This window comes from Pristis pectinata, chromosome 5, assembly GCF_009764475.1.
Source record: "Pristis pectinata isolate sPriPec2 chromosome 5, sPriPec2.1.pri, whole genome shotgun sequence".
NCBI lineage: Eukaryota > Metazoa > Chordata > Chondrichthyes > Rhinopristiformes > Pristidae > Pristis > Pristis pectinata.
In genome coordinates this window covers 85,566,622-85,853,219 of record NC_067409.1, presented here as the reverse complement: position 1 = coordinate 85,853,219, position 286,598 = coordinate 85,566,622, and the positions used below count along the sequence as shown (strand labels likewise).

General features: G+C 39.2%; 1 protein-coding gene across 4 annotated transcripts; it reads left to right on the top strand.

The window, feature by feature from the left end:
• The first annotated feature begins 76,422 nt into the window (after positions 1-76,422).
• On the top strand, positions 76,423-285,401 carry LOC127570639 (genetic suppressor element 1-like). 4 transcript variants are annotated; one of them, XM_052016382.1, is made up of 17 exons: positions 76,423-76,535; positions 182,981-183,211; positions 217,373-217,569; positions 237,108-237,271; positions 245,816-246,025; positions 246,672-246,860; positions 249,758-250,056; positions 251,008-251,251; positions 253,990-254,630; positions 256,136-256,248; positions 258,608-258,875; positions 260,455-260,565; positions 266,633-266,995; positions 269,584-269,796; positions 279,350-279,453; positions 283,501-283,650; positions 283,748-285,401. In XM_052016382.1, the coding sequence occupies exons 1-16, from the start codon at positions 76,457-76,459 to the stop codon at positions 283,618-283,620; spliced, it is 3,546 nt and encodes a 1,181-aa protein (XP_051872342.1). In that variant the 5' UTR covers positions 76,423-76,456; the 3' UTR covers positions 283,621-283,650; positions 283,748-285,401. The 4 variants fall into 4 exon arrangements, with proteins under 4 accessions (XP_051872342.1, XP_051872345.1, XP_051872344.1 ...); XM_052016384.1 differs by lacking the exon at positions 76,423-76,535 and adding exons at positions 141,121-141,324; positions 142,047-142,268 and having other exon boundaries at positions 283,501-285,401; XM_052016383.1 differs by lacking the exon at positions 76,423-76,535 and adding an exon at positions 141,591-142,268 and having other exon boundaries at positions 283,501-285,401.
• The last annotated feature ends 1,197 nt before the right edge of the window (positions 285,402-286,598 follow it).

The following is a 286,598-nucleotide window of genomic DNA, read 5'->3' as shown; positions in this document are numbered from 1 at the left end:
TGAACATAGGATACTGCAATTCAAGATATGGCTTCTGCATACAGTCCTCAACAAGGCAGATGGCAGAAAACTCAGCAGAGACCCATTGGTTTGTAAGGGCACATTTTAGGACAGTAAAGCCACATACTAGATATTAAGGAGGCAGGGACACAAAATGCCCTTGAATACATTTCCAAACAAGGTCACTTAAGAGTCACAGGAAAATTAGCAGGGTAGGACTAGAAATCCTATGTTGATACCTGAGAATTGGTCTTACAGTAACAGTTGTTTTTAGATACAATTTACATGCAGATTAGAACAGTTGAGAATGCAAGTCTTTAGCAAAGAGGTGCTGATTACTTGTCCATTTTACTTTAGATAAATTTAGATAAATAAAAGTTAAGAAGAAAGGCTTTCATTCTTACAGTGCCTTCAGGTATTTCAACATGCTTTTGATCCAATTAAGAACAAAAGAACTTAAGAAATTTGCAGCAGTGTTTTTAAAGTCCTCTGAAGTGACCTTGTCTGTGGAACTACTAAACTTCTCGAAGCCTTATACATTTCTGATCCTACTGCTTGCAACAATATCCTCCCTATTTTTGTGCTTAGCCCAAGTTTCTTTGTTTTGCGTCATATCCTAGCATTTTCATAGAGTCATAGAGTATGGAAACAGGCCCTTCGGCCCAACTTGTTCATGCCGACTGTGTTGCCCAGCGAGCTAGTCCCATCTGGCCACATTTGACCCGTAGTCCTCTAAACCTCTCTTATCCATGTACATATCTAGATGGCTTTTAAATGTTGCTAATGTGCCCACCTCAACCACTGTTTCTGGCAGCTCATTCCAAATATGCACCACCCTTTGAAGAAGCTGCCCCTGATGTCCCTTTTAAATGTCTCGCCTCTGATCTTAAACCCATGCCCTCTTGTTTTTAGCACCCCATCCCTGGGAAAAAGACTATGTGCTTTCACCCTATCTATACCCCTCATGATCTTATATACCTCTATCAGATCACCCCTCAATCTCCTACGTTCCGGGGATATAAATTACAAACAACAAAGGTCCCAGCACCGACCCCTGTGGCACACCACTAGACACAGGCCTCCAGTCTCAAAAACAACCCTCAACCACCACCCTCTGGTTCCTGCCACTGAGCCAATTATGAATCCAATCTGCTACCTTCCCCGGATCCCATGTGATCTGACCTTCCAGACTAGCATGCCATGAGGGCCCTGTCTTTCCAAATTTTGGTAGGTCCTGTCCCTCAGAATCCCCTCCAGCAATTTACCCACCACCGACATCAGAATCTCTGGCCTACAATTTCCTGACTTGTTTTTGCTACCCTTTTTTAAACAATGGTACCACATTAGCCACTCTCCAGTCCTCTGGAATCTCACCTGTGGCCAGAGATGAAGCAAAAGTCTCTGCAAGGGCCTCTGCAATTTCTTCTCTAGCTTCCCACAAGGTCTGATAATGCACCAGGTCAGACCCTGGGAATTTATCCACCTTAATGCACTTTAAGGCCTCCAATACCTCCTCCCTGCTAATTCATATGTGGTCCAACACAATACCACTCATTTCCTCCATTTCCTTAACTTCCATCATTTTCTCCACAGTAAAACCTGAAGGGAAATATTCATTAAAAATCTCACTCATTTCCTTTGGTTCCACACACAGATGCCATGCTGATCTTTAAGGGGACCTATTCTCTCCCTGGCCACCCTTTTAATATACCTATAGAATCTCTTGGGATTTTGCTTCACCTTTCCTGCCAGATCCTTCTCATATCCACTTTTTGCCCTCCTAACTTCTCTCTTAAGTGCACTCCTACACTTCTTGTAGTCATCAAGAGATTCACTAGTTCTCAATTACTTATGCACAGAACCTCAGTATCTCTTGAGGCTGTGGTTGAGAAAATAACTTTGATGATATAATTTGCTCCAGCAACACTTCCACTCATTCCATGTACAGGATATTTGACTGTGATTTCTTGTGTTGCACAATTTCACATAATATCCCTCAAATCCACTGTCTGCCATCACAAATCTCTATCTTGAGAATCCCTGTTACTTTACACTTGATACTGCCCTGCTATCTCTCAAGCAGCAATATCTAAAATTTGTTGACAACATAATGTCTGCTATTCAGTAAGACTAGTAACAACAATTGAGCTACCATCAAAAACCGAAGGTAGTCAACTCTCAACTAACAGCAACAGCTGAAACGATAATGTATCAAAGGCCTTACCAAAAGATACACACAGTTCTTAAAGGCACATCCATATTCATATTCATATAGTCCACATTTTTGAATTGTGGTCATGGTTATTTTCTGAGAAACAGACTTTTAATTTGCACTCAGCAGGCTCTTATGCGGCTTTGCAATAATGACCAGATAATCTGTTTTAATGATAGTGTATGAGGGTGAAATATAGGCAAGGACATTGGGGAGAATTCATTTGCTCTTTTAAATAGTGCTTTTGTACCTTGAACGGTCATCTGATTACACAGATGGGCCCCCATTTATTGTGTAGCCCAAAATTCAGCACCTCCAGTAGTGCCTCAGTAGTGCACAGTTTAGGTCACGTCAGTTGAATGTGACAAGAAGCAACAACCTTCACGTTGTTAACCATTGTTACTACTACCACTATAGAGCTACCACTGTGCCACAGCTTTTATTGTGGTTAATAGTGTTAAATACAATTCCAATTCTTTCCATCAGTGTATTTTTTTACATTTCCTTGATGGTATCTACTATTTCCAATTGAGAATGAAAAACAGTTGACTGTTAATGGGTGCAGGGTGTGGTTCATCACTTGCTGAAATTCTTTTACAAAATTAAAGCCACTACAGTTGTTAAAAATAAACATTGTTTTGTCCTAACTACAGGAACAGAATTCAATAAAGTCTTAGTTGATGTTAGGTTTATATAGGGTTTCAAATTTGAAAATTAGTAGAAGTGCAGTTTGTGGTTATTTGCATTGTACTTACTCCCTCTTCAACAATAACCTTCTCTGTGTCACCTTGGCCATGGTTTTCTGTAAATTTGTGAATGTCACTTTCAATGTTTCGACTTTATCCTTGCTCTCCTTTAATCTAAACAAGAAACAAATTCAGTAATAGAAACATTTGCGTGCACCCATTCCACCCCACCACGCTCACCATGCCCTGTTTACCCCGAAAAAGAAATTTAACCTAAACTGGGGTGCTTCCAAGATAACAGGAGCTTTCTAGAATTAGCTTGTTTTTTCCATGCAGGACATTCAAGACTTTCTTTGTCTATGTGATCTACTATCACCAAATGGTGTATTATGTGAACCTTTGAGGATGTCCCACAGCACTTACTTGTTTTTAAAGGTTACAACATTTTAGATATAAAACTGCACAAACCAAGAAATAAGTGAACACTCACTTTTGACGAAAGCGTTGTTCTGTAGCTAAATCAAAAAGAACATTAATGTTAAATTAATATTAAAAATTGAAACAAAGAAAAAATAAAAGTTACTCAATACAGTAAAAAGTCACCCTTATTTTGAAAGATTTTTAATCTCACATACAAATAGCACATAGTTTCAGTTGGAGGAAAATCACTTGATGCTGATCTCCTTTATGTGTCTCTTAACTACATAGTGGAGTAATTATTTTCTACTCTCAGTATTTAAAACACATTCTGAGTTTTTTCCATTGTTATCTAACTGGAGTGATTAATGCTGTTAACAGCAAGAGCACAAATACATCAATGTGCTAGAATATGTGTTACGTGTAAAAGCATGCATTAAAATGCCAATGCACAGGAGACTCGTCAGTTTGTCTGTGCTTGCTTCGCCTTCAAGAATGTATGATTTGAGGACACCATGCATTGTTTTCTTCTCCATTCAGGTGCATTACCTCTGAGTTCCAAGTGCCTCCTGAAACTAATCAGAGTTGACTGAGATGATGCTTGCACTCCTTGAAGTGGCGGTGAGCACTAAAAGTCATTATGTACCTCAGGGATCACTGTGCAGAAGAATGGCTGATATGATGCCCAAGGACATTGTCTCACTGCTGGAAGGAGTTAATGATCTCACAAAATCAGTAAAAATAACAACAAATACTATCTGCAAACACATGTATTATGACACTCACACAATTCCTACTACTCTATTCAATCATGGCATCTATTTGATACATAGACACTAACACCCTCACAAACAATTCTCCCTCTCTCTCATGCAATAGATGATAGCTCAGAATAGTGACTGCAGCAGCAGACCGGAGGGGCTCCCTTATACCCAGAGGTAAATTGGTTGGAGGATAGAGTACAAGCAAATAATGTCTCAGATGCCACAAAGTCCACAGCCATCATCTGCTGTATGTGGTTTCAACTTACATTGCAATGTCGATGAAGGCAACACAATATCTGCTGCAGTGGATGCTCAGATTGCTATCATTGGCAGGGTGGGGGCAGGGAGGGTGGAGAGGCAAATGTCCTCCTCATACTTAATCCCTCCTCTCATATCTCACCACCCCCTTACTAAGTAACCCTTTCTCCCAGACTGCTTAAGTGGACTCCTCTTTCCTGCTTCTCTCTGTGTCTTTCCCATTTGAGGTAGAAAAGAAAGCTCATTTGGACTAGCCCCTACTGAAGAGACTCAAGATTCAGAGGTTATCCAGCATCTCCCACCCAACTCAGATCCACTTCATACAGTGTGTACCATGGAAGCAGGATTTGTGTTAATCACCAGGAATAAATGGACTGCAGTTAAGCCAAGGGAAAGATTAGCCTATATGCCATATCCCTAGGAAGGAAGATCACATACCAGTTCTAGTGGACTTTGGATGAAACTTCAAAGGGGCAGCTTAAGCATGATAAAGCATACAGAGACATGGTTAAAACAAGATCTGATTTGGTCAATAGAGAATGTGAGATGTAAGAATTGTGGGGACTATCAACTGCAACCTTGCACAGACCTTTTTGAAAAGCTGGGAGCCCAAACTTTGCAGCATGGAACTGGTGGCCAGCTCCACATCAACATATGCATACCTAATCACGGTGAAGCATCTGTTCTATGTGGTTTCAGCTTCTATTGCAACGTAGGTAAGGGCAGCTCAATATATGAGTACTGCAGTGGGAAGCTCACACTGCTGCTAATTCAGTAATTGGTCTATCATTGTCACATGTACCAAGATACAGTGAAATGCTTTTGTTTCCATTCATATGTTTACATCTTTCTCCATTCCATTCATACTTTGTATGAATCCGCTATCCTCACTTGAGATGAAAGAGATAATGTGACGATCACTGCCACTCTGGCCTTGTGACTGACCATAGGACACTGGGAGGATGACTTCATAAAACCACTCTAAACACTTATTCCCTCCACCAAATCTTACACCATCCTGAGTTAGAAATGCCTTGCTATTGTTTCATTACCACTGGAAATCCCTGCCAAATAATATTATGAGATACCTTCACCAGAAATAGTCCAAGAAGGTGAACCCTTGCTACTCCGCATAATTGAATCATCTTGGGAATCACAGTTGATCAGAAAGTAATCTAAATCAGGTGTTTAGTTACTGAAACCCACAAGGCAATGGTGTGGAGCTGGGCACCATTTCAAAATCTTCTGGTTTGCTTCAAGGACCGTGAAGATATCACAAGACAGTACTTGGCTCTATGAGTGTAGCTCCTAAAGCACTCAAAAAATATCACATACTTCCCTCTATAAATGCAGCCCAGGAAACTCTAAAGAAACCATGGGACTTGCCTCTAAGAGTGCAGTCTAGAAAACAGAATGATTTTCTATCTCATTTAGCTTTAAGAAACAGCTATATTTTCAAACCCTCCAAGTACTACAGACCAACACTGACATAATGCTTGCATAGTCTGCTATTTTCCACTTGGACGGCATTAACTTATGAAATTCTCCTTCCCAATTGAAGGGGAAGTCCTGACCTAAACCACCTAGAAAAACAACGACAGCTGTCATCTGGAATGTTGACTGAAGGTCTCAAAACATCTTCACTTTGAAATACACCTTACTTTTCTGTGTGCTCACTCATTCATTATATTACAGTTGCCTATATAGAAGCATAGAATAATCACAGTGCGTTCAACCCATTGAGTCCAAGCTAGAGTACATGCTCCTGTTAAGAACGTTTTTGAAATGAAAAGTTTATGGAGATAGCATTGTCAATGAACATGGAAACAGCAAAGGACTTGGAAGACCAAGAACATACCTTTTTAAAACTAGACTGTTCCTTTATAGGAGGACAAATCAAAGGACTTTTAAAGGTTTATGGGGTGAATTGGAACTTCTATCTGGTGTGCCAGGTGTGCAGGGTCTAGTAATTTAGGGGCCAACAGGTACCTGAGATATAGGAAATTTTCAGAGCCATATTATTTTACTGAACTGTAATTTTGAAGATATTCCACTTACTATTCTTAGCCTCTATCAGCGCAAGCCATGGAGGAAGTTCGAACAATGAAATCTCCATTTCATTTAATTCTGATTTCAATGATTCTCTTGCAGAACTATATAGAAAAGTAAAATGTGCATATCAACAAATATTTGCACTGTAACCTGCAATTGCAAATAAATCCCTTATTTTGATTGACCAATATTTTTCTACATATTACATATTTTCAATTTCATACATTAACAGCTGATCTTACAAATACATGCTCTATCAAACAGCCTCATACATTAAAAAAAATTTGCAAAATTCTGAGTATGACTCTTGTGCTTCTCCTTCTGGTTAGCAAGATTACCCACTGGGAAGATGATTTCATAAAACTTTTTCAATGAGTACCTGATCGCTAGCTGAATTCAATGGCAACCTAAAAGCTATTACTATTTTTGATCTTCAAAGTATTTGCCAGAAGCTTTTGAGAAAACAAAGAAAGTGTTTCCTCACCAAGATATGAGGTAAATAAGTTATGAGCTGGACACCCTCTTGCTGGCAAGGCAGGATTTCTATCCACCATTCTGACCCTGCAAGAACACCAAATCATTTTCTTCACTTAGCATACAGAGTTAGATAGGTTGGGGGGAGGTGAGCTTTGACTAAAACTTGGAGAATAATAGATGCCGTATCAGGGGATGGGAGGAAGGTAGAGTCCAGAGGAGAGCAGGATAAAGTAGATTCGTCTGAGATGGATTCATTCGAGCAGGCCTCAAAAGCAATGCTTCTGTATGGGTGAAACTGCACATAGTGTGGGCCACAAATGCATGAATGAACATTACTGAAATGGCATTCAGGTCTTGTTGCATGCTGTTGGATATTGCTATGTATGTCCAGGCTACTTCATGCGTAATGAGTCTGATACAAATTTAAGTCCCTGATTTCTCCTTACGTTTTATTTTTCAATGAAAATAAAGAGTGTAGGAAATAAAAACATTATGGTACATATTCAGATTTCTAGGGTACTGGATTGCTAATGTTTGAGTGGAGGAAATTGGGGTTTGTTTCAAGGAACACGTTTTTAAAGGCAGATATAATGGAGAGAGGGCTAGATGGAGCTGCAATCAAGCTGATCCAACATATGCAGATGTTGAAGAGGATCCAAATAATGATAAGCAAGGGTGAGATGGCATTTCTGGATATAAACTAGTTAAGATGGAACTAGTTAGCATTTTTAAGATGGAACCACATATGAATCAAGCAAGGAAAATGCAGTTGAGTAGGAGAATGGAGGAAAGGTTTTGGAAATGTGTACCTTGGTTAAGAATGAAGAGGTATAATGCCAAATGTTCACAAAGCATGTATTTTAATTTGGATTTGAGTTATTTCAGTCTTGTGACAAGGATCTTATTTGAGATTCCAAAATGAGAAAGATGAACATGTTTTCAGGAGGTAACAGCAAATTGTTTTAGAAGGGAATGTAAGTAGAAGTTGGAGCAATAGGTTGAACAGGGGCTGAGTTTTTAGGCAACAATTCCAGTTTTCAGTGAGTATTTCCTGTGGCAATGTTTGAAAGTGAACTTTCACATATCATGGATCTAGTTCACTTAGCATATCTTCTGAAGGATAGCTGGAATGATGTGTTAACCTTCAAGTACCTAGTGAATCAAGAGCCATCATTTTAGTAGTTTGAGCTCGGATGATGGAAGTTATAGCTTCGACTCCAACATTCTGATGTTCAGTGGCTTCTCTCTGGGGTGCACTGGAGGCCGTAAGTCCTGCAATTGGACACTGCAGCGTGCTTGGGTTCAAGAGAGTTGATATGAAGTTGTCTATTTACCTACAAACCTGTATGCAAAGTTGGAGCTGCCTGCTCCCCTACCCTTCTCTGAGATACCTCATATACACTTTTAAGCAGGTGAGACAAAATCCCAACAGTATCCAAGTTCAGGCTTGATGGTTTTCATTTCTAGGCAACCTTATTATCACTGTCTACAAACACGAAAATTTCTTACCTAAGTGCTTTTGATGGTCGACGACATGTTTCTAAATAGAAACAAATCTTAGAATTAGTACTGTATTTTATTCCAATTTGAGTATAAGTAAAAGAAAATAAACCATTACAATCCTTGCCTGGTATCCACCCCATTTTTGACCTGCTACTCCATTGCAGAAACTACATGTAGCAACAATTCCCATTGAGGGCCATCATTTCAATAAATCCTGCCATGCAGCAGGTTGCACTTTCATGTTTGCAATCCTTGTGCAACTTTGGAAATAATATGATGTTACTAGTACATTGTGAGTGTAGGGAAATCAGGCTACTTGATGCCATCAGAAGTTGGTACAAGTCTTATTCCCAGAATCATTTTAACACTAGTTTCAATGCAAGATATAATCTCCAGGTTACCCTCCCTACAACAGTAAACTATCAAAATTACATCATTTCTATCTGAAATCTGTGGGCCACAGAATAAAATAATTGGTCCATCAAGCTTCCCTCATATTTAAATTAGCTGCAGTGTCATGAATGGATACTTCCCATCATCTGTGCAGAAATGAAATTTTTCTGGAAGATTAAATTCCAAAGCTAGAAGGTGAAAAATACCCTGCAAATTCCTTCCTTTCACCTGAGATGATCAGATCTGATATAAGATCTGATATAAGATCTGATCCAGCTCAGCTGACAAACCACCACATCAGTAGCAATGTATTTCTAAGAAAAAAAATAACTACCTAATATTCAGTCTATTTTTGCTGTTACGTAGTTTAAATGGAATCAGAATCAGGTTTATTATCCCTGACATATGTCGAGAAATGTGTTGTTTTGCTGCAGCAGTGCAAGACATAAAAATTACTATAGGTTACAAAAATAAATATAGTGCAAAAGAGGAATAATGAGGTAGTGTTCATGGGTTCATGGACTGTTCAGAAATCTGATGGCAGAGGGGAAGAAGCTGTTCCCAAAATGTTGAGTGTGTGTCTTCAGGCTCCTGTACGTCCTCCCCGATGGTAGTAACGCAAAGAGGGCATGTCCCGGATGGTGAGGTTCCTTAATGATGGATGCGGCCTTCTTGAGGGACTGCCTCTTGAAGATATCCTCGATGGCGGGGAGGGTTATGCCCGTGATGGAGCTGGCTGAGTCTACAACCCTCTGCAGCCTCTTTCGATCTTGCGCATAGGAGCCTCTATACCAGGCAATGATGTAACCAGTCAGAATGCTCTCCATCTGTAGAAATTTGCAAGAATCTTTGGTGACCGTACCAAATCTCCTCAAACTCCTAATGAAGTTGATATCCTGCTGTACCCCTGAATCTGTTGACCCTAAATAATTAATAGTAATGCAACTGAGTTCCTAATTTATAGCTGTCTATCAGACATATGACATAAGTAGGAAAAGTGATGAAGTCCTGAAGTGGGAATATAGGGAGTTAGGTAGGAAGCTTAAAAGCAGGACCTCAAGGGTAGTAATCTTTGGATTGCTGCCTATGCCACAGGCCAGCGAGGGTAAGAATAGGTGGATTTGCCAGATGAATGCATGACTGAGAAATTGGGGCAGGGTTTCCAATTTATTTATCATTGGGATCCCTTATGGGAAAGGTATGACCTTACAAAAAGTACCAGTTACACCTGAACTGGAGGGGGACCAATATTCTTACAGGCAGGTTTGCTAGAACTGTTGGGGAGGGTTTAAACTAATTTGGCAGGGGAATGGGAACCCAAGTGATGGGTCAGAGGTTGGTTCGTTTAGTGTACAAGTAGATGCAGAGTGTAGAAAGAGTGAGGAAGGATAGGCAGTTGGATGGGCTAAAGTGTGTCTATTTTAGTATGAGAAGTATCAGGAACAAGGCTGATAAACTTGGAGCATGGGTAAGTACATGGAACTATGACAAGGTGGCCATTACAGAGACTTAGCTTTCACAAGGGCAGGAATGGCTGCAGGATATTCCAGGGTTTAGATGTTTCAAAAGGGACAAGAATGGAGGTAAAAGAGGTGGGGGAGTGGCTTTGCTGATCAGGGACAGTGTCACAGCTGTAGAAAGGGAGGATGTCCTGGAGGAATCGTCCACTAAGTCAGTCTGGGTTGAGTCAGAAACGGGAAGGGAGTGATCACACTATTGGGAGTATTCTACAGAACCCCCAATAGCAGCAGAGATGCTGAGGACCAGATTGGGAGGCAGATTTTAGAGGTGCAAAAATAACAGGGTTGTTGTCATGGGTGATTTCAACTTCCCTAATATTGATTGGCACCTCCTTGGTGTAAAGGGGATAGGTGGGATTGAGTTTGTTAGGTGTGTACAGGAAGGATTCCTGACACAGTATGTGGACAGGCTGACTAGAGGAGAGACTGTACTGAACCTGGTACTAGGCAATGAGCTTGATTAGGTTTCAGATCTCTTGGTGGGAGAGCATTTTGGAGATAGTGACCATAACTCCTTGACCTTCACGATAGCCTTGGAGAAGGATAGGAGCAGATGATATGGGAAAGTATTTAACTGAGGGAGGGGGAGAGAATTATGGTGCTATTAGGCAGGAACTTGGAAGCGTAAATTGGGAATAAATGTTCTTTGGGAAGTGCACAACGGAAACGTGGGGGTTGTTTAAGGAATACTTGCTTGAGGCTCTGGATAGGTTTGTCCCATTGAGGCAGGGTAAGGAATGGTAGAGTGAAGGAACAGTGGTTGACAAGATGTAGAATATCTCTTCAAGAGGAAGAAAGGAGCTTACCTGAGGTTTAGAAAGCATGGATTAGACAGGGCTCTGGGGAGTTGCAAGGTAGCCAGGAGGGAGCTTAAGAATGGACTTGAGAAAGCTAGAAGGGGGCATGAAAAGTCCTTGGCAGGTAGGATCAAGGAAAACCCCAAGGTGTTCTACACTTGTGAAGAATAAGAGGATGGCTAGAGTGAGGGGTAGGACTGATCAGGGATAAGAGGAAATACATGCCTGGAGTCAGAAGAGGTAGGGGAGGTCCTTAATGAATACTTTGCTTCAGTATTCACCAGAGAGACCCTGATGTTTGTGAGGATGGTGTATGACAGGCTGATACACTAGGGCATCTTGACATGAGGAAAGAAGATGTGCTGGAACTTTTGAAAAACATTGGGATAGTTAAGTCATTGGGGCTGGACAAGATATATCCACAGTCATTATGGGAAGCAAGAGAAGAGATTGCTGCACCTTTAGTGACTATCTTTGTGTCCTCACTGGCCACAGGAGTAATGCCAGATAATTGGAGGGTGGCAAATGTTCTTCCTTTGTTTAAGAAAGGGAGTAGGGATAACCCTGGGAATTACAGATCAGTGAGTCTTGCTTCAGTGGTGGACATATTACTGGAGAAGATTCTTAGACAGAATTTATGGGCATTTGGAGAAGCATAGGCTGATTAGGGACAGTCAACATGGCTTTGAGGGGCAGGTTGTGCCTCATGAGCCTGATTGAATTCCTTGATGTGACAAAGCACATTGAAGGTAGTGTAGTGGATGTAGTGTACATGGATTTTAGTAAGGTGTTTGTTAAGGTTCCTTGTGGAAGGCTTATTCAGAAAGTCAGGAGGCGTGGGATCCAGGGAAACTTGGCTGTGGATTCAGCCCCCTACTCTACTCCCCATACACTCACGACTACATGCCCAGATTCTGTTCTAACTCAATCTTTAAGTTTGCAGATAATACCACTATAGTGGGCCTCATCTCAAATAACAATGAGTCAGAGTACAGGAAGGGGAGAGAGCCTAGTGACATGGTGTCATGACAACAACCTTTCCCTCAACTGTCAGCAAAACAAGAGCTGGTTGTTGATTTCAAGAGGAGGGACAGTGAACATACTCCTACTTACATCAAAGGTGTTGAGGTCAAGAGGGTTGAGAGCTTCAAGTTCCTAGGAGTGAACATCACCAATAGAATGGCTGAGAAAGCTCACCAGTGCCTCTGCTTCCTCAGGAGGCTAAAGAAATTTGGCATGTCATCTTTGACCTTCACCAATTTTTATTTGTGCACCATAGAAAGCATCCTATCCAGAGGCATCAGTTTGGTATGGCAACTGCTCTACCTGTGACTGCAAGAAACTTCAGAATCATAGACACAGCTCAGCACATTACAGAAATCAGTCTACACTTCTTGCTGCCTCGGTAAAGCAGCCAGCATAATCAAAGACCCCACCCACCCCAGGCATTCTCTCTTCTTCCCCCTCTTTTCTTCTCCCCCCCCCCCACTTTCTTCTTCCCCCCCCTCCCCCATTGGGCAGAAGATACAAAAGTCTGAAAGCACCAGGCTTAATGACAGTTTCTATCCTGCTGTTGTAAGATTTGAGCGGTTCCCTAGTTTTAGATGTACTCTTGACCCTTGACCTCATTATGACCTTGCACCTTATTGGCCACCAACACTGGATTTTCTCTATAACTGTAACACTTTATTCTGCATTCTGTTATTGTTTTACCTTGCACTACTGCAATGCACTGTTGTAATGAATTGATCTGTATGAATGCTATGCAAGATAAGATTTTCACTGTACAGTACTTTGGTACATGTGACAACAATAAACCAATTAACCATTCCAAGGAAATAATGTGCTCCAAGATCTCTGCAAAGCCTTGCCAATGCACTCAGGCCTTCTGGCAGATCAGGCAATCCTCCAAGCATGCTCATCAGGCCTTTCTCTACAGACAGTCTCATTATAGTCATCTTCTGAACCTCATGTAGCAGAACACATGTGACTCTGTCCCCTGTGGACCTGACACTTAAACCACATTTTCCCCATAGCCTGGCTGCAGCACACTCCAGTCAGATTTAGAATCATTCAATAGATGATCAGAGAAAGCATAAACTAATGGTCAATCAATGTATGTCACACCAATTGATAAAACAGCACAGTGAATGGTGCAGTAGAAGAAAACAGATGGAAGCAGTGACATCTGCCCAGGGCACAATGGGCATTATAACTCACAATTGTACTCTGATAATTCTTGCTCAAAGATTTCCTTGCAAAATATGATTACTATTACCCAAATGGTTCTGATTTTCTAATGCAACGTGTTGGACTGTCTACCTTCTAAGTTTCTGCTATGACCAATTATTATAAAATATACAAATGATGGTTTGGTATTGTACAATATCACTTCCAAAATTAATGTTCCTGAATACTTTTATGTTCCAAAAACCAAGTGTGTACATAAATGACTGTAGAAGATAGTAATGGTGATGCAGGAAAAAATGCAACATTACAAGTGTGGATTACGGTGATAAAGAAGGGCATTTAGCCTCTACTGGCTCTACGTATTTATTGCCAGTTATTGCACTTTATTGGCTATAAAGCACCTGGGATATCCCAAGCATGTGAAAGGCACTGTATGCTTCTCAGTTTATTTTACCCTCACTCTATACATTGGTCCTTACAGACCCTGAAAACAGCCAATAGCATTTGGTATGCCCTCCCCTCAAAAAACACAATTGTTTCAGCCACCAATGCAAATAGACTGAAGCAACATATGAGAACAAACAAGTACAATTAATATACAAATAAAATTAGCTTCCAAGGGAAACAAATTGTACTAAAAAGCCTTAAATCTCTTTTCCTAACTACATCATTTATTGAATCAATATTCAATATCAATATGAAATCAATTCATTTTCAAAATCTGTTCAAAAACTTTACAGTAAATTTCTCAACTATGTACCTGGGTTATTAGCTGTGTGCTCATTATGAATGAAGGTTTTCCATAAAAGCTCAGGAGTCCTCGATTCTCTGGCTTCCATTGTCATAAATTGATAACATTTGGTCATCTTTTGTTGATGAATCCTAAAGTAGTTTTTAAGGTGCATTAGCTATTAAATATTGAAACTTCAATGTACTTGCTACCATATTTTAATAATTATAGAATACTTATCATAGAACAATTTTCTTCAACTACAATGTTTGGGAACAGCAAACAGAATTATTTTTGACATATATAAGCTACAATCATTCAAAATCAATTTAAAACTATATGATTGTATTTCTGAACACAATGTCTCAATGGCATGTACTACCACATGTGAGTTATTTAAAGTTTACCAGTTTCATCTTTATGTCCAAAACAGTATTTTATAAAACATTTCCTTCACCTCAGAAAATTAGACACTTTCATGAGTTGAGTAGGGCTTCAAAGATTTACCTTAATGAAAGTCTGATCATCCAGGATATTGACCAATTGGTTCTCTTTGATCAGAATGCTTTCATAAGTAAGTCAACTACATCTTGAATTAAATTTACTATCACAAGTAACTACCACCACAAGTTTTGGGAGATTAAAAACAGTACTCTGAAGTGGTATTAATTGGCCTCTGCTCTTCAGAAAGATGTAGAAATCTTTAATGCCTTCTATGATTCCTGTATGGAAGTAGGTATTTTTGACAAATTTTACTTTGTGTCTTGAATGAAGCAGCCCTTTCCAACTTTATTAATAATTGTGAATTCAGAAATTGTCTAAACCTCTCAACTCAGGGAGACAAGAATATAAACAAATAAAATGTATCATGATACTAATCTGATAAACAGACATACTGGGCAAATCTTGTCTTCCATCTCAGTCACAGTAACATGCATTTTGCACTAGATTTTGAATAGAAACAAGCATAGGAAAGATGTTCTGGATTACTAAATTACAGTGCAAACAATAAATAATACTGATGTGTAAATGTTAAATGATTCTTTTTAAACTGCAGCTGCTAAAAATTGAAATAAAAACAAAATGCTGGAGATTGTTTGATCGGTAGTCAGGAACTATGCTAGCTGGTGTCACACAAGCACTGCATAGTGCTGATTACTGTCTTAGGATGCATTCAACAATATTTAATAATGACATAATGTGAAAAATAGCCTTTTCTCCAATGCTGTATTGAGTGTGCATGTGCTTTGGTAAGGGCTGCAACATTACCATATAGAATCATAGAGTAATACAGCACAGATGCAGGCCCTTCACCCCATTAAGTCCATGCCAACCAGGTGCCCACCCAGCTAGTCCCAATTCCCTGCATTTGACCCATATCCCTCTAAACCCGACCCATGCATGTACCGATCCAAGTGCTTCTTAAATGATACTATTGTATCCACCTCAACCACTTCCTCTGGCAGCTTGTTCCATATACTCACCACCTTCTGCATGAAAAAGTTGCCCCTCGGGTCCCTTTTAAATCTTTCCCCTCTCACCCTAAATCTATGCCCCCTAGTTTTGGACTCCCCTACCCTGGGGAAAAGACTGTTACTGTCCACCTTATCTATGCCTCTTTTAATTTTAAACATTTCTATTAGGTCACCCCTCATTCTCCTACATTCCAAGAAATATAGACCTAGCCCGGTCAACCTCTCCCTATAACTCAGGCCCCCTAGTCCTGGTAACATCCTCGTAGATCTTTCCTGCACTCTTTCCCGTTTAACCACGTCTTTCCTATAACAGGGTGACCAATACGGTACACAGTACTCCAAGTGCAGCCTCACCAATGATTTATACAACCCCAACATAATGTCCCAACTCCTATACTCAATGTCCCGACTGATGAAGGCCAGTGTGCTAAATGCCTTTTTCACCACCCTGTCTACCTGTGATGCTGCTTTCAACGAATGGTGCACTTGTATTCCTGGGTCCCTCTGGTACATTAAACTCCCTAGTACCCTACCATTCACAGTATAAGTCCTATGCTGGTTTGATTTTCCAAAATGCATCACCTCATACTTATCTGCATTGAAATCCATTTGCCACTGCTCAACCCACTTCCCTAACTGATCAAGATCCCCTGGTAATCTACAATAACCTTCTTCACTATCAACAACACCTAATTTTGTGTCATCTGCAAACTTACTGATCAAGCCTTGTGCATTCACATCCAAATCATTTATATAAATAATGAATAACAAGGGTCTCAACACTGACCCTTGCGGCACACCACTAGTCACCGGCCTCTATTCCGAGAAACAACCATCACCCTCTGCTCTGCTTCCTACCTCCGAGCCAATTTTGAATCCACCTAACTAGCTCTCCCTGGATTCCATGGGACCTAACCTTCCAGACCAGCCTACCACACAGGACCTTGTCAAAGGCCTTGCTAAAGTCCAAACAGACAACATCCACTGCTCTACCCTCATCTACTTTTTTGGTTACCTCTTCAAAGAACTCTAAAAGGTCTGTCAAGCACAACTTTCCACGTTCAAAGCTATGCTGACTCTTCCAAATCAGGCTCTCTATCCAAATGCTGGTAGATCCTGTCCCTCAGAATTCCCTCCTGTAACTTCCCCACTGCTGATGTCAGGCTGACTAGCCTGTAGTTCCCTGGCTTGTCCTTGCTACCCTTCTTAAACAACAGAACGACATTAGCCACCTTCCAGTCTTTGGGAACTTCACCAGAGACTAACGATGAAGCAAATATCTCTGCAAGGGCCTGCGCAATTTCTTCTCTAGCCTCCCACGAAGTCCAAGGATGCACTTGGTCAAGCCCTGGGGATTTATCCACTTTAATGAGCTGTAAGGCTGCAAATACCTCCTCCCTGTTAATATGAACGTTCTCCAAAACATTATCATTTGTTTCCCTTATCTCATTAGCAATCATGATTTTCTCTTCAGTAAACACAGAGGAGAAATATTCATTAAAAAATCCCACCCATCTCTTGCAGCTCGAGACATAGGCAGACCTGCTGATCTCTAAGGGGACCTACTCTCTCCTTAGCCACCCTTTTATTCTTTATATAACTATAGAATCTCCTGGGATTTTCCTTAATCTTACCTGCCAGATCCATCTCATACCCTCTCTTTGCTCTCCTGGTCTCCCCCTTAAGTGTATTCTTAATCTTTTTATAGTCATCAAGGGATTCACTCATCCCTGACTCCTAAACCCAATGTATGCTTCCTTTTTCTTGACCAGAGCCTCAATATCTCTTGTCAGCCAAGGTCCCCTAAACTTGCCAGGTTTGCCCTTCACCCTAACAGGAAAATGCTTGATATCACACTCTTAAAAGCCTCCCACTTGCCATTTGTTCCTTTCCCTTCAAACGGGCTCATCCAATTGACCTCTGCTAAATCTCACCTAATTCCCCCAAAATTAGGCCTGCTCCAGTTTAGGACCCTAACGTGTGGACCTGTCCTATTCTTTTCCATCACTATCTTAAAACTAATAGAACTATGGTCACTAGAGCCAAAGTGAGGTGATGCCTCAAAGGCAGCATCCATCACTCAGGACTCTCACCATCCAGGACATGCCCTCTTTTTGTTACTACCATCAGGGAGGAGTTACAGGAGCCTGAAGACCCACACTCAATGATTTAGGAATAGCTTCTTCCCCTCCATCAGATTTCTGAACAGTTCATGAATCCATGAACGCTACTTTGTGATTCCCTTTTTCTGCACTATTTATTTTGTAATTTATAGCAATGTTATGTCTTTACATTGTACTGCTGTCGGAAAACAACAAATTTCACAACATAAGTCAGTGATAATAAACTTGATTCTGATTCTGAAGTGCTCCCTGACTGCCACTTCAGTTATTCACCCTGCCTCGTTTCCTAAGAGATGGTCCAGTATTGCATCCTCCTGAGTAGGGCCCTCTGTATATTGAGTCAGGAAACCTTCCTGGACACATTTCACAAATTCCACCCCATCCAGGCTCTTAACACTCTGGGTAGTCCAGTCCTACTGGAGAAATTAAAATCTCCCACTAATACAACACTGTTATTCTTACAACTATGGGCAATTTCTCTACACACCTGCTCCTCAAGTTCCCGCTGACTACTGGGGAGTCTATAGTATAACCCCGCTAGAGTGACCCTCCCCTTCTTGTTTCTAAGTTCTACCTATATGACTATATCTATAAGGGTGCAGAATATTCATATGAGAAACCAGAGAGTGAATTTCTGTAATTTTTGAAACCCATATGCTTGTCCTTGTCTAAGGCACATCTTCCATTAAAAGTGACTTTCCTTCTGCACAAGCACCATGTGGGTGTATAAGGGGTAGCATCTGTAACGTGATGTTATTTTACACATGTTTATACTCATAACAAAAATATATACAGATAACAACCAGCCAATCTTGTGCATACCATTGTTTCAATTTTATTGCGCCTTTGGCTGTCCAAGCAGTACTATACCCTTCTCCTCTAACAGCTACTACACAAAAACATGTGCAGTGCAGCAGGCTCTAAACAGACCAGTTGGGTGATTCTAAGCAGCTTTGGGCCTAAATGTACTGCGCCACCCCAGCATAAGCAACAGTAGTGTGGGTTGACTGGCAGTGATAGGAGCATACTGAGAGGGTTCAGTTGATTCATACTCTATTAAGCTACTACCAAACATCTGGTGCAATGCATCAGCAATTCTAGAAATCTATTGGAGAACAAAATATTATAGGATCCTGACATCCTTAAAGCCTCTCTGACATATAGCCAGTATGGCAGCGGTCTAAACACTCTGGATCAACCACCCCAATAATTGCCAGCTTTCTCTCCTCTAGAACTTTGAGCAGACATATAAGGTCTAGTCCCTTTTGGTAAACTTTGGAACTTCCTGGCATCCATTCACCATGAAACCTACAATTTCATTCTGCTTATGGACTTCATACTCCAAAGGCAGAGCACAAAACTGGGATAACTCCCATTTAATTATAGTGGGGATTGCACACAAGCCACAGGCAAATTTAGCAAACTAAAATAACAGAAATAAAAATAAAATAACTACAAATATCACACATATACATTTATCTTCAATGATATATTTTCACAAGCAACACTGTTGAATAGGATGAAAATGTGCAATGTACTAATTTTAGTGATAATTGGTATGCCACTTTATTTAACATTGTCTACCTTCGTAGTTGTGAAAGTCCTAAAGGAAATGGATTCTCTCCTTCTTGTGGTTCTTTCAACAGAAACTGTACATAACTGGTAGGTAATGGTGTCTGATTAAGAGAGATACATATGTCAATCAATTATAATTAAAATAATTTTTTAAGAAAAATATTCAAACCAAAAGAGGTACAAGGAGTACAGTTCATTGTATATCATAGATATATAGAATACATAATATCCTAATTGTGGGTGAGGCTCCTGGAGCATGGAGCAATTGTTTGCAGCATAGAAGTAGAAAAAGTTCATGATATAATCAATTTTTCACTGATTTTACCTAATGTGGGTAATCTATAGATATAAAACTTTGAAACAATATGTATTAAGTATAGGAACCAGTAATTAAACAGCATCAATGCAATATACAATCCAAGAATCAAGAGCTATTGCCCAGCAAATATTAATAAAATAACATTCAAGAAATAGCAGAGGAAAGAAACAAATCATCCAAAATGTTGTTTCAATAGTTTGATAGTGAACTCTGAGTATGGTAGTAAAATTAAGGGTTCTGAAAATCTTCAATTCAGATGGAAGTCTGCTGGAAGAGATGCAATTACAAGTTTAGAGGTCATGGTTGGACTAAGAGGATGGTGCAATCAGAAAGGCAGTGGACCAGGGAGAAGGTGGTTTCCGGTTTTCATAACATTATGGCTGGGGGCAGTGGATTTTCCAAACCAAATTCCCCTTGTAAAATCAGTGCAGATTCTTTTATCTCGTATTTTTATATTTCCTTATGACATAGAAGCAAGGCATTAAACCCATCGTATTTATGTCAGTCTCAGAGCAGTCCTATCAATCCCACTCCCCCGCTTACTGTTTTCAGTCAATTTTCTGCTAAAGCTGAAAATTGTTGTCAGTCAATTTTCTGCCAAAGCTGAAAATTGTTGTCAGTCAATTTTCTGCCAAAGCCGTCTCTGTCCCTTTATTCCCAGAGACTTTATATATGATGGCAACTATCACAAGACATTTGCAGATGTCTTTTGTAAGTCCTAATACACATCTATCACACTAACTAATCAATCCCCTCCATTACTCTATTAAAGAACTCTATCTAGAAGTTACCAAAACAGGATTTCCCTTTTTATCAATCTGTGCCAATCTTTGTTTCTATAAGCAAGCAGTTTGATGCTGACTACTGTCTGAAAATTTTCCTTATCACAGGCATTTTCCTGATAGGCCTAAAATTGGCCTTCTTCCCTTTCTTTAAAGATGTGGATGGATACATGTTTCGCTTGGAAAATATTTTTATTTTTAAAATAATTTTCAGAGCTGCCTTCTTTCCAGCGAGCTGTGATACATTTCCAGCCAGTCCACCTGTGGCCAGATTATGTTCTCTTGCTGCTGTTGTGGAAACCCTAGATGCCGTTTTAGTGGTGAAGCTGCCCACCAATTAAATCTGAATTAGTGCATTTCTCTGCAATCCTGCAAAGTTTTTTTGTTATCTACTTTTTTTTGAACAGCCATGATCTTAAATCAAATGACTGAAAATATCAGGCCAAGATTTGTAACATAATTTTTTTTTAATTGAATTCACAATGTAATCATTAACCTCATCTCTATAGTTCCTTTGCATTTTGAAATCTTGCAACATTTCTCTTCAAATATTTTACTCAGTTGCAGGGATCCCCTTGGCTACTTCTAGCATGACTTTCCTCTAGCATAAGGACACAATTGAGTCTGTATGCCGATGATTGCAAAGCTTTCAGCTCCATCTACAATTCCTTTGATAATAAAGCAATCCTTTCCAGCATTAACTTCTCAAAAACATCCAAGTTTGGAAATGACAAGTAACATCGGCATCACATAATTTCAATCCAATGATCATCTCTAATTGGAGAAAGCCTTTCTTGGTATTTCACTCCATTATAATAGCTAATTCTATCACCATAAATGTTCTAATAATCACTAATCGCACGAGAAAGTAAAGTATTGAAGGGTAGCTTACTTCTCTGTTCCTACAGGCAACTTCATTCCAAGTTACATTTCACTTGGCAACCTTCATGAGTGCTAAACTAGATATGCATTTGAATGTGAGAGGCAACTCATTCCTCAGATCTGAGAACGACATGGGAATTCCAATGCAAAGCATTGCTGAAAGTACATTACTCCAATATTTATTATTTTAGTAAGTACATATTTTTGAATCCACAATTCCAGTAAATTTATAGATCTCTGTAACCAAAATGGAAAAGTTTCTTCTTTTCTACACAAATACTGCAACATTTGTAACCAAAACAAACACATTAATGTTTTTCTCCTTTTCTATATATATATATTCTGCAATATATACAAAAACATAGAACTTAATACTTACAAAACATTTGAGATCCTTGCATTTCATATTGACAACTCCACACAACAGAATATAAATCATTCTCAGCTTTTCAATGACATGTTCTCTTCTTCTGGCATATATGTTCCTTCAAAAAAAAATTCACATGTTTAACATAAAACCAGTTGCTTGGTGCCTCTGGCACACCAATTCAGTTAAGATACAGCAACCTCTAAATAGCCAAATACAGATATATTAATGGAGTCTAAACTGGGAAGAGGCCCAAGCCAATGGAAAAAAATATCAGTGCTCTGCTTAAATGTTACTCATCTTACACAGAATGATTGAGGAAAATCTGGCAAATACTAAGGGACAGGTAGATAAGGCTAAGCAACACAAGTTGGCCATCTGCAAAATATGCACCCATAGTATTTATTGCAACATTTTGCTTTATTTCTTCTTTTTCCTAGATCTAGACATCACTGGCAAGGCCAGTATTTATTGCCCATCCCTAACTGCTTTTGAAAAGATGCTGGCGAACTGCCTTCTTGAACGACTTCAGTCCTTCTGGTGAAAGTACTCCCTCAATGCTGTTGAGTAAGGAGTCCCAGAGCTTAGCCCCATTAACAATGAAGGATGACAATATATTTCCACATCAGGATGATGTAATACTTAGAGGGGAACCTGTAGCTGTTGGTGTTCCCACACACCTGCTGCCTTTGTCCACCTTGGAAGTAGAGGTTGTAGGTTTGAAAGGTGCTATTGGAGTAGCCTAGGTGAGTAACGCCAGTACATTTTGTAAATGGTGCACACTGAATGCTGGTGGTGAGAGGAAATGGATGTTGAGGATGGCTGTCCAGAAAGCTGTTGAGTATCTTGAGTTATTGGCGCTGCACTCATTAAGGCAAATGGAGACTATCTTGTCACACTCCTGGTTTGTGTCTTGTAGGTGATGGAAATGCTCTGGGATGTCAGCAGGTGAGTCACTTCCCACAGATAATCAGCTTCTGACCTGCTCTTGTCCTTATATGGCTAGTCTAACTGAGTTTCTATTCAGTGGTGATTTACAGGATGTTAGTGGTGAGGGATTCAGCAATGGTAATGCCTTTGAATGTCAATGCTAGATGGTGAGGCTCTCTCTACAAAATGAAGTTGCCTCCAACTGGCCCTCCAAACCTTGGTGAAATTAGTCCTGGCAGTTCAAGCCACTGAATTTAAAATGTTATATACTCTTTTCTTGAAACATTATTAAATAAATACTTTGTTGCATCTATCCATGATATTTGTAAAAATGTTTTTATCTGTGTGGTAGACATGACGTGTGAGAGTTGCTGTTAATTCACAAATTATTGCTCAAGCTATTTGAGAAGATGTTATGGCTGCCTTTGTGGCTTGTTAAATAATTTCAGAGGGAGGAATCAATTCCATTGATGTGGATCTGTAATCACATGCAGATAAAACTGGGGAAGGAGAGCATGTTTCCTTTCCTCAAAAATGTGACTGAATCAGAAGGGTTATCAGTAAAGATAATTTACCATGTCTACTGAGTCTAAACTATATATATGACTTCTGACCCACAGCAATGTAATGACTCTTAACTACTACTCTTAACTCTTAACAACATAGCTAACCATTCAATTGTATAAATTAATGTGATTAAACATTGTAATAAAATCAAGCAATGACCCTGGCATTCAAATCAAACAAAAGCATATAAAGTTCCATCATATAAAATCCTTCTCATGAAAATCATGTGGTTATGTTGGAAGAGTTGCCCCACAGGCAAACATTAACCTAACATTGTCGCTCCCACAGAATTGTTTCTCTTCATCAATGTCCCAGAAACCTCTATCATGATCACCAGTTCTGTTCCACCAGCAGGACATACTTGGCGGCTTGTTAGTTTACAATCAGGAGAGAATAGTCTCTGGAGGACTTGGTATTCACTCCAAATTACATGATGTCATCCACTGGCAAGGAAACCACTGGGAATGAAAGTGGCACCTGGGATCAAGTTTAGATTGTTCCTAGGTTAGGTAGTTTGTTTATAACAAATATTGTCTCCTTCAGAAGCATCTGGAAACAGCTGGATAATGAACAAGTAATATTCACATGAGTACCATTTCCAAAAATAGACAGCATAATCACTTCCAGTTAATATTTAATAGTACTGCCATAACCAAATCTCCTATAGTCACAACTTGGGGTATCATCATTGACAGAACCTTAAGTGGACCTACCAGAGATACTGTGGCTACAAGATCAAATTTTGCAACTGGTTTTCTACAGCATTTGTATGTGCAAGTACAAACTTCATTATTTGAGGAGTTGTGAATTGAACTGGTCACTATGCAGTTTTATGGAATACTCTCCACTTGACTATACGAATCTGGCTCCAGTTAAATTTAGGCTTAAGTGCCGATTCGCTTGGTTAACGTGCCACTCTAAGTTTTCACTGCCTTAATCATCAACACATCTCAGTTGAAATATATACTTCAAAAATGAACACTTCAACACGTCTAGGCTATTGCAACAATATCTTACCACCAAGGAGGCAAAGTTTAGAAAGCATCTGAGAACACTACCACCTGCAAACTTGTCTAACTTGGAACAGATTACTGTTCAATCACTACCGCTAGGTAAAATTCTAGGAACTCCTCACCTATCAGTATTGTGTACGTATTTGAACACAAGAATTGTAGTAGTTCAAGAAGGTAGCACACCAGGACCAACCCGGGTAATCAGATGTCGGGCCTTAATGATGGTTTTGCCAGTAATCTTAACATCCCACAAAAGAAAATGTAAAACAACTAACCACTATCCCATGATACCCTTCACTGTTTCTATTCTATAGAATAGTTGGGACATGAAAACTTTTGATTATAGCTTTTTCCATATAACGGTTAGATAAACACATTTTGCAATTCAAGGTGAAGTCAATTTAAGTGCATACTTAATAAATTTAAGTAAGTTTCATTATTGTTCAAAAGCAGAAGTGTTTTTAGTTTACATTATTTTGAAGGTATTTAAATTGGTCATTCAATTATACTCACGATCGAGGACTCAAATTTTTCCTTAGTAAGAGCTAAATTCGACTTTGATCAAAGCACAATGTGTCATTGTGTGTTATAACTCTAACACACCATGTTCATGAATGACCTGGTATCTGACACTCCAAAGAATTGCCAAACTCAGCTTCAGTATACTGAATGGGTTTGCTGGGTCCTTCTCATGAAGCACAAAAGGTTAGGGAAAAAGTTAGAATTAGGCCTCCCCTGCACACTTCTTAGCAGCTGACTCAGTAGGAAAATGAAGACAACCTTGGCATACAATCTTTTGTTGGTGAATGGCTTGAGAGAAACAGAGTAAACTTTAAAAAGACAGATTCCATTCACTATTTTCACATAATTACTGTACCTGTAACTTTCATAATCAAACTATTAATATATGTAGCTAATTTTCTCGTACTTTTTTTGATCTTCATTGTCCAAATCTCTGGGAATACTTTGTAGTAAGGGGCCACATTCCTTATTTCTTTTGACAGCTTTCTCTTGCAATGCAGAAAATGAGACTGACTCATCTAATATTTTCCTTTGTGAATAACGATGTGCTACAAAAGAAATCATAAATTACTTTGGTACAAGATATCATCCTTGCCTTTGTATGTATATTGTAGGCTCAAAGGCCCTTCCAGATATTTGAACAAAAAATACAAGAAATAAGAGCAAGAGTAAGCCAATGAAGTCCCTCGAGTCTACTGCAACTAACAATAAAGGAGTGAAATTCTGACCTGCTGTTTGCACCCTCGCCAATGTTGTCAAACTCCGAACAGGGTGATAGACAGCCCAGCTCAAAGATAAGTCTTATGTCTCACTGGTCTCATTGGTGTAAGCAAGAGGTAGCATGACTGGTTCTCATGTATGCTGATGGTGCTACCTTTGAATCACACCTTAATAATAAAAAATGGCTTTTCAGCTACACGAGCAACCACTGAAACTGCTCTCAGCTGTATCAACTGTGATCATTGTCCCTAGGTCTGGCACTATCCAAGGCAAAGTGGAGTGAAATTGAAACAAGTGGGTGTATTCTTATGTAAACAGGGATGTGAGTAAAGACAATGCACATATATTCCAATGTAAAAGGGAAATGAATAACTTCAATGAAAATAATTTTAAAATCTAAGCACAAGATTCCACATGATAGATGATTAAATGCAAAGATGTTAAAAAGTAGATAGTGATGGTCAAAGATTGTTTCTCGTACTGAAGGCCTATGACTAGTGGTGTGCCACAGGGGTCAGTGCTGCTACCTTTGTTGTCTGTTATTTATATAAGCGATTTGGATGGGAATGTACAAGGCATGGTTAGTAAATTTGCAGATGATACTAAAATAGGTGACATTGTAGACAGTGAAGAAGGTTATCATAAATTACAGGGGGATCTTAGAACCATAGAATCATAGAACCATAAAACAATACAGCACAATACAGGCCCTTCAGCCCACCATGTTGTGCCGACCTTTAAACTACACCTAAGACTTTCTAACCCCTTCCTCCCACATATCCCCCTATTTTAAATTCCTCCATAGGCTTATCTAACAATCTCTTGAACTTGACCAACGTATATGGCTCCACCACTACCCCAGGCAGCGCATTCCATGCACCAACCACTCTGGGTGAAAAACCTTCCTCTGATATCTCCCTTGAACTTCCCACCCATTACTTTAAAGCCATGGCCTCTTGTATTGAGCATTGGTGCCATGGGAAAGAGGCACTGGCTGTCCACTTATCTATTCCTCTTAATATTTTGTATACCTCTATCATGTCTCCTTTCATCCTCCTCTTCTCCAAAAAGTAAAGCCCTAGCTCCCTTAGTCTCTCCTCATAATCCATACTCTCCAATCCAAGCAGCATCCTGGTAAACCTCCTCTGCACCCTTTCCAATGCTTCCACATCCTTCCTATAATGAGGCGACCAGAACTGGACACAGTACTCTAAGTGTGGTCTAACCAGAGTTTTGTAGAGCTGCATCATTACCTCGCGGCTCTTAAACTCGATCCCACGACTTATGAAAGCCAACATCCCATAAGCTTTCTTAACTACCCTATCCACCTGTGAGGCAACTTTCAGTGATCTGTGGATATGAACCCCCAGATCCCTCTGCTCCTCCACATTACCCAGTATCCTGCCATTAACCTTGTACTCCGCCTTGGAGTTTGTCCTTCCAAAGTGTACCACCTCACACTTCTCTAGATTGAACTCCATCTGCCACTTGTCAGCCCAGCTCTGCATCCTATCAATATCCCTCTGCAAGCTTCGACAGTCCTCCACACTATCCACAACATCTCCGACCTTTGTGTCGTCTGCAAACTTGCTAACCCACCCTTCCACCTCCTCATCCAAGTCATTAATAAATATCACGAAAAGTAGAGGTCCCAGAACCGATCCTTGTGGGACACCACTAGTCACAGCCCTCCAATCTGAATGCACTCCCTCCACCACCAACCTCTGCTTTCTACAGGAAAGCCAAATGGGCTGAAGATTGGCAAATCACTTTCAATTCAGGTAAGTCTGAAGTGTTGCATGTTGGGAAGTCAAACCAGGTAGGACTTATACAGCGAATGGTCGGGCCCTGGGGTGTGTTGTGGAACAGAGGGACTGAGGAGTACAAGTACATAGTTCGCTGAAAGCAGGTACAGGGTGGTGAAGAAGCTATTTAGCAAGCTGGCCTTCATCGGTCAGGGCAATGAATATAGGAATTGGGACATTACTTTGCAGTTGTACAAGACGTTGGTGAGACCACATTTGGAGTATTGTGTACAGTGTTGGTCATCCTGTTATAGGAAAGACTTAATTAAACTGGAAAGAGTGCAGAGAAGATTTACAAGGATGCTCTCCCTATAACTCGAGGGCCTGAGTTATAGGGAGAGGTTGGGCAGGACTTTATTCCTTCATTATGTAAGAGATTGAGCGTTGACCTAATAGAGGTGTATAAAATCATGAGGAGTATAGATAGGTTGAACGCACATAGTCTTTTCCCCAGGGAAGGGGATGAAGTAAAGATGCAGATTAGCAATGATCTCACTGAATGAAGGAAGATGACCAAAAGTGGCACGGTGGCGTAGCTGTTAGCGCGACGCTATTACAGCGCCAGCGATCGGGTTTCGATTCCTGTTGCTGTCTGTAAGGAGTTTGTACATTCTCCCGTGTCTGTGTGGGTTTCCTCCGGGTGCTCCGGTTCCCTCCCACATTGCAAAGATGTATGGGTAGGTTAATTTGGGTTTAAAATGGGCGGCGCAGACTCGTTGGGCCGGAAGGGCCTGTTACCACGCTGTAAATAAAATTTAAAAAAAGGAAGCAGAACATCCCTGTCCCTGTGAAATGTTGACATATATAATTAAAGGTTAGAGCTAAATGTCTGAAACAATTATACTGAAGGCTTTCAACATGGTCCCACACAGAAGATTAACATGCAAAATTAAAGACATGAGAATTAGTAACATGGATAGAAAGCTGGTTGACAGACAGAAAACAAAGAGTAGGAATGAATGGGTCCTTTTCCACGTCCTTTTATTAATAATTTGTCTTTTCCTTGTCTTTTTATTAATTCAAGGGATGTGGGCTTCATAGTCTGAGGCAGAATTTAATTGTCCATTCCTAGTTGCCCTTGAAAAGGTGGTGGTGAGCTGCCTTCTTGAACCACTGCAGTTCTTGAGATGTGGATATACTCACAATGCTGTTAGGAAGTGAGATCCCGGATTCTGATCCAGTGACAGAGAAGGAACAGGGATATAGTTCCATGTCAGGATAGTGCATGGCTTGGAGGGCAACTTCCTGGTGGTGGTGTCCCCATGCTTTTGCTACCCTTATCAGCTGGCAGAGGTCATGGGTTTGGAAGGTGCTGTCTCAAGAGTTCTCATGAGTTGCTGCAATATATCCTGTGAATGGCACAAAATGCTGCTACTGTGCATCTGTGGTGGAGTGCCAATCAAGCGGGCTGCTCTGTCTTGTATGATGTTGAGCTTCTTTAGTGTTGTTGGTATCATAGGAATCAGTGTTTGGACCCCAGCTATTCATAATATATATTAATATTGATGAGGGAGTTAAATGTAATATCTTCAAGTTCGCGAACAACATGAAGCTGAGTGGGATTGTGAGCTGTGTGGAGAATGCAGAGGTTTGAGGAAGCAAAAGCATGGCAGATGTTGTATAATATGGAGGTTACACAGTTAATAATTATCCATTATTATCTGAATGGCAAGAGATGGAGAAAGGGGAAAGTTACAAACAGACTGTGGTGTCCTTGTGCACCAGTCAATGAGAGTAATCACACAGGTGCAACAAGTGATTAAGGCAGCAAATGGTATGTTAGTCTTCATAGCAAGAGGGATTGTGTACGGGATGTTGGGATGTCTTACTGCAATTATACAGGACCTTGGCGAGACTACATCTTGATCATTTTGTGCAGTTCTGGTCTCTTTGTCTGTTGTTGCCATGAAGGGAGTGCAGTGAAGGTTCCGAAGACTGATTCCTCGGATGACAGGAGTGACATATGAAGAGAGAGCTCGACAATTGGATCTATACGTGCTATAGTTTAAAAAAATGAAAAAGTCACCTCAGTGAAACTTATAGAATCCTCATGGGATTGGACAGTCTAAGTACTGAAAGAAGTTCTCGATGAGGAAGAAACCAGAACCAGGAGTCTCAGCCTAAGGGTATGGGGTAGGCCACTGAGGACTGAGATGAGAAGAAATTTCTTCATTCTACCAGAAAGGGCACTTGAGCCCAAATCATTAAATAAATTCAAAAAGGAATTAGATAGGAAGTTTTTGAAGAGTTAATCAAGAAGATAGATGAGGCTAGTGCGGTAGACATTGTCTACATGGACTTTAACAAGGCCTTTGATAAGGTACCACCACATGGTAGGCTGGTCCAGAAGGTTAGCTCACGGGTTAGATTGAGGAATGACAGTAGATAGTAATCAGGAGGAGGTGACTGCTGTCCAGCAATGATGCATTGTTAAAAAAAAGTATGTATCTGAGAATTCTGCAATTTCTCACCATTTAAATAAAATGTTATTTTTAATTTTTCCTGACAATTTTACATTTTCCCACATTACACTCCATTTTCCAGGTCTTTGCCCACTCACCTAACCCATTTATATCCCTTTTCAGCCTATAATGCCCCTATCACAACAAATATTCCTACTTACCTTTGTGTCACATAGGCTAACCTACCCCTCTGCCAACCCACACTTAGGGCATTCAGACCTGGAAATCTACCATGTGCAAATTCCACCATAGTACTACTTTCCACACTACAGAGCTGATGACTGCAATTGTCAGATAGTGATGAATAAATTCTACTGCAATTTATTCTTGCTCAGCTGCATGGACCTAGCAATCCTTGGCCATTTGAAAGAAGAAAGCAACAAGGGATAGTTATGGTGAGGGATGGGGCAAGCAAGAAGTGGACATTTAAGTCATATGAACATAATAAAAAAGGAACAGGAATAGGCACAATATAGGCAAGTACAGAAGTCCAGCATGAAAGGTATAAAGATGTACTGATACATCAGACAACTGACTTGATCTATTGCTGGAGGTAAAGCAGTTCAGTGACTCCACAAAGGGCACCCAAAGGTCCTGCCCAGAGTTAAAATAAGAGTGATTTAATCTTCATGTTTCAAGTGAGCTAAAGGATTATTTAATAAATGTATCTCTTCCACATGGGGATAATTATTATTATATTGGAAACAGCTGAATTCTTTTCAAATAGCCATAAAAATTCTTAATACTTTAAACTTCTGACTGAGGTATTACAAAGACCAGGAACTCTTTCAGACCTTCCTTCTTAAGATAGGGAGAAATGGATGGAGGACTTGCATTATTCCTCACACCAGCGAGAAATTAGGGTGGAAATAAAACTGACCAGAATTCTGATTGAATTAGGTTCTTTCCCGAAAAGGCTCTGTACTTTATCTCTATAATTTCACGAATTTCAAACCTACCATGCTGTTCTTGCAAGTTTAGAATTTATATAGAATTCATATTGTATTATCTATTACATTAGAGAAATTTGATAGTTCACCTAGTACTCAGTTTTATGTTGCATAATTTCTAAGCACAATAATATATTACCTGATTTTGGTCTCTTGTCAATTAGTGGCAAGGTTCCACTTTCAAGATACTTTTTAGAATCAGTATACTTCTCATCCTGTATAATGAACATAATCACAACCTATGAGAGCCAAAATGATTCGAGACAATTTTTACCTTTCGTCATTGGATGTAATATATTGGAGTAGATAGTCTGCCCATTATAGCATGAACTGACTTGAACCTTTTCTTTCAGCTGGCAAGTTTGCATCAACTGATATGATATAAAAGTCAAAATAAATAAATAATCCAGAATCCAGGAATGAACAAGTAGGCAGAAATGTATTCAGAATCAAATTGCTAAGCAGAAAACATAATTAGTCCCTTTTCAAGTGTTTTTACTTTTATCAAGATGAGATTTTTCTTCCTTTCATAGGATTCACGAATTGGAGTGGATCTGAAGACATCACTCTTTTTAATATAATTGTTGTTAGTTCATTTGTATACATGCTGTGATTTTATTCCTCACTCATTTTCTTCCATCCCCAAAGTGTCTTTGTGAGGAGGCACTTTTTCTCTCCAGCCATCACCATCTATATGACTTCAGTAAGGCCTTTGGAAACTATTTAGTTTCACCTATTACATACCAGCCTCTGTCCCATCCCTCCCTCATACTGCAGTGTACTCTTTCCTCTTCCCTCTCAGTCCTGATGCAGGATCTCAACTTGCACCTTTTGCCTCCACAAATGCTGCTTGACCCACTGAATTCTTCCAGTGTTCTGTTTTTCATCCCACATGGGAGACTGGTCCAAAATATTAGAGCCCATGGGATCCAAAGCAAGTTGGCAAATTGGATCCTAAAAGCCTTAGAGGATGCCTCTACTAAGTTCACGACTGAATGTGAGAACAGGGTTATGAGGGGCCAAATGGCATCATTCCATGAAGTTAAAATTCTATGACTTTATATTTTTTCAGAGTAAGTCTCCCTTCTCTGTATTCTCTCTGATGGACACATGGGTAAAGGCTAACTTGGAAATGTATCCCAGGACAAGGTGGTAGTTGATTATTCCCCTGGGACTGACTTTTGATTGTCCAGGTTCAGCTTCACTTTTAAAACATGGGCTCTGAACATTATCCAGTGAAAATCATTAATCTACAATCTACAAATAAATTTGATGTAGAGAAACTTTCATTCTGCCATGATTTGTGATAAGCTTCAAAGAGCTTGTTACAAACCAAAACCATTTTTTAAAGTTTTAGCACAAGACCACAGGACTTAATGTTGGTTGTCAAAGCTGGCAGAATGGCAGCACTTAAGAAGATCTTCACGTGATCTTCATGAGCACCACTGAGGTCTTCCCGAGAATATCTTTGTCAACTACACAGCCAAATTCCATTAGAGGTTTGGAAAAAATACTAGGAAAGATCAGCAGTCTGGACAATGAATGATCTACCTCAATATCCGAAATTGCAAAAGATAAATATTGTGGATGCAGGAAATTCAAAATAAGATTAAAAAATGCTTGAAATGCTCATTCTCTTAAACAATTGAACCTAATCCTGAATCTGAAAAACTATGGTGTCTTCAGATAGATGATGGATTGCTGCTTCTTGTGCTCACTTTTAGCTTAATTGGAATGGAGTAGTTAGATGAAGGCAGGATCTTTTATTTCTTTACTTTTCCCATTGTAATCTCCCGTTGTCTTGCGAATGATCTAGAGCTAGATGGCAGTGTAGGATGTGCAGAAGATGCAGAGAGATTTCAGAGAGATATAGAAAGGCTAAGTAAAAGGGTAAGGATGTGGCAGATGGAACATATTGTGGAAATGTCAGAGGCCATCCACTTCAGTTAAAAAAAATACAGAAAGGCAGAGAATTTGGAAACTGAGATACTGAAAGATATTGGTCTTCATAGGGACCTTGGTACACAAATTACCAAAACTTAACATGCGAGTTCAGCAAGTAAATAAGACGACAAATGGTATGTTGGCACTTATTGCAGGAGGATCGGAGTACAAGAGTAGAGATGTCTTGGTCCAATTATATATATCCTTGGCAAGACCACATCTGGTGTATTGTGTAAAGATCTGGTCTCCCTACCTAGGGGAAGGTTATGCTTGTGACAGAATGCAACAAAGGTTCACAGATTGATTTCTGGAATGGTGGGTTTGTCATACGAAGAGAAAGCAAGCAGACTGGGCCACCAAGAAAATTTAAAAGAATGAGAAGTGATCTCATTGAAGCATACAAAATTCTTAAGTGAGGAGATACATATTGATGTTTTCCTGGTTGTGGTCTCTAGAACCAGAGGTCACAGTCTCAGAATAAGGAGTTGGCAATTCAAAACAGAAATAAGAAAAAAAACTTCTTCACCTTGAAGATAGCAAATTTTTGGAATTCTCTACCCAAGAGGCACCTGTGAAGGATCAGCCACTGAGTATACTTAAGACAGAGAGTGATAAATTGTAGATAATAAGGAAATTGACATAAAAGTGGTTAGTGGATGAAAGTGGCACTGACGTAAAAGATCAGCCATAAGCACCATGATCTATGAGTGCTTCTATTTATTATATATCATCATTCCTTTTTGCCATTTCATATCTCCTTTTTTGCACCTTTCCCTTTTGTTCTCACCCTTTTCTCAGCTTTTTCTGCATCTTAAATATTATTTCCTTCCAATTTTTTTACAATTCTGATGAAAGGAATTGAAACATTAACTGCTTCTCTTTCCATATATGCTTCCAGTATTTTCTGTTTTTATTTTGGGTTTATAGAATCAGCATTATATTGCTTATACACTACAGCAATAAGTTCTAACACATTTACTTAAAATAATAATTTTAGTAAATTAATTTCAAACATATAATGAGTAGTTTACCTGCCATCTGCAGAAATAACCGTGCACCTTTATTCCAGATCACACAGTGAATTCTTTGCCAAATACAAAATTCCTAATTTAATAAGTTCAGGTAGACATTCTACTTACTTGAGATAAACAATGACTATTAAAAATTCTTCAAAAGCATATCAACGCTTGCCTTTTATTTTAATACCGTTTCGATTTGTTTTGTTCTTACCAGTTCCTTCAAGCAAAAAGAAAGGGGTTTCCCTGTGTGCATAACATCACTTATCCATTTATTCTCTTCTAAATATTTCTGAATGTGGTAAAATCCATTCTGTAGCTTTGACTGTTCAGCTGATGGGGCTTGACTTTTCTTCACCTACATTACAAACAATTAAAATAGTTAACATTAAATTATTTTCTGGCAAAATTAAACGTGGAATATACTTGTTTGTCTTAATGTATTCCCTCTATTACAACTTCATGTCCTCACCTAATGTTAACTCAAAGACAACCTGCTTCCTGACTTTGCAAATTAAACTCTAACAACAGAACAAAGCGAAGTATGCAACATTAGGTTTGTGAGGAAACAGTTGGCTTCTACCTGGAATAACAGAAGTGAAATCAATAATTCAGTGATTGAAAAAAAAAGACAAAGCACACTAACTGTCAACTTTCCAGGAAGTCCTTTGCTAGTGGTGCATAACCTTTTTGTGGCGGAACGTTTCCAATGTCCAATCTAGAGAAACACTGTGTTATTTTAACTATACATAACCAAAGTTATATGAATAGTCAGAGTTTATTTTCAGTTTGTTCAATTTAAATTATTCACATCTTTACAAATTAAACTGAATTTTAGTTATTACTGAGGACATGTGTTGGACACCACTATTTCATGATACTGGAGTCATGGCCTAATCAGGCCATTCATGTGAAAATCTATTTTCCTAACAAATTATGATTGGCTGAATGCTAGGACCTTGTGGAGTGGCAAGTTCTGGTAGGATGGACAGAAGCAAATCTTGTAAACTGCCAAGTACACACAGACCAGATGGACCCATCCCATGGGCTAGATGTGGCACCATGGTCCCATTCTAATGTTCACATCCATTGAAGTGGAGACACCAGTTCCATCACGGCAATTTAAGAATTTAAATTCAGTTAAGTAAATCTTAAATAAAAAGCTAGTGTCAATAATGGCGGCCGTGAAATTAACAGATTGTTGTAAACAGCACCTAGTTCACCAATGTCCTTCTGGGAAGGAAATCTGTCATCCTTACCTGGGCTGCTCTATATGTGTTCCAAGGCCTACCATAAAGTGGTGACTCCTAACTGCCTTCTGAAATGCCCACACACTTTATTGGCACTTTGGGATAGGCAATAGATGATGGCCTGGCCAATGCTACAGAAAACCTGTAAACAAATAAAAATCTGTCCACACCATCCCAAATATGATTGCCACCTTAGAAAAATCCTCATGGCATTCTTCTTAAACTGTCAAAACTGAATTGTGTCATATGACAGAATAAGGTAGCTGCTGAAGAGTGAAGAAAATAATCAGCTCCATCTTGCAAGTGTCAGCAAAGGTGTAAAACTCATGTGATAAATGTAATTCCAAACTGACCATATTAACTCACAGATTTTCAAACATAAAGGAAATTTTTAACTGCATATTAGATACGATTCCTTTGCTTAGGTAACGTATGGCACAGTACAGGTTTTGAAGTAGCAATGTTTACCCTAGATTTCCATGCTCCTCTTACCTGTTCTACTTTTCCTTGAAAAACCTTTTGTATTGATTTCTCTTCAACCTTTTTTTCCAAGATCTTCTGTAACACCAGCAAGAAGAGAAAATGGTTAGATTTGGATTTTTTTAGTTACATAAATAGAATACATGCTTATTCAGCCGGTACAATCGTCCCATGTATTTTAAGAACATAGGGTTGCATCAGAATTCTACAAACTGTAAATCATCATTCTCAGCAGTCCTATTCAAGGAAGTACTGAGCAGAGGGCAAGTACTACCCCTCAAAGAGGAAGTAAAAAGTTGGAAGGAATTAACCAGATTTGCAATTGCAAACAAGACTAGAAGAGACTTGCAAGCTGTGTGACAATTTGTGCACTTGACTGAGGATATATGTGGCTCATTTGGGCCAAGAAAGAAAAATTAAATGTTTAGAAAGGATTTTCTTTATGCACATGAACATTCTTGTGAAGTAGAAATGCTGGGTGGTCACAAACAAAATCAAACAAAGTTACCTGGATAGGTGTAAGTATGTTCAAAATTCCAGCAGAAGTTCCCAACACATACAGATGTTGGTGAGACCATACCTCAAATAAATACATTGTGAAATTTTTATCTACTCTACATTTGCCTTAGATTTAGTGCATCATGCATTCACTTCATTGATTCCTGAGGTATGAGTAATAGCAGAAATTAAGAACACTGGGCCTAAAATCACTAGAATTAAAATGCTGAGAGATAATCTCATTGAAACAAGATTTTGAGAGGGATTGACATAGTAGATATTCAAAGACTGTTTCCTCTGGCTGGAGTGTCTGGAACTAGTGACAATGGGCTTAGAATAAGGCGTAGTAATTCTATGCCTGATGTTGGGTGTACACATGCGGTTCTGGTAATGGGTTGAAACGTGTCAACAGGCCTTTCATTCTTCAGTTGACCATGAATTCACTCCAAGTCCCCTGTAGCCTTGATGGTTTTCATAAATTATCACACAGCTTCAATCAAATCCAGAAAGTTCTCACATACCATCTGCAAGTGATTTATCATCACTTGGAAAAGGAAGGGTATGGTTTACAAATAAAGCCCTACTTGCTCTTTAAATAGCTAATTTTAATATCAATTATAAGTCTGAGAATAGTAAATATTAGTGGTGACAGTGGCCCTCTACACAAGGAGAAGGGAATTCTCTTCTTTATTGGAGAGAGAGCAGCAGAGCTGAAGCCACACACCCTTGCCTGGACTGCCCTGGCAGTCAAGGTCTCCATAGCGCAATAAGCCCATATTGTGCAATTATGTGTAACTGCACAAAGTTTTTCATGATCTATACAAGCCACTGGGGAGTCTTGCACTATTATATTGCAACAGCCATCTCTGTCTGCAATGTTCCTGTCACCTAATATAAATGCACTGCTGGGGGATATGAGCTATCCCCTATACACCTGGCTCCTGATTCCAGACAGGGCTCCAAAACTATGGGGAATGCACACTTATGATGAGCCAGAAGGTTATGGTACAACTTTATAAAACATTGATTAGGCCACTGCTGACATGGTCGCCCCATTATAGGAAGGATGATTCCACTGGAGGGGATGCAGTGGAGATCTGTTTGTTGCCTGGGATGGAGCGTTCCAGTTATGGGGAGAGATTGGACGAGAAGAGTTTGTTTTCCTTGGAGCAGTGAAGGCTGAGTGGGGACTTGATAGAAGTTTACAAAATTATGAGAGGCATGGATAAGATGCATTGTATGAAACTTATTGCCCACAGCAGTGGCATCTAAAGCTAGAGGGCACAAGTTTAGGGTAAAGAGTAATAGCTTTAGAGAGGATGTGAAGAAGAATTTTCTTTTACCCAGAGGGTGGCTGGGATCTAGAATGCACTGACTGAGCGGGTGATGGAGACTCAACAACATTTACTAATTTAACAATTAACTGTTTGTATGTGTGCTTGAATCATCATGGCATAGAAGGCTACAGTGTGCTGGCATAAATGGGTTTATTATAGAAAGGTAGTTGAGCAACAAACAATCTGCTGGAGGAACAAACAATCTGCTGGAGGAACTCAGCTGATCGAGCAGCATCTGTGGGAGTAAAGAAAAGGACCTGTTTCTGTGCTGTATGAGTCTATGACAGACATGTAGCCATAAAAATATAATAGAGATTACCACTGTAATAATTAAACAAATATTTAGATAGAATTGGTCTGGAAGTATACTCCAACACACTCCAAAGAATGTCTCTCACTTCTTTCTGACTTCCCTTGTCCTGCACAACTTGCCAGGTATGCAAATACCACAACTGAACCTGGTTCACAGTAGGAGAAAGAGGATGAAGAAAAGATAGGAGAGAAGGAAGAAGAGGAGGATGAATTTTGACATCATCCTGACAAAGCAGGCTGCTTGAAAAACACCTAATCCCCCAACCTTAACATTCACTCATCCTAACATCGATGCCCTGTGCCAATAGTGTTATCTGCAATAAATGTGCAATAACTCGTTTCTTCAACGCCATCAAATAAACCTGCAATTTCTATAGCCTGAAAGGACAAATACAACAATCACATGACTACACCACCACCTGCTGGTTCACCTCCAAATCACACAACCACCTTACATGGAAATACATCTGTGCTTCTCTCTTTTCACCGGCCCAAAATCCTACAACTTCCTACCAAAAGCATTGAGGGAGTACCTAACCCACCAGCATTCTATGAGGTCAAGACTACAGCTCCTCATCCCCTGCCCAAGGCAACTGGGGATGATCATTCAATTCTGTTCTGTCACACTTGTCCATATGAATTAAATAAACTCCTTTTTAACACATTTCCCATCTTACTTTCCCTCCACTACTTATCACCTGAGTGTCTGTTCTTAATTCATGAATAATAACCGAAACAAATCAAGTGAAGTTTATCATCATTCCAAACCACATTTATATATCCAATTAAGGCCCAAAACATATCATTTGTGTGCATACCCTTATTGCCAGTCTTCTGCTTGCTTTTGCCTGCCTTCTGCTGCTATACAGTACTCTCCCAGTAGTTCAGTCAAGCAGGTGATAGGGTTCTAACTTGCCATGAATTAGGTTGTTGGTAACTTTATGGAGCAGCCTTGAGGAGCTTAGCTAATATGGCACTGTATTGCCATTATTAGCAGCAGAATGGATTAACAGGCCAACATACAATATCAAAAACACTATCAAAATGGCAATGGTGAGGTCATGAATATGTCACCCAAGTCAAATCATGCCCCACAGCAATCATAGTAATCTGTTGAAGGATGGATTGTTGGTGTACCATATCACCTTCAAAGTCTTTTTGAAAACTGATATCCAGAGCTATCCAGATACCAGTCTGAGCTTGAATGGCATAAGCGTGGGTTATATTGTAATACTTATGTATTGAGTAGTTTCTACATATTCTGCAAGGAACTTAATACTTTGTGCATTGAACATTGCAAGAGAATTTGATAGAATGAAACGGGCATTCATTCCAGGCTCTGTGCAAAGATAGAGCTAGACCGCACCCTGTTCCTTCACATTTCATGCAAGCTGTCAGACAAACATGCCAGTACCCCAAACATCTTGTTCTCCATTCCATCAACCACCGCTTATGGGTTTTCTCATTGAAAGCCTCAGCTGAATTTTCTGAAGCAGTGTTCATGTGTGACCTCCCTATCCAGGGTACTAGCATTTAAGCTATCCTTATAGCTTGGTCTAGTCATGAACTGTTTATGCTCATGGACTCACCAAAGTGGCAGACTACAAAGTGCTCAGTGTTTGATTGATGCTGATTTCTTATGCTTTCTCTTTGCTCAACAGTCAGAGCCTAAACATGTGGGAGTTCTGAGCAATCGTGCAGATAAAAGGCACAAAAAGGAGTAACTGTGACAGCAATTAAGAGGTGCATGTTTAAAATGCCTGAATTTTGTAAATCAGAATTCTGTGATGAGGGTCAAGTGAGAGAACAGATTAGATATGGGCATATCATCATTTTCAATGATATCTGTGCTGCAACTGGCATGATTCTGTTGCAGCAATGCCCACAATGACAAGCACTCTCCTTTTAACCTACTGAGCAAATGGATACAGTCTGCACCTAGCCAGTATTGTGTTGGTGCCAATCATTTACCATAATGCATCAAAGGTTATTAAATTTCTTACAGAACCATATCATTTTCCATGGTGCTTCACTGCCACCATTAATCTAGACTGTAAGTTTTTGTCCAGTATTACTTCATTATTGAACCAATTAGGTTTAATGGATCCCTGCGTTTGGAGAATCTCTCTCCTCTTCACCTCATCTATCGTCATCCTGAACTAGGTCTGAAAATCTATGACTTTCCAAGCCTTTCTCCAGATGATCCCAAGAATGAGTAAATCTCTACAGAACATTCTGTAAACTCTCAATCCTCTACTTGTATTTGCATCTGTGAGCAAAAAAGGGGAAGTCAGTAATAGTTCCAACGGTGGGTGGAAATTTAGCTTTGGGAATCAATGCAGTGGGAGCCCTTACCATTTAATTTTCAACCACCAAAGGAAATGATTTGCTTATTAACTTTTTAAAATAAATAATGAGAAAAATACCTATTGTATTAATATTGTCTCCTGTCTGATAAATGTGTGTCTTTCTTCTAACCCTTTAACATTTATTTGTGGAGGTGCCTTCTGAATATCACTTTATTTCCAACCATGGGGAGAACAGTCAAACTGTTGATTTAATTTTGAGCTTATATGTATATACAAAAGATGTCGGTAAGTCAATGGCTGTCTTCACATCTCAGCAGCATTTGTGAAGGGTTGAGAGGCTGATGGAAGAGGGGATCAAAGATAAAGGGAAGGATAGATATAAGGAGAGGTTAGACAAACTTGGGTTGTTTTCTCTGGTGTGGTGGAGGTTGAGGGGAGACCTGATAGAAGTTTATAAGATTATGAGAGGCATAGATAGACAGCTGGTATCATTTTCCCAGAGTCAAAATGTCTAATGCTAGAGGGCACGCATTTAAGGTGAGAAGGGGTAAATTTAAAAGAGATGTGTGGGTCAAGCTTTTATTTTACACAATGAGTGGTGGGTGCCTGAATGCGCTGCCAGAGGTAGTAGTGGAGGCAAATATGATAGAGGCACTTAAGAGGCTCTTAGAACATAAAACAAAGATAGGTACATGAATGTGCAGATAATGGAAGGATATGGACACTGTGTAGGCAGAAAGGATTAGTTTAATTAGGCATTTAATTACTAGTTTAATTAGTTTGGCACAACATCGTGGGCTGAAGGGCTTGCTCCTGCGCTGTACTGTTCTATGTTATATGTTCTAGATATTAGCCAGCAGCAGCTGAAGATTAAATGTAAGATTAGGAGGGATAAATCACTGGCTAGACAGAACATTTTTCTCTCCCTCTCTCTTTTCTATCAAAATCTCTCATCATTTTCAAAACCACAAGTGAATCACCACTTAATCTTTTCAGTTGTAACCACTCTTTTTTAGCCACTTCTCATAACTGAAGTCTTTCATACATATAGCATCCTGGCAAATCTTCTCTTGACTCTTTCTAAGCCCTTTATACGTCCTTGCTACGGTGCAAAGATTTGTTCACAATCTCTCAGCTAATCTTACATTTCAGTTTTGAGCTGCTGTCAGCTCATACTTGTCCTTCCTAATCTTAACCTTGCATCTGAAATCATTAAAGTTTTTGTTACTGACATTGTCATTGACAAAAGATCATGAGGGAAATGAGGAGAATTTCCTTTCACTTGGTTCACAGGATCGAGATTGCCTCAGCTGAAAAAAAGAGTGGAGGTTACTTCCAGTATTTTAATAAGGAATTAAACAGGTACTTTAGCATGAAGAACTTTTGGGAAAATGGACAAAATGTGAGGGCTGTGGAGCTAAACAAGACTGCATTTTCATAGTGCCAGCACAAACATGTTTGACCAAATGCTATCTTTCTATGTGGTAAGTTCTATGATACGATGATGACAAGAATATTTCCTAGAAAACATTTACCTTTAATTGTTGTTGTTCCTCAGAAGTGATATATGATGCAAACAGATCTTGATGATCTAGAATGACAGTTCCCAAACTGCGGTAGGGTCTGCAAAGCAGAAGAAACAATGGAAAATATTGAATCTTATTGTGCAGTTGAGCCAATTGTTATTTATTATTTTAAAAGGAGCTTCATATTATCATTCAAATAAAGAGAGGTTTTGATATTAATTTGTCTCCTCAATGGCACTCATCACGGCACGGTAGCGTAGTAGTTAGCGCGACGCTATTACAGCGCCAGCGATCGGGGTTCGATTCCCGTCGCTGTCTGTAAGGAGTTTGTACGTTCTCCCGTGTCTGCGTGGGTTTCCTCCGGGTGGTCCGGTTTCCTCCCACATTGCAAAGACGTACGGGTAGGTTAACTTGGGTATAAAATGGGCGGCGCGAACTCGTTGGGCCGGAAGGGCCTGTTACCACGCTGTAAATAAAAATTTTTTTTAAATTTAATTTAAAGGAAGGGCTATAAAAATGTTTTGGGCTGATGTTTTCATCATGAAGTATTCCTCCCAACTTGTGGTGAACTACCTTCTTAAAATGCTGTTGTACTTCTGGAGAAGGTAATCCAACAATGCTGTTGGGCAGGAATTCCAGGATTTAGACCCAGCAATGATGAAGGAACAACAATATATCTTTAAGTTCCCATCCAAGTTGGACGCATCCACAACCAAAGGTTTGGAAGATCTCTTGCAGTAGCCTAGCCAAGTAACAGCAGTGCATTTAAAAGATGGTATACATTGCAGCCACTTTTCCTCACTGAAGGAGAAAATGAATGCTAAGAGTAGTGGATAGGGTGCCAATCAAATAGGCTACTTTATCCTGGGTTTGAGCTTTGAAAGAGCTGCAATGAAGTGTTGGAGTCTTCCAATCACACTCCTACCTCATACCCTTTGAAGGAAAGATGTAGGAGTGTCAGGAGTTGATTCATTCACTACAGAAGACCCAGCTTCTGATATTCTCTTTAAACCATTTATATGGCTGGTCCAGTTAAGTTTCTGGTGATGATATTGGTGATGGTAATACCACTGAATGTCAAGGGTAGGTAGGTGGATCATTTACGATAATTCAACTATTCTGATAATATCATGGTCATCATTAATAGAGTTCCCCATCACTCCACCAGCTTACACATCCAGCACATCATTCTTTGCAACTTCCTCTAGCTACAACATGATCCCACCACCAGCCAGATCTTCCCTTCCTTGCCCCTTTCTGCTTTCCACAAGGATCACTCTCTCTGTGATTCAAATGATCCGTTTATTCCTCCCCACCCATCCCTCCCTCTCTGCAGGCACTTTCCCCTCTAACTGTAGTAGGTGTAATACTTATCCCTACACCTTCTCCCTTACCACCATCCAGGGTCCTAAACAGCCCTTCCAGGTGAGGCAGACATACACATGCATCTCCTCCAGCCTTATTTATTGCATCTGGTGCTCCTGATGTGGCCTCCTCTATATCAGTGAGACAAACTGCAAACTAGGCGGCTGCTTTGTCGAGTACCTGTGCTCCATCTGCTATGGCCTTCTGAAGCTTCCGGTTGCTAGCCATTTGAATTCTCCTCCCCATTCCCACACCCACATATCTGTTCTTGGTCTCCTCCACTGCCAGGGTGAGGCTAAACGCAAACTAGAAGAGCAGCACCTCATATTGTACCTGGGTAATCTCCAACCCGATGGCATGAAAATTGAATTCTTCAATTTCAGGTAAACTGTTCCCCCTCTGTCCCTTTCCTCTCGCCTCCCGACCTACCCAGTTCTCCCCACACTCACCCCATCACCCTGTTTCTTTCCCGTCGTCCATCCACTCCATCCACCCATCACTTACACACTCCTTCCACTGGTTCCCCTTCTCCACTTTTCCCATCTGCCCTCCCCACCTCCCTTACTCCATCTTCCTATCCCATCAGATTCCATCATCTTCAGCCCTTTGTCACCTCCGCCTATCACCTCCTAGCTTCTGTCACTATTTCCACTCTCCTCTTCTCCATCTGCCTATCACCCCTCCTTACCTGGATCCACTTATCACTTGCTAGCTCTTGCTCCACCCCCTCCCTTCACCTTTTTAAACTGGCTATCTCCTCTCTACCTTTCAGCCCAGATGAAGGGTCTGAACCCAAAATGTCGACTGTCCATTTCCCTCCACAGATGCCGCCTAAGCCACTGAGCTCCTGCAGCATCTTGTGTGTTGCTCGGGATTCCTGAATAGTCAAATGGCGGATTATTGGAGTTTTAGTTAAGTAATTTTCTAACAGTAATTTTTATTCTGACATTTTGCTATGTACCAAGTGGTAGGTTGTGAAGATACACTTAACTCAAGTCAAAAAATGTTTTCATAATATGCAAGAAATAAGATTTTCTATCTGAAATATTCCAATATACTTCCCAAAAAGGATGACTAAAAACTAAAATCAGTCACTGAAAGACGATTAGGGACAGCAACTTGGTGACATTAAAGTTAATTGACAGGGCTCTTTAATTATGACAGAAAGGCACAAATAATGTTACTGATAAAGAGCATTATGCATATAGGCATGAAAAAAGCAAGAGCAAATAATATACTTGAGAGGAAGTAAGCAGAAGCAATCCCCACCTTAGAAGCCTTGACAAAATTTTTAATATATTTAAATAATATTCACTGTGATATCTTTGATATTATAATGAATAACATAATCTGTCAAGATTGCCAGAAGATTTATTCCCCAGTGTGTGATCCTAGTACAGTATAAATCAAAAGGCTATGAGTATGCTTATCAGAATGTTCCATTGATATTTTCAAATTTTCTGCACAGAATATGTTAAAGACCATCAGACAATGCTTTATCCTGGAATCACCCATGATACTAGTCCTTAAGTAACCTGTTTTTCTTATACGCTTCTGTTTGGGAACATTAAAATACATTTTTTCTCTCCATTTAGATTAAGAAAGATATCGTTTCATAATTTTGATAGAGGCATTTAAAAAAATCATAGTTACTTTGAAACAGGTGTAAAGAAACCACAGCGCAGAATGTCCTGTTGTCTTTCATATTTCTTCTTCAATGCTATTTCCACAGATGACACTGTATCCTCCAATTCAACAGAGCTCTTAACTTTTAAAAGGAAAAAAAAGTTTATTTCTACTCCTTTGCTTAATGCATCTATTTTTGTTACTTATAACATACGTACAAAAGAAAACAATTTTGTAAATGACTTTTGCTAAATTACGCTCTCATAAAGAAAAATGGGAAACCTCTACTTAGCACTGAGCAGGCAGAGGGGGACTATTAGAAATTTCCAAGTTCAGGTTATTCTCTGGATCATTATTCTCCCCCTTTTGTGCTCCTGGTTCAAGCTAATTTCTGAGCATGGATTGTGTTGGAAATAACACCACTACAGGAACAACTAATGGTCTTGGAACAATCTGTAGCAGCCAGAACAAATATCCATTCTGATAGTTTCCAACAGTGCAATTTACCTCTCAAAAAGTAAAAAAGCAGTCAATTCAAAAGGCAAATATGGCTCAAACTTCTTCTAGTGTCTGTCTACCAGTGTCATAATTTTTTTCCATTTCCGTTGAATGCAAAGCTTGCATGTTGGCCTCAGCAAAGTTCTGACATGTACAGTACATGAGCAGTGAGCAGCACAAAAAATGTTGGGAGCAGCTCAACATTTAATTGTGATATTGGGAGGAATTAGATCTTCTATTTGTCTTAATCTTTATATGAAGCCTTTATAAATACAAACCATCTTTTGCTTTTGTAGTAAAGCATTGCTTTATAAAGTTGAAAAGTTGATGGTCTCTATCTTTCAGAATCTGTTCTTGATTGGTGACTTTCCTAAATAAATCTGCCATTCAGAAGTCAAAATTCTTGTTTTGCAATGTATCTGCAAACATTAAAAATATTATAATGTAGTTTTTTTATTATAAAGCAAACTAAATTTACAAAAGGATAACATTAGTAAGATCAGAAAATCAGTCGGTCTTCTCCCTGTTATCTAAACTTCTGCCACTTTCTGAAATCCCTGAAATTTCATAAAATCTATCAGTTATGTGGCTCCTCATTATTTGGCAGAATTCAATCACCACATATAAAGGCAGATAATCATCTCCTCATTCTACGGTCTATAGAAACTCATTTGAAATCTTTACATTCACTCTTAGCACACAACAGAATTTACATTGTGTGAACTATTCCAGGTCAGAAACATGGCAAAACCTGACTGAAAGAAACACTGCATGTGGAAATCATATTTCCGTTGTAGAAAGTAGCCTAATTGTGCACTCACTCTGCCTAGTTGGATCTCTAAAGGAAATAAATGGAATTGGCCAGAAGTTTTATTGAATCGTTTTGTTGATGCCTGAACTGCATCCAAAAGTTGTCCAAATTCTGTCCAAAGTAGAGATATGATTACTAAAGTCCCCCAATCCAGGCAACATCCCAGTGAATCTCCTCTGCACACTCTCCAACGCAACCAAATCCTTCCTATACTGTGGCAACCAGAACTGCACACAATATTCCAAGGGCGGTCTAACCAGTGTTTTGTAAAGTTGCAACGTAACACACCAACTTTTATATTCCAGCCTATGAAGGCAAACGTGGCATATACCTTATTCACTACCCTAACTACCGGTGTTGCATCTTTAAGGGAACTATGGATTTGAACCCCAAGGTCCCCCTGTTCATCGACATTCCTTAGTGCACTACCATTTACTTCATATGTCCAACCCCTATGTGATATCTGAGTTACCAACCCTTGAGTAAAAGGTAAATGGCAAGAGTTTCAAAAACTAACCACCCAATTCAAAGTTTAAAGATGCAACTAAGTCATTTAGCGACTCAAGAGACTGCACATGTGGTCATCTGGTATAACAGACAAACTGCTGAAGAAACAGCATCTGTGGAGGGAGAGGGATGGTTGACGTTTCAGGTCAAGACCCTGCATCAAGTCATTTAGATCTGAAGGTAATGGTAACTGTAATTCCATTCATGTTCTAAGCTGCCAGATTACCCACTTCCAATTGTCCCCCCTTATGTGCCCATAAGTCACTTGCTAAGTTTTCTTACATTGTAGTAATTGCTGATTAACTTTATGCAGTGGTTCTAGTGATTTGTCAAATTGTTGCTGGGCATCACATAATTAAAGTGAATAGATGGGAAATGACAAGGGACATGCCTTTAATTTCTTAATATTCTTCCCCAGCAGCACACATTTGTAAAAAACAGAATCACTGCAAGTATGAAGTATTTCAATTTCTTTTGACTGTCGTTAGTCTTTTTTGTCACAACCAGGGCTCACCGGAAATAGTTATCAGCAACATTTTCTTACCAATGATTTTTCAATCTTTAATCCCACAAATGTAAAGAGGGTATTTAACATTTACTCACGATTTACAATTAAACTAATATTTACAATTAAACTAACATCCACCAACTATGTAGGGTGAAATGGAATGATTCCATGATAACAGACATCAAAGATCATGAAACTGATTGGTGTCACTAAGAAACAATCCCCCATCTGACCTTTCTCTAAATCATTATTTGTTTGAAAATTGTCATGCCACACTTCAAGAGGAAAATGTTTGCTAAAACTATTCATGGTATTAATTGCAAAAGCAACGTAAAATTTGGTGAGGAAATCCTGTAGGATTTCAGTTAGGTAGGAAGTTGTGAACTTTGGGACATCCATCTCGGCCATGTGTCCAACACACTGCAGGATGACACAACTGGCAAAGCTTCCAGTTGCACCTTACACTTCAGCTAGGACACCAATGGGGGGAGATAGAATTGGGACAGCCTTCTGGCCAATACAATGGAACCAACCACCACTGCAATGCGTAACCTAGAGCCCACAGAGGCAATTGGCACCGGTAAGCATCAACCAACCAACACTGTGGTGCTCTTGCAGTTCTTCTTTCTGGGCAGACAACACCTGGAACAGTAGTTCCTGACATAACAAGTGTTATTTTCTGGACTGGAAGGTGTTTACCCCATCCACTTCCTTTTCGGCTACACTTTCTGTCCAGTCACTCTATATACATACCTGTTAATGGGAAACCCATAATGGAAATAAACAAAAAATTAAAATATTCCACTAGATGCGCGGCCGTTGGCCTCGGCAGGGTGGGCGGTTGGAATCCCGGGCCGTTGGCCTCGGCACGGCGGGCGGTTGGAATCCCGGGCCGCCGTCGTGACGCGGTCGACCGCTGGCCTGGGAGGTGCATCTTTCGGTTGGTGACCAGGTAGGACTTTGAGCGCTACAACCACCATTGTCCCGGTGAAGTGACCGTCACCTCACTAGGGATGACGCGCCCTTAAGGGTTAGGTCGAAGCAGTTGTAGTTTGGCTGCTGACGGCAAGGATAAAATAAAATAAGCACTTGTCCTTTACGGACACCGTTAGCAGTATATTCTGCAGGGTTTGCAACACCTTGTCCATAGGACAAGTCCATAAATCAGCTCTGTGTATAGAAGACCTGGGAACCCAAGGTTTGATCTTTAATTTCTGTGAACTTGTCAAAATTGGTGGTTTTCTACTAATAATTGGGTTTTTAGCACTACCCCTTTAGATAGAAACGTTTAAGAGGCATTTAAAAAGGTACATGAACGGCTGGGGAATTGAGGGATATAGACCATGTGTAGGCAAATGGGATTAGTTTAAATTGGCACCATGCTTCACACAGATAAAGTGGGCTGAAGGGCCTGTTCCTGTGCTGTACTGTTCCATGTCCTGGGTACTTAGTTGTGAGCTTTGGGCCACTCCATCTCGGCCACATGCCCAACACACTGCAGGATGACGCAACTGGCAAAGCTTCCACTTACATCTTACACTTTGATGCAAATTCATCAATAAACTATATGGAGTATAAATTTCCCGTTCCTTGGACCGTGCAGGTGCTAATTTGGTATTAGTTTTTAGATGCAAAGTCTGGATGCATATTTTCAACCTGTTTTTCTCCAACCCCGATTTTACTAAGGTTACTTGCACAAATTCCACTTTTTGCTTCTTGAAAGTGGCTGCACAAGTTAATCAGTTAGTAAAGAAGGTGTATGGCATGCTTTGTTCATCAAGGCATCGAGTTTAAGTGTCAGGACATTATGTTGCAGCTTTATGAAAATCTGGTTAGGCCACATCTGAAGTATTGCATTCACTTCTGGTTGCCCCATTATAGGAAGGATGTGGAAACTTTGGAGAGGGTGCAGAAGAGGTTTACCAGGATGCTACCTGGATTAGAGGGCATATGCTATGAGGAGAAGTTGAAAAAACTTGAGTTGTTTTTTTTCTGGAGCAGCAGAGGCTGAGGGGAGACCTGATAGAAGTCTGTAAGTCTATGACAGACATCGATAGAGTAGACAGCTAGTATCTTTTTCCCCAGGGTCAAAATGTCTCATAATAGAGGGTATGCATTTAAGGCGAGGGGGGTAAGTTCAAAGGAGATGTGCGGGGTACAGATAGTGGTGGTGCCTGGAATGTACTGCCAAGGGTAGTAATGGAGGCAAATATGATACACGTGAATATGCAGAGAATGGAGGGATATGGACCTTGTGTAGGCAGAAGGGACTAGTTTAGTAAGGCATTTAATTAGTAGTTTTAATTAGTTCGGCACATCATCATGGACCGAAGGGCCCATTTCTGTGCTGAACTGTTCTATATTCTGTAAGAATTTTAGCTAATGTCATTGTTGCAAGTTGGATATCCCCTGTGTGGTGAAGGATGGGTCTGGTCACGTTGCCTTGGAACAATCCTTTTAGCTGGACAGTGGCGGACCACCTGTCCTTCATAGAACCTGCTCAGAAAAATACTTTCATTCACAATCAGGCAGTATTTTGCACAAAATATCATTGCAGATGAAGGAAAAGGAGAAGGTGGATCCTGCTTGGTAGGTCCCTGAACACAAAGTGCAGATAAATGGGATTACAGAGAGGAGTACACGATGGTCTGCATGAACATGGTGGGCAAAAGGGCTTGTTTCTGTGCTGTGTCAATCTATGGGGTGGGGTTTAAAGGCTTCCAAAATGTTGGAATTTATGTTAAAACCTCATGAATTACTTTCTCAAGGGATAGACATAAATAACTGATATCGTGGTAACATTTAGTAATTGGAATAACATGATGTGTTCAAAATATTGACTTGTAGGTTCTGTATTATATACACTTTTTTTTGAATAAAGTATATTTTGGCATATAAAAAAACGTTCAACTGAAACAGCATGTCTAGCCTTTAGCATCAGAAAAGCCTCTCCATCTGTGCTAGTTACAGGCATCATTTGCAAATTGGTTGGAGATGGATTTTTTAGGATAGTTGATGTGAAAAAGCGCCATTTCATATGTGAATAACTTATAGTTTCTGAAATATAGATCATAGTTTTGCAGAATTAGGATTTTGTCTTGATCTCCAAATGTAGCCCTGAAATGGGGGCTTTGGAGGCTTTTCATTTTGCTCTGCAATAAAATGGGAACAATGCAGGAATATTCCATAAAGGGGAAGGAGCTAGGGTGAGTAGAGAAAGAACAGCCCTTTCAACAGGAGGCATATTCATAAGGGATTTTCAGGGAACAATTCTGCTACACTAAGGAATGATGCTCAAGGAACCTCTGAAGGCAGTGCAAGAGGTGAATTATATTTTACCTCAATCTGTAATCTTATGCTCTGCACATTGTTCATTTTGCTATTACTGTCAAGGCACTTGGCATAGCTTGGTTCATTGAAGAGTGTCAGGAACATGCCAGGAACAACACCAGGTACATGTACAAATGAGATGCCAGTTTGGCATGGTCTTTGATTTTATAATTATGGCTGAGATGAACAACAAGAAGAGGAGAATCAGATGGGAATTATTCTAAAATGGGGAACTGGATTGTTTATATCGATATCACAACCTACATAATTTTCCTGACTGCCCAACATAAAGGAGCTCCTGAATTTGAATCCTCCCTTTCTTTTCCTCCTCCTCTTCCTCTAGACTTTCTATTGGCAGTCAGAGGCGTAAGGAGCTGAGGAAAAATGGAGGGGGAAGTGATGGATGGGAATGGGGGTACACGGATCCGTAGTGCATCTGACCTCCCACCCCCCTTGACCTCCAGCACTTTTTGTATATTGCTCCAGGTTCCAGCATCTGCAGAATTTCTTGTGACATCCATTCCTGTGGTGTTAAGTATTGATATTGGTTTATTATTGTCACTTGTACCGAGGTACAGTGAAAAACTTGTCTTGCATACCGTTCATACAGATCAATTAATCACACAGTGCATTGAGGTAGTACAGGGTAAAAACAATAACAGAATACAGAGTAAAGTGTCACAGCTACAGGGAAGTGCATTGCAGGTAGACAATAAGGTGCAAGGTCAAACAAGGTAGATTGTGAGGTCAAGAGTCCATCTCATCGTATAAGGGAATCGTTCAATAGTCTTATCACCGTGAGATAGAAGCTGTCCTTGAGCCTGGTGGTATGTGCTCTCAGGCTCCTGTATCTTCTGCCTGATGGGAAAGGAGCGAAGAGAGAATGATCTGGGTGGGTGTGGTCTTTGATTATGCTGGCTGCTTCACCAAGGCAGCGAGAGGCATAGACATAGTCCATGGAGGGGAGGCTGGTTTCCGTAATGCGCTGGGCTGTGGCCACAACACTCTGCGGTTTCTTGCAGTCCTGGGCAGAGCAGTTGCCATACCAAGCCATAATGCTTCCAGATAGGATGCTTTATATGGTGTGTCGATAAAAGTTGGTGAGTGTCAAACGGGACATGCCAAATTTCTTTAGCCTCCTGAGGAAGTAGAGGTGCTGGTGAGCTTTCTTGGCCATGGCGTCTACGTGGTTGGACCAGGACAGGCTATTGGTGATGTTCTCTCCTAAGAACTTGAAGCTCTCAACCCTCTCAACCTCAGCACCATTGATGTAAACAGGTGCATGTACACCGGTCCCTTCCTGAAGTCAATGACCAACTCTTTTGTTTTGCTGACATTGAGGGAAAGGTTGTTGTCACGACACCATGTCACTAAACTATCTCCCTCCTATACTCCAATTCATTATTTGAGACACGGCCTACTACGGTGGTATCATCTGCAAACTTGTAGGTGGAGTTAGAGTAGAATCTGGCCACGCAGTCATGAGTATATAGGGAGTAGAGTAAAGGGCTGAGGACGCGATCTTGTGGGGCACCAGTGTTGAGAATAATCGTGCTGGAGGTGTTGCTGCCTATCCTCACTGATTGCGGTCTGTTGGTCAGAAAGTCAAGGATCCAGTTGCAGAGGGAGGTGTTGAGTCCCAGGTCTCGGAGTTTGGTGATGAGTTTACTTGGAATTATAGTATTGAAGGCGGAGCTGTAGTCAATAAACAATAGTCTAACATAGGTGTCTTTACTGTCCAGATGTTCCAGAGATGAGTGTAGGGCCAGGGAGATGGTGTCCACTGTAGACCTATTTTGGCAGTAGGTGAATTGCAGTGGGTCGACGTTGTCTGGGAGGCTGGAGCCAATGCGTACCATGACCAGCCTCTCGAAGCACTTCATGATTGTGGATGTCAGAGCCACTGGTCGGTAGTCATTAAGGCATGTTACCTTGTTTTTCTTAGGTACTGGGATGATAGTGGTCTTCCTAAAACAGGTGGGAACCTCAGATTGAAGCAGGGAGAGGTTAAATATGTCTGCAAATACGCTTACCAGCTGATTAGCACAAGATCTGAGCACATGGCTAGGGACACCACCCGGGCTAGGTGCCTTCCTCGGGTTCACTCTCCGGAAGACTGATCTTACGGTGACCACGGGTTCAGTTGCATTGGAGGCTGTCAGGCTGGGTGGTGACAATCCACTCCCCTTCTGCTCAAAAGACGTGGAACGCGTTAAGCTCATCAGGAAGGGATGCACTGATGTTAACTATGCTGCCTGACTTCGTTTTGTAGCCCGTTTAGTGTGTAAGCCCTGCCACAACTGACGGCTGGTCTGGGACTCTATTTTGAACTGGTATTGTCTCTTGGCATTCCTGATAGCTTTCCGGAGGTTGTATCTCGATTTCTTGTAAAGGTCAGGGTCACCTGATTTGAATGCAGCTGTTCTCGGCGTCAGTAAGGAGTGGATCTCCCAGTTCATCCATGGTTTCCAGTTTGGGAACACCCTTATTGTCTTCTTTGGTACACAGTCCTCAACACACTTGCTGATAAAGTCTGTGATGGTGGTGACATACTCATCAAGGCTGGCAGCTGAGTCTTGAACATGGACCAGTCCATTGACTCAAAGCATTCGCATAGAAGCTCATCTATTTCCTCAGACCAGCACTGCACGACTCTCTATACTGGATCCTCCCATTTCAGTTTCTGTTTGTATGCAGAGAGGAGGAGCACAGCTTGGCGGTCAGATTTACCAAAGTGAGGGCGAGGGGTGGCTTGGAAGACATCACTGATGGTTGTATAGCAATGGTCAAGGGTGTTAGGGCCCCTGATGGGACAGGAGACGTGCTGGTAGTACCTTGGTAACACACTTTTGAGGTTGGCCAGGTTGAAGTCACCTGCAATAATGAAGAGGGCCTTAGGGTATCCTGTCTCAAGGTTGTTGACCATGGGGTATAGTTCATTGAGTGCAGGCTTCGTGTCCATCTGGGGTGGGATGTAGACTGCCATCAGGAGAGCTGAAGTGAACTCCTGTGGCAGGTAGTATGGTCGACACTTCATTGTTAGATATTCCAGGCTGGGTGAGCAGGAGCTTGCCAGGACCGACATGTCCGAGCACCATGAGTTATTGATCAAGAAGCAGACCCCTTCCACCTCTAACTTTGCCCGAGGATGCCGTACAATCCATTCGGTGGATTGAGAAGCCCTCAGGTTGAGTGGCACAGTCAGGTGAAGCAGGCGTAAGCCACGCTTCGGTGAGACATAGCATACAGCAGTCCTTCTGGTCTTTTTGATAGATCAATCTTGCCCTTAGTTCATCAACTTTGTTCTCAATGGCCTGGATGTTAGCTAGTAGTATGCTGGGGAGGGGGGGTCTTGTATCCATGCTGTTTCAGCCTCACCTGCAGGCCAGCCCTCTTACCAAGCTTCCGACGTAGATGGCTGCAACTTGTCAGTCCTGGAGTGAAGCCACCTGGTAAGTTATTGCTTAAGGACAGTGGCCCCAAACTACTGCAAATACAGCTTTACAATATAGATAGAGATCAGTAGCATGGATCTGTTCAATCAAAAGCTGCTGCAAGGTCACAGATACGCAGAATTGATCTGATGTTGAAGCAGATCAATCATTTACAAGGCACAATGGGAGGACAAAACATCGATGTCCAAGAGGGAATGCTATTTTATGTGTGAATGGCAACTTGATGTATGATTTTCTGATTGTTGGAATAAGTGAAAAACGCATATTGCATGTTGCACACTATTAGGCCCATTTCAGTTAATATTAATGTTGAACAAAGATGATGTCATCAGAGGTGCAAGTGATGCTGAAAGTGTAACATCTGTTCTAGAGTATAGAGCAATATAGCACGGAAACAGGCTATTCGGCCCAACCAGTCCATCGTAACTATAGTGCCCACCCAACTAGTCCCAATTTCCTGTGTTTGGCCCATATCCCTCCAAACCTCACCCATCCATGTACCTCACCAAGTGCTTTTTAAATGATATTATTGTACCTGCCTCAACCACTTCCTCTGGCAGCTCGTTCCTTGTACACACCACCCTCTGCATGAAAAAGTTGCCCCTTAGATCCCTTTTAAATCTTTCTCCTTTCACCCTAAACTATGCCCCCTAGTTTTGGACTCCCCTACCCTGAGGAAAAGACTGTTACCATCCACCTTGTCTATGCCTCTTATAATTTTAAACACTTCTGTAAGGTCGCCCCTCATTCTCCTACGTTCCAAGGAATAAAGACCTAGCCTGGCCAACCTTTCCCTATAACTCAGGCCTTCTAGTCCTGGCAATATTCTCATAAATCTTCTCTGCACTCTTTCCAATTTAACCACATCTTTTCTATAACAAAGTGACCAAAACTGTACACAGCACTCCAAGTGCAGCCTCACCAATGACTTATACACCAGCAATATCATGCCCTAACTCCTATACTCAATGCCCTTAGATTTTAGGAGGTTTTAGACATTCTCCTGGACATGTGTATGCCATGCCTTTGCATTCCATAATATTTGAAAGGGTCTGTAAATAGTCCACTTACAAATCAATGAACCTTATCAAAGCTATGTTTACTGCATTCATTTTTCTGAAATGCCTTCAACTAAATGGGAAAAAAACATGAGTTTATTTGCAATGTTTCCTGAATAAATACAAATCATGGTTTTTTTTTGTTTTTTGGCATTATTTTTAACTTGGATGATATAAAGTCAAACTTCATAATTAATTGAAACTGATTGCAAGGTTAACTATTTCATAATTAATTACAAGAGGCAGATTGGTGATGACAAGTAGGTTTATCCCTCATCTTAGCTTGCTCACCTCCTGCTGCAGATTCAATCAACCAGTCATGTCCTTCAGGACTCAGCCAGCTTGGTTAGTGTGTGAAGCCAGTCTTGTACGTGTTCTGAATCGTGTTTGAAAGTGCCCAGCCCAGTTTACCAATAGGCAAGGCTTTAACCAGAAGTTGTTGAAATTGTGCTAAAACATGTGCAAAATAATTTTTTTTACATATTTTACACCATAAATATATAAATGTTGTATGTGGCTTCTGAGACTACTTGGTTCTTGCTGCTGTTAATAACAGTAAGTGGGCAGTGATGCTTTTGCTGCTGCTCCTATATCTCCAGCCTTTTTGCCATATAAACAGAAGTACCAATAAGGCACTAATACAGACAGATAGGGCTGATTGAGGGTAAATGTGGCAAAAAGAAAGTGAGGTAGCAGCAATTTAGAAGCTGGAAGATCTTTTTGTGATAGAAGGAGCACAAAGGTCCTCAGATTGTATGATCCATTTATCTGCAGGTGTATGTCCCCTCAACCACAATGGCTCAGAGCCCAGTTTCACCTGTTTTGTTTCTGGCAGAGTGGATTAATTTTAAATTGAAATTGCTTTGGTGTCCTAATTGTATTACAGGATCCCGATTTGCTTGTATTTCTGAGCCCTCCCTCTGCCTTTGTAATGTTTCAGGCTGTTATCAGTCCTGAGAAATCTTTGGTTATGCATAAGAAGAGCAATGGGAGATCCAACAGCTACAATGATTAATCTAACTAACTTTGCATCCATTCTTCTTGAATGTAAACATCCCAACTGTTACTATTAATGATTTAACCAATCATGGAAAACATATCAAGTCAAAAAAAAGTCCACATGATATTATGGGAAAATGTAGTTACTGCAACCTTTCTTCTAATTCAGAAAAGGTCCAAGGCTTGTTTGAAGGGTGGAATTTCATGAAGGAATTTCAGGAAAAAATATGTGCATATCCTGAGAGTTAAGAGACCTATGCAGAGAACAATTTTCAGAGACGCATGAGTGAGTATATTGCTAATATTACAGTATTGTTTTTAATGTTTGTTGTGTGATGTCTGTCAGTACAGATATCTGCTCTAACATTCCCCCCCCCCCCCCCCCAGATACCAGAATCAGGCAGTAACTTACCATTACTATTTGAGGAGCCCTGAAGGCTCATCACCACAATGAAGACAGAGCTGTTGTTTGTCCTCCTGGAATTGGCAAAAATAACTTGAAAAATTATGGAAGAACCTCACATGAGATCCATGAATAACCAAGGTAGCTGTTAAAAGAAGTTTCAGTTTTCTTAGGAGCATTTTATTTGGTTGTGTTTGTAGTGGTTGTTCGTGGAATCTTTCTCCTAGCAATTCAGTAAATACAAGTTTTTTTTATTTTGTCAAATTTGATCAATACATTGTTTGAACAACACTAAAATTTCTTTAACGTAGTAATTAATGATATTTTTCTTCTATCAATAACGAAGTGTGTGCACTAATTAAGTTAATTTTCATAATGGATACCTTCATATGTGACAAATACCTTGCCATGCTTTACAAATGTACATAGGACTTTATATATATCAATACACCACTGTTGTCCTACCTATTTATAACTGATTAGAAAATCTCTGGTGCTGTTTGTGTAAAGTAAAGAACTCTGCAAAACCATGGTGAATAAGTTGCAATGTGGTCAGCTGAGACAGATTTTGCATCAAGGAAGATGCTTGTCTAGAAATTAGTATGTTTTTTTGTGCGACTTGAGCTAATATCTATGAAAAACAAAATGGGAGCAAAAATTGGAAACTTAAAGTGAAGTTTGTGAAATTCATTCCATTTTTTTCCTTTGTGTCTGCTATGTCGTACATGGAGGACACCGGACACACACAGAAGTATCTAACCATGTGCAAGCATGTTTAGCATGCATATTCCACATAGCCAGGTATTCTAGCACACACAACATCCAATGATTTGTATACAACTCAATAAGCATTATCCATGCAAGTATACAAAATGCCTTTCTTCTCTAATAACTATCCATTGCAGAAAGAGCAGAAAAGGTTTGAGGGAGTAAATTGGGGCTGGGGGGTAAAATGATCAGAGGAGAAGAGGAAGGAGGTGTTGGTTAGGGGAGGATCTCCTTGTACATGGATAAGGAAATTGAAGGTGAAAGGCCAGGAGGTGGATGTTTAAAAAAAGGGTCCTAGGGGATGTTGTAGAGTAGAGGGCAGAAAACATGATGTGGGGTTGTTCCTGGGGAAATGATATAGCTGGGCTAAGGGTTATGATTGATGGACAGAGGCTTGCAAGATGATCAGAGGAAGTCTTGGCTTGATTACAAGTGGTGAGAGGGAGGTTAATGACATTTGGATTAGGGAGCAAATTGGGGGAGGGAATGATGGTGGGGAGATGATTTGGCAAGAGGAGAGATCTGAAGGGCCATGTACATACTGATAGGGAGGGGTGGAGTGAGGTTGATCACTTCAGATGGATGGTTAAAGAAACCTATTTTGAGGAAGGTTGACACTTTGGACTTCCTGGCAGCAGTCCTGGTAGGGCCATTTTAACTAACTCTGAAGGATGCCTCAATTCACCCGTTAAGATCTACTTTACTCTGAGATCAACACTGCTCATGGATTTCATGTCCCCCTCCCTTTTTATTCTGCCTTCTGCCCTCTTCCCTTCCAGTCCTGATGAAGGGTCTCGACCGGAAACGTCAACTGTTTATTGCCTTCCATAGATGCTGCCTGACCTCCAGCATTTTGTGTGTGTTGCTCCAGATTCAAGCATCTGCAGAATCTCTTGTGTCTCCAGATAGTCATGTGAGTTATTTTAGAAGCATCACTAATAGGATTAGAACTTGGTCTTGGATTTCTAATAGTAGAATTTTTGCTGGAAACTTGATATTGAAATATTCAAATAATCTGTTACGTTCTTTGTAAAACCACTGAGATTCACAGAATTAGATCTGGATTAATTGACTAAAATAACTCAATGTTAGTCTTCTCATTTAAGTTGATATACGTATTGGGCATGTGCAATGAAGTCATAACAACATAAGATACTCAACTGATGTATTTTATGTGATTGTTGTTCTCATGATTATTGCCTGCCTTTATAGCACCTGGAATTCAGTCCCATATTCCAAAGTAATTTGACATTGAGCCATACAAATAAACATAGGAGCAGATGATTAAAAAGCTTGTCAAAGAGAGGGGTTTTAAGGAGCATCTTACAGGAGGAGAAATGAATAGAGAGACAAGGATGTTTAGAATTTGGTAGTGAAAGGCACAGTCACCAATGGTAAAACAATTAAAGTTGTGTATGCATTTGAGGCTAAGTCTGGAAGAGGAGAGAGATCTCGATGCATTGTAGGTCTGGTGATTACAGAGATAGGGAGAGATGAAAACAATTATTAATTGTCCATATTGATCTTCGTGTTTTGTATCTCTCAACATGCAACTCGACTGTGATGCACAACATACAGTATATTGTGGTGGATCTGCTGACACATCACCATCCACCTGCCCTTGGACCACATTCTTTCTTCTAGCATGCTCCTTCCGAAAGACGTAAGTGGCTGGCTGAGCTGAAAAATCTATGCCCTTGTTCACCAGCACACCATAGGTGATGTAGCAGAAGATGCCACTCCTGGCTTGGGGAAGTGTCAACATGGATTTTGGAACTTGACAGAAATTTGGATAAGTCAGTAAGAAGCACTGGTGCCCAGGTGAAAAATCTGTCCCAATGAAACTTATTAGTGCTGCTTTCCTTGATGTTATACTTGATTCTGGCATTCTGTGTAAATCCTATATGCCTTTGTTAATTCAACAGGTTACCACCTGCAAGAATGCATTTTTTTGTTAGTGGCTTTTATATTGTGTGAATGTTTGGTTTATGATTCTTGTGCAAACCCGCAAAATAATATGGACTATTATGAGCGATCCATAACAGAACTTGATGGGCACACGTTTGCAACATTTTAGACTGTGACAGGATCAATGGCAGTGATCATCAGCGACTAGAATTCCTATTAAAAATAATTCAGGGATATAGTCCATTGGAACATTCTGTAATATTGAATGACACTTAAGAGAGGTGACATAGGCGCAGACTCACTGATGGGCTTCATAGCATTCTGGTTTTGGCGATAGTTATTTTAAATTTGGACTAAATGTAAGTGATGCTGAGAGATGATAGTATGTGCAAGATCAAAACAATGATAAACTTTGCTTGTTGAAGTCTGAGTAGGCATCTGGTGGAAAGTTATGTGGTTTTAAAATTTTGTAGAGAAGAAAGAAACCACACAAAACCGTCACAGACTGTTCCATAGTGAATGCAAAATGTCACTTGCTCAGTCTACTTAAATTATTTGTTCATTTTCATTGCATCAGCAGAATTACCAAGCCCTAGACGCCAAAGTAGAATGGATTGCTGTTTTAAAAGATAGTCCAGTCTTCTAAATTTTTAAAGCAGTTCTCTGAGAACAACAAGAATGTAAGTGGCTGTTAGGTTTTAAGAAAAAAAATCAATTGCATTTATGACTTGATATTTTAATTTGTCCATTCTGTTGATCCTGTAAACTTCAATCAACAATTAATCATTACTTTCAACTGCAAACAGAAATGTATTTTAAAATTAATCCTATACAGACATTTTTTCAAAGTGAGGGCTAATTCACTTCTACAAACCACAAATTATTATGAAAATACTGTTTTCACAGTGATAATTTCATGTAAATATTCCTGCCACTTTAAGCATATACCTTTACAAATGGAAATACACTACAGCTTTTAAAAATGTATTCTTAGCTAATTTAAATGATGTTTAAATTTGTTTTACCAAGAATTTGGAGTTCATTCTCTTTTGGTGCCCCAGACAAGATATACTGTGCTAACTTCCTCTCAGATCTCCTGAAAAAACATCTGTAAAAATCAGACAAAAATATTTTAAGCATAATGAAATGGTATTTATCACACAAGTTCCTGAGCTAACACAGGATCTGTGCTGTGTCCATCAGGACTTGACTGGAGAGCTTGCAGCTGTCCACATCATATTTTCACTGATTACTGGGAAACAGGTCAGCACTCAAAGAACAGCCCCCATGGCAGTCACAGTACAAAGACGAAAAAAGCCTCCCTGGAGGTGAGGCAAAATATGGGGGATGGGGGAAATATACTCCACAGTGTAACTGGGCACCCACTACATGATGAGCTGTCAAAAATAACTTGCCATGCTGTGGGCAGTCCCAAGCCACTGCAATGTGCAGACTGATAAAGAAGCCAGTGATTGCAGGTTTTGTGATTTTTGAAAAAGGCTGCGAAATGTGAATTTCTATCCAGTATATTCAATATAATGATCACCATTGAAAAGTAAGGATAGGAGCTGATGCATGTATTGATGGGATTCTTCACTTGCCACCTCATTTCCAAATTCTATGGAAAATGTGCTTCATTTATTTTATGAGTTAACAATGAAATGGAAGCTTTCCCCTAAAGCTCCAATTTGTGCTGACAATAGAGAAAACATGGGCTGGGTGACCAACAATGTCATTAGTTTCATCACTGATTGCAGGAAAATGTTGGCTTAGCTGAAGTGAATCATATCCTGAAATGCCATGGACAATTTTGCCATGGTGTACAGACATACATTGACCAAGTAATATTTGCCAGTATGGTCTAACATGCATGATTTGCACATCAGAAAGCTGTACAAAAATGTCTAATTTCCACATGTTAAGATTATTAGATTCATGAAATTTGTCACTATTTTAAAAACATGTTGCCCAGAAATTTAATCACAATTTTTTCTGTGCTATGTGATTGAAAATCAATGTAACCCAGTGCCCAGCCATTTTAGTGTCCATTTCCAGTCATATGACTCCAATCAAGAAGTTTGATTAAGCGATCCTGTCATAAGTCACCATTCCCATCACAGCACAATTTTCGTATGTAGGTATTATTTCATGTGCTGTGCTCCAGAAAGAGCATTGCAGAGGTCTTGGAACACGTTATCCTGGGGCGACCCATCATGGGGTACATTGCCTGTGGCCAGCCTCCTAAATCAGAAAGAAGAACAGCAGACCAAGCAATGCCCAGGTGATTGTGGCCTCAGTAGCTCCTCATTGACACCATTCCAACACACTCTTAGGGTGCACTGGAATTCTTAAAGATATATCTGAAAACTAGGAAATGAGATAAAATAGTACAAGCTGTACAAAACAATGTGTATTTGGTTGCATTTAACATAAACAGCATTTGACGTTTACTTCATTATTACATTTAAAGGCCTTTTTAGATTGAGATTGCAAAACCGCAGTATACCTCTTTGCATTTCCTGTGTAATGTTTCATACATTAAAATGATACTGAAATGAGGTTCAAAGTGAAGCTCTGTATTTTGGAAATCTTGGCTATGGGACTTTACACTGCGGTAATTCTTACAAATGAGGCTGATCATAGTCTTACAGTAATTGATATGATTTTCCAACGTTTAGTTGTTTTGCTGGTACTGATTGTTTATACCCTTCAATTTGGAAAAATAACTTAGCTTTATCCGTGGGGGAAGCTATGTTAAACCACATTGTATGTGGTTGAACATGTGGGTGTCAAGCCTGATAAAAGTGGTTAGAATACTGGTGCAAAAAGAAGCTGCTTTGTTTTACATTTCATGGTATCTTCAAATAAGTTCCCAGTCCAAGACCATGGTTTGACTGAAATTAGAACGTTTAAAGAACATCTGTACAGTTACTTAGTTAGGAAAGGCTTGCTTAGATAGGAAAGGTTACAAACCTTATGCAGGCATTTGGAATTAGTGAAGAAGGGCATCATTGTCAGCATGGACGAGGTGGGCCAAAAGGGCCTGTTTCTGTGCTGTACAATTCTATGATTCTACAATTCTGGTAACTGCTTTTTGAAAATGCTTTCTGATACATCAGGACACACCACTACAGAATTGATTAATAAGGTTAATGAAGTGCTATAACATTATAGTATTTAAAGTGAAAAACATTTCACATTACAGAACTGTTTATCTGTCTTTTTGACCATATAATGTACTCCAGTTTCAAAACCATACAGTGTAGTAATAATAATTTATTACTGACTATGTAAACGTGGTGCCACATCATTGAGGAAGTTACAAGCACATATTAGAAGGTCTTCCAAATCATCTCCCTGTGATTTAAGCATTCATGAAATGGATATTTTGTTATGGATATAAAGGCATTTCCAACTGTTCAGTAATGTTTATAATAATCGAGCAACAAAGGGGGCATCAATTATTCTTTACTTCCATCTGTTGGGACCATTTTTGGAAAAGATGTAATGCATAGCCAATCTGTAATCTTGAGGATACTGGTTAAACCCTCATTCATAAAGATATGCTTATAGCAGTCTTCTTTGCTCCCAAAAATACAACAGGAAATCACAGGCATTCTATGCACAGTTTTCAGCTGTTATCTAGAAATGCCATTTTGTAAAACTGGTCCCAATTGGCATTATTCATTTTGCTGCTTTTAAGTTACTGATCCTTTTGTTTTGCTAGCATTATCTCAGATCTGTTTGGCAATTGCCTAATAATATTTGGCAGCAATAAATGCATGTAAGAAGGGAACTGAAATTATCGAGGGGGATTTAATCAGTGATTGGATAAATTTAATCTTTGATTGGATTAATTCAACTGGCAAGGGTACCATGGAAGAGGAACTTGCAGAGTGCATCAAGATTTGTTTCTTGGAACAGTATGTTACAGAATCTACTTGGGAACAGGCTATTTTAGATTTGATCATGTAGATTGAGACAAAGTTTATAAGAAATCTTATAGTTAAGGATTTCCCAGAGAGTAATGGTCACAGCATGGTAAAATTCCAGATAGAGTTTGAGGGCAAATATCTTGGGTCTAAGGCCAGTACTCTCAAATAAAGGCAATTATACAGATATGAAGGAAGAGTTGTCTACACCTCTGTTACTATTATGTGGACAATCCTTGTCAATTAGCACTCATACCTGAATGATTCATATTGTCCTCACACACATAGTACTGGTACAAGCTTAACCTCACATCTCACAGTATGAATTTGTTGTCAGCTATTTAATTGTGACAACCACATCAACAAAACGGATCCCATTGCACTCATTTGCACACTTTCTTCTCTCTCACAGACAAGGGCTGTTCTGTCAGAGGCAGCTGTATTCAAGCAGAAGGGGAGGAGCGTGCCTCATTTCAATTAAGGAAATGCCACTGACTGTCATTGGAAGGACCATGGCTGAGTCCACAAACAACAGTGAACTCCTCAAATCTCAGTCCACAATCTTTTATGCCTTTTAAGCTGTAGATAGTGTAAATGAGTACCTCCTTTCTCAACTTGCTGCACCACAAACAAGTCCAGCTACAGAGAACTAATATGAGAACTTGGAGGCAGCAGACTACAGATGGCAGACTGGAAGCAATGGCCAATTCATCCATGAATTTTAACATTCAAATTCTGAGTGCTATAATGTAAGCATGTTCTGCTGTCATTGCCAGCTCATGTAGCTTGTCTAATTTCAGTTGAACTTGCCACATTAAACAGATATTTTACCTTGATGCTCCTAATCTAAGGAAATTATGTAATACAGAACAAGAAGAACCCAAATACAATACAGACTCTTTCCTGTATGGCTATTAACTACAGTGCTCCGAGTGGCATGCAGGGTGTCATGGCATTCTGGTGAACTGTTTTCCAGTGGATTATTAGAATTGCTGAAGCAATGTGACCTATGCAATGTTGCCCTGTTGCAGCAGCTCTATGACTAAGAATGGCAACCTCCTCTCAGGAAGAAAACATTCATGGCCCTCTCCCTGCTAGTTTGCCAGCTAGCCAAGACTACTGCTACCCACAGCAAACTACAGCAGAGATTTCTAGGGGCAGTCCGGTCAGAGGTTTTTCTGATTGATTGAGATTGATGGCAGGTTGAGGGGATGAAGTAAATTGAATGGTGCCTGGTGATGCATTTAGTAGGGTAACACATTTGGAGATCCTATCATAGACCTTGGTAACTTTGTGACATCATTAAACTTTATGTGGCAATCCATGGATGCAGATGCTTCCTTTTTTTCCACTAAGATCTTCAGGACAGCACTCAAAAAAACTTGGCATTGCCTGTCCCCCATGTTGTGCCAGTGTTCATTGTTTTGCAGGCCAAATTCACATGTAGAATGATTACCATTGTCTGCTGCAACCACAATGCAGCTTTTCTTTTATGGGTACAAGCTGCCCCTATAAGTGGTATGATAATTTTAATTGGTTCCAGACATTCGTGATATTGGCTTTCTGTTGAAGCATCCAGTCAATCGACAGCACTGTTAGCACCTGCTAAATGTCAAAATCGTTGCTATGAGCAATGAGCTTTGGATAATCATACATTGCCATTCCCCAATTATCTTTGATATCTATGTAACATATCTCCCAGTCACTCAATAAACCTAGATGCTGTTGTTCACTCACAGGATGGTAGAGTTGCACATCTGATAGTCCATCAGTACTTTGCTGTTGCCAGTCAACCATCCAGCTCTAAATGCTGCTGCTAATGCTGAAATAGTACAGTCTGAAGCAAGGACTTCCAGCCCTGAGTTTCTCTAGGTTAACCTAAAGACCTTCAGCTGTTCTTCCACTGAAACTCGCCAGTCTTCTGTAGCTCATACTGCCATAACCCTGTTTCAGAGCACAAGAGAGGATAAATGCATACAGAAGATTGGGACTAAGTGAAGCACAAGAATGATGAACTTGCATTTATATGCAAAATTGCACATTATTGTATATAAATTCATCAGGAACATTTACTTTTTTTGTGGGATTCACTTTTGCGTGGCGTCCTGCTGAAAATCTAATGGCCATTGACAGAGGAGTGTGAGAACAGTAGGATTGTTGCGAGATGGGTTATGAATTACAGATATTAGTATTGTATTCAGATTTGTTTGTCATGTTCAGTCCAGATGGAAAAAGTTGTTTAATTGCTGTTTCTTTTCTTTTTTTCTTCACGCTCCTCTTCCTCCTCCTCCTGCATCCCACTTGGTTGCATGGTCTGTCAGTACATAAAGATATAAGCAGAGTCATGGATTCATACACCATATCCATACCAACCATGAAATAGCTATGTTTATTAATCCAATTTATCAGCACATGGTTTGTAGCCTACTGTGCCTTGGCAATTGAAGTGCTCACCAAGATGCTTCTTAAATGTTGTGAGAGTACCTGCCTCCATCACCACCTCAGACAGTGCATTCCAGATTGCATACAAAAGATTGCAAACATCCTCTGGGTGTAAAAAGTTCTTCAGATCCCCTCTAACCTTTTACTCCTCACATTAAACGTCCGGTTTTCTCTGGTTTTAGATACCTCTACCATGGGGAAAAGTTTCTTACTATCTTCCCTATCAATGCCTCTTCTAATTTTCGATACTATAATTATGTCCTTGCTCAGCCTCCTCTGTTCCATGGAAAACAAACCCAACCTATCCAGTATCTCCACATAATTGAAAGAGTTCATCCCAGGAAACATCCTGGTGAGCCTTGCCTGCACAGTCTCCACTACAACCATGTCCTTCCTATAGTGTGGCAACCAGAACTGCACACAATATTCCATCTGAGGCCTAACCAATGTTTTATAAAGTTGTACCAAGACTCCCTATTCTTATATACTTTGATCTGGAAAATGAAGGCCAGTATCCCATATGCCTTCTTCAACACCTTACCTACTTGTGCTGTCACCTTTAGGGATCTTTGTTCCTCAATATTCCCTGGGCCCTACCATCCATGGTATATGTCCTGCCTTATTGGACTCTTTAATAAGTGTACCCTGGTTATCATCAAGCCGGCTATTCAATAAGATCATCGCTAATTTGATCTTTTGCCTCAACTGCATTTCTTTGCTCTGTCTCCAAAACCTTTCATTCTCCTGTAATCCAAAAAATTCTTCCAGCCTTGAATATAGTTTATGACTTGGTATCTCACCTCCCTGGAGTAGAGAATTCCAAAGATTCATTACTGTATGACAAAAGAAGTTTCCTCTCATCTCAGGTTGTTTGACCTCTTATGCTGAAACAGTGGTAGATTTCTCCACCAGGGGAAACATTTACACAGCCAATAAATGTTTAGCCTCTTCAAAACTTGTATGCTTCAATGAGATCATTGCTGATTCTTCTGAACTCCAGAGAGAGCTGAGGGAATTCTAAGTCTTTCCTCATAAGACAAGGTCTCCTCATGGCAGGAATCTATTCAGTAAACTTTTGCCGCACCAACTCATAAAGAGACTAAAAGTGTATGCAGTACTGCAGCTGCAGCCACACCAAATTACTGTAAGTTTTAACAAAATTTCCATACTTTTATGCTCCATCCCTCTTCCAATAAAGGGGATCATTCTGTTTGTTTCTGTACCTATGTAATGGAGTTCTTTGTGTGACGTTATTGGTGAGAAGCTGGTGAGAAGCTGAACAAACACCAGAACACCAACAACAGCATGACTATTTATTTCAAGGGCATTTACTGACTGGTTCAGCAACCATTTACAACTAATCTTTATCCAAGATATGCTGTATTTCCTTCAAACCAATGAACTCCAATGCAAAAATCTTTTAAGTGACACATAAGATGTCTTTTAGAAATTCAAATGCACATACATTCATTGGCTTATCCACATCTTGCTTACATCCTCAAAGAACTTCAATAAAGTTATTAAAGTTAAAATGTGTTATGTATTTCTATGTGTCCTGTTACCAGTTCCTTGATGAAAGATTCCAGCATTTTTCCAATGAGTAGGTTAACTGGCCTGCAGTTCCACTTTCTCTCTCCCTCTTCTTGAAAAACAATGTTATATTATTGTTTTCCAATACACAAGAACTTTCTGAAATGTAGGATGGAAGATGACAACTTGCTGAGCTGAGTAATGCAAGACTCCTCCAAAGTAGTCTTAAGAGAATTATTGTTTTAGATCGCCACTGGTCTGACTGTATCACATTTCTTGTGGCAGAATGGCTGTCGTGACATGTATGCTGCACATGTGTGTATGGGCTGTGAACTGGAGTCATGAACTGTGTCATCAGAAGATACCACTTCTCACCTACTCATCATCCTTTGGTTTACCATGGTGGCGAAAGTGCATCCTGCACAGTGGATTGCCACAGAATGAAGGCCGCTGCCATGATATTGGTCACTGACCCGCATTTTATGCTCTCATGGACTGGGCCGACAGAGATGATAATAACTCCCAGTCCAGGCTGAAAGGAGCTGTGCAGTAAAGGCCTGTTGGTACATTCACCTTGTTAACCACAGGCAGTACTTTCGTGTATTGGTCTGAGGCTGGAGTTGTGGCAAAGCCAGTTGGCAGTTACTGGTGAGAATCTGAGAAACAAATGGCTCATACATTGTTCCTCATTGAGGTTCAGGCAGAACGTTTGCTCGCAAGAACACACTGGTCAGATGTGGCCTCATGCTGAGTACATTTCTCCCCCAAATTCCTTCCTCTTTTAGAAGCTTGGTTTGCTCTGCATGATTCTCCAGATCATTTTGTATTCCAGTGGAAAGAATTATGAGTGCACCATTGCGCAGAAACTCTAGCACATGCATTTGGTCCCAAATGGGCCTGTGTCCAGGACTGTGGAGACTGGGGGAGTTCGTTCACTTGAGTCTGGCATTTGGCAGGAAATGTTGGAATTAGAAGTGAGAAGTCAGCATTCTGCATCAGGCTCGGGGAGGTTTGAAATGGGAGGACTGGCATTCTCCATCAGGGATCAGGAGACGAAACAGGGAAAGACCAGCATTCTGGTTGGGAGACGATTGGCATTGTGGTTGCTTGAGTGATCAGGGAGGACCATTAGTTTGCAAAGAGATCAGGGATGGGATGTTTGTCACTTTTAGTGAGAAGGATAGGATTTGAGATGGGCTGGAAAATCAGGATCAATAAGATGTCAGGGTTGGTGTATCGTAGGGAATTCAGATGTGGGGTGTTAAGGGCTGGCTGGAGATTTGGAGTTTGAGATTGGTGCAGTGTAAGATGAGGGTAAAGATGGAGATAAATCCTGTGAAAATCAAAAAAACTGTGGATGCTGGAAATCTAAATTAGAAACATTTAAATTTTTAAACATTTTAAAGTCATTTAAAAATTGTTCAATGAGGCTAAAACAGTTAAATAAGTATATAAAAATTAAAAGAACAAACAATGATAAATGTAATTAAACCTCTTATGCCTCCTCTGCCGTTGGTAAGATCATGGCTGATCTTTAACCTCAACCCCACTTTCCTGCACTAACCCCACATTTCTTTCATTCTCTTCATTTTCCCTTAATAAAAATGCATCAGTTTCTGTCTTGAATATACTCAATGACCAAGGCTCCATAGCCCTCTTGAATAATGAATTTAAAATATTCACTACTTTCTCGGGGAAGAAACTTTTTTTCTCTTCTCAGTTCTGAATGGCCAACCCTTTGTTTGAGACTGTGACCCCCGGTTCCAGGCAGTCCATCCAGGGGAAACATCTACCTTGTCAAGCCCCATAAGAATTTTGTGGGCTTCAGTGAGATAACTCTAATTCTTTTAAAAGCTATAGGCATAGTTTGCTTTATCTCTCGTCATGTGACAAATGCACTGTTCCCAGGAATCAATCTGATAAACTTTCATTGTACATGCTCTTTCACAAGAGTATTCTTCCTTAGGTAGGGAGACCAGGTCACTAATTCAGATATAGTCTCAATAGGGCTATATGTAATTGGAGTAACCTCCATTTTAAATAATCAGTTCCACTAGCAGTAAAAATCAATATCCCATTTGCCTTCCTAGTTGCTTATTGAACCTGCAAGTTGACTTTCAGTGATTTGTCTAAGAACACCCAGATCTTTATTTTTCTACAAAGGTGGATCACCTCACACTTTTCCACATTATATTCCATCTGCCATTTCCTTGCCCATTCACAAAGACTGTCTATATCTTCCTGAAATCTCTCTGTATCTTCCTCATAGCCTACACAGCTATCACATCAAGGTTTCATATATGACACTTGATCCTGTCATCCAAATTATTCATATTGATCACAAACAGCTGATCTCTGCAGCATCCCACTATTCACTGCTCCCAACTCAAAAATGAGTTGTTTGTTCCTAGACTTTATTTTCTGACCTTTAACTTATTATGAACCCATTCCCAGTATAATATCCCCGTTATAATGAGCTGTAATTTTGTTAAATAATCTCTCATGTAACACTTTGTTGAAGGCCAACTGAAAATCCAAATACACCACATCAACTGGTTTGTTCTTATCTATTCTGCGAGTTGCAACCTCAAAAATTTCCTGCAGGTTTATCAAAAGTGATTCCCGTTTTACAAATCAATGTTGACTATGCCCAATTCTATTATTCTATTATTTGTTAACATTTCCTTTATAATCCAGCTTTTTGAGGCCAACTAGTCAATGGAACCCTGTATTTTCTCCTTCCTTTCTTAAATAGTAAGTTAGATTTGCTACTTTTCAATTCATAGAAACCATTCTAGAATCCGTGGAATTTTGTATAATAGCCAGAGTATTCACTATCTATGCAGCCATGGCCAGTGTAAGATCCAGTCCCTCATCTCAATATGCCAGTGTTCCATTGGTGGACTTGGTTGTGAGTCAAGCAGCAGAGCATGATGTTGGATGTGCTGGTATCTGAGCTCCAGTTCATCTCTAACTTCCATGTTTTAATGTAGAGGCACATGAGTCAGATACAAGCTGATCAATGAGAAGGAGAATTACCAGGGTTACTTATCACAAGACAAGGGAGCAGAAATAGGCCATTCGGCCCATCGAGTCTGCTCCAAGGAAAAGGGAAAAAAGAAAAAGAAATGAGAAATTGGTTGGGGGGGTGGGCGCAAAAAAAGAAACAACAACACACTATTCTAACCCCAATTTCTGGCCTTATCCCCATATCCCTTGATACCCCGACTATTTAGATATCTACCTTTCTCTTCCTTAAATGCCTCCAATGATCTGGCCTCCACTGCTGTATGTGGCAAGGAATTCCACAAATTGACCACCCTCTGGCTAAAGAAATTTCTCCTCATCTCTGTTTTAAACCTGTACCCTCTAATTCTAAGATTGTGCCCTCTGGTCCTGGTCTCACCCACCAAGGGAAACAGCGTAGCCACGTCCACTCTATCCAGTCCTTTCAATTTTAAATGTCTCTATGAGGTCCCCTCTCATTCTTCTGTACTCCGTTGAGTACAGTCCAAGAGCCGACAAACGCTCATCATACGTAAGCCCTTTCATTCCAGGAATCATCCTCGTAAATCTCCTCCGAACCCTCTCCAACATCAGCACATCTTTCCTAAGATATGGGGCCCAAAACTGTGCACAGTATTCCGAATGAGGCCTCACTAGTGCCCTGTAGAGCCTCATCTACACTTCCTTACTTTTATACACTATACCTCTCGAAATGAATGCCAACATAGCATTCGCTTTCTTTACCACTGATCCAACCTGGTGGTTAACCTTTAAGGTATCCTGCACAAGTACCCCCAAGTCCCTTTGTACTTCTGTACTTATGGAACTGTCAGCAGATGTGAGCACAACCTATTTCAACATTTTTCACTCCAGGGGAAAAAAAACTGGTTTTCAATTGCACTCTGCCAAAAAACAGTGTTATGCAATTGAATTTCCAGGCACATGGCTGGATGGAATTTTTTTGAAAAGAAGCCTCGGAAATTAGTGAACAGTCTTTTCCCCCATACTCCAGCCCTTTATACTTTTGCAACTTGAAACAACTCTGGAAAGCACCAAACATTTATAAAATTATAGCAATACCCAAATGAAACTTACCAGCATCTAACCTATAAATAGCTGATAATCCTTTTATGTAACACTTATAGGCATTGCAGGTGTGTTCCTTTATTCTAGCTAAAGTATGTTCAGGTGCAAGCCTAAAAAAGAGCATAGTGCAAAGATTCAAATTCTTCTTTCATTTCATGTTCTCCTTACTTAAGAGAGAAAAATAGTTGTAAATATGCATGGGTGAACAGTACTATTTCTATGTGACTTTCACTTACTTAAAGAGAGAATTATTTAAAGTTTACTCATACTAGAGGATGAGGGACATGGGCCAAGCATGGGCAAATGGGAGTAGGTTGGGAGTAGCACCATGGTTGGCATGGATGAGTTGGGCTGAAGGACATGTTTTCATGCTGTATTATTCTATGACTCATGCATTGAGTGAAATATTGGTGCCAAGCAATTTGTCTGCATTAGGATGGTGTGGACCATCTTCCTTATGTTGTGTTCAAATGCTTCAAAAACAAATTGCAAAATTCATTAGTACTAGTATGAAAACAGCACTAGTAGACTCCCTCATGTAACAGGAACAACAGATGTTAGGTGAATTTCCTGTGTCAGTAACACCTTTTCTCACAGTTCTCACTTCAGGAAATATTCCCCAACAGTACACAGACGTCTGAAGAACACTGCTTATAGAATGCAACTTCCTTCTGCAAAGGGCACATCGCAGAAGGTCACCAGGGAGATGTCTGTAAGGATATAAGTGCCCTCTATGAATGCCTGCATAATTAGGAGCAAAATATGCATTGACCAGAAGTTGAAGGTTCGCCAGCAAAATAGCTGAGCTTGTTGTGATCTCTGCAACACAGTACTTGAAGCGAAAGTGTCATATGCTGCATCTGTTAGTAAAGGCGTTCCACAAAAATCCAGGGACAGGGTTCTGAGAGAGACGGTAATGTGGTTTTTACTTTAAATACATTGCTGACAGGAGCGGAATTGAAACTTGAAGTTTTCATATGTAAGTGAGCAATATCCTTCCACAGATGCAAGTGTGGAAGAGCAGCTTGTTTAGACGTTGCATTTACAAGAAGTGTTGATTAGAGGGTACCTCCCTGTGAAGCCTGGGTGGAGAAAATTTTCAGTGCTGCCTCTTTTGTCAGATGATTTTCTCCTATTATTTTTCATCTGACAAACATAGAACTGCACCTCTTTTTGCAGAATTTCTGGTACTTCTGGCCTATATTCTGAGGACAGATCCCACTGAATATATCTTGGGATGTGGTGACTTGATTTCTTTTTGGCTCAGGCTATTTTATGTGTATTTTGCAGACAGTTGTGCTGCACTGCATGGGAAATATGTTTGATCCTTTAATTAATATACAGGTTCAGCCTTCAGTGTTATTAAAAGTTGGACTTCTAGACCCCATTATCATTAAAACCAATATGATGCTAAACCTTGCCAGAAGCAAATTTTGGGCATTATACTACTAATTGATGTCATTTTTGCAAGTTGAATGGCAGAGAAACAGCATTTGGGAACATGAAAATCTTCTATCGAAAGGTAATTTGCTGTTAACAGCTGGCATTAACTCTCACAGAAACACCTGCAAAATTGGTGAGTGCTACATTAGCATGATTCCATTTTGTACAACACCAGTCTCCTGGTGTTGCTTAGAAGAATTTCTAGGCCTTGTGATATAACCGTAAGAAGAAAATAGGGCAATGAATGGAATGACTAACTCGCAGCTACTACTTGCTCTCTAATTCTCCTTTTACTGAACCCAGCTTCTCCTTTTCCTGACTGCCTATCTTGGATAATGGAAATAATCACCATCGGTTATAACTATGAGCTTTAATTTATGGACTAATTACTCCTTGAAGGAAAGACCTTCCAGCATCTATGTGTTGTCAAGAATTGCTTTTGAGATATAGACACCATTGCTACACTGATTCTGCTGCTTGAGGGATAGATATAGGCATGGCACTGCTCTTTTCTTTTTTGGGTAATGCAATGTGACCCTTTGAGCTGAAGAATCCTAATCAACCAAATTTGTTAATTTGACTTTTAGCAGGCATTGGACCCATAATTTGCATATTCAAGCAAAACACCTTTTGATTCACTTATCCACATATAAAACAAATGACATGTGAATTAGACAAATTGAACACAAATCATCCAACTGAAAATCAGTATGCCTCATTACCATTTTACATCTAAAAATCAAAGACAAAGCGTAAAAATTTCCTCAGCTTAAACAGAGGATCAGAATTTTCTCAGTGCCTAAAGATGTGTGTTAAATGGTTGCTGTGTTTTGGTTATGGGCCCACCACTTGAAAGTTCCATAGCATCCAAGACCCAAGGCATCATTGCTACTGAATTAGTCTTACATGAAGCAGGCCCATTCTTTTGTGTGCAGAGCACACAAAGGAAAAGAGGTAAGTTCAAATCCATAGCCAAGTCTGGAAATCTGCAGTGCAGAGGAGGGGTGTTGGGTCAAGGATTGGAAAGGGATCAACAAACAATCTGCTGGAGAATCTCAGTGGGTCAAACAGCATCTGTGGGAGGAAAGGAATTGTTGACATTTTGGGTTGAAACCCTGCATCAGGACTGAGAGTGGAGAGGGGAGATGGCCAATATAAAGAGGAGAAGGGGAGTGATGAGACAGGAGTCTGAAATGATTGGTGGACAAAGGAGGGGTGAAAGATGACAGGCAGGTTGTGCCAGGTGGGGGAGGGGGGGGTGGAGTTGGGAGACAGTAGCAGGTGGAAGATAGATGGAGATGGAGAAAGAGGGGAAAATGAGACAGATGGAGCAAGGTGGGAGGATGGGACTGTGAAAGTTGGAAACAGCTGCTGGAGAGAGATAAACAGGAACACAAAGGGCTACCAATGTTGATTCTGATAAGTAAAGAAGGTGATAATGGGAACCATTATGGGCAAGATGAATGGCAGATGGAACCAAAGCCAGATAGGGGAGGAGGGGGCAAGTGTGTAGGTAACTGTTTAAGTATTGGGTGGATAGAACCAGGAGGGGGAGGGTGGTGAAGATTAGTGATGGGGGTTCTGGAATGGGGGATCTGGAATAGGGGATGTGGGGAAGGCGCAAAATTGGGAGGACCAGAGGAGGATTGGAAGAAAAGAGAGGGAGGTGGGGGAGAGGGAGGGGGGGGAGAAAGGGGAAAAACCCACTGGAGTGGGGGGGGGGTACCTAAAATAGGAAAACTCAATGTTCATGACATTGAGTTGTGCACTAGCCAGGCATGAATATAATATGTTGTTCCTCTTGTTTTTGTTGGGCCTTATCATGACAGTGGAGAAGGCCAAGGATGGACAGGTCACTATGGGAATGGGAAGGGGAATTGAAATGACATGCAACTGGGAGCTCAGGATGGCTATTGTGGACAGAGTGCAGGTCTCCCTGATATAGGGGAGGCCACATTAGGAGCACTGAATGCAGTAGACAAGGTTGGAGGAGGTGCACGTGAATCTTTGCCTCACCTGTTTAGGTCCCTCGATCGTGGTGAGGGAAGAGGTGTAAGAACAAGTGTGATTGCAAGAGAAATTGCCAGGGGTCAGGGAAGGGTGAGTGAGGAGGGATGAGCGGACCAGGGAGTCATGGAGGTAGTGGTCCCTGTGGAAGGCAGTTAGGGGTAGGGATGAGAAGATGTGGCTGATGATGGGATCTCATTGCAGTTGACAGAAATGACAAAGGATGATATACTAGATATGGAAGCTCGTAGGAAGAAAGGTGAGGACCAGGGACTCTATCTCTGTTCTGTCTGGAGGGAGGTGGAGTGAGAGCAGAAGTACGAGAAACAGAGGCGATGTGAGATTGGGCTCCATCAACCACAGCAGAAGGGAAGCCACGCTTCCTGAAAAAGGAGGACATTTCAGATGTCCTGGAATGGAAGGTCTCATCTTGGGAGCAAATATGGCAGAGAAGGAGAAACTAGGAGGAAGCCATGGCATCCTTACAAGAGCCAGGGTGGCAAGAGGTGTAATCTAAGTAGCTGTGGGAGTCAGTGGGTTTATACTAAATATCAGTGGATAATTTGTCTTCTGACAGAGACACGGAGATCTAGAAAAGGGGGAGAAATGGTCCATGTGAAATTGAGAGCAGGGTGGAAGTTAGTGGCAAAAGTAATAACATTGACGAGTTCCACATAGGTGCAGGAAGCAGCACCAATGCCATAGTCAATGTAATGGAGTGATATGTCAGGTGAGGATTGCCTGCGGACAATTCATAGAGGAGTTTGAATAAGGCAAATAAGGCAAAGGTAATTCACGTGAGGAGTGAACCAGTAATGCTGATGGTCAGTGGTGAGTGGGTTAATTGGGGGCCCAAAGAAAAGCCAATAAATGTAATATTGGAAACTTGTTTCTCCACATACTACTCCTACACAAATGAAAATACTGAAAGTGGTGTTCTAATGTATACATATCATTGAATACCACTGCATTTGTCTGAGGGTTTTCTCGGCATTACTTGGCAGGTACTTGGAGGAGCTCAGAATAAAAATTGTGAACCATGCAGTAAGTCCCTGAATTTTATTAACTATCATAGAAATCGGGTTGTATAACACGGAAAATTGTGGTGCTAAGCAATCTAATTTCTAGGCAAAGAAGTATTACAAAAATATGCATTTTTAAGGTAAATGGATGAATGGATCAATGCATCCATTATGGGTTACAAATTCTATATAGGACGGAAGAACATGTAAGAACACACTAACGTTGTGCTGTGTATGGGAAATGGTCTTTGTTTTGCAAGAACGAAGGGGATCTATTTTCTTAAGTACATTATGTGCAAGGAATTGAGCACATGGGTATCACAAATACTGAACCTTCAGTACAGTTACAGAATGTAAATACGCACAGACTTATGTGTACAATTTAAGGAGCTCCTACAGTGGTGGCTCATAATGGAAATTGCTACTTCAAGTCGTGCCCCTAAATTGGAATGCCTTAGAAATGTCAGCTGACATCCAGTGTCTCCAATGCACATCCAAGCATGCTTGTGATAGAACAAAAAAGGAAAATTCTGGAAATACTCAGCAGGTCAGGCTGCATCTGTGGTGAGAGAAACAGAGGAGACTCTTTGTTTTAGATTTCTAGCACCTGCAGTTTTTCTGATTACCATCTGGGTGATAGAGCTGAACACGTCAGGGAAACATCACAACACTTGCAGACCACCTAACACCTCAAGAAAAGAAGACAGTCTTACTTTGCCCATAGAAGGATTTAGTTCATTGGTGAAGATATAATAGTTAGCTCCAGTGGAGGACTCCCCAACTGTGACTCAAGTAAGGCTTGCTCTTTAATTTTCCTCTATTGCCTTTGCAGCCTTTCACCAAACCTTGTGTTCAGCCTTGGCATCATTTTCCCATTTGTTGGATGTTATCTCCTCTGGCATAATTCTTCAACTTGCAACTCATATCCCAGATTCCAGAAAGGGTAGAGACCAATGTTAATATAGTGAGTGCAAGTTCCTTTAAGAGATGCATTTCCATTTTAAATAGCCTTCTACAGCCCCACTATAATCCCTTGCAATAGCTAGCAGCCCATTGAAAGTGCAAATTAGCAGGTAGACCACCAAATGTATATTAGTGAAGTCCAGCATTGAAAATTCACTGGACTTTAGAACATGATGAGAGCCAGTTAAATTTACCCCATTACATAATTTAGAATAGTTTCCAAAGGGTTAAATTATTTCTATGGTTTTGCACTAAGCACAGTAATTTGGCTTTTCCATTCTATCATTATTCATTACTTACAAATATTAACTAACACATGGGAATCTGCACAAGCTTTTCATGTTCTAAAGCTTTACTTAAACCTGCTAACCATTGACAAGTAGTAAAATAGAAGCAAAAGAGTGAACCTGTATTGCTATTCTTAACTGCAAAACAATTACCCTGTGTCAAGAACCAATTGGTGCTGTGTAAGCACATTATGACCAACCAATAAGATAGGAGAGGACCATTTCCTGTACTGCAGTAAGTCTTACTCAAAGAAACCAAAAATATTCGGTATAACGATAACATTAAACTGAACGTACCTGGTGAGAAAAGGAGAAAACATTTACTTTTCACTTAACAGAATGGCATCCAATTATACTGCCATGTATCTCCAAATGAAACTGAAGGACCCTAGGAGAGCTGTGCGTCAGTCTGCAGGAGGTAAAACTTTAATAATTCCCTTATTGATAACTGTTATTAATATTGCCATTTGTAAAGTATTGAAAATTATGATGTATTTTGTGTTAATAGCATTGTTATTTGTTAAGTTCACACTTTTCCAGCTGGGGTTTAGAAGATAAGAAAAATGAAATATTTCTTCCATGTACTTTACAGAATAAACACAAGATCAATTTTTCCATAAATTAAAATTAGTTAACAAGATAGTTTATTCCAAGCAATCAAAAGAAAATTATACCTAAAAGAAGTAAGGTGTTTGGTTCACTAAAGAAATAATTGAATAATGTATAATTATCATAAACAATGTTAAGCAAGGGGAGCTTTTTTTGAACCTGCATTCTACAAACAGGGAATTGTTGTCGCAACACTTTCTAAAGAACATTTGTGCCAAGCACCAAGTTTCTTAGTAACATGTCTATTATTAGTTTTCATCTCAGGAATGTGTCCTGTTAATTCTGCTTTTGTGGCTGAGCTCTACTTTTGCTATCAGGTTTGCACAAGATAGCCTTTGCACAGAACTCTTTCCGGCTTGTGGTCAGAGGCAGAGGAAACAGTCAGTGATGAGAATTGAAGTAAGGAAGGGTGTACCTAACCACATAACTGTTTCTAAATTTTTTTATACATTCTAATGAAAAACTAGGAAAGCATCCCAACTTCTCTATTTTACTATTATGAGTTGCTCATCTCATTTCCTTTAGCAACATGTCGTCAAAACTTAATTTTGTAGAGTGAGGGTCATAAATAACTAAGACCTTGACCATCAGCATCCTGGGGAAATCCATTAACCAGAAATTTACGTGGAGAATCTATATAAATACTATGGCTACCAGAGCAGGTTAGTGACTTAACAGAGATACAAAAGACTGCAGATGCTGGAATCTGGAGGAAAAAACAAGATGCTGGAGGAACTCAGCAGGTCAGATGAAGGGCCTCAACCCGAAACGTTGACTGTCCATTTCCCTCCACACATGCTGCCTGACCTGCTGAGTTCCTCCAGTATCTTGATTTTTGCTTCAGTGACTTAACAAGCAGGCTAGACAAAGGAGATGCAGTGGATGTTGTGTATTTGGATTTTCAGAAGGCCTTTGACAAGGTGCCGCACATGAGTCTGCTAAACAAGATAAGAGCCCATGGAATTACAGGGAAGTTACGAGCATGGATAGAGCATTGGCTGATTGGCAGGAAACAGAGAGTGGGAATAAAGGGATCCCATTCTAATTGGCTGCCGGTTACCAGTGGTGTTCCGCAGGGGTCCGTGTTGGGGCCGCTCCTTTTTACATTGTATGTCAATGATTTGGATTATAGAATAAATGGCTTTGTGGCTAAGTATGCCAATGATACAAAGATAGGTGGAGGGGCAGGTAGTGTTGAGGAAATGGAGAGTCTGCAGAGAGACTTGGATAGACTAGGAGAATGGCCAAAGAAGTGGCAAATGAAATACAATGTTAGAGAGAGAGAGAGAGAGAGAGAGAGAGAGAGAGAGAGAGAGAGAGAGAGAACGAACCTGAAGCTTTCCAAAAGTTGTTAATTCAAAAATAATATTCTGATAAGAGTGCAGTAAATACTATTTTTTAAATTGATGAGAATTGTTTGATTCTCTTACACGCAATGTAACAAGTTCTTTCTATCTAATTTGTCTAGATGGTTCATGATTTTTTATAAAAAATTCTATCACAACCCCTCTCAACCCCCTATCCTTCATGGAGAACCACCCCAGCTTCTCCATTCTATCGATGTACTTAATGTCCCTCATTCTCACAATTATTTCATTAAGCCATTTTTGCACCCTGCTAAGGCCTTCACATCTTTCCAACAATATGTTTCCCAGAAATGAACAGAATGTTCCGTGGCTATTAGTTTTCCAAACCTTATGAAGAGTTAGGGGGCTACATTCATTCCACTGCTACTTGTCAAGAAAGTTTGTGTTGAGAACTCATTATTATGACCAACATAACCAGGCAATACCTACCATATTGTTTTTGTTTTAATGCATTATCACGTGCATAGATTTTATTTTTAGCTAACAGCTCTTAAAGCAAGTTAGCGTAGATTACCTACAACTCTAAAGTGGGACGTACTTTTTGAATGAAATCTGCAGTGGAACTGGTTCCTTATTTTCTGGAACAAAACTAGTATTGGAAAAGACTTGTTGAATTCATCCAGGATTTTGAAGGTGGTGGCTATGGAGATAATGATTGTCATTTTTTTTAAGATCCTATTAGTTCTAGAAAAGTTCCTAGATATCAGAGGGTAGAAAATGTAACCCCACTGTTTGAGAAAACAAGAAGCTATGGACTCATTACCGTGATGTCAGTGGTAGTGAAAATGCTGGAATCCATTATTAAGGAAGTGTTGACAGGATACTTGGAAGATAATAACAGAACTGAGCAGAATCAACATGGCTTCAAGGACTTACAGATAGTCTTTGTGAGTGGGCAAGGATGTGGCAGATGAGATAAAATGTGGGAAGATCATCCACTTTGGTAGGTCCTGGGTGTCCATGTATGAGAATCACTAAAAGCTAATATACAGATTCAGTAAGCAATTAAGAAGACAAACAGAACGCTGGCATTTATTACAAGAAGATTTGAGTCCAAGCATGGGAATATAAGTCCAATTGCATAGAGCCCTGCTGAAACAATATCTAGAATATTGTGCACGGGTCTTGTCTCCCTACTTAAGGAAGGATATATTTGTAATAGAGGGAGTGCAGGGAAGGTTTGCTAGACTGTTTCCTGGGATGGTGATTTTTTCACTAGAGGAGAAATTAAGCAGACTAGGCCCTCATCCTTGTAAGTTTATAAGGACAAGAAGTGATCTCATTGAAACATACAAGATCCTTATGGGGCTTGACATAGTAGTTACAGAGTTGACATTTCCTCGGGCTGAGCTGTCTAGAATAAGGAGTCACAGTCTCAAAGTAATGGGTCAACCATTCAGCATATGGTTGAGAAAAAATTTCTTCACACAAGGCATCATAAATTTTTGGGATTCTCTACTTGCAATGACCGTGGAGGCTCAGTCACAGGAAATGCTTAAGATAAGAGATTGATAGATGTTTAAACTTTAATAAAATCAAGGGATATGGAGTTAATGCAGGAAAGTGTGGCTGAAGTCAATGATCATCTTCTCTAAAACCTTTACGTCCTTCCTAAAATGTGGTGCCCAGAAATGGATAACAAATTTCCATTTGAAAAATGGAAGTGGCTAAGTGGGTCTTCGGTAGAGCTTCTTCATGACTCTATGCCTCTATTTATAAAACCAAGGATCCTTATCCATTTTTAACTATTTTATCAACATGCCCTGCCACTTCCAACAAAATATGCATGGTTACTCCTGGATCTCTGCATTCTTGTACCATGTTAGAATTTTGCCCTCTATGTTTATATTGCCTCTTGATGTACCTACCAAAATGTAACACCTTACATTTCACTGCCACCTATCTGTCCATTTCACCAACTTGTCTACATCTCCTTGAAATAACAACAGAATGAAGGGTCTCTGACCTAAAATGTTAATTTTGTCTCTCTTTTCATGGGTGCTGTCTGACCTGTTGAGTGTTTTCAGCATTTTCTATTTTTATTTTAGGTTTCAGGCTCTTACAGTTTCTTTTACTTCTCCTTAAAATCTGTTACTCTCCATAGAGTTACAACACCTCCAAATTTTGAGTTAGGTACAAACTTCTCTCAGTATTGTATCATGTTTTATTTCATATTAAAAATATTTGTAAACTTTTCAAGATTAGCACTATTTTGCTTGAAAGGCAAAACTACAATGGACTCCAAACTGTCAACAATGCACAGAATGAAACATGAAAACTCCCCAAATTGCTTAGACAATAGATTTCTTGCGGCCTAACCAGTGACTTAGAAATTTCCAAAACAATCACATTGCTTTTAGATTTTATGCTTCTGTTTTATAACTAATCCACAGGCACCTTAACCATCTCTTTAACGTGTCCTGCAACATTTAAGGAGCTTTTTATCTGGATACAAAAGACTCTCTTCTTATTTACACTTAAAAAATTTGGCTATTTAATCTATACTGGATTAAAATTTCATTGGCACAGGGGGTCAAATCAAGGTCAGGGCCATGGTCGGGATGATCAGAGAGGTAGGGGTCAGATTGGTTCAGAATCAGAATCAGGTTTATTCTTACTGACATATGTCATGAAATTTGTCGTTTTGTAGCATCAGTATGGTGCAAGGCATAAAGACATGTAAATTACTATAAGTTACAAAAATAAATAAATAGTGCAAAAGAGGAATAATGAGGTAGTGTTCATGGATCATTCAGAAATCTGATGATGGAGGGGAAGAGGCTGTTCCTGAAACATTGTGTGTGGGTCTTCAGGCTCCTGTACCTCCTCCCTGATAGTAGTAATGTGAAGAAGGCATGTCCCAGGTGTTGAGGGTCCTTAATGATGGATGCCGTCTTCTTGAGGCACAACCTCTTGAAGATGTCTTCGATGGCGGGGAGGGTTGTGCCTGTGATGGAGCTGGCTGAGTCTACAACTTTCTAAAGCCTCTATCGATCCTGCACATTGGAACCTCCATACCAGGCGGTGATGCGACCAGTCAGAATGGTCTCCATCATACATCTGTAGAAATTTGCAAGATACCAAATCTCCTCAAACTCCTAATGAAGTAGAGCTACTGGCGTGCCTTCTTTGTGATTGCATCAATGTGTTGGGCCCAGGATAGATCCTCTGAGATGTTGAAGCCCGGGAACTTGAAGCTGCTCACCCTTTCCACTGCTGACCCCTCAATGAGGACTGGTGTGTGTTCTCCTGACTTTCCCTTCCTGAAGTCCACAATCAATTCCATGGTCTTGCTGACGTCGAGTGCGAGGTTGTTGTTGTGACACCACTCGACCAGCTGATCTATCTCACTCCTGTATATCTCCTCGTCACCAACTGAGATTCTGCCAACAACAGTGGTGTCATTGGCAAATTTATAGATGGCATTTGAGTTGTGTATAGCCATACAGTCTTGAGTGTAGAGAGATTAGAGCATTGGGCTAAGCACACATCCTTGAGGCGCACCTGTGATGATTGTCAGCGAGGAGGTAATGCTACTACTGATCTGCACTGACTGTAGTCTCCCAATAAGGAAGTCGAGGATCCAGTTGCAGAGGGAGGTACGGAGACACAGGTTTTGAAGCTTGATGATTAGTACTGAGTGGATGATGATGTTGAACACTGAGCTGTAATCGATAAACAGCAGCCTGACGTATGTTTTGCTGTTGTCTAGGTGCTCCAGAGCCGAGTGGAGTGCCAGTGAGATTGGTTTGGGGGTCAAACGTGATGTCAAGGTTAGGGCTAGGGGTTGATCAGGAAGTTAGGACATGTCAGGGGAGGCAGTTAAAGAGTTGGGTCTGAGATTAGTGAATGAGGTCAATATCATCAGAGATCTCATAAGCTGACCCTGGCAGACAAGATAATGGAGAATCTGAAAAAATTCTGTAACCATATTAAGAGCAAAAGGGTAGCTAGGGGGAAAGTAAGTCCCCTTAAGGATAAGTATGGTGATCTATATGTGGAACCACAGGAAATGGGTGAAGTCTTAAATGAATACTTCTCATCTATATTTAGGACATAGAAGCTAGTGAATTCAGGGGAGAGAACAGTGATATCCTGGAGCATATTAACATTACAAAGGAGGTCTTGAAATACATGAAGGTGGATAAATCCCAAGGGTCTGACCAGATGTGTCCAAAGATGCTATGGGAAGCAAGAGAGGAGATTGCTGAGGCTTTGGAAGAGATCTTTATATCTTCATTAGCCACAAGTGAGGTACCAAAAGACTGGAGGATAGCTAATGTTGTGCCTTTATTTAAGATAGACAGCAGGGATAAGCCAGGAAACTACAGGCCAGTGAGCCTTATGTCAGTGGTGGGAAAGTTGTTGGAAGGGATTCTGAAGGGGAAGATTTATTTGCATTTGGAAAGACGAGGACTGATTAGGGATAGTCAGCATGGCTTTATGCATGGGAAATATTTTTCACAAATTTGATTGAGTTTTTGAAGGGCTGACCAAGAGGATTGACAAGGACAGGTTGGTAGACATTGTCCAAATGGACTTTAGCAAGGCCTTTGACAAGGTCCCACATGGTAGGCTAGTCAGGAAGGTAAGAACACTTGGCATCCAGAGTGAGTTAGCAAATTGGATACAAAATTGATTTAGTAGTAGGAGGCAGAGGGTGGTAGTGGAGGGATGTTTTTCAAAATAGACTCGTGTGACCAGTGGTGTGCCGCAGTGATAGGTCCTGGGTCCTCCGTTGTTTGTCATACATAGTGATGATTTGGATGAGAATATAGGTGGCATGATTAGTAAGTTTGCAGATGACACCAAAATTGGTGGTATAGTGGACAGTGAGGAAGTTATCTAAGGCTGCATCAGGATATTGATTAACTGGGAATTCAACTTGGATAAGTGCAAAGTGATACATTTTTGGAAGTGATACCAGGGCAGTAACAGTGAATGGCAGGGCCCTGGGGAGCAATGTTGAACAGAGATATTTTGGGGTACAAGTACATAGTTCCTTGAAAATGGAAACACAGGTAGAGATAAAGCACAGGTGGTGAGGAAGGCATATGGCATGCTTGCCTTCATTGGTGAAGGCACTGAGTATAAAAGTTGGGATGCCATGTTACAATTGTACAAAATGCTGATTAGAAACTTATCGTGTGTAGTTCTGGTCACCACACTATCGGAAGGACATGGTTAAGCTAGAGATGGTGTAGAAAAGACTCACAAGTATGTCACCTGGATTGGAGGGTTTGAATTATCAGGAGAGATTGGATAGGCTGAATCTGTTTTTACAGGAGCAAATGAGGCTGAGAGGTGACATGATACAGGTATATAAAATTCTGAGAGGCATAGATAGGGTAGATAGCCAGTGTCTGTTTTCCACAGTAGGGTTGTCTAAAACTAGAGGGCATAGGTTTAAAGGGAGAGGGAGGAGGTTTAAAAGAGAACTGAGAGGTAAATTTTTCACACAAAGAATAGTCAGTATCTGGAATGAGCTGCCAGAGGAGGGGGTGGTGGCAGGAATAGTAACGACATTTAAAAGACATCTTGACAGGTACTTGAATGAACAGAGCATAGAGGGATATGTAATTAACGCAGGCAAGTATAGATCGGCATGATGGTCAAGATGGACGTGGTGGGCTGATAGGCTGTTCCTGTGCTGTACAACTCTCTGACTCTCTGGGAGTTGGGGGACTGAGGGAACAGAGTTTAAGGGAACTTATCTACGAGTGAGATTCCTGCTTATGATACAGTGCTAATTAAAATATGGTTATTCAGAAAATGTTCAAATACGGGCAAAACTCATAACAGCATGACCTAATTTTCCAGGCATTATTCTAAATGAAATTACATCTCCATCTGAAGTACAACTTGCAGCCATAAATGCCTGTTCGAATTTCTGGAACGGCACCTTTCAGCATGTCAGTCATCATCGTGATGTTCCTCTCCAGAATTTACAAATTTGTGAGCTCATTGTTTTGGAAATAAGTAGCATCACTTCAAATTTCTGGATGTCTGCAGTGTTTCTCATTTTTCCATATTGAATTCTAGCTACCAAACATTCACCTTTTTCAGCCTCCTGTCATGTCAACATGGTGTACTATTATCATCATCACCTTCAGTATTGCAGATTTTATATCATCTGGATGTTTTATAATGCTTCTCCCTACACCTGAGTGGAGGTCATTTATGAGAACTAAAAAGGGGAATGAATGCAGAATTTGCTCCTGGGAAGTACTGAAGAAAACCATCTCCATTTGAAAAAACATTGCTCAGCCAGTTCCCTATATATATTGCTACCTTCCTGTTATTTCCAGTGACTTTCATGGTCTTATTAAGCTGGCTTGACAATTTGTGGAATATCTCCAAAAGGGGAAACTTAATGAACACATGAGGTAGAAAGGAATAAAAGTCTACTTTGAAAGGCTAAGATGAAAAGGGAAAGGAGGTGGGTATGGATGAGGTTTGAATTAAGTTTTAGCACTGGCCTAGGACAGTCCGGATAAATAATATGTTTCTGTGTGTAAATTCTATGCAGTTCTCCACCATCTTTGACTCCCTAATTCTGCAGGTCTTGACTCTGATTGTAACTCATTTCCCTATACTTAAAGAACCAGCCTTCTGCTCATTATCAGACCTCCACTTTTCTTTGGGTCTTAGATCTTTGTAAATATTTGCTTATACTCCTTCTTACCAACCACTGGAATTTTTACTCCTCTTTCCCACATGTATTTGACATTTAGTTTAATTTAGTTTGCTGCATAATTCCATAAATGTTTAGCTTCCTGTATATCAGAAAGGTATCATTAAATTAATTAATCAGTCTCTCCCTACTTTGTAAGTTCTGCATAATTTGCTTTCAAATTGAAGCATTAAAACAAGAATTAGTAAGTAAAAAGGCTAATCTTCTAACTATTGCCATTCTGTAGCTACACCACCAGGAGATGCACTAGTATGAAGCAAAATACTGTTCACATTTATTTCTCTTTTAGAGTAACCTACATGACTGGGAATTTGATCTTATGTAAAAATTGATGAATTAGAGAACAGTAGAAGCCCCTGTGTAATCAAAATGTTCCTTTTTCCCATTTATTATCATTATTGAGAAAATATGATGAAATCCATTAGCACAAGCAGCATTTGGGAATACATTTCCTTTAAAAGTCATTCATTCTCCTTAACATAGCCAGTGCTATTAACTGACGTGAACATTTTCAGTTATCACAAGCACTTATGCTAGTTACCATAGCAGCAAGAAGCAAGCACTACAACTCTTCTATTATGAGGGAGATAGCACCCTGTCATTTCTGCCAAAAGGTAGCATGCTTGTTTAGAGGCAGAAAGGGCTTTATGCAATGACCATAAAACAGTGAATTACCTGCCAGCCTATTTTTCTGTTCTGAACCATGCTGAAAATAACAAGTAATAATAATTTAAAATGTTTGTAATCAGAGTTAGAAATGTCTAGTTCCTACAGCACAAAGCATATTTATTTAAACAATTTAAAATCTGTGGCGTAATCTATGAAGCAGCATGATAGAGTTCAAAAAATTGGATTAATCAACATATGATTAGATGTCAAGATATGAAAGATAAAGTGCTAAAGTGACAGAGTTCAATCCATATTTTTCTTATGTTCAATATATGGCAAATGCTTAAATGTTGTCTATCAGTTTTTTTATTAAACTTATATAAAAACTTGATCAATGGAACTTGGATTAGAATGATGTATCAAGATTGAATTAATTCCAGTTGTACACATTTGTTTGGAATCCTCATTTTTTGAACAGGTACATGCTATCACTGAAAGCAATATCTAAACAGGAGGATTTAAGGTGGTCTCAACATTAATTAGTTCCTTGGCAGAGTGAATTAATTATTTTGACATTATTATTATTTAATCAAAAGTAGTTCTTTTAGTTGTTTCTTGTAAAGAATAAAAAAAACAAGAAGCAAAGTGTTCTATTTATTACACTGTTCACTTTCAATACTGTTGACCCCTGTGTAACAGTTGTTCAGGTTATGGAAATTCACCCAGACAGAATTCACAAATCACTACCAAAAAATTTGAGAAACAGAATAAAATTTACTCTGACAGAATTGTGTGGAAAAAAATAGTAAATAAATCTGACATGAACAGATTACAGAAAATGCAACCCCCCCCCCCCCCCGCCAATGCCTTCTTGACTGTACCTTATGTTCTCAGTTGTTTATCAATTTTGAGTTCTTATAACACTTACTGAAGAGTGAGTTTTTATATCACTAAAAACTTGTACATTAGGGCATCATTGCCCACTAAGTAATGAAACCAATATGATCAAAATTGGCATTGTTCAAGATTTTTAATAACAACAAAAACCTGCACAATTAACTTAGTACAACACCTGTGCTATTTCACAAGAACATTCATTCCAAAGGCCTTTTCACCAGTTTTTATTTCCCCTCAGTCCTGTGACTATAGTTCTATTTGCAATCAGATTATGCTATATTGTATATCCCTGCCATATTACAGGTATTACAATCTGTCGATGGCATCATTACACAACACTACAAAATCCTAAACCATTCACTTTTCAATTCCTTATCAAGTGTTTCCTGTATTTTAACAAATTCAGAATAAGCTTGCGTCAAGGAGATATCACTTTACCCATGTCATTTTGGTATGACTTGCAATGTAAGCAACCACAGACGGGGTCTGAGGAATATTTTGATCTTTCAAAAAGATTTTCTTCTTTTCACCCTACAAAAAAATTGTCTATGATTAATGTAAGCATGAGCTTTCCACATAACAGTTTTAAGTGAACTAAAATATCTGGATTCTCAATGGCGTCATGTAAAAGAATTTGCATTTGGTTATACGGTTTAAGCAAATAGTATATAACTATGCTTTGCTGTGCTGAAAGCTTTTTGCAGAATCAGGGGATAATATGTTCCATCAAATCTCTCAAGGACCTGTACATGAAAACATGTCTAATGTTTCATGATTGTTGTAGCTGCTGAATCAGTCACAAAAAGATACACAGACAACTGAATATTTTTCCAGCTGTGAAGTATTGTGTGTTTTCGGTCATAAGAATGGTCAAAAGTAATCTCTAGTTTTTATTATGATATGTAAAATATTTACATTACATAAATGAATGCAATACTGTAACAAACTGCTGGTATAAAATAAACACACACGAAGCTTTGAAATTATTTTACAGTGCACAAGTAAGGCTTTTATTTTGTTGTTTATTCTCAGATAGAGGATGTTAGTTGTCATGCTATATGTTGTGATATGCCTTTTATATTCTGCTATTCAGGTAGGACTGTTTTAAGTGCAATACCCCGTTCGGGTCACAAAGTCTATTTGCTGCAGATAACTACTATTTGACTTCAGTTGTTGTTTGGTGTTGGAAGTTTGCAGACAAATAAATAAATAAAATTCAAATTATGCTTAAAATGGTCTCCATTACTCTTTCTGACCCATTGCTTAAATTAAAAATACTGAAAACAAACTAATTCAAACTAATGAGTGTTAACAATATAAACTTTTTATGTGAGCTCAATAATTATTGAATTTTGCATTGGAGGAATAATGTTATGGCAAAGTGTATTATGTGATCAATTTATCAAAGAAGCATGTAGGGTGATTGAATATAGCTTTCAAATATAGTAATAAAATAATAAAGAAATTTAAATGTGAGGATGTGTTCTGGTTTTACTGCTCCAGTGATTGTTTAGCTAATGTTGATTTTAGATATTGCCTTACTTGTGGATTTCTTCTTCATGACACCTAAGAGTAAGTGAAGTAAACAAAATTATGAAATACTTAATTAACATTATTGATTCTAAAATAAATGTAAACAGATGTAATTTTAAAAGGCTAAACAAGATAAAATAGGGAATCTAATGGCTGAGGTGTCTAGAACTAGGGCTCACTGTCTGAAAGTAAGGGGTGGGCCATTTAGGACTGAAATGAGAAAAATTACTTGGAGAGTGGAAAATCTTAGGAGTACTCTGTGGAAACTCTGTCACTGATTTCATTCCAAACAGAGATCGAAAGATTTCTGGAATCCTATACTGATTTCTCAAATTCTCCCAATAATTGGGCCTACTACTATTATTCACAGCAAACAATCTGCTGGAGGAACTCAGCGGGTTGAGCAGCATCTGTGGGGGGAAAGGATTGTCGATGTTTCAGGTCGAAATCCTGCTTCGGGACTGGAGTGGAGAGGTGAGATGGCCAATATAAAGAGGAGAAGGGGAGTGGTGAGCAAGTCTTGCTAAGAACGTTATCACTCCCTTCTTCTCTTTATACTGGCCATCTCACCTCTCCATTCTCAGTCCTGATGCAGGATTTCGACCCAAAATGTCAACAATTCCTTTACTCCCACAAATGCTGCTCGACCCACTGAGTTCCTCCAGCGGATTGTTTGTTGCTCCAGATTCCAGCATCTGCAGTCTCCTGTGTCTCTATTTTACTACTATTCTCAACTTTATAAGGCTTTTCTTTCAATTTATTACCATCCTTAACCTTTTTAATTATGCATAAATGGATTGCTTTTTATTTAGATTTTTTATTGCAATTTGAAATGTTTATAGCTATTTCTTGCTTATCTACCACCATATTTTTAATGTAATTTCCTAATTCATTTTAGCAACCCTTACCTATGTAATTACATTCAGACATAATTAGACATTCAGACATAAGGAAACACATTTCTAATGTGTAGAAAATCCACTGTGAATATTAAAGATGGCGATAGTGTCCTAGTAAGATGCCATATGTGCTACATAATTGCTTGTATGTCATGAAATATATACATCATATAGAGTTAAGTAGGGTGAGTTGTTTTTATAGATTGGGAGATAAATACTAGGCAAAATCAATCAGAGAATTGGAAGATGAATGCAAAGTTGTAGACTGGCACCAGCCATTCTACGTAACACAATCTTTTGGCGACCATGATGCCTATCTATGCTAATCTCACTTGTCTACATTAGGTCCATATCCCTCTCTGTCTTTCCTATCCATGCACCTGTCCAAATGCCTTTTAATTGCCGTAATTGTGTCTGCCTCTTCTACTTCCTCTGGCAGCTCATTCCATATAACCACCACCCTCTGTGTGGAAAAACTTCCCCCTTCAGATCGCCTCTAAATTTTACCCTCTTCACCTTAAATCAGTGCCTCTGTTTTGAGACCCCAATATCCTTGGAAAAAGAATATGACTATCTACCCTATCTATGCCTTTCATTATTTTGGTCACTCCTCAGCCTTTACATTCTAGTGAGAATAAATCCAGGCTTTCCAATCTCTCCTTATAAGTAAGGCCCTCCATTCTAGGCAACATCCTGGTGAATCTCTCCTGCACTCTTTCTAATGTTAAAGCATCCCTCCTGTAGTTGGCAACCAGAACTGAACACAATACACTCCAAGTGCAGCCTGACAAATGTTTTGTATGGCTGCAACATGATGTCCCAACATTTATACTCAAAGCCTCAGCCTATGAAGACAAGCCAGTCGAATGCCTTCTTCACTGCCCTATCTACCTGTGTCGCCATTTTCAAGGAGTTATGAACTTGCATCCCAAGGTTCCTCTGTACACACCAAATGCCCCTGTCACTTACTATATATGCCAGTTAGTATTTAACATCCCAAAATGCATTACCTTACGCTTATCTGGACTAAATTCCCTCAGCTGATATATGTCCTACTGTATTCTTAGAAACCTTTCTTTGCTACCTACAATTCCATCATTTTTCGCACCATCTGCAAACTTATTAATCATACCCGCAACATTCTCATCCAAAATGTTTGTATAAATGACAAACAGCAGTGGTCCCAGCACTGATCCTATGGTACACCACTGGTTGCAGGTGGACTTCTAGTCAGAGAAACACCCTTCAACCACAGAACTCTTGCTTCCTGTCATCAAGACAATTTTGGATCCAATTTGTCAACACACCTTGGATCCCATGTGCTTTAACCTTCTGGACCATCCTACTGTGTGGGACTTCTGTCAATCACATAGAACCCATAATTGTATTTAAAGACAAGGCCCCCCAGTATTCCAATGCAAAGTCTCCTACTGAAATTCATGTAGAAGACAACAGAGTTGCAGAGACACAGGCATCCACAAGTTATGCTGGATAGCTACCACTTTGAGGATTTTCCAATGTATCTAATCATGAATACAGCTTCAGGTATCCCCTGCAAAGGCAATTGAAGCTAATAGGCTGGACTAAGATGAGCAGGTCTCTCTACATCATCAACAATTAAGAGAATCAGGTTTAGAGTCATAGAGTACTACAGCACAAAAACAAGCCCTTTGGCCCATCTAGTCCATGCCAACCTGATCTTCTGCCTAATTCCATTTACCTGCACCCGGACCATATCCCTCCAAACCCCTCCCATCCATGTACCTATCCAAACCTCTCTTAAATGTTACAATTGAACCTGCATCTACCACTTCCGCTGGCAGCTTGTTCCATACTTCACCACCCTCTGAGTGAAGCAGTTCCCGTCAGATTCCCCTTGTATATTTCACCTTTCACCCTAAACCTATGTCCTCTAGTTCTAGTCTCACCCAACCTTAGGGGAAAAAGCCTGTATGCATTAACCCTATTTATAACGCTCATAATTTTGTATACCTCTATAAGATATCCTGCACTCCAGGGAATGAAGTCCTAACCTCTTCAACCTTTCCCTATAACTCAGGTCCTCAAGTCCTGGCAACAACCTTGTAAATTTTCTCTGCACTCTTTCAAGCTTATTGATATCTTTCCTGTAGGTAGGTGACCAGAACTGCACACAATACTCCAAATTTGGCCTCAACAATGTCTTGTACAACTTCAACATAACATCCCAACTCCTGTACTCAATGCCCTACTTTATGAAGGCCAAAGTGCCAAAAGCTCTCTTTATGACCCTATCTACATGTGATGCCACTTTCAAGGAACTATGGATCTGTATTCCCAGATCCCTTTGTTCTACTGCACACGTCAGAGCCCTACCATTCACCGTGTAAGTCTTACCCTGGTTTGTCCTCCCAAAGTGCAACACCTGACACTTGTCTGCATTAAATTCCATCTGCCATTTTTCAGCCCATTTTCCTAGCTGGTCAAGATCACGCTGCAAGCTTTGATAGCCTTCCTTGCTGTCCACTATGCCCCCAATCATGGTGTCATCTGCAAATTTGCTGATCCAGTTTATCACATTATCATCTAAACTGTTAATATAGATGATAAACAACAATGGACACAGCACCGATCCATGCGGCACACCATTAGTCACAGGCCTCCAGTCAGGGAGACAATCATCTACTACCACCCTCTGGCTTCTCCCGCTAACCTTCTCCCATTTCTCTATGCCATCCCACAAGTTCCTTCTCAATTTTGATTAGTCACAGGCCAGGGATTCTCAAGGAGTTATTGAGGGCATTACGTGTTTTCAGGGAAGCTTTGAGAATATACTGACACTGACTGCATATAAGTGGAGCCTTGATGCTGGTTGTGTCGACTTGTTAGAGGATGCTGAATTTGTTTATCCTACTGGTGGATTTGGAGGATTTTCCAGAGAGAGCTTTGGTGATGCCTTTGATGTACGTGCTACAGGTAGTTCATGCTTCCAAAGAGTAGAAGAGGGGATTTATTACTGCTCTCCAATTTAGTTCCCAGGATATTGGGGTTAATATTGGGGTTAATATTGGCCATCCAGGTTGGCAAAAGGTGGGAAATGGTCTTCTATTCCATTGGGAGTATTGTTGTTCACCAGTTACATTATTCAAGTTTTGGAAATTAGAAAATCAGTTTCAAAATTTGTGGATTACAACAATTTGTGTTGTTTTGTTAATACAGATAAGGACTATGATAAAATTCAGGTAAATATTAATAACCAAAATATACTTAGAATTTGCAAGTGGCCTTCATAATATATGTATGAAAGTGAGGCAGTTTTTCATTAGAAAGAACTCTCCTTGAAAATAAGTGTCAAATTGAAGCAGAGGTACAGAGAGGTCTAGGGGTACAGACATGCATATCACTAAACGTTGCCACTACAGTTCATGAGACCATATAAACCTTAGTTTATAGACAACACTGTGAACTGTTCTGGCTTCCATAGAAAAGATACAGAGAATATGTATATCTTCTAAATATATATAAGTGTATATATATAATATCTTATATATATATAAGTGTGTGTGTATATATATAATAGAAGAAGATATGAAAAAAAGATGAAAGGATGTAGTTCCTGCAATGTCAGATGATACCAGAATTAAGAGATTAAGGGGTTCTTTTTTCAGAGAATACTGAGCAGTCACCTGATTATGAAAATAGCCATGGGAAAAGTATTTCAAATTTCAGGGAGACCAGAAATAGGAGCCATAAGGAGTTATAAGTCCGTTTCCATCTACGGATGCTGCTTGACTTGCTGAGTTCTTCCAGCTTTTCGTTTGTTGAGTCTAAGTATAAAATGACTACTAATAAATTCAACATGGAATTCTGACAGAATACCTGAAAGTTGTGTGTAGATTAAACACATGGAACCCAATGTAATTCTGTAACTAGGTATCCCTGTTACCAAGCTGTCCATCAAAGGACACTACAGCATGGAAATTATTCTGTCCCCTTTTCAAGGATCTCAGACATAGCTGCTAACCAAGGCCATTATCCCTGGCTACACCTTATTCCAACGTCTATGCCATAGTGGTTTGAGAGTATCTCAGCAAATGAGGTAATAGAGAAACACGAGACAACTGACAAATGCATCTCTGATAAGTACAGTGGCAATAATGTCCATAGGAAATTGCATACTTGGGAAAGATGATGGATGCAAAAATAGTGCAGAACTGCCAACCAATCAATTTACTGGAATATTACAAATAACTGCATTTTAATGCACTTCACCATGCTGAAAAAATTTGACAAAGCAAGAATGAAAAAAAAACACTCACTACTATTCAATGCGTTCTAATGAATAATTTGATGCTGCTTTTCAGCACTGGTTGATGAAGAGTATGAGGCAATGCTGCTAAAGAAGAATCTGAATAAGTGCCTTCTAGTTGATGTATTGCACTGAAGGGAGAAATAAATGGCCACCATTTTTCTCATTGTGGGAACCTAAGTTCCAAATTGTATGCCAAAAGAGAATGTCTCCCGCCTGAAAGTGAAAGTTACATATTGTAATGTTTAAATATACATAAATGGCCAACAAAGCACATGTGAATTTGTTTTCTTTTTTTGCTACTAATGATTCAAAATACACCACAAGGTGTTAATTTTCATAGATTCACTCATATACTTTAGGCAATTATATTTTAAGATGAGGTAATAATTATAAGTTAACAATATTTTGCAAATGTTCTGTACTGAGACAGCAACAGAGGAGATGTATGAGCAAACCATTAGCAATAATTGGAGCAGATGGGAGTAACACTAAAGGGGAAGGTAACGAACAGTGCCTAATACCAAGGGGAGGAGGAGCTGTGGGAAAAATACTGCTTTCTCAACCTGGAAAGACAATTGGAAAACGACCAACTAGTGCTATTTTATCACACCTCATAGCATCCAGTTGTGGAGCACCTCTACAGGGAGCAGGGAACTAGTTGTTTACTCACCTTATTTATTAAGGCAATGAAATTATTTCCTTCACATTTTTTTGCCTTGCAAGCCACCTGTCACAAATTGTTCCATCCAAAAGGGCAATGTGGGCTTCTTGACAATTAGTTTATGCCACTCAGTGTTTGGCATGTCAGTGAAACTTCAAAAACTAAGCAGTAAATTAATAGCTTAACTTTATTGAACTAAACCATGAATAATCAAACCAGTAATGATCTCTTGCATTGACAGTCTCACATTCATTTTTGAACTCATATAAGGAAATATTTTTTAATCTTCTAAATTTGCACAGATTCTGAAGAAAACCAAGGGAAAAGAGAAAATAAGCAAATTGGAAAATCAAGAAGGATTAAAACGCAGAAAATAAAACTACAGAAAATTTGACATCTAGCAGCTTTAGAGAGCAACTTTTAAGTAATCACTGTGGTGGTGCAGTACTATGCACTTACAGAAAGTCTGTATTTATAATACTGTAACAATATTGAGAGGAGACAATACATTATCAGTTCCAAATATCTAAGTTTACCTGAGGCTTTGAAGCACCTGCTGTTTACAATCTGTCATGATCAGACACTCTGCCTTCAGTCATCTGCTGTTCTATTTACACAGCTTATGCTTTGGAGAATCTGTGAAAACCTGATTAGTGAAACCAACACAAGAGTCAGTAAATAATTCACACATACCTGCTGCTCCCCATAGTGTAAATTTATTACATTGAGGTGAACATATTTCACCCATGCAAGAATATGTAAAACCGTTCATTACTGGACAAGAAAAAGTTTGAAAATTATGCAATTCATTGTTAATGCATTAAGTTTATCAGACTAAACCATGAAAAATCAAACCAGCAATAATCACTTCAATTTATAGTCTCACATTCATTTTTCTCAATTAAGGTAATCATTTTTAATTTACTATATTTGCATTGATCCTAATTTAAAGTGAAAACCAATTGTTGTAATTATCATCAAATAAGTAATTTTTCTTTGTTTTTTTCCAAGACGAACAAATATCAATGCATTTAATACAGAAATTTTTTTCTTATAATTAAATTAAAGTTCTCAAACTAAGACTGTCACTGTAATGAGACCGGCTTGTGAAAGTGTCCGGATCCAGTTTTGCACAATTTATTCACAGAAGGTCTATATCAAACAAAACTATATTTTTTTAAACAAAGCAATCTATTTTTTAATGTTCATCTTTGGGATTTGGGCATTGCCAGCAAAGCCAGCATTAATTGCCCATTCCTAATTGCCACTTCTTTGAACTCCTCCAATCCTTCTAATGAAGCCACTCCCACAATAGTGTTGGGTAGGGAGTTCCAAGATTTAGATGGAACAACAATGAAAGACCTACAATATATTTCCAGTCAGGATGGTGTGTGACTTAGAGGGGAACCTGTGTGGATAATGGTGTTCTCATTCACTTCTGACCTTATGATGGAAGGAAGGTCATTAGTGAAGCAGTTGAAGGTGATTGGACTTAGAGCACTATGCTGGGGAACTCCATCAATGATGTGACTTCCTGGGGCTGCAATGATTGACCTCCAACAAGCACAATTTTTTTCCTTTATGCGAGATTTGGTTTCAAACCTTTAATGTTCATTAATTTTAGTTTTATCAGGGTGCCTTGATACCTTGATGTCATTAAGCAGTCACTTCCATCTCACCTCTGGAATTCAGATTTTGAGGTCTGGAGCTGAGTGGTTCTGGCAAAACCCAACTTAGGCTTTGAAGAGTAGTTTATTGGAGAGAAGTGCCACTTGATAGCACTGTTGATGAAAGCTTCCATTACTTTGCTTATTATTGAAAATAAAGTAATTGGGCAGGTATTAGTAGGAGTGGATTTTTCCTGCTTTTTGTGAACGGGACAAACCTGGGCAGTCTTCCACATCATTGGGTAAATGCTAGTGTTGTAGCTCTATTGGAATAACATGGAATTTCAGAGCGCAGGTCTTCAATGCTGCAGCTGGAATGTTGTCTGGTTTCATAGCGTTTGCTGTACTCTCAGCCATTTCTTGATATCATGTGGCGTGAATCAAATTGGTTAGAGGCTGGCTTCTGTGATGGTGTCGATCTCAACAGCAAGCTGAAATGAATCACTTATATGGCACTTCTGGCTGGATATGGTTGTGAATGCTCAGTTTTTTCTTTTCTACTCACATGCTGGGCGCCACCAGAGTTGAGGATGGAGGTGTTCTTGGAGCCTCCTCCTCCCATTATCTGCTTAATTATGCGTCACCATTCGCAACCAGATGTGGAAGGACTGCAGTGCCTTGGTCTGATCCATTTGTTGTGTGATTGTTTAGCTTTGTCTATTGCATGCTATTTTTGTTGTTTAGCACATAACTAGTTCTGCATTACAGCTTCATTAGGCTGACACCTCGTCATATTTAGGTATGCCTCATGCTGCTCCTAGCAAGTCCTTGCAATTTTGAATCCATCTTTTCTCCTTTCTTTCTGCATCTTCTCAGCCATAAACCATTTCCAAATGACAAGGGCACTATGAAAACTCAGTCATTACTCATTTGCCTTTGATTTATAATCACTAGGTATGAGAAATATTTATTTGGTTCGGACTAAAACTCAATTTGAGTATGCCTTCCTCTTTGTGTGTAATAGCTGGATCTTTATTTATTGCCTCTCCATATATGCAATACTATGATTAGTAAGTCATTTGAAGAACCGTAGCTGTTGACACATACAACAGTGACCTGCACTACCATGGCACAGTATGCTGAATGTATCATTCAGTATTGTACATGCTTGCTCAGGTTTAAAAATGTCATCAATGTTATATCTGTAGATTATATGGAATATTACCTGCTTATTATTTAGTTCAAAACATCAGGGAAATATGATAGCAAAACAATTGAGGTTATTTTGGTTATGTCATAAGTTACAATCTAAACCAAGGTTTATTTATACTTTTAACTTTCTTGTTGCTTTATTAGTAATACTTGTGTAAATACATATCTAGCTGGTTGAAAATAATTGCAATCTAATTGTGCACTTATGGGATCACTAACAATAATCCATGAAATTTGATTATTTAGCTAAATTGAAGCAGCTCATGACAATAAGTAATGCAGTTGTTAACAACAGTTGAGAATAACATATAACATTTCTGATAACTGAGGGAGAGTCAGGTTTAAATGTAGAAAACTGCTTATATTTTAAAGTTTGCCGTGAATCAAAATTGATCATTTATTTCCTGACACACCTCATGAATTGTGATTATTGTGATGTACACTTTAGAAAATACACAAGTATCCAGGAGTACTTAATGTCACGAACCAGCAACAAACGAAACACACTGAGCATGATTCAGTGTTAAAAACTATTTTATTAATCACTACTTATGATAATACGTAAAATAAAAGTAAAAATGTTAGTATGTTAGAATTCAAAAATGTTAAACCTCGAACGTTAACCCCAAAACTAAACTCGTCGTGTGTGTGTGACAAAGTCCCAAACTCCAAGTTCAGGAATGGTTCTTAAAGTTCAGTTCCGCAAGCCATAAGGTGAAACATGAGCAAGGGCTTCTTCAACAACCACCGTTGTCTGAAGATAAGACGTAGATGTAGAGAAACATAGGGAGAGTAAATACGAAATCCAAATGTTCCACGATGGAACTCAAGCGACACTTCAGTGTTTACTCGGTAGTGACTTCCTCACCCCGAAAAGCATCCGAATCGTGGTCGTCCTCACACAAATACCTGTTTCCTTCTACAGGTCAGCAACAAAGTGAACTCCACCGGATTACTTCCAACTTCCATACATGGATTTCAGTGGCAGACACAGTTATTGTTTCTCATCCATCGATAGAGAAAACTAGCAGGCTGGTGTCTCTCTCCCTTCTCTCTCTTTCTCCTAACTTCTTCAACAACGTCATTACGTCCTTTATCTTCTATTGACGTAAGCACGCCCCACACACACATACACACACACTCTCTATCTTAAAGGGACTTTCACTGAGTCCGTAACATTAACTAATGGTGGTGATCTTAAGAGGTCATTGTCTTGGATGTAAGTGAAAAGGACAATAATGTATTTATCTTGTTACAACAGTATCATCTGGTTATATATTTTGAAGTTAATTATGTTTGCCAAATTAATACTTAATAAAAACTGAAAGCTTTCAGTTAAAAACAATGCTCCTTTTTGATAAACCAATCAAACGATAGAGAGAGTTTGAAGATATCTGTATTCAAAGCAAGCCAAAGGAGAAAGCATTAACTGAAGAGGTCCAGATAAATTATTTAAAACCTTAATTAAGCATATTTCAGTTGCTCATTTGACCAAATTAATGGCTTTGCAAAACTAGATGTCAGTTCAACAATGACTTTATGATATTTCATCCTGAAGCTCCTGCTCTTTCTAATGGATGTACTCAAAACAACTGAAAACCCATGTTCCTTTGTGAACAATTACACATGGGTATTGTGATGAGGCGTGGTGCACTTAAGGTTATACTTTTCTGTTTCAAAATATAGGAAATGACCTTTAATATTATCCACTTTTCAGACTTATTCCCTTGTTGCATTTAGCTCGGAGCAGTGGGAATGAGGCTGAACAGATTGTTTTCCTGGGTCATGCACAGGCCATGCACTTCAGTCTGTAGGTCAAATAACAGATGCCATTTGTGAAATGATTATTTCAGAGGTGGCTAAAGAAGAGAAGGTTAAATAGTGCTTAATATAAATGTTGACAAAACATAACAGCATACAGAACAGAAACAGGCTGCTTCGGATTGACAATTTAAACTTAGTAAATTTGCTAGCATGGAACTTTCATTTTGGTTACTACCAATAAATTATGAAATACAAGTAATAATAAAAAGACAAACAGTATTATTGAAGCATTCATTCCAGCTATTTCAACATCATGGGCATGGCTTTACAAATTACACACATCAAAAAACATAGTAATAAAATAAATTGTCTTAAAGCATTATCCTACCTATGTCACTAGGCTGATTATTTCATGAAATGAGATGCAATGGGCTTCTATGCTCTATTTTACATGGAAAAACATAAAGAACTACAAAGATTTAATGCTGGTGTGAGAATAAGGCTGCTTTGCATCAATAATAAACCTGGAGTACAAACAGAAAAAAAACAACTACCGTGCTCCATGCATTTTAGTGGAATTATGATCTAGGAATGCAGTTATGCAGGACCAGGTGTAGTGCTGTAGAATTTTCATCCCTGAATCAGGTGCCAAGGTCCAAACCAACTGACAAGCAAAGCAGGATGAGATTTCCTCCTCCAAGTTTTGTAGTTTTCTTCCGATCCATATTCAAGTTCTCATGCCAGATTCAATCTGTAATTTTATTGTACCTACAACATCAGTTATAATCCTAACCTTAATCAGTGTTCAAAACTACAGTTGAATTGTAAACAAATCCTAAATATTCCTCAATCCTCTCCCCATCATACCAAACACCTGTCAACTTCTTTATAAGTATATTTTAATTACTTCCTATCTTGTTTCACATTTTCAGTTGATAAACAGGTCTATGAGATAGTGTCTATTTAGTCATGGGATCAATGGGAATTCTGAAATCATCCATTGCATACTAAATCAAGTATGTATATCTAGTTAGCCACATCAATGAATCTGTGAACACAGCAACTTTCCACAAGATTAATCTCACATTCGCATATGAATATATTCATTTTGTTTATTACGTAGATTTTGAGTTTCATCAGTTTTCAGTATATTTTAGTCAGCAGGTATTTCCCAGGTGGATAGACAATGTTAATCTCAGTGATCTACATCTTTTAACATTCAGCTCATATGGCAAGAAAGAAATTATGTGAAAGAGACATTGATAAAACAGCAGCAACTATTCCATTGCAATTTGTCTGATTTTAAAATTTTTACAAAAGTGCATTATTTTATTTTTTGTCATTCTACCAATCCCTTTATAGCAAGTTACAATATCTACATGTTAAAACACTTACATTCATATTAACCCTTTTAATGTCCTGAATGACTTTGAATTATAGTCAAAGTTGTTTTAGAGACAAATATAGCAGCTTGTTTGTATAAAAGGACTTTACATCAAGGTCATTGCAAAGTAAAATCAGATAAAGTGTAAAAGAGGAACTCAATCCATTCCCATCATCTTTTTGCTCTGTAGACTAGTTTAAAATTACTCCCCATTGTATTTTTGCCATCAGGCTCACTATTATGCTTACATTGAGAACTGGATATTCTGTGTTCATTAGTCCTCTGCTAAACTCATTTACATGCATCAGTAACAATTGATGCCTATTATTCATTGATACGGCTTCCACTATATTCCATTATAATGGTAACACAATGGCGTAGCAAGTACTGCTGCTGTCTCACTCTCTAATGATCCAGGTTTAATCCTGATCTTTGGTGCTATCTGTGTGGTGTTTGCACATTCTTCCTGTGACTGTGTGGTCTCCCCTGCAGATCCAGTTTCCTCCCACATACCAAAGGTGTGCTATTTGGTAGGTTAATTGGCCACTGTAAATTACCCCTAGTGTAGGTGGGTGGTAGGAGAATCAGAATAGAGTTGATGGACATGTGAGAGAGAAAAGGTTGTAGAGAAATAAATGGGGTTTTGGGATTGATGGCATTACTCTGAGAGCCAGGAAAAACTAGATGGATTGAATGGCTTCCTCATAGGTTGAAAGATATAAGGGAAATATATGTCCTCCAAAATTTAAGTAATGTTTTCAGGATGAAAGGATGCCTGACATTTTAATTGATTCATAATCATAAAGAACATACCCACATTTTCTCAATATGTTTGGTTTAGTAACTGATGTACCTTATCAGAAATGCATTTTTGGTAAATCCTCCATTTGTTCCTGGAATTAGTTACACTGAACAATAGCAATAATAATAAAAAAATTGTCTTAAATAGAGAACGATGTGCCAACATTATTTAAGGGGCAATATCAAATGGAAAATTGACCCCCAAACCACTGATTAAGGTGGTCAATGTACGGTCAAAGAGGTATGCATTAAGAAGTATACTAAAGGAGGAAAGATTAATAGAGAATGTGTAACCTTAGAATTTTTGGCCCAGATTTTGTGGTTGTGACAACACTGAAGCTATCAATGTTCACTGCCATCAAACAATCAAATTGACAGCAACTTTGAGGTTTCTGTGCATTGTACTTTAAGATGAAAATGCCTATGTAATCTCAAGTTGCAGGATCACAAGTCGTGCTTAGACATGTTGCAAGTCTTGGGACATAATGTCGAGTTTAGCAATTTCAGGTAACCACCTTCTTTCTCTCCACGGGTGTGCTTGTAGCTTTCAGTTCCAATTTATTTCTTTATCTATCTTCTGTCTCTAACTATTGGTTTTTGAGTTATTACCTTAACAAGTTTGGTCTACACCCTATCAGAGTTATCCCCTCTGTTTGCTCCACTCTCCACTCCTCTCTGCAACCTAAACTACTCTTGTTATCTCACTTTTCCAGTTGTAGTAAAGAGTCCTTGACCTGAAATTACACTGACTCTCTTTCTGTCCTCCAATGTGCTGCTTGACCTGCCAAGTTCTTAGAGCATTTTGAGTGTTTGTTTGGGCTACACTGGATGGCAAGCTTCTCCAATGGAATTAGGAGAAAACAGTTCAAATGAGAAGAAGCTAAGATATTTACAAAATTGTTTTCCTGTAAAATATTCTGAAAATGCTACACTTTGTTGGACTAAGTCTAAGTGAATTTTTAATGAAACACTGAACCATAATTATTCCTTACCAAACTCTCTACAGGGTGGCACAGTGACACAGTTAGTAGAGGTGCAGCCTCACAGCAGCAGCAACCCAGGTTCAATCTTGACCTTGTGTGCTATCTGCATGCAATTTGCATGTTCTCCTCTTGATGCTCAGATTTCTTCCCATATTTCCAAAGATGTGCAGGTTGCTAGGTTGATTGGCAACTATAAATTGCCCCTAGTGTATACATGAGAATTTCTGGGGAGTTGATGGCATTAGTGTAGGGTTAGTGTAGCATGAATGCTTGATGAACAGCATGGACTGAGTGGGCTGAAGAGTCTGTTTTCACGCTGTGTGACTATATGACTCTAAGTAAACTCTAATTAAACATCCTCTCTCAAAGATTTCAAATATAATTGACATTTTTTAACTTGTATTTCAGCTCTTACCTTAAGTAAATGTTTATGTTTCAGCATTTAATTCCCATTAATTAAAATCTTTAAAATATCAGTTAAAATGTGTGTTTTTCCTCCATTGTTTGCTCTTTGTGAGAACTCTTTAATGACATGAACTGTTCAACCAGAATGATGATATTTTATTTCCTGGGTACCAGTGATACTGTTGAACAGTCAGCTTTCAGAAACAGATATGTGAAATGGAGAAATCCATGCTACAAATGTAGATGGGCCTTTCCGGGCAGCTTTCTTTGAAATGAGCACCAAATGCTTCGTCATTAACAGCAACATTCACTACAAAAGCACATTACTCTGAATGCTGGAAATCTAAATTCAAAACCAAAGTGCATAGTAGGCAGCATCTGTAGTACAGAAAAACAGGGTGAGCATTTTGGGAAATGTGAGATGGAGACACAAGAGAATGGAGATGATCCTGAGCCAGGGTTTCAACCCGAAACAACAACAATCCCTTTCCCCACACAGGTGCTGCTGAACCTGCTGAGTTCCTCGGGAGGTAATGGAACAAGAAAAGAAACAACCTCTGCTGTTTGTGATATATATAAATGACATGGATAGATGCATTATTAAGTTCACAGATGATACAAAGATTGGTGGCGTTGTGGATAGTGCAGAAGATTGCCAAAGTATACATCAGGGTATAGATCACTTGCAGATATGGGTGGAGAAGTGGCAGATGGAGTTTAATCTGGCCAAGTGTGAGGTGTTGCACTTTGGGAGATCAAAGTTAAAGAGACAGTAAACAGTTAATGGCAGGACCCTTAACAGTGTTGATGTACAGAGGGATCTGGGGGTCCAAGTCCATAGCTCCTTGAAAGTGGCTGCACAGGTTGATAGGGTGGTAAAGAGGCATATGGCAAGCTTGCCTTTATTCGTCAAGGCATTGAGTTCAAAGCCAGGAAGTTACATTGCAGTTTTATAAAACTCTGATTAGGCCGCATCTGGAGTATTGCATTCATTGGTGGTCACCCCATTATAGGAAGGATATGGAGGCTTTGCAGAGGGTGCAGAAGAGGTTTACCAGGAAGCTGCCTGGATTAGAGGGCATGTGTTATAAGGAGAGTTTGGACAAACTTGGGTTGTTTTCTCTGGAGCAGTGGAAGCTAAGGGGAGACCTGATAGAAGTTTATTAAATTATGAGAGGCATAGATAAACAGCCGGTATCTTACTCCCAGGATTGAAGTGTCTAATACTAGAGAACATGCACTTAAGGTGAGAGGGAGTAAGTTCAAAGAAGTGCACGGCAAGTTTTATTTACACAGAGAGTGGTGGGTGCCTGGAACATGCTGCCAAGGGTGGTAGTAGTGGCAAATATGATAGAGGTGTTTAAGAGGCTCTTAGATAGGCACATGAATATGCTGAGAATGGAGGGATATGAACCTTGTGTAGTTAGAAGGGATTAGTTTAGTTACGTGTTTAATTACTAGTTTAATTAGTTTGACACAACATCATGGGCCGAAAGGCCTGTTCCTATGCTGTACTGTTCTATGTTCTAAAATGTAAGTCTAGAGGAGCTGTAAATGGCAATGTTAGAATCATTGGTGGACTAGCTATAATTAACTGAGCGTGCTGCCTAAGGTTTGGATGAATATTGACTTTTTATGTATCTGGAATCAATTAAGGGATAACTAGATGCTGTGATGAAGTAGCATTAATTTGGTAGAGGCCAGAAAGCTTCAGTTCTAGGATTTGGTTGGAAGGGCTAAGGTGCACCAAATATTCTTCCCGGTCTATATCAATCTTAGGTCTTCAGCCCTTACTGATTGAGGCTTTTTGCATACATTTTATTCTAACATGAGTTATATGCATTTTGAAACTTAAACCAAGTTGCTTGTTAGACCCTTTAATGGAAATCTAAACTGCTTATAGGAAGGCAGGTCCATCTTCTTGGTAAAATATATCAGCATTTATGGCTAAGGCCCAATAATGAATAAAATATGAGATAAACCACATTTTTAGGATTTACTTGCACACTACTATCAAGAATATAATTGTGGTGAATGGATGAATGAAAACAGCTTGGTACAGGTGGGTTTTTTGAATTTAAGACTCATAACTGAGGAGGGCAAACAGAAGTAAAATAATGTTAATTGCTACATTTAGTATAGTAATATTTAAATGAGTCAAATTCACATTTTATTTGAGCAGAAGGGATATGAGAGAATTCAAATTTTGCAAACTGAAACTCAAATCCTCGTTACATTTATATGCAAAATAATTTTTATAAAAGAATTTTTTCAAAGTGGTCTTTGGTAAGCCAGAGCAAATAGGTATTAAGAGCAATAAACACACAAGAACTGGCTTGAATGAGCAAGTAGAATTTTAAAAATTATTTTTCAGGCAATGATTACAGTGTGCACAGTTCTGTATAATTGAAACTAATCTGTGCTGTACGGTTTTTAAAAATTAAATTTTAATACCTGTGAATACTACAATTTTGGGTTGAGATACAAAGAAATTTCTTCATGCAGAAAATTATGAATCTGAAATTATCTCTACCTTAGAGGGCTAAGAAGGTTCAGGCATTGGGTATATTCAATACAGATTAATAGATCTTGGATAATCAAGGGATATGGAGTAGTGCAGTAAAGTGGCTTTGAGGTAAAGGATCAGCCATGAACTTAGTGAAAGGCAGAGCAAGCACAATGGGTTGAATGTGCTCCTCTTTATTTTCTTAGACTGGTCAGTTTGCATTCTTGGAAGAGTGTGATCAAATAGAATGAGGAGTTTTCTCATTCAACACAGTTGTGATTTTCATATCCTGTGTAGACATGTACTGTAATAGCACATGACTAAGCTCTAAATACGTGCAAAAGATAAGTAAAATATATTGACCTGTCTTCATATTGCCAATAATCATTAGCATTATATATACATAACAAATTTATCCAAAAACAGGTAGGATGCAAAATTCAGTTGCAGAATGCTCATGTTTTGGGTACTAATTAAGCATGTCATTAAAAGAATCAAGAAATGTGCCAGCACATGCAGGAGTAGGAAGAGTTTTCACCCAGAGGGTGGTCAGTACTTGGAATGAGCTGCCAGAGGAAGTGGTTGAGGCAGGTACCTTAGCAACATTTAAAAGGTACTTGGACAGGTACATGGATAGGAAAAGTTTAGAGGGATATGCGTCAAACACGGGCAAATGGGACTAACTTAGATGGGAATCTTGGTTGGCATGGACCAGTTGAGGTGAAGGAGCTGTTTCTGTGCTGCATGACTTTATGACTGTGATATCAATAAAGATGCCATTTTGAATATTAAGAATCCAGTTAATGCCATGGATTAAACAAATACAGAGATTTAAGTATTTAGCAACATTTGGTGGGCCATGGCATTTGATGACGCTTTACTGACCTTCATCAAGCATGCAAGATCGTTGAACATTTCACAGCACTGCACCAGGTCATCCATGCTTGGCCCTAGGCATTTCACCTCCTGACCCATTCCCTCCCACAGTCTTTGCATCGTCTACTTGGAGAGTTCACTACAGACAAATTGCACCTTTTTTCCTTTCAACCTCCTCTATTAAGGCTCCAGTGCAGTTTCATGGAGCCTGTCCTCTCCCCTGCTGTGCCATGTTTGTTTGATCAAGACCTATTTGTTACTACACTCATTCCAGCAGTTTCTAAATCCAAAATTTGCCTCCCCTTTAAAAGATAAAGGCTGATTTTAAGTAATGTAGGCTAGTTTCAACTGGAACACTCCTGAAATTGGACTTCCCCTAGCTGAGGTGCTAATCAACTTTACATGGTTAGTGTTGACTGGGTACTGGAGCTGCTTTAATGAAAAGAAAGTATGAAGTTTGCAATCTCTCTGCACTGGTTTGAACAGGCCCAGGTAAATCATGCATTACAATCCACACACTCATTTTCTAGCAGCCTCCAATATTTCCTCATACGATATTAGGTTATCTGTAATTGTTAGCCTTTCACTGAACCTTTTATGGCTGCAGAGCATGTTGAAAGTATTCAGTATTATTTAGCACTGCTTTCATTAAATGTTCATTTTTTAAATAAAACTTCTCCACTGAAAAGTTTTATTTCCAATATAAAAACTGCCAAAATGCCTCCCTTTGCCAGTATTTGCTCATGTAAGAACACAAAAGCATCCATTATCTACCACAGTACCACTTTTTTGAAAGAGTATTCAAATATTTAGACCAAAATACTAATTTTTGTATGTTCACAGTAGAGTCCTATTCTTTGAGCAAGGAATGTGCTTTCATGTCAGCTCACACAAAAAAAGCAAGAGTTCAGCTTTTTGTCTGACAGTCAGACAGCCGAAAGATAATGATAAGCTGAACCTCATTAATGTTAGTAATAGCTAAAAGGTCCTTGAGGTCATCGAGCACAGAGAAGGGAAAGTGCTCAGAAATTTGTGGAAGGAGCTGAACTCCTTGACAACTGGCAGCTGCCTGCCAGGGAATGCCACAGCATGGAAGTGCTGGCTTAGCCTTTACCTTTGACCCAGGTGAAGGATACAAGCTCAAGTCCCTATTTTTCTCACTAAAATAAAGAATCACTTAATCTTTCTTCTAGGGGAAAAAAAAGAGAAAGAGGAAGTCTGAAAACAAGGAATGGATTATATTTATGTATCTTTTAAATACTTCTTCAATGTTTCTAAAATTGGACAGTCAACTAAATCTAATTTTAATATGTTGCAAAATTTACTATTTCCATGTATGTTTGAATGTGTTCAATTTGATTTTATTATAAAATGATGTTCTTCTTTTTGACAGCTCTAGGAAAATAATATTTTAGTTAACTTTGGGAACTGCAGGGTAGATAAGATTTTTTCCATTTACATACAGTATTATGGAGTATAAATCATTATATAAATGATAATATTGAGGTTACCCTGCTGGTGCTGTTGGTGAATCCTCTTTTTAGGCAGTCACTCTGTATTGCAAATGACTTGCTTCCATCCCACTTCTTTGGGTTCTGTGATGACTAATGAGGCCAATGTGGGAACTGCAGTCTCTTCCGTAAACTTATGCACAGATGGGACAGGAGGTGCCTGACGGGTTGGGGGTTGGGCAGATTGTGAGATAGTGCACTTCTTTTGATGTTTATACAGGGCTTCTGTTTGATCCTGATACATGGATTCAAGGTACTCAGTTACATTTCCAATGCTCCTTCACTACTTTGAGGTACCCAAGAGTTGGTGTGAATATTGCATCTTCACAAGGAGGCTTTGAGCATATCTTTGAATCTTTTTCTTTGTCTGCTTGCTAATCTCTTCCCATGACAGATATCAGAATAGAGGGACTGTTTCAGGAGTGTAGTGTGGGCCATGTGAATGATGTGGCCCACCCAAAAGAGCTGACTAAATGTAATTAAGGTTTCTGTGCTGGGGACATTGGAGTGGGAGAGGACAATGAAGTTGATTCACTTATCCTTCCAGTGAACTTAAAGGATTTTGTGGAGATGGGGTTGGTGGTATCTTTCAAGAGCCTTTAAATGCCTGCTTTTGGTAGACCAGGTCTTAAAAGCAGATAGGAGGGCATGAATCACCATGTTAAGTTGATTTGCAGCTCAGATTGGGGAAATACAATTTCAGGAGTGGTTTCCATTTGAAGCTAGCCTACACTACTGGATCATGAGTTTTGTGCCAGCTCTGAGGTCCTGGTCTTTAAATATCCTTTTCCTCAATCAACTGAAAAATACTTAAGGAGTAAGTACTAACCAACTATGAAGATAACAGGTTCAAATCCTTGCCAGCACTGGCATAAACAATATTAGTCATGACAATCCACATCTTTTACAATTGGAGTCAGTGGCCACAGACCTGGAGAGGAATAAATATCTATGAAGATTTCCATGATTGCTGCTCAAAAGTATATGGTATGTGTGGATGTATGCTGTGTATAGTGTGCTCATCCACTGTAATGTAAAATTGCTTCTGCATACCTTCTGGGCTCACATGAAAGATGAATACATGGAAGAAATACTGGAAAGCAACTTGAATCATAGCACAATAGTTCCCCAGAATTGGAAATGAAAATAAAATGGAATGAACTGAATAGGAAAGAGACTTTGCAAGCAGTCAAACCAACAGAAAATGCAGATAAATCCAGTGTGCTAAGCATAGGAAGAAGAATAGGTGACATTTTTACTGCGTAAGTCATTCAGTGCTGTACATCTCCAATCACTGTCACAAAAACAACTAACAAACCTGGTTGAATGTTGAACTTGCCTGTCAAATCAATAGAATATGTTAAAGAAGATGTTAACCAAATTGCCCATGGTGAGGCCAAATACAAACTAGAAGAACAACACCTCATATTGCACTTGGGTAGCCTACAACCTGATGGTATGAACACTGAATTTTTCAATTCCAGGTAACCCATGCCTCCTGTGTTCCTTTCCCACTCCTATCAGTCCACCAAGGTTCTCTCTCCCTTTGTTCACCTTATCCATTTCCATCTGCCCATCAACCACACAGCTATCCACCCGGGTTTCTTCTCCCTTGGCCTACCCTTCCCCATCTGGTTCCATCTACCCATCATCCCTCATCAGGTTCCACTTATCACCCACCAGCCTCTGTCTCTAAACTCCCCTCTCCCTCTGTCCCACCTGGTTCCATCTGCCCATCATCCCTCACCTCACCTGGTTCCACTTATCATCTACCAAACCCTATCGGACCCCTTCTTCTTGCCTCTTTATACTGGCTATCTTCCCTTCTTCCCTCTGCAGTCTCAGTCCTGTGCAGGGTCTTGACCTGAAACGTCAACCATCCCTTCGCCTCCGCCTTAAGCCCAATTTCCTGTGTCCACAAAAGAATGAAAAATCTTGATACAGAAGAGCAATCAGAAGGCTAACTCTTGCAGTATTGAGAGTGCAAACATTTTTCTGAGGCAAGAAGTGTCTGAAAGGTGATCTTAACTACGTATATTCTGGTAAAAGTTAGAATGCAAGAAATAGTAGCAGGGATTGGATCTTCCTGCCTGGTCTACCATTCCATCAGATTGTGGCTGATCCAATCTTCTCCTCACATAAGAATATAAGACATGGGAGCAGGAGTAAGAGAAACAGGAACAAAATCATAATTGATTCTCTAAATTAAGCTATTAACCTAGGATAAAGGGAAATGGATTCAAGTTAATAACATTTCAGAGCTGATACTAGAAGTTCTTCAAGCAGAGAAGGACCAAAAAATGTGGAATAATTATGGACAGAGTAATAGGAGCAAAATCCCTGGAATAATTTGGGAAACAATTTAATGTAACAGGTGAAATCTTATGATCCTTCTGGATGGATGAATTATGATGGGCCTAGTGGACTTTCTCATTATACATTTTGAGATGACATCTAACATAGTATTTTAAACAATTTCTGAAGATAAAATATGCTTACCTAATAAGGCCCATCATTTTTGATAGCAAATTTCAGGAAATGTTTAATGCAGAAAGCTAACACCAATACAAGAAAAATGTAATATATTGTTATTTTTTCTGATCCTCATTTGTAGTTTATGAATTAATTTTTTCTGATAAACTATATGTACACAGCGATTGTTCCTTAAACATTTCCCCATAAGGATTGCTGAGGAATGTCAAAATATTATAAATTCAATTTCTATTTTCCTACTAGTACTAAGTCTCCATAACTTTTCATGTACTGAATGGGTTTGCATGCAGACTGACCTAATGCCCTAGTTTTATGAGTCTGCCACAAGGGTTTGTTTAGAGTGAGGTGTTAGCAGCATCGCCCAGGAGGGAGTTCCACAGAGCTCTGAATGAGAGCAAGGTAATTAAGTTTCAGTCGAAGCTGTCACAGAAATGTCTGTTCTAATTAACACAGCACTTGAGAATAATAAGAACCTGTCTATAGAAAGAAGTGTTAATGCAATATCAACCAGCTCTGCCCCTGAGTAGGACACTTTAGCAGCTGCAGTTGACATATCAGAATACCAGATTAGAAATGTGTTGAGAACAAAGCAGTGTATAGCACAGAACCTACCAGAACTGCCAAAGCAGACTGCATGAAAGAGATAAATTTGCTTATGGTGAAACAGACTACAGACTAGTTTTCTTAATTAAGCCATTAAGATTTTTAAGAAGAAAACAGTTTTCAGTTTGGACACAGTAACGTTAGTGCTTGATTAACTGTCAGCTCCACTCATCTATGTTTGTAAGGTGCCCAGCTAATATTGGGAATTAGGGTTCATTGAAGTATCAACTCTACAGTGCTTCAAGCAGAACCAAGCCACTACTCAATTAAAAGATGGAAGATAATTGCAAGAGAGGTGGGCAAGAAGGATAATTTTTGTGAAGCCAGAAGCAACATTTATTCTCCTCCTAGCCCTCACAAAGCCATGAAAAAGCTTATATGTAACAGTTTAAGGGCCTTTGATAATGGTACCATGCAGTTATTAAGGCACCCTCCCATTCAGTCTTTAAAATTATGATAGAGTTGCAAGAATAGGAAAGGTCCTGCCTGTTTCAAGTGAAATTACTGTTCACTTAGTTCCTAACATTACAACAGGCCTGATATAGTTAAGAAAAGAATAGTTAGAACTGTGCTGCCATTTTAATCAAAGTACCATGTCATTCCTAGCTGATGATGGGATAGGTTAAGGATTAAAATTAGCCTCAATGATTCATGGTCCAAAGGGACGAAGGAAATCTCATCAGTGGAATCCCTAGGAGACTGCAAGTTGGCTAAAATTCATGTTACAGCTGGCTGTGGAAGGAAATATTTGATGAGTTAAATGGTTTCATGCATTCATACTTTGTTGTGAGGATTTCAGATTGGCATATATGAAATTATAAATCTCTTTGGGTAATTATAAAGCAACATGCCAACATAAAGTTAAATTGGTTTCAGGAGAGAGAACGGATGTTTCACATGATTCCAAGGCTTTCATCTAATCAAGGTATCATATGGGATATGTGCAAAACTTACTATGTTGTATTGTAGTAGAAATAAGGGTGAGGCTGAGCACTCACCATTGAGTCAGGAATAATTATGGCATCTGAACATGCATAGTTAAGTGTATACATGATTTTACTTATCATTTTGCCTTATTTACCTCTCTTTCCTATCTAGCTTTTAATACATGATTCAGCACTGAATTATGAATTGTAAATTGCATTTCCCGATTTAACCTGAGACAAAGCAGTTCATTTGATTGTGATCCCATCCACCAGCCTAAACGTTCATTCCCTCTGCCTCCAGTACATCGTGGCTACAATGTGTACTATTTACAGTTACTCACCTAGCCCACTCTGAAAGCACCTTCCAGTCCTGACATATTTGCCACCAGAAAGGACAAGGGCAGCAGATGCAAGAGAACACCACCATCTGGAAATCGTACGCCATTCTGATTTGGAAATATATCACCATTCCATCACCATTGCTGATTCTAAATCAGGGAACTCCTTACCCAACAATTCTGTGGGAGTACCATCACCAGAAGATTCACAACCACTTTCTGAAGAGCATTTGGTGATGGCATTAAACGCTGGGCTTGCCAGTCATGCCCAATGTTCTGTAAATGAATAAATAGAGCCCAATAGATCTAGAATGCATGGGGCTGGAAAACGATTGCTCGGAGTACCTTTTTGATATCATTTCACTCCAATTTCATGAGGGAAAACTAGCACTGATTAAACCCTGCTTGCTCACTTTAATGGGATGTACAAGCAAGGTTTAATCAGTGCTGGTTTGCCATTCCAGTTGCTGGAGTTGGTTCAAGACATTCCAGAAGTCTGAGCAATTTACTGGAAGAGATAATGAACACAATGTGAGAATGGGTACCCAGATTTTCTGATACAGAAGAAGAGATCGATACCTATTAGGTGGAAAGGAGATGAGAGGTCCTTTATCTACACAGGGCCAAGAAGCCCTTCAGGCACATATTAAAGTAAAAGCCAGGACTCATAATGAAGAAATATAGCCAAAGGACATGGACGGAATGCCACAAGAAGTTACATTACCTCCCATGGTCAGTGAATATATCTTCAAATATGATCTCCCACTAAGTACACTATCAGCATCAAACACTTCACAATGCACCACTACCACCCCTCCATTTAAAACACCCATCCCTCTATCACTCATCTTGTATCAATATATAAAAGTCAGGGTTCAGAGACATTCATCTGCCTCACCATTCCTTCTCATACTTAACATGCTGCAAACCTCAAAACCATATCTCACAGCTTACTAGGCACATCACCCAGATATGTTAGCAACACTCTCACTCACATTTCTCTCTCATGCTGGTGCAGAATGGATGCTGGACATAGGACACATAAGCAACAACATCTTAGCCCTTGAAGAGGATGTTTGGCAGCTGTTACAGAGTCTGTGACCAGCAGCAGTGACAAGACAATTGAGGATATGCATATTTAACCTTCTTTCCCAGATACCAGTTAGTCTTTATCCCACAGTCTCAAATGATTTATAAGTGACAGTCTGCATTCCACTTCCAGACATTTCTCACTATAACCCTAATCTTCTGATTTCTTCCTTTCCCAAGAAGTAAATTGGTCAGGAAGTGGCTTAGTAACAAGTCGTTGAAGATCCCATTTCTGGATTTGATACTCAGAGCAACCATCCGAAAGAATGCCACTCTGTTGATAACAGAGGTTAGCTTATACATCAGATCTACACAGGATTAATTAGGGAAAAGGGTAGCCTGGGTGCCAACTCCATAGAGGGTGAGGTTACACACAAGTTATGCTGAAGAAAACTTTGATAAGAACTTTAAGTTGGCAGCTTGGAGAAGAAGGCTGATTGGTATGTACTCACCAGTGCTTGGTGCACTGAAAAGCCTGACAAAGTACGAGCAACCTTGAACAGGGCTTTATGCAGAGCTTGGAACACTTTCTTTCCAGAGTGATCAGTCTTGCTTTTCATTGAAGCAGAAAGCATCTGACATTAGAATTTCATATTGAGCTATATTTTGGAGATCTGATCTATCAGATTAAGGTGGGTGCCTTTTTTGCTGTCATAGATTTGGTTTGAGATGATGACCAAGCTGACTGGCAGCACAGTTGCATTAGCAGCACCAGCAGCTCGATAGTGACAAGTTTGCAACTCTACAAAAGAGCGGGAAAAACCAGAAAGCTGAAGTGCACCAAAAGTTATATCTGGCACATAGAATCTACAGGTAGATGATGAGATTCATTAAAATATCTAAGAACCCAATATCTCAGCATAAAATATTGCTACCGGTTAGCCTGCTGCATGGTCCACAGAAATATGTAGTGGCATACCTTCAGTGGGATTGAAATCTGGTGAGTGGTCATTGCTCATGACTTTGACCAACTACTGGTAGATAAAAGATACAAGTGAAGTCCAAAAAGGTTAGAAGACTTGAAGTTATCATTGTGGTGATCATAATATTTCAGCAGCTGTCAGCATCATGAATGTGGCTATCTGATACTTAATTCTGATGTCAGGTAATTGGGACACTTCCATTTCCCCACTACGAATGGTCGGGCACTTTGAGATTACACTGATCTCAGCATGTCCTCCTCTGCAGCTGTTAATATTGATATGGCTTGAAGGCTCCCTCCTGTTCTCTGCCTCGACTTGATGTTCACTGCTCTCCTGTAAAGAAGGGGAAAGGAAAGGATACATAAGTGACCCCAGGGCATTTGTTCTTCTGAAGCATGACTAGTATTTGTTGAGAATGACTATGAAAGGAAAAAATTACATTTCATAAAAATGTGGTTTAATGTCAGTGTTATATGGGTAGTTAGGAATTTGAGGAAGTGAATATTTAGGGAATGTTGGGTGCATCAACAGAATACATGGATGTGAGGAATGATATGTGGCAGTAGGCCTAAGAAAACAGAGTGAGGGATTTTGTATGATATGCACATAAGGATGTAGATGAATTTGCTGCTACATTTGCCACTGTTGACACTTTCTCCATTCAATCCATGACTGTGAATCCTGTTGCTGATCTCTTCTGCCACCTCCAACCACAGTTTTTCTGGGAGGCTTTATTCTCCTTTTACAGCCCACAGAAACACATCAAAAGAGGTGTCTGTGAAACCATATGCAATGCTTGAATATTTCACTTCCATTTCTAATCTTCCTCTTACCTACTTCATTTGCTTCAACTTGCATGTGTATATTGCCTAGTTAAGTGTGGTGATGGTCCAGAAAGTAAATGGCAATTAAATGATTGCATTTCAAAGCTATTTGCAGATTAGCTTTGTCTATTTCCAGGATTCCCATACATTATTGGGCACCTTTCTGCATGCCATCCACCGTGTGCTATGCTTATTAAAAATCCAAACCTTGATTTGGTGTTGATCATGCTAAGTGTTGGTGCAAGTGTAATGGAAGTCTGTTCTCAGGTGTCTATTTCTATTAAGAGAGAGCATAAAGTTTTCTGTTTTGGTTGTTGGACTGAAGGGAAAGAAGATTTATAGGATATTTTCTTGGTGACAGATTTCCAGATTGTGGAAATAGAGTTATTGCAGCTTCGGTTTGCATTAGACATTGAGAACTATAGTCAGCACTGGAAAATGTAGCTAATTTGAAATTAGTGATTTAATGGTTAGCAGCTGGCCATTCTGGAGTAAACTTCAATATTCAATTGACAGTACTTTGTTTTTCACTTTACGGAATAGAAATGTAAATACTGTAAAAGTTTTCAGCATGGCAGTCAAGCCAACTTGCTTTGGTGAGAATCATCTCCTTTGAGGACACAACTTGACTGAAAATGCCAGTGAGGTAGCTGACTGACTTTAGCAACAGACCTCGTTATCATACTGCTGCCCAATCTCTCATTCAAGTCTAGGATGGGTAAGGCCTAAATTCAAGAGAAGAACTCTAGGCCCCATAAAGAAATGTGGTCAATTGTTTTCAAACCAGGTTTTTTTGTTGTATGTGTGTAAATATACATACATTCAATCTATATATATATAGATTGTACCAATAAGAACTGACTTTATCCTATTGACTTACTAGTTAAGATGAAGTCAGTTCTTATTGGTACAATCTATATAAATAAATGTATGAAGCTCACACCTGACTTAGATAAGCATTATATGCAAATGAAAAATCAGATGCTACAATTAGAATGTTTGTGGGAACAAAGTGGGTATTTCACACACTTCATTTTACCTGCTTCTTGCCCCATTTACACAAAGCAGTTTGAATTGTTGAAATTCCTACTTTTGTGGGTATACATCTTTTACTTTCCAATCAAAAGAAATCTAGATGAATAAGCTAATACATTGACAATATATAGATTGATCATAAAATGAGCCATCTGTTTTGTGCAAGTGCAAGAGGCTGACTGTAAAGTACTCGGTGCTTTGAGTCCTGCTTCTGACTGCTTATTGCTCTTCTGGATCAATCTCCTTTTTAAATGTTATTTAGGCTATTATTGTGGACTCCCATCAGCAATCAAGCAATTTTGATCTGACATATTCAATAGTTTTCACAGAGGTATATTCTTCCACCTGATACACAATGAGTAACATATGGGCACATTGTCTGAGGCTCCAATTAATTTCCAATGCATTTAATCTACTGCTAATGTATTCTACTTAATAGGGATAATCGGATAAATGGAGCATTTTCAGTTTCAACAGTGTGCTCTGTTTAGAAAGGAATTATACTTGTGCTATGCTATGCTATGATATTTTTCATAGAATCTTTTCCATAATAGTTTGCTCAGTTTTACTTATAATTGCATACTTTTCTGACTGCCTCTTAAGTATCAGACAATGCAGCTGGAGGGGAACCTACTGCTGAACACTGTTTAGGCTATTATTGTGGTCTCCCAACAATACATTAGCAATTTTGTTCCAACATCTTCAACAGTTTTCACAGAGATATATTCCACCACCTAATACACAATAGGTAACATATGAGCACATTGTCTGAGGCTCCAATTAACTCCCAATGCACTTAATCTATTGCTAATGTACAATGTGTTCAACCTCCTGTGTAGAATAGCAAACTAGGTAAAGAAAACGTGTTTAAGAGCAATTTGACACTCAGTCATTGACTTTCTCTTTCTGATTTTTCAGTATCATTCTGGATCAATCTCTTAAACACCATTCAGGTCATTATCTTACTATCCATCAGCCAGCATATGATAGTAACTGTGCCCATCTCCATAACCATCAGCTTATTAAACCATCTGTCATAAAAAGGGACATCCATTTGATCTATCAATTGAATCTATCATTTGAATCAACGGTAATATTTTTACTATTGTGACAGAGAAATTTCCATGGGACACACTAGAATCTTAGTAAAAATTCTTGTTTCAGGAACCAGCTTGTTTTGTGCATTGCTTGAGATACAGCATTGTGGATGTTAATCAAAGTCATAACAGACAGAATATATAACTAGCTGCTAATCGGATTTGACTTTTTTCTCCCTGTATTAGTCATTTCATAATATAGTTATTTTATTTACAAAATTAGATCTTTCAAATGAGGTGTAAGTGTACATTGTTCTGTACTTTAAAAAATTTAATTAAATGCCAAATCCCTTGAAAATCGACTATTGCTAATTAAATGATTAGCCATAGCTTGCTTCGCAAATAAATGCACTACTTGATATTTTGTCTGTTTAGATCAGGTTGATCACAATTTTAATTTGCAGTCAATGTTCTGTTACTTGATCTTATCCAAAGACTAAGCTTGGTTGCTTAGTTCTTCAAGGTTAATCAGCCTGTAAGTACACCACCTATACTTATGCATGAAGATGACCTGTTTGATATTGGTGCCTTGACAATTGTAGCCTGGCGAGTATCACAAGTTTAGGAAAGAGGGACAAAATAGGGAAAAAAGAGATTCACTCTAATTGTGGGAATGCACATTATTCAAAATTAGAAGGGCTTAAAGGCAGAGCAATAGGGAAATGAAATGGATTGAGAATTCATGAGTGAGATGGCAAAATGAGTGTAGTTGTAGTGATGGAGGAGAGATAAAGTGAAGAGGTCTAGTATTAGAGAAACATGGAGTGTTTGTATATATAGAGAGATAGCTAAAATAGGAGAGGAAAAGGCGGGCAAGGAGGGATTTGGAGAAATTTGAATACAAGAATAAGCAATTTGAAATTGATGTATATGAGGAACTTAGAAAGGGTGTGGGTGCTGATAGTTTGATTCTTTTATAAGGATCCAAAGTGAAAAGATATGTCCATTCACAGTGTTTTCATTAATTGAAAAGTTTACTCAGCAGGAACTAAACTGGTTCTGGGAAATCAAACTATTTCTATTGGCACAACAGAAGATTCTTTTTTGAGACTGGTTTAAATTTTAAGCAAAGGAAGCCTTACAGTGAAATTATTTTTTACAAATTCAAGACAGCCTCACTTCAGGGCTTTAGTGCTAGTTAATTACCGAAGTTATTCAACTATGTTTGTATTAACATAGACCCAAAACCACTCATAGCAAAGACGTAGTGCAAGTGTATCTTTATTTTCTAATTCCCTCGCGTTCTAAATTTGCAGTGAGGATCAATCCAGATTTAAAGCCATAATGAGCTGAAAATATATTTACAATATTAAAAATACTGGTATATAATTGAGACAATAATTATGTCACATTGTATTTAATACAACATGATGTGACTACAAAAACATATTCAATGCTATTCTTTTATAAGTATGGAAATGATTCAATGTAGGACAACACTTTGCTGTGTATCAAAAAATTGCAGCTGTTGCTGCCTCACATATCAATCCTGCAACTAAGTAGGTAAAACTCCAAATAAATGTACATCCAGGCTCATGATGCTGAATTTTCAGAATACCAAGTTGATTGTGGAATGGCTATGCAAATATCAATGTGGTGGTAGGAAAGCATCAGCTGGGAAAGCCTGCTTTAGAGTTTTACGTAAAGAAAAAAATGGAAAGTGTGATGATTTTTGTATACAAGAAGTTTGGATGAAGTGCGTAAAGTCCAAATGTCACAATGAGCTTTAAAAGTAATATGACAGAAGACAAGGCTAGTGGAAAATACTGAGCCACTGGCTGCTGAGCTTGGTCTTGAATGTCTGTAGATGTTAGGATGAAGATTTTATAACTCCACCTTTCTTTGTTTCTTTAAAGTTTTTAGGTCCCGAGAAATAGCGCAATGAGTCTTGATTTGATCACATTGATATGCAAGGAACATGTAATCTCTCATTTTTGGATCTCAGGGGAATAAGAAATGAAAAATCAGAAGAACATGATCAGCAATGAAAAAAATGAGTTTGTCTTTCACCTCATGGATAGCTGGACAAATACATGACAAACGCACTTTTAATGTGGATGAGTGTGAGGTTATTCAGTTTGATTCTCAAACCAGGGACTGATTATTATCTGATAGATCTGGAAAAGAGTAGGTGTAATGAATTAGACTTGTGCTTCAAATGTTCTTGAGATTTGAACAATACTGATAAGGTACATTTATTATCATGCCTTATTATCCTGAGCCTTCCTGAAATGTTCAGTTCTTCAAATGATAACTCTTCCATTATGGTGTTCGTTAGAAAATTCTGAGGTATTGACTAGGTGACAATAGGACATGTCAAAATAATGTGAATGAGTGAATCTTGGAAAGTGATTGCAGCTCTTAGATAGGCACATAAATATGCAGACGATGGAGGGATATGGACCTTGTGTAGGCAGAAGGGACTAATTCAGTTAGGTGTTTAATTACTAGTTTTAATTAGTTAAACATTTAATTACTAGTTTTAATTAATTCAGCACAACATCATGGGCCGAAGGGCCTGTTTCTGTGTGGTACTGTTCTATATTCTATTCTATTGTACTCTTGGTGGTGGAGGCATTAGGAAAGACAACTACTGTTGAAATAATCTTGGTGAACTTTTTTCAATTGGTAATCTTTTATGCATTTAGAGTTATTGTGTCATACAGCACAGAAATAGACCCTTTGGCCCACCACACCCATCCCACTCATTTCTTTAAAGATCTTTCCTTTAAGAATTTTTAAAAACATATTAACCTTTTTACAGGAACAATTGTGAAATAACATGTAGCTGAAGTGAGAGGCTCACATGGATATTTAATGCTCCTAAGCAATGTGGGGAAATCGATGAACATAGAGTGGATTCATAATGATCTCAATTTGCCAACTGGTGAACTGCCTGAGCTGACAAAATTGCTGATTAAAACTGGCAAGCTCCACCTCCTGAAATGCTCTGTGTCCTGGTTAGGCCATGGTTTCAGGCTTACTGGCAATCAAAGCTATCAAAGAAACTGAATGCTTGTGACTGTTCTGACGTTCAAAAACTATTAAAAGTTAAAAGTGCTATGTAAAAAAATAAAATAAATATTTAAAAAACTGGGAAACTTACATTAAAAAAGTTAGCTTGTGTTTACCTTACTCTTGCAAGCTGATTTTCTCCATTAAGTTGAATAGGTTTGTTGAAATCAGTGGGCAAACTTCTCATCCTAAGGGCTGGGAAATCTACAGAAGTTTATCCTCCCCTCTGGACTCCTTGAATTGTCCATCAGCTGTGGTCAACTGTTTGTTCAAGACTTCCATTTTCACTTGGGAATCAGAAACCTCCGTAGTTAAAACCCAAAAGTTCTGAGCAAAATTGTTGGCTATTAGCAGGAAGATCTATCCATCGACTCTGGGAGCATGGACTCCTAATTTATTTTTCACACATGGTTTCTTAAATGTTGTTGGGGCTTCGTCTATCCAGTTACAGTAAAACTCCAATAATCCAGCACCCTTGGGGCTTTGGTGGTGGTGGTACTGGACTGGAGATTTTCCAAACTATTGGATTTATTCCCAATACTACCCTAACACAATTTTAATTTTTTAAATATATGTTAGATTCAGATTCAAATTCAGATTATTGTCATATACACCAGGGTGTAATGAAATATACTGCTCACTGAGTAACCAGTATACATGGGAATAATAAATACAACAATAAATACAATGATGAGTTCAAAACTGCAGAATGGTGCAAAAAAATATGCTAAAGTGACAATAATGGAATAGCCGAGCGAGGTTGAATTAAGAGTACAAGAATGTGGCAACACCACCTGGAAGGAGGTGTGAAAGAGCTGATTGGTTCCAAAGTCTGATAGCAGTGGGGAAGAATCTGTTCTTAAGTCTGGACATCCAGACTCTCAAGCTCCTGTATCCCAGAAGGTAGAATAGGGAAAAGGGAATGGGCAGGTGGTAGGCATCTTTGATGATACTGTTAGCCTTCTGGAAGCAGCGCACCGTGCAGATGGTCTGGATAGAAGGAAGTGATGAAGCTGTGATGGGCTGGGCATTGTTTACCACTCTCTGCAGGTTCCATCGGTCCTGAGCAGAGCAGTTGCCATATCAGGCTGAGACGCAACCCATTAGGATACTTTCTATAGCGCATCTGTAGAGGTTCGAGATAATCCTCATGGAATGCCAATATCTTCTCAGACACTTAAGAAAGTAAATATGCTTTCTTGATCGCCACATCAGTGTGAAGGGACCAGGTGAGGTTGCTGGTGATATGGATGCCAAGGAACTTGAATCTGTTGACCACCTCTACAGCAGCTCCGTTGATGAAGACATTCCCCCCTACCCCTCGCCTTCCTTAAGTCAACAACCAACTCTTTTGTCTTGCTGATGTTAAAGGCTAGTTTTTTGTTTTGACTCATGACATGAGGTTCACAATCTCTTTCCTGTAGTCCAACTCATCATTGTTGTTGATCTGGCCGCTAACATCAACGAACTTAAAAATTGAGCTGGCGCTGTATTTGGTGTGGGTATACAGAGAGTAGAGCAGGGGACTGAACACACAATCCTGGGGAGCACCAGCGTTTAGGATCAGAGTGGATGAAATTTTATGACCAGTTCTAATTGAGGTCTGCTGGTCAGGAATTCTAGAAGACAGTTGCAGGTGGGGGCTCTAAGGCCAAGCTCCAGGAGCTTAGAGATGAACTTATTTAGTATTATGGTTTTGAAGTATACAGTCATTTAATAAACTTTCCAATGAACCAGGTGAGTTTAAAGGGAGTAGGAGAACCAGGACCCAGTGAGTTTAAAGGCACCGTGGGAAACATCACTAGTGAGCCAGATAATGAATCATTGGGATTTCCAAACACTTGGAATAGCAGATTATCTGAGTTTTACTGTAAGGTGTGTTTTCCAACACATTCTTCACATGCATCTTGTGGATAGTGAGAGGGTTTAAGGGGTCATCAAACAAAGTCAGAATAGAATTTCATCAAAATTTCACCAGTGTTGAGATTATCTGCCATTATACAGAAATACAGCATACAAGGCACAACTCCACAAGGTGTTGACTTTATAAGAAGCTAATAATGTTTCCTCAATTGAAAATGCAAGAAAGGAAGATGCTGGAAATCTGAAATAAAACAGAAGGTGCTGGAAAATCTCAGTAGGTTGGGCATGATCTGTAGTGAGCGAAACAGAATTAATATTTCACCTGAAATGTTGAAACTGTTTCTTTCTCCATAGATACTGCATGACTTGCTGAGCATTTCCAGTATTTTCTACTTTTATCTTAGATTCAATGTTGGTTTGAAACAAGGACAGCTTTATTCTTTTTGTAAAGCAAAATTATGATTATTGCTACCAATTTAAACAGTCCTGAAAGTATTGCAAATAAATTTATGTGAGCTGGTCATCATAATTCATCCCCCTTCATTGGTAAGCTGTTGATTAACCTACTAACAACATGAGGAATTACAGCCATGTTCAATCCTGGTATCATCTAACCATCTGTTCATGCATAATTCCAGATAGAGTTGCTGATTACTAATCAGAAATGAACAACCTATTTGACCTTTCCTTTCCATAGCTTACCAAAGTCAATTCTACCCCAATTGATATCAGCTACCTCAGGCGTATCAACCTGGTTTGAATGTGCAGTTGCATATCAAATGACCTTTCCATTCCTTGCATGTGCTTTTGCATTTAGTCCACCTTAAATTTCAAAACTGGTAGCCTAGTGGGGCAACAATATCCTGGTGGTGACATATGGCTCTCCGCCTCACTGATGAAGACCATTCTCATCCATAATTTCTGGGACAGATGGTGAGTAGAAATCAGTTTATGGTCAACCACCTTGTTATACCCATTTCAGGAATAACTTCAAGGGAAGCTTGAGAACAGGCTTACTGCTTGCCTTTTTGACAGAGAAACAATACATGACCTATGAAGAGGTTATAAATTATAAAAATTGAGAAATAATGACATTTTCACTGGAAAATTTAAATCTAAGATAATAAAATAAATAATATAAACCATGAACTTCCATAAAATTCTTGATATGTTTGTAAAGTGTATTTTCTTCATAGAATGTGTCAGCTAATTCAATAACCACTGTCACTTTTGTTACTAAACCTGAATGTGATGACCTGAGCGTTTTTGTTCAGTCCAAGTACAAATACAAAGAACTTTGTGTTGCTAACTCATGATTAAAAGGCTATTGCATGCACCTGTTCAGCAGCCGTACATGTTCACAGAAGGGATTCCAAGGAGACACATTTGCATGTGAAATGTATGGCTTATTTGGTCAAAGGAGGTACTGGGGCATGACAAGTTCATATTGTTATATTATGACTTCTGTGCTCTGCTTTGTGTTTATGCCTTGTTGAATAGTTATTTATATAGATGCATCAGCTCCTTCCTCTTACAACTTAATACATACAACTAGGCTTTTACAAACAAAAATGCCCATGGGTTACACAAGATTGCAATGTAATTTAAACTCCAGAGGTTATTATATTTAAACTAATGTTCTGTTTGTATGGAGATCACTTTACGGAGGGCAGTTATTCTTTCATTGTTGACTGCTCTGACATTTGACCTGATTTTAGAAATAAAACAGAACTTTGTATATTAGAAAACAGCTGAATGAACAGGAGGCTTAGTCAATGCTGGTTGCATACGAAATGATGATACCTAATATTGCCAGTCATAGATTACATTTGTCATATTGCTCTTCCTTTGCTTTCATGCTGAAGCTCCTAATGTTGGATGTTAAGTACTAATACTAAGTACAAGAGAAAATAGCTAAAAATACAACACTAAAGAGAAGGGTCCTAATTTTAACTTGCAACAGAAACTCAGTATGGGGATGGTAGCCAATAAGTACCCTCACATTGACATGCAGATGTGTCAGCTGGGCCAGTTTAATACTCAAGGTTCATTAGCATAATTTAGGCCAAATTCCTATTCAAATCTTTCTCCTCAAGTCCCACAAAGAATCTTTTAAAATATTTTTTTTTCCCTCACCATTCTGGCTGTCATCTGGCCCTGACGTTTTTGGCACTCAATGTTCCTGATGAGGCCAGCACTGAGTGCCGAACAAGATAGCGTTAAAATTCTGTCAAACTGCAAATGGCTTGATCAGATTGTGACATCTGCATATTAGCAAAGTCCTCATCTGCCTATGACAAAAGCCTCAAATACTGTATCAATAGAATATGATTAATGGTGCAAAGTAACTGCACCAATAAAGTGAATACCATACATCTCCATTTTTAATCATCTGCATGAGTGCATGCTTTGTTCTTATTGGAGTAATTGGGTGGTGGGGAAAAGGCTAAAAATGGCTCTTGGATATTTGTTAGAAAAATAAAGGAAAACGTCTTATTAGCTACTGGATGCATGGAAGAATACAAGTCATACATTCCAATCACAAAAGTGACAACAATTGTATCCATTGGATATCCATTAGGTTTCCAGCATGTTTTTCTTAATGTCATGAATATAAACAGAAAAGGTTTCAAGAAAGAAAAGCCACAAGATACTGATGTTTCAAAGCAATGAATCTTGACATGAGCCAACTGTTTGGGAAACTATTTCACAGAAACACTGCTAAAGATGAGGAATTAGTGGATATGTCATTGCATCCTCTTTTCACAACCAGCGAGAGAGCAAGGAATTTTAATTCTTTTCCTGCCATAAAATAAATCATTAAGCTACCATGCCATGGGTGAACATGCAGCTCAGAGTGTAAAGGCGCTTTCTTACAAGTTGCGTGTCATGAAGCTAGCAGCCCTTTGTTTTCATAAAGTTATATGTTTGTGCTTAGACTTTAGGTGTGACCAGCAATCTGATAAATTTGGAATTCATTTAAAAAGTTCAACCCTGTGGCCACATTTTCAGGTGAGATGATTGTATCCTGGGACTGGTAAATCCTGTGGAGCTTTCACAGTTTCAAAGCAGATCTGTTGCTAAATTCAGTCTTTGCTAGCATCTCTAATCAGCGCCGTTAGTTATATAAATTATTTCCAATAGTCAGTATGGCTTCACAATGCTGGTTACCTGAGATAGAAGAAAACAACAAATATTTGAATGTTGGTGGATTGACAAATACTCTGAGAGAAAGAAACAGGAAAACAAAAATAAATAGAAGTTCTAAGAAGGTGAAATTAAATTTTGACAACAAATCTCTTTTTCATTCTTCTGTAATTCAGCTTTTTATAATTTTTAACCCCACTTCTCCATGAACACTTTTTAGCAAATATTTATTGACTACAGCTCTGCCTTCAATACATTAATCCCAAGCAAGCTTGTCACCAAACTCCGAGACCTAGGACTCAACACCTCCCTCTGTAACTGGATCCTTGACTTTCTAACTGACAGACCGCAGTCAGTGGGGATAGGCAGCAATACCTCCAGCATGATTATTCTCAACACTGGTGCCCCGCAAGGCTGCGTCCTCAGCCCTCTACTCTGCTCCCTATACACTCATGACTGTGTGGCCAGATTCTGCTCTAACTCCATCTGCAAGTTTGCAGATGATACCACCATTGTAGGCCGTATCTCAAACAGCGATGAGTCGGAGTACAGGAAGGAGATAGAGAGCTTAGTGGAATGGTGTCATGACAACAACCTTTCCCTCAATGTCAACAAATCAAAAGAGTTGGTCATTGACTTCAGGAAAGGGGGCGGTGTACATGCACCTGTCTACATCAGTGGTGCTGAGGTCGAGAGGGTTGAGAGCTTCAAGTTCCTGGCAGTGAACATCACTAACAGCCTGTTGTGGTCAAATCACGTAGATGCCATGGCCAAGAAAGCTCACCAGCACCTCTACTTCCTCAGGAGGCTAAAGAAATTCAGTTTGTACCCTTTGACTCTCACCAACTTTTACCGATGCACCATTAAAAAGCATCCTATCTGGATGTATCACGGCTTGGTATGGCAACTGCTCTGACCAGGACCGCAAGAAACTGCAGAGAGTTGTGGACACAGCCCAGCGCATCACGGACACCAGCCTCCCCTCCTTGGACTCTGTCTTTACCTCTCGTTGTCTTGGTGAAGCAGCCAGCATAATCAAAGACCCCACCCACCTGGGACATTCTCTCTTCTCTCCTTTTCCATCGGGTAGAAGATACAGGAGCCTGAGGGTATGTACCACCAGAGGAAGGACAGCTTCTACCCCACTATGATAAGACTATTGAACAGTTCCCTTATACAATGAGATGGACTATGACCTCACGATCTACCTTGTTGTGACCTTGCATCTTATTGCACTGCACTTTCTCTGTAGCTGTGACACTTTACTCTGTACTGTATTGTTATTGTTCTTACCTGTACTACATCAATGGACTCTGTAGTAACTCAATGTAACTGCAATGTGTAATGAATTGACCTGTACGATCGGTATGCAAGACAAGTTTTTCACTGTACCTCGGTACAAGTGACAATAATAAACCAATACCAATACCAAATATTCATTATAGAAAGAATGTTAAAGACAATAGATTGAAAATAACAGGAGGCAGGTACCTGAGTTCAGGTGGAAAACACTATGCAATTAAATAAAATGTATCCTATAAAGAAAAGAAAGTGAGAAACAAAACACCCCACAATAATAGAACCTCAAAAAAATGTTATATAAATAACTAGAAAACAAAATGCTGTTTCCCTTTCTATGTACTAATTCTGGCCTAATTAGGCCCACCACTACTCCAAGATTTCCCAGAAATCTCCAGAAATTGAAGATGATACCCCAGGATATGTTGGAGAAAAATCTGAATGACTTTTAAAACATTGTAAATTTCTGTGAACGTTTTTGTGAACTGGAATTAGCAGACAAGAGGAAAAAGGCAATTAATTGACAATGAAAAATCATCCAATCACCAAAGAGCCAATTTGCTTTCCAATTGTCGAAGGTTGGCAATGTGGCCATATGATGGGCATTTGTGGGCATGTTGGCAATCCTAATCTCAACACAGCAGGACTCTTCATTGGTGTTCCCTCTGGTGGAGATTTGGAGATCAGCCTCCAAATATACTTGTGTATACCAAATGTGTCCTGCATATTGAAGCCCAATGACTGAGATTTTGGTGACCTTGGCTTTGGAGTGAAATCAACATAGATTGAACAGTTTCTCAGGAGTCCTGTAGATATGTTTCACACCAGTGGGAAACTTGTTGCATATGAGATGCAGAATTGTGGCAAGAAAGGTTGATAAAGGTGTTGGAGAAATGATGCAAGCTTGTTTGATGTGTGTCTGCACTGAGATTGCATCTGTTGTCTACCCATTGGTTAAGATCACAGATCACATGTCATTTTGAAGCAACTGCAAGATGGAAGCAACTTTCTGTGGGCAGCCAAATTTGAAGAGGGTATTCCACAATCCTTCTTGATTAATGGAATCGAAGGTTTTATTGTGATGACAAAAGGACATTTTTAGTGGTTGATGCTGCTCCTTGCAATTCTAATGGAGTTGTAGCTTGGGGAAGGATGTGTCCATTTTGCCTTTGGGTAGATGGAATCTGCATTGCTCTGAAGTGAGATTTTGCAATTGAGTGTACTTCCCTTTGTTCTTTCTGGAAGAGTAAGACTTAGTACATGCCGCATGAAAAGGCTGTGAAGTTGTTGGTAGCAGAGGTCTCTGCAAAGTGATTCATCAAAAAGTTAGGAGGACTCTGAAGGGAATAGCTCAGATACTAATTTTCAAATATTTTCAGTCGTACTAACAATTTCTCAGTGTGCCTTAGAACTTCCACCCTGTGGTGAATGAGAACTCACATGGGCCTCTTTCATGTTACTTCATCAACTATAATTGAAGGTCCTTACCTTTCCTTGCTATTCTCATCACACAAGAAGTCAAATGCCAAATGGGAATCACTATGATACAAAATGTAGTTGGTGGAGATGAAATTTGTTTTTGGTTGCTAGCACTAAACTTATGCAAAAGTAGTAATATTTGGTCCTTAACTGTGCATGCTGGGGTAAATACAACAGGCCATTGTAACTCTCAGACACATTTAGCAAAAGATAAATTTATCCCTCATACTGTATTAGCTAAAAGCTTTGTTTTATTGTTGCAGTTTCTTGCTGCCACCAAAAACCCAGCACATAAAATTGTAAAAGATCAGCTTTTAACACCAATTATTAGCAATTTAAGCTTCACTAGCTTCCCATTTATGAAATGAATTGCAGGAAGCCTTATGTTTGGTTTTCAAGATCAGTATTCCTTTTGTCTGTGGATTAAGGCTCCAAGCTGACATGTAGATCTGGTTGTTGCAAGTTTGACTAATACACTTGAGGTTCTCAGAAGTCATGCATCTGTTCTTTTTTCCTGCCTGTTTAGGCGAATATAAAAGACCCAGTTGTATTGTTCAAAGAATGACAAGGGCCTGTTTTCTTTTGTTCTGAAGTCAACTTTCTTCTCGCGAAGTGTATACTAAGGAACAGAATCATTAGAGATCGGTCTCATTTGAAGTTTGTGCAAATTGCTTATTGGTGTATTTATCTGCATCATGACAATAATTATAGTATGTAATTCACTGGCTGTGAACCATTGTGGGATGTTCTGGGGATCTTTTTAGGAGTTGTACAAATGTGCCTTTTTTCTGTTGGTAAACTTAATATATGTATTTCAATTTATCCTCATGTCAAGTTATATTTCCAATGTGAAAATGAGGAAAGATAGCATTATACCAATCCAATAATGCAGGGAACTGAAAAAAAACCCAGGGATATCATTGTGAAAACAGGGAAGGAAACAAACACCAAGGCTGAATCTCCTTCTTTATCTTCCTTAAACTTAAAACAATGCATTGCAAAACATCCATTAAGACCAGTCCACTGTTGATTTGGAGCCTTCAAAATCTAAGCTAATTAACTTCCCACAAAAGAACTGTCATTTGCAATTTATCTCATCAGTGCAGGTATTATTTACTGATCTGCAATTAGTCATTAGCCTCAGTATTCTAGGGATGAAATATTAATTCACAATTTCCTGTGGCTGATTTCATTTTATTTGTGATCTGAAATAAAGGTTTTGTTAATGTTGTCTTCATTTTAAAATGAACATGATGTTTATTTTCAATACTTGCAATGCGTTACAGACAAATAATTTACTTCAATGAAATCAGTGTGGCAAACTAGCAGAAACCACAGCTAAACTATATTGAAATTGATGGGTTCAATATTATGACAAAAGTCAATTATTATTGTATTTGTAAGACATTTCAGCAGAGCATTTGTTTTGCTGTTTGAATTTTCTTTCTGCCAAAAGAAGCTAGCACATAAAATAGTAGAAGGTCAGCTCTAAACACAAGCTGCTTCATCATACATGGTGAATTTCAACATCATTTGATGCTTGAATGAAATAGATTTTGAACCCACAAAATCTTCTCAAAGAATCATACAGCATGAAAACAAGCACTTCAGTCCAACTTGTCCATACTGACTAAGTTCCCTTCCTGAGTGAGTCCCATTTGCCTACATTTGACCCATATCTCTCCTTATCTTATCTTTCCTATCTATGAACATGTCCAAATATCTTTTAAACATTGCAATTGTACCTGCCTCTACCACTTCCTCAGGCAGCTCATTCCATATACCCACCATGGTCTGTGCCCCCTTTAAATCTTTCCCCTTTCACCTTATACCTATTCCTTATAATTTTAGACTCCACTACCCTAGGAAGAAGACTGAGACCATCCAACTTATTGTGCCCCTTATGATTTTATAAACCTCTATAAGATCACCCTTCAGCCTCCTTTGGTCTAGGGAAAACAGTCCCAGCTAATCCAGTCTGTCCTCTTAACTCAAGCCCTCCAGTCCTGGCAGCATGCTTGTGAATCTTTTCTGCATCCTCTCTAGCTTAATCACATCCTTTCCATAGTATGGCAACCAGAACTGCATAAAATATTTCAGGTGCGGTCTCACCACAACCTATATAGCTGTAACATGTCATCCCAGCTTTTATACTCCTTAGAACATTTTTGTCTGAAATGACAGTCAGAAAATACAAGTTGTGCCTAATCAGGGATCCTCCTAAAACCACCCAAGATGGAACCAATCTGTGTAAAATAATGGCTCATTGTATCAAAGTATATACAAGGTATGAACTTTTTGGTTCTAATTGATCTTTTAAAAATTCTCCAGAAGGCCTACATGGAAAATCAATTTTAGCTTCTTTTCACCATTAAAAATTGGTACCAGCAATAAATGTCAAACATACAGTGTTTTCATTTTCATTCTTTTTTCTTCAAGAATGTTGTAGATGGCTTTCCAAATGCTCATTTAGCCACCTGAGCAATCCCATTTACTTGTAAGATGTGATGATCAGAGGCATGACAGTAGTGTAAAAAGCCAGAAGAGCAAAGGCGTAAGTGAAAATGGAGCAAAAGCAAAAGATGTTCATGATTGCACAAAAGAAAGTAAAGATTTTGTCAAAGAAATAATTAAAGTAATCTAGTCTTCAGAATCAGGTTTATTATCACTGACATATGTCAAAAAATTTGTTGTTTGACAGCAGCAGTACAGTGCAAGACATAAAGATATAAAAATTGCTATAAGTTACAAAAATAAAAAGTGCAAAAGAGGAATAATGAGGTAGTGTTCACGGGTTCATGGACTGTTCAGAAATCTAATGGTGGAGGGGAAGAAGCTGTTCCTGAAACATTGAGTTTGGGTCTTCAGGTTCCTGTACCTCCTCCTTGATGGTAGTAACATGAAGAGGGCATGTCCCAGGTGGTGAGAGTCCTTAATGATGGATGCTGCCTTCTTGAGGCACTGCCTCTTGAAGATGTTCTCGATGGTGGGGAGGGTTGTGCCCATGATGGAGCTGGCTGAGTCTACAACCCACTGCAGCTTCTTTTGACCCTGCACATTGGAGGCTCCATACCAGGCGGTGATGCAGCCAGTCAGAATGCTCTCCACCGTACATCTGTAGAAATTTGCAAGTCTTTGGCAACATACCAAATCTCCTCAAACTCTTAATGAAGTAGAGCCGCTGGCGTGCCTTCTTTGTGATTGCATCAATGTGTTGAGCCCAAGATAGATCGTCTGAGATGTTGACGCCCAGGAACTTGAAGCTTCTCGCCCTTTCCACCGCTGACCCCTCAGTGAGGACCGGTGTGTGTTCTCCCGACTTCCCCTTCCTGAAGTCCACAATCATTTCCTTGGTCTTGCTGATGTTGAGTGCGAGGTTATTGATGTGACATCACTCAACCAACCGATCTGTCTCACTCATGTATGCCTCCTCGTCGCCATCTGAGATTCCGCCAACAACAGTGGTGTCATCGGAGAACTTATAGATGGCATTTAAGTTGTGCCTAGCCACACAGTCATGAGTGTAGAAAGAGTAGAGCAGTGGGCTAAGCACGAATCCTTGAGGTGCGCCTGTGTTGATTGTCAGCAAGAAGATGTTACTACCGATATGCACTGACTGTGGTCGCCCGATAAGGAAGCTGAGGATCCAGTTACAGAGGGAGGCACAGAAGCCCAGGCTTTGAAGCTTGTTGATTAGTACTGAGGGGATGATGGTGTTGAATGCTGAGCTGTAATCGATAAACAGCAGCCTGACATATGTTTTGCTGTTGTCTAGGTGCTCCAAAGCCGAGTGGAGAGCCAGTGACAGAGTGGAGAGCCAGAATGCATCCACTGTAGACCTGTTGTGGTGGTAGGCAAATTGCAGCAGGTCCAGGTCCTTGCTCAGGCTGGAGTTAATTCTAGCCGTGACCAACCTCTCAAAGCACTTCATCATAGTAGATGTGAGTGCTACCGTGCGATAGTTGTTGAGGCAGCTCATCCTGCTGTTCTTGGGCACCGGTATGATTGGCACCCTTTTGAAGCAGGTGGGAATCTCCAAATGCAGCAGTGAAAGGTTGAAGATGTCCTTGAACACTCCAGCCAGTTGGTCAGCACAGATTTTCAGTTCCTGCCCTGTACACCATCGGGGCCTGACGCCTTGCAAGGGTTCACCCTCTTGAAGGATGTTCTGACATTGGCCTCCAAGACAGAGATCACAAAGTCACTGGATGCTATGGGGATTCACACAGGTGTAATATTATTCTCCCTTTCAAAGCATGCATGAAAGGCATTGAGCTCATCGGGGAGTGAAGCATCACTGCCATTTATGCTGTTGGGTTTCGCCTTATAGGAAGTAATGGCATGCAAACCCTGCCACAGCTGTCGTGCATCCGATTGTGTCTCTAACTTCACACGGAATTGCTTTTTTGCTCTCATGCTGGCCTTCCGTAGGACATACCTGGACTTCTTGTAGGGTCTGGATCACTGGTTTTGAACGCCACAGATCTAGCCCTCAGCAGAACTGCAAATCTCCTGGTTCATCCAGGGGTTCTGGTTTGGGAAAACTCGGTATGTTCTCGACGGCACACACTCGTCCATGCAGATCTTGATGAAGTCGGTGACAGCCGTGGCTGGTTCATTCAGATCCAAAGATGAATCCCTGAATATGGTCCAGTCCACCGATTCAAAGCAGTCCTGTAAATGCTCCTCTGCCTCCCTAGACCATACCTTTGTAGGCCTCACCACTGGTGTTGTGATCTTCAGTCTTTGCCTATATGTCGGGAGTAGAAGTACAGCCAGGTGATCGGACTTGGCAAAGTGCGGGCGCAGGAAGGCATGGTAAGCATTCTTGATGGCGGTGTAGCAGTGATTGAGTGTGTTGACTCCTCTGGTACCGCAGGTGACATGTTGGTGGTAGTTTATCAGAGTCTTGATTTTATTACTGATTTTGATTTAGTCATGCTTTACATAGATTGAAAGCTAATGTGCCTATTGATTGACAAAAATATCTCATTTTGCCAAACACTAGAAAAATTTTTTAAAAAGCAAGGCCTAATTGTATGAAATTGATGAGGAAGTTCATTTGAAATTAGATACTGAATGCTTTTTTGCTGCTGTATGAAATTTGACCTTGAGCAAGTAAAAAATTGGTAATTACATAGACAGTACCAAGGTGGCTTTCATCAGTGAAATCAGTACCTTTGTCATTATAAATACGAGTTGCAGTGCTAGCTACATGGAGAGAAATTTGGAGCAACTTAAATGATAACTTATGGATAGTCAGAAAATTAGCAAAGAAGTTTTGCCCTTGATGTATCATGGGTTATCTTGACACAATGAAAATTATATCCTCAGGTGTATCCTCACAGAATAAAAGAGATTGGATGAACCTTGTAAGATTCTGATGATTATTATAAGGAATTTAACCAACATGATGGGAGTTCTGATGGATTGGAAGTGGAATAATAGCACCACCATTTTCAAAAAATGTTGTAGAGAAGGCCAATAATCAGAAAAATATTTCCCAATATAATGTGGAATTCCTGAACTTGCTGATCAGTCTATGCCAGCCTTTTCCTAACTGCACTTCAGATATGAAATTGTATTCCCAATTTTTATGACGGGTTTTCACTCACTGTAACTGCTTCAGGTTGGACCTGGTGCAGACAGTAAGTGAGCAAGCTAATTATTAGATCATGTATCTTTTTTATATTGGTTGAGTTCAGTTAAATGTTTTTAATTGTTTTAAATTATTTAGATTTTCTTTATCTTTTGGTTGATAAATATTATTAATTTATGATTTTTAGTACAATCATAGAAATTTGAACACTGAGGAGGCCTCTCAGCCCGATGCGATCAAAATGAAACTATTTAATTCTCCTACTTCCCTGCCATGGTCTATGGCCTTGTGGATTATGGCTTTTTAAGTAGTCATCCAGGTCCATGTTAAATATGATGACAATTTTTGCCTTCTTTCGGGCAGTGGTGTCGAGATCTAACAACTCTAAGGGTGAGTCAATTTTTGCTCACTTTCCTTTTATCGTTCTAACAAAGGTATCTACTTGTCCAGTCAGCCTAGTCAGGCCATCCTCATAACTATAATTTTTGAAACCTAGCAACATCACCAAAAAACCACCTCTGCACCCACTCTAGTACTATCATATTCATCTTGTAGTATAGTGAACAGTGTCTTATATAGTTCTGGCCTGATCTCTCCACTGTCAAATCCTGTGACCTGGGCCAAATAAGGCAAGCACCCTTTTGCCTTCTGAACCACATTATCAACCTGCTCTACTGTCTTCAGGGAGGAGAATCTATGGACAGGTACTCCAAGATCCTGCCATTCTCATACACCTCTTAATACCCTACTATGTTTTATACATTTTCTTGCCTTGCTTCTCCTCCTCAAATGCATACAATTTTTTCATTTCTTTTTGAGTTACAGAAGCATTTCAAAACATTCATTGTATATGACAAATTGGGCAGTAAACTTCATCAGCGGACTTAACTGGCTGCCAAGTATTTTTTCGACTGTTTTATGGTTGGGGCATGTTCTGTCCCCATTGTGAGATTGTTACTTATTTACTTATTCATTTTCTAAAATCTGACTGCCACTGGCAAAGCTGGCATTTATTGCCCATTCCTAACTGTCCTTCAGAAGGTGGTGGTGAGCCCTGTCTTAAACTGTGACAGACCTTCAGGTGAAATTACTCCCACAATTCTATTTGGTAGCTTGTTCCAGGAATTGGACTCAGCAATGGTTTATTCTCTCAGGATCCTTCCACCCCATGGACTTCGCCATTGAGGATTGGAATGAGACTAAAGGACCCATAAGAGGTAAGCTTAGAATGAGTTTGGATGAAATTCTGGCCCATTGGAACTAGTTAGAAAAGGTGATTTAGCTTTATCTATGTTATAACACCCAATAAGTATAAATTTGATAGGAAGTAAGTATCCCTGGCCAATCTCGTTAATGTTAGACTTTGAAAAGGTCCTTGACAAACTTCTTCCTGAAAGGCACCTACAAAGATTTAAAATGAATTGAATTTGAGTAAAATGTAACTATAGATAAAGGACAGGCTGAAGGACAGCTAGAATTTTGTAGTAGTAACAGCAGTGATGTCAAACTGGGGTTAAATGGTGAGTGGGATTGGAACCCCAGCTATTTCTAATTTACATGAACTTAGATTCAGAAGCTAAGCACAAAGTTCAGGCAAAGCGTAGAACTCAAGCTTCGGTAATTGAATCTGAATAAGTGTCAAGTACTGATAAAATGAGTTGGACAAATATAAGTATTTGGGTTGGACAATACTTTGGAAGAAATTTTTTAAGTGGTGTGTAAAACCATTTACAAAGAAAAGTGGACATTCAATATATTCCATTTATGATGTTGCAATAACTAGAAGTAAAACTGAAGAAGGTCTAAAGATGATGGTGCACAGAATGAAAAGCTTTTCCAATCTCTTGAACCAATAACCAACAAACTAAGCAAAATGTTTGACAGTAGAGCACTAGTCGGAGGAGGGCAAGCTTTAACTATACTCTAAAATGTGCAGCATTTTATCATCTACGAGTATATCCCGATGGCCAGGAAATCTCCAAGGTCATAATATTGTGTTTATCACTCATTAATTGTATGGATTTTTGTGATTTAATTGACATAATGGCATTTATTTCCTATATATATATATATATATATATCTATATATGGGTGCATATAGGTGAAAAACAAGGTAATCAGATTTTAATGAGGCCTGGGAGTTAAAATACGCTGGGCTTAATGCCTGGCAGAGCAAGTACATTTTGTGTGTATCGTGTTCTGCCAGCCTGAAATCTGCTCTGGGTTAAAATTGACTCACATCTTTTATTTGAAACAGCTGTGTTACAGATATAACAGGAAAAAAGAACACCAAATCTGATTTAAGACACAGCTCCTCTCCTGTACGCTTATGCTAATAGATAAGGGTACCAGAGATTTGAGCACCAGCATCTCCTAAAAGGCAATCGTGCAGATTTTCTGACCAAATCGAAATAGTTGCCGAGAAGTATGCATATCACATGGGCCCAACACCACCACTCAGATCCACCAGAAACTGGAAGAATTGGCATCTGGCTTCCTTATAGTGTACCATTCTGGAGCCAGCAATCTGTTTTGGGATACTGACTTGGCACTTGTAAATCATTGTTATGGAAGTTCCTTCCCCTCCTCCCCGAATTAGACTAAACTTACTATCAAATACCATTAAAATCTACCCCAAAATTCAGTTAGGAATATTGCGAAGCTGGGCTAGTAGATACTTTGAACTGTTGGATTATGCAACAATCATGTTTGGGGATAAATATGCCAAATAATTTCTCAGGTTGAGTATCACTGACCATTTCAGGAATGGACTATAGTTAATCAATGATACTTACTGTTTCTAATCATGTAAGGCCTGATTATTTGTTCCATTCCAAGACAGCTTACTTCAACTGATATGTTTACACATAGGAAGGTGATATAAACATCTTTGAAGTTATATAGAAGCAAAAAGCACTGTATATCTGCATCTGATCAAAACCTACAGAAGAAAAGCTGCATCATTTTATCAAAATTAAATGGACAGGCAGCCTTTCACAATGACAAAGAAGTGTGTGAATGCAATTGTCCCAGCAGTTTACATTTTAGCAATAGTGCCTACTGTAAAAATTTACAGTTATTGAAGCCCCTGTCATAAGCCTGTCCAGGTTTCTGATAGATTTTCCATTGAAAAGTAGTCTGCAGCAGATAATAGAATCCAGATTGTAAATTTGAAACAACAGGTGCATTTCTTTCACAGGAACTAATCAATATCTGAAATTATATAGAATGTGAAAGTTCAGGAAAAGGGAAAAACAACAGTGAAAAATTCCCTGTGCAGATTTTATGTATTTATAAGCATCAACTTCCTTTTAATTGAAAATAATATTAATTCTGTTGAAAAGTGTATTATTTCTGCTGGCTGTAGATTTTATTTAATGAGCAGTGGTGATGGGGTCCATCTTGTGAGAAATCCATTCCACATTTTCTGTGCCACATGCTTTGGCTCAGCAGTTGCTCACACAGAATGGATAGACTCCCAAGTGCAAGGCTGATAACACGACATCCTGCCCTTGCAAAGTTACTGACTGACACTTGAATAATTAATCAGCTCACCAGGCCATAACAGCCCCTACACCAGTCTATCTGATAAAAACAGGACACAGTTCACTGCTCTGTATGCTGCTGGGATACCCTACTATTTTGATTCACAGTCCAAACGCTGAGTGATGCAGACTAAATGTCTGCCAGGAATAAAATATGCCCCAACCCATTTAAGTCCCACTGATCTCTTAGAACATTTTTGATGTACATAGAATAGGTAAAAAAAAAATCATTAAAGGCTAAAACAAAAATGAGAGTGATGAATTATCAGTGCAATACCCAGTCTTGAAGATAAATAAAGAATGCAAGTTAAACATATAATGGTGATAGCAAGTTGACATGTCTTGATAATAATATGGTGTTAAAGATAAGTGAACTAAATGCATCCAGGTTCGGCATGTTACAAAGCATTTCTGTTCTGTCTTCTTAAGTCAGTGGTAGGGAAATTATTGGAGAAAATCCTAAGGGATAAGATTTATGTACATTTGGAAAGGCAGGCGCTGATCAGGGATAGTCATCATGGCTTTGTGCCAGGGAAATCCTGTCTCACTAATTTGACTGAGTTTTTTGAGGAGGTAGCTAAAATGGTTGATACAGGCAGGATGGAATGCAGAGATTAACCAGGATGTTGCCTGGATTAGAGGACTTTTAGCCGTAGGGAGAGATTGGATAGACTGAGCTTGTTTCCCCTGGAGCAAAGGAGCTGAAGGGTGACCTGATAGAGGTACATAAAATTATAAGAGGCATAGATAGGGTAAATAGTCCAAATTGTTTTCCCATGGTAGGGATGTCAAAATCAAAAAGGTTTTAGGTTTAAGGTGAGAGGAAGGAGTTTTAAAGGGGATTTGAAGGGAAAGCTTTTGTGTAGAGAATGACTGATATATGGAATTTGCTGCAGGAGGAGCTGGTGGAATCAGATACAACCACTATGTTTATTTAGACAGGCACAAATAGGCAAGGCAAAGAAGGATACGAACGAGCAAATGGGGTTAGTGTAGATGGGCAGAAAGATCGGCATGGATGTGGTGGGTTGAAAGGCCGCCTTCTGTGCTGTACAATTCTATGACGCTATGACTTTCGTCATGTTAATGTCCAACAATACGTGCACCCTGTTACTTGTCTTAGCATCCAGTACTGTATAACCACAGCCATGGTTCTTTACTCAAAGAGTGGTGAGAATATTAGCATGGGAAGTGACTGAAGCAAATAATATGGGTGCTTTTAAAGGGAGGCTGGACACACGTGATGGAAAAGTGAAGGAAGAATTACACTGAAAGATTTGGATGAGGAAAGATGGTAGGAGGAGAAATAAAGGACTGCAGATGCAGGAATCTAGATGAAAAATACGATGATGCTGGAGGAACTCAGCAGGCCAGGCAGCATCTGTGGAGAAAGATGGTAGGCGGGTTGAGTGAAACATGAAAACTGGCGTCGATTACTTGTGTCAAATGGCCGTTTTCTGTCTGGTTATTTTCAGCCTTCTATAAAACTATTAATCTAAAATATTTCTATAAATCCAATCATTTCTTTCACACGTAAAGTTACTGGTTGATATTAGAATAATTAGACAGCTCACCAAGCCATAACAGCCTAAACATCAAACATCAACATAGTCATAATCTAACATACTGTTTTATATAAGGAGGCTCACTGCTGTAACACTCAGCTCCACAAAAGCATGGTTGTTTCTATAAGATTCATCTTAGGCAATAGTAGAGACTTGAAATAGAATTATATGCTTATTCTTTTATTCCCAGACTATTATTTTTGACAGAAGTCCAAAAAGGAGAAAAGGAATTCTAATGGCTGAAGGGAAAAGGAATAATTGTTATCTTTCATCTGACCCAGGCTATTATACATATTTAGACTTCTAGCAAACTTCTAATCCCTGGTGAAATCACTTTAAATTGTCTCTATCCTAAGCATGGAAACAGAAAATAGGAGCAGAGTAGGGCATTCCAGGTTGCTCCACCATTCAATATGATCATAACAGGCAGTACCTTGTTCCCACTTTCTCCCATGCTGCTTGATCCTTTTAGCGTTAAGGAAAATATCTACCTCCTTCTTGAATATATTTAATGATTTGGCCTCCACCACCTTCTGTGCTGGAGAAGCTCACAGATTCACCACCCTCTGATTGAAGAAATTTCTCCTGACCTTGGTTCTAAATGGCATACCTGTATCCTGAGGCCATGACTCCTGACTCTGGACTCCACAGGCATCGGGGACATCCTCTCTGCACCTAGTCTTTCTAGTCTAGCTGTAGGCCTATAAAACCTAATTTATAGGTTTCTATGAGATCCCCTCTCATTTTCCTAAACTCCAGTGAATATAGGCCCAAACGACCTATTCCCTCTTCATATGTCAGCCATAACATCCCAGGAACCAGTCTAGTAAATCTTCATTGTAATTCCTCTACAGCCAAATCATCCTTTCTCAACTAAGGAGATCAAAACTTCACTCAAACCACCAAATTGGGTCTCACCAAGGCCCTATACAACTGCAGCAAGATATCCTTGTCCTATACTCAAATCCTCTTGCAGTGAAGGCCAACACACTATTTGCCTTCTCTTGTGAATGCTTGCTTTCAGCAACTGGTGGACAAAGACACCCAGATCTTGTTGCAAACCGCCCCCCCTTCCCAACCTGTCACCATTCCAATAATAATGTCTTTTTGCATTTAGAACCAAGCCAGATAACTTCACTTATATCCACATTAAAATGCATTTGCCATTCATTTGCCCACTCACCCAGCTAAGTCTAAATCACATTGGAGCCTCTTTGCATCCTCCTCACAGCTACCATTTCACTTCCATCTGCCCCCCACACCCCAACCCCCAGCTTTATGTCATTTGCAAACTGATATGAGAAAACTACCTTTTATTTATTTTGAAGAAGGGCAAGTGCTATTTCCGTAAGAAAATAACATTCTAAGTTTACAGAAATGTTACTACAACAAAGTTTTTCAGCAGGCAAGATTAACGAAACTAATGTTAGGTAAAACTGGCCTGCATATATGATGCAATGTGTGGTATGCATCTTAGTATTTAAATTCCAGAATTAGATGGTAAGATGCAAGTACTAGAGACCCAACCAAAGAAGGCAGTTTTTCCTTTTTATTAGCACAGCAACAAAAAATACATATTTAAGAGGAAAATTGTGCTCCTGCTTCAAAGTGAATGCCAGTGTGAGTAATGAGAATATAGCAATGTTGCCTTTTAATTACAGCAGTTTCTCAATTCTTAATTTATCACATTACTTTTGCTTTCTTGATTGCTGTGATCAATGGAGCTACATGTAGGGATTTGGTGAATGCTGGACAGTAAGCCACTAGGTGTATGAGCCACATAACTCAGTTAAGTTTGTAGGTAGTCTATTCTATAAATTAAATAAACATGATAATGCATTATTTAAAGAAGATGTTTGATAGTTATCCAGTGTGCATTCAGTTTAGGAAAATTATAAACATATATTTGACCAGACATTTAACATTGTGTGAAACTGTTACATACTCCATGATATACGTGTTAAGAGCTTGCTCTATGATAACTTTTGAGTTCAGCGTCAAGGCAAGGTAACTGGTGTACATATAGCAAAGAGATGGACCGAACTCAATAAAGATCTTTGGCACCCTGAACACCAAGAATTTTAGGGGTGCCCTAATCCATTGGGACACAAATGTAAAGCAAAGTGTTTGAAGGTTGTTTTCCTAATAATAATCTGTTAATGGCTTCAGTGCTTTTAAGAGATTGTGATGAGTTTGACTGGGGAACTCAACTTCGTCAAGGCATGAACCCCATAGGCCAATGGATTGTCCTACTTTTAGAAATGATGATAGTTGATAGTTTTCAGTAGAGGAAACCAACAGTTGGTACAATGTGATGTGAGAAGTGAAGGTAATCATAGACATAATGAAGGGAGATGATGGAGTAATCCTCTTAGGCAAGGATAGCTATTATTATAGGACCTTAGAGTTCACATTTAATGTTTGAATGGACATCGGCTTAAAATATTGCCATAGCTTGATGTAAATCAGGAACCTTTCCAAACTTCCATTTTCAAAAATGAAGCAATAATTACCTGGATCATATGTTACATGGTGTTAACCAACTGCTGCATTGATCTACACCCAAATTAAGATGATGCGTGCTAGCCAATTCAGGAGATTAGTCTGCACCATACTAACATTTTGAGAATTAGAAGTGGTACAATCATTGGGAAGGTGTGTGCTGGAACCATTCAACAGATCTGTAAGCAGCCCTTGAGAAAACCATTAATGCCTTCCAGTGGGGACTTGTTCAAAATTGAAGGCTCAAATTTATCAACATTTTAGGCTTTTCTTTTAGACTTACAATACCTGAAATTGTTTTGCTTTTGGTTTGCATTATATGTGGGATGGGGCAAGCATAACAAATTAGGTTTTTGGTAGATTACTGAAAAGAGCAAAATTCTCATTTTACACTTTCTTAAAAATGGGGAACTGGACGATTGCATTGGGTTACATTTGAAATAGTTGGAACAAATTAGAAGCCATGTACCACTGTATTTAGCAAAATGAATAATATTGAATGATTTTGTCTGTGCAAAAATATAAAAAAATGCCTGACTTGATTTTCAAGGATATTTTTCTATAGCATTAAATCAAAACAGATTTAGCAGCCCTGTATATTTAAGGTACCGCTTGGCACATTAAGTTCATTCAATGAAACCTGCAGTAAGGAGCAAACGCTCACAGAGACAAAAACTTGCCTTAATAAAGCTTGTGGATGAAGTCATACTATATAACAATTGCGGGGGGGGGGGGGGAGAGAGAGAAAGAGTGAGAGAGATCATGCAGCAGTTGCCACTGTTTTCCCTTCGTCGGAGACTTACTCCAGTATCCGAGGGGAAGAGTGAATCCGAGGGTTATTAAGAGACCTGGACATCTGCCCAGTGTTTCCTTCGCGGTTTCCTAGGAGTCTGCTGACTCCCCTTGTTGTAAATCAAACAGTGCTTTGATTGTATGGGACTCCAGGGGCCTCTAAGGATCACCTCATTACCTGCTGTCTCTGAATTCTGCTTTCATGGGGTCACCGGCTCGGGGTTCCGGCAAGCTGGTTAATTCCTGATCTTTGAGTGAAGCCCTCAAACTGTAGGGGCGAAAGAAAGGTAGAGAAAGTGTGTGTTGTGTGCATGTGTTTGTGTGGTGACAGGGAAATGGATGAGTGCGAGGTGATGGCATTCCTTACATTCTGAAGCGGTTGTCCAGAGTCACTTCTGCGATGCTGGAATAAGGTTATGTCGAGGGTTGCGAAAGTGGAAAATGACAGGAAGTTGGATCTATAGGTAAGGATATGGGCTCGGGTAAGTTTGTCTGAAAAGCAAGGAGATATCTTGGCTGCGCTGTCAGCAGTTGCTTGTAACTTTGTGTGTGTGTGTGTGTGCGTGCGTGCGTGCAGGCGCGCCTCCCACGGCCGCTCAGAGAGGGAAAGAGCGATCCCTGATTCAACCCACTTGTCACTCTGCCAGCAGCACACTAGCACAAAGATTGCTTGGGGCCGCCGCAGCCGCGTCGTGTGAAACCCGAGCAGGATATTTATACACTGCCAGAAGCCATTTGGAGCCATAAAGGTGTTGCTGCCTTCACTTTGTCAAGTAGTGCCCCCTGACTGGGGTTGAGTAAAGAGGGGAGAGTGGGAACGAATGTGTCTGCTGAAAACCAGCTCCCGTGTTGTTATGAATCTGACCTGCAGCTAAATAGGCAGAAATCTTATGGAGAAAGATCGGGTTCATTATACATTATTTCTTTTCTGGTTCTTGGCCAGCAGGGGCTCCTTCAGTAGTTTGATGTCTCCCAGAGTTTGAAAACAGACACCCCGCCTACCATATTCCCACCCCGGAGTCTGTACCCGGGACCATTCCTTCCCCTTATTCACACGGCGAACCAGGGCGAACCGCAGCCCTTTCATGCTGCCGTTTGACCTCGCATCATTTCGTTCCTTCTTGTTTTTGTTTGCTCTCTCTCTCTCTCCCTCTCTCGGGGACCTCCTGCTGACTTGAGAGGGCAGCAGAAGCCTTTCTCCTCCGTGCTCCGTACCTTGCGAGGGAATCTCTGCTGAACAGCTCGAACGCTTTGTATCAAGAATTATCGGGTCCGCCAATATCCGCCTACCCTCCAACATCTGCAATTAAAAGATCTCCTTTCGGGTTATTTTTTTCTTTCAACCATGGTAAAAATGTGCTGAGAGGGAACATGTTTGGATTAAAATCCTCAACCTACTTCTTCACAGGTAAGATCGATTTCAGTTCCTTACCTCCGACTATCGAAACACTTCAGTACCGCTGTGTTGTATGGTTAAAACTTAGCCATAGATTATATTTATTAATCTGTGTTAATGGATCTATTTTCTAATAGTTCAGACCTGACATCAATAGTGTTGGACCCGTAATTTGCTTGTTTCTTGCTTAAAAGGGGGAGGCAGATGTATCCACAGGCGATGTACACAATAGGCGCCAACATTTAATAATCTGTTTGAGGAGGAGGAAGAGAGTGAGAAGGAAGGAGCAAATCCCAAACGGATAGAGAGAGGAATGATTTCATATGTTGGGTCACTTTATCTCTGCGTTCATTTTGGGCAACTTAGTGCTATATAAATGCCCCCATTTACTTTTGTTTTCTGGAATCACTGGTCAACTGAAACACTGCCGTATATGTCTGTTAGTGGTGTCAAAGTGGTCACAGAGGTATGTCACATGCATATTGGCATACATAGGCACTTAACCTACAAGGCTACCGTCAGTAACGCCGCCCCACAGTCTAATTGATGTCTTAGATCGTTCATTCTCTACGAGCCTGTTGAGCTCAAGCGATAGGTGAACTTCCCCCCAAAACAGCAGAGAGATCAATATTTTGAAAACAAGTAATAGAGGCCGGACATTTATGTAAATATTTTGCTTTGGAATCTCAATTTAGCATGTCTTGTCCTTTCCCTACTAGTGGCAGTCGTCCTATCAAGGCTGTCAAGACCTGATTTGTCTATTAGTTTAAACGGCGCTGACCCCATATAACAAAGGCAGTGGGAAATTTTCCTTATGAAATGTAAACATGTTATGATCATAGAAAGATCGCGGGAATGCAAGTAGATGTATTTTGTTTGGCGCTACATCATATGCATTCATTTCAGGTGGGACACAGGACCTTATACCATTCTCTGCCTCCAGATCATTACAAATTTGATGTTCTGAAAGAGAAATGCATTGTTAGATTCTCCCTATTCCTTATTGGCTTGTTTTCTTACAGAATTTGACAGCTTTAAATATAATCGGTTGAGCGACTTTTTCAGCTACATACACCGATGTGAACATTTTTAACCTGCTTCGGCATTGGCTGGGACCCAGATCCACAATGAATGATTCGCACCAACTTACTATCCATTTAGTTATCCTTCAAATGGCCTGCAGTGATAATACTGGGACACGTCAATTTGTTAAAGTCCGAGAAGAAAATAATATATTCACAATCTGTTCTTGCCTTTTAACATACATCAAAACTGTATTGAATATGGCCTTAACTGTATGAAATTGCACTTATTTTGTGCAATCTTGTTAATATAGGTAAACCATTATTGCTGGTTTCCATGGCTACTGTATTTAAAGTGCAATTTAGGGGGGCTTTGCCTTGTGTGATAGATCAGAATATGAAGTACTTTCCTATGGTACCTAATTAAGAGGTAGAAAACCAACTTCTCTCCTATTTTACTTCTAAAAGCTTTTGAGCGTGTATATTAGTAATGTGTCAGAGTGGCTGAGCAGAGGCTCCAACTCCATTAGCAGAGGGCTATAGATTACAAATCTTGGAAAGTATGATGTGTAAGGTAAAATCTTGATGTTAAGGCTGTATCTATTGTACTAATTAAAATAAAACACGAGTTAGGGTGACTAGATGACAGCAGGCATTGTGGAATTACTATTTTGGGGATAGTAACCTTACCTTCTTAGTAATTTAATTAAGGATAACATACACTAAAGTGCATTTGTGCTGACCACGTTCTTCATCTACTTCATTAAGCAAGTGGTTGAAAAGGTAGTAACCTCTTAAACACTAATAGTATACACTTGGCATTATCAGTTAACAAGTTCTGTTACATAATGTTAAACTATTTTAAATATGGTACACTTAGGGACCATTGTCTCCCCCCCCCCCCCCCCCCATTGTAGTAATGTGTTTCATTTGGTAGGATGGCAGGGTGATCTCAGACAGGGGCATCAAGTCAGTCATTCTCAATGGTGCTGCTTGATTGGTTGACAGCAGGTGTTCTTGTCGAAGTGTACAGTAACTGTGTGAGTTCCACCCTGTGGCACCGGTCTTCATCTCATGGTCTGCTAACTCGGACAAACTAATGACTCTGTTGCAGGAATTGCAAGCCAGTTGAATTTCAGACAGCTCCAACACTTCAGCTGTGTTCGTGAGGTGAGAAGCAGATATTCTATTGATATTGCTTCAGCCATCCTTTGACAAATGAGCTGAATCGTTCACTTTTCCAAAGAAGTAATCTGGAAACTAGACAAAAATATTTTAGAGGGACGTGTGCATGACTGTACCAGTGCAAATAAGTATATATTTTTACAATATGTATTAAGATTTTGTCTCATGCTGTCTTAGCTAACACAAAATCTGGTGCAGAAATGTTACTGGTTTTCTGGTTTGTTAAGAACATAAGAAACAAGAGCTAAAGGTAGTCCAATAGGCCCTCAAATCTACTCCACTATTCAATAAGATCAAGGCTGATCCAATCTTGACCTCAGCACCACCCTCCTAGTACAGTTGACTCCCTTATTATCTAATTGATTGCCCAGCAATCTCTACTTTGAATATGTTCAATGAGCCCGCCTCCATACCATGTGGGGTAGAGAATTCCAGAGATTCATGACCCTCTGAGAAGAACTGGAAGAATGGGCCAGAAAATGGCAGATGGAATTTAATGCAGACAAGTGTGAGGTGTTGCATTTTAGAAGGACAAATCAAGGTAGGACATCCACAGTAAATGGTAGGGCACTGAGGAGTGCGGAAGAACAAAGGGACCTGGGAGTTCAGATACATAACTCCCTGAAAGTGGCATCACAGGTAGACAGGGCTGTAAAAAAGGCCTTTGGCATCCTGGCATTCATAGTATCAGAGTATTGAGTATAGGGGTTGGGATGTTATGGTGAGGTTGTATAAGTCACTGGTGAGGCCAAATTTGGAGTATTGTGTGCAGTTCTGGTCACCTAACTATAGGAAGGATATCAGTAAGATTGAAAGAGAGCAGCAGAGATTTACTAGAATGTTGCCGGGTCTTCAGGAGTTAAGTTACAGGGAAAGATTGAACAGGTTAGGACTTTATTCCTTGGAGCATAGAAGAATGAGGGGAGATTTGATAGAGGTTTACAAAATTATGAGGGGCATAGACAGATTTAATGTGAGTAGGCTCTTTCCACCTAGATTAGGAGAGATAAGTAGGAGAGGATATGGCTTTAGGGTGAAAGGGGAAAGGTTTAGGGGGAAAGGTTTAGGGGGAACATTAGGGGGAACTTCTTCACTCAGAGAGTGGTGGGAGTGTGGAACGAGCTGCCATCTGATGTAGTAAATGCGGGCTCACTCTTAAGTTTTAAGAATAAATTGGATAGATACATGGACGGGAGAGGTCTGGAGGGTTATGGACTGGGTGCAGGTAAGTGGGACTAGTGGAATAATGTTTCGGCACAGACTAGAAGGGTCAAATGGCCTGTTTTCTGTGCTGTAGTGTTCTATGGTTCTAAATTCCTTTTCACTTCCATCTCAAGTGGATGATTGCCTTAATGTGAAATTATGCATTCTCATGCTTGATAGGGGAAACATCCTCTCAGAATTCACCCTCCCAATCTCCCTCCAAATCTTTTATGTTTCAATTTGATCACCTCTTATTCTTCTAAACTCCAATGACTATCAGCCCAATTTGCTCAACCTATCTTCAGATACAAAACTATGAGGGATATAGACAGGACAGACAGTAGGAAACTTTTCTCCATAGCTGATGTGTCTAAAACCAGAGGCTGTTGGCTTAGAATAAGGAGAAATAGGTTTAAAAGGGATCTGAAGAAGAATTTTTTCACCCAGGGGGTGGTTAGAATCTAGAATACACTGCCTGAGTGTGTGGTAGAGACACTTATAAATTACCTAGATGAGCACTTAAATTACCAAGACATTGAAGGCTACGACAAAATGCTGGAATTGGTATAGATAGGCACTTGATGGTCAGCATAGATATGGTGGGCTGAAGGGCCTGTTTCAATGCTGTAAACTCCATGACAAGCAGATGTCTATGTAAAATTGGCTAGGCTCTAATAGGGCACTAGGGCCCACCACTTCAATAATGTAGTTCTGCTTGTCACATGCAAGCTACAAACCACATGAAGGGATTGTGCATTTTGCCAATAATTGCAAACTTAATACATGCATTGGTATGGGTTGGTTTTATCCTGGTGTTGCCTTTCAACCACTGCACCATTTGTTCTTCATCGAATCACAGAAAATCTGCCACACAGTAGTTGGTCATTCAGGCCACCACATCAGCCATCAGCCTAATTCCACTGACTTGCACTGGCCTATCAACTTTTCCCCATTCACTTAACCTATCTACATTCCTTTTTAGGCTCTTTATGTCCTCTGCACATCTTGCTAACTGACCCATTTTCACAATTTCAGCAAGTTTGGCAAATATTTTGGAAGATATAATCAATTTTGGAAGATATTATCAAATTACCACCTCTAAAATATATGATCAGTATGTAAACACAGGATGAGCAGCCATTCAACTCTAGCATTGGAGAGGGTGGTCAGTAGTTCTGAGAAAATATCCTGTAGTGCTGGAGTAGAAATTTCTGTAAAGGAGGAAAACAACACTAACATTTGCAGGTAAATTATATTTCAAGCATGTTACCTACAAAAGCAATGTTTGATTATTCAGCACCTTTAAAGTAGTAAAACCTCTGAAGGAGCTTCACATGGACAATATCAAACAAAATTTTGTGAATGAACGCAAAAGGAGATATTGGAAACACAAGACACTGCAGATGCTGGAATTTGGAGCAACAAACAATCTGCTGGTGGAAAGGAGAGGATGGAACTGGTGATCAAAAGCTTGTCAAAGACATTTGTTTTAAGGAATGCCATAAAGGAAAACAAAAAGGGGAGTTAGAGAGGTAGGGATGTCGCAGAAGAGATTTGCAGAGTTTAGAGTGCCAAATGAAGATATAACAAACAATAGTGAAAGTTAAAATCAGGTTGTGCAAGACATCAGCAATGGATGAGTGCAGTGATTTCAGAGTGTTATAGGGCTTGGGGAGGCAAGCTGCTCTATAAAGAATATTTCTGCAGAGGTTTCTAAAAATGTAAATTTCCTAGTGTAACTTAGTAATGGGTTTATAACAAAAAAGCCACAGATGTAAATTTTATACCACTTTGAATGAAAATAATTAATCCTGCCAGAGGATTATAACAATCAAATTATAGCACTTGCTTTTTTTGTGGTATGAAGCTTTAGTGTTTTATAATATCTATAATTTATATTGTCTTAATGAAAAACCTGGAGCTGGAGATTCCTACCTGATTGTATAGTGTATTATGTGATTACTCAAGTTCTCACAGTGGAGGCCGTTTTCAGGAATGTAAGGATTTCTGTGTTCACAGCACGAATTCTGCCCTTTGCCCTGGATCGTAAGTTCTATAAATTGTAAAAGGAAGGGGCAAGGAACATACAATATGGAAATAAAATAATTGATAACGTCTTTGACAATTTTTGTGGTAAAAAGGTGAGTATCTCCACAATAAATGTCATTAGCATTTAATAATTTTTTATGATAGACTTTTTCATTTTTTACTCACATACTAGGGGGATCTTATCACAGTTTTAACAGACTATTTTTTAAAATCATTATTTTCCTTTTTAGAGCTACACTAATTTCACTATTTCTCCACTTATTTCTTTATTGGAAACATGTCTAACTCAATTCTCTTATCTCTCTATCTGTTTTATGTACTGTTACTCTATACTTCCAACTTATTCTTCACGATTACTTATATATCATGTATGAAAATCAAAAATAACCAAAGATGCTGGAAATCTGAAATAAAAACAGTAAATACTAGAAACACTCAGCAGACCAGATAGCACCTGTGGAAGGAGAAATAGTTAACATTACAGGTCCTGGATCCTTCATCAGAACTGGGAAAAGGAGAAAACAGAGTTTAGGTAGTAGAGAAGATGAGGGTTCATGGGACAAATGGAATATTTCTGATAGGGTAAGCGCAGATGATCTAATGTGACAGTTAAGGAACAATTAAAATCAAGTTGAGCTGCTTTATCTGTGTAATGGTGTTGCTAGTGATAAGACAGTGGGACATGTCGAGCAGACCAAATTATACAAAGTAAGAAAAAGAATTAAAGAAACACTGAGCCAAAGTGATGGCAGATAGAAATATCCAGTTCTGATGAAGACAGAAAAAGAGAGGACTCTATTCCATTCTTTCGTTTTCTCCATCTCCATCAGATTTGCTCCAGTGATGAGAAATTCTTCACAGATGATTTCCCCTCTACTTTAGGGAATAGAGCCATTGACAGCATCTCATCTATTTCCCATATCTTTGTCTCACTTCTTCTCCTCCCAATAAAGAACAGGAACAGAACTGCCCTGGACCTTATACCTTCCACCCCATTGGCCTCCATATTCAATAGATCATCCTTTATTGGGAACCTGACACAAATCCCTTCTCTCATGAATGAACTATCTGCAGCTCAATGTGAAGAGGCTTCATGTGAAGGCTGGTGTTAGTTGGGCCACAGCGAACAGTGCAGCTGTTCAGCCATGAGACCTGGGGCTCAGGGGCCTGGAAATGGCTGCTTTATGTGTTGACAAACTGCCCACATCCTGTAGTCTTTCTCATTACCTCCTCTTGGGTGCAATATAATCTGTTGTCTATCCCAGCCTAGAGATTTTTCAACAGCCACAAGTCCAATGGCCAGCAACCACTGTTGAGCTTGATAGTTGTTAACATACTCTACTAAAAATGGAAGGAAATACCCAGTTTTGAAATGAACTGGGTCTTGCTGGAGATGTTGTAAGGAGGGGGGGTTTGCCATGGAAGAGCAAAAATAGGTGTTCCCAATTATTTATTTTGCAACTCCCTTTTTGTAATAGAGCACTATCATTCCTGGTCATTTCCCATTACCTCTCCTTCAAAATAATGCCTTATTTTGTTTATTCATGAAAACAGGAAATGCTGGAAAAACTCAACAGGTCAGACAACATTTATGGAAAGAAAAGCAGTTAAAATTTCAGGTCCAGGACCCTTCATTGGATGAGTCTTGAATCTGATGCTGCCCGATCTTCTGAGTGTTTCCAATATTCTTTGTTTACATTGCTGATTTCCAGTGTTTTTTTGTTTATTCATTATCTTTCCCATGTGTTTTTCTATTCAATTTATCCATGTATTGATGCATACACTTCTTGAAAGTCTTGTATTTAAAATTCCGTCAGCAATCACAGACACATAAAGAAGTCCAAGATAAGAAATGATTACACAACACTCCTCACCCTTAAAAATCTCTCTCAGTATTTCATACATTGCCATCACTGGTGTCATTGGCTGTTTTATTTCATGCCTTTGGCTCCCTTTTTTTTGCTCCCTTTTGTTACTTATGACATATATGTAGTCCGTGCCCCTACACTTTACTGAGCTTTAACAATGTCCCTTAGAGCTTATGATAATGTGAACATACGGTCAAGGTTCACTTTGCCTCTCTGCTTAATTATCTTGAATGCTGAAATAATATGATAAAGAAAATAAACCAGTATTCTTTTGCAATGTATATAAAAAAAATTCAAGATGAAGGCCAATAGTAAACGGTTTTGAATTTGTGCAGTTGATCAGGGGTCTGCCCAGTCTCAAAGTCAATGGCAACTTACTTAAGTTTTAGCAATTTAAAATAGAAATGATTTTAATATAATGCAATAATATCTTTATTAAAAAAAATGTATATGCTTTGAGTTGTTTTGCTCCTTAATTGGAAGAAAAGGGACTATTGTCATGTCTAAAATGTGGTTATATACCTCCACTCTCCTATCATTTTTCAGTCGGAGTGTAGTTGGCATGTTATAAATAAATACCTGAATATGCCTTTTGTGCAGAATGGCTTATTTATTTTTTTAGCTGTAGGCATGAATTCTTTAAAGTATGGAAAAAGGAGAGCTCTGACATAATTGTACAACCTGGATTTTAAATCATAACATGCATGCACTTTGACATATAGATGATTACCTCTCTTAGAAAATTGCTGGTTATACTATTTAAAGTACATACATGCCATTTGACTTAATCCTTACAGCAATTCCTATTTCTAAAAACAGAAGCCACAAAGGGTGAACCTAAAGTGTAACAAATGACATCATAGCAATGCCTTCTGTTAATGAGTTAAATAAATCTTCCCATTGGAGCAAATTTTCCCTTCCCCTCTTTCCGTAGCTTGCATTCCTTTTGAATCACACTAAAACAGTAAAATCTGATAGGAATTTCAGAAAAGAACAAACCTTCAGTTGACTATTTTTATCTCCCTCCTACCTTCTGATATTATAGAATCAAACTATAATAATGTGCAAAGTGCTTTGTTATTGCATCATCTTTTAAATCCTCCATTTAGCAATTGTTTAGATGAGCAGTTGAATCACTTAGGTTTGGAAGGCTATAGACCAAGTGCTGGGATATACAATTAATATCGTCTCCCAGCATTAATACCAGTAGCTGCCCACTGGTCAGCATGGATGGGTTGGGCTGAATAGTCTGTTTTCATGCTGTACAATTCTATGACTCTATAAGGTTGTAAAACAAAAATACAGAAAGTGATTTTGAATCCGTTTACCCAAAAGGCATATCATTTCCAAACTCACAGACCATTGCTTACAGACTGCTTCCCATTCCAAAACCATCTGTGTAACTCACAGAAACGCATCTGTTTCAAGCAGGAGCTGATTTGTACATGAACTACAATATAGATATGAGATATCATTAGGCAGAGTATAAATATACAGGACTCATTAAAATGTTACCTCCAAATCCAGGCCTGCTTGTAAAAACACCATCCACTAATAGAGGAGACTGAAACAAGTCTTGACATTTCTAGACATAAATGGAAGTTATTTCAATGAAAATGAAAATCATATTGTATCCCATTCACAATGCCAGTTTTATACATGGTCCAAAAGTTGCTTGTTTAATCTGTATCTTATTTTTCTCTTTTTAAGAAATTCTTTCAGTTGCCTCCTTTCAACAATGTGGCTAGCTTTTTCACTCTGTGCTCATCAACGTGACTTTTGATATTAAGGATTAGCTTCCTTGGCTTAAGTCTGTTTGCTACTGTTTACAGTATATACAGTTTCAAATTTGTGTTAGGTAATCAATTTTCTTCCTTTCCTTACCAGGAACTTGTGTTAACCTAGGTTTGTTTTCCCATCATTTATAATTATCAGTTCTATGTTAACCAGTTTTAGTGTAGTCGAATCATCCTAGAACAAATCAATTCCTTTATGTTGATCATCAGTACTCAGAAAATTCTACAGCTTTCTCAATAATTCTTGAAAAGGTACCCTCATCCCTGATGGTTGTAACTATCCTTGTATGCTATCTGAGTAACTTACTACTACTAAATTAAACTGAAAGTTGCTTCTTTCTTGTGATGGCAGTAGTGTGACATTAAGGAAATTTATGATGTACAAGATAAAAGATGTGCTAAAGTACTAAAAAAGCAGAATTTGTTAAAGTTTAGCTAAATCAGTGCAATTGTGATGCAGTTAATGGTAAGCTGGATGGCAACATCCTTGGAAATTAATGATGTAACCAAACCACATCTAACAATGGAACTTCTTGAGGCTTCTGTTTTTGCTTCATTTATTACTAATTAAGCCATTTCTTTAAAGCAGATTTTCCTCACACTTTCAATATGTTGAACAGAAAAGATATTTTTAGAAGTATGTCCTTTGGTCTCCGCAGATCTGTTTGTTGCTCCATACAACTGAGAGGAATAATGGAGAGCAAGATAAATGCCTCTATTGTATGATCACCAATACATTTTGTGTATTTCTAGACCCATCATAAAAAAATCCCAGGTGGGTACTGAGAAAAGGAACAAGACTTTTGGAGCCATTACATGTATTTCCTGCTTAAAGACAATTGTGGTACATTTTAATAACCTGCTTCTTCAAGTCATTTCCCTCTTTGCTCTCTCATTTTTTTTCTCTCTCCATCTAAGTTTCTCTTTGTTTTGTGGCTGAGGTAGCTTTCAGTTGACTTGTTAATAAAAATCTGCTAGCATTCTTTTGAATTTGGCCACCAATAGGGGTATTGAGTTGGAAGAAATCATTCATGAAACACTTTGGGTTTAGAGTTTGCGATCAGTTGCATGATTAAATGCATGAAATAGTAGCATCTCCATGTTGTATTTTTCTTCTGAAATGCAGTTCCCTTGACATTAGGTTTAATGCTTGTGACCAAGAATGAATTTCTACCCCTTGACCTTCCTTGGTGGCAGAGTTGTATGTAATTGGAGAACCAACAGAAGAGTTGTGGATACCAAGACATATCCAACAATTATGTTGCATACAGTGCTGCTCCAGAGGAATTATTGAAATGCTGAGAGTACATACCACTTTGTCTGTTGCACAGTACAGTATACCAATATGTTTATTAAAATGACTGACTGCTCTTTCACATTTATTTATAACTTAACAGTGGCACTGGTTTGTACTTGTTGTTATGTTTGACCTCAAGTAATCCTTTTATTTTTGTTAGTGAAAATGATGGTTCATTGGTTATTAGCCAGCTATCAGTGATATTTTTTGGAATATTCAGCATAACTTGTCCTCATGGAAGTTCTGAAATTCCTAGATATGAAAAGTTTAAATGTTTGAATAAATAGCAAGTGCTTGTGATATTGTTAAGCAAGCAACCATAAGATAATTAATTGTTATTTTGGCTTGGTTATTACTTATGGAATCATGTATTTTAGTACTTAAGGTAATGTATCACTGGTATTGGTGTATAAATTGCAGTAACAGTGTTTATATCAGTTTATTTAAAGAATCTCAATAATGGCTCAATTTCATCTTCTTTTCTCTGCATTGCTTACAAGGAATTCTGAGCTGGCTCATTAATTCACTCACTTATCATGCCTGAAAAAAATTAAATCAATGGAAAATAATAAGAATGTTCAATACCTTTGACTCTGTGCAGCCGCAAATGCTGAGAAAATTCATCTGCATGAGCCTGAGTTCAGTCAGGCTAATGCTTTACAATTCATAATACAGCACATTGAATTGAATAGAGACGGAAGTCTTGCAAGAATGCTGAATTGTTTACCCAAAGGGTATTAGTGTTGTGGAATAATTTACCATGGAAGCAGATAGCATAATTATAATCAAGAGGCAATTAGATCTCAGAAGGGTTTAACAGGACTAATGAAAAGGAAAAGGGATGGTTGATGTTTTGAGGACTGTTGCAGGGTCTTAATCTGAAATGTCAACCATCCTTCTGCCTCCACAGATGCTGCCTGATCAGCTGAGTTCCTCTAGAAGTTTGTTTCTTGCTCCTGATTACAGCATCTGCCATCTCTTGTATCTCCAGGCTAATCTTTAAAGTAGGTATAGGCTGGTTTGACTGAAAGAATGTTCCTATTCTTAAAATGTCCTTTGCAATTTTCACTTCCCTTTAATGGATTACAAAAAATGCCTGCATGGCACTGTTATATGAAAGCCTAAAACAAAGGTCAAATTCCTGAGTTTTCTGTTTGTATGGAGACATTAATTCCTTTAACCTCAAATAGGGTAACACCTTGGCAGAATAATTTCAGAATATAATTTTTATAGGAAGTTACAATGGACAGTCCAGTACATTTGAATGGCTGGGCCATTATTAACTGCCCTGCAATGAACTGGGCATTCAACATGGGTGTCCACTGGTTTTGCACTTGTTTAATCTGGCAACCCAAAAGCTTCCAGGTCTTCAGTCAGATAAACTGCAATAGGGTTCAGAAGAGATTCACACATCAAAAGGGGTTGAGGCTGGATTGCAGGACCCAGGACTTTATTATAACTCACCCAGCTGTGTCAAGCAGGCACCCCTACCACAGAAGGAAGCGACAACATTAAGATGATCATGCAATGGGAACCAATTGATGGGTCCACCCCTTGGATTTTAACTCCTGTTCCAATTTACTTCCATCAGGTGGAAGGACTTAAAATTTGTTATATCTAAAATACAAAATATGCATTTTATTTTCTTGGAAGCTTACATTTGTTTTATCAAATACAGTTTTATTGATGCATACACAATGTTATGAGTCCATAGTTTTACATTGTGTACTTTGCTCAGCCAGTTCAACACACATGCTGCTTTCCTCTCTGAAAAGAAGCAGTGAGGAAACTTAAGTGTACCAAACTATCCTCCTATTAACAAATTAGATATTTTGAGTGAGCTACAAATGAAAAGCAAAAAAGCTTCCGATGCCAGAAATCTATAATAAAAACAAAAAATGTTAGGATGCTTAGCAGGTCAGGCAGCATCAGTGGAGAGAGAAACAACTTTAACTCAACCTGATGTTTGAGGGGCCTGATGGCCAACTCCAGACACTATTTTCTTGTATTCACGAGTGTCCCCATTTGAATGAGCCATCGTTTAATGACTTTGTCATTATGCCTTTGCCGCAGGATAGCGTTCATGCCTCTGACCTATGGTTCTTGAATCCTTCTGAATTCCTTATTGACTTCCAGCAGAATGCTTAAGTTTGATGAATGTGAGTGTCCTCATTCCTTTCAATGGATAGCCTTGGGATCCCATAAAACTGTACCATCCTGTGGAACTGACCTGAGACTGTTCTCACAGTAAAGAATTGGTCCTGGTAAAACCTGCTAGACTTTTAATCCCTCAGAATCGTTCCAGTACTTGACATGTTCTTTGAGAAAGAAAATGAAAGCAATTACACCATCTCTTACTCTACTTATAATGTGATTATTACAGATCTTTTTGTTTGTTTACAATGGACTTAAGACATAAGTGAGGAGAACATCATTAGTCTGAACATGTACATCAATAATATTCAGCTTTTGTTCCTTGCCAGGTTTTGATTTATTAAAGTCCTATTGCCTGTACACACACCATAAAATCAGTCTTCTTCCATCAATTCAAATCCTGCAACTGAAAATCCTGCACTACCATGTTCATATGTCATCAACAGAGCAATATTCCCTGATTTAAAAAAATTATCTCAAGTCTTCATGGATTTGCATTTGATCACTAAAAATGTTATAACACTAGCTTTTATAAAACATTTACTACTCAATCTCCCAACCAAAACAGTCTCTTGGGCTCAATAATGAATCTGGTAGTGTCTCTGAATATTTAATTAATTGCTTCAGTAATTCAGTAGAATAATTCATCATCACAATATCTAGTTGAGCACTGTATTTAGGATTACTGTACCAGTGGATTACTTTTGACCAGATAACATTTGAGAATATCTCAGTTGTTACTGGACCAGATGTATAAGAATGTCAAAAAAATGGTTGGAAGTACTTAATCATATTTAATCTTGTTGATATTCAAATATATTTTTAGGGGCAGTCTGTAAATAGAGTTTGAATCCAAAAACTAACTTTTTAGTATTACTTTGCTTAGCAAACTTTTATTGGATACATTGATTTGCCATCTCTAATAAGAATTTGTCACAGTTTGTCTTAGTTGATGAGAAGAAGATTATTGCCCAGAAACTAACCCATTTCTTCTTATTTTTATGTATAAATTGAGTATAAAAAGCAAAGTTTGCCTGTTTTGAAGTGTTTGCATCAATGTTCAGCAGAAGTTCTACCCATCTGGAAACTCATTCGGGTACTTCCAGCATCAATTTCCTAAATGCTGGTTTCATTTATTCATCACATTTTTCCACATGTAATGACGTCAGCAACATGCATGGCTCATTGTAAGTGTTTAACAACAGAAGTTGGATCAAATGGTCATGACCTCCGACCTTCTTAATGAAACAAGGAGTACATCAGGTCATGAATCACTTGTGATTAAAAATGTTGCTCCCCCACCCCTGCCGGCACATTGTCTTAATGCTCAAAAAATCCTCCCATGATATTGTTATTAGAAAAAAAAGAGAGTGCAATGAAGATTCACCAGGTTGGTTTCTGGGATGGTGCGTCTATCGTATGAAAAGAGATTGAGTACACTAGACTTCTATTCTCTGGAATTTAGAAAAATAAGAAGTATATGCAGGAAATTTTCCCTGGCTAAGAAGTCTTGAACTTAGGGTTACAGTTTCAAGATGGGGATAGACCATTTAGGACTGAAATGAGGAGAGATTTCTTCACTCAGGTGGTGGATCTTTTAATTCTCTACCATGGAAGGCAATGCAGGCTCAAGTATTGATTGTATTCAAAATAGAGATTAATAAATTTCTGGATATTAAAGGAATCAAGTGATATGGGAATAGGGCAGGAAAATGGTGTTGAGGTAGATCTATGATCATGCTGAATGGTGATGCAGGCACAAGAGGAGTAATGGTCCACTCCAGCTCCCATTTCTTACGTTACTGACTGCTTTTTGACCCTATGATCTTTGGGTATTAAACTCATAGGGATAGATATTTTTAAGGCAGCCACGCATTGCAGCAGTGATGATGTCTGGTGATTTTTAGTCTCTGACTGCATTTATTCTTGACAGGCTGGAGGGTATCGAACAATCACCTTGATACAACATATTACAATGAGGACTGTAAATTGGGCCAAATCTGCCAACAGTAAACTAACTTGCAGTTGAACAGTGAGTGGTGGTGTTCTAAATCTCCATTAAACACTTTCTCAGAAATTGTTAGCCCCAAAAGCTACCCCAGATGGCTCATCCTATTACTATTTAATTGGTCACACTAAGGTGCACAGTTATCCACTGATATCAACTCCTCAGTACGGTTTCCAATGTCTTTTGCCATCTCTCTTTGAGAGGTTAAGTTTGCACATTAACCCATCCATAACGTTCAGCAGTAGTAGAAGGGGGTTCTTTAATAATGAAGACCACTACTCTATTTAACTATGCAGTCTACCTTTTACTTTACTTGTGCCTCAGACAATATTTTAGAAACTTATTTATATATCAGCGGGATAATTATTTAAAAGAATAATATTTACAAAAAGTCACAATTTGGCCCACTGCTTTGACTCCAGTTTAAAAACAGCTTTCCATCATAACTCTGCCTTACAATATTTTAAGAATTTGGTGTCATCTATACCTTTTACACTGACTGTATCCCAGTTAATATTAGAGTAACTGAAATCTCCCATTAACACTGCCCTAGGATTCTTGCACATGGCAGAAATTCACCTCTAAATGTTCTCTTCTATGTCCCTTGGACTATTCAGGGGTCTATCATACACTCCTAACAGTGTGATTAACCCTTTTTTGTTCTTTAGCTCAACTAGTTTTGTCTCATTTCTTGATCTTTATAAACTATCATTCCTTCTCATAGCTAAGATTCATTCTTTAACAAATATTTCCAGCTGCCCCTACTTCTTTTTTTATCCTCTCTCTCTCTCTCTCTCTCCATCTCTCCCTCTCTCTCTCCATCTCTCCATCTTTCTCATTTAGAAGCTCTGTCACCAGGAATGTGAATCAACGTGAATGAATATTGTGATTAAAACCCTGTTTTCTGAATTTTCCAGAAATTTTATTTTTGTAATACAACATTGAAACAGATCCAATTTTGGCTTATTTGCCATAAACATTCTGTTATCCATCTTGGGCCTTTTGTGATTTTAATTTATTCTTGATAAGGCTGTGTACAAAAAAAAATGCAAGGTCTGGTCATTTGTAGACAAGTATAAAACTGTATGTCCCTGCATTTCCTTGAGCTTTTCTGACCATTATCTTCACCAAGAAATATGCCACAAAGTCACAATCAGACTGTTATTGTGACAGTGGTTAATGCACAAAATAATTTCTTCGCTAGCTGCTTGGCTTCATATGACTCCCATTCAGTGCATTGAATATTTTTACCCAACAGTGGGAAAATGCTGAGTAGCCTTATAACACTGAATTCTGCCCAAAAGTAATTTGTCATTTGCCAGTGAATTGCTGTAATGATGTTGTTCATTCTATCTTGAGCAATTTTTATTCAATTAAAAAGAGAACAAAAACATATTTAAAATGGGCTATAAATTAACCTGTGGGTCAGACTAATATGTCCCCACTTGGCAGTGCCTGCAATTGCTTTGAGCGCCTGCAGAGCAGCTGCTATGTTGGGTTAATGACAATGGGTTAATGACAGAATCACAATCCCACAACCACCAACGCTCATGATGATAAATATTCTGTATTGAACTGAATTGGCGATTTGAAAACCAAAATTTCTTCCAAACCAAACATGATCTAGTTCCCACTGAGGAAGTAGCCAGCTGTAATCTTAAAAATAGTGATCAGTTCCACCACAATTATTTTTCTCAATAATGCCTAACTTATTTCTAAAGTAGTTGAAAGGTAGGAGATTGGAGTACAGTAGAGGTTATGGGACAGTGTTGGCTTGATGTTAGCATGCTTGTAAAGACCACAAAAAATAATGTGACAACTTTCATTAACTGTAGACCTTCAGATTATCTATAAAGAAGCTGTAATACACATGTAACAAAAATCTGATGGACATTTTGCCCCCAATAATACATTACTGAAGTGAAATTCTTGACTGGATGTAAACAACATTTTAGGAATGCTCCTTACATCTTCAATGTGTGCCAGACATTCTTTGATACAGTTGCTTTGGACCCATATGTCAAAAGATAAGCTAGCTCGATACAGTTCACAGGACCCATATGCCAAAAGATAAGCTAGCTCGTTTTTATCAACATATAAATCCATATGTGACAGATGTAAATCGAATGTGGCTTCTTTGACACATATGTTCTGGTCCTGTCCTCTTTTGGAAAAATATTGGAAAGATTTTTAACATTATTTCAAATGTATTGAAGATTGATTTACAACCTCATCCTATCACTGCAATTTTTAGATTACCAAGGATAGAGTCTGGCCATCTATCTGCCTCTGCTAACCGTATGATTGCCTTTGTTACCTTAATGGCCAAACGATCCATTTTGCTTAAATGGAAGGATCCATTACCCCCTACTACTTTTCAATGGTTCTCTCAAACTATATCATGTTTAAACTTGGAAAAAATTAGGAGTGGTACTGTTGATCCTTCACTTAAATTTGAGGAAGTTTGGAGTCCATTTATTCAATATTTTCACATGATATAGATCCCCTTGTAATAACCTTTCAACTTAGAGGAATGGAGTTGATGACATAATATTGCTCTGTTTCTACTCAGAAATTTTAGTCCAGTTTTTTTTTCTGTTTGTTTTTTTTTGAATTTTCTTTTCATTAGCTTAGTTTGGTTTGATATACTGTTTATAAATTTTCTTATTGTTTTGGGGATTTTTTTTCTTTCTTTTATATTTTATAATAAATCTTTTTCTTTCCTTTCTTTTATATTATATTCATTCACTAAGAGATGGTTGGATCTACAGATTTTTTTATATACTTTATTGTTTTTTATGATTATCCATGCCATGATTGTTCTTCCGATCTCTTTGTATTACATGTACAAACATTGATGTTATATATTAATCTGTATTAATTTGAAAACTAATAAAAAGATTGAAAAAGAAAAAGGAATGTTCCTGATAGTGCATTAATGGAGCAAGGTGTTTTATCAGTAATGAATAGCTTTTAAATTATGCTGCTTCATGCAACACTGAGAGACAAATGTAACCGTTTCCTCTTTAGAAAACTACTTTTTCCACCTCATTAAATCATACACCAGTCTCCAAACACCACAAGTTGTGGCAATCCATTCCCAGGCCTCCAGCAAAACTATATGACTGTGGTATGTAAACCTCATCCTTCCATTCAGACAATTAGCCTTTTGACTTTCTTTCACTGAGGGAAAGCACCTGCCTTTTGTTCAGCACTTCCTGATCACAAAAGAATTAAGATCTAGGATCGCCAGCATGAAATTGTCTCCAACCTACTGCCTGGAAGTTGTACCAGACCTGACATCACCTTGGTCCAGTTCTCTAAGGGATCTCATTAAACATGTAAGACGGATTGCTGTTCTCATCTCGCCAACCAGGAATTTTCTAATTGTACAGTAGTAGCATCATCACAAGGGAACTTGACCACCACTCAAAGGGGGCATAATAGTCCAAAGAGTAGAGAGGCATTTATTGTTAGCCCACTTCTAAAATGAGATGTAAAATGTAAGGGTTTCCTCAAAAAGAGATTATGAATGGATTACCCCTCCACAGCTGGTCCCTGAGGATAACAGAATCACCATCAGAAGGCAGAAGAATAGGCTGTCTTGGCAAATCTGTCTTACTGCCAACACTGGGCAGCTGGCGATAGGATCTTTAAGAAACTATGTGTAAGTAAGTGTATAAAACAAACCTCAAGTTACCATCAGAAGGATATAAAGGGGTGGGTCATCTTGTAGAACATCAGAACATAAGAACAGAACATAAGGGCCTGTACAAAGGCCTTAGCAGTAGGCCATTCAGGCCCTTAGTCCTGCCCCACAATTCAATAAGGTCACGGCTGGTCTTGTTTTTCAGTCCCACTTTCCTCCACTAACCCCATTTTCCTTTCTTCCCTTAATATCTAAAAACATATCACTCTCTGTGTCTTGAGTAATCTCAGTGATTGACCGTCCACGGCCCTGTTGGATAGTGAATTCCAAAGGATCACCAACCCCCTGGATAAAGCAGTTTCTCCTAATAACTGTCCTGAATTGTTGACCCCTTATTTTGAGACTGTTACCCCTAGTTCAAGACATCTCAGCCAAATATCAACTCTGTATTACCCTGTCAAGCTCTATATTTTGTACTTTTCAGTAAATTCATCTCTCATTCTTCTAAACATAAAAGAGTTTAAACCCTATCTGTTTAATCTTTTCTCATGCAACAAACCTGCCATCCCAGGAAACTGGTCTTGTTTTCAATTTTCCCAGCAGTCGACCAACACACCATGTGCCTTCCTAATTGTTTGCTGAACCAGCATGTTATCTTCCAGTGATTCATGTACAAGTACACTAATACCATTCAATCTCAATCTGATGGTATTTAAAATTTAATTTTGGAGAAAGAACTGAAAGTCAAAAAATGTCTTCAAGTAAAGAAATTGCAATGTAAGAGTGAGCAAAAGATATGTTCCAAGCTTTTTTTTAAGGAGTGCTGGAGAGATATGAAAAAATCCTCCCCTGAAATAAAAGCAATATTTTCATCTTGGGTGGAATGGTTCATAAAATAAAACATGTTTAGAGGTAACTTCAGTAATAGAGTTGGGTTGATGTAGAAATACCATTGGTAGTTAGATAGGCTAATATGTTCATCAGTGTTGTGAGAAGAAGGAGGTCTCAGGGCGATGTTATCAAGCAATAACAGAAGCCAAAAATTCACATGTGATAACCTGTGGTAAACATGACGATGCTGGAGGTACTCCCTATGCCTTAATAGTAAAATTTGAGGAACACTTAGTTTTGTACAGCAGGCCGCAATACCATTTGTCTCTTTAAGAGCCAGATATAAATACCTGTTTTGTTTTGAGTGCAAAAAGGGACACTGCACATTTCTAAGACATCACATACATTAGCAACTGAAGATGCTTTATGCTGTACAAAGGCCTTAGGATATCAGTGTGACAACCATTTCAGTTAAAAGTTGTGCCTTTAAATTCATTCATTTCTGCGGTGTGACCATGCCTTGCAGGTTAGTTATTTGAAAGGACATGTGAAATGTATGGTTAGAGCAGCAGTTAAAAAGCTTGAGGAAACAAACTATAGAAAATCCATTTTGAGCTGCTAGCATGGAAAGCCATGGTGGATTCTCAATGTGGAAGATTTCACCAGTGCACAGCTTTATGAGTTCAAAACTACACAGAAACTACTATTATTACAAGTGTCCCCCATGTTACAGGGGGCTTGGGTTCCTAGTAAATGGTCCACATTGTGTTTTTCAAGCATGAGTTGAAAAAAATAATTTTGTGTTGATTTATTTACCTTTTTTTCATTTCAATTCTGTGAAAGCAAATTTTATTCCTCATCTTAAAGTGTTGGGCAGTGATTTGCAAATCTATAAGGATGAATTTCTGTAACCCGAATGGCCATAATGTGGGGTTTGACTGTATAATGTAAAAATGTAAAATTTTTTACCCTGGATTGGAGGGTTTTAGCTATGGGGAGAGATTGGATTGGCTGAGTTTGTTTTCCCTGGAGCGAAGGAGGCTGAAGGGTGACTTGATAGAGGTGTATAAAATTATAAGAGGCATAGATATGATAGATGGTTAGAATCTTTTTCCCATGGTAGGGGTATCAAAAACAAGAGGGCGTAAGTTTAAAATGAAAGGGAGGAAAATGTTTCAGGGGATCAGAGGGGAATGTTTTTCACACAGGATATTGTTGTTACCTGGAATGCACTGCTAGTGGAAGTGGTGAAGGCAGATACAATCACAACATTTAAGAAGCACCTTGACAGGCACTTGAATAACCAGCACAAAACAAACTGCTGGAGGAACTCAGCGAGTCAAGCAGCATCTGTGGGGGCAAAGGGATAGTCAACGTTTCAGGTCAAGACCCTGCTTCAGGACTTGAATAGTCACTTAATTTGACTCCAAATGTAGTTATAAAAATAGCAATTTCCTTGAAAGCATTTACTTAAGAATCTAAACACAGAGGCAAATGTGTTCATTCTTGCCTGCACTGGATTGTTACAGATGTTAATCTGCTCAAAGGTGCTGTTGATATGTAGGTTACATTTCCCAGGTTGAGTAAACATGGCAATGTTGTGCAAAGCCTTGAACTATATTTGGCCTGGGATTCTTTGTCATCCTGGCTGACTTTATGTCTCGATCTAAGCATGTAAATAAAACTAGTGGTCCAAATCAATATAAGTGAGTATAGGAATTCCTGAGGGTCATCAAGCATGCCTGGGCCACCTTGTTCATAAGTCAAATCAGGCATTCTACGCAGAGCTCTATAATGGCAAGAGATTATTAGGGTGACAAAGAAAACAATTCAAGGATATTCTCAAAGCATAACATCCCCACCAATTTGTGGGAATCCCCGGCCCAAGATCACTCAAAATGGAGAAGCAGTATTTAAGATGGTGTTGATAACTTAGTGCCCCTTCATTGGGAGCACATGGATGCCTAACGTAAACATAGAAAGAATGCTCCTTCTCTCAAATTACCTACCTGCCCTTCCTGGAGCAGAATCTGCAGGTCCCACATTGGCCCCACTAGCCACTTCAGGACTCACAGAACTGAAGTGGAAGCAAGTCATCTTTGATCCTGAGGAATTGCCTAAGGAGTAAAAGAATAATGGGTAAAAGGGGTGTATGTCTAATAGTTATACAATCAGAAAAGGCAGGCTGTATGGGAACTGGTAAAGTATAATGTAAATATTGCTCTTTCATATTGAATTGGATTAAGTAAAAATTATCTGATAGCTTTTGACTTAATAAAAACTCAGCAGACTTTAAGTAGTATTTGGTTTACTGACCTGAAAAGCAATCCATCCACGCAGCTCAAGGCAAAAATTCTTAATTATAATATCTAACCTTATTTTTATTTGCTTTATGATTTATAATGATGTGCTTTGTATTTACTTCTATGTGTACTATATGGTAATACTATCAGGCTAATACTAACACGGTGAGCTCACTGGAGTCTTTATTTTAATTGTATGAACAAATACCTCAAGACACCATCAATAATGCAGAATTACGTTGTGTTGTAATGAAAAATTCATCAATCAGAGTCACTCAGTTGGAACCAGTGATGACCTAGGTCTTACCAGCTAGTCAGTCAAAACCTGTATTGGTCCTTTCATTTCACTGCTTAGATATTTGAATCATTAACCCAACATCCAGAATACTGCTAACAGTAAGGGAAACAGATGGGTAGATTACCATAGCTTCTGAAGCTTTGAATTGGAATTAGATCATCTCCAGGGCTACCATGCTTGTACATTGTTAAAATACATGAAGTAGTTCAGATACATTTCCATCTGCATGGGAGAATGATGAATTAATCAAAAGAACAGTGATTCTAAGGTATTTGAATACACAGCATTCCAATGCAGTATTTGTTTGACTCATTTTAATAGCAATAACACAAAAAGACATACAGGTATCAGGCGAGAACATCCATGGCCCTTTGATCTCAGAGCAAATCCTCTGATGTGCCTATTAGGAAGCTTTACTTACATTGACAAATGAAACAGTGTTGGGGGAGGTTCCATTATTACAATGTTCATGGGCAGCAGTGTCTCTGTAGATTCATTTCTGGCAATGGAGGATGGGTACTTGAAAGTACACCAGCCGTTCAAACACTATAGCCTTTTGTTAGAGAGGTGGTTATCAAATTCTGGAAGTTTGAATTTTCAGAGAGCTTGATTCCCATGGATAGCTTGTTCACTAGTCAGTATGCTTTCTCTCACCAACTGATTCACCAATGAGACATCTATCGAATAGAACACAGAGCCTTGGTCATCCCTTTACCAGTCTCACACCTTCTGGGAGGGGATTAAAGGATCATCTCCCTATGGCTTTGTAGATGCAGACAAGTTAGTAGAGATTATGAATTAATGCTGTGAGCTTCCTAACATCTGTTCATTTACCCAAGATTCTGTTTTCAAAAACTACCTTTGTTCCTGAACCCATTCCTGGGCACACATCACAAACAGAGCAACCATGAAGACAAACAGAGAACATACCTTCTCTTTTGCCCATGTACTGACCCTCCTAATTCCTCTCATTGCACACCTGCATCACGATACTTGCTAATAGCACTCTGGTCATCAGTATGAGGAGTGGAGGAAAGCACATCATTAAAAGAAAGATTCTTCCGGAAGAATTCTATGTAAAGGGAAAATATATCAGTAAAACTCTATGTACTTTCAAATACAGTTACCCAAATAGCAAATGATAGAAAAAGATCTCGGAACACTTATTTCAGAGACAAACTAAACTGTGTTTCTTTAATATACTGAAATCTACCATAGAGTATTTACTTCCTATGAATGTGGCATTATTTCTAACAATCTGTTGATGGTACACTTAATTTTTAATAAAATAATGTAATCTCCATTTCTCAATACAAAATATTAAGGTTAGGAAGCTTCTTTAACTTATGGACAAAATACTCAAACTATAACACATTTTCTCTGCACCATGGAGATCTGTTGGGTTGCCAGTGTTTTCTGTGGATGGTGGAGGAGGATTTTAGTGCAGTAACTGAGCGTGACTATCAGTATCTTGTTACCATGCTAATTTATTTCTTCAGTTTGTTTTTTATGTTATTTATTCTGTGAATTTAATTATAAATGTCACATTTTTCTACATGTAAAGGACAGTCTAATCTTTCCAAAATCATTACATTATTTTAAAAGTACTGAATAAAATATAATAATAATTATAACTACTGAGCTGTCAGTTTGTACATATGACAATGAGTGCTATTGTTTAAGATCTTTATCTTGTTGAACTTTGCTTTTACAATCATTAAAATATTTTGTTGATGGTTGGCAAGGAATTGAAGAAATCCTTTAAAGTAGAAGTTGGGGTAATACTATGAATAATATAAGAATAAAGGGTAGTACAAAAACTGCCAACTCCGAGCTACATATGCAGTTTAGGATGACAACAAATTAACCCAGGGAAAGATAAAAGGATATAGAAGAGTATTCTGTTTCAGTTTAAAGTTGAGCAACATTGGTTTGACCAGCAGTAGAATTACTTGATTGCTACATGATTTGTTCTAATGAGATATACTGCTGATTTACATCTTCATTACTGCTGCATTTATCAAAAGATGGTAAAGTTTCTAGTATAAGGCATTTTAACCTTTTGGACAAAGGTTATAGGGAAACAGTAAATGCTAAACTGCAGCCGTTGCATTTTTGTTTAGTAAAGCTACAATAATTGTCCCAACTGATGGAACATTCACATGCAAAAGTATTTCGTTCTGGTTTGAATCAGGGTACAATTCTATGTAAACTTATTCAATTATATTCTAAGTTCTGTAATAATTTAAATGAAATACAGTTTAACCATTTGATTGCTGACAACTTAACTCTACTAATGCATTTGTTTTGGATTACAAACACTATAGAGTCATAGAGTACTACAGCACAGAAACAGGCCCTTCGGCCCATCTAGTCCATACCGACCTGATCTTCTGCCAAGTCCCATCTACCTGCACCCAGAACATATCCCTCCAAACCCCTCCCATCCATGTATCTATCCAAACTTCTCCCAAACGTTACAATTGAACCCACATCCACCACTTCCACTGGCAACTCGTTCTACACTTGCACCACCCTCTGAGTGAAAAAGTTTCCCCTCAGATTCCCCTTATATATTTCACCTTTCACCCTAAACGTATGTCCTCTAGTTCTAGTCTCACCCAATCTTAGGGGAAAAAGCATGCATGCATTCACCCTATCTATACCCCTCATAATTTTGTACACCTCTATAAGATCTCCCCTCATTCTCCTGCACTCCAGGGAATAAAGTCCTAACCTATTCAACCTTTCCCTATAACTCAGGTCCTCAAGTCCTGGCAACATCCTTGTAAATTTTCTCTGCACTCTTTCAAGCTTATTGAGATCTTTCCTGTAGGTAGGTGACCAGAACTGCATACAATGCTCTAAGTTTGGCCTTACCAACGTCTTGCACGACTTCAACATAACATCCCAAATCCTATACTCATTGCCCTGATTTATGAAGGCCAATATGCCAAAGGTCTCTTTACGACCCTATTTACCTGTGACGCCACATTTTAGAATTGCATTTTAAAATTGCAAGCATAATGCTTCTGTTTTTCTTGCAGCTCCATATTCTGTGCTACAGAGAAATTCCTTTAGTTCCAAGTGGTTTCATTTTTCCAATTCCCAAATTGCTACAAATCTATTTCAGTAATCTATGAAAACACTTGAATTGCTTGCATTTCCTATCTTTGTCACTGGACTTGATGCTGTCATGTAATTTTGTTACAGATCTATAATAGAACCTCCCTGTAGAAAGCAAGGGCAGGTGCTATAACTATTGATCCAGTATTAAATCCCCACAATTTTTAACTGAGATGCTGTTATTGTGACATTTGATGCACTGGGCATCACTTTCTCCCTTGCACTCTACTGTGACTTTCCAGAGTATAATTATAACTAAATTGATATTCATATATCAAAAATAAAAGTTAGAAAATTGGGAAAAAAATGTAGGGAGTGGATGCAAATGAATACCACACTGGAATGGATTGTAATTTAGACAGGTTAATATAACATCACCAATTATTGAAGTTCTTTGGTATCACTCATTCTGCGGTTTTATCTTAGGAGCTTAATTAGTTACAGCCTGAAATATGGCTATTTTGTGTCTATTAAAATTTAAAAAATACGTTTGCTTTTAATTCTGTAGTGTGTGCATTAGTTAACAGAGATCTATGTTGGTCATTTTATGGTTATTAACCATAGACATAGAAATAATGACTTAGTGCACAGGAGAGAGAATTTAAAAAAAATCTATTACCATAAACAACCAGAAACTATTTCAGTTCTTCCAAAGGCACTTCAATGGGGACAGAAGAATTTGCATTTTCTATTCATATATATCAACTGCTCCATTAAAGCCACAGCTAAAATAATCCCTGTTGGCAAGTGGTACAAACAGACAAATCCAAGAAAATGTAACCACCTTTTAATCTCCTAAATAGAACATTTTTGCTTTGAAGTGTTTTAACTTTTTTAAAAACTGTTGCCTGATTGCATTTGTAACAAAATAAGAAATTTTGAAGTATCACACAAAGCACTGGAGGAACTGGACAGTTGATATTTTGGGTCAAGACCCTTCATCTTGAGTCCAGTTCCTGTGAGCTCTGTCCATTTCCCTCTGTAGATGCTGCCTGACCAGCTGAGTTCCTCCAGCTCTTTGTGTGTTGCTCCAGATTTCCAGCATCTGCAGTCTCTTTTGTGCCTAAATTTTGAAATATGATGTTTAAAATGTAATAGATACACATTGGACGCTTGACTGAAAGTGTGCAACAAGAATGTGTCCTGCTGTAAAGCAGAATCATATTAATGCAGTAATCTGAAAACAGGTGTAGCTGAATGTTGTTATTAAGTGCCTGTCATACTCCAGGACTTACTGATTAGGTTCCAATTCTGAATATCTGTTGTCAAAGTCTAGAATTCAAATAGCTCACCTAGCAAGGGAGTAATTCAGATTTATAAGATAATCAAATTGAGTGATAACCACCAAGAAGTTGTTCCCAATGGACAAAATAAAATTATAAATAGATTGCTGAGCCATGCACTGAATTTTCTTTTGAATGTTTAATAAAGCTGCTCTTTTTCAATACCATCATTGTAAAGATTTCTCTTCATCTTCAATGTATTTAGTCTGACTGAATTTTAAACACAGCAAAATAAAATAATTCAATTTCTGACAAGAGATTTTCGGGTAAAGAAAACATTGCCTAACAAAATAATATGAACATTTCAGCACTAAAGTACATTCTTGGCTATAATGCTGAGCTTTTATTTGAAAATGGATGCCACAAGACTGTGATGGAAGAATATTGAATGTGAAGAACTTAGCACAGATTTATTTTTTATTCATTTGTTAACAGGACATGGACATTGCTGGGAAGCCACCATTTACCAAACATTCCTAATTGTTCCTGAAATAAGAGGGCAATTAGAAGTCATTTGCACTTCTATATTGGCCAGATCTAGTAAGGATGGCAGATATCCCTCTCTGAGGAACATTAATGAACCAGGTGGATTTTTATCACATGGCTGCATGGATACCATTTTTGACATTAGCTTTTCATTCCAGGTTTACTTACTTTTTTTTAAATTGACCAACTCTTCTCCCTGAAACAATAATTCAGTTCTCTGGATGCCAGTTCAGTTAACCTAACTACTGTGCTTTCATACCCATTTACTGTTGTCTTATCTGGTATGAGGAAACTGTACAAAGAAAGATTTGAAAATTGGGCTCTTTCCATGGAAGAGGGGATATCATAAGCTGATACATATATATAGACAATGAAGTGATGTGATAACGTAAATAGAAATGTGCTGCTATCCATCTCCAGCTCAGTGGTTAAGTTGAACAGCCCATTGTTGCAGTAAGCAAAAGTAGCTGGGCAGAAAATCTATTATCTCCTGATACCACTGTCAGGCAGTGAGTTGCATTTTGTCATCCAAAGGGTTGGAGGTGGGGCAGATCTACTGGAAAAACCTCATTACAATCTATTTGTTCAGCAAACACTTTATCTAATATCCCCACAAACCATTGTAAACAGACCTCATAACTAAACCTAGAGCAAAGTTTACCCATAAAAGTAGGATAATGTCTTCAGCAAAATACATTGAGTGAAACTAGCATTGTTTCTTAAAATAAAATAACTTGTGTAAAATCAGTCCCAGTCATATATAGCTATCCTGGGATAATTGGCAGAGAAATTACTCAATTATTTACATTGTGGCTAGGAATGATAGTGGTACTATATGCAACTAATTATTATGGTCAGTGTTTATTTTGCTGATAGATGCTCCAAATGAGCAAAGTTCAATGTTGGGAATACAAATTTGTATTTTTTTAATATAAGTAGAGGTACTATTTTCATGGTGATTTTTTTGTTATTCTGAAGTATATAATTGATTTTAAATTAATTTAGGATGCTATGAAGTGAAAAGTGAAACATAAATCCAAATTCATTTTTTCTCTTTATTTTAAGAAAATCAAATTGAAGGAACAGGTTTGTCTAACAATGAATGCAAATATGACACAACTAAGTTATCACTGAACTAAATTACACCTCCGGGTTCTTCAGCAGACATAATTTAATTGGTTTGTTAATTTTTCTCCAACACAATGTCAAGCATGGTAGCTTTGGGCATTCAATCACTCAGCAAAAATATTCTTATAATTGTTGATTGGCATTTGGCAAACTTCTTTTTTTACAAATATTGTTTTCATCTCAATGAATCGTGTTATTAGAAGGAAAATGAAAGAATACCCTGGCAGCAAGTTTAAAAAAAATGGAAATCAAAAAACTACAGATGCTGGAAATCTGAAATAAAAACAGAGACTGGAAACACTCAGCACGTCAGGCAGCATCTGTGGAAAGAGAAAATGAGTTTTGTTTCAGGCCAAAGATAATTTGTCAGAACTGATGAATAGTTCGCCTGGAAGTTCAATTGCATAAAACTTTGTTTTCAGCTTCAAAGTGGGAGGTTTGCAAGGCAGTAAAATACTAACCTACACCCTCTACCCTGTGTCAATCTACGCACCCTCTTCAACATGCCCGATCTGTAAGAGACACCCAACCTTGTGCCACCCCACCCCAAACCAGTAACCCCCTCTCCTCACCCGCAGAAACCTCATTCAACATTCTCAAGGTGACTTACAATTTCCCCACTCCTTCTCTAACTCCCAGCTCCCAAACAACACATAGCTATCAACTTCCTAGCGACTGATTGCACACTTCCATTTGGATACACACATTTCCACAATTTCCTCTACTCTTTCCTGACCTTCAACTGAGCTCCTCCTCCCACACACCAATCCCCAAACCCTAGCAACCAACTGCTGGCTGGACTTTTCATTGCACCAACTTGCCTCTGCCCCCTCTCCACAGCACTAACTGCTGGACTCCGGGTCATTGTCCTCCCTCATCTCCACTAGAATTTCTCAAGTTATACTGTATTCTTAGACAATTGTGTACTAGAAAGCGGATGATTTGAAAAAAAAACTTTAAAAGGAAAATAAAGAGAAACATATGAAAGTAAATGGGGGAAAATCAGATTGATTAGAGGGATGAACATTTTATTTGTTATTTTCAGTTTCATCTACATAGCCATAATCATGTCATATTCACAGAGTCATATAACATGGAAACTGGCTCTTTGGCTGACTAATATTCTGAATCACTTCATGATGTAAGATCAGTGTTTGTTTTAGTCTCAGTCTATGAGCTGAAAACTTAATAAGCCAATGAAGATAATGTTTAGGTACTACCTAGCAGGCCATCAACATTCTCAATTTTTCTAACCCATTGGAAAAGAAAATCATCCATGGTGTATAATGTGATGGTTAATTCAATTCCATCTAAATTTTATCAGCCAAAGTTACGCCAGAGGGCCATGAATTTTTCTTGATCCACCTAACAGTTAATTTCATTGCATCTAAATCCTGGAACTCCCAACCCAACAGAATTGCCGAGTACCTTCACCAGAAGGAATGCAGCAGTTCAAGAAAACTGCTCACCACTTCCTTCTCAAGGGCATTTAGGAATAGACACTAAATGCAGGCCTTGCCAACAATAGCCACATCCTGAAAAAAATTAATTTAAAATAAAAGTAAGTCATGCTCATCTCAAAGCAGTGACATGCACATAGATTGCAAGGAAAGTTGTGCAGGTGAATAATGTTATCTGCTTTTCACCCATCAAAGTGTTTTTCTATAAATAATGCTATTCAAGGTCTAAAATCACCAGTTAAACTCAGTGCCTAACTAATCCTGATGTCAGCTAATTAGAGGCTGTGCTTTTCTTGGTTGGAGGGTAAATCTATAAAAGGACTGATATGAGCACAGTAAGGATAATATGTTACCAAGTTTCAAAAGGAATCCTTGCTTTCACCTCAGTGTACAGAAACTTCTGAGGTTTTAGACAAAATCACAATTGTGCCTCAAAGAGCCCAGATGACACTCTGCTTCAAAGCCACATCATTGTTTCTGGGAAAGGCTTCCACTGTAGCTTGAACAGTTACAGTTAATATTCTCGAACATTAACCTTTAAACATTTCCAGATTGTCTACTGCAGCACACATGACTATTATCACAACTCTCACTGCTTTGTATACTGCATACAAACCCCTGAGAAAGTGATATGTAAATCACTTCATGAAAGCGATAGTAACAACAATGATAGATTTTTAACTGAATTCCTCAGTGCTTTTGCTGAATGCTAACACTGAAAGTTTAAATATTTTTCCCAGTTTCTGTTGAGGACCACTGTAATTCTATTGATAACTTCCACACTCTGATAGTATTAAATACCAAGTTTTAAATATGAATTAAACTCGTCAGTCTTGTAAATCTTTTCCATCATTAAGGCCCACGTTATTGGGATCTGCCATAAGGTGAGTTGCTGTTGACCTGATGGCTCCATTTTCTGTCCTCTGAACCTTTAATCTAGCCTTAGAAGATCACAAATTGCAGACTTCTTGGCTCACAACTACAGTTTCATTTTCCAGAACTATTTGAAAAAAGTGATGGAGAGGGAATTGGGTCGAAAGTCATTCGCTATAGGTTAGATCTTTGTTCCTTCTTTACCTACTTATTTTGAAAGCAGCGAAAGATCCATAAGGAAAATAAAAACACGTGCAATGCCAGTGGGCATTAACAAGGCAATGACTTTATCAGCCAAGTATTCAGCTCTATTGAATAATACTTTTGACAGACTGATGCTTGAATGTCACTGAATTCCCAGGGTCTCGACCTGAAACGTCGACTGTTTATTTCCCTCCATAGATGCTGCCTGATCTGCTGAGTTCCTCCAGCGTTTTGTGTGCGGTGTAAAGGAGTTTACTTTTCTTTAAATATGCGCACAAAGTTTAAATATTCATTCTTTTTACTTTATGTCACCCAGCAGATTATTGGCATCCACTTTTCCCCATGAGAAATGGATTTGGATCCTGTAATGTTTCAACCCTCTACTGAAGCAGTGGAGTCATCTTTGTGCAGAAATTCTTTGGCAGCTGTAAAGGATCAAGTGTCAAGGGGGCAGGCAGTAAGATGTTGTGGCAGAGGAGAGGCGAATGTGATTGCTTGTCAAGGGGTAGTGTGGTTTAGGTTTAAGGTTGTGGTACAGTTGTGTGCAACTCAGGGTGGTGCAGTGGTGGGGGCAGTGGTGGCAGATTGCTGGGTGGAAGTAACCTTGATATATGAGTATGGGGGTTGTTGCCTCTGTGGCTGCAGGGTCGCCTCATTAAATGGTGGGTGTGATGGTAAAGCTGTTGGGAAGATGAGAGTGGTTTAAGTGCAGGATCAATAGTTTGGGGTGTCATTAATTGGGGGGTGCAGAGTACCATCGGTGCATGAGTATATTCAGTGATTGAGGGTGATTAGGGGGGGGGAAATGTCAGGGTAGCAGATCAGTGGATGGAAATTGGGTGGGGCAAGGATCGGGGGGACTCTGGAGGGAGTTGAGGGGCCCCAAAGGAGAGCCAAGTGAGTAATTACCTGAATAAAAATCCTAATGTCAGCCTGGGATCTGCTTCAAGAGGGTCCAAGCATTTTGAAAGCCTACTTCTGCAGATGTAGCTAGCAGATGACACAAGCATGCATTGAATAAACAACAAGATGCTGGAGGAATTCAGCAGGCCAGGCAAGTGGAGAAAAGCAGACAGTCAACGTTTCGGGTCAGGACCCTTCCTCAGAACTGAAGATAGGAAAAGGGGAAGCCCAATATATAGGGGAAAAAACAGGGCAATGATAGGTGGACAAAAGAGGGGAGACGGGGTGGGCACAAGGTGGTGATAGGCAGATGCGGAGGAGGAGGGGAGAGCAGATCCACTGGGGAATGGGTCAAAGGTATGGAGGCAGGTTCCCCAGGGAGGTAGGAAAAAAAAAGATGAGGAGAAAAAAAGAGATAGGCTAGGAAAGGGAAGAAAAGTATAGAAAAGGCATGGTGTGGGGGGTGTTTGGTTTATTTGGGAGAATTCGATGTTCATGACATTAGACTATAAGGTCCCAAGACGGAAAATGAGGTGCTATTCCTCCAGTTTGCATTTGGACTTCTCCTGGCAGTAGAGGAGGCCAAGGACTGACATATCAGTGATGGGATGGGAGGGGGAGTTGAAGTGACTGGCAATGGGGAGATGCAGATCGCCTATTCTGCGTTTGGTCTCGCCAATGTAGAGGAGACCACACTTGGAGCACCGAATGCAGTAGAGGAGTAAGGGAGGTGCAGGTAAATTTCTGTCTCACATGAAAGGACTGTTTGGATCCCTGGACGGAGGTGATGGAGGTGGTGTAGGGGCAGGTGTTACACCTATGGTGGGGGTAGTGGAAAGTCCTGGGGTGGGAGCGGGATGGGTGGGGGGGGAGGAGGAGTGAACTAGGGAGTCACAGAGAGAGTGGTCCCTGTGAAAGGCAGAACGGGGTGAGGAGTGGAAGATATGCTTGGTGGTGGGTCATTTGTGTGTTTGAAAATGACAGAAGTGATGTCCATTGCATGTTATTAAACATTTTGCACAACCAGATCTCTGTGCATTAGTGTATCCAATGCAGGAGGGACCTGGAATGAAAATCCATATTTCACACTATTTGCATGAAGACCCAGATTTTCGCTGATGTTTCATGTTCCCTGAAACTGGGTTGAGAAACATGCAAAAATATGGTATGATGTGGTCCAATTTATATGCTCCTGTAGCAAGAAAAGTAATGATATTGATATTTTTTTGTTTTCTTTTATGATTTTTTTCTTTCCCTTCCGCCATGATTCCACTGCTTTTTTATAGCATTGCAAAGTTTGGAGTTCCCCACATGGGAAATTCCAGCTATAAAGCATCAAGACATAGTGGTGAGGCATCCCAAAAATATATATCTTAAACGCGTACTTTGGTGATTTATTCTCTCCTTTTAATGCACGGATCAAGAAGTGAATAAGATAATCTGTAGCCCAGAAGAACTGTTTTTAATTTGAAAGCAAGCTCATTTATTTCTACAGAGATTTTACGATGGCAAGGAAGAACGTTTTGTTAATTATTTGTGTGTTATGTAACATTTTAAATTATTAATGTTCTAAGTGTTTTTTTAAATACTCTTTCATGATTTTTTCTTTTTTCTTTAATCTTTTAATAGTTATTGAATGCTTCCAAATTAATGTAATTCAAAGCATTGAAAAAAGCTTGATAGGTTTGACAGATGGCAAAACTGAGGCATGGCTTTGCCGGCTGTCAAAGGTTTTCAGCCGTTTTGTGGGCAGAGTTTCCGACCCAACCAGGTCACACCTTGTTACTAAGCAAGGTCTTTCTATTAAAGATTCAGACTTAATTCCAGCCTAACCAGGGAAATGCACAACAAACATGCATATGGCAAAGTCTAAATCCATATTATTGTGAAATGGACTCCATCAGGAAATGTCTTGAGAAGTGATGATGTATGACTGACCTAATACCGATGCCGAAGGCTGTTGAGTGTGACAGATTTTGTAACTATGGAACAACAACAGAGAATGCACAGAATACTCAGCAGGTCAGGCATCATCTCTGAGAAGAGAAACAAAGTTAACTTTTCAGATCGATGACCTTTCATCATAATGGGAAATGTTAGAAATCAAACAAGTTTTAAGTATCAAAATAAAACTTGTGGTAGTCAGAACTCAGCTGTTTTATGCCATGTCAGTATATTAGTGATAATGTCTACGTGGGTTATCATTTTCCAAAGTTCTATAAATTCAGAATTGTTTCTGTGGATTGGAGGGGAGCAAATGTGACCCCATTATTTAAGGTGAAAAGGAGAGAAAATAAGAAGCTATTGACCTAATGTCAATGGCAGTGAAAACGCCCAAATCTCTAATTAAGAATGTAATATTGAAAAGAATAATAGGATTGAACTGAGCCAATATGGATTTATTATAGGAAAATCATGTTTGACTAATCCACTGGAATCCTTTGAAGATGTGACTACTAGAATATATAGAGGAGAATTCATGTTTGGAGTTTTGGAAGGCATTTGATGATGTCCTGATCAACAAACCTAAAGCACATGGGCGTGGGGGTTATACAGTATACTGACATGGATTGAGAATTAGCTATTGTTCAGAAAGCAAAGAGTCAGTTTGGCAAGCTGTTATTTGTAGGATAGCTGAGGGATCAGTGTTTGAGTCCCAGCTTTTCACAGTCTATAACAATGATTTGGTAAAACTGACCAGATGTCATATTTACAGGTTTGCTGATGATACTAAATGAGTTGGGACTGTAAGTATGGAGGAAGATGTAAAGAGGCTTCAAGGGGCTTTAGACAAGCTGAATGAGTGGGTGAGAGTGTGACAGCTAGAATATAACATGGAAAAATGTGAGGGTTATTCATTTTTGGTGCATGTAACAGAAAAACAGAGTATTTGTTAAATACTGAGAGGTTGAGTAATATTGATGTTTAAAGGGACTTGGGTGTACTTTTACACAAGTCACTGAAGTTGCTAGAGGCCAACATGCAAGTGCATACAGAGATGAAGAAGACAAATGGTACGTTAACCTTTATTACTAGAGGATTTAGTACACAACTGAAGAAGTCTTATTGCAATTATGTAGGGCTTTAGTAAGACTGCAGTTGCAGTATTATGTACAGTTTTGGTCTCCTTGCCTGCCATAGAGAGAGAGTGCAGCAAAGATTCACTAGACTGGTTCCAGGAATAAGATAAGATAAGATATCTTTATTAGTCACATGTACATCGAAACACAGTGTGAAATGCATCTTTTTGCATAGAGTGTTCTGGGGGCAGCCCACATGTGTTGCCACGCTTCCAGTGCCAACATATCATGCCCACAATGGCAGGCTTGTTTTATGAGAGATTGAGTAGACTGTATTCTCTAGGATTTAGAAGAATGAAAGAACTTCTCATCGAAACATGCAAAATTCTTAAAGCACTTAAGAGGCTAACTGCAGGGAAGCTATTTCTCCTGGTTGAAATGTTGAGGATCAGGAGGCACAGTTTCAAAAGAAGGTTAGGCTATTTCAGACTGAGATGAGGAGAAATTTCTTCACTCCAAGCATGGTAAATCTTTGGAATAATTTAACCTGCAGGCCTGTGAGACTCAGTAATTGTATTCACTTGAAACACATATCAATAGATTTCTGGACATTTTAGGGAATTAAGGGTTTTGGAGATTAGCCATGATGTTGATGAGTGGTGGTGCCGGGTCGAAGGTTTGGATGCCTACTCTTATTCTTATCTCTTGTGTTGTTATGCGCCAAATGTGCAATGTGTTTGAACTCTGCTTGTGAAATTCAGTTCTGATGAAGTCATTGGAACCAAATTTCCAAAGTGTACTTCTATGCCAACACCAAATTGCACATTTAAGCCTAGGAATTTCTTTCCTATTTTTTACTATTTCCTTCTGACATAGAAGGAGACCCTTTAGTCCATAAATTCCATGCCATCTCTCAGAAAAATACTATCAATCCCTTTCCCGATTAATTTCCTTGTAATAAATTCTACCAACACCCCTCCCCCCCCAATTGTCTCACAGCTCTTAAAGGGAAATGTGCACAATGCAAGAACCCTCCTGCACTTAGGGTAATTTACAGAAGCCAAAAAATGTACCAACCCATGTGTCTTTAAGATGTGGAAGGAAGTGGGAGCATCTGGAGAAATGCACATGATCACAGGGCGAACGTGCAATCACCATATAGGTAGCACCAGAGGTCAGGATTGAACCTGGGTCACTGGAGCTGTGAAGTAGCCACTAACTACTGCACCACTATGCTGCTATTACAACAGACTTCTGCATCATTCCAGCGCTAATTTCAAAAGTCCCATAAAGACCACAGTCTTCAGTTATGAAGATTAAAAATCGGGGCTGTCAATTGGTTTCCCTGTGTAATGTTGTATCAGTCTCAGCATGCACTATTGTATGGATCTATTACAAGGTCTTGCAGCTGCCGACACTTCGTCATGCACTTAGCCATTGGAGAGTACTGCTGCTTCAAGAATACATACTGCAATGATGAGAGAAGGGAGGGAGAGTGCTCCCACCTTGCACCTTATTGTCTACCTGCAGTGCACTTCCCTGTAGCTATGACACTTTAGTCTGTATTCTGTTATTGTTTTTACCCTGTACTACCTCAATGCACTGTGGAATGAATTGATCTGTATGAACGGTATGCAAGACAAGTTTTTCACTGTACATCAATACAACTGACAATACTAAACCAATACCAATACCAATGCTTCTGTGGGACCTGGCAGGCTGGTGGAGAACATTACTCACAGGAAGCATGTTCTTTGTGGAAGGGGTCCACAGAAATCAGTCAATGTTACAGCCAGGCAGCTCTGGTAGGAGATTGCTTGGCAGGTGCCTGTAAAGAATAATAAGACATGCATGTAATTTATGAATGCCTGTACTTTGGGAAAGCCTGCATTGCCTTGAGTTACTGACCAACTGTGCTTTTTGTCAGTAAAAGTTATCTTGGAACTGCCCATAATGTAGGGATACTTAAGGAATAGCCTGTTATCTTGTACAGGCACAGCGAAATTATGTAGCTCTTTCATTTATTCTGTGCTTTCTGTGGGCCTCTCTCCTGGTACAACATTAAGTGGATCCTTCATATAAATTCTGACACCCCTGCAAATTGCCGCTGGCTGTTAAGTGTTATATTGCATGTGTGAATTATTGATGATTTCCTCACTGCTTTGAAATATGGATCCTTCAAATGGTGAAAATGGATTCATTGAATTAAAAGTGTGGGCACTGTTTCAAATAAAATGCCCTTTACCATGAAAATAAAACTGATGGCTTTCATGTCGTTAAACTCAAAAGGTGAGAGCATACAAATTCTACATCTGTAGATCAGGCCAGCTAAAGCAAAACCTTATAATTAGATATATTTTTAATTGCAATAAAAATGGAAAATGCTGGAAAAACTCAGCAGGTTAGGTCAGATTTCTAGCATCTGCAGTTTTTTTTATTTTTATGTTTGTGATTGGAATGATCAATAGCAGCATTAACAAATTTTGATTCTGTAACATATGCTGCCTACAATCCTTTCCAGAAACAGAAAATTTATTCCACAACTAAAAATGCATAATTGAGCAACTGAAAATAACTGTTTGTCCTTCTTCCATCTACTTCGCCTACAGATAGTAGGAGTATAGTTCAGTTCTTTCAGATAAACAGCATGATACCAGACTTTCCTACTCCTACATAATATTAAAACCTGAGTACCTACAGCACCACATCACTTTGTTCACCCTCTTGAGGTGATGTAGGATTAAAATGTCGAAGGTTCTGCCAGTCCTTAATTTTGCTCTGTTGAACTTTTCTGTAGATATTGACAACATCTCTTAAATGATGAACATTTGAAAAATGTCCTCCACAATTTGGTTTTTGAAAGCAAATATGGCTATTTAAAGGAGCATTAATTGAACAGAGACAAATCAGGTAGAAGGGGCTGGAATTCTGGTAGCTGATATCATCATACCAATCCTCTCTTCAAATACTGCATGAATCAATAATGCCAGTCCCCATTTACAGCACAATTTTGAACAAAAATAAGCAGGGACAGTTTCTCCATATTCTCTGCCAGATGAAGCTCTGGACCTAAGAATTTCAGATTTTTTATCTTCAATATTTAATTGCTATTCATCGGCTTTAGCTTAATATTAACATACTGTACTTGCCTCTGAGTTAGAAGATTGTAAATTCAAGCCCTCCCGTTAAGTCTCAGGTACATAATTTAGTCTGGCATTTTCAGTGCAGTACTGGAAGTGCACTTCACCATGATAACCAAACCAGTGCCTGTTTATCAATAAAGTTCAAAAGGCAATGATAAGGTAGATTTGTTATTTGCTATGGATCCACAATGTTTTGCTTGAAAAGTGCTTTCTGATTTCACCCCGGAATGGACCAGCTCTAATTTTAATTAATAAATCAGTAATAATGCATTTGAGTGATGTTACTGCAACAAAGGGTTCATTTCATTGAGTATTCAAAAGTAATTATCTGTACTTAACTGATAATTGTTCTGACCAAAATCAAGTTGGCATAATAAATAGATGGAATAAATCTTTCTGGAAGGGATGGTTATGAAATATTTCTTGACAAAATACCCATAAAGTACTGCTGATGGAGAATTAAAATGTCATTGTACTATTATGGAAATTCTGTTGGCAAATATTTAACTGCCAACTGAGTGGCAAAGATATGAAATTGCTGGCTGAATATCCTCCAATTTCCTGTTTAATCAATACAAGGAAAGCCAGCTATTGCCTTCCATTGAAATCAGGGATGGGCAATTAATGCCCCAAAATGCGCTGGCCATATTTAAGGTCAAATAATAATATTGAGAAGGCAGCCTCTCTCTATTTTATCTGTTGTTTGGAAAGGACTTCAATTAAAATTAATACATAAACAGAAAATACTGAAAATGTTCAGCAGGTCAGTCAACATCTGCAGAGGGAAAGAAAGTTAATAATTGATCTAGTTATATGTCATTTCTCATTAATGGAATTTAAGGAAATATTGAGCCTTCAAGAAAAGGCCAAGGCACAAGTCGGTCATACAGTGTATGGCAAGATGATGTGTTAATAAGATGAAAGATTCAGCCTGAAGCATAGCAATGGGAGATAGAAGCATGGAGAATCCAGCTCAGGAATATGGCACAAGGAACGCAGTTACACAACAGATCTCAAAGATGTGCTGGTTGTTATGTTAAGTGGCTACTCTAAATTACTCCCAGTATAGATGGCTGGTGGAAGAATCAGGCAGGTGTTAATGGCGTGTGAGAGAGAATAGGTCACTGGGAAATAAGTGGGGGAGTGGAACTGCTCTGAGAGCTGGCATAGACTCATTGAGCCAAGTGGCTTCCTTCTACATCATAAGGAAATATGGAATTGTGTTAACTGTGTTTCCTACTCCACATATGCCACCAGACCTGGTGAGTATTTCTGACAGTTTCTGTTTTCATTTACCACAGTCATTGTATTTAATTTTTTAATTGAAATTGTATTTTTATGAGTTTCACTCATTCAATTCTTTTGAAACTCTGCTTTTTCTCTTTTGCATCAGTAGGCATTGAAGGCATTTGTTCGTCAATCATCAGAAGTTATGCTTAAAGCAGAATGAGATTGACAGAAGATTGATTTTCTAGGTCCAACTTACAACCAAGGAGCATACTTGTAGATCATGACTGTTTAGCTCACACATACTAATTTCAATTTTTCATACACTGGAGATCAGAGGTTACTTTTATGTGGCAATATTTAATCAGTGGGCATGGAAGCATATTACTCTGATTCACAGTCAGGAAGTTAATATATGGCTATTATAAAAGCCACACTATTACATGCTGTAACTTTAAGATGATTGAAACCCATAAGATTCCGAAGTAGGGAGTTTACCCATTACTATATTAGACAACTGGTGACAAAATATTTTTGAAATTACTAACATATTTCTTTTTTTTACTGATTTCCATTTTCACTTTTATTTCTTCCTCACTTGGATCTACATTCTTCTACAGAATGCTTGTCAACTGTAGTCCTGTTGATCTTCCTTCAATGGGCTAAGTCACTCATAGAATGAGAGAGCCAACCCACACTTCTTCCCAGAACTGTGGGTGAGGTCTGAGTATTGGGGTGGAGGAATTAGAGGTTAAAATCCCTGGCTTTTCTAAGTATGATAAACTAAGAACAATTTCCAATGTAACAGTGGAGTAGAATATTTATCAAATCACTTGTCCATCTTATGTGGTATTGTAATGCCTAGTGACTTCTTCAGGTAAGGTTGACTGAACCAGAGTGTGCAGGCACATTTAAGTCCCAATGTTTAGGACATGCACCCTAGTCTCATTTTAAATTTGTGTTACAAATTACCTGGATATTTGTAAGAAAGTTGTGATTGCACTTACCTGATGGTTGTGATGCCATTGTGGCCACCTCTGTCAAGAATCATAACATTTCAGGAAGAGAAGACTACGTAAGCACTTCTAACAATTATCCATAGTGGAGAAAGTTGACAGGAAGTGTAACCAGACATAAGATTTCATATTAACAAAAGATGTACAATCTTGAGCGTCAATGCTGTGACCATCTGAAGAAGCTGACTTGAGTAGTTCTGAGTCTGTTTGTAAAATTTAATGTCTACTGAAATTGTTTAAAATAAAGATGCAATGGACTCATTTTCTAGTTTTAAAATACCGCTGAAGGAGTTTAATAACTGTCCAGTTAGGGACTCTGATAACCTTTGCAAAAAAACATCCTTGATTTAGGCTGAGTGAAAATAGGAATTGTAAGGAACTTGGAACTTCTACCTTCAGCAGGCTAACAGCACATTAAACATAACAGTTATATCATGAGTAATGGACTCGGGAGGTATGAAGGGAAAATCTAATATTTAAAAGCTCACCAGTTATTGAAAAGTTTGCAGACTCAGAGCTGAAACACTAATTTAGTTTCTCTTCTCATAAATGCTGCCTGGCCTGCCAAGTGTTTCCAGCATTTTCTGTTTTTATTTCAGGTATCCAGCATCTGCAGGTTTTCTTTGATTTTGGTTGACTTCACAACCAAGTTATCTGATGCTGATGTAAAACTTTCACACCTGCAGCTTTTGGGAATTTCCAAACTTTTCAAACGGAACAAAAAATTTAAAATAAATCTGAATCTTCATCTGTACAAGAAATAAATATAGGTATCAGTTTAAAAAGTCTCAGAATGCTCCAGGATTATTACAGCTTGAGCCCTCATGTGACTGGCTGCTGGCTATGTACTGTAAACCTTCAGATGATTAAAGGAGTGAGGCATTAAGCATGGCCTTTGTCAGCTGATAGCTGTTTCAGCTCTGCAAATGCTTTGATGAGTTCTTGAATCTGCTTAAATATGAAAAGCATGAAACTGTTGTAAAAGAAGGAATAGTTTTAAACTCAGGTAGCATAATTGCAACCATTGAGCCTGAGGGGGCTGTTCTGCTTTATAGTGTTGCAATCTTGATGAAGTCTGTAATACATGAGCAAAGAAAAATTAAGTCTTGATCAAGTGTATTGGAGTAAGTTTCAGCGATAAATTTTAGGATCCAAAACAAGGGTGTTATGTTGTGATCATCTTTACCTGCAGGAATGAGCCATGAGCCAAAGTCATCTGCCCTGAGTATGATCTCAGCAACACAGAGGACCACAGCAACTGTTAATCCCTTAACTCCTTCCTCACTGAATGGACCAGTTGTCACAAATGGGAGTCAGACAGCTCATGGGACACCAAACACCCGAGGAGATCAAACAGCTAGCTTTGCTGCAGCCCTTCGAAAACTGGCCAGACAAGCAGAGGAACCAAGAGGTATAGTTAGCAGTAAGTAGTCATCTATCAAACTTTACACATTTAAATTCAAAGGTCCTAGCATGTATTGTAGGGAGATCTAGATGCCCTGCAATTACTACATTGCTTAATTCTTTGTGTGTTGCTCAAGCAGGAAAGGTTGTTTAATTTTGTTTAATATTCTTCAAATGAAACAAGTAAGAAAGTTACACGGTTAGAATGAAATGTAACAGAATCGTCAAGAACTTGTTTGCAGCTGTTGAGAAATGGACTTAGTACGGCTAAAGAGGTTAATTTGTTAATGGTACTAAAGTAACTTTAATGCAGGACATCAACCTGAATTTATATAACGCCTTTAAGGGAAAATACATACTCAGGTACTTTGCATTTGGGAATGTAGAGAAATGCATTTAGAGAAATACTTAGGGGTGAGTCACAAAGTTTGGAACATGAGAGCTATAGAGAATGTGGAGAAGATTGTAAACAGAAGAATGGAGCATTCAGAAAGCACTATAGGGCTTTAGGAATAAGTAGAGTTAGATTTAGACAAGGCCGGGAGTTTGGAAAGGGTTGCAGTGGAAACTGGATAAATATGGGGCAGAAATTGGAAAATTTGGAGAGTGGAAGATGGGAGAGTACCGAGGTATTCAGTAAACATAGTGACTTTGGAGAAGCAAAGGCTCTTTAGGAGTTTAATATGAGAGCAGCTGAGATGGAGCTGAAACACTTTATATGAATCATCTGAACTGGAAATAAGAATTTGGTCAAGGAATGACCTCTAAGTGATGTGAAGCTGGATTTGCAGGAGGTTCAGAGGAACAAGAAGTGAATGTGGGATGAATGAGCCTGCTGAGTGTTTGAAAAATGCCACAGTGTTCTGTGGTCTGAGTTGGGCTCAAGAAAGTAGAAAGTTTATAAAGAAATGGAGGAGAAAAAGAAGGTTGAGGCAGTCAAGGGGATAACTTGAACTATGAAATTAGATCTGTACAAGGTCCTTATACTTAGCCTGAGAGATGAGCACAGCAGTTCATGAGAAGAAAGTGGTTTGAGCCAGAGAAAATGAGCAATGAATGTTCCTGGAATGATTACAGTAGTTGGTGTAATTAATATTTAGCTAAGAATTAAAAACATGCCTAAATGGAAAAATCTGATGGGATCAGAAATGACATCTATGGTCTTTCTTGTCATTAAAAAATAAGGTTGTAATATGTAACCAAAATGCTGGATTTCCTAGAACATTTATGTAACATTTCACAGCATTTCCATGGAAAATTTAACTCCCTTAAAATATTAAATACACTGGGTAGAATCTGTGCTTGGGCATTTCAAAGCCCCTAGTGCCTGCCCAACTATTGGTTTATGCCAATTAATGTTCACCCACATGAGACAAAGTTTAATTGGACAAATAAGTTATAGAATAGTACAGTGGAGATAAACATCATTCAGCCCCTTATGATAGCAATGTTTACGAGCCATTTAGACAGGTACCTGAACAGGCAGGGAATGGAAGGATATGAACCATGTGCAGGCAGGTGGGATTAATTTTGATTGGCATCACGGTCGACACAGGCACTGTGGGCTGAAGGGCCTTTTCCTGTGCTGTACTCTGCTGCTCTGTGTTCTATGTTAAGTCTGTCCCAGGTCTTTTGAAGAGAAATCAAGTTAGTCCCACTCCCCATACCTTTCTATATAAACTTTCTCCTTCAAGTCACTGTCCAGTTCAAAATATTTGGCAATGCTTTTTTGTTGTTACTTGTCTCTTTCACAGCTGATTTACGTCAGTAATTTATGCTGAAAACCCCACTAAACTAGTCCTTAAAAAAACCATGACCACTCAGAGGGGATTAATAAAGGGTTAAAAGGATTAATGACTGCAACATAATCAACATAAATATTTTTGAAAGAATCAGCAGCAAATCAACAGAAATTAGACAATAACATCCCACTATTAGTGCCAGACATTAAATATATATTGATCACAAACATATTTTTTCACAAGTACTGCAGAGCTGGAAACCTGAAGTCAATAAAGAAAATGCCAGAAATATCCAGCAACTCAGACAACAAGGGTGAAGGGAAAAATAGTGTTAGCAGGAAGGAGCTAAGGGATAGTGTTTAATAGGGTGGAATACAGGAGAGGTTAGGTGACAAAGGAGTGAAAGTAAAAGGTGATAAGCGTCTACTAGAGGTATGAAAGCAGAATAATTATCTGAAATTACCAAAGGAATGTGGAAGGAAGACTGGGAATCAGGAATACATAAACCGGAAGTTTTATTTATCAAAAATTACTGAGATCATTGTGGAGTCTGGAATATTGAAAATGATGTGCTGTTCCTTAAGCTGACATTGAACTGAGTATAGGAGGCTGGTCAGAATGGGACTGGGAGTGAAAGAGAGAATTAAAGTGGCAGTTGACTAGAAACTCGGGCTCATACATACAGACTGAATAAGAGTGTTCTGCAAAGTGGTCACCCAATCTCTATTTTGTCTCCCCTCTATAACTGAGACCACATTATTACCAGCAAATGTAGTATTCCGAACTTTAAAGAAGCGTGTAAATCATGACTTAATCTCAAAAGAGTGTTTGGGGCACTGGATGGTGAACTCACCTTTCCAGGCTGGTTGATCTCTCTGATGCTGTGATAGACATCTACTGTGGCTGCTTGGAAATTCCTATGGCAAGGAAGTTGAGAATCAATGTATTGTTGATCTTGATAGAGAGAGCATCCAAGCACAAGAGCACAGATCATCCTCAGCGTTTCACGTATCTCTCTGATGACAGTGTTGAAAAACCAGAGGGTGTAGTGTCTCTGAAGGCTCTGTGGCAGTAGACTCCACAGATTGGCACATCTTTTCCTACTTCCACCAAGTCCCTGACCCATCCTGTACGGTGTGCTGTTACCTTACCAACACATGCATAATGGATTTCTGCCAGCATTGTCACCACTTTGGCACCCATTGATTGAATATCTTAGCAATAAAATGATGCAAAAAGCAATCACCACTAGCGCAAACACACTATTTAAGCTGTTGAAGCTGTTTAAGCTTCCTGCATTGATTTCAGAAGCTCCCTAGTTGTGCATCCCAATGTCAACAGTGTGTCTCTTCAGAACATAGAACATAGACAGTACATCACAGGAACAGGCCCTCAGCCCGCAATGTCTGTGCCGAGCATAATGCCAAATTAAACTAATCCCTTCTGCCTGCACATGATCCTATCCCTCCATTCCCTGCATATTCATGTGCCTATCTAAAAGCCCCTTGAACGCCACTCTCGTATCTGCTTCCATCACCACCCCAGCAGTGCATTCCAGGCACCTACCACTCTCTGTGTAATAAACTTCCCCCACACATCCCCTTTAAATCTTCACCCTCTCGCCTTAAAGCTATGTCAACAAAGTATTCAACATTTCTACCCTGGGAAAACGATTCTGGCTCTCTACCCTATTTATGCCTCTAGTAATTTTTTAAACTTCTATCAGGTCTCCCCTCAGTCTCCAATGCTCCAGAGAAAACAATCCAAGTTTGTCCAACAAACAATGTGCTGGAGGAACTCAGGGGGTCATGCAGCATCTGTGAGAGGAAAGAAATTGTCGACTTTTTGGGTCGAAACACTGCACCCAAAATGTCAACAATTTCTTTTCTCCAACAGATGCTGCATGACCCCCTGAGTTCCTCCAGCACATTGCTTGTTGCTCCAGATTCCAGCATCTGCAGTCTCTTGTGTCTCCAAGTTTGTCCAACCTCTCCTTATAGCTAATACCTTCTAATCCAGGCAGCATCCTGGAAAATCTCTTCTGCACTCTCCAAAGCCTCCACATCTTCCCCATAATGGGGCGACCAGAACTGTACACAATACTCCAAGTTGCCCACCCAAAGTATTATACAACTGCATCATGACTTCCTGACTATTATACTCTTTGCCCCTAGTGATGAAGGCAAGCATGCCAGACCGCAAGATCTCTCTGTACCTCAATTCTGTTAAGGGTCCTACCATTAACTGTATACCTTAAATGACATAAATACAACAAATCCAACAATGAAACTGTGATTGTTTAATGAATGTTGTAGATTGCAACAAAAAACTCAAACTTACATCAGTAAGGAAGGAAGCTAGTACCACCATGTTATGAGAAAGGTTCTTTTGGTATCTTAAAGATAAAAGGTATCTGGACACACAGTCTTTGTGCGTTAAAAGGAGGATTTTATTCACAAAGACCGATGCGGGAACAGAATGTGAAGGAACAAATGCACCCTCGCACACTCGCACTAGGGTGATTGCGAAACGTGGGGGAAGTCGCAACAGGGGTGAAGTGCACACACGCTCACACACACACAATGAACTAGTACAAACTATCAGGGAACAAACAAATACGTTGTCTGGACCCCCAAATCAGGACAAACAACAGCCCTATGCTACTGGGAATCTACTCAGGATGCTCCTAGACCCCTGTGGAAGTGCACCCTCTCACCTGTGGTCTCGACCCCAGCAGCAATCAGAAAAGAGGACGAGAGCCCACTTGTACCATCTTTTATAGGGCTGTAGTGGGGTGGAGCCCGCTCAGGTGAAACAAGCCAATGATTCAGGGTCAAGAACAAAGGTGGGTTATGAGCCAATCCTCAGGTGTGCTCTTTAATGGGTGGGGCAGAGCTGGACCCTTGATTGACAGTGGTATAGCCTCCGACCTGATAGGCAATGCTATCATCCGACCATGGGGGTCAGTAGTGTTGTCACTGTCATCTGACCCCTGGCCTTTCATACTACACACCATTAGGTGTATAATTGATACTAGGAAAATGTTGAGCACCCTAATGTGATTTACACACAGAAATCCTGATCCAATTTTCTGATTACGTAATTTCACCTGGAAATGATCACAAGCATGATCCAATCCAGATCACAGGGGTACAAAACCACAAGAAAATCGGAGCAGGAGTAGGCCATCTGTGGCCCCTCAAGCCTGCCCAGTCATTTAATATGATCATGGCTGATCTACCCCAGGCCTCAACTTCTTCCCTGTGCCAGATACCATTGTCCTCAATCCCCTGATCTTTCAAATATTTATCTCTACCTCACTTTAAATACTTCTCATGATCTAGCTTCCGCAACTCATTGGGGTAGAGAATTCTAGAGATTTACTACCCTCTGTGAGAAGAAATTTCTGTGTACCTTGGATTTAAATGACCAGCCATTTACCTTGAAGCTATGTCCCCCTGTTAGAGACTCATGCACTAGTGACAACATCTCAACACCTACCCTGTCAAGACCCCTTCTAAACTCCAGAGAATACAGACCCAACCTGTTTGGCCTCTCTTGGCAGGACACTCCTCTCTTCCCAGGAATTAGCCTGGTAAAAATTGCTTTTATGAATAATAAAACAAAGCACTAATTGCTCCAGTATTTAAGCTCTGTGGTGCAGTATGCACATTTTATGAGTTGCTGTCTGGAAGCAAATAAATAGAACAGTGAGGTAAGTTCTGAGCTTGATTAGTGATTGCTTTTATCGAAGTCTTTGGAAGTGAATAAATGAAATGGTTCTTATCAGACTAAGCATCTATGAATTTGAAGTATCATTGAAAACAGAAATACATTTCCGCATAGTATTAAGGAACTGCACTGCCATAACATTGCTGTCATGTCACATATCAGACCTGGAGAATAGTGCCAAGAAATTTGTTGGAAGAGAGTTGGCACTTGGTTGTCCTTTTGCCATTGCACAGTGACAGAATCCTTTAATCTATAGATACGCCGAAAAACAACACGTGCCAGAACTTTTAGACTCCCACTGAGACTCATTAAAAAATGTCTGCAAACTGTGTAAATAGTTGCAGGTCATTACAGTTCATTGTTCACTTTAACTGTTTCTAAATTTAGTCCCTTTTATATTTATCTCCAGTGATACTCCAGATGTGTGGGTTTTGCTGCTCTTTCAAATTTAATGTGTACTTTCCCCACCCCATTTATGGATCCTGAAAACTTCTTAAATTCAAAATTATAAATTATCCCAATGATTCTTAATTTCATTTTCAAACCAGGCAGGATTATGTACAAAGGGTATCAGAGAAAATGTGCTGCAAATTTTCTCTGATACGGGTGGCTTCCAAAAGGAATATGAAAGACACTTGAGGGAGAAAAATATGCAGGACAATGTGGAAAGAGTTGGGGAATGGGACTGACAGGTTTGCTCTATCAGGAACTGGTAAAGACTCCATGAGCCAGTGTCCTCTTTCGGTGCCATAACAATTCCATTAATCTATCAGAACATTGCAGGCAGAAAATATTCCCTTGTTGTATGCTAGATTCTGGTTACACCACACTTATTTTATCCTGCTGTGCTTCAAATCAATACCAAATTATCACTAGGCCAAACTGATTATCTAATATTGAACCCAATCACCAGGACTTCTGTCACTTGGCTCTCAATGGGAGCTGGTCAAGAAATTATGACATTTGAGTGTTGTTCCTTATAATTTATTTCATCTGCAACGTTTATGATCCTAGTCAGAGTCAGCACCAGTGTAAGCCTCCCTGCAGTCTAGACTGGTAGCTGTATGGCACATCTGTCTATGTATTTCACTGACTGAAATAAGGCTTTGATGTTTATCCCTAGAGACTGTTGGATGCTGATAGTTTTCACACACTTTCATCAGGACAAAAGAAAATTGTATGATTTTTCTTTCCCGTCTTGACCTGAGCTCAACACCTACCCATGAAGATGATCACAGTGAATATCTGATATTTCACTGAAAATCTGTGTTAAGCCCCCACCAACTTGTCACATAATATATTGAGATACAATTTAGAAACCATACCAATTTAAATGAGTGGGGTTGGAACTTATATGACTAAAAATCAGAGCCATGTACATCAATGATAAGAACAGATGGGAAGTAGTTAAATGCAGATAATCTGCATATAAAGCAAAACTAGGCATTAATTGTGCTCAGTAAAGATAGAGCTGCTTCTTATCACATTTGCATCTAATGCTAAAGATCAAATCTAATAGGATGTACCAGTTTAAAAACTGCTCCCTGACCTTTAGCCATTCCTTTAACTCTTGAGATTTTTATTTGCCATTCCTCCCCATTCATTATCAAATATTACTTTGGTGAACTGACTGCACTAAAAGATATCTTAAATCATAACATCTGGATTGCTCTATGTGACTCTGTGTGTGTTTGGGTGCATGTGTGTACAGTATATGTTTGTATGTGCACATGCGCGTGCGTACATGTGCAAGTGTGTGTGTGTATTTGTGTGTGCATGCACATATGGGAGTTGGGGTGGAGGATGCGTGCGTATCCCCAGTAGTGAAGTCCTAATTACGATTGGTTGGCCACATTTGATAGGCCAAGTCATTTGCATGCCCAACACCCAAAACAGGCACTCTATTCCGAGTTCTGCCATGGGACAAGATTAGCATGCAGACAGAGGAAAAGTTTCAAGGATGTTCTCAAAGCATCCTTGAAGAAAAGCAACATTCTCATTAACTCCTCAGGATCTCTGGCCAATGTCTACTTAAAGTGGAGAATGAGCATTTGGGATGATGCTGAGAACCTTGAGACCATGCATCAGGAGCACACAGACCCTGTGTAAATGGGAGGAGTGATCAGCCACCACCTGCCCCAACTTTAGAAGATCTGTAGTTGCCACACTGGCTTCAGTATCCGACTTTGACACACAAAACCAGAGTGAAGGTAAGTCATTCTCAATTATAAGCGACAGTCTAAGAAAGAACGTGTGTGTGTGTGTGTGTGTGTGTGTGTGTGTGAGAGAGAGAGAGAGAGAGAAGGAGAGAGAGAGAGGGAAAAGTTCACACGTGCCTTCACGCATAGAGGGTGTTTCTTTAGACCTGGCGGCCTGCACCATTGGGTTTTAAAAAAGTGGCAGCAAAGATACTGGATGCATCAGTTATGATCTTCCAAAATACCCTTGGAAAAGATCAGGCAAATTAGAAAACTGTGAAATAAAGGATGGAGGCAGAAAGTAGGAAATTATAGACAAGTTAACTTGACATCTGCCTTTGGGAAGATGTTGTAAACCATTATTAAAGAAGTAGCAGTAGGATGTTTAGTAAACCATAATATCATATTGTTTTATGACTGGGAAATTGTATTTATTAGAGTTCTTTAAGCATGCAACAAGCTGGGTAGATTTAAAGGGGAAAAGTAAATGTTGTGTATTTAGATTTCCAAAAGGCATTCTATAATGTGTCACATTAAAGTCAAAGTTGAGTTTATTGTCATATGCACAAGTACGTGTTGGTGCAAGTACACAGGTGGAATGAAAGACTTACTTGCAGCAGCAACACAGCCACATAGCATCAGATACACAACATTCACAAGAAAAACATAAATTAGCAACATAAATTATACAAAATTATACAATGAAGAACACAGTAAGAACAAAAATACTTAAAGTTTATTGTATAAAGTAAGAGCTTGAGACATTGTGGACAATATAGTAGCATGGGTCGAGGATTGACTGACAAACCAAAAACAGGCTAGAAATTGAGTCAATTTCAGGTTGGCAAGCTGTAGCTGGGCTGCTACAGAGATCAGTGCAGGAGTCTCAGCTACTTAGAATGTATGTTAATGACTTAGATAAAAGTAATGAATGTACTCTAGGTGATCAAAGAAAGTGAGAATACATTTTGTGAGGAGGATACAATACAAAGGGAGGCAGAGAGGTAAAGAGTGGAAAAATAGGCAGTTGGAGTAGACTATAGGGAAAATTAAGATTAGTAGGAAGAATAGAAAAACTGAACCTTGTTTCAGTGGGGGTAGAATTCAGAATGCTGGCGTACAGAGGAATCTGGGTTTCCTAGTGCATAAAAACGCAGAATAATGGAAATGCAGCAGGTATTCAGGAAGGCAAATGGAATTGGGCCTTTGTTGCAAAGAAGTTGGAATATAAAAGTAGAGGAGTCTTGAATAATTGAACAGAGTCTTTGTGGGACCACACCAGGAGTCCTGCATAAGTTTTCATCTCTTATAAGGGATATACTTGCATTGGAAGCAGTTCAAAGAGGATTGACCAGTTTGGTTCCTAATATGAAATATCTGATTTATGAGGAAAGGTTGAGCAGGTTGGGCCTATACTCAAGGGAGTTTAGATGAATAAGACAAATTTTATTGAACCAGGTTAGATTCTGACAGGGTTAATGTTGAGAGGGTGTTTTCCCTCATGTGGAAATCCAGAATTATGAGGCAAAGCTTCAGAATAAGGAATCACCTACTTAAGATGGGGATGAGGGGGAATTTCATCTCTGTGAAAGATGTAAATCTTTGGAATTCTGTTCCCCAGAGGTCCGTGAGCTTGAGTCACTGAATCTATTCAGGGCTGAAATACACAGATTTCAGGACTAAAGGGGATTCAGTCTGGGGCCACATGGAGGAGCAAAGTGAAGATAATGTCAAAATCAGATGGCCCATGAATTATGAACAGTGGATCAGGCTCAAGGGGACATGTGGCCTTTTCTGCTCCTGATTCTCATGTTCTTGTAAATGCTACTATTGTAATTTGACCCTAGAAATTATGGTGCAGCACAAAGGGTGTGCTATAGGATGATGGCTAACTGCTGCAAGATGTATGAGAGTACAAGACCCAAGGCTACGGGCACAACTGAATGCCCTTTGCTGAACGCTCTCTCTTGCACACAGCAGAGTGAACAAAGCAAAATATGCTGTCCAGGACAGTCTCAGGATATCAAGTGCTGATCAGGGCCAGGATTAGTTAGGAGGATAGAGGGACTTGGCGATTATTGGCCAGTGATTTGAGGAGAGGCTGAGAATTGCCACCTCAAACTCATGTTGGGGAATTTGGAGTCAGGGCCTGGGCTTATCAGGTCATGGCAGTAGCGAGATGGGGAATGCTCAGTCAGGGAGTTGGGTGGTTGATCAGTGCACCAAAGACTTGCCATAGTGGCCAGATATTAGGGAGATACAGGGGCCAGTTAGGGATGGGAGAGTCATGGCCTGGCCAGTTGGTGGTTTGGTGTGTAAGTTTGGGGTGGTTAACACAATTGGGCATAATGGAGATGAGTTAAGTGATAGAATATATCTGAGTGGACAAGTCCCATTATTCCCACCTACCAGCCTGGAGCATAGATATTAAAATCTGATTGTTCTGGTAATGCTCACTGGCGGGAAGTCTTTAGAACAACATGCACTAATTTCCTACTCTTTGCAGGATTGCTCTGCTGGGACATCACTTGATCAGATAGAAATATCCTCAGATGTATGAGGATGATTCTTGACTGGAAGTGTGTGGTCAAATTTCCAGAAGGCTGCATTTTCACCCGGAAAAAGTGGTAATTTTGTTGCACTGAAGAAAAAGGAATCAGTTTTCACACACTTAGAAATGAAGAAAGCAGTCTAATGATTTAGAATTTCAGAACTCTTTAAATCTTACTTTCAAATAAGTAATTAGGAAACGCCAAGGGTTCAGGCAAATTTTATAGTTGACTGCCTTCTATGTTTTTTATTTGTAGTGTATCCCTCTGTCTTAGTTTTAATTGCCACATACAGGTCATTATCTAATTTCTGCACTACAGCCTTGTTTGATGCCTATGTTGGAGCAAAGCATATTTATTAGCAAATTGATATATAATGTTCCAGGATTATCCTCTCAATAGCCATTCACCTTTAACTGTTAGGAGTCTCCTAAATAGCTTTTCCAGAACTCTCTTCCTGCATTTCAGCAATTCATTGTGAATCTGACTAACTGTCTCCTTTTCTTTTAATGGTGGTAATAAATCAGTAAGAAGTAATTTTTCATCCCGGTTTTGTAATTGTAACTGGCACAGATAAGTGCAGATCCATTGTTGAAAGCATAAAAACACAGCTCATTATTTAATTGAAGCGGTGCATGCCTCACTGTGAAAGCATATAAATTTCAGTGACATTTCTATTTAAGTAGTATTTGCAATTCAGTTTCATACATGTGGTTACATAATAACTAAAAACACTAAAGCAGCAACTGTTTATTGAGCTTTTATTTTGGTTTCTTATATCCCTGCAGTTGAAGAGGCTGACTCTGCAGTTTCCTCTAATTTCTGCCCATGTTGCCATATATTTGGATATTGAGAAAGATATGTGAGGAGTTTCCCTCCATTCCTCACTCACTGTTCTCCATTATATCACCTGATTAATGCTTGCCCATTTTGGCAGAACAAGTTATTAGCACTAGAGCAGCTGCTGACTACTATAGCAATCCATGGCATCAGCCATCACATTTCTTGCATTTTGTGTGATTGCCAATTAACACATATGAAGAATACCTCTGCAGTTTCCATGTTCCTACATATTAATATTATATGATGTCAATATGCAATCATGACATAAGAAAAATTAATGGTATACAATTAAACAATCGATGTCTGAGGATTGGTTACGAAGGATCAATGAGATCAAATAGTAATACAAATCAAAAGAATAAGCCACAGGCAGTTATAAATTTCTTCCATACTCTCTACATCTTGTTTCACTTATTCTTTCTCTCCACATCTCTAACTCTAGTCCCCCCTGTTGAGATAAACCTAAACTGCTAGAATTATACTGCCGATGTGTTGGTTTCTAAAAGGGAACATGCAATTAATCATCTAATGTATACCTCTTATCAGAAATTGAAACTGAAGGACAAGCAAGCACTTTCATAGAATTTTCTTCTTCCTTTCAAAATAATTCCAGAAATTTCTTAGAAAATTTCATATTTTCATTTTTATTTCTTATTTTTCCCTTTAGGAACATTTTAACACACACACACACACACACACACACACACACACACACACACACACACACACACACACACGCACGCAGTATCTGTACTATATTTTCTGGAACTTTTAACATGAACTTTAGATAGTACAGGGAGTCCCCGGGTTATGTAAGGGTCCCATTTCTGAAAACTATCCATAAGCCGAAGCTGATTTCTTGAAGGTCAGAAACATCCATTTTCTATCACTAGCCATATTGTATCACTCCACACTCACTCACTAAATTCATTGAATAATCTTCCTAACATTACCCATAATTAAGCTAATGAAATATATACTGTATCCAGTCATTGATGAATACCATGAAACATATTATTATTATTACTAGTTCAAAAAATGCTTTAAAAATGTATGGGAAAATTTGTGTAAAGTTGGATTTTCATAAGTCAGATCATTTGTAACCCAGGTAGCCCCTGTACTGAATTGCACCAAAAATAAATTTAAAAAGATGATCCGATGACAAATATTATTTTGTACAGTATGATTGATTTATCAGTACATTACAGAGCCTGCAATGTAAGCAAATTGTTACTGAATCCTAATTCTATTAGTAAAAATAGTGAAGGCTTGGCAATTATGAGACCGCTTAAATAGCATTCACTTGTTTTTAAAAGTACAACTTATGCACTGTACTTCATTCTGTAAATCTAAATTTGGAAATTCTTGCTGATTAATCAAGGGTCTATTGTCAGTGAGAGGAACACCACTGGTGCAGCACATATACTATTCATTAAGAACCATCTGTTACCCCATAGCAGTGCCACACAGGTCATATTAACAATGGGCTCAGCCTCACAAATACTGCTGTTTTATTCTATCAAATCTGGCATTTAAAAATGGGGCCAAGGTTGAGAGGTCTGTGATCTTATTGTGAAATAAATAAGCGGAAACTGAACCATAAGAAAATGAAACAAAACTCAAATCACTAAGCCTACACATTACAAGGTCAATACAAATGATTCATCCATCTCAGCACATCTTCAGAATAAAGATGAAAATCGCCTTCACTCACAACCCCTCCACCTCACCTCCTGTGTCACATCCTCCAACAATCTCTTGAATCAACATACAATATGTGTCAGTGTTTATATTTATCTTACCTTCAGATAAATGTTACACTTGACAAGGTGGAGGTCTCCAACAGGCGTGTTAAGTGATATGAAGGAACAAGAATGTTCCTTGCCTTTAATTAACAATGGACAGTTGAACAGATCTGAAGTGTATGCACAGGGCTCCTTTACCAATGTTTCCATCTCTTTTTTTGCAGCCTATTTGACAATCGAGTTGTTGTGTTTGAAACAATTCTCATCATTCCATTAAGAAGTACTGCTCTTCTTACAGCGCATGTTACTTCTGAAATGTTCCTCACTTTTTGTGTTTGTCTGACAATGCCTTTGAGTCAATTGTACTTAATTAGTGGTCTCCAAAGTAAGTTGATGATAAAAAATCAAGCAGCATACAGGCAGTTCCCAGGTTACGATAGAGTTCCAGTCTTGAGAACTGTTCATAACCTGAACTGTCCATAAGTCGGGAATGAACAAAAACAGTGTGTGGGAGAGGATCACAGAAGTGGCTATGACAGGAGAGCAAACAGGCGCAACAAGTGCGGCCACCAGCCGGCCTCATTGACTCACAGCTCTGCTCAGCTCGACCCAGCCCCCAATTGTTGTGGCGCAGGATGAGGGGATGGGCAGAGGAGGCATGTGGAAGAGGCCCATTCCCACCCAGCAGAAGGTGCCTGCAGCCCCATAGCAGCCAGAAAATCCATCTCCATCCATCCCACTGGTCTCCCAAATGCTCATTCATACGTACTTGGTGTCCATAAGTTGAGCTTCTGTAACCCGGGGAGGGAATGCATGAAAGTTCCTTTAAATGATATGGCGGTCTACTCAATACTTTGAAACCAGAGCAGACACAAAAGTGCAGTTTCTCAGGGTTGTTTCCTGTTATGGAGTCATAGGGTCATAGAGAGATACAGCCTTCATACTATCCAGTCCATACCGACCATTAACCACTCATTTTACACTAATCCTGCATTAATCCCATTTTTTATTCTCCCCACATTCTCTTCAACTCCCCGTAGATTCTGCCACTCATCTGGACACTAGGGGCAATTTACAGTGGCCAATTAACCTACCAACCTTTGGGATGTGGAAGGAAACTGGAGCATCTGGGGGAAACCCACAAGGTCACAGGGAGAACATGTAGATTCCACACAGACAGCACTCGAGGTTAGGATGCTATGTCAGGGATTCAGCCAACATGCTGGAAATGCAGCCAACTTCAGCTTTAGTTGTCTTACCTGCACTGACAAAAGACCTAATATTGCACCTGCGTCCTCTCTGGCAAATTTGGGTGCACTGAAGTCTGGGTCTTCTCTGCCACACCTTTCATAGTGTGAATCCCATTTGGCAATGGCCACCACCAGAAAGGTAACATATATAAAGTTTGAGATGGAGCTGGGAGGGATGAAAATGCTTCAGCTGGTCTGAGGTTGATCAACCACCCAGGACTTCCTCATGAACCACTGTTGGGGAGTAGGCCCAAACTGGAATATTTGAAATAGGCCATTTCCCTCATGAGGCACAGCAGATGACAACATTATTCAAAGGAAACCTTCAGCACAATTTATAGGCAATCTGAAAATGTGCCATAGCCTCATTTCAACTCCCATAACCCCAGAGAAAAAGCTGTACCAATGTAAATTATGAGTGCACAGACAAATCTTCTCCTTTCAGTCCTTGTACAGTTTAAACTACCAATAATGTTTTAATCTCAAAGGAGTTCATTATAAATTGTTAATGCAAGAGAATGAGTTCCAGAAGAGTAGTTTTTTAAAAATACAGCGGTATAGTCATTGCATTATTGGACGAGCAATCCAGGGACATAGTATGGTGTGCAGTCTGGGATCTCGAGACATGGCATCATGGCAGTTATGGAATTTAAATGCAATTAATTAAATAAAATTTGGAATTAAAAAGCTGGTGTCAGTAGTAGCAACAATAAAGCTTCTGGATCATTGGAAAGACTTACTTGATTCACAAATATCCTTCAGGGAAGAAAATATGCCATTCTTATATGTTCTGACCTCTTTTGTGACTCCAGACCTGTAGTGATATAATTGATTCTTAACTGCTCAAAAAATAACTCAGTTCAATGGCAGTTAGAGGAAGACACTCAAAATAAAGCATAAAAAAGGCAAATAAAATTAGGCCCATCATCTTCCCCACAAGGTAAAGTGGCTGCATGGACATCAGGATATCTTTACTCTTGCGAGACAAATTTAAGCTTCAAAACTAGCGACAAAAACATTAAAAAGCACCTCTGACCTCTGGCAATAATCCCAGTCTGGCATGAATCCAGACAGTATTCACACACTACAATAAGCTGGAAAACATTATGACGAACATGCTGTTCTGAATTTGGATGCTCAAGTATGGTTCAATTTTTTCACATTTGCATTGGCTGCTTCTGAGTCCTGATTTTACAAATGCTTGAAAGTGAATTTAGCACAATTTGTAACCGGCAACTTGCTTGCTGTGTTCACAAAGCAGGCACAGGAGGCCTTGATCAAACTGGATGTGTTCACACATTCAAAATATCTGATAGAGGTAGCAAAAAATCACTTTTGGGTCAATCATGGCATGATGCTTTGTGCTGTGGGATATGCTTTAAGTGTGGGATGCATATTTGCAAATCATCTGCAGTCTCTTGTGTCGACATTATTTTTTCAGAGGCAATCTATCCTTCAATACCTTTGGCCGATTTTATTGGACTGATTCCAAGATCAGATGCAGCTAATAATATGCAGTGTTTACAAGAAACACAAGTCAGGAAATCCCATATCATCCCATATCATCATGTGTATCATCACTTGATCATTTAAAGATTCCAAAAGGTCACGCTGTTGTAGTTATTGCTAACTTTGTGCACTCCAGGCTCTTCTTTCATGTGCATTGTCATTGCGAGTGTGCAAAGGAGAACAGATAAAACATGGATTTTGGCCCAGGGTGGAGGGTACATTGTGATAACCTAAGGAAACCAGGACCCTGTGCAATACTATTGTTATCAATGCTCTTTATAATATATGAATGAGAGATAAAGATGGCTATTCCCCATGACTAGCTTGTGGTTGATGCTTTAACAATGATGAATCCATGTTTTATATAATTTCTATTTAATCCTATGATCCGTTGAAGTATCCCTTTATGCTAGAGGTCATGCCTGGAGGTCATGGTGGGCAAGGATTGGCTGTTATTATGAGTATATCATCCTGGATATCACTAGGAGTGGTGGTTTCATGAGCTGAAGGCTAGGAGTTGTGATCAGGGTGGGGGTATGGGATACCCAAGAGCCAGCTGCCATCATTATGAAGTATTTTATGTATAGTGCATTGACTCGAGGTGAGTTCCATCTCTATCTTCATGGCCTGGGACCTGCTTAGGCACATCCTCATTAATGAACAATGAAGCAGGTCTCACAGACATTGCCCAGTGCCAGCCATGAGCCACACAGAACTGGGCTAAAATCATGAAAGTGAGATCCAGGTCTAAATTGTTGGCTGCTCATGGCTGAGTTCCTCCATGTGTTGTGCAAAGGCACATGGAGGATCCAGTCAAAAAACTGCAAACTTTGTGCAACTTACAGTGAGTCCATGATTTTCCCTTATGATCCACTAAAGCATCATTTTTCTTGAAATGGAATCATGTTGTGCAAATAAACACTGCAGGACACAATCCAGATCTACAAATTAGTGTACTTTATGAGTTCTAGAATATATAAAGATCAACTGTTGTTAAGTTCAGTTTTGAATCAGGTAGTAGAGTGAATTAGTTGCATTACTTTTAGAATCTGAATTTTATCAACCTACAGTGTTGGGATTAAAATCTCTTTATTGGTTGGGAGAAACCTACATGAAATGGTTTTGGGTAATTTCATCCCAGTTTCCATAGAGACACTTTACATAAATCCCTGAAATTATATTAATTAGCAAAAAATCTGATAATACCAAGGAACATTCTTTTGGTAACAGAACAGAAGGTGCTTAACTCTGCAGCTACAGGTATTCAATCCAAGCAAGGCTTCTTTATACTCAGACTGAGTTACGGGAATGGTTTGGCCATCCATTCTCCAATCTAATATGTTCAATAGTGTAAAACTATTTTTTTTGAAAAGCAAGATCAGCTACTATATCAGAGTCAATAATGCTACAATAAGGATCAAACAGGAAGTAATATATCAAATAGTAGAATTGTAATTTAATTGCAACCCTGACTCTCCATACCTTCCAGGGCACGTTACCTTCCATTCATTTCATGAATAACCAAGAGTTCAGAGATTTTTAACTATTTTTGTTTCTCTAGTTATTTACTTTGTGGAGCCCTTGCAGTGTTCAAGTGATCCATATTCCAACAGCAAATTTTATTACAGAAGGAACTTATATGACAAAGCCAAGAGATAGAAGCAAAAGCTGTTGCATGCGTACTGAAATTCCTTTGTTTTGTTTCCAAAAGTTACTTTTCTTTATTTTGATAAAAAAAGACTGAAACCTGACTATTAATTTGTATACATTGAATTAAAGAATAAAAAAGACAAAATCGCATTGCTTTAAATGTAGAATGGAATTAAACAGCCCAAGGGAGATAGAAGAGCAAATTTGTAGATCAATTTATAACAAGTGCAAAAACATAAGAGCAGTAATAATTATTCTAATTTTAAATATCTGAATATTAACTAGGAAACAATTCCTACATAGTTCAGGAAAGCCTAAAAACTATGCTCAGGAAAATGTTTTTGGCCAGTGTGCAACCAGCTCAATAAGAGTAGATGTGTGATTAGGGAGAGGGAGGAGGTTGGCGTGGAAGGAGTAAGGGTGTTTGCATAGTGGTGGTGGATGTAATTCTCTATTTGTTTTAAGGGAATGAAACTGGCCAGTTGGAAGCAACACTTGGGAGAGCACTTTTATGGTAGTAACTATAATTCCATCATCATAAAAATACAAAGGTAAAATAAGATTATGGGTTCCAAATTGGGGAAACACTAATTTTACCACGCTGAGAAGTGATTTAGCAAAAGTGGAGTGGAAACAGCTACTTGAAGGTAAATTAGTCTTGGAGCAATGGAAGGCACTTAGGAAAAGGATGCAAGGAGTTCAAGGAAAACACACTCCCACGGAGAAAAAGGCAAGGAGACTGTAAAATTTAGAGCCCAATGGCTGACAATGTGTAAAGACAGTAAGATGGTGCAAAAAAGGGAAGCGTACCTCAGATACTGACAGCTTACTACACCAGAAAGCCTAGCAGAGTATAGAGGGTATAGGAGTGAAGTTTAAAAGGAAAATAAGAAATAAAGAGGGATGAAAAATAAAAATACTGGCAAATAATGCCAAAGAAAGTCTAGTGAAAGAAACAAAAATAGCAAGATATTAAATTATGGAAGAATGGAAAAGAGTAACCCATGACTCAAGGATGTGGTAAACAACTCTGGTTTTTGTCTCCTTATAACACATGCCCTCTAATAACAGGCAGCATCCTGGTAAACCTCAGTTTCACCCCTCTCCAAAGCCTCCACATACTTCCATAATGGGGCAACCAGAAATGAGTGCAATACTCCTGATGGGGCCTAATCGGAGTTTTATAAAGCTGCAACATAACTTCCTGACTCTTCAACTCAATGTCTTGACTAATAAAGGCAAGGGTGTCATACACTTTCTTTACCACCTTATCAACTTGTGCGGCCACTTTCAGGGAGGAATCTTGAAGTACTGAGTGTACTATGTTGCCTGACCTTGATACATTGTTGTACTAGACTATTTTTTAGGATGAGAGGTACTGCCTTCAATGAATAATATTCTGGTTATAGCTCTATCTGTCTCATCGTTTATGCTCGGAGCAACACAAAGAAACACATAGTAACTAGATGTTGTTGGTAGTCTGTGGTAAAACTCGGCAGCTGGCTCTGAATGAATGATAGAATCTAAGAGCATAAAAGGATGCCAATTGGCCCCTCCTGCTTTTGCTGGCTCTTTGAAAGAGCTATCCAATTAGTCCCACTCTCAGACCTATTCCCCATAGCTCTTCAATTTTTTTTCCTTTTCAAGTGCGTATCCAAATGACTTTTGAAAGTTACTAATGAATCTGCTTCAAATGCCCTTTGCACTCTGTAAAATAAAAATGGCCACCTACCAAAAAGAGAAAGAGAGGTTTCACAAACTTGAAACAAATTAAAAGTTTGGTGTAAATTTGTCAGTCCTCTTATTAGTTTGGGATTAATCTGATACAGTATGGGATTTCTTCAATGTGCTACTGAATATATATTTATGAGCAAGATAGTATACATTTTAACAGTGATAGTCAGATCGTATAGCTACAGTGACAGCAAAATGTTCAGTGAGAGCAGCAAAAATTACAGCAGGGCACAAGAATGTAGGCAAGGGTGACATCAAGATGGATAAGTTCAGCAGCAGAGTCAGGGTAGAGGGAAGGGTTGGCAGTAGGTTCATAGCTCCAAGAGTAAAGCAGGTGCATACACTGTCAACATCAGTTCATTACAGACTGCAAATAAGGAGAAAAAGCAGTTTAAATTACAAACACATTAAGAAATAATGGCTCAATTTTCTGTCAAACTGTACTTAGTTTGGCCCAAATCAGATATGTAATTTTAATATAACAAAGGGGACAAGCTGTACAATTTCAAAAATAAAACATAACTTCACCTCAGCCTTTCAACAGAAAAATTTAATTGGCTACCTTTTAAAGTTATTTTTGAGAGAGTGTTGCCCTTTGATCATTTGCTTGAGCAAGGTCCCCATTATCACCTATGATCTAGCAATTGATGGTCTCACAATGGAAACTGCACTCAATGAGTCTTTTAGGACATGCCATCGGTGGAATTTCCGAAACTGGTGGGAACTCCCCCCACTCGTCTCCTTTGTTACAACATATAAATAGCCAAATTCAAAAATGACTCACCATGAGCAATGGCCCCAAAGATCTAATGGCTTGTTTAAAAATAGTTAGGTCTGTATTTGTCATAAAACAATAATTAGCATTCAGTGAAGCAATATCAATTGGCTTCTTGACTCTCAAAAGTGGCAGATTTCAAAGTAGTTTATTTCTGTAAACCTTCACTCTGGTAATTAATTGTATTCAGTTTGAAGATACTATAAGAATATTTGTTTTCTGTAACTTGCTAATAGTAAAATGGACAGTGTAGAGTTGAAAAAATGTGTATGGTTGGTGATTCAGCATTCAGTTTACATAGAACATAGAACTTTACATTACAGTACAGGCCCTTCGGCCCATGATGTTGTGCTGACATTTTATCCTGCTTCGATATCTATCTAACCTTTCCCTCCCACATAGCCCTCCACTTCTCTTTCATTCATGTGGCTATCTCAGAGTCTCTTAAATGTTCCTAATGTATCTGCCCCCACAACCTCTGCTGGCAGTGCGTTCCACGCACCCACCACTCTCTGTGTAAAAAACTTACCTCTGACATCCCCCTTATACCTTCCTCCAATCACCTTAAAATTATGCCCCCTCATGCTAGCCACTTTCGCCCTGGGAAAAAGTCTCTGTCTGTCCACTTGATCTATGCCTATTATCATCTTGTACACCTCTATCAAGTCACCTCTCATCCTCCTTCTCTCCAAAGAGAAAAGCCTAGCTCACTCAACCTATCCTCATAAGACATGTTCTCCAATCCAGGCAGCATCCTGATAAATCTCCTCTGTACCCTCTCTAAAGCTTCCACATCCTTCCTATAATGAGGCGACCAGAACTGAACACAATATTCTAAGTGTGGTCTAATCAGAGTTCTATAGAGCTGCAACATTACCTCATGGCTCTTGAACTCAATACCCCAACTAATGAAGGCTAACACACCACACGTCTTCTTAACAACCCTATCGACCTGTGTGGCAACCTTGAGGGATCTATGGACATGGACCCCAACATCCCTCTGTTCCTCCACACTGCTAAGAGTCCTGCCATTAACCTTGTATTTTGCCTTCAAATTCTATCTCCTGAAGTGTATCACTTCACACTTTTTCGGGTTGAACTCCATCTGCCACTTCTCAGCCCAGGTCTGCACCCTATCAATGTCCTGCTGTAATCTACAGCGACCTTCTACACTATCCACCACACCACCAATTCAGGTCATCTCTGTGCTTTCACTCCTAAAGATTAATGTTTAGAAGTTTGCTTGCAATATAAGAATCAACCTTCAGCCTTCTATTGTATAAGAAGTTTGCCTTGAAAGTGGATTGCACGTCTCTCATTTTGGGCACACATCTTTCAGTGTATAGAGAGAAGCCACAACAGTCTGGCAACTGCTGGCATTGTTGGATAACTTGATTGTCCGATGCAGTAGAGAGCAACAAGCACAGATATATGGTGGAGTCAGAGGTGTCTGTCTGGAATAATAGAACATAGAACAGTACAGCACTGGACAGGCCATTCGGCCCATGATGTTGAGTCAATCTTGATGCCAACTTATACTAAATGTCCTCCTCCTGTGTATTATCCATATCCCTCCATTGCCTTCATATTCATGTGTCTATCTGCAAGCCACTTAAACTCCGCCAAACTACCTGCTTCCACTACTACCCCTGGTAACCTATTCCAATCACCTACCACTCTGCATAAAAAACTTGCCCCTCACATTGCCTTTAAACTTCCCGTCTCTAACCTTAAAACCATGTCCTCTGGTATTTGACATTTCTACCCTGGAGAAAAGATTCTGACTGTCTACCTTATCTATGCCTCCCATAATTTCAAAAACCTCTATCAGGTCTCCCCTCAGCCTCCAACGCTCCAGGGAGAACAACGCAAGTTTGTTCAACCTTTTCTTATAGCTCATATCCTCTAATCCAGACAACATCCTAGTAAACCTTATCTGCACCCTTTCCACAGTCTCCACATCCTTCCTATAATGGGACGACCAGAACTGCACACAATACTCCAAGTGCAGTCTGACTAAAGTTTTATAGAGCTGCAGCATGACTTCCTTACTCTTATACTCAACACCCCTACCAATGAAGGCAAGCATGCCATACGCCTTCTTTACCACCTTATCCACATGCATAGCCACTTTCAGTGAACTATGGACCTGGACCCCAAGATCCCTTTGTACCTCAATGCTATTAAGGGGCCTACCATTAACTGCATACTTTCTCCTTTCATTTGACCTCCCAAAGTGCAATACCTCACACTTGCCCAGATTAAACTCCATCTGCCACTTCTCTGCCCATATGTTTAACTGATCTATATCCCGCTGTATCCTTTGATAGTTCTTAACACTGTCCATAATTCCAACAATCTTGGTGTCATCTGCAAACTTGCTAATCCACCCATCTATGTTTTCATCCAAATCATTGATATCACAAAGAACAGAGGTCCCAGCACCAATCCTTGCAGAACACCACTAGTCACGGACCTCCAGCCAGAATAACAACCTTCCACCCCTTCTCTCTGTCTTCTATGGGCAAACCAGTTCTTAATCCAAACTTGCAATTCACTCTGGATCCCATGCATCTTTATCTTCCTACCATGAGGGACCTTATCAAATGCCTTACTAAGGTCCATGCAGATAACGTCCGCTGCCTTACCCTCATCAAGCGCCTTTGTCACCTCCTCAAAATATCCGATCAAGTTTGTAAGGCATGACCTGCCCCGCACAAAACCATGCTGATTGTCCCTAAGCAGGCCATGCCTTTCCAAATGCGCATAAATCCTATCCCTCAGTATCCTCTCCATTAGCTTCCCTACCACTGACATGAGGCTCACTGGCCTATAGTTACCTGGATTATCCCTATTTCCCTTCTTGAATAAGGGCACAACATTTGCTACTCTCCAGTCCTGCAGGACCTCACCTGTTGCTAGTGAGGACACAAAGATCCTTGTCAAAGCCTCAGCAATCTCCTCACTCGCTTCTTTCAGTATTCTAGGTTATATGCCATCAGCCCCTGAGGATTTATCCACCTTAATCCTTTTCAGAAGACCCAGCACTACCTCCTCCTTAACCTCAAAGTATCCCAGCATGCCCTACTCTGCCTTCAATATCCTCCAAATCCTTCTCAGTAAATATTGACACAAAGTACTCATTTAGCACCCCAGCCAGGTGCTCTGACTCCAAGCACAAATTCCCTCCTTTATCTCTGAGTAAACTTACCCTCTCCTTAGTTATTCTCTTTTTCTTAATATAAGTATGAAATGCTTTAGGATTATCCTTGATCCTGCTTGTCAAGGGCATTTCATGACCCCTTTTAGCCTTCCTAATTGCCTGCGTGTGCACTTTCCTGCTACCTTTATATTCTACAAGGGCCCAGTCCAATTTTAGCTTCCTAAAGCTTATGTATGCCTCCTTTTCCTTTCTGACTAAATTTAGGATCTCTCAGGTCATCCAAGGTTCCCTTACCTTACCATCCTTGTCCTTACTCCTTACCGGAACATGCCGATCCTGAGCTCTGATCAGCTGGTCTTTAAACAACCCCCGCATGTCAGACATGGATTTGTCCGACAGCAGCTTCTCTCAATCAATGCCCCTTAGTTCCTGTCTTATCCTGTTGTAATTTGCCCTCCCTCAATTTAGTACCTTCCCGCAAGATCCGATTTTATCCTTACTCATAACTATAAGGAGTTGTGGTCACTATTCCCCAAATGTTCACCCACTATCAGGTCTGTCACTTAGCCTGGCTCATTTCCCAAAACCAGGTCCAATATGTTTTCTCCTCTAGTTGGATTCTCCACATACTGTTTCAAGAACCCCCCCTTGGATGCACTGAAGAAATCCCACCCCATCTAAACTTCTGGAATTAAGTAAATTTCAATCTGGGGAAGTTACAGTCCCCCACCATGACAACCCTGTTGATTCTACATCTTTCCATAATCTGCTACATACCTGTTCCTCCAATTCTCGGTGGCCATTCAGAGGCCTATAGTATAATCCCATCAGCGTAATTGCACCTATCCTATTTCTGAGCTCCACCCAAATTGCATCTGTGGATGAGCCCTCCAGTGGGTCCTCTCTGAGGACTGCTGTGACATTCTCCCTCATCAGTAGTCCAACCCCTCTACCTCTTTTACTCCCCCATCACATCTAAAGCAACAAAACCCAGGAACTTTGAGCTGCCAGCCCTTTCCCTCACGCATCCAGGTCTCTGTAATGGCACCAACATCATGATTCCATGTACTGATCCAGGTTCTAAATTCATCCTCCTTACCCATAATACTCCTGGAGTTGAAATAAACACATTTCAGCCCGTCAGTCCCACCATGTTTATTAGACTGCCCCCTGCTGTACTTCCTTTCAGTCTTACTTTTCATACCATCTTTCTTGCCCTCAACTCTACCACACCCTGCTGCTGTGGTTCCCATCCCACTGCCACTCTAGTTTTAACCCTCCCGTGTAGCACCAGCAAACCTCCCGGCAAGGATATTGGTTCCTCTCCAGTGCAGATGCAAACCATCTTGTTTGTGCAGGTCCCACCTGCCCTAGAAGAAAGCCCAATGATCCATAAATCTGAAGCCCTCCTTCCTGCATCAGCTCCTTAGCCACATGTTGAACTGCACTATGTATCTATTTCTCACCTTACTAGCACATGGCATGGGTAGTAATCCTGAGATTACAACCCTGGAAGTCCTGCTTTTTAACTTTCTACCTAGCTCCTTAAAATCTCTTTGCAAGACGTCATCCCTGCTCCTGTCTATGTCATTGGTACCTGTATGGACCATGACCTCTGGCTGCTTACCCTCCCCTCTCAGAATGTCCTTTACCCGCTGTGAGACATCCTTGACCCTGGCACCAGGGAGGCAACACACCATCCTGGAGTCTTGATTGCTGCCACAGAAATGCCTATTTGCGCCCTTACTATCGAGTCCCCTGTCACTATTACTCTGCCTGATTTCATCCTTTCCTTCTTTGCCTCAGAGCCGGGCACGGTGCCACTAACATGGCTACTGCTGCTGGCCTCTTAAAGGTCATCCCTCCAACAGTATCCAAAGGGGTATACCTGCTACTGAGGGGAATGGCCACAGGGGGAATCCTGCGCTGTTTGACTACTCCCCTTACTTCTCCTGGTGGTCACCCATCTAGCCGTAGCCTACACCTGAGGTGTGATCACCTCACTGAAACTCTCATCTATGATATCCTCAGCCTTCTGGGTGATCCCGAGTACATCCACCTGCACCTCCAGTTCCTTGACCTGGTCTATCAGGAGCTGCAGCTGGGTGCATTTCCCACAGATATAGTTATCAGGGAGACCGTGAGGTTCCCTGACTTCCCACATCTTGCAAGAGGAGCATTCCATTGCCATTTTGTCTGTACTAAATCAAAGGTCACGGATTAACAGGAAAATAAAAACCTTACCTGTTCTTACCTGCTACTCACCTGTGCCTCCTCACTGAAGTCTCTGAAGACAAAGCCCCAGCTCCCCAATCCTACACTGGCCCTCTCTCACAATAGCCACTCCATAATCCAAAAATTAAGAGTACAGAGTACTTGTACAAACCATTGGTTAGACCGTACTTAAACTATTGTGTACAGTTCCAGTCACCACACTCCAGAAAGGATGTGGTAGCAATAGCGAGAGTGCAGAAGAGATTCACCAGGATGTTGCCTGGAATGGAAGGCTGTAGTTATGAGGAGAGATTGGTTAAACTGGGTTTATTCTCACTGGAGTGGTGCAGACTGAGGGAGACCTTATAGAAGTTTATAAAATTATGGGAGGCATAGATAAAGTGGACAGCCAATATCTTTATCCCAGGGTTACAATGCCTGATACTAGAGGGCATGCATTTAATGCGAGAGGGGGGAAAGTTCAAAGGAGACGTGCGGGGCAATTTTTTACACATAGATTGGTGGGTGCCTGAAATGCACTGCCAGGGGTGGTAGTGGAGGCAGATATTATAGAGGCATTTAAGAGGCTCAGATAGGCACATGAATATGCAGAGAACATGATATAGACCATGTGCAGGCAGAAGGGATTAGTCTAATTAGCCGTCATTAGCTTAATTAATTTGTACTACATCATGGGCAAAGGGCCTGTTCCTGTGCTGTACTGTTCTATGTTCCATGCTGTACTTGGACTTTCATGAGGCCTTTGGTAAAATGCCAAACAGGGGTTGTTGTTAAACACAATTAGAGCAGATGGGATTAGAGTGAAATACTGGCATGGATTAGGAATGGTTAACAGGCAGAAAATAGAGAATAGGAATAAATGCATCATTTTTGGGTGGGGGTCTGTGACTAGCAGAGTGCCGCAGGGGTTGGTGCTGGAACCTAAGATATGCACAATTTATACCAATTAGTGCATGATGAGACCAAGTGTAATATATCCAAGTTTGCTGATGATCCAAATCTAGGTGATAGTGTGGGTTGAGGGAAATAGACAGTGGGTGAGAAAATAGCAAATGGAATATAGTGTGGAAATATGTAAGGCAGAAAAAAATAGAAAGGCAGAATATTTTTGTAAATACTGGGAAATTGAAAGGTATTAGTGTTCAGGTAGATGTGGGTGTCTTTGTACATGAATCACTAGAAGTTATTGTGCTGGTGCAGCAAGCCGTTAGGAAGGGAAATGATATGTTGGCCTTTATTGAAAAAGGATTTAAGTACAAGAGTCAAGACATCTTAACTGCAATTATATGTGGCCCTGGTGAGACCACATTTGAAATATTGTGTACAGGTTTGGTCTTCCTATCTAAGAAAGCATATACTCGTGATAAAGGAAATTCAGTGAAGGTTTACCAGATTGATTTCTGGGATGGGAAATTGATCAATGAAGAGAGATTAAGCAGAATGGTCTATTCGCTCATGAGTTTGGAAGAGTGAAAGTTGATCTTATTGAAACATACAAAATTCTTAAGGGGCTTAACAGGGTATTTGCAAGAATGATGATCTCCCTGGCGGAGGTGCACTCCTTCTCTCGTCAACAGGCAGTGATTGGTGAGGTACTGCAGCGATTGATGCTTTGGCCTCAGCTTTTCACAATCTATATCAACAATTTGGCTGAGGGGATTAAATGTCACATTTCCAAGTTTGCTCACTCTACTAAATAAAATGGGATTGTGAGTACAGAGTGGGATATAAAGAGGTTTCAAGGGTTAATAGATAATCTGAGTGAGGGGGCACAAACATGGCATATGGAATACATTATGTGAAGTTATGGCATGTGCGAAGTTATCCATTTTGATGCAGATGACAGAGAAGTGCAGTATTTGTTAAATGGTGAGAGGTTGAGTATAATTCATGTTTCAAAGGGACATAGGTATGCTTTTACACAAACTACTGAAGGCCAACATGCAGGTTCAGCAAGCAATTAAGAGGACAAATGGTATGTCAGTCTTTATTACGGAGGATTTGAATACTATTGTAATTGTATAAACCTTGATTGGACAGTACAGTTTTCATCTCCTTACCAAAGAAAGGTTCCACTTGCCGTTGAGGGCATGCAGTGAAGATTCAATAAACTGGTTTTATGGATCATGGGTCTACAGTATGAGGACAGACTGAGTAAACCGTAACTGTTTTCTCTAAAGTCTAGAAGAACGAGAAAAGACCCCATCATTGATAGATTTTTGGACATTGGGAGAATGAAGGAAAATTGGAAAACTGCTGAAAAATGGCACTGAGGTAGAATGTCAGCCTTGATCTTGATGAATGGCACAGCAGGCTCAAGGACTTGATCCAGGAGTAGGGGGGACCTACTCCTGTTCCTATTTCTTACATTCTTGTGGAGTCAACCATTTGTCCTGCATTTAGAAAATGTGGAAATATTGCTGAAGGCACATGTCACCCGTGGATAATAACTTGACAAATGGGCTTGATTTTGGAGTGTAGATGACAGAGTTCAAACAGTTTCCCATTCATCCAATAGATTTGCTTTATTGCTGTGGGATGCTTGTTTGACATGAGGTTCAATATTGCAGTGTGAAAAGTTGGGAAGAGGATGGGAGGGAAGGTTCTGCCTTGTTTGGACCTAGTCAGCATAGAAATGTGGTCCTGGGAGAGAATACAGAATGGAAAGATATGCAATATGCAAGAAAAGGAAGGCAATATTGTTGCCGGTGGTAGACTTGATAATGTGTGAGACTGTGAGATGACTAGTACCATGAACTACTCATGAGATATCACTTGGGGGCACAGAGAAAACCCTGAAGGGATATTCATATGCCATCTGAGACTTTTGAGATCTATAACAAGGGATCTTAGGACATGATTGACAAATATATGGTCAAGCTAAAGGCACTGGGAAAAGGATGCAACTCCCAGAATATTTTAGAAAGGGTGCTTTGGGGTTACCAAGCATCATTGTGTACTGCATCTTAATGACTAATCTTGTTTCTGGAGTAGAGACAACAGAGGTTAAACCGTTTCCCCTTCATTCTGCAGATTTACTTCACTGTAGCAGGAAGCTTGTTGGATGTGAAGTGTATCATTGCTGTAAGATTGCAGAGAGGATGGGGGCAATGGCACAGCCTTTTTTGGCCCCAGTCTGCATGGATATTGGGTTTGTGGTGGACCCATTGAGCAGAAACATGTCTTGCTTGCCACCATGTAGCAGAATGGATACAAATTTCTGAGGCCAGCCATTTTTGAGAAAGATTCTCCACAGTGTTTATCTGTTAATGAAGTTAAAAGCTCTTATCAGATCAAGAAACGGCTATGTATTGTGGTTAATACTGCACCTTGCATTGTTCTTGAGTTGTGTATGAAGAATATGTCTGCTGTGCCTCTTGATGGATGGAATTCATGCTGCAATTTGGGGACCAGCTCTTCAGCCACGAGGAGAAAGTTGTTGAGCAGACCCTGGTGATAACTTTACCTGGCAGACCTATGGTACCATATTTGGATTTGTCTCCTTTCTTGAAGACAGAAATGATTACAGTATCTGTGAGCTCCTCTGGAATGTCTTTCTCTTCCCTGATGAGGGAAATGAGGAGGTGAATTTGCTGCAAGCACACTGGGCATCCCCAGGAGTTAATGATATAAAGGGGCTTACAGCACTGTGGTGATTACAGTTATGATAAATCTTATAACCGTGGAACACTTATAATGGGCACGCGCATGCAGCAGTTTATACTGGCAGGGAGGAACCAGTTTCGGACACTGCACTTTGAATCAGCAGTGATACATTGTGTTGGCACAGCACCTGAGGATGGTGCAGAAGCTTTTAGCCCAGTAATAGCATCTTTAGACCAATTCAACTTTGTTCGGTACAAGGCTCACATTTACGTTTGTCTAGGGTCAAAACTGGAGACCAGTTCTCTATGCCCTTAAACTGCAGGTGGAAGAGGAGTAATGTAAAATTGGAACAGAATGGGGTGTCAGTGAAGATCCATTGGTAGTGGTCTCTAAGGAAGATAAAACTGTATGATTATATAGGAACTACAAAGTATCACTAAAGAAAACCACTAATGATGAGTAATATCTGCTGTCCACCTCACATGAATTTTACCTGTGGAACTAGTGGGCTCTCAATGCTTCGGTTTCACCTCCCCCATACCTAAGAGCTGTTGAATGTGGACTCAGAATCAGAGCTACCTCACAATTAATATACACAAAAGGCTGTATGCCACAGCAAGCTACCAAACATAAGAAAGAGAAGCAAGATTAAGTCCCTCTCATATTTCCCACCATTCAGTAAGATCATGGCTTGTTTTTTTACCGCAGCACCACTTCCCTTATTAATTCCATATCTTGTGATTTTTTTTCTTATCAAAAATATATCAATCTCTATCTGAAATGTACCAAGACAGTGCAGCCCTGTCAGATGGAGAATTTCGAAGCTTCACTACTGCTATGTGAAGAAGTTTCTTCTCATCCCAACCCCTTATTCTGAGACTGTGACCCCTAGATTTCCACTCTTTGCTTTCTGCCCGATAATCCAATTCACAATCAATGTCAGTATATTATCCCCATTTCTCTGTATTCTCACTTTCCTAATCAGCCTCCTTTGTCAGACTGTACCTTCTCCACTTATACCTTTCAAGCTCCCCAAACAAGTCTGCCTGCCTGCTATTGTCACTGGTCTACGTGGAGAATGCTATTCTCTATTTCCCTCATCTCAAACCCAACACCAATGTAGTTTCTGTGTGTTCCTGCAAGCATAAGCAACTAAACAGAGATAGAACTATAAACAGAGCATCCACATTGAGAGCAGTAACTGTCAACTAGATAGCAGTATCTGGTACAGCAATGAATCAAAATCATACTCAATAGTACATTTGGTTCTTTGTTACATTTGTGTCTTACGCTTATCTTTAATACACAAACTGTTTTTATATTCAGTTCTGAACCTTGAAAAGGCTGCAGGAGAACTCACCTGCTTGAGTTGTTCCCGAATGATTGAATCTCTGGAGACATAATTAACTCTGACATAATCCAACAGTGCAGTTAGTCTTAAACAAAATGCCTTCTGGACAATATTATTCTATGCTTCTGCATCCATGCATTCTTCTCTTTCTGCATATTAATAATACTTCATAACTGCATGCCATTCTGTCACTAGCCTGCACATAAAATATGTGATTTCGTTACATTTGTGGAAAAATTATAAGTATTTATCAGCAAAGTCCAGGAAAGTATTATCGTCAGACAATGAAAAACCTGCCAGAACTTTGAAGTTATCTAGGGACTTTGTTTTTCTCTTCAATAATATTTTGCCATTCATTTTTGAAGATGGAGATTTAAACAATTACTTCCATCAGACTCTTAAACTAATTTGATGAGGTGTGAATGCCTGGTTCTAAGATTCTCAGGCAGCTGTTGCTGTGATTTTCTATTGTACTAAGTATCCAAAGCCATTAGATCTATGTCTAGAATGACAATGTCTGAAGAATCTAAGTTATTTATTCTACAACAATTAACAAGACCTTCCTCTGCTTTTATTTTAACTTTCCCACCCTTGCCCACTGGTTACAAATGAATGGGTGGGGATTCTGTTTCAGACCAAATGTCAGCCCATTTTATTGCTGTTATCTAGGACCTCCAGATGAAGCTGGTGATAGAACAGGATGCACCAAATCTTCTTATGGAGGAAAAGCAGCATGCATTAAACTTTCCCACCTCCATGTTGTCCAGATTCCTTATTTGATGAAGGCTTTGGTCTCGACCAAGGTATTCTGTAAAATATGAACTCAGTGTCTTTGGGATCTTTAAAGTTGTAATCCTATCCCCCACCAACCTGTCTAATGGTGTTGTAACAGACGTTTTACTGCAACACTACCAGGAATTTCATTAGTGGCACTTGCTCCCAATTGCCGGCAGAAATTGCAATGGAAGACAGGAAAAAATAATAAACTGCTCTGATTTTCCTGTGTGACTATAGCTATTTAAGGAACTTGAAAAGTTTGAGAGGTGGAGGTTCAAGAGATGGGCATTCCTTATTAATAAATTTGATTCAGAAAGTACTGTGATCCCTGACCCTTTTTAGGAAGAATGAAAAGAAGGGGCTGTCCATTGCCTATAATCATGGATGTCAACCCTTTTTTCAGATTTGGGGAACAAAATAAAAACACACTCAGGGTGTAAGCATTCTGCTTGGGAGGAAGCGTCAGTCATGCATCCCTTGATATACTAGTAGGAAGAGAGGGCAGGACATCACTAGAGTTATCCAAATATGCTGCCCAAGCCTCAGGAAAATAATTCCAAGTTTATCTTCTTTCATGACCATCCAAAAAAATTTGTTGGGCCTTCAATGGTCCTTTCTTTTCTCTATTTATCTTCTTCTCCTTCCCCTTTTCTGCCCCACTCCACCTTTTCCCCTCTTCCACCTCTTTTGTTTTCTCTTTCTCCCTCTCTTCTGTCCTCCCTTTCTTCCCTTCTTCCTCTTGCCTTTCTTTCTCTGCCTCTTCTTCTTCTATCCACCATCTCCCATACATCTATTTCCTTCTCCATCTCTCTCTCTTCTCTCTCCCCCTATACCCCTTTAAATTATGGTTTTCCTTCCTCTCTCTCCCTTTCTCTTTCTCGGTCCCTCTCTCTCTCTCTTCCTCCTTTTTCATCCCCTTTCACTCTTCTTTTTCCCACAGTCATTAAGCCAGGTTAATTATACAATTGAATCACAATTACTTATCACCCATAGTAACAGCAAAATGCTCATGTAGTGGCTGTCTAGATCAGTGGTTTTCAAAGTGAGGGTCACAACCCTTGGGTGGGTCATGGTAGGTTAAAAAACAAGTTGCAAAATGGACCGGACAAGTGTCAGTTCTATGGGACCCAAGGAGAGTAGATAACATTTAGGAATGCTCAGGAAGCATGGTGGGAGCATGGGTCTGCAGACTGGAGAACCGTACGACCTTCCTCCACCCTAGTTACTCTGAACCTGCCTGTAGTAGCTGCATGTAACTGTGAAATTTTCATGAAATATCATTTCCTTTTGACACTGAATTTTAAGGTTTAACCAAAGTGTTTTGACTGCACCTACAATTAGATTTATAGTTAGCTAGTTATTATAATATGGCTTTGCGTGAACAATTTGATTAAAGTGGGTCACTTGAAATGAAGTTTGAAAACCACTATGATCAAGAAGACTCTCAAGATCAACTTGCTTAATCTGGATTACTCAAAGCAGACAGCACAAAGAAATACACTTTTTGGAGGGTAATAGTGAGTTTAAGGGTAAGTTACTGATTGTAAATGAAGAAGGGTAAAAGGAGGAAAATACCAATGAGAACTCCCTACTGTTGCTAGGTTAAGCACAGGTACTTGGAGTGCTGACCATGTTTTCATCACCACATATGAAGCTGAAGTATGCTATTAACAATACCAGCTAATCAAGTTACTTTGTCAACTTCTCTCAAGACATTGCAAGCTTGAATAAAGTGGCTGTGGAACTTCCGACATGACATATCAATAATGCATAAAAGTTTATGTGAGTGTAATTGTATTGAACAAAGTACATGGGGGTTCCTAAAACAAACTCACTGCAGCCATATATTCTTGAAATATTATCAGTAACAAAATAATCCATACCTTCTGGCTTCACCATGTAATCTTTTGAAGCAGTTTAGTCTAGGTTCCCAAAGATCTATGGTCATGGCAAATGAGGACTTAGTTACAATATGTGAATTGTGGATCTGAAGCCTCCACAAACCCCTTGCTGGCATCAGATTCTGAGGAGAAAGGAGAAGCTACAGCTAGCATGCAGCTTCTGAAGCAGGATGGAACAGTTCTGGATCACAACAGGAACATCAGGTTCCTATTACTTCAATCCACACAGAGAGTGGGATCCCCAACAGGTCTAGATTAAATGGAGATGTACAAAATTATGACTGGTTTAGAAAAGGTAAATAGGGAGAAATTGTTCCTATTAGTTAATGTTTCAAGGACCAAGCAACGCAGACTTAACTCTGAAACCTACTGCCTGTAATGATGGTGAAAGCAGTCAATCAAGGCATTCAAAAGGAAATTGGATAGGCATTTGAGGGGAAATAATTTGCAGGGCTATGGAGAATATCAGGAGAAATGGGACTAAATAAATTGATCTTCAGGGAGCTGACATGAACACGATAAGCTGAATGGCCTGCTTCAGTACCATTACAATTCTATGGTTCAAGGGACCTGTTAGTAAGCCACTATTACCACCCCTTCAATTAAAGGAAAATCACAGGTTAAGTGCCTCTATATGTAACAAATCCAGTTGATGCAGAGTACTTAACAATGACAATATTCAGAAATTACATATAAGCTCTCACTAAGATAAAAGAAATGTTAAGCACACTGGATATTGTACTAATCTCTTATTTGTGTTTATGAGAAACAGGTAGGGGATGATTGTTGAAGAAGTGACGACTAAATTTCAGCACGGTGTAATCACAGCTGGGGACTATGCTCCAAGTAACTGTGGGTTGGACAGAGTTGTGAAACTGTGGCCATGATTCTCGAATCCATAATCCAGAGTTAGAATGCTACACCCCCAATTTTCTAATCCATAATCTAGATCTGGAAAGGTGTAGTCCCAATTCTCCAATTCATAATTTGGGATCTGAAATACAGTGGCCTTTATTCTCCAAAGCAGATTCAAAATCTAAACTACTTCAGGCCTAATCTGCAAACCAAAATCCACTGCAATGCCCCCAGAGGGAGTGCAGGATCAGTCAATTTGTTGAATACAGCACAGTTTTCTTGTCAGACTGTGCCCACAGTGTACAACATGCCTAGCCTCAAATGAATAAACTGTAAGACATCACTAACCTCTAGAGTCCTTGGCAGAATCATTTGAGAATTTAAGGTGAATGGGCAAGGTAGTATGAGATTGTAATATATCATACACGTGCTTTATTTTACAATCAAGAAGGAAAATAAGTGTTTACACTGAGCACTAAACATTACTGGATAAAGCAATTAGCATAGTGATTATTAACAGGAAACATATAATACTGATATTCTGTTGTACTCTTTATAATTTCAGGCTCTTCACATTGTAGTGAACATTCTCCTATATCGTCACCAGTTGCTAATCACAGTTCTCCTGCTGGGACACCCAAACGGACTCCAGGAACAATAATAGTTCCACCTGGATCCCAAAGAGTGGCAAATACTCCACCTGTGGTTACTATTGCTCCAACGCAAACTATCAATGGGCTTTGGCGAGGTGATGTTCGACAGGTAAGAGGAAGAAGCTTGATATAATTATTGCATCCAATGCTGCTCAGGGATTTAAATCGTTTTTGCTTAGTAGTACAATGTTTATGAATTTATCACCACATTGTGATGAAAAACATTGAGCCAAGAATAACAGTGATACATTGATTGAATTTATAGAGTTAGCATTGTATTCCCTCTGTACTTATATTAGATTAGACATTAACCAATTTTAAATACGCTACTTAATGCCTTGTTTAATTTGAAGTTCAAGCCTGAAGAGTATAATACCATTTTTGATTATGGCCAAGTGCTGATTACTGGCATTTTATTGAAATAAAACCTATCTCTATTTGGGTTAAATTGAACTATATGGAGGTGAATTTTTGTTTTAATTTTAACGGTGAAAAAATCAAAGGCTCAGAAATTACTGGCCAGAGTTAACAACCTGTAACACATGGCATTTGCAGTGTCAAAGCCTTGCCTGAATTGCAGGTAGGTCCGTCTTTATTCCTTAATTCTTGGTTAGCCATATTTAAAGCTCTGGATGTTCAGAAAGAGTCATTTTCAGTACTGTTGTTTCATGCATGACTAAATTTTGAATTTGAACACAAAAATTGCCAAGCAAGTATTTACAGATTAATGGAAATTTTGATTTATGGCTGGGATTTTCATCTGGGAGGGAACTAATAGTGGCTTGGATTTGACTGAGACCTTAATCATAAAGGTTTCCTCTTTGGGATTCTTCTCCCATCTTTATATCTGTGGCTACCCTTGCATTACAGCATTGTTAGGCTCAATGCCATACATGTCAAGTTAACTACTGACCAACATTTGTTGGTTAAGGTTGTAAGAGGTCCATGATGGATGGAGATCACACTTGAAGTTTTTAAAGCTACAAGGGAAAAGAGGCTAAAAGAGGGAGTTTCATTGAATCATAACTGTAAGGAGAATGGATACACCAAAGGCCAGGACCAGAACAAGATGTCTGGGAAGAGGATTAGCAAGATAAAGCTCCATGGGAAATTTTTAAATGGAAAAGTTAGTGGTGAAATTTAAATGCTAAAACAAAACTTTCACTTTTAATGTATGGAGGAACAGAAAATCAAAGAAGGTGAACAAGGAGGAGTGATTTAGGAATGGGAATTTGAATGGGCCATTCATATGAACAGCAAGAAAAGAAACATACACAAATTAGAAATATATGCAATTAACTTTCACCTATATAATTAAGAAAAAAACTTGTATATATTATCAACTTTCCATATGGTGTCTTTCACATACCCAGAATATCCCAAAGTACTTCACAGTCAGTGATAGACCTTCAAAGTGTAGTCAGGTTGTAACATTGGGAAACACACCAATGTAAGGTCCCAAAAGTAGCAATACTGAGTAGATAATCTAATTTAATAATATTGATTGAGGGATGAATGTTGTTCAAGATGCTAGAAAGTGTCCCTTAGGAACATGAACATAGTCTCATTTTCAACACCTCATCTAAACACAACATTTCTAAAAGAGCAACACTCGTGTAATATTGCATGAAGTTTTAACATAGGAAATATCCTCAGTTCACTGGTGAGGTTTGAACCTTGGACTTATATGCAAGTGTGCAAGCACTGTGCCAAAACTAAGACATAACATTTCCATTAACTTTATAAAATACAAGATTTTTTTTCCTTCCATCTATCTTAAATGAGTTCTCTTCTCGTTTTCTTCCTCTATCTGTAGTGAGTAGCTCACAACATTTAGCCTCAAAATGCGTCAGGACATACTGAGGTGTGATCTATCTGTTAGCATGATATATGATTTTCTAAATAGACTAATGCACTGTAGTGAAATGTGGTACATTTAAAATGATGTTGCTAACACCCATTGAGGTTTCCCATTAAATTAGCTGTGTGCTGCACTCATGTATCTTGATGGGGTCAGACACCAGAAGACCCACTGGTTTTTTAGTTAATGTGTATACAAGGCTTACAGAACTCTGCCTCCAAAGTTGAAATAGCCATTAAGGCATGAGAATTTATACATTGGGCCAAAATTATCTGTGCACAATTAATTTCTTTCAGACTGGAAGTGATGTAAATTAGAGATACAAACAGGACCATTTAAGATCTGTGCAAAAGAATCAAGCAATTGTATGTTGCCTCATATAATTACATAGAAATATTGTTAGTTAACAGCACAGCATTTGAACTAAGTAGGGTTGTTTAGAATAGTAATGTCAATATTAGTTCAGAAACAAAGAGTGAAACAAAGAGGCAAGTCTAAAGATTAGGCTAAAATTGAAAGAACAATGCAGAAAAAAACTTCATTTGCAACTATTAAAATCTGAAATAATGGAAACCATAACATGTAAATGTTAATTTTCTGTGTCATGTGTGTTGTTTGGCAACTACTAGGATGTTTCATGTCATTACACACATGGAAATAGAAAAGCTCTGACCTTCTGTGGTGAGATTAGTCATTCATTCACAGAATGTGAGTAATTCTGGCAATGTCAGAAGTTATTGCTTGGTTTTTGGAAGGTGGTGGGATGTTGTAGTCCTTGTGGGGAAGATGCTTCCATAATTCTTTGAGATGAGGTTTTCACTCCATGGAGATTTAAGGAAGTATTATTTCTAAGTCAGGACGTTATGTGACTTGGTGTGGCTGCCTCCACTGAGCCTGCTGTCTTTGTCACAAGTTTGGGAGGTGCTATCAAAAAACTTCTGATTCACAAGATCACGGTGCTTTGTAGAAAATGCACAGTATATTTGAGGAATCTCTGCTGCCATTGAACTGTGTACTGCTAGTGGTGCAATGAATGAGTATTTAGAGTGATTGCATGATGTCCCAGTCAAGTCAGCTACTTTGCTGTGGTTGGTGTTGAACTCCTTAAGGACCGTGCTGATAGAGGAAATTCAAACCATTCAATATATATATCTGAATAGCCAGGTAATTAAATGCATCCTCCTTCTTCTACAGCAACTTCCAGATTTTAGCATTTAACTGGACAACTGTCCTCACCCAGAGATCTCTAATTTGTCTAGTAATGGTGGAAACAATTAGCTTACTGTTTGTCATAAACATCACAGTCAAAAATGTCAAAACTAGTTAAAAAGGAAAATGATGGATAATTATCTTAGTCTGAACATTACTGAAGCTAAAAGTTTTTCAACATTCATTAACCTGCAAATTTTCTTCATCAAAGTAATTAACTTTTAGTTGACCAAAAGGTAAGAATAAAGAATAAAAAACTATGCCAAACAATTTCCAATCACCTGGAACCAGTTTTCCTCTTGTTTTCTTAAATGTTGAGGGCATTTCACTAAAAAAATAACAAACTTACGAAAGACTTGCCACCAACTAACATTAAGAAATGAAAAAGCATATAATCTAACAATTATTCCTGTACGTAAAGTTGGCATGAGAATTGAGAGTGAGTAAACAAAATGGATAAACGAACTCTGCATCAGAATAAGCAGGATACCTGAGCCTATGATTGACAGTTTGTTCTCCACCACCTGATACCTCATTTTTTCTCCTATGTTTTCTCTCTGTCTCTCTTTCTTTATTATTACAGCTGTGATCTTTTTTCCTGAAACTAGGAATCATATCAATATTCTACCTTAAGATCCCTCAAGTTTCACTTCCTCCCAAATCGACATGAGATTCAGACCCCTAGTTATTGTTATTTGGTAATGCACATTTGCATTCCTGGTCTTTTCAATGTTGGTGTTGCCCTGCAGTATACACATTATCTCTCCACCCAGGTTTTCAATTGCAATAGCAGTGTGATCACATAACAGCAAACTAGCAGTGTGTATGTGAATAGAAATATGAATGGAGATAAAAGAAAGGAGTGACATCTTAATAGGAAACCTGTTTATCTGTTTATGTGTCTATAGCTTATCCCTATGGATCATGACTGACAGTTCCTCATTTACGTAGCTTTTATGAACCTATAATAGTTACATTCCCAGAGCATTTTTCAGAAATGTAATAATTGGCTAGGAAAAATTCCACAAAAGTAAAATTAATCATGAGAGACCACATTTTTTTGGTGGTTTTGTGAAAAGGAACCTAATTAAGGGAAGCTGTCTTCTTCCCCAGTGAAGCACTTGCTGATTCAATAACAAGCTGCCTTTAATTAACCAGGGATAAGTCAGATTTTCTCTGATGGTTTGCTTTCAGTTACAACCTGCTACCATCAGCTAAGCCAGTTAACTGTGGAAATTTCTGTGATTTCCCAGATCAGTTAATTGATTACAACCAGGACTAAGATGGCTGCTTTATCTTCTCTGTTTCTAATGTTGCAGAATATACCTTTTAAGACTATTAACAAAACACCAAATGGCATAGAAAGTGCACGTGTGGCATTTGTATTTAGTCCTGGGTCCTTTAAACACAGATGGAACATCCTACAATTTTGTCATGTTTCTTCTTCTTTCTTGTCTCAATTTGTTTCCACTTGAATACCAGAACCCATAAACGTAGCATATTTTATTGAATAGTGCCTTATTCCCCAAATTGCCAATCATCTTTTGTCCTCTCATCCCTGAATGTCACTGATCTTCCAGCTTCCTCTATGTCTCTTCACTTTCATTCTTTTGCTTCTCTGAATTGCCTGGCAACTCAAAATTTCTTACAAACATCTTCAGTGAATCTCATGGTTCCTTTCTTTCTCCCAACATATTTTCTCTTGTATGTGGATAGTGGGGGTACAGAAATTGCATATCAGTTATCAAAAACTTTTCATGTCAACCCTGCATACACCCCCACTTCTTATAGCTCTGTAAAGAGATGAGCATTAATTTGTTATATTGAGCAGTGAGGATGTGTTCTATCAGATAAATGCAATCCCTTTTCACATGTCAAACCATCCCTCTGGGAATGGGAAGTGAATCAATCTAATGAATCTATGATGTGCTGACTCCAAGGAAGCTTTATCCTTCTTTCTTGTGTAAATGCTGCAGGTCTTCCTCACTCTTATACTCAAATCCTTTTGCAGTAAAAGTCAATATGCATTAGCTTTACCAAATTCTTACTTTGCTGCATGTTATTGTTCTATGTTTTGTATCTGAATGCCAATGTTTAATAATTTTTCACTATTTAAGATATTGTTTTTCTACTTACCTTCCAAAGTAAATAACATCACATGTCCCTATTTTATATAGCTTCATATCTGGAAAATGTGATGTTATTTACTTTGGAAAACCTTGATTTCAGTATTTGTGCAAGGATGATGTTAGGCTAACTGCCCTGTTCTCGCTTTACTTACTCTCTCTCTCCCTCTCTTTCTTTTTTCTTGAATAGCAATGTCACATTTGCTACATTCCAATCTACTGCAATGTTCCAGAATGTAAGGAAAATCAAACCCAATGCATTTATTACCAGAACCCTAATATAGGCTACCACATCCAGGAGATTTATTCACTTTTGCTCTCCTTAATTTCACAGTACTGTTACTGTACGGTCATTGAGCCATAGTATTGTATGAATCATGGAGTTGTACAGCACAGAAACAGGCCCTTCAAACCACCACATCTATCCCAATCATCATGCCTATCTGTTTTAATATCACTTGCCTGCATTAATTCCATATCCCCCTATGCCTTGCTCATTTAAGTACCTATCCAGATGCCTCTAAAATGTTGTTACTGTTCCTGTCTCCAGCACCTCATCTGGCAACTCATTCCAGATATCAGCTACTCTTTCTGCGTCATTCATCTGCCTTTCCCTTGTCTGCTTTCCCAGTTGATCTATATCCTGTAATAACCTTGGACAACCTTCTTCACTGTCCACTATACCACCAATTTTGTTGTCATCTGCAAACTTACTATTTGTGCCACCTACATTCCCATCCAAATCATTACTATGTCTGACAAACAACAGAGGACCCAGCACTGATCCCTGTGGCACACCACTGATGTCTCCAATCTGAAAACCAACCCTCCACTACCATCCTCTGCCTCCTACCACCAAGCTAATTGTGTATCCAATTGGCTAGCTCACCCTGGATTCCATGTATTCTAACCATCCAGGCCACCCTACCATGTGGGACCTGATATCTGATACTGATCTCAATTACTGTAAGTTCCACACTCTTATTGAACCCAGTCATCTGCACTGTTTCTGGTATGTTTTTGTGGCGCCTACTGTGAAGGCAGATATATAACATTTATTTAACAACTCAGCAACTTCATTATTCTCCATTATGATTTATCCCTGCTGCCTCTAAGGAAGCCATGTTTATAATCATTACTTTTCAACTCTTACTACTGCCAAAAATTTACAACTCTTTCCTGCCCTCTCCTCATACCCCTTGACTCTCTTGCAATTCAAATGTCTTGTCAGCCTCTGCCTTGAATATATTCAGTGATGTTGCCTCCACAGCTCTCTGGGATAAAAAGTTCCAAATTGTCACCATCCTCTGAGAGACTAAATTCCTCCTTCTCCTCGGAATTGTGGATAACTCCTTACTCTGAAACAATGCCACCAAGTTCTGGATATTTCAACTGGAGGAAACATTCTCTCATTATCCATCTAATCAATCCCCCTCAGAATCTAGCATGTTTGAATAAGTTCAACTCTCATTCTTCTAATTAGCGTAGACCCAACCTGCTCAACGTTTCTTGATATGTCATCCTCATTACCCCAGGAATCAACCAAGTGCATCCTGTCTGCACTGCCTCAAATACAAGTACATCCTTCTCTAAATATGGACACCAAAACCGTGCAGTCTCTCCAGCACCCTGCAAAGTTGCATTAAAACTTCCATACTTTTATACTCCATACTCCTTGCAATAAAAACTTACATTTCATTGGTTCCCTTTTGCTAGCTGTGCCTGCATGCCACCCATTTGTGCTTCATGTACTTGGACCCCCAGATCGTTTTGTACCACAACATTTTCCGGTCTCACTCCATTTAAATAATAATTTGATTTTTTTCATTCTTTCTACCACAGTGGGTAACCTCACATTTTCCCACAGCATACTCCCATCTGCCAACTTCATGCCCTCTCACTGAACCCACAACCTTTGAATGAATAAGAAATTCTCTCCAGTTTTCATTACTTGGTCAATCCAATGTAGATAAAACCCAATTGAGGTTTTAAAAATTATAGGTGGTTGGACATGGTGGAAAATGTTTCTGCCAGTGGAACAATGCAAAACTGTGGCCCATAAATAGATAAAAATTTACCAGTAAATTCAGTAGGGATATAAGGCGAAACGTCTTCATTGAGGGATTGCGAAGTAGAACTCGCCATCAACTGAAATGATTGAGGCAGATAGCTTAGATGCTTTCTGAACTCTCATATGAGATAGAAAAGAATATAAGGATAAGCTGAAAGGCTGTGATGAATAAGAGGGTGTGGTAGAACAGCAGCACAAGCTAGTTTGGCTGAATGATCTGCTTCTGTGATATGCATTCTATGTTATCACCACCACATTATGATACCCAGGCAAGATGAATCTCCCAGCAGATGAGAAACTAATTGCAATGTTCTTGATAAAGGCTGAGTTTGATTCCCATTCACTTTAAATAGAGACCAGTCTAAATATTATTGTCCTTGATGCTGGCCAATAAAGTACACAGAATGATAGAAATTAAGCCAACACCTCATTAAGCTAATAGGATAAAAGTCAATATGGAAAAGCTCACTCAACGCAATTGGAGGCAAACCAGAAAACTAGCCAAAGTAAAAAGATTTGAATCTTAAGGTACAATACCAGGGGAGTGAATATTAATGGAATGCAATGTATTTTTAACCAACCCCACCAGATTTACTGGATTAATTGAGAGTAAAGGTTTTACTTCCTGCAATTCAGGTTTGACTTTCTTCAGTGTATTGATAACTAGGTCTCCAGAGATAGTAAAGATTGGAGACTCATTCTGGAGAGATCATATCTGATGGGGAAAACTTTAAAAATCAAACATTTCATGCTGCACCTGCTCTTGAACATCTACAAATAAAAATATGCAGATCCTCAAACAAGATATTAGACAGAGGAACTGGAGACATCAGAGCTAAAATAACACTGAAACCTCCACACCGCCAGTAACAGCTAACGACGCTTATAGATTGAAATCATGAATAGGGACTAGCCTACTCAGTCAAACAGTGATGTGTGGGTGTTAACTTTAGTTACCATTGATAGGCCAATGGTTTTCGCAGGTGGCTATGGCATTTGAATCGTGAGACATCCTCTCTTGGACCCCTGGACAATGTGGAATATCTTTTGAAGATATGTAGAAATTGCACATTGTCTGTATAATTTATGAGGCTAACCATATCTGGGGGAATTAAATAATATATTATGGGTTCTAGTGTAATTTCAGAGTACAAAATCTAGGGTGACGATTTAATACAGAGCTTAAGAAGTGTTACAGTATCAGAGGTACAATCTTTCAAAAAAGATATTAAACCATCTGCCATCTCAGATCAATGTAAAATATCCCATTTCACAATTTTAAAGACTAATAGGTGGAATTTTCCTAACCAATATGTATAGTCCAACCACCTAACACTAAAACAAATTTTTGGCTACATTCTTTGTTGCTGTCTTTGGGACTTAGCTGCATACAAGGTGGCTGCCATTTTTCCAACATTACAGCAGTGACTTCATTTAAAAAGTAATTATTTGACTGTAGAATATTTTGGGACAGATTAAGTTTGTAAAAGCCACCAACTAGATGTGTTTTTTTCTCCATTTCATATACGTATATAGTATCTCTTCCTCTATTTGGAAAATAATTTATCACTAGGCATTGTGTGAACCATCTGCTCCAAAGCAAAGGGCACCGTCAGAAGCTGAACGCAGCAGATAAGTTATAGAAGCGCCATGATAGTGGTTTAAACACAGAATTGTGAGATAAAATAGGTCAGGTGTGGTTCCCAGCAGGAGCTGCAGGAAAAACTCCTAACTGCTGCATGCTTGCCATGCTGATTGCTGGAAAGAGTGCCAGACCTTTATGGTGTTCAATCCATGGCAGACATAGAATATCTGCATAAAATACAGCCACTGAGTTGAGGGAAAATGCGTGGAAGGCTGGAACAGAATTTATGTGTGTGTGTGTGTGGGGGGGGGGGGGGGGGCACCCTGTGCACAATTGTCTGTCCTCTTCAAACATCAAGGCCCATGCCACAATTGGCCAAACTATGCTGCAAAGTGCAGGATGATCAGTAGAGCAAAGGTCATAGTGATGGAACAACTAATGATGAACTTCTAAATAACCTGAACATTGAAAACTGAGGCTGATTGATGGTGTGTGCAGGATATTGATGTCAGAATAAACTCTCTTTAATTAATACCTATTGTGAATCTTGGGACAATGATTCTAAGGTTTTTTATGTGGATGTGAAATGAATGTCATAGGTTGCACCCAAATGCTCAGTTTATACTGATAAAGTTGGGCAGAGAAATGGTAGATGGAATTTGATTCTGAAAGTGTGAGATGATACATTTTGGGATGCCTAATAAGGGTAGGACATAAACAACAAAGCATAAGTCCCAAGGGAGAACAGGGAGTCTTTGCTGTACAAGTACAAATATCCCTGAAGGTGGCAGCACAGATGGATAAAGTATTAAAGAAGGCATTTGGGAATACTTGGGATACTTGCCTTCATTATCCAGTGCATAGAATACAAGAGTGTTATCTATGTGGAATGAGCTGCCAGAGGAAGTGGATGAGTCAGGTACAATAACAACTTTTAAAAGACAGTTGGACAGGTACATGGATTGGAAAAGTTTAGAAGGTTATGGGCCAAATGCTGGCAAATGGAACTAGCTTGGATGGGATATCTTGGTCGGCATAGACCAGTTGGGCCAAAGAGCCTGTTTCCACGCTGTATAGCTCTACGACAAGAATATGGAAGTCTTGGTACAACGTTATAAAATATTGGTTTGGTCACAGCTGAAGTATTGTGTGCAGTTCTGGTCACCAAACTCCAGAAAGAATGAAATTGCACTGAAAAATGTGCAGAGAACAGTCACCAGGTTATTGTCTGGGGTGGAACATTTCAATTATGAAGAGAGACTGGATAAGCTGTGTTTGTTTTCCTTGGAGCAGAAGAGGCTAAGGGGGTACATGATAGAGGGGCACAAAGCTGTGAGTGGCATGTATAGGTATAGATAGTAAGAAACTATTCCCCAAGGCAGCGTTGTCTAAGACCAGAGAGAATAGGTTTAAGGTGAGGAGTAAGAGGTTGAGAGGAGATCTGAGGAAGAAATTTTTCACCCAGAGGGTCGTTGCAATCTGGAACACACTGTCTCAGAAGGTGGCTGAAACAGGCACTCTCACAACATTCAAGAATTACTTGAATCACCAAGGCAATGCAAACTATAGACCAAGTGCTGGTAAATGGGATTAGTATAGATAGGTACTTGACTGTTGACATAAACATGGTGGGCCGCAGGTCTTATTTCTGTGCTGTATGACTCTATGGTTATCTGTGTGTGGAAGTGCCCAGGCCAATTTCCTAGATTACACCCTGAAATGAACTCAAGCATAATCTATTCCAGATAAAATCACTTTTATGCCTGCATGGACTTCCTATCAACATCAAGTTAGCTGAGCCTTAGACAACACTTTTGCCAAAATAATATGTAAAAATTAATTAATGGGCAGTTTTATTAAAGATATTACTGCTCAATTTGTGTTTTCTTAATTTTGCAATAATCACTGGAATAATTACCTATCTTCTATTTTCCATGGATACACAGAGGATTCAAGAAAAATGAGTAACTGCTAACTGGATGGAAATGTCAAAAGATGTTCTCTGCCCAATCAAACGTTCTGCACTGGCAGAACCATCCACCAGCTACATAATGTGCCACAACATGCATTATGTATAATGTAGGCTAATCTGAACTGGATGTCAATAGGACACCCCACATGACTAATAAGCCAAAGGATAGCTCCCAATACAAATACAAGATAGAAGTACCCAACCAACTTCAGTAATAGCAAGCCACACTTAACATGGTGCTTCAGAGTGCCAGAGTGATAAGCAGCCAGCACTACATTTTTGGTCACGTGTGTACCTATATCTGCAGCTCTGCAGACTCTAAATTGGAAATGTAATGGGAACTTGCCAAGACACAGAAGCCAAGCTGCACTTCAGCTGCAAGGAGACATATTGCAAATATGCAACATTGACTGCAGAAATTGTAATTGTCAGCTGTGATCATAAACTTTGCCAAATTGCAGTTGTGCACTGGAGTAGAGAAATCTATCCTCACGGGCATCTTGTATAACACAATCAAAGGCCATCAACTCCATCATTTCTACATACAGGGCCCTCTCCTTTCATCATGGGCTGCTACTTATTAATTCCCTGCCCTTCCACCTTGGTGGGTTGAGATTACTTTCAAAGCTCTCCACAGATATTTCTAATTTTTGTTTCCCTCCAAGTCCTCTCACGAGATTCCTTTTAAACTGAACCCAATCTTTTAAGTTTGGTATAAATACAATTTTCCTCTCCAGCCAAGAATATAATTTCTTGATCAACCTGAGGGTGTAACTAGAGTTGTGAATAATTATGCCAATAAATTTATACCAAATAATTGAATGATCTAAAGTTTGTGATTCCATTGGTTCTTAAAGCAAACCTGCTTTACAATGTAAAATAAAAATTACTTCCCATGGGGCTGAGGAAAATGTAAAATATTAAGATCTAAATGTGCCTTTGTAAAGATACTGGAGCTTTGGAATTCAGTACTCAGTGTGCATCTCTGGAAAGGAGTGTTTTTGCTATTAAGAGAAGACATTTAATTATACTGCAGCACACAGGGATCTAAATAAAGGTCTTCCTGCCTCAAGCACCATAACTCTAACAGTGCAAAATAATAGAATTTAACAACAATTATTTTTGACACTGGTGCTTGATTAGGACTTTTCTTTATATTATGAAACCTTATGTCAAGAAATTATAATGAAAAAACAATGCATAATCCTGCACTGACATGGGGCAGAATTTTACTCACTGATTATGAATGGGAGTCACATTCCTATCATTAGCATTCACTACCAGCAGTTTTTGAGAGGGTGCAAACATACCTTGGCCCCGGTTGTCTGGGGAGAAACTTGACAAAATATATTAACTATTGAGATGCTGGTGAATTTGTTGGTGACCAATGCAAACACAGCTTCCTTACTGCAATTCAAGACATTTTAACATAAAATGTGAGATTTGCAATAAGAGGATGATTGAAACCTTGGATCCCGAATCCTAATTCTCAATCCTACTCCACCATTGAATAAAATCATGGCTGATTAGATTTTAGCTTCAATTCCACATTCCTATTTACCTGCGGTAACCTTTCAGCCCCTTGCTTATTCAGTCTCCGCCTAACTCTGCCTTAAAAATATCCTAAGATTGTGCTTCCATCATCCTTTGAAGAAGAAAGTTCTAAAGCTCCATGCCTCTCTGAGAGAGATTTCACTTCATCTCTATCTTAAGTGGGCAACCTCTTATTTTTAAACAGTGACCCCTAATTTTGAATTCTCTCACAACTATCCACATCTATCCTATCCTCAGGATCTTGTATGCTTCAATCAAATCAGTTTTCGCCCTTCTGATCCCTTGCGACATAAGCAAAGCCTGTCCAATCCTACCTCACAACACAATCACCCGTTCCAGGTATTAGTCTAGCAATCCTTCTCTGAACTGCCTCCAATCCATTCACATTCTTCCTTAATGAGGAGACCAATACTGCACACAGTTCTCCAGATATGGTCTCGCAGGTGACCTAGATAACCGAAGCATTACCTCGCTACTTTTCTATTCTATTCTGCTAGCAATAAATGACAGCACCTCCTCCAGATTCTGGGAACTTTTAAATCTAATGACCCTGAGACTGTTTAAAAGTAAAAATAACTCTTTGCAATATCCTGCAGAAATTTTCTTGTTCAAGATGTCTACAAACTAATAGTACAGGCAATCCTCAGATTATTGACAGGGTTCCATTCCTGAGAACTGTTTGTAACTTCAACTGTCTGTAGTCAGAAATGAACAACAGTATGTAGGAGAGGAATGTGACGGGAGAGTGAGCAGATACGGGAAGAGTGGCCGCCAGCCTGCCTCACTAATTCAGTGAGTGAGTCTACTCAGCACTTCCAGTTCTGCTTGGCTCGACCCAGCCCCCAGTTGTTGTGACTCCGTGGGGGTAAGGGGGGGATTGGGGGGGGGGGGGGGCGGGGAAGCCGGCAAGCATGTGGGGAGAGAAGGCATGCGGAATGCCGCAGAAATATAAAGCCGGCAAATCCATCCCCATCCATCCCGCCAGTCTCCCAGACACTTGGTTATATATGTGGGCTTCCTATAAGTCCAGCATTCGTAAACTGGGGAAGACCTGTAATACCTTCATTTTCCTGATGGGCAGAGATGGAAGTTGGACTTGTGGCTGAATTCTTCCATTGCCTTTTATATTCTGCTCATTGCCTAGTCCTGGTGGCTATGCAGATTATTCATTTGCCTGACACTGAAAATCATTTGCATACTAAATACAATGACATCTATCAGTCTTGAACCTGTTCACACTGCATTTAATTAGAGATTAAATGCAGTGTGAACGGGTTACATCACTACAATCACCAAGATCCTTTTCCATGTACTTGGATTTTCATTAGTTTTTATTTTTGGAGCTTCACTCCCTTTTGCATTTACCAAATTAAGTAAACATATGATTAACCCAATTGTTAAACATGCAATACGAATATGGTTTCAATTTCATAAATTTTTTGGATTGAATAAATTTAATTTGTTAAATCCCATTCAATCTGATTTTTTCTTTCATCCATCCAGCGTTGACTCAGCTTTTTCTACATGGAAAAGGAAGGGAATAGTATGTTTTCGTGATTTATTCATTGATAACTGTTTTTCATCTTTTGAACAACTGTCTAACAAATACAATTTGTCTAGGTCACACTTTTTTCGATTTTGGCAGATTAGAAATTTCTTAAAAGCTACTATACCCTCTTTTCCGACACCTTACAAAACTGAAATTACGGGAAAAAAATTAGATCTTAATCCTTATCAGAAGAGCTTGATAGCAATAATCTATGATTTAATGATGAAAATACATCCAGAATCACTGGACAAAATTAAGAATGAATGGGAAAGTGAACTCCAGACATCTATACCTACAGAGACATGGAAGAAAATTCTTCATTTAGTTAATACATCTTCAATGTGTGCCAGACACTCTTTGATACAGTTTAAGGTAGTTCACAGGATCCATATGTCAAAAGATAAGCTAGCCTGTTTTTATCACCATATAAATCCTATATGTGACAGATGTAAATCGAATGTGGCTTCTTTGACACATATGTTTTGGTCCTGTCCTCTTTTGGAAAAATATTGGAAAGACATTTTTAACACTACCTCAACTGTATTGAATATTGATTTACAACCTCACCCTATCACTGCAATTTTTGGATTACCAAGGATAGAGTCTGGCCATTTATCTGCTTCCACTTACCGTATGATTGCTTTTGTTACATTAGTGGCCAAATGATCCATTTTGCTGAAATGGAAGGATCCAATATCCCCTACTACTTTTCAATGGTTCTCTCAAACTATATCATGTTTAAACTTGGAAAAAATTAGGAGTGGTACTGTTGATCATTTGCTTAAATTTGAAGATATCTGGAGTCCATTTATCCAATATTTTCACATGATATAGGTCCCCTTTCAATAACTTTCTAATTTAAAGGAACAGAGTTGACGACATAATATTGCTCTGTTTTTACTGAGAAATTTCAGTCCAGTCTTTTTTGTTCTTTTTTGAAATGTTTCTGTTTAATTTGGTTTGATATATTGTTTATAATTTTTCTTATTGATTTGGGGATTTTTTTCTTTTATATATATAATAAATCTTTTTCTTTCCTTTCTTTTATATTATATTCTTTTACTAAGAGATCATGGGATCTACAGACTTTTTTTATATTTTGTTGTTCTTTATGATTATCTATGCCATGATTGTTCTCCTGATCTCTTTGTATTACATGTACAAACATTAATGTTATATATTAATCTGTATTAATTTGAAAACTAACAAAAAGATTGAAAAAGAAAGAAAGATCCTTTTCCATTGTGAATACTGAAGTAAAGTATTCATTAAGTACCTCTGCTATTTCCTCTGGATCCATACACACTTTCCCACTGTTACACTTGAGAGGTCCTATTCTTTCACATCTTATCCTCTTACTCTTCACGTACTTGTAGAATGCCTTGGGGTTTTCCTTAATCCTGCCCGCCAAGGCCTTATCATGGCCCCTTCTGGCTCTCCTAATTTCCTTCTTAAGCTCCTTCCTGTTAGCCTTCCAGATCTCTAACATTACCTAGCTCTCTGAACCTTTTGTAAGCTTTTCTTTTCTTCTTGACTAGATTTATTACAGCCTTTGTACACCACGGTTCCTGTACCCTATCATAACTTTCCTGTCTCATTGGAACATACCTATGCAGAACTCCACACAAATATCCCCTGAATATTTGCCACGTTTCATCTGTACTTTTCCCTGAGAACATCTGTTCCTGATTTAAGCTTCCAGTTCCCTGCCTGAGAGCCTCATAATTCCCCTTATTCCAATTAAATGCTTTTCTAACTTGTCTGTTCCTCTCTCTCTCCAATGCTATTGTAAAGGAGATAGAATTATGATCACTATCTCCAAAATGCTCTCCCACTGAGAGATCTGGCACCTGACCAGGTTCATTTCCCAATACCAAATCAAGTACAGTCTCTCCTATTGTAGGCTTATCTACATATTGTGTCAAGAAACCTTCCTGAACACACCTAACAAACTCCACCCCATCTAACCCCTTGCTCTAGGGACATGCCAATCGATATTTGGAAAATTAAAATCTCCCATCACAACAACTCTGTTATTATCACACCTTTCCAGGATCTGTTTCCCTATCTGCTCCTCGATATCCCTGTTACTATTGGGCGGCCTATAAAAAACGCCCAGTAAAGTTATTGATCCCTTCCTGTACCTAACCTCCACCCACAGAGACTCCGTAGACAATCCCTCCATGACATCCACCTTTTCTGCAGCCATGACACTATCTCTGATCAACAATCCCCACCTCTTTTTCCTCTCTCCCTGTCCTTTATGAAACATCTAAAACCCGGCACTTGAAGTAACCATTCCTGTCCCCGAGTCATCCAAGTCTCCATAATGGCCACCACATCATAGCTCCAAGTACTGATCCACGCTCTAAACTCATCCGCTTTGTTCACAGTACTCCTTGCGTTGAATTAGATACATCTCAAACTGTCAGTCTGAGCGTGTCCCTTCTCTATCACCTGCCTATCCTCCCTCTTGCACTGTCTACAAGCTTTCTCTATTTGAGAGCTAACCGCCTCTTCCCCAGTCTCTTCAGTTCGGTTCCCACCCCCCAACAATTCTAGTTTAAATTCTCCCCAATAGCTTTAGCAAACCTCCCTGCCAGGATATTGGTCCCCCTGGCATTGAAGTGCAACCTGTCCTTTTTGTACAGGTCACACCTATTCCAAAAGAGATCCCAATGATACAGAAATCTGAATCCCTGCCCCCGCTCCAATCCCTCAGTCACGCATTTATCCTCCACCTCATTCTATTTCTATACTCACTGTCGCGTGGCACAGGCAGTAATCCCGAGATTACTATCTTTGTGGTCCTGTTCTTCAGCCTTCTGCCTAGCTCCCTAAACTCACTTTTCAGGACCTCATCCCTCTTTCTACCTATGTCATTGGTACCAACATGTACCACGACTTCTGGCTGCTTTCCCTCCTGCTCAAGAATGCTGTGGACCCGATCAGAGACATCCTGGACCCTGGCACCTGGGAGGCAACATACCATCTGGGATTCTCGCTCACATCCACAGAACCTCCTGTCTGTTCCCCTGACTATCGAGTACCCTATCATTATTGCCCTCCTCTTCTCCTCCCTTCCCTTCTGAGCAGCAGGACCAGTCCCAGGGCCAGAGACCTGGCTACTGCTGCTTGATCCCTGTAGGTCATCCCCCTCAACAGCATCCAAAGCGGAGTACCTGTTTTTGAGGGGAACAGTCTCCAGGGTCCTCTGCAATGTCTGCCTGTTCCCTTTCTCTTTCCCTCCCCTGACAGTCACCCATCTATCTACCTCTTGGACCCTAGAAGTACCTGCTCTAAGGGGGGGTGACTGCCTTCTGATGCACGGCATCTACATAACTCTTTCCCTCCCTGATGCTTCACAGTGTTTGAAGCTGTGACTCCAGCTCATCAATTCTGAGTTGAAGTTCCTCCAGCCTCAAGCACTTAGTACAAATGTGGTCACCGTGCACCACAGCAGAGTCCACTAGCTCCCACATCATGCAGCTGCAGCACATCACCTTGCTCTCCATCTGAACTTTTTTTTTCTTACCTAGCTGTAGTCTACTTAAAAGATTATAACAGTAACAGTAAACCTTACCCTTACTTACCAGCTACTTGCCAGTGTTGTTGCAGATGGCCTCCGCCTCTTGATGCCGAAGCCTGTTGTGCCAAAGCCACTCACTCTGACTCTGTCCACTCCAAAAAATTTCAAACTGGAGCTGTTCTGTTGATTGTACGATGCCTTCATTTCATACTTCTGGTATTGCTCTGTTCTGCACGGTTTGGCAATTAATAAATTCTTCAACTTGCTGGTCTTTTTTAGCTACTACCATTATGAGAAAGATACCAGAAGGTTTCTAGGCATTTTAAGGTAATTTACATTCTTTTCAAGAGGTCAGTAATCTAAGCTGGATCATGGGTCAGACATGAAAAAAAATCATTTTACCACTGTATCAATAGATTTTACTTTCCCTTTGATGCTTGGTGGAAGCAGAAAAAGAAAAGTGGGGTAGTTTCAGAGCGGATAATCAACTCCAAACAAAACCTGACAAATGCCTGTGAATGTCAGTGCCTTTGAATCATGAAAGGGGATTGGACATGAATGAATTCATGAATGAGACAATCAAATTAGATGTAATAAGGAACCTAAGGAGAGGCTTGAAAAGGTCTGTATGCTTTCTCAAGAAAACTTCTATCTGCCCTGTGCAATGCATCTAATTTCACTACAAGAAAAGGTAAAGATTTAATGCAAAAGTAGAGGAGAGTACTGAACTATCTCATCTTTCACCAGTGCAGTTACACAAGCCCAGGAGCTCATGCTCATAGGAGTTTGGGGGGTGGGGATTGCGGGTTGGGCTGAATGGCCTACTTCTGCTCCTTTGTCTTGTGATCTTGTGAACTGGCAAAATCAGCATACCAGTCAGAAGTTAAGTCTTTGCTTTTCACTTTACGATACTCATAATCCTTGAAGCCAGGCTCATTGGCTAGTGCACTGCCTGTTGAAGGATGGTGATGTGGTGTTCATTCCCATGTCACCGGAGCACTGACAACTTTCACAAATTACTGGAGACTCTGAGGCTTTCTGCATCTATTATGGAACTTGCTCACTTGCTGAATGATCACTTTTATGAACATATTGCAAGTTAGTGTTGTGACAAAGCAAAAGAATCAGTTAACACAAGGGTCAGAAGTTAGCTGAATGATTTATCTAGATTTATGAAGAAGAATGAGCAGGTAAATCTAACACAAATTAAAATATAATTCTCAAGAGACAGCATGGAAGAGCAGCTGAGAGCAAAAAGAAACAAAGTGTATTTTGTTAGCTTTGTAGTTAAAGAGCTAGCAAGCACATGCAAACTTAAGTTGAGAGCATTTTATCAAAGAAAATTACTTGTTATGCCGGCAAATCTTGTGGGTTTGATTTTGCGGGCTTGTTGCAATTTGATCCTCAACACACCTATAAATTTCTCAAAACATAACTGCAGGAAGTCTTGCCGATTCTGCAACAAACTTAGTCTTTCCCTAAACAGATCGAAGGCCTCCATTAATGGCACTCATGCTCCTGTATGCCTTTGCTATTGAGTAGGCAACACAATATTTGTGGTTGTATGTGGATAAACCCAGATTTCATAAATCCAATTTCATAAATTACTTCCCATCAAAAGCAGTCGGTGAATGCTGCGACTAGACTGCAAAAATGTGGGTTTAATGTAGCTGTAAAATTTATTCTTCCTTCTTTCATTCGATCACTTCCTTCAAAATACCCAAATGCAAATAGTACAGGTGTGAAATCCATTTACAGCATTTTCATATGAAACTGTTTTATGACTTTAAATGTTGGACTGAACTTGATTTATAGCACTACACGCTATTAAAATGTACATGGCCATAATCTACTTTTTTTGCACAGTGCACACAACAGTACTGAATTTGTGGCATTCTCTTTAATACCATTTTCCTCTGTTGCAAATTACACAGAATTAGCTCCCTGGAGTGCAAAGGCAACACAGACCTAAACAGAGGCCAGCTGCAGCAGAGCTGCTAATGGAGAGAAAGATTAATTAGAAAAGCAGCAGCATGCAAATATGTAAATGAGTATTTCTCCATTACCTCTCCAATCACACTGTAATTGTTTAATTTTATGTGAAATGACATATTCTTCCTTCTGGTGTTTAGACCAGATGCAGAAGTTAAGGTTTTTGACAACTAACTATAATTATATTCTCTCTCCTTAGCCCTCAGAGAGCACCCTGAGATCCAGAAGTTGTGATCACCCACTTTCTACAGAGTCTTTATTAAAAAAAGATAAGCCACCAGTGCCCACACATGCTGGTCCCTCACATCCAGCTTTCTATCTATCCAGTCACCCCATCCAAGAGTCACCCTATTCAACCATCAAGTAAGTCATTAATCAACCAGCTACCATTAACATACAGAGAAATTTCAATCCCTTTATCTCAGTACCAAAGTCTCATAATGTCTGTATATTATTAATTGTAGTAAATATTAGTCAATTCTTTCCCCTCAACCTGGACTTGTCCCCTCAATATGACTGATTTCAATATTGTATCTATTTAATTGTTACTATATAGAAAATATACCCAGGTCAATATAGTTATTATTGCTGATTTATTTGTGAAAATTTAGAGTTCATGTACTATAACATGTGACTTTTGCATTTCATATGAATGGCAATCTTATAAATTTTAAACTCATGTCATTCCCTCCTCCCCACTACTCCAGTACTCACGCTGTGTACCATATTTTTCCAACCGGCGTAGCTTACATGGTACAATGCCACTCTCAGCCTTCCATTGTGCCCTTTCTTTCATCTCAGTCTGTGGAAGAGCTGGTGCTAAGAGTACAAAGAACATTCTCATGTTGATCTTTCCTCCCCTTCTAACAACCTTTCACTGCTTTACCACACTATCCTAAGCTCTGTCACAGAAAGAGATTACCAAGCAGACTCAAGTATGTACTCAAAGTCTCCATGAAGAAATACAACATCCCGATCAACTCCAGGAACCTCTGGCCCATAACTGCTCAAAGTAAGGAAGAAGCACTCCAGGTGGCATTGACAAACTTGAGTCCATGCTTCAGGAGCTCATGAGGCTCTGCATAAGTGGCAGAAGCAGTGGACCACCTCACAAACTGTCCACTCATCAGGTGCTTCCTGCCTCATCAGTGAAAGTCAGTGGTTCCCACATTGGCCTCATCAGCCACCTTGGAATACACAAGTCATCTTCGATCCTGAGGGACAGTTAAGATGAAGAAGAACACTCTGAATTATAGTGCTGTACCAACTTATAACACTATTATTAGTTTAGTTTCTGTTGTTTGAGTCTCTATTGTCAGACATGGAGTTCCAAAGGAATAGCTACAATTCAGCTACAGGTATTGCTGGAACTGATACAAAAGTGTCTCAAACACAAGTAAATTGACTAAAACGTGGGAACTGCATAGTCTCAATGGTAAAGTTTGTAAGTTAGTTGGACTAGTTTGAAAACTTTCTGCCAGTATGAGGTGTTTCCATTTTTTTTTGTTGTCACTGCATTTTCCAATGTTTGGATGGAAATGATGAGCAGCTTATCTCAATGGTATCTGCTGCACAATTCATAGCCACAGCTGACAGAGACACGAACTCAAGATCCAAGATGTTGGAAGCCCCTGCTAACCTTCCCTTTCATCTGTCAACTAGATACTGTCTCACTCAACCCAAAAACCAAGTTGTTGATATTTCCACAATACATCATGTCAGATGTAATGATCATTTTCACAAGCAAGTGAGTCTTTAAAAAAGACATGGCCGAGAAATTCTTCTGCAAAACTTCAAAGGACATATACTGTGCAGTGGAAAATCAGCCTAACCTAGATATGTAATGTGCCCTTTTCTGGCTGCCAGGAGATTCCACTCCTGATTTTTCAGCAGGATTTTCACCACCCCAGATAACATCAACAGCCGTGTAACGCACAACAGTCATCTTCTTCATGACTTACAACCTCACTAATCTGAAAAATGACAGTTCTTGTTTACTCAAAAACAAACAGATTTTAATAACCACATTTTACCTTACACCCTGCTATTTAAAGGGCCATTATATTTAAAGTTTTTGTCCCCACTGATATCTGCAGCCTCCAGGAACCTCAATTATAACCTTACACATACGTCTAGACTGCACTGACCAGAAGTCAAGGTCATGGTCACTCTCAGCTTCCAGACTCAGGATTGTTCCAGATGGTTGTTGTTGATCTCTTCCACAGCTCACAGTTTGCTGCTCGCTGCTGTGTTAGGGAGGTCACCCAAAGTCCGCACTTAAGGAGAGAAGATTCTGTCTACCTCTCTTTCTGCACAGGAAATGGTAGAACAGGCATGGGATCTGCTGACATTGTAAGCTTCCCTAAAGTGCATGCATTCACAGACTGTACTATTTCATTCATAGAAGGCAACATCTATCATCAAATATCCCCACCATCCGGGCCATGCCACCTTCTTGCAACTATCATCGAGCAGAAGGTACAGAAGCCTGAAGTCCCAGACCACCAGGTTCAAGAACAGCTACTTCCCTTCAACCATTCGGTTCTTGAATCAACCTGCATAACCCTTCTCTCTACTCAGTATAGCAACACTATGACCACTTTGCACTGCAATGGGCTTTTTTTGTTCTAATTGTGTTCTTTCTTATATAATTTATATGTGATTTATGTTTTCTTTGTGAATGTTGTGTCTTTAATGCTATGTGCCTGTGATGCTGCTGCAAGTAAGTTTTTCATTGCACCTGTGCATACATGTACTTGTGCATATGCCAACAAACTTGGCTTTGACCTGATCATCCCTCTTCAGAGACCTGTCTAACAACCTCTTACCAGGTGTGTCTGGCTCTAGTTGTGGAAGGTCTCAGTGACCCACTTACAGAAAGAACAATCCTTTTGCAGATATTGTTCTTCGTCAACCTCCTTTCAGGTCCCTCTGATGCCCTAAGAGCAAACTCTCACCACTGGCACCTTACCCATCCTTGCACCACTCATTCATTAAGTCACAGCAGTGCCCCATAACTAGAAGAGTAGAGATGGGATTGAGCTTTGACCTAATGCGTCCTAAGGCTCATCGAGCATGGTCCATCGCTGAATAGATTGTGGTGGAGCTGAATAGACTGTTGGCTTCAGGACAGCTTGTTGCTTATCCTCCATAACCATTGATTTTTAAATAAGCCAAAAATCCATCTCTGTTAATCTTGAATTTATTCAATCTTTTATCCTTCACAGCTTTCTGTGGTAGAGAATTTCAAAGGTTTATGACCCTCCCAGAAAAGAAATGCTTAATTATCTCTGGATGACATCTTATTCCAGGATTATTCTCCTTGCCTCCAGATGTTTTTCACAAGAGAAACATCTTTCCAGCTTCTACCTTGCAAAGCCCCCTTCGAATTTTATATGTTACCTCCTGCACATGGCAGTATGATAATGGCTAGATAATCTATCTCATTGATTTGCACCAAAGAATAATTGTGGCCCAAGGCACCAAGGATATTGGTCAACAAATATTGTTACTCATTAACTTGTATGTATCACCACCCATTAAGCTAGTGGTCTTATCCAGTATTATCACTAGTGGTAGCCAGAATGTCTCATTATTGATTAGCAAGCATATTCAGCACCACTAGTTACCCAGTATTATAAAAATACCAAGGCACTCATGGGACAGATATTCACTTTTAGTACTACAAATACTCAGCCTAGCCTGTCAGAATTGCACATTGGGAATTAGAATGCACAACTCATGATTTTCTAACCATTAATTGTTCTGAGAACCTAAGCCTAAATTAGGGATGTACATTACCAATCATAAAGCTCAGTGCCCGCAATGCCATAGAATTTTTCTAGCTTTTGTTTATTCTCTTAATCATAATAGTATTAGAATATAAATATAAACCTACCAACCACTCTGGTCTTGTGGGAATGAAATTCTCAGCCTATTGCTCTTAGTTTAAAACATCAATTGTTCTTTTGTTATCAGTTAATCACCCATTTGTATATCTAGATAGTTTTCTAACTTCACAGCAGTGGTGTGTCAAATCTCACCTACTGGGAGCACATATTGGAAATTTAGACTTGTTTTGTTCATGGTTTTAAAACCTAAACATTCAGAAAGTCATGGTCAGAATTTGTAATGTACAATCATCCCAGCCTGTGCAGTTTCCTACCAATTCGTTAGTTCTTTAAAATGATCCCTGTATGCTGTCTTAAGCAGCAACATGCAGACCCACAAATACCTAGCACTAACTGAAACTGTATTGTTGATAATTGGGAAGAAACCATGATATTATGTTGCAATAAAATAGTGTGTCATCGAAGGATACATACACAAAGGCAATTGATGAATCATTTAGAAATCAGTACTGTTAATGGAGTTATGAACACTGAACTAGAATTACACCTCTTTTGAAGTGAAAGATATAAAAAGTGAAAATGGTTATGAGTGTAAATTATGAATTTTGCATTTATCTTTAATCCTTTTGGCTCATTTAATACGTGTTGTAAATTCTGTTTCCCAGAAAAACTGAGCTTTCATTTTAATAATAAATTCTGATGAATGATGCACATCAAATTACATTTGCTCATACCTATGTACCTACAATCCCTCTGCAGTATATTTTGCAACAATGGAGTTCATGGCTAAAATTGGTTCAATTTTCTTAGAATGATAAATCTAGACATTCTCCAAAGCCTGAAAAATCACATAATTCAGTGGTTACTGGTGAGCCGATGAATGTTTTCTTTAAGAGACTGCCACTGCAGTTTTATTGTGTATGTGACCCAAGATTACGTATACACACTGTCTGTACTGTTACAAACCAGCAACAAAAGAAACACACTGAGTCACGTATAAGTGTTAAAAACTATTTTATTAGTAACTACTTATGATAATAAGAAAAATAAAAGTAAAAATGTTAGAATGTTAGAAGTAAAAATGTTAGATCTTAAACATTAACCCCAAAAACTAAACTCGAAGTGTGTGTGTGGCAAATTCCCAAACTCCAAGTCCAGGAATAGTTCTCAAAGTTCAGTTCAGCAAGCCGTAAGGTGAAACGTGAGCAAAGGCTTTTTCAACAACCACCGTTGACTGAAGACAAAACGTAGAGAAAATAGAGAGTAATTATGAAATCCAAATGTTCCACGATGGAACCCATATGACACCTCAGTGTCTACTCAGCAATGACTACTCCACCGTTTTGTTCCGAAGCATCTGCCACCCCGAAAGGCACTCGAATCGTGGCTGTCCACACAAATACCTGTTTCCCACTACAGGTTAACGACAAAGTGGACTCCACTGCTTTGTTCCGGAGTATCTACCACCCCGAAAGGCATCCGAGATGTGGCTGTCCACACAAATACCTGTTTCCTTCTACAGGTTAATGACAAAATGGACTCCACCAGATTATTCCAAAAATCCATTCATGGATTGTAGTGACAGGCACAGTTATTGTTTTTCATCCATCGATAGAGACTAGCAGGCTGCTCTCGCTCTCTCTCTCTCTCTCTCTCTCTCCTCTTCTGACTGACTCCTACTGTCTGCTCCAAAAAAACATCATTACGTCCTTCTGTTGTCGTTATCATGCCACACACACACGCACGCACGCACGCACGCACGCACGCACGCACACACACACACACCACTATGCTCTATCTTAAAGGGACATTCACCAATAGTAACCTAGTCCGTAACAGTACGGAAAGGCTATTCCTTTGCATGCTCCACCCAAGCTAGTGTCTTGAGGATGGAGTGGTGGCTAAGTTTAACTCATGACTGTGTTAGGTCATAAGTGGAAGCAGGAGGTGACCATAAGCGCTCTCAGACCTGCTCAGCCATTCAATAAGATCATAGCTGATACAGTGCCTCTCATCCATTTTCCTACCTATTCCCATATTATCTGATTCCCTTAGCATCCAAAGATCTAGTAGCTATTTTCAATAACAGTGCACTACAATTCTCTGTGTAAAGAAATTTATTCTCAACTCAGCCTGAAATTGGTTAACCCTTCACCTGAGGCTAGAACTGCTGCTTGCAAATTTTCCATCCAGGAGAAATAGCCTGTCAGTATCTTGAAGCCCACCAAGAATTCTACAGTTCTATGAGATCACTCCCAATGTTTTAAACTCCAGAGAACATACACCCATTTTATTCAATCTGTCCTCTTGAGATAGCCCTCTCATTCCAAGAATAAAGCTAGTGAGCCTCTATAGCAGACCTACTAAGGCTGATATATCCATCACTAGGCCAGATGCCAAAACCATGCATGATATACCAGGCATCATTTCCATTACTTACACTCACATGCCAACATGTTTTTGTGATTCATGTGCAAGTTCTCTTAAATCCCTCTGCATACTAACATTTACTGGTTTCTTGCCACTTAAAGCATATATTGTTTTGCCATTCTTACCACAAAAAAGAACAACCACACATTTGCCCACATTATTCTGGAGGTCAATCTTTTCAGCCCCAGGGTTGCTGCAATAGTTCCTTTGTGAAAGGAGCATTGGCAGATTGTAAATCTGAAGAGATTTAGGATTGAGGGGATAATGAGATATGAGAAGAGGGTTTAGGTAACAATAACTGTTGCCTAACCTCCCTCTTCTTTCCATTGTGTTCCATGCCTGCTGAGAAATATCCCCAACCCCCACCAACCTTCGACCAGCCTGCACCCCACCTATCGTCTTCTGCCCCTGTTCCAACTATCTTCACATTTGTATCCCAGTTTTTTCCATTTTCCTCCAATCTCTTCCCTGATCCTTGTACTGCTGGTGGCCATGGACCCTATGGTAGGTGCATGAATAATTGCCAGCACCCTCACCTCTAGTCCAGTGAGTCAATGTCCATGAGTTTGGCTTCTACTGTTCTGCCAGCATTGGCTTTGGCAATGCACCATCTTTAACAAGAGAGGAAATTATATAATGAGTGTGTTGCAATGTATGCAGGTGCTATTCCTGCAATGGTTGAATAGCTGGTGGTACACAGACACTGAATGTGAGGATGTGAGTCAGAGCAGTGGTAAATATGTGAGAATGTGATAGACCAAATGAATATTGGGCAATAGTCATTGATTGTTATTAGGTGAGTGTCAGGTGAATGGGGATGTATTGGATGAAGCAAGTCCTGTTGGAAGCAAAGATTTGGTGATGTTTTCACTGTCTTTAACCATTTTTATAATACTCTATCGATTTTACAGCAACACTCTTGACATTGAGCTCGAGTGGGGCCTCCTCCCATTGCCACTTAAATATGGACTTAGAGAGTGTCCTGAACCCCAGCTGGAACAAGACCTCTTCCTTCTATGATGGTCCATGGCTGCTGGGAAGTATCCCCAGCCCCTACCAACCCTCTACCATCCTCTACCCCACCAATCATCTTCTGCCCCTGTTCCAACTACCTTCACCTTAGTACCCCAGTTTCTTGCTCGTACCTTCAATCTCTTCCCAGATCCACCCCCAATCTTACCATCAATCCTATATCAAATAACCTCTCTGTTCCATGCTCATGGCCATGGAGCCTGTGGCAGGTGGCTTGATCATCTCCCCTCCTTCCCCCACCCCACTTTCCCCAACACTCCACTCATTTCTTCCTTCCACCCCACTGATCCTCTCTACTTCATGATATTCTTCCACACACCCTCCAATCTTACACCACCATCCGTCCCTGTGATCTTCTCATCCAGTAATCTCCTGTCGAAATTTGCTCTCCACTCCTGGTTTTCCCCTAATTATCAACCCCTCTAATCACTAACCCTTATGGTCTTCTCCCCACCTCAGATTTTCTTCCATCTGCTCCCCCAATCATGTCCCCACTGTTGTACACCTGACCAAGTGTATCCTGGGACAGTGTGGGAAGCAGGGGAAGAAATTGCTGGTGCATTGCCAAGGCCAAGGCTGGCAGAATGGCAGAAGCCAAACTCATGGCCATTGACTCACTGGACTAGAGGACTAGAGGTGAGGGTGCGGAGATTTTTGTATCTTTGTTAGCCATGGGAGGATGGCAAATATTGTACCTTTATTTGGCTTCTGCCATTCTGACACTGGGACTTCTTGTTAAAATTGTATAAAACATTGTTAGACCACACTTGGAGTATTGTGGTTGCCACACAATAAGAAGGGTGTGGTCAAGCTAAAGAGGTTGCAGAAAAGATTCATAAGAATGATGTCTGGACTAGAAGTCTTGAGTTATATGGAGAATTTGGATAGGCTGGGACTGTTTTCCTTAGAGTGAAGGGTGATCTTGTGGAAATTTATAAGATTATGAGAGGCGTGAATAGAGTGGATAGTCACAATCTTTTTCTCAAGGTGTGGGAGTTTAAAACTAGAGGGTATAGGTTTAAGCTGAAAGGGGAAAGATTTAAAGGGGATCTGAGGAGCAAGTTTTTCACACAGAGGGTGGTGGATATATGGAACAAGTTACAAGAGGAATTGGTAGAGGCAGGTACAATTACAAAAGGTACATGGATAGGAAAAGTTGGGAGGGATATGGGCCGAATGCAGCCAAATGGGATTAGTTCAGATAGGCATCTTGATCGGCATGAATAAGTTGAGCCAAAGGACCTGTTTCTGTGCTGTAAAACTCTTTGAATCTATAATATCCCCACCAGTCTTTTCTGGATCAGCAACTTCTCCCATTTAACTTGCGTAGAAATATGCACGCAAGGCCTACATCTGCTAATATGCTTAGTATTTTGGGCTCTTCCCCATGGCATTATTCTTCCATGTAGCACCACTTGAAAATAGACAATGAAAAATTCCTTGCCCATAGAGCTTTTAGATGAGGAATATTCATTCCCTATAGACCTGGTGAAAAGTGTAGATTTGAATTATGTTGTCTCATTTTAATGAAATGATATGATCTGTCTTTTCTGCCTCAGTAGAATATATTTCATAAAAGCCTTTACATTTGCAGTTTTCAGAGACCTGTTCCACACCTGGTAACTTCCAGCAACACATCAGATGACTTCCTCACAAGTTTTCGTCCGTATCATGGACGAGATGAAATCCGGACATTGTCTTCTCTGTCTTCAATGGGATTGAGTTCTCCAACAGCTGCTACAGCTGCAGCTTTCTACCATCCTGCCTTCCTATCTCATCTACCTTATCAGCATCCACCGTACAGGTGAGTATCTTGTTAAGATGCAATAAACATAGTGATAGTGTTATTCCTAGGCAGAATAGGGATGATCAGATAAACCCTGTCATTCGACCACTATCAGTGGCTAAGATTAACTTCATGCTCATAATTTGTGTGTAATTGTCTTTCCTGCATTGTTCAGTGGAAATTTCCATAGTTTTATTCAGGGAAATTGGTGAAGACCATGTCATAAGTTCTGCTTTTCACACCCTTTTAGCATAATTTGTTTCCAGAATGAATTGATGTCATTTATTTCCATGTCAGCTGTTTGCTCTGAACCCAGATATATGCCTCACCCTGCCTCTATTCATTGCCTGGTTGTGTTGTCCAGAGATATCCCGATAAACTTACAGATTTTGTGCTTTTAACCAAACTGAATAAAGTGTTCAATTAAATGAGCTGTGTCATTGAAGCAACCTATGATTATAAGGTCCTGAGGCACTTTAGAATTGGGTTAAAATTGCAAATATCCTACAGTTTGCAATGTACTCCTTACTCTAAGTATAGTATCCATAGTAGTCCATCCAGAAATACCTGTAATCAAGTACATTAATAAAAATGTCATTGCTCAGGATGGATGCTTGTTACCTTTGGGAACAATTTAAGTAATCTTTGTGTGCTTAACTTGCAGAATCGATGACCCTTATTTCCTATCACTTCGTGCACCATTTTTCCACATTCCACAGCCTGGTACCATTCCATCCATCCAGGCTACCAACATGCAACTCTCCCTCTCTGGTATGAGAACCCCATCAGGTGCAGTGCAACCATCACTCTCAGGCATTCCCTCAGATCATTTGTCGGTTCATACAGCAAGAAGGTCAGTATTGAAAAAACCATACATGCCTTTTGTAATTATAACAATTTGTGTGTGTTTTTTTCAAATAGTCTATTTATCTATTCTGAGGGAAGTTTAAAAAATAACCCAACCAGAATCTAATTGCACAATAGCTGTCCCAGATTTCCAGGGGAGTGGTGAATCCTATATAAGTACCAAATCGCTTTCACCCCAACTGTCCTCCACTGATGCAGCCAAGCTCACAAGTCAGTTGGGATTCCCATTTGCATGTCTCCAGTGATCTAGTGGCAGATCTGCTTCCTCTGTGCTGCATCATAAGACCCCAAAAATTCCTGCGGAACAATATCAAAATTGGGTTTGATGGAAGGATTAGGTGACTTCCTCAGACTGCATTACAAAAGGGTGCCCATTACAAAAGAGGGCTACTTGAAAATTTTTAAATTTTCATTGGTAAAATGTTGGGGGATCCTGGGCATAATGCAAGCCTTGATCTCCTGTTGGGCCTTTGCTTAATCTGCACCATTAGTGTCAACAGATGAACCTGCACTAACCTTATGCCATTCCTCATGAAAAGCTTTAAAAACATGGAAACATAGAAGCTGAAGTGAGCCATTTGGCCCCACCATTCAATATGTTATTGGCTGGTCATCCACTTCTGTATCCTGTGCCTGCCTTCTTCCCATATCCCTTGATCTCTGTAGCATTAAGAAGTACATCTACCTCCATCCTGAATATATTTAGTGACTTTATTTTCACTGCCTTCTGTGGTAGAGAATTCTACAGCTTCATCATCCACTAGATAAAGAAATTTCTTCTGATCTTGGTTCTAATTCACATACCCCATATCCTGAGGCTGTAACCCCAGGTTCTGGACTCCTCTCCATTGTTCAGAGCTCATTTCATCCCATTCCACCCCACCACCATCACAAGCCCATACAGAGATATCGGACAAAGGCTGGGATCTAGTATATCCACCCACTGGCCTGTTTTCTGGAGCACTTCCACTGAAGTTACAATGGGAGACTACTGGAATGGCTCCAGGATTTGGAAGTCAACATGTTCTAAACCCACTGCACTACCAGTATGTATGGTAATTTCAATGTAATTGCAAGTGGCAATAGTGCTGATGTACTTAGTACCACTGATACACTGTGATCAGAAGGAAAGTTGAAAAGGACTGCATTTTCAAATATATTGAGAAAATACTATGAAACATTTTGGTTTAAATTTAAATTTAACTTGAGGATTTTGGTTTTTGTTCTGAAATGCTTCTCTTAGTCCATGCGTTTCACATTTTCTTCAGTGAAACAGAATTTGAAAAACATAATATATTGCACATATTCTACATTATTGTACTTCTATTGTCTGTGACTGAGAACAGATTTCTGTCCTGCATTTTGATGCCTTAATTTCCAATGGAAGTGAGTGATGGATGTCATAACAAATTGAAAATCTGAAAGCTGTAGATGCCAGAAATCTGAAATAAAGACAGAAAATGCAGGAAACACTCAGCAGTCAGTCAGCATCTGTGGAAAGAGAAACAGGGTTAACATTTCAGATTAAAGTTCTGATGGGATCTTTGACCTGAAACGTTAACACTGTTTCTTTTTCCAAAGATGTTGCCTGACCTGCATAAAAAGAAAATTTAGGACAGAATTATCCATTTAATCTGTCAAGCCCTTTCCTTTCACATGATTGTTCCAAACATAACAATCCCTGTCATGAATTTCACACCAGCCCACCCAGGATCTCTATACTCTCCAAATTCATTATAAATTCAACAGATCCAGTTACTTCTCTTTAACCAGTGGATATTTATCCAGTTCCTTTTTAAAGGTATTACACAGAATTAACTACTTTTTCTAGCAGTGTTCTACAAAGCTCAGAGAAAAACCAAAGCAAACCTCTACGTTTGTGATTTTTAAAATTAAGTTCTTGAAATTTAAGTCCATTATTCAACATAAGTTGCACAACCATGCCAACCTTTCTTATCACTTTCTGACCGTTCCTCCCACCTTTACTCTAGTAAAAATAAATAGTCTTCTGACTCTTTCTTCACAATTTATGTCTCTATGATGTGGCATTATTCTTCTCTTACCTTCATCAGCAGGCATTTTGAGACAGGATGACCAAAACTGCACATTATACTCCATTGTGAAACTATAACTTATTCCAACATTTCCCCAATCTATCTGGATGACCAGTTTTCCTTCTTATTAACTGCATTATATTAGCTGGGAAATAATTAACGACCGATTTTCATCCATTTTCTGTTTCCATCCCAGTTAACTGGCAACAGAAAGAACCAAAGATTTTTTGCATAATCTAGTGAGTACAAACATGCAGTGCTTGCTACCAATGATAACTCCTGTGACCAATGAGCATCATGTGGAATTTTGTTTTGAGCTTTCCCAATTATACCACTATAAATTCTTCATGAACGTAATCAATTTTCGCTCTGCTCACTATCTGTAAACATAGCTTTCTGTCATCTACTATTTTAAATATCCTATTATTATTCACAAATAATGTGGAGAGCAGAATCCTAGAACACATACTTGGGATGTACAACTGGCTACTTCTCTACAGGTAGATCCTCTTCCCTCTGGCTTTTGTAATAAAGCTGATTGGTAATCATCTGTCAGGACTAAAACCTAATCCTCATGTTTTAACTTTCTTCACAGTCTTACAGCAAGATCTTTGTCAATGGCCTTTTGAAAATCAAAAAAATTCCTAAAGTTGAAAGGATGGAATTACAAAGGAAAAGAAACTGCAACTAAGCATTATGTAATATTCAGTTGTAGTGACATAAGCCAAGGGACAAATCATCCATCATTAATCCCATTTTTTGAGAAGGAATATAAAAGAGGGAATTCTAAAAGAAGTGTAAAAACTCACGGCAATTTTTGTTACCACAGGTTACAAGTAGATGATGAAGTGAGAGAGCGAGAAAAGGAACATGAGCAAGAGAAAAAGGATTGGAAACGAGGGGTTCCTCGAGAAAGGGAACCTGAAATATTAACAGAAAAGAGCAGGAAAAGAGAAAAACAGCAAGAAGTGGAATGGGAGAAAGAGATTAAACGAAGGAAAGAAATGAAACAGGAAAAAGATCTCAAAATTGAACACATAGCAGAAAAGAATGCAATTCTGATCAATGATGCAGCAAAAAGACATATGGAGGAATGGAAGGATTTCATCTCTGCAATGGAACAGCTAGGTATTTTTAAATATTTTCTGACAAATTTACTTAAACAGGTACCTTGCTCCATTAACATGGAACAGCTTGACTAGTCTTTTTTTTAATTACCTTAAGGCACCTTATGCAAATATGTATGAGCTTAAATCAAAGATGAAAATCTACATCGTCCTAATGAGTGTCAGTATGATTTTCCACTTCTCTAACTAAGAATGCATAATACAATCAGTTTACTAATATAATATATGCTGTGAGGTCTGGGGCCCTGAGTACATCTTTTACATCATTCAAGCACAAATCTAGCATAGATTTGTTGTCCATTACAGAAACTGCATAATTTTCAATTATGTCAAAACCCTTATATTAAAGTATGAAACAGAGGAATATTAGCCAAATGAGTTAAATATGTGATAAGTATTTGACAGATGGATAGGTGGATACATATTTGATAGATTGAGGAATAGATGAGTATGGAAAATGGCACAGAAAAGGCCAGCATAGATCAACCATGATCACATTAAGTGGTGACGTAGACTTGAAAGGTCCTGATGGCCTACTCCTTCTCCTATTTTCTTGTGTTCTTGTAATTTTATCGGTTGTATTTTTTTATCAATGCCAAATACAACCTTCATAGCCAAATGAGTTAAAAATTCAAATGGAAGTTATTTTCCAAATATCCAGGGAAAAGTAAATAAATAAAGCATAATTTAAAAGATATTAAAGTAAAGGTCATCTGAGAAATGAACACAAAACCAGTGTTAGCAAATTGGCAGCCCATTATTATCTGTCACCTTGGGTTGTAATGTGGTGGTTTCATTGCATTTTGTTCTACCACCTAGGAACAAATACACACTTGTGACGTTTATTGGTGTTGGATTTGCATTTAACAATAATTTAGTTAACTGTGGTCCCAACTGCCAAAATTTTATACAATATGGAAAATAGTTTTTGTGATAGCAACTTTTTTTTCAGAGAAAGTTAAACAGCCTTCTCCAGGAAATGGAAAAGTTCGAACACTTCCTCTGGAACCTATAGCCCTACCTGGTTCCTCTTCCCTACTTAATGTACCCTCAAGTGGTTCCTTGCATCACCACCATCACCAGCAGGCAATGGATGAACAACCAGGACATGGTGTTGGCTTTCATCAGCATCACTTTCAGCAGCTTCATAGGGAACAAACACATCTGTTTTCAGAACAAGAACAAGACAGGAGTAGGTGAGTAACTTGTTGAGAATGACTCGCTTGCACACCAGCTAATAGGCGATTTCTTTTAACATGGGTTGTCCATTGCAAACCAGCTTCCACAGGGTCTCAAAAGAACAACGTCCTAGTCCAATGGTAAGAAAGTCCAAGAAGATTGGAGACTGGGGTCTGCTGCATGGACTTGGCACACATACAGATTTCGACTCATACACACATACTGGAGCCTGTACACACTCTAAGCAGACAGCTCTAACAATAGGTAAACACAGACACAGAACATATACAGTACATATATATGGACACAAACATACCCAGACTTACTTCCTCAGTCCCTTTCCCTCAGCATAACTGCTCCCATCCCCACCACCCTACCCTCTACCACTGCCACCACCACCACTACCAACCCACCACCTTACTTCAGGATTCAGGTAGCAAAAAGCTGATTCATTGTTATGTGCATATTAGGAGAAGGTCTTGGTCTAATGCTGTTTTTTGCTCATCTTAAAATGGAGGAGATGATAGATAAGAATTGGCCTAATATCAAAAGTTAAAGAGTAGGAGTCAGCTAACACTTCTCAAGCTGCCCAAAAATTGTTGTCAATAGTACATGCTGCTATTTATGTGTAAATGCCATAGGAATATTGGACAAAGTAATTCAATGCAAAAATTGAGATGTTGCTGTGGAAAAGAATCATTTAGTTTTAAGTTTCACTAAAACTACATCTCAGAGCCTGAATCTCCATTCAAATGCATTGAATATGAGAAGCTAAATAAAAACAGAAAACGCTGGAAGCATCCAGCAGGTCAGACAGTATATGAGAAAAGTGAAACAGTCAACGTTTCGGGTCTGACAAAGGGCCATATACCCAAAATGTTGACTATATCTCTTTCCACAGATGCTGCATAATGTGCTTAGTTTTTCCAACATTTCTGTTTTTATTTCAGACTTCAGGCATCTGCAGGTTATTTTTTATTTTCATTTAATTTACATTCAAATTTGTGAAGCTTCTGCACTTACCCTGCAGATGCAAAGTAGACTTGTCGAGAAAGATTTGGCAAATTATTTTAAGTGGGAGTATACTTTTAGGCTAGAATTAAGTGTTAATTTCTCTCTGTCATACTCTCTGGCATTGAATTTCAACTGTCACAAATGTAGATTCCCACTTCTTCTGATTTTAATTGCAGGAGGTTTTAACTTTATTTAAGGAAATGTTTATTTTAGCTTTTTTAAACTCAATTCAATTTTTCTTCACCTTTTTTAAACAATCAATATTGATTCATCCTTAACTTGCAAACCTTGCACCATTCATTTTATAATCCTTTAACAAATTACCAATTGAGAGAGTGAGAACAAAGAACATTTTCTAGTTCAGACCTCTGACAGCAATTAAAACCTGATGGAATGAAATTCAACGTCTGTAAAGAGGGTGAGTGATCTAGAGCCCTAAATTGTTTGCATTATTCACTAGTATTTCACACAAAGGGCACTATGCCGTTCTTTCCCATCAATTTGCTGCATGACCTGTCATTGAGATTAAATGGCAATAGGGAAATTTCTACCAGCAGTCACTACTTGCTCCCTCTCCAGGGACACCAGGACCAAACCAGAAGGGGAGCAGTCAATCTGCTTATCCACAAACAAAAGTTCAGACTATACTTTAACAAGACAAATTCTGGACAATCAGAAAGCAGTCAGTCAGAGGCTTGACAACATATGAAACATGGGAAATGTCATGTGATGGAATTATGAGGTTGATCATGAAAAAATTACTTGTTTTCAAGAATTAGGTGTTAATAAATTTGTATTGTATATTTTGTGTTGTATATTTATTACCAACAATTTTATGTTTTTTTTTAGATTCTCTCCTTTACATGTAGGGTAATGATTTATAGAACCAATGTTTCTTTTCAATAGTCCATTTATTTGTCAGCCTGACTTAGGTGGCCAATCTTTTCCAGCTACAATATCTCATTTCATCAGATATAAACTGTATATTGACAGCAACCTCCCCCCCCCCCCCCCCCCGCCTCAACCGACCCCATAAATTTTACTATATAGGTAAATTCATCAATCTCATTCTCCCATGCGGAGCTACACTAATACATCAGATTTCATACCTCATTTCTTCTGATTCTTAGTTTTCCTCCATTCTCCACTCCCGGTTTCTTTCTTTTCCCCTTCCTCATTTCCTCTTCTTTTCTTCCTTACTTATACCCTGTACCATTATTCCCTGTTTCTCTGTCTCTCCTCTTAACTACATCTCATTTCTTCTTTTGGTGTCACATTTTCTTTCCTCTTGTCCTTCTCAGGTCCCTTTTCTCTTTTATTCACTCTCTTATACAGGGCAAACTGTGGCTTCCAATCTTACCTTAACCAAGCCTGCACATTAAACAGCCCCATCTTATTTATCTTCCAGGAAAATGCCAGTATTTAAGATTTGTGATTGTGACTGCAGCAACACATGTGCTATTCTTCCCTTTAATTCTCTGCTTGGCTCTAGACCAATTGATTGCTTAAAAACTGATTTATGTTTAAGATTTAAAAATAACTTCAGTTGAAAAGATTCAAAATTTCATTCTGATGAATGTCATTTCTGGGCAAAGAATGAGTTATGATAACCAAAAAAAATTAAGTGTGCTGTAGATTTTTATAACAAATAATTTATTGAAGATACAGCTTTCATTAGGCAACATTCGATCAAACTCTTATTGATGACATTTATTTCTAAAAATTTACATTTTTCCTGCAGAGGTCTTCTTATAGATGAAAATCAGCACCAGCCACTACACATAGGAGCTCCCCCACCTCTCATCTCACCACAATGCCCTTTGAAAGAGACTTCCCCACTGTTGAGGCCTTTTATTTCTGCCCGTGCACTTCAACCAGCTCAAGCACTTAACTACAGCACTAATTGCTCTAAAGTTAACCATGATTCATCGAAGGATTCAGAAAGACTTCAGAATAGTACTATGAGGAATGATGCTTCGAATAAGACTGCTGGAGAGCACTTTAACCTAGAACTTCCTAAATCTTGCACTGCTAAAGATATGAATGAAAGCAAGAAATCTGGAATGTCAAGTTTAAGAACTGGTACGGTGCCACACCTGAAGGGCCAGAGTTCTAGTCATCAGTCCATAAAAGATTTGCAACACCACATTTCAACTAGGCATCTTGAAGAACTGCAAGAAGAATGCTTGGATTTGTCCACCACCTCTGGAGCAACTGACCTGAGTCTGAAGAACAAAAAGAGTTCTCCAGTGCCCAATAGGCATACACTTTATAGCAATGATGCCACTAGCAGCCTGTACAATGAAGAGTTTCCACCCCAGCAGCCTGTTGTCAGCAAGTTAGATTTGGCAGAAAAGAAATTGAAAGAAGCCAGGATGAATGGTATGACATTTCTATGGTTTTAGATGTGCTATATGTAAACATAGCTCCATTCACCATTTGACTAATGTGCACCTCATTCGTACATCTACAGGGGTCTCTTTGTTAATGTCAATTGATGCCTTTTGTTCCTCTCACATTTGGATATAGTAGAAGTCTTAGTTACCATAAGCAGCATGAATCTGTGCCTTTTTCCTTGGTCACTTTTTTTGAACAACTCCAGTCATTCTGGATACTCCCATAGTGCTATTGTAAGGAAGTTGAGAATTAAGATTCACCAGCAGTGAAGGAATGGCGATATATTTCCAAGTCAGGATAGCTTGGAGGAAAACCTGCAGGCAGTGACACTTCCATAAACCCTTGTTCTCCTTGACAATATCGGAGGAGCCGTGGCAAGTAACTTATGTGCTTTTTGTAGATGGTGCACACTAGGACCACAATGGTGGAGCAAGTGAATGTCTTGGGTATCAGTGAAGTGAGGCTTGAAGTCATGATGTTCTGATCCATTGAGGTGGAGTGCTATGACTGACTCAAGTTGCAATAAAGAACTGCAAATCCAAAACCAAAACAGTAAATGCTAAAAGATCTCAGCAGATCAACCGGCATCAGTAGAGTGAGAAACAAAATTGAATTTCAAATCAAGGAAATAAGGCTATTTTAAGTTGCAGAGAGAGGGGAACACAAGGTGGGATGCAGAGAACAGAGGGAATGTCTGTGAAAGAGTCCAGACTGAAGTTGTCAAATTAACAATTACTTTAAAAACCAACAGTTAGACAGGGAAGAGGAAACAAAGAAACATACTGAAGCAGAAAAATCAGTGGAAAGAGGGAAAAAGAGGAGTGATTACCTGATATTCCTTAATTCAATATTAAGCCCTGAGTGCTGCAACATACTAAGATAGAAGATGAGGTGCTGGTCCTCAAGCTCATGCTGGACATCGGTGGAGCAATGTAGGAGACAGAGGTCAGAGTTGGAATGGGAAGGAGAATTAAAGTGAGAGACAACTAGGAGCTCAGGGTCACCCTTGTAGACTGAACAGAGGTCACCCAGTATTGTTTCTGATTCAGCTTTCTCAAACTTCCTCCATCTGGGAAGTGGATGAAGCTACCACCTTCTCCATTCCCACCCTTGGCTCCAGCAAAAGCATCCCAAGCTGATGCACATTTTTACCCTTATCCTGCTTATTTTGTGACAGATCTGTCCCAAATCCCAAATATTTTGGAGCTATTGCAAATGGGGAGGTGGGGGCATGTTGGAAAGCCATTGAGTGAAATAGGAGCTGCATTGAGAGAGCTATCTGAGTCATAAGTGGGACAAAAGAGGTTTTTTTACTTGGAATGAAGTGAAAAAATTTAAAAGATTTTAGTGTTGCTGGGTCTTAATTTACACCTTTTTTTAATTTGATGTAGAAATATTGTGGTGGAGGTTGAGAACATATGTTTTTCTCTTCATGATTTGCATTCATTTTGTGATGTACTTGTTACTCTTTCTTGATTTCCACTTCCCAGGAGAGCTTTTTGGCTGTAGTTCTTCAGATGAAGTATTCTGCAAAGGAGAAATAAGAAATAGGATACACAGACTGGCCGAGCGGCCTCCTCTGAAGCTAGATGATGCTCCCAGGGTAGGTGGGCTTAAACCCAAATTAGAGATGACCATGCAAATCAACATGACTGCTGTATAACTATGGTTTACCACATTGATTTTAGGATGTTTCTTCAGATTTTGACATCAAAGCCTAGAAAATGGAATGCATAGACTATATGACATAAGAGCAGGATTAGGCCATTCGGCCCATCGAGTCTGCTCCGCCATTCGATTATGGCTGATTTATTTTTCCCTCTCAACCCCATTCTCCTGCCTTCTCCCCATAACCTTTGATGCCCTTACTAATCAAGAACCTATCAATCTCTGCTTTAAAAACACCCAATGGCTTGGCCTCCACAGCCGTCTGTGGCAATGAATTTCCCACGTTCACCACACTCTGGCTAAAGAAATTCCTCCTCATCAAAGTTCTAACGGGATGTCCTTTTATTCTGAAGCTGTGCCCTCTGGTCCAAGACTCTCCCTCTTACTGGAAACATCCTCTCCACATCCACTCTATCCAAGCCTTTCAATATTCAGTAGGTTTCAATGAGAACCCCCCTCATTCTTCTAAACTTCAGCGAGAACAGGCCCAGACCCATCAAATGATCCTCATATATTAACCCTTTCACCCCAGGATCATTCTCGTAAACCTTCTCTGGATCCTCTCCAACGCCAGCACATCCTTCCTTAGATATAGGGCCCAAAACTGCTCACAATACTCCCATGCCTTATAAAGCCATAGTACTGTTTGTTTTTTTATATACCATGTAATCCAAAATCAATTTATCCAGAATGGAGTGCACTAACAATCATTTCTGCATAAATTGAACAAGAAACTCCCAGTTCTTGCTGAGTCAATACACCTGACATTTTCCCAGCATCAGATGGGCACCTAATGATGTTATAATTCACGAATGCCACATTTCTGCCTGTACTGACATGAAATTGTCTCAGTCAAATGAGGAGCTCATGGCGTTAAGTTCTTGCTTTTTTTGCTATATAAGAGAAGCTCTGCTGACATTGGGTGACCTGGCTGGTCACTGATTGCACTCTGCTCAGACACCTTCCAAAGTCGACAGAATGTGGTACCACTGGCAGTGAGTGTATTTTGCAGAATTTAGCTGCTGAGCTACACATTCAGTGCCTCAGTCCCGCCATTACTAATAGCACTCTATCACTGGAAGATTCCAGATAGCTGTGACAGAAGGAGTCAAAGATCTCAGGATAGGAGGCAAAGACATGCCCATTTGCAAAGAGCCTATTCCCACAGAGTCTGCACAAAATTCTGCCTGAACCTATTTAATGACCAATTCACTTTCTGGCTCAGGTTGTCTAAGGCAGTCATTGCAGAGGAATGTGACATCCCATGGAGTGTTCCCATGCCTGGATTACTCCCACTGTGGAGCTCCAGGGGATGATGATTCTCAGTTTCATAGGCACTGGAACATTCCAAGCACCAGTAGCAGATCAATGCCATATTTTTATATTTGCTGCTCACTGCATAATTGTTTGGGTCTGTATCCCTTGGAGTTTAGAAGAATGAGGAGTGACCTTATTCGAACATATAAGATCCTAAGGGGGCTTGACAGGATACACATTGGGATGTTCTCATTAGTGGGAGAGTCTTGAACAAGGGGGCGGTCATTTAAAACTGAGGGACATAGAAATTTCTTTTCTCAGAGTGTGCTGGATCTCTGGAATTGTCTGCCCCAGCGGGTGGTGGAAGCTGGATCATTGGAAGTATTTAAAGTGGAGGTGGATAAATATTTGATAGATCGAGAAATAGAGGGTTATGGAGAAATGAGACAGAAGAGGCCAGCATAGATCAGCCATGATCATATTAAGTGGTGGAGCAGGCTGGAAAGGCCCTGATGGCCTACTCCTACTCCTATTTTCCTGTGTTTTTGTAATTTTATCAGTTGTATTTTTTATCAATACCAAGTACAATCTTCATGGCCTACATTGCCCATGAAATTATTAATGTTCTTTTTTTTATTGTCTGCTTATATCCACTGATATGGCACTTTTCACAATTTCAAGCCACAAAGCCTTAGGGCAAGTTATTCTTTCACTTAGTTATGCAAGGTTGAATAATTCACCATGTTACAAAGTTGAATTTGATATACCACGTGGCTGAAATACCTCTATTACATGGTTGAATTGAATGTATTACAATGTTAAATTGCATGTATTGCATGGTTGAGTTCCATGTATTTCATGGTTGAATTGCATGTATTACATTTGTTGAACGATATGTGTCATCTCCATGTGTTATAAGGTCGAGCTGCATGTGTTATAAAAACAGCAGCAGACATTCATCAACATTCACTCTTTGTAGACACATAGCTATTGGAGAATGTGAAATTATTCCTTTTATCTGTAATCTCTTGTCATAGAAAATGCTGTTTCTCGGGGCTGTGGGCCTGACCACTCAGAGCAAAAAAGTTAAAGTCATACAGGAGAAGATGAGGAAGCGGCGCAGAATGCTGAGAGAACGCAGCCCTTCCCCACTTTGTTTAGAGCAGAAACAACGCTCTCTTCCTTCTCAAGTGCATTTGATCAGCCATTCTCCAGATGAACTGAACAAGGCATCTGATTTTGAGGAAAAGAAACAATTTCTTGCACTCTTCAACTTAAAGCACTTGAGTACTGAACAGAGGAGAGGTGGGTGAATATTCTGCAAATGAGAACTAACAGCCCATCACTAATGTCTCTTTATTCAAGCCAATCTTCTAACCTCTGAATAAATTTGGGATACATACAGGGAAAGAAATGTTTTCCAGAAAAGCACCTCTTTGTCTGCTTCAGCTAATTCCTTTACAGGCTTATAGCACCTGATTTAGCAAAAGTGAACTGGAAACAGCTACTTATCGACAAATCAGTCCCAGAGCAATGGAAAACATTCAAGGGTTTCAAGATAAGTACATTTCCATGAAGATAAAGGATAGTGCTGACAAATCTAGAGGGCCTGATTGACAAGGTTTGCCAAGGGTAGGATAGAGCAAAAAGGGGAAGTTTTCATTAGATACTTGAGAGCCTAATGTAGCAAAAATTCTGGGGAAGTATAGAAAATGAGGAGTAAAATTAAAAAGGAAAATAAAAAAGACAACTTGGAAAAAATACTAGCAAGTAGAGTCAGGGATAATTCAAAGACATGTCACAAATACTTAAAGAGTAACAGGATAGCAAAGAGTAAGGACTTAAAATGTAGCCCAAGTGTGGAGATGTAGGGTGTGGGTAAATTCCTTAATGAACACTTTGCAGCTTTCTACACAAAAAAGGGGAGGATGCCAGCTATTGTTAAGGAGGAAGAAACTGAAATACTAGATGGGATGAACATTGTCAAAGAGAAAATATTAAGGGATTTGCAATTTTTGAAGGTGGATGAATCACCAAGCCCAGATTAAATATACCCCAGGCTGTTTAAACAAAAAGCAAGGGAGGGTATTATAGAGAACTGTAACTCACAGGACTGAGATCAAGAACTTGGGAGCACTTTCTTGACACAACAGGCCAAATGGCCCGCTTGTGTTGTACATTTTCTACGATTCTGTGAACCCAGAGTCTCCATTATGTCTGCCCTTAACAGATGATAAAATTAGTGGTACAGCTAGTAGAGCAGCTGCCTCACAACGCCAGTGACCATGGTTCAATCCTGACCTCTGATGCTGTCTTTGTGGAGTTTCCACATTCTTCCTCGAACTACCATCAGGAACCACAATATTTCATGTTTCAAGTCACCTGGGTAAACACAGAATGCTGTCACAATTGGAGAAATACTTTCAAGAGAGGTAGCAGCAGGGGGAAACCAAAAGCAGAATAAAAGAGAAAAACAGACAATAGAAAGTAGGGAAATGCAAAGAATGATGGAGGTCAAAATAAATAGAAATAACAACCAAAGACAAGAGTGAAGGAACTTGGACATAAGAGAAAAAGGATAGGTAGAAATAACATGAAAAAAGATAAAGAATTGAATGGGAGGAGAAAGGAAAAAAAAGGACTGAAATGGATGAGATGCAAATGGCGTGTTTAAAGGAATCTAAGTGATATAAATACATTGGATGTTGGCTGAAGGATTTAACAATTATGCTGCCTAATTTTAAAGCAATTTAATAATTTAAGATATACTTGTTAATTATGTTACAAAGCTTTAGCTCATCGATTCTCAAGAAAATGTCAAATAAGAATGGGTCTTTTTTAAGCATGAAGTACTTCATTATAAGTTAAAACTATTACATTACAGATATTGAAGAGACATTGTTTAAGCTTTTATGTAAAAGTAAGAAGAAATACTATTCTGAAACACATTCACAACCTTCAGCTCATTCTGACCAGGACCCTACACCATGTTCAGGTAGGAATCATATTTTTATACAGTAATGTTCCAAAACTCCAGTTTTACGAGTTTTGATCATACTGAAAGAAAAAAAAGTAATCACACAGAACACAATATTTACTTGTTTATTTGCTTGTTATCAGCACTGGGTTTATTTGGTAATTGGACATTTGTAGACTATAGCAATATAATAATGTTTTACAAAGTGCCAGATACATTTCACTATTAAACTTCTTTATCACCTTTTGTAATGGTTATTTATTTCCTTTATGTCCTATTAAAGGGAGAATATTTTTTGCTTGCTATTTGTCTGAAATCATGAGTCAATCTCTTATACTCAATCTCACTACAATTAACAAAAGGAAAGTAATTGTACAGGGTTACATATTATATTACCATGTGACATTACTCTTAACAGAGACTGACAGATTATCTGGGCATTCCTAGCACAATTGTTTGTCTTTTTACTAGAAATGTAGGTTACATTATACTGCCAGTTCACAGGACACCTTAGGATATTTACATAATACACTTATTTGGGCTTTCAGTCTCATCAACCCTATTATCCTGTTACCATGTGTTCAAATATTTATTGAAATATTTCTGCTCCAGTGTGCCATATCAGAAATTCACCATACAACAAGTAGTCAACTAATTGAGAAGAGAAATCAGAGTCTTCCACACAGTGAAGACCAAATTCATTCTCTGGACTATTTCAAGAGCAATAAAGGCAAATGCTTAGGAGTTGGTTCTTGAGATGGCCATTGCAGCTAAGGAATGTTATGTTGTACAGGGAGAACTAAATTGGAGAAACTAAGAGGTTGAAGAGAGATTCATTTCAAGGATATTGAAACAAACACATTAAAGGAATCTTCTCACTAACTGCAGGTATATCCACTTATGGCAGTAGAAGATCACCATCATGGAGGCTGACGTTTGAAACACTGATGACATGTCCATTTTATCTGTATGGCATTGGAGTGCTGAGAATTCCTGTCTGATACTAAGTTGCCTTTACACTTTTCAAGAATAAGTTTAGTAATGAGAGGGAAGAAAAGCAATACCAAACAGGGCACTTCATTAAAGAATTGAATGCTAATACTGATAGAGGGTCAAATGTGGGCAGCTGCTGAACCACATTGTCATTTCCTTTAGTCAAACAATATGTCTTCAGATAAGTTACACATTATGTTCCAGATTATTTAACATATTTGAACAAATGAAATGAGAATATGTAGCATTACCTGAAAATATCCCCATTATAAATTGGTGACCAAAAGAGTCGTTTCTTTTGTAACATTTCAGAGTGCCATTATGGTTATCTCTTAACCATTTCAAACAATTGAGAAAGCTTCCACTGATAGTTATCAAACACCAATAAGACACTCTCTGGAAGGCACAGACTGTGTACCTTGACCTGAAGTCGTCCACTCCAAAATGGTTTTGCTGGAGGTGTCTCCTCAATGTTTCTTAATCCTTCATTTACATATGTGGAGTTAGTTGTCAGTGAACTGTTGATGCTGGCCTTCAATAAATCCAGTTTCCAGTGTGAACAATATGCATTCGTCTTAATCGACATTTAGCCACAAACTGATATACACATATGCATGGGAATATTTTTGCATGCTTGCCTGTGTGTCAGTGGGTATGTGTCTTGATTGGAAAGAATGATCAATAAAGTTATGACTTTTCATTTTCTTGAGGGATTAGCAGCTAAACAGGCAAAGCAATGTAGCACACCCAGAGGTCCTAGAGATAGTGTACTAATTATGCTCTGTTGTTGATTAATGCAAGAAGAGCTAGAAGCTACTCTGCCAGATTCGGTTTGTAAAAAATGACAGCCTCATTATGAAGAGGTCATAACAACACTGAAAATAGCAGATCATAAACTAGATATAAAGCATTATAATAATTTCACTAGCTTCTTTATTAATAATCTTTGGCAAATTCAGTGATAGATATGAAAATAAAATAAGGGCAAATTTGTTTTGGGCAATGATAATAAAATGGTGATAATTGCAAGGGCTGCTTGTTGTGCATGCTGCTCAGAATATTCACAGGGCTCCATCAGGCCGTAGTCTCCAATTGTCATTTCTGCATCAATCAAACCCTGCTTCCAGCCTAAGTTCAGCTCCATACACTTAGTCCCAACTTCAGGTCGAGGTACACAGTCTGTGTCTTCCAGAGACATGAATTTAAAGGACCCAGAGTTTTTTCCTGAGCTCTCTAAAGATATGGTAATTTTCATAAATTACTGTAAACTCTGGATCAAGCCTGGAGAGATCCCAGCTAAAGTTATATATTCTATTTGATTATCAGTTCTACTGATCTAATCTACTTTTGATTTATTAGTTCTACTGATCTAATCCCATTTGTTACCTCCAGATTTGGGTAGTCCAACAGACACCTAACCCAACCTTCTTGTTTTCATCCTCCACAAGTATGAGATCATTCAAAACTCTGTTGCTTCTAATTCACACCAAATTGCATTCACCTCCCAGTTGAGCAATTTTTGATTTAAAAATCTTCACCATGACCTCTCCCTATGTCAGCACCCTGCTGCAACCTGTTCATAATGGCTAAATCCAAAAGATGATAGCAGTTCAGAGACTCAAAACTGACTTACAAACTGAAAATGCTGGAAATTCTCAGCAAGTCAGGCAACACCGGTAGAGAAAGAATAAACTCTTCCAGTTTCAACCCAAACCTATCAGACCTTGATCAGCAAATATCCTCAGAAGATGCAAGTTGCTAAATATATTAACAGCTCATTAAACGTAAGTTTAAAGCAGTTTGTGAACTTAACCCAGAGCACGTTGGCTTCCCAAGTTTGCTGAAACTCTCTGTTGAAACTATGGTGATAACAAAATGACATTGGATGGACCTGAGGGATTAACATATTAATCTGATGATAAATACAGCAGCTTCATAGTTGTTTTCTTGACTAACTAGTGAAATATTTCCTTCACCCATATCTTGGTTCTTTCCTAAGCAACTTTTGGTGGAAGCTCTGAGAGATTTTGTGCTAACTTTGGTCATTCCTACTGTTCAGGAGCTCACTAGTGATGGGCAGCTCACAGGCAAAGGGTCTACAAGACTGTACAGGCAGGGCTCAGTTTCCTCAATGTATCCCAATAGCAATGTTTCAGGAGGCTCAGACTAATTTTTTGCATTCTCCTTGGACAAAGCATGGTACCTGCTGGATCTGGTGAGCATGCTTTAAAGGTGGCAGTCAACTTGACCACAACCTTCAACTTGTATGCTTCAGGATCATTCCAGGGCTCCACCAGCAACAACTGTGGAGTTTTTCATTCATCTGCTCACAAATATACCAGACAGATAACGGATGCCTTGTTTGTAAGGGCTCCAATGTTAATCAGCCGGACACAGAAAAAATCAGTCAAAGCAATGGTGCATGCAGCTCAGTGACACTGGCTGCTTTTCCACAGTTGCAGTGGGTTACTTACTTCACTCATGTGGAGCTCAAGGCATCCTGGCACCAACATGGAGATTTCACCAAGCAGAAGGCTCATACAACTGGTCTGCAATCACAGGAAAACATTTCTCTAGAGCTGTGCAAGATGCCTGGACATGAACAGGAACATTCCATCCTCATCAATCAATTCAATCATCCAAGTGGGCTGCAGGGAATTAAGAATAATGCACTGAAAACATTGCACATGACCTAGTGAGGATCTCAGGCAATGAAACACATGACCACTATAATCAAAGTCACTTTTCCACCAGAATTGTTAAACAGTAATTCATTGGAATGCTGAAATTATGGCTTGGATGCCTTAACAATTTCGAAGAACTTAATCTGAATCAGGCAGGGTATCTCAAAGGATTATGGTTTGCTGTGCAAACTGTAACATTTTACAGTATGTCAGGGAAGATTGGTCCAATTGGCTTCCTAAGTCCCTTCTCTTTAATAAGGTCAAGGCTGATCTGACTGCAACTTCAACTCTGCTTTCCTGTCTGCCCACAGTAAGCTTCACCACTTTTCTTTTTAAGTGCCTATCTACCTCTCTTTTAAATATATTCAAAGAGAAGCAGCAGAATGCGGAAGAAGAAGCAGCAGCTCACATTGTTCACATGGCTGCCAATGGCACTGCCAGACATCAAAATGGAAACCTTTCTTTGCCTCAGCTCCTTCCACAGACCAAGACCAGTCTCACACCCATCTGTGCATGCCCTGTCTAATTCCTAATGCGCAGTGTTTTCCCCATTGCACATTTTAAAAGCTCACTTTCCATTCAAGGAATGTATTAGAATTGATTAGAAAGTGGGTTAACCAATTATTTTTATCTGATTATAAGAAATGGAACTTACTGCATTGTACAAAACACCCATCAGATTACTCTTGCACAATTGCCTACATATATCCTTTTTCTTTTTGGGAATCCTACTTGCAGCAAAGCCCTGTGGCTTTAGGAGAGGTAGAGACAGCTGTTGAGATCCCTATGCTGAACACCTTGGTGTTTTGGAGTCTGTGAGGATCCCTCCATAGACTGCTCCACCAGCATCTATGCAGTGGCAAAACTGAACGTTGGGAGGATTAGTAACATGTGGAGTTTTGACAGAGGAAAGACAACAGTTAAAAAGGGGAAGGACATTGATGAAAGCCCCTTATTACATCTCTTACACCTTTAACAAACTTCTAAAGCCCTCCTCAGTTCCCTGCAGGCAAGGGGCTGCTAAGCACTTAGCTGCAGGTCTCTCGTGTGCCATGGCAAGGATATCAGGCATCATAGTAAGGATGGTACTAACAGTATGCAAGCTCTTGGTGATGCTCTCCATGCATTCATTGGTTACAGCCTTTGAAGGTTCATCCATTGGATCAAACATCAGGCCAAAAGCCTGCAATATCATGCCACTCCTGTCCAAGACAGCCTCTTCCAATCTCTTCTCAAGAGTGCACACTGCTAGCATTTCATTTTTTTGCACTGGCACTAGAGATATCCTGTCAATTGGCACCACCCCCTCTTACCACCAAGGGCAGCTGAGCAGAGATCTTAGGTGCTGCTGGAATTGACATAAAAGAGCAGACTGTAATGTTTGGACTGGTAGGCACATCAGGATATGGGTGAATGTGCCATTGTGCTTGCCTTTTCTGATCTACTGAGGGCATTAAATAGTTTGAAACACCAAATCCAGGAGAAGTGAATCATATTCTTGCTGTATTCACCTGTAGCCATGCATTCTTGGTGTGGTCAGCCAGTTTCTTCCTCCTGTCAGCAGGGAATATGATTTCCCTGGGTGTCCTTGCATCACATGATGTCACAACCAGCGAGGCATCAATAAACCAGGGGCAACTTCGTTGTGTCTACAGTCTATCTTCCTTTATAATAGGGGTAGCTTCAGAATCCATCCATTATAATAACTGAAATGTGCCTTTAAGTACCCAAGCTGAAGCCGAGACCTGCATTCTGCTACCTCACCTTCCCTGACGGATCAGTCAGGAAACACAAAGCTAACGCGTCGATGAAGCAGATGAGTTAATTTTGCTCCAACAAATGCACTGCCAAGATTGTCAGGACTACTGCCCACTGGTGACACTATCACATGTGTGTTGAGAAGTTAAAATTCCCCTGAGTGAATTGAATTATTCATACAATCTGGAGTCCCTACTTCAGTGAGGCAGCTCCCCAGCTGTGCATGCTAAATGTAATTTTGTTTTTGTAGTCACTGGTGTGGAGAAATTTTGATGGGATGCAGGCATTTTGAATTAACCTTAACTAGACTAAGTAGGTGCTGAATTTTCAACAGGGACATAAAATACATGGGCCAAATGTCTGATCTTATAGTTAATCGATTCAGCTTGGTTTTCATTTCTAGCATCTAGCCAAAGTTTTGCCACAACTATTGAACTGATGCCTGCAAGCACCCATTCCAGATTTTATGTCAGGTTTGCTTTAAATTCATCTGCTCAATCAATTATTCAAAACAATAGAATGTCACCAGATGAAATACTCTTCGCATAAAATGTGAATAATGCTGCTGTTAGTATATTTACATCACCTTTCATACTTGAACTTTCATAAAGATGTTCAAAAGCAAATAGATGATCTGTTATAATTTGCAGATTCTCCTGGACATCCAGATGTAGCTGACGTCAGCCATCTCTCAGTGATTCCACCTGACAGCCGTCCAACTGCTTGCTCTCAGGAGGAGCTGCCAGCCCAGCCTCAGGCAGAGCAGTGCAGGCCATTGCTCACACCAGAAGCATCAGAGATTGTGTCAAAGGATCACACAAGCAACGTAAATGGGGACAAATCTGACAAGCTGGGAGCAGCAGATTCTGGCAGCACCTCAAGTGATGAGGCCAAACCATCTGGGACAGTAACTGACAGGAATGGAAAATTCAAGCTTCTGGATACATTTTGGCAGGAGTTCCAGGAGTCTATATTGCAGAGCACTAAACACCAGGCTTCATATCGCCCCAAAGGTAATGACATAACAAATCCTTTTTATGCATATCATTTTTAGTTTTATTTTCTTTGTTTCTTTGTTTACTTAAAAGTTACAGTCCTCCCTTATGCCTTGCCTATCCTTTCTCTGGGTTCTAGCAACCTAGTGTCATCCATCTCTAGCCTGTAAAATATTGTGACTGTTATCAATCGCTCCATTTTTTAGGCAACAAGAAGCACAGTTTGAAATGAGCTCAGTCAGCCAGCATTATCAATATGCAGGCTGATTGTGCAAAATCTATAGGATGATGTTCCATCGAAAACACAGTTTCCACAGTTAGGGGATAAAGTTGTGCAATTTGCATTAAAAAATCCTGGAGGCAATGAAATTGTCAAATTCTGTCAATAGCAAGTCACCAGTACTGGTCAGAGCTGTTAGTAGAATTTATTAATGAGCACAAAATTAAATTTAACACAACCATATTAACATCTAAATTCTAACTTGTGTCATGTATTCTGATCTCTATATTTCCTCAGGCATAAGTGGTATGTGACATGGAAAGGCTAAGAAAATAGTAGGGGACAAATAACATAAAAAAAAATTTGAACTAAATCTACAAGGATCAAAACCAAGTCTATGATCCCTGATCCCCAGCTGCCTATTCCTTCCTCTGTCTGGCAACTGTCCAAAACTGAATTAGACTGTTCATAAATGCAGAATTGCATTCAATCTTCCAGCCCTGCATCTACATTATCACTCATGCCACCTGCTTCCACCTTTGCATTATCACCTGATTCCACCCCTCCATCAGTTCAGCTGCTAGACATTGTCCTACCTTCCATAAACTTGCTGCTCTTTTCCTAATTCACACTCCCCATTTACCCATCACCTTCAGTGTCTGATCTACAATGGCTCTGTTAAGTCATGCCTTGATTTTAAAATTAACATCCTTGTTTTCAAATCCATTTATGGACTCAATCCTCCTTACCTCTCTAATCTCCTCCAGCCCTACAACCCTCTGATAAATACCCTTCCCCATTTCTGGCCTTTCAATCATCCCCAAACATAATCGTTCCTGCCTTCATGTTATGACTTCAAGAACCAAGACCGCAAGCTCTGAAATAGAAAAGGAAAAACTGCTGATGCTAGAAATCTAAAATGGAAACAGAAAATGCTGGAAATGCTGAGTAGGTCAAGAAGCACTTGTGGAAAGAGAAAAAGAATTACTGTTTCTGGTCAAAGACCTTCCATCAGAACTGGGAAAATAAGAAAACAAGTTAACAAGTTCATTTTAAGGTACAGAGAGGTGTGTGGGGGGGGTGGGGGGGGGTTGATGGTGGATAGGACAAAGGTAATGCCTTCAATAGGATGAGGTCAGGGTTGCTGAAGTGATTCTATTTGGTGGATAGATTAATGAGGTCAGTTAGAGAGAGTGAGAAACTGGTGAACTGCAAGTCTGAGCTAATGCTGAGACCTGAAAACATTGAAAATGGTGGCAAACAGGAGATCAGGTAGTTTTTCTCTTTCCACAGACACTGAGTTAATAGTACAGATTGATAACCTTACAGCAAAATTGGCCATTTCTGAAACAAAACAGAAAAAGCAAGTTATCTGAAATTGTGGAATTGAGACCCAGAGATTGCAATATGCCCAGACACAAGATGAAGTTTTGTTCCTCAATTGAGTAATGCAGGAGGCCACTAAAAGATAGGTCAGAATGGAGTGTGATGAAGAATTAAAGTGACAGGCAACTGGAAGCTCAAGGTTGCTTTTATCCTATCTCACCCCCTTAGAACCTTCAATAAGATTTCCTCTCATTCTTCAACTCCAATGAGAAGAATCCCAACCTGCTTAATCTTTCCTCACAGGCAAGTCCTCCATATCCCAGTGAATCTTCCCTGATACTTACACTACCTGTACCAGCTTCAATGAAGCCTTCCTCTATCCATATTTCTGTGTAGGAAAAGATCAATGGATGGTGCCCACGGACATTTTGATATCTTCTGACAACACTGTCCTCATCCTGCTCTGAGATCGCAGTTGTGGCTGCTTAGGTTGTCAGGCATCAGGGAGGATGGAGTGCACCTGAATTGCAGGTGTCTCATATATTCTTCATCATTAGGGATTTCTCCCCCAACATCCTGATGGACATGGTCTTACTTTCTTCATCCCTCTTCATTGGTGTGTCCTGCTCTGTGTCACCTTTGTCTTTTCCCCCAGTGATGCTGATATTTAAGGGAAAGCCTCCTAATGCACCCCTAACTTTGTCCAACAAGTTTGTGCAGAAGATCTGAAATCAGAACAAAGTAACGCAGGCTAGCTTTAAATTGTTCAGCCAGGTGCTTACGTAGTAGTTTAAATCTGACCACTTTTGGAAGGATGCATTAAATAGATGCATATCTCATTCATATATGCCCATTCCTAAAGTATTTATTGATTATTAGGGTGGGGACGTTCCCCTGTTGTCATTCCTCCCTCACTCAGACACCATGTTAATCATTATTTTGAATTTAGACCCATTTCTCTCCAAAATATAACATTGTGTTAATCAATTCATGCTGCATTTAACATTTGCAAAATATAACATTGTGATAACTGAAATGTCATTTTGCATTGATTTTATAGTGGTTGATCAGCAGAGTGACAGGAATTGTAGCTCACTGGTTCAGAGTTCATCACTGTGTGGCAAACTAAAACAGCAAGCATTTCAGATGTTGCATCAGAGCAGACAAGTTGGTCCTCAGCCCAATGGACCGGACAGTGAGGAAGAAATAGATCAGCAGCCAAAATGGCAAGGTGTAACAGATGTTCTTGAAGCCTACCAAGAATACCTTGAAGGTAAGATGAGAGAAGAGACCAAATTAACCAACTTGGCCAATGAATTCATGTGCAATTGTGTATCATAAATAAGGTTAGGTTCTGCTTTATGTGAAATTAAAGTAATGCATTTTTCTGGAAATTGTAGCACAATAGAATCGCTAGGGTCCATTTTGGCTCACTCCTTCTCACAGAAGTGGGATGATAGTGGCCTGAAAATAATATTGGGTCACTTAACACCTATTTATATAGATGGACTGGCATCTACCATCATAGGATGAATGGTCTGAGTGCGCGTTCCAGGTGAGAGTCCATTCGTAAACTGGAAATCAGGATCCAATGATATCAACAACAAAGTGCATGTACTACTCAAGCTCCACCTTTTCCAAACCTGGGCTTTTTGAGGGAACACGTGGAGTTCATTGAGAAAACAAAACCTAAAAAATGTTTGGTGTTTGGAATGTTCCTTTAGCTACAAACTTCTGCAAGGCAACCCCTTCTCTGGATTTTGTCCCTTTCTCAGACTCCCACTGTCAGCCAGCTCAACCCTAGAGTTAGTCAATTTCACAACTGGGTAACTCATCCTGGGATCCATGGAGTGATTCCTTCTAGGATTTGTGCATTAGACTGCTGTGATCCCAAGTTTTGCTGCATTCTTTTGGGGCTCATGACCTCTGACTCCGATTCATGGGTCCCTGCCAAAGAATGCTGCCTAGAAATTCATCCTCCATAGATTGTGTTAAATAAGCTGAAGAGTAATTGAATTATGCTGTTCTTCCCATTCTTAAATCAATGTAATTAATTTCAGAGGCAGAGTACATGATGATGTTATTATATCATGTGTTCAGCAAAATGATAGAGGATGTACTTCTGAGCATAGATTTTAAGATCTGATTGCAAAATCTCAGCAGTTTTGCTTAGAAATTCAGCAGATATTTCTGAGCAAATGGAGGTGACAACAGTGCAAATGCTATACTTTAAGGATACAATGTGCGTAGGTTCAGAAATATTAAGGAGAGTCACCCAGGAAAAATAATGAAATGGTCAGTGCCTAGTGCTGGCCCACATAGACCTGTTTTTCATTCAGCTTGTGAATTAAGTTCCATATGTTTGATCCCCAGGTAGAAGTGAGAATCATTTATAATCCATGTTTGACAGGCATGAAATACCAGATAGTTTCAAAATGCATCCTCATAAGAGGAGCAGTGTAAGCCTACAAATGAAGCAAAAAATCCACTAACCTGTTCAATTCTTCAATTTGAAAGGTACTGAAAGAATGATAAGCAGTGTCAAAGTGCCAAAGCTTTTGTTCAGGAACAAAAAGAAATTCTGTGTCACAAAATGCTTATTCATCTAATCTTTAAACAATTAGACGTGAGCTCAGTTGACAGCCTGTAGAAGTAGAAGGATGATTAATGGCATTGGAAGCACTTAAGCAGTGCTGCAGAAGTCCACTTTTCTGTTTCCAATTATGCCAATAATCCACAGGGGGTGAAGTATCTACATATTTAAAATACCAGAGAAGATCAGCATTTAACCTCTTGATATCCCACTTTTTTCCTTTACTTTATAAACACTAAATATTATATACTTTAATATGGAAATAATAGTGTTGCAGATGCTTAGCAGGTCAATCAGCATCTGCAGCAAAAGTATTAACATTTCAGCTCACTGATCTGAAATGTTAACCCTGTTTCTGTTTTCACTGAACTACTGAGTACAGGCTGTACCCAGGTTAAGAACGGCCAACTAATGGACCCCCCCCCCCCCCCGCACATATGAATGAGCTCCCATAATATTATTACATTCAAAAGTCTAACGTACATACATACTTTTGTTCTGACAATTGGCAGAACTAGTTTCCTCTCTCTCCATATTTAGTAATTGCTCTTTCTTTATCAGTCTTATGTGCTTTTGATGCCATTCATTACAATACTGTGGAGGTATGCTTACTATATTGAGTGATTCTTGTGTATTTTCCAACATGGTCAAAATCAACTTGTGGATGTCTGTAAAGACAAAACCTGTTCATTACCCGGGGATGGCCATATACTGTATGTAGCACTTAATAATTTATTTCAGATTTCCATCGCCTGTAGTATTTTGATTTTGGATTATTGTTTAATTCACTGCCTATTCTCTGCCAGGAACATCTACAGTGAGGAAGTTCTGCTTTTCTCTCTGAAGAGATTTTGTTTATCTCTTTTACCTTGCTCATTGCTTTCTACTTCTATTCTTGTCATAGGTCAGATATCTAGCAAAACAACTCCAATAGCTACATACTTAGCAAATATCTCCAGCTCTGGCTTATTTCACATGGATTCAAACTCAAATTACTGCCTTCACATTTTGGATGTACATAATTGCAATATCTTCCAGATTTTCAGGTGCTTCTCAAATTGACTTTCAGTCATATCCTGAGATCTACACTCAAAACCATGTGTTAGCATATACATGCTCTTAACCTCTCTCTTAAGCAACACTGACTCATTCTTTTCCAAACTGTCCTGGTCCACAGGTGCCTTTCATTGTTTGCTTCATCTGGTACTGTAACAAGAGGCAGTTTATTATTTATTTTGAGTGCCAGAGATCACAAGCTTCAACAACTCTTGAATTCAAACACACCTCTGAATCTTTATTCCTCTTCATTTCCTCACGACCCTATCTCTCCTCCCAATCTCATCTATTACCATGTTTTTACCATATTTTCTGATGCTTCTGCCTGCACAATCAGACCCCAGCTTCATCCCCTTTAACATCACCACCCCAATGAACTTCAAGCTTTACATTTGCTGACTTCATCTGCCCCCTCTGCGGTCATGCCATTTCTTTGGCCAAAAGTCTTCTCTCCTATTTTCACCCAGAAAATGACCTATTTTCTTCCAATCCACCTCAACACTTTCCTCTGGCTTCCTTTTCTAATCACAAACAAACAAACAAACAAAAAAATAAAATGATAAGGTTATTGACCTGAAACATTAACTGGTTCTCTCTCCCCAGATACTGGCTGAACTGACGAGCATTTCCAGCACTTTATGTTTTATTTCAGATTTCCAGCATCTGTGGTATTTTACTTTGGATTACTATAATTATTAACAATGTTGCAGTTTTTAAGCATATATGAGGCTTAAAATTTTTAGCTTTTATCTTTGTTTCGGTTCAGGTGTATTCTGATTCATGTTCAGCATAATCAATTCATTTCTGTTATTTTAGTCAATAAGATGCATCATCTTTTGGTTTTCTTTGTCTCTATAAATGCAACTAAATAGAAGTAACAACAAAGCCGTGAGTTGATATAATATCACTGTGTACTGATTCTGGAAGCTACATAGTCAAGCTGTTCCTTGATTTGAAATCACATTACCCTGATTTTAAAGCAAAATGTATGTGAAACCCCTACCTCTATGTGGACCTGGTGATAAAGATGCTGGCGCTTTATGTAACCATGCACAGAAGTTGAAGCAGGCCTACTTTGCAATCTGCTTGAAAATGGATTTATTATTGGAAGTGATTTCCTTGGTTGGGATCATGTTGTTCTTCTTTTACCAAGACTGTTATTTGCTTGTTTGAATACTGAACAGGGTTCACAAAATTAGCTTTCAGAATGAAAACAATGTCACTAATATGTTTAACTTTATCATCCATGCCTTTGGTTTTTCATCCCATTTCTACCCATAATTTTGTTCTTCCTTTTTTTTCACTACATGCAACACATGAAATCAAAATATAAATTCTGTCTGATTGCCATGAATTGACAGCACAGAGATTTAATGATAAAAATAAAATCTTCATTAAGTCTTCAGGGATGTTCTTTGCATTTTATCAGTTAATCCCAAAAATTGGCAACCTTGGGAATACACCACTTCAAAGGCTAAAACATCCAAATCTTTAATCAGGGAAAGTAGAGGCAAGAGTGAGAAAAAATAATCACAAAAGCAGTTTAAAAATTGTAGAAATTTAATTGATTTTCTTAAAATTGCACTCGCTGGAAATCTGAAAGGAAAACAGCAGGTCAGTTAGCATCTGTGGAGAGAGGAACAGACTTAATGCTATAGGTCAATGACCTTTCATCAGAATTAGGAAAAATAAGAAAGGGAAAGGAAAGGTTGAGGGACAAAAACAGAAAATGCTGGAAACACTCAACATGTCAGGTAGCACCTCTGGAAAGATAAACACAGTTAACATTTCAGGCCCTGAGCGTTTCCAGCATTTTCTGTTCTGATTGAGGAAATTTAATTACTGTTTAGGAATCATTAAAATCATTAGTTTGGTTGACTGTCTCTGTCTCATCCCCTTCCCTTGCACACCAAAGCAAAATTGGCTATACGTTGCAATTTAAAACATGCTTGTTTCCTAGCCCTGAACTTCCATCTTTCTCCAGATATTTTCCTCTTTTCATTTATAGACCCTCCAAATTCATCTTCTCTGTTGGATCACCTTGTGCGTTCTCAGCTCTATGTTCTTCTTAGTCCCTGTGCTAGCTAATATTGTGAACTATTTTTCCGTTCTCTTAATTTCTTTTCTTTCAAAACTGCGACCATTCCTTTATGTCTCAAATAAGTCTTAGTTTTTCCCTTTGTTTTTGTCATCTCTCCAAACTCCTTTTCTTCCCTGAAGTTTTAAAACTTATTTGTTTAGTTGTGGTTCTAATGAATTCATGAAGTATCAGTCAACATGTTATTTTATTAGTCACAAGACCATGAGAACCTAATTAGATATTTCTTTATTGGGCAGTTAATAGAAATCCTATTCTAATGCAAGGTATAATTAAGCAATTAGCTACATACTTATGCTTCAGACATAAGTATGTAGCTAATTGCTTAAGTTTGGTTGCTTCTTTTGTTTTCCCAAAATGACAGCAGAAATGTTTTGCTGTCTTTGTAGTCAGTTCATTTCTGATTAGGTCGGTAGCTTCCGCGGTTTATTTAAGGCATCAACCTTTGGCTTATGACCTCAGGTCAATAGGTTTAATTTTGTGTGTTTTATAACTCATGCCCATTAGCACATTGTTGAACACAGACAGCTAAAGATAAATCACCTTTGACGTCCTCATTCATTGTCTAAAACTATAATTCTTTAAGAAAGTGGCAAACCACCTCAATGTAACTCTGCCAAAATAGTTTCCTGTGCAGATGGTAAATTAGGACACTTAAAATTTTGAATTTATGCTTCTTGAAAGGTTTGCCCCGGATACATTATCTTAAGTTTGTGATTACATCAAGGCTACATAGAGAAGCACACATTGATTATGCTCACTATCTTTTACTGCATTGCTGCACTCTATCCCTTTGCTTTGGTTTCAATAAATATGTATAAACATGAATACATATCCTTTATCAATATTTTTGCCTCTTAAATGCATGCCCATCTTTCTTGCAACTTTATCGTTAAACTTCTCCAATGAGATTTCTGCCCTTCCACAGAAATGAAACAATCATAATCAAAATAGCATTGGGCATCCTCTATAACTGTAGCATTAGTATATTTTTCCTCTTTATTCTCAACATTTTTGTAACCATTAGTTTGGTTGACCGCACCAAACCCCATCAGTACAACATCATTACCCTGCTACATGTTCCACCTAGTTCCACTCTTACTTACTAGTGATTGTCACTAAATCTCATGCAGTAGCAATCCATCTTATCTCCAGACCCTCAAAGATCTATCCTTGCTTCCTGTTTCTCATCTCTGCCCTTCGGTTATGTTATCCAGGGGCACTTTCTAACAGTCTCCTAATTTGCTCAATTTTTACTACTGTGCTCTCCACATGGGTTCCTAATTCAGGAATGCCTCAAGTTTAAGATTCTCTTTCTTATATATATTCAAATACCTCCATGGTCTTAGCCCTCCATTCTCTCTATAACCTCCAAGAACACTGTTTCCTTCTATTCTAGCCTCTTTCCTTTCTCCAGTCTTTTTATTTCACATTTGGCAGTTCTGTCTTTAACTTCCTTAATTCAAAGCTTTCAAATTGACTTAATAAAAACATAAGAACATAAGAAATAGGAGCAGGGGTAGGCCACCTGGCCCATCGAGCCTGCTCCACCATTCAATAAGATCTGGCCGTGGGCTCAGATCCACCTGCCTGCTTTTTCCCCATAACCCTTAATTCCCCTACAATGCAAAAATCTGTCTAACTGTGTCTTAAATATATTTAATGATGTAGCCTCTACTGCTTCCATTGGCAAAGAATTCCACAGATTCACCTCTCTGGGAAAAGCAGTTTCTTCTCATCCCTGTCCTAAATCTATTCCCCTGAATCTCGAGGCTAGTCTCGCTTACCAGTGGAAGCAACCTTCCTGCCTCTATCTTATCTATCCCTTTCATAATTTTAAATGTTTCTATAAGATCCCCTCTCAATCTTCTGAATTCCTGTGAGTATAGTCCCAGAGGACTCAATCTCTCCTCATAGGCTAACCCCCTCATCTCTGAAATCAACCTGGTGAACCTCCTCTGCAGTGCCTCCAAAGCCAGTATATCCTTCCTCAAGTAAGGAGACCAGAACTGTATGCAGTACTCCAGGTGTGGCCTCACCAGTACCCTGTACAGTTGCAGCATAACTTCCCTGCTCTTAAATTCAATCCCTCTAGCAATGAAGGCCAACATTCCATTTGCCTTCTTGATAACCTGTTGAACCTGCAAACCAACCTTTTGTGATTCATGCACAAGCACTCCCAAGTCCCTCTGCACAACAGCATACTGCAATCTTTCACCATTTAAATAATAATCTGATCTTCTATTTTTCTTCCAAAGTGGATGACCTCACATATACCAACATTGTACTCCATCTGCCAGACCATTGCCCACTCACTTAACCTATCTATATCTCTCTGCAAACTCTCCACATCCTCTGCACAATTTGCTTTTCCACACAATTTAGTGTCATCAGCAAACTTAGGTACGCTACACTCTGTCCCCTCTTCCAAATCATTAATGTATATTGTGAACAGTTGTGTGCCCAGCATCAACCACTGCAACACCCCGCTCACCACTGATTGCCAACCAGAGAAACACCATTTATCCCAACACTCTGCCTTCTATTGGTTAACCAATCCTCTACACATGCTAATACATTACCCCCAACTCCATGCATCCTTATCTTGTGGATAAGACTTTTATGTAGCACCTTATTGAACACCTTCTGGAAATCCAAGTATACAACATTCACCTGTTCCTCTCTATCCACTGCATTAATTTTATCCTCAAAGAACTCCAGTAGGTTTGTCAAACAGGACCTGCCTTTCCTGAATCCATGCTGTGTCTGCCTGACGGAACCACTTCTATCCAGATGTCTCACTATTTCTTCCTTAATGATAGCTTCAAGCATTTTCCCGACTACAGACATTAAGCTAACTGGCCTATAGTTACCTGCCTTTTGCCCACATCCTTTTTTAAAAAGTGGCATGACTTTCACTGTCTTCCATTCTGCTGGAACCTGCCCAGAGTGCAGAGAATTTTGGTAAATTATCACAAACGCCTCTACTTTAACTTCCGCCATTTCTTTCAGTACCCTGGGATGCATCCCATCAGAACCAGGGGACTTGTCTACCTTTAGGCCCACTAGTTTGCTCATCACTACCTCTTTAGTGACAGCAATTGTATTGAGGTCTTCACCTCCCATCACATCCATAACATCTCTCTTTGGCATGTTAGACATGTCCTCCACCATGAAGACCGACATAAAATAGTCGTTCAAGGCCTCGCCCATTTCCACATTACCCAATATTAATTCCACCTTCTCATCTTCCAAGGGACCTACATTCACTTTACCTACCCTTTTCCGCTTTAAATAAATATGAAAGCTTTTACTTAAAATCACTACCTCTTTCTTGTCTCCTAAGGTGCTCCTTAAAACTTATCTCTTTGACCAAGTTAGTTAGTTACTTAGTTTCATTCCTTCCTTCCCTTCCTTCCCTTCTTTCCTTCCATTCCCTCTCTCCCTCCTTTCTTCCTTCCTTTCCTTCTTGCAATGTACAATCATTAGCAAACAACTCTTGTGATCTTATCATGCAAGGAAGGTCATTGATGAACCAGGTGAGTGTGGTTGGGTCTTGGACACTGCAATGAGAAGTTCCTGCAGTGATCTGCTGGGGCGGGGATGATTGACCTCTAAAAACCACAACCATCTTGGGTGAGACATGACTGCAGCCACTGAAGTGTTTTCCCCTTCAAGCCCCTTGATCTCAGTTTTACCAGAGCTCCTTGATGCCACTCTGTCAAACGTTGCCTCAATGAGGTCAGTTACTTTCACCTCAACTCTGGAATTTTGAAATTCAGCTGCTTGGTCCCTGTTTGTCAAGGGCTGTGATAAAGTCAGAGCTGAATGGTCCTGATGAAACCTAAAATGGGCATCGGTGAGCAGCTTACTGGAAAGTGGGTGCTGCTTGATAGCACTTTGATGATACTTTCTCTCACTGCTAATGAGTCTTTATTATCCTAATAACTTCTTCTTTGGCTCAGTGCCAATTTTTGTCATTTTATTTTCCTGTAACATAGCTCGTAACATTGTCCTAACCGTAAAATGGTTTATAAATATATTAATTCAAGTCATTGTTGTAATATTACATTATTGTTTACAAAGCTCTAACATTCTTCACAATGTCTCCAGTCCAGTCTTTCTATGGCCCCACAGACTACTGCTTCTATGTTGATATTGCTAAACTTTTTGTAGAGTATCTCAGGTGATCCATGATTTACCTTTCTTGACATGTACAACTGTCAATTGTGTACTGGCTCCATGATTTCATGAGAAAGTTGCTTCTGCTGAGTCCCACTCAGTTTGCTCAGACAGTATCCATGTGCCACTTGTAATTGGAGCCAGATGTTGACTCCTCAGCAGGTAATTCATTGCTTCCATTGCTCAACAGCTTTTTATCTATTTTCTCCTATTCATTTTGGCAGAGGATATTCCAAAGAAGCGGCTACTTTCTGTAATGTATGTTAGACAGCTTTCCATGCTAGGTACTGAGCAACTACTGCTAAGTCACCTCATAAGAGGTCAGATTTATCAACCACTCCAAACACTATCCAAAGCTTTATAGTTATGAGGTGGTAATGTTAATGTTGGGCAGAATTTGAGATCAGAAGGAAAGACACCAAAATGATGAATTTGGAATGAAGACATACAAGTATGGTTTAAAGAATGTAAAAATTTGCCTTCCATTTCCTTTCCTATTAGTTCTTCATTTCTCTGAATATTACCAGCCTGCTTCATGCTTATATTGTTTATTATCTTCTTCGCAGCCATGTGTTATACTTTCTTCACATCTCTCTGAATCAGTTATATGTCTTTGTAGTTATCTTCCTTTTTTTATTTTCACTAGCTTGAATATTTCTGCCTTTGTCAGTAGTCTAAATTCACTGTGCACAGTGTGTGACTGTGCTGCACAGGCAGTCAAGATTGAGATGATTGAGTGAAGAAACAATCCTGGTTGCTTCAGCTTCATTGCTGGTAAAATAAAGAAAATGCTGCAAACCTGGCATGCATAAGGCAGGAAATGTCATGAGGAGGAAGGACAAAGCAGTCTTATCTGACTTTTATTAATGCAATTGTTAAATCCTTTTTGTTGTGCAGAGAAAAATCTGGAGCAGCAAATTCTTCAGGAGCAGCTGAATCGTCTCAAGGAAAGAAATCACGAATTGAGTTTGACAGCAGAGCACCTCAGTGCACACATGTTGGTAAGAAATGACTGAATGATCACCAGATGGCTAGACCTGAAGCTGCTTCCGAAAGGACGTTATTTTTAAGCAGGGTATCTCTGCATATCATGAGCATTTTAGTATTGATGTAATATTTTGCAGTCCTAATGACTTTCAGTTCCATTTATTCTAACAAAAGTGTTGCATCACTTATAGGAGATGCATCTACGATATATTACTCTAAAATATCATCTGTTATTCAGAGTAGATAATTAGTTGTCTAGAAATTCATCACTGGATGGTAGTGCTAATCTGCTTTTCCACCCAACCATTGCACCACCTTCCAGATATTATTTACAAAGGGAGTTATTTCCAGGTGCCTATTAAGAGAAAGGAAGTCTTACATGGTTTCTCCATGAGCAGAAGGGCAAGCCCAGTTTAGTATTACGAGATATTTAACACCCACCTGATTACATTCCTCTGTCAGCCTATGTAATCTATAAAATAAAGTTTGTCATGTGACTTACCTCATGCGAGAAGATCACAGCACAGGTATTGTCTTTCAGGGTCAGATGCAGATGTTCGCCCTCACACACCTTCCAAGAGGGGATTAGAGACCTCTGAAGTTACATGGTCTTTATTTGCTAGCCAGTCCTTTTCATGTACAGAGGTACATTTTAATTAAAACACAAGATCTTCTAGAAAACAAAATGCTCCAGTGGAATATTAGAGCCTGAGAGGGGCCGAAGGGCTGATAGGAGGGTGGGTGGGGGGGAGCACAGGCTGCGGTTAGTGTTCACAGAGGCCATGTCTCTAGCCTCTGCAAATTTTGATAAAAACAAATAGGCACATCAATAAATAAACTGAATGCTAATACTCGGGCCACCTCAATTAACTCTTCCTCTGCTACATTAACAACTGCACTGGTGCTGCTTCCTGCACTCATAAGCAACTTCGAAAAATTCATTACTTTTGCTGCCAGTTTCCAATCTGTTCTCACCTTCACATCATCCATCTCTGACTCTTCCTTTTTTGGATATCTCTGTCTCGATCTCAGGGGATAGGCTGGAGACCAAAATCCATCCAAAAATCTGGTTTTCTCTGCATTGGAGAACTAGTTAGGTGACCAATTTGCGAAGCACCTGCATTCAGTATTCATGGGTAACCTTGAGCTTCCAGTTACCTGCCACTTTAGTTCTCCATTCCACTCCCACTCTGATCTATCTGTCATTGACCCCCTGCACCATTAGGTTCAATGTAAGTTTGAGCAAAAACACCTCATCTTCTGTCTGGGCACATGGCTGACTTCTGGACTTAATATCAAATTCTACAACTTCAGGTAACTCCTTTTCTTTGTCTGTATCAAAACTAGGTATTTCTGTTGTAGAATCATCCCTCTGTGATATTGGCTGTTTTTCTCTCTTCATTAGTACAACCTGCCAGGCATGTCCTACAGCTCTGCATTTTGCAACTTTTACATTCCTTTGTTTGTGTTCTCATTCTCTAACTGCCCTTATTTCATAGGTTTTATATTCTTGTCTCATAAACTGCTCCCATTAACCCATCAACCAGACGACCTCCTTTATAACTTATCCCCATGACAAACTTTGCCTCACATATCAGAGATATTCCCTTTATCCCATCCATCTTTCCTCCATCTTCTCTGCAATTTAAAACTGTATTGTTTTCTCTTTCCCAGTTCTGATAAAGGGTTTTTGACATGAAACATTGACTCTATTTCTCTCTTCATAGATGCTGTTTGATCTGCTGGATGTTTCCAGCATTTCCTGTTTTTATTTCAGATTTCCTGCATCTGCAGATTTTTTAAATTTTAATTAAATATTATAATATGGCTACATTTTCTATTCTGGTGATAGCCATAACTTATATTCTGGTGATATCAGTATTCCACAAGAAATTTTGGTTGTATATTAATGTGTTTCTGGGAATTATTTATCCTCACCCTTCACCACACCCCTACACAAACTTGGGAATCCTACTTCTACAAAGGGTCTGAAACCCTTGAGCTCTCAGGACAATTAAAAGGAGTTACTTGCAGTCAATGTTTAGAGAAAGGAACTTTTTTTTAACATGGCTTCTCCCTGAGCAGAAGAATCACAAGCCCAGTAGCATTAAGAGTTATTTAACTCCCAATAGGTTATATTCCCCTGACAATCCATTTAATTCCACAGTATTACTATACATTCCACAAAATAAAGAAAGGGGTTATCATATCGTATGAGAGAATATCTCAGCGTTGGGATTGTCCTTGGGTAAATAAGCAGAAGCAATATGTACAATAACCTCTCTCTAACTCAGAGAAAATCACAGCACAGAAGTATTCTGAAGGCAGATAGCATTAAAGCAGCAAAGTTAGAATTACCTCCTATTATGCTGCTGTAAACTTGAAGAAAGAACTGATTTCAAAAACAGCCACCATCACTGAAAAACATATAAATAATTGGAGGATTAGTTAGAGGGTAGTGAGAAGGTTGCGCAGAAAAGAAGCCCCTCTAGTTGTTATGTTTATAACCATTCTGCTCCCAAACTATAACCTTTCAGTACCATATCAAAGTCATTATAAAAAAATGCTTTTTGGATTTCCAGGCTTGCCTTATTCTGTTAATTGTATTAGAAACATGAGACCTTTGATCCTACTGAATTGTGAATCATGTTCAAGGAGAATCCTGCTCTCAAGTGCTGTTTACTAAAATATTTGCAGATTTGGCCACCAGTTATAATTAGAAGTCTGTATGTTTAATATGTCAGCAAGGCCAATTACGTTTTGTCCTCTGTTATCTAAGAAACTACCTGTTTTCTACACTTGCAATTATTACACAGCACAAATCAATTGTATGAGGGTAGTACAAATTAGTTCTTCATCAGTAATTCAAAAATAAGTTGTTAGTTTTACCTGGAAATTCAGATTTTCCTTCCTTTATGGTAAGTCAGTTTTGCCATTTTCTATTCTGGTGACAGCATAACTTATATTCCAATGATATCCATATTCCACAAGATATTTTAGTAGTATTTTAATATGTTTTTGAGAATTATTTATCCTCACCCTTCACCACACCCCTACACAAACTTGGGAAACCTACTTCTACAAAGGGTCTGGAACCCTTGGGCTCTCAGGACCATTAAAGGGAGTTAATTACTAATACAAGAGTTAAATATGTGAGGCCCAATCTTCTGTTCCTTTCACCATCACCACCCCACCCCACTCCCAATTTCTGCTATTCCTGGAGTGAATGGCTTTGAAAGAGCGTGTCAGCCATTATTGAAAGATGGTTGGGAAGATATTGAAAACGTAAGTCCATCCCAAGGAAGGTAATCAATCTTAAAATGATAAATTACAATCTTGCACATGCTGTATTTAATTTTGTTTTTTTATCAGACTAACCTTCAGCTGCCCTCATGAACAGCATAGTCTGGTCGGGTACCAGAGGTGCCCAAGGCCAGAACAGCCATTTTCCTACCCACCACTATGCCAGTTCTGCAGCAAAAATGGGAATTTCATAGTCACTGAAATGAACAAAATTCCAGAAAATTCACAATTTACCAGGATAAGCAACTGCCTGGTGGATTGGTCCATCAACCTCCCATCAGATATTACCAAGCTGCAAAATTCAATTTGCTAACTTTTATAAAAAAATACTAGTTTCTTAACTAATTCTATGTATCTAGTTTTGAAAACTGGTCTCTCTAACTGGTTAAGCTCCATCTCTGCACTACCCACATAAACATCTCCAGAAACTGTTATCCTCAATCCCTTCCCATTCCCACTGTAAAATCACTAAGCCCTTATCCCTACTCACTCAGTGATTGGGAGGTGGCCGTATCAAACCCACACAGACAGCAGTGAAAATATGTAGAGCAAAAGAAGTTTTTTATTTATCATTTGCAAGTCCCATTTCTGATAGTGTTAATGATCCAAGAAGGACTAAAAATTGGGTCATCTCAGTTTTTAAAAACATATAGTTAATTATCACGTATAACTAACTAAAGAGAAAGGCCACCACATGGTTCCAATTAAGTGTTGTACTGACAATAAATAGCTATACATATCACATTTTGTTCCTGCAGGAGTTACAGTTAAGTAAACAGAGATATGAAGTGGACCGTCAGCATCAGCAGGCTGCCCTCTGCCGCCTACGCAAGTGCCTTGATCTGACACATTGCCTGCCCACTTCATCATACAGGTGAACTGAGGAGTTTGACGCCACTTGAGCACAGGTGAAATCTCAGTGGGGAAATGTGTGCTCTGGGTTTATGTTGTTCATTTCAAGGAGATTGATAACCTTCCATTTATACCATTATCATTTGTTTCAAGAACTATCAGGATACAGCATGGAAGTTTTCAAGTTATTTTCAAAAGGAAACTCTTCAGGAAACTCCCGTTGCCAAACAGCTCAGCTTGCACGCTTAGTCTTCTCAACCAAGCTTGATCCAAAGCTACTGTAGTTTTAGCACTGATCCACTGAGGACTTAAAATGCAAAGCTGGATGTAGACACCTTGAGGCTTCTCGGGTTATATTAAATAATGCAGTGAAGGCCACACTAAAGAAATGAATAAATAGTTTTGGTGCCTTTATGTATTAAATGGAAATAATATGTTTTGTTTTGCTTAAATTTGTAGTCTCGCAGCAAAAAATATGTTTTTGTAAGTTTGAATCAGAAGGGCAATTAGTCCAAAGCTCAATTGTGTAAAATAAATTGAACTTGCAAGCTTTTAAACAAATTATTATTAACTACTCATTTATTTTTTGTGGCCTCAGTAGGTTTTAAGGGTAGAAGTGACAGTCATAAACATTTAACAGTTACAAATTCCTCCCTTTGCTTCATTAACAGAAGTGTTAACCTATTTCAGGTTATTGTCTTTGTTAAAATAATGTGGTGATGAATTTGAAATGAATGCTTTCAGCACTTTTACCCACTGCTTTCTTTAATGTAGTTTTCTGTTAATGCCACACTTTGCCTAACATGTGGAGCTTTGTACTTTTGATGTTTATATATATTCACAGTGAACCCTCTTTTGGTTTGTATATTTATAGTATTATTCAGTGATTATAAAGTTAAATGTATATTTTGATGTTTTGCAGCAGGTTTGCTTTTAATCCAGTTGTTGGTAATAAAAAGGTACAGATTTACAATGAAATAAATAGATAAATGCAGAGCTAGGGACCGAATTTTGTAAAAGAATAGATCTGTTATTTTTATTTTGTGGCACAAATAATGTAAATGTTAAGGAAAAACTACCTTTTACTACACAGCACCACTTTTAATATTTAGAAATTACTTGAAGTACTCTTTCTATATTTTTGTTGTATTGAAGTTAATTAAAGCAGAAATCTTGCGTAACAGATTAATGAAACTGGCCTCACTCTGAATAGGGATCATAAAATGCCTTTATTTCCAAGCATCATGATATTTTTAACATGATATAGCATGTGAATTTTTCTCAGTTTCCAATAAAGGCAAAAATTCAAGTGAATCTAGTTAGTTAAAGATTGCCTGAAATAAATTTTAATTGCAGGAGGTATTGTAATCATTAAGGAAATTGTTATATACAATCTGATGCACTTCTGTGCAATGAAGTTTTTGTTTCTAAATACTAGCCTTGTGCTACTAAAACTTTGCTTCCATTAAACATTTTGTAGCAGTTACTAAAAAGATAGCTTTAGATAGCTTTAGACTATTTTCAGGAGTAGTTCCTCAATTAAATTATTAGTAGAAAATTTTGAAATTGTGACTGTTTACCTTAAGTCCTCCAAAGTAAGTTGGATTTCATTCATTCATTATGTTTTAAACATTGGCCAAGTGAACAAACTAAATCACATACTTAAATAAGATTGGTCTAGTTGTTTGTTAACAAAGCCCAGACTTTACTACAAGCAACAGTTTTCAAAATGTAGCAGGTATTTATTATTTTAAGTCATGATTTTTAAATATTTATTCATTTTGTCTGCTGTGACTAAAATAAGCATTTGTTAATAAAGTTTTGTATGCATCAAGCTTCTCCAATTTAATCAATGCTTCAGTGATATATATTCAAAATGTGATATTTAGAATTCATATGCGCACATAATCCATGATTGTGTATAATTTATGTATATCTGCAGTGCACCACACCAGTTTCAAGTTATGTATTTGACAGGAATTCAGTGTGTCACTACCTACAGAGATATTTTACTCAAGGGATGTAAGATTGTGCCTCCAACCAACCTTGCATCCATTTTCATGCTTCCAAATTCTCCGAGGGCCTGAAATTTAATATCAGTTAGTTGCATACAATGAATAAAAATGCTTTTCTTCATCACCTTTCTTTAAGAGATAAAAGACCATAACTTAGCACCCACTTAAGACAATGATAGCAGTTAAAGCTGCCAACTTTCAGTATTCAGGCCTGTGTCTTGACATCACAAGTAAATTAATGTAAACAATACAAATTTTTTCTAGACAACCCTAACTTACTCTACAGTTGCTTCAAATAATTCAGCTTGAACATTTATGAGAAAACAACTCATTCATATATTCATTCTCTATTAATCCCAGCTCCATTATTACCAGACCTTTTCCAAATGAGAAAAATCATTTACAATATCTTTTTTAAGTCCAGAAAAGATTGATAATGTATCCAGTGTCAATCATGGCTCTGCTGGTAGCTTTATAACCTCTGTGTTAGATGGATGTTGGTTTGTTTCCCTCCAGAGGCTTGAACATCGAATCTAGGCTTATTGTACTACTTATGTGAGGAGGTATATTTTGGATGAAGTGTTAAACCAAGCCCCAGTCCTTTCAGATGAATGTAAAAGACTACATTGCATAAGGAAGAGGAACAAGCTTACCCCTTGGCAAATACTTATCCTGCAACCAAAATTAGTGAAACAGTTTGGGTTAAAAGAAAAACAGTTGCATGATACTTATATGTTACATATTTGAATTGAGGTATAGCATTGATTACAAATTTTAATGTCACTTCTTTGCATGAATAGCCCATTATGTGACTCTTTTTTAATCTTTTTATTAATTTCAGATTAGTACAAAATAATATATATAACATTAGTAATAACACACATGGTGCAGAGAGATCAGGGTAAAAATCTTAACAGTTAATATATATAATCACAAGGAGTAAAAGAAAGTAATCTAGACCTTCCGCTCTCTTATTAAGTGAACACAAT

Excerpts from the sequence above, each read along its gene's own strand:
- LOC127570639 (XM_052016382.1), top strand. The coding sequence starts at position 76,457 with ATGGCATCCAATTATACTGCCATGTATCTCCAAATGAAACTGAAGGAC. Across the intron at positions 183,212-217,372 it reads ACCAAGAGGTATAGTTAGCA|GCTCTTCACATTGTAGTGAA; the intron begins GTAAGTAGTCAT and ends TTATAATTTCAG. Across the intron at positions 251,252-253,989 it reads CAAGAACAAGACAGGAGTAG|AGGTCTTCTTATAGATGAAA; the intron begins GTGAGTAACTTG and ends TTTTTCCTGCAG.